The following is a 279447-nucleotide window of genomic DNA, read 5'->3' as shown; positions in this document are numbered from 1 at the left end:
GTTTCCCCTCCTCTGCCCCCCCACATTGCGAACATCAAAACAACTTCAGACTACGTCACATATCTTAATGTAAGTGTAATGACGCAAATTGTTTTACCTTGTGATGTGCAGTGTTGTCAATTTTATAGTGTAATGAGTAATATTAGACGAAATTCATTTCCAGGGACTACGAAAAAAAATTAATCTCCCCCCGTTGTGTGTTGATGTGATACGAAGTGAAACGAATAAAGAAAACCCCCAGAACGAAGGCAGTCAGGCAAAAATACTTGGCACAAACACAACTGCTAACCAAGCCCAGGTGACGACACATCTTGTTTTCACATGTCGATTAACAGCGCCATCTTGGTTTCAATATTTATCTTTACTGTTTTTTGCTGCAGCTGCTTGCTTCATAACCTTGCTCAACAAGATTATCTTTGTATTTTTCAGAATTCCAATTCCTCAACAGCAGGAGATAGGAGTATGACGTCATCTCGTCTTCTAGATCTCAAACGTCGACTTGATGAAATCAAACAAGGAATGAACAAAAGTTAAAAGCTCCTCTTTCTATTTCAACGCTGGTGCCCAATCTTCTTTCCCACTGCCCGTGACCTCTTCCTATTGGTTGGGTGGAGTTCAGTAACATGCTGCGGAACCCAGATTTAAATAAATGGCAAACATGTCTTTATATCTTCGCTTTTTCCACATTTCCCTTTCCTTTTAAGGTTCCCACAAATAAACTTTGCATTATGTGTTCTGGTGTCATTAGAAACTTTGTGTCGTGAAAATGATCAGAAAGAGTTTTGTGTGAAATATATTTCATGACTTCAACAACCAAGATTTAGTGAAAACAAGATATTTTAGTGATACTGACCATTAACAAATCGAGAAAAGCCTTTTTGTGAGACAAAAAGAATTACTGCAAAAATGATGTTGTAATAAATTAAACTGATTTAACTTCAGTCAAAAAAATCTTCCTGTACGAGACAACTATTTGCAGTGCCGTCTTAAAAGTTTTCAAGAAATTTTCTGCCTTTAGTTTTTATTCCTTGGTGTTGTATTTGTCACACACGCGGCTGCAACGTGCTTCTATAATTTTGCATGTTGTATTGCAAACCGCGTGAACGTTTGTCGCTATGGGGGTTTATCAATCATATATAGCGTGGGTATTCTGAGGTTGCCATGGACTGACTCCTTGGTAACAAACTACAATATGTTTAGTAGATACGTAATCACAATGATAGGAATATATCAAATCACAAAAAAGACTTGATCCGAGGTTTAAGGGTTTATTTTGAAACGGCGTTTTTATGTTCTTAGTTCGTTTGAAGCCTATTTAATTCGGTTGTGAAATGAAACAATGAATTTTCCAGACACTGGCTATTGTTACAGCAGGTGATTTGTTTTACGAGCGTCACCAAAGTAAGTTTTTTTATTCTAGAACCCTTCGTTCATTGTGTCAACACACACATGTGTGACGTTTTCGACACAATACTTTCCCTTTAACACAATGGCTCTTCGAACACTCGAACGTTTCACGTTTGTGTGAAATGCTTTGTGTTCTCAAGATCGCGTGTCATTCGACAAATGTGTATAGTTTGAGTTGGAAATTGCTGTGGTTTAACTGTGCGGAAATATGCTTCCAGCAATTAACTATGACCGACTGAAAGTTGTCAATCAGTCATCGGGCGAAACGAGCTTTGATCCTAAAAATGACAAGTTTATTGAAAAGTTTAGAAGTATCTTCGTGAAGCCATCCAGACCGAAAGCAGGCATTCCCAACAAAACAACGAAGTCTTTTGATTCTGCGCATGCGCACATAGGCAGACCGAGATCAAGGTTTGCAGCAAAGCGAGATCGAACTGCAACACAGATTGTAAGAGATCCACCCACATTATACGACAACCCTGTTGTTCACGATATTCGTCTGCACGTGTCAAGAATTCGAAAACATGGCGACAGTAAATCTGCACAACTTGCCGGGGACGACTTGGTTCTCAATCGCGAACGAAATCTGTCCACCTTGAGAAATTTAGTCAAAAAACTTCCGTTCGAAAGAACCAGGCGAGAACACAAGATCGTATATAAAGCACTGAAGGATTTGTGGCCGCCCGAGCTGGCTTCAATTCTTGATGACAGCAAGCAAAGATACCCTGTCTTACGGGAACTGGTTACGGTTGTAACAATGGACACAGTTTCAGAGGCTGGAATGACTGTATTTGGGAATACGGGTTTGCACATGATTTTGAAAGGCTCCGTTTCACCACAGACTGTCCCCTATTTGAGAAAGGTTCTCTCTGTTGATCAGAACAACGACGAAAGCGAGTTTGTAAGTCCGACGCCCCTTCTCAGACACAGGCACATTAAACTACACGTTGGTGACTGGTTTGGATCTTTGGTAAAACTTGAGGAGCGGGAAATCAACAGCAAAGTTTTGTCCGCCGTCACAACGGAACCTTGTCAGTTTCTCAAGATATCAACTGCCGACTACAAGAGGATCTTACAGAAAGTCCATCAAAGGATAGAGAACGAAAAAATGGCGGTTGTACAATCGTGTCCCTTCTATAAGAAGTGGCCTGGACTCTCTGTTCGAAAGTTGGCAACGTTGATTGAATGGAGAAACGTTGCTGCTGATACGGTAGTTGTGGCAGAGGGCGATATTGCCCCCTTTGTTGCTTTTATTCGTCATGGAAACTGCGACGTTTTCAAGCAAGTCGAGGCGTTGAGAACTCTTTCAAACGGAAAACAAATTCGCGTCTACAAAAGCGTCCTTTTGGGTAAACTGGGTCCTGGTGAGTCAATCGGAGAAGACAGCATTCTCGAACGAAAAGCCATCTCGTGTACAGTATTGTCTCACACCGACTTGGAGCTTGGTGTAATCACTCCAGAAAAGTTGCAGTTACTGGATGTTACGACCAGAACTCTTCTCTCCCAAACCGTCGGTCCTCGGTTTGCCAACATTTCAGAAGACGAAATTCACGCTAATTTCGTCAAACAGGAGATTAAGGATGACTGGGATCGGATGAGACGAAAGTTCTTGATTGAGACGATGAATTATTGCGGGATACGACCCGGCTACGGAAAATGGACCCACGGCAAAAAATCGCCTTTGTGTTGAAATTGTTTTGCGCTTGAAAATAAAACTTTCCTGATATAAAATGTGTTTTTATAGATCGGCTCACCATAAATATATTCTGCAATGTGAGGATCGGAGAGATCAAAACACATTGATAGCTTGGCCAGGTATAAAGTTCCACAAGAAACTATATGCTTTCATGTGCAAAAAGAGCCATAATATTTATTGAGAGCATTGGCCATAGTGCGCTCCACGGTGGTTCGTCTCTGTTGTTTGGATCGACGTTGACCGAAAGGTACCACAAAGTGGAAATCTGTGTGCCAGCTAGTATAAAAGCTAGCGCAGTGCCACAGTCAACAGTTGTACTGATGAGACCTCACAGGTGTAGGACTACACCCTGTCTGCAGCTCTCACGGAAATTATTTTTTGGGTTTTGGAATGTTGATGGCGGATCAACAATTTGTGCACAACGGCACAACATATAATAAAAATGTAGCCTGCTCTGTCGTTCAGGGATTTCCAAAGTCTCTTCAATTTGTTGGTTTAAATCGTCGAGGGTCTCGATTTTCGAAGAAGTTTTATTGTGGGAACTTTCAACTGTGGTCGCTTTATACAATCTTTCAGGGTTGCCGGCCATTTAATGAAGTGATCAAAAAATACATGTTAGGTGTTACCTTAAGATTGCAAACATTTGCCTGTCAAATAGCAGCAAGCTCATTCGTAGATAATATGGATTTCAAAACACATATATTCAATACATTCATGAACATAAACGTCATAACAGCAATGTGCAATGGACTAAATATATTGTCTTAATGTACAGTTTAGAACAAAGGCAAATAAGACGACATTACATTTTTTATGTACGAAGAGCGATCTTCTGCACTAACAAAAATACATTGCTGTAAAATGCTTTGTGGATTTTGCATATTATTTTTTTATTTCATGTAGGTTTATGATCTGTCATAGACGTCATAGTCATGTGTATCAGATTTATCTGTGGAAAAAATTGTTACCGTTAATTATTTTTTCTCAAATGCGGCCTAAACCCGATTTAAAACCTTTGTGAACAATTGGTGATAAATATCCAGAAGAATCTGTTCGTATTGCAGCAGCTTTCATTTTGCCATCCTTTTCTTCAGCTTCCTACATGCACAAAATAAATAAAACAAAACAGAAATATAACAAAACAAGTACATTGTAAGGTATGTGTTTCACAATATATAAACAAAGAGAAATTACATGTCTCATCACCTTGGTTTTTTCCCCTTTCTTCTTTTTCTTTTTAACGACATCAGAATCGTCAGCAAACTCATACCCACCAGTGCTCTCTAAATTTGATCTTGGTGGAATCTAAAGTAGAAATTAAAAACAGAGTTTATTTTATTTTGTAGAAAAGAGCAAGCTTCACAACACTTTTTAGTAAAAGTTATTTGGTGACATAGTTTCATAAGTGTGAACACTAACAGTTGTATGCTGATTTTCAGTGACATCATAATAAGCATCGCTTATATCGATGTAATCGCCATCATTTGTTGGAAGTGATGGTCTGGTTGACTTGATTTCCATGTAAATGGGATCCTCTTTCTGCAAGAAATACCCAAGTTATGTGTTTATATCACCTAAATAGGTATAAATACCAACACATTGCAAACAGCATTTTTTTCTTTTCACCTTTAGCTTTATTTCAATCAAACATGCAAATGTGAAATACTGCATTTGCTTACTGTTGCAGACAGTCAAAAAATCTGCAGAAAATTGACTTATTGCCAGAAGGGAATTACTCAAAATATTTATGCTTTTACAAACAAAAAAAAGCACTGAAAATGATTTTTTTGCGGGTTTGTTTTACCGCATAGCTGTAGTCTGGGTTCACATATGTTGGTGGTTGATAAATATCTTGATTGAGTGTTTTCTCTTTTCTCTTTTTCAAGAAGTAAAAAGTGAGAAGAGCCAGAAATAGAACAACCAATATTGAACCTATTACAATCCCAGCAATGGCACCGGGATGTAGGCCACCATTATATATGGGAACACTGGTTGTAAAAACTACTGATGTAAAATAACTAGATGATGGTGAACCTGAAATAAAACATGGAAAAATCAAATCAGTTTTTCACCATAAATTTACTTAAAGCACAAACCAGTTGTTGACACAGGAATTTCAGAACAGAGAACCTCTGCCACATTGTTGATGCAAATGCAAGCAAAATCTGCGGCACCAATTTCCACACATGTTACATTATATCCTTGAAGAAGATGGCTTGGACAAGGATTGCTCTGACAAATACCACTTCTCACTGTGAAACATTAGACTTACATACTGTAAACATGATTTTAAATATAACATAAGTTTAGCAAATTCTCAAAAATACTTGCTTATGTAAGTTTTTTCATTGATATAAAGGCAAAATAGAATTCGTACCAGATCTGAATATAACTAAGTTTGGATTTAAAGAAACCGAGCTTGTTCCAAAAGGCAAATTGTAATTCATCAACAATGCCCTGTTGTTTATGTTGGACTCTACACTTGACAATGAGGGAATATCAGTTGTTTTGTTTGTCACCACAAATATCCCTTGTGATGCAACAATTAAACTTCCTCGAGTGGCTTTTAATAAACGAACCTGCAACATTATGTTATAATTATTTCAGGAATAAAACCAAGGCGGTTTAAAGTTTTGTAATTTTCCACATATAATTACAGTTAATAACAATTTATGGTAAGTTTTCAAAAATGCATATAAGTGTTTCTATAAAAATTAGTTGCAAATGTAAATTAACTCAAGTAATAAACAGAAAAAAAATAGTAAAAGGGTATCTATAATATCTCACATTTTTACATGTAACTTGCAAAACTAAATTTTGATGATATTCATATAAATATTTTTGTGATTACTTTGATTCCAGTTATATGTAGATGAAAACTACAACCGTTTTACTAGTAAATATCTGTTTTGTTCAAATATAGAAGTCTTTTACTAGAAGAATTTAGCTAAATTGTGAAAAAAAATATTCTATACACTGTGATAGTTGGGTAGAGAAGAAAGAGCCGGGATTAAAAGTGATTTTTCAAGTTGGTCGATCAATTGATTCTCCTGCATGTTACTTGTTACATTAACGAGGATTGTTGAAATTATATTGAAACCAACTGAGTTGTTTGGAAAACGGATTTCTGTCATAAAAACAAAGAAATTCCACAAATAAAATCACAGAATTGTAATAATAATACCATCACAGTGGGTTCCATTGTCAACAAAACCTAGCTCACACTCACAAGAAAAACTACCGTCAAAATTTGTACAAAGTGCATTTGGTGGACACACAGGTGAAGAGAGCGAACATTCATCTAAATCTAAAAAAATCAAAAGAGGATTACATTAAACAAATTTAACAACAAAACTGTTTCTCAAGAAAATACAGTCATTGTAGTAAAAATGGCATTCACATTATAGCAAAACAAACACACAAAAATTATTTTTTGTATTATTGTTATTTACACTTACGATTTTAAGTACATTGAAACTAACTGCACAAAACTCTCCTGAACAAAAAAACAGTAACATACCATCACAATTAAACCCATCTCCAATATATCCTAAAATACACAAACAATCGAATGAACCCACCAAATTCAAACAATGGGCATTACTTGAACAAACATTTGCAGCATCAATGCAGTAATCAATCTCTGCAAAAATTAAAGTATGGTAAAAAATAAATACACTGATAATATATATAATTGTACAGAAACTAATTTTAGATGATATTGTACCTTTAACAAGGATGTTGTAGGAATTTGAAACAGATACATTCTTTTCATACAAATAAACTTTTAACAAATAATCTTCAAATTGAGTTCATGTTTAAAAAATAAAAAATTGATCTGAATTTACCTGTACAAAGATGCCCATCACCAGTAAAGCCATCCCAGCATTCACACCTGTAACTCCCATTATTGTTGTTGCAAAATGCATTGTTAGAACAGTTTGCCAAGCCATGTACACATTCATCTATATCTGGAGCAAAAATACAAAATGAAACTATTGTACATATTTGCACAATATGTTAGTCCAAAAAATAGGTTAGTAATTGGTGTATCAAAATAATATAAATACAAGTTTTTTGATTAATTGAAGAAATTTAAATTCACACTTCAGCTACATTACCTATGCAGAATACACCATCATCATAAAATCCAGGCAAACATTCACATACATAATCACCAAATGTGTTTTGGCAAAATGAATTAAGCGGACAATATGACAGTCCATTTATACACTCATTTATGTCTGTAAAAAATGTTAATTTTTTTAAATGTAGGTTTTCATCAATGATTTTTGAACAGACTTTATTAGCACCTAACAAACAAATTACAAAACATTTTTTTTCTTCACTTTGCTTATCATTTTTTTCTTCTTTTGAACATTAACAAAACTAAACAAAACTTGCTTAAAACCTGAACAATAATATCCATCTCCACTAAATCCCATATCACAAACACACTGGTAACTTCCATTGGTAAGTTGATGACAACTTGCATTACTTGAACAATTAAGAGTTGAACAACTCACAACAGCTGCAAAAGTTTTCACATAATGTTTTTTAAACATGCCAAATGTTTTATTTGATAAATAATTTTAGTTTTTCAATTTAGCAAACCCTTATTGTTGCAGTAAGTAATTTATGTTACACAGGATAAAATGTAAACAATCAGTTGCATAATGCAAACATTTCAGAGAAGCCTTTAAGGTAATGATTTACTTGAGCACGATTTACTTGAGCACGTAGGGTCATTGTTTATAATACTGTTACCATTGGGAGTTGAAAAAACACAATACACTTGTTCAGAAATTTATGTCAGATCTTATTGTACCTGAACACTCAAATCCATTTCCAGTAAAGTCAGATTTACAGAAACAAGAGAAATTGCCTATAGCATTTGTACAAACTGCATTATCTGCACAATGTGCCAGTCCATCAGAGCATTCATTAATATCTATATGTAAACAAATATTAAATATGACCTACACAAATATCCCTTAAACAAAAAGTCTAGCAAGGAAGGTTGGATTGGATGTAAATGTTATTGTAAAAGTATGCTTTCAAAAAATTAAACGCGATATTTTCCTGTGCAAAGATGGCCATCACCAGTAAAACCATCCCGGCATTTACACCCATAACTCCCAATTTGGTTAAAACAAAATGCATAAAATGAACAGTGATTAAGTCCACTTTCGCATTCATCAATGTTTGTATGCAAGTGTTTGTATTAAAATATTAATAAGAGAATTTATATGTGATTCATAATTAATATATACATAAGTTCTTGGTTATAAAGTATGTGAATTAATACCAGTTCATTCCTGGGAATACATAAAATAATTTGTTTTTCAACAACAACAACAATGATTCAAAGTAAGAAATAACCTGAGCAAGAATATCCATCTCCACTAAATCCCTGATCACAAACACACTGGTAATTTCCATCGGTAAGTTGATGACAAATTGCATTACTTGAACAATTAAGAGTTGAACAACTCACAACAGCTGAAAAAGTCAGCAAATTGGTATTTCATAATGAAGAAATTTGTCATATTGTAATAAATATTTAAAAAAATTCTGATAAACAAATTCTACAGTTTTTTTAGGCAATTTTTTTGAAATGCCACATTTACCAGAACAAGTTTTTCCATCCCCAGTTGTTCCTTCTCCACATTGACACAAATAACTTCCTGCAGTGTTGATGCAATCAGCCATAGCAGAACAATTGGCCTCATCTGCCAAACATTCATCCACATCTGAAAAAAAAACTACATTTTTTTTTCTAGTGCTGGAGTGTTGAATAAATATTTTTGTAAATATTGAAAGGTCACATTTTTGTTCTTGTTTTAACACTCGTTTTTTCAGTTTGTGGAATCTCATACATTATCATTATCTCTGCTACTAGTGATGGTTGTCATACAAAAAATTCGTTCTCAATGATCATAAAATTGAAGTACTATAATTATCCTTTTTTCCATAAGTGAGACAAACTCAAGCATCAGTTGCTAAAAAGCTGCCCTGAATAAATTAGCACTTTGAGCGAAACAAAAGATTTATTTAAAATTATATTTTTAGCACAAAAGCCTTTCACAAATAAATTAGCATAGTATTTTGCTATTTGTCCATGATTGGCCATAGAATCTGATGCCTGTAGATGCCAAAATTGATTATTATTTTTGCAGGGTGCAGTAAGTCTAAAAAATTGATTACAACCAAATAAAACAAAGTGTCAATGCTTTTGTTTAGGAAACAAAATCAACCACATCCTTACATTGAAATTAAGTATTATAAAACAAGTTATTCATGCACCTGCGCAAATGTTGCTTTCATTTCTTGAAAACCCATCATTACATACACATGTTTGGGCACCAGAAGAGAAAACACATTCTTCATTTACATTGCAACCTGTAAGTAAAACAATGAAAAACCTATTATAAACCCTTTTGTTGTTGCCACATCAATCCCAAAACTTTGAAGTTAAGGTACCACATAAATGTAACTAGTGACATTTATTGCTAAATTCTATAAATTTAAAAGCACCTTTTCGGGCAATACATGAAAGAAATTGTGGGCTTTCATGGATGCAACGCTGCAAATCCTCATTATAATCTTGACTGAAATACACAAACTTTCCAGCCTCACACAGGTCCCTGCATTTACTGTGTACATTGTTTGTTGCACAACAATCTAAATCAATAAAAATAACATAAATCAGTTTATTAAAACAGGTATCTTTCTCTTGGCCATTTCAATTGTTTAATCAGTTCCTAAGATGAACTTAGTTTAGTTTGGAGTGTAGAAACTTACAAACAGATAACGTAATACCACAAATCATAACCCAATATACTTGGTAAAGATTGCATGTGAAAAATTAACAAAAGTTGCAAAAAATCATTTTGAATTGAAAAATGGGTAGATATTAACAATTAATTTTCCTACAAAGATCACTAGAACAGTCCTGTGTTTGGTGTAATCAAATGCAGATTCTACTTATGTGATAGACGTTTTAAGATGCATCAATGTGACTAAAGAAACAAATAATTACAGTAAAAAGGGGATTATCCGGACATCATAATGGCCTTCCAAAATTGGGCAAAATGTTTAAAAATGTTTTCATTAAATTTTGTTGTCAAAAACATGGTTACTACCATACATGAAAACCATGTTTTGTTGTTACCTTGTAAGCTGATTCTTTGGCATTCAGATGAAGACAAACTCCCTGAGCGTTAAAATATGAAGTTTCTGGTACATTCTGTTTATAACCATAAAATAGTAACTTACAGAACCAGCAACGCAGCAAGGAAAATGTTGATGTGTTCCTTATATTTGAATGTAGTTGAAGCATAGTTGTGTTAAGATTTCCATCTTGATCGATTGATGAACAGGTAGTGTAGGAATTGTCCAACAAACAACATTCTACTCATACCAGCACCTCATTATTCACTTGTGGCAAAATCAAACATAATACATGTACAGCACCTGATGCATTTAGTCCTAAAGTGGACTTTAACACATTACTTCTTCTTCCAATCCAGAATTCACTGTAAGACTTCACAAATGTTCCCCTATAAACAACAAAACATCAAGTTGCAATAAGTGCACTTGCCTCGATAATGCTTAAGGTATCCTTATTTATAATTTAGTCATTCACTCAAAACAACAATAGTAGTGACTGTGACCTATATTTTTCTCCATGCCACTTACCTAATATAAACATCTGGTAGGTATGATGTGGGGGGATACCATCGAAGTGTTGCAGAAGACCCTGGGTTGGAACTCCATACTTGTGAATGGCTTACAGTATTACCAGAAGAATTCTGTAAACATAAACAATTGTCACAGTAAATATTTAACTTAACTGAATTTGCTTTCAGTTGAGTTATGTTTACATTGGTATCAATTTGGGTTTTAAAAATATTGGAATCTCAAACTATGTCACAAAAAATTAGGTTATTACATAATACAAAACATTAGGTTATTATGACATGCTTTGCTTTTTATAGATTTTAATGCTATTGCTTAGCGTTATTGTGAATGCCTGGTGGTGAGTACAAAATCTTCTCTAAATTAACAGAACAAAAGTATTTATAACAAATAAAATGAAGTAATATTTATGTGTTTTCATGGCAAATGAACCATAACCTGAATTAAAAATTTATTAAGGGGAATACCCGAAATTTGTAAACAAATACAGGAGATACTTTTTACAGGGAAATCACCAAGAATCACAAAAATCATTAAACCACATTAGGTCTTGGCCTTAAAATTATTTATAGCCTACTGTTGATAGTATAGTTTACTTCAGTGCAAATTTGCCTTTTTTAACCTACTAAATTTCTTTAGTATGAAGAAAGCTTAAATTCAGAAGAACAACGTGAATTTAGACCCATTTTTGACCTCTTTTTTCCTGGGTCCAGTCAGCTATAATTACACTCAAACAGGGTAAGAAATGTAGTTTCGTAACACTATGTAAATTTAATTCTGACGTTCTTAAACAAAGAAATACTTTACTAGTAAATAAAATGTTTTGTTTGTTTTTCGTTTTTTCGATTGACTTAACGTCAGTGAGGCGAACTTCTGCCACGCTTTTGCGGTGAAAATTTCCATAAAACCCAACTCTGTGACGTTTAACTTATCTCGTGACTTCAAGCTTCGAGTAATTTGTACTTGCCGTCACAGTGGTTTGGCAGTTATGCGTTAAAAAAAGACCGCTGTTGTCTGAAAAATAGCCGACTCTTTCCTCGCTGCCGACGGTTCGAGCTTGGACGTAAAATCCCTTGAAATTGGTTTCTGAATCACCGCTGCGTAAATTTACTGAAAAAAAGAAAACCGCAACCATGAGGACCAATGAGGATATAAAATACCTAAGTTATGGGTTAAATTGACAAAGTAACCAAATATTATTTTGTCACTTTGACAAGCTCTTTTTTGCTGTATATTCATTTAAAAAAAGTTTTGAGATAAGTGAATACGTCGTACACACGTGTGAGAGGATATTATTTAGTATAGTTTTTTTGCCCCACACTTTCCCACCACATATAATGACCTTTGCTGTACCCCCCTTTTAACCTCGTGACGCAGTGCCAATCTAAACTGTGAGCCAGTCACGAGAAACCCACGTGATGTTTTGACGAAAAACAACGACTAATTTCGTATTGCCATAGCGACGGACTAAATATGGAAAAATACATGCGAACTTTTTACGAATGGTGCTTGCGCCTTTTTTTTGCATAAACAAAGTATTAATATCTGCAGAGAGGTTTATTGGATGCTATTGCAACAAGTGCAATGTGTTTTTATTAATGTTGTAACTTGTTAAACCACTAATGCGAAACGTATTGATCTTTTCAGTCAATAATGACACACATGCATGATTAAACAATGGCGACTAAGACACAATTAGTCCCACGTATACGAAACGTTTTAAGAACATAACTGACGGTATTGTAAATCTTCAATACAAACAAAATAGCCCATGCAACAGTCGAGAATTTCATGATACAGACGTTTCGATTGTTGTACTTCAATCACTTTCAGTGTATATCGACTACTATATTGGCTATTTGGTTTGTATTGAAGATTTACGAAACATTTTGTTGGTCACGTGACATACTTTTCATTTTCTTTCCTGGTATGTATGTTCTATATCTTGTTGCAATGTTGTAAGGATTGCTTGAACCCGATGGATTGTTTGGACTGTGTCCAGGGGTCATGGTATCACAAACAGATGTCGGAATATTACCGCTCGAATATCCCCGGATAAGGTGCAGCTGAATAATTACTACAGAAAAAATTAGCAGCATTTTGTTTGTCATTGTCACCTTCTGTGACCAGACAAGCAGGAGACGCTTCGCAGCAGCTAAAATTTTACAAAACCTTGGTTTATTGATTGGAATGATAAATTAGCAAATATATCGAAAGGATATGCGCAGTAAAATTGAACTAATGTTGCAATTTAAAGAACAAATTACAAACTACAAATGGGTAACTTTACAGCCTCTACTATACCCAGGAGACCCAAAACAACCCAACAGTAAAGTTTTGAAAATAAACCTGTTTTGCAAAACGGAACAACTTTTGCTCTCATTGTTTACTTATTGTCTAACAAACCACATTTTCTGTATTTCAACTCAAATAGATTTTTTAGTTCAGGACACAAACCCGCACAAGTAAAATTAACAGAAACATCTTTTGTTTTTAGCAAAACATCACCCCGAAAAAACATTAAAAGTTGCAGTAACTTCACAAAAAACATCCTATCAACTTCATGAGTGCCATAAACCATCTACACCAACTTCAACTGGTTACATCCACGAACCGCAGCAAGATTTTATTTGTGGCGGATGACAATACGGGCAAGGAAGCAAAACCGTTACGCAAGGTTTACCACCGTGATGGGAGATTTGCACGCTACCTTCAACCTCTACAGGCGAGCGGCGAGATTACATAGGATTGGTTAAGATTTTAACCGTGTAAAAACCTTACATTGAGTGTCATTCTAAGTGAAAAGTACCAACTTACGTCAACAACAAGCATCAAACATTATATATTAGAGTAAAATAAAACACCTAATTTAAGAAATGGCTTCAAGTGGTTGAAAGTTATAAGTTTAAATCGAACAAAAGACCCTCTATATTCACTGTGCTGCATTCAAATGCAAGCATTCTTAAGAAAAAATTAGCACCAAGATAATTTGACTACTAAAAAAGTCTTTTTGCGGTTTAGGTGTGGTACGCTTGATTAAACTCGTTGTAAAGTTTTTCAGCCTTTTCGCACGCATCGGTCATGGTACATCTCCGCTGAGGAAATTTTTCCATGAGGCAGTGCATTATTTCTCTGTAGGATGAATAAGTTTGTGGAGGAATAATCGTCCGCAGTGGTGAAATGAGCCATCTTCCTATCCCACAGTTGTGTAAAGATGCATCTATTCCCCTGAAAACAACACAAGATCTGATTAATTGTAAACGTTCACTCGAAGGCAAAGGCAGGGACACTTGACTTAATATGTGGTGCGGTTCTGCACGAATAATTGTACACAACACAGGAACTAAAATAAATAACACGTGTTTAAAACAATAACACGTATTTGACAGTGAGGCTTATGAGAACTGATTTTAGCTGATCTCTTGTGTTATTTGTAAATGCATTTTAGTGATTTGTTGAAAATCTAAAGTACATTCTTACCAACACTTGTTGTAGTTACAATAGGGCTGAGACTCACGGCAGGTGAAGTAGATTTTATGGTTTAATGCGTTTGGACCCCAGAAGTTTCCGGTTGGTTGAACACATTCCCCATCACTTCTACACGAAGTTCTGCAAACAAAATTATTAGATTGAAAAATGTTAAGTTATGCTGATGATAAAATAAAAAATGTATGAGTTAAATAATTTACTTTGGAATTACTGTTACGTTATGCAAATGTTGTTTGATTCAATTTTATACGTTTATATCATGCTGAATAATACCCAGACAGCAATGCAGAATTTTCGTAGAAAACAATTGAATCTGCGTCAACGATGTAAATATCAAAGGTTAATGGGGAGAAATAAAAGTTGCTTCCAGAAATATCCTCCATAAAAACTTTGTGCTTTTCAAATTGTTTGAAAAAACACGTCACCTGGAAATACCACAATACTTCTTAAAATTGATAATTGACAAACTGCAAAAAAATGTATTTATCTTGTACAATTAATTTCGATTAAGTTTTTTTGGCTAATTTGGACGGAAAGGTTTCAAACAAGTCAAAACCAGCAAAAACATAATTTTAAAGTTTTGCCGATGAATAATCTATTGTGATATAGAACCTAATTTTACATCACAATCAAACTACAACACCAACCCCATCAGTAAATGTAAAACAATTCATGCAAAATGTTTTGTGACGTGTTGTAAGAATATTGTGATGACAATGTAAAAATAAATCTTTAATTTAACAATAAACTACCTGCAAGCTCATCAAACCTTGGTTATCCACAACAAAGCAGACGATGATTTTCCAGATTGAAATGTTTGCATGAATTTATTGAACATCGCGCATTCCCTGTCTGTGCCGTTACCGCTACACAGGGGGTTCCCCCTCACTCTCTCCACGGCGTACAATGCCCTGTGTGACGTCACACACGCTCCGAACAAGGAGGGAATTCCTTTCCAACCGACCTTCCACATTTTGCGAAGGTTGCCTATTTCGCGTAGGGCCGATCTGTACCTTTACGAATGTGCAGATATATTTGTGAAAGGTGTTTTTTTTCTGTATGTTGGATTCAACATTATGTTGTAAATTCTATCGAATGATAATAAAGGTCGGGTTACATTTTAATGTTCCGATAAGCCAGCCTACAGAAAGTGGTGCTATTTTAATAGTTTTCTTCATGAACAAGAATTTAAACTGCAGTTAAGTTTTTTATGTAACCATTACGTTGCAACGCAAAGCTTGTAGTTATATATTCGGAAAGGTAGGTACCAGGTATAAACTTACCGATAGACATCACTTTCATGTTCTGGATTAAACACGGTTGCAACTTTAAGAGCAACATTGACCCTTTCTCCAACCGGGTTTGCGATTGTTGTGAAATAAACAGCTCGGTTTCCGTCAGTGGTCATTTCACTAAAATTCGAGCAGATGTTATGTTACCATAAATACTAAGACCTTTTAGGTCGAAACAGTGGCCATCTGTCTCCAGCTTATACACAATTCATAAATACTAAGTTTGAGAAAAAAATGATAATTTTTTTTGAGGAATTTTTGAGGGTGGAATTTTTTTGAATGATGTTTAAAGTTTTTGTTCGCAGCAAAATGTTCATAGCTTGTTGCTTATACCAATAATCAGACACTGTTAATTTTAATTCATCCAAACAAGAATGGTTTTAATGTGGAAATTAAGTATTTGCACTTTGTTGAACAAAGCAATTAAATACAATATTAAGTGTTTCCGCCGACCGAGCACAAAATTTAAGAGAAGATATTGATTCAAATGGCAGGAAATTATCACAAACGGCTTCGTGCTAAAAATAGTAAGATGTGTTTGGTTTTACGCACGTTACGTTTCTAGTGCGTCATGTTCCGTGTCAGGCAAAGTTGAAAAAGCAAAACAACTTACCGAAAAGTTGCGTGAACATCTTTTCTAACTCTTTCGTAAATTCGTTCCAAATCATTGCATTTCAACCATTCTGACTGTAAGCTGTTATTGTCCAAAGACGTCAATTTTATTGCAATGTTTGTGCTAATGGTAGGTTCAGCGATATAATTTGTGCGAATTTGGTCATTGTGGTGGCTCAGTGAATAGAAGTTATTGGCCGAGGAGGCATCACTTCTTTCGTTGATCGTCTGTTTCAGAACCTCTTCTATAGCATACAAATTTCTTGCCTTGTACATAACTGTAAGAGCAAAGCATGCCAGGGCTACAAAAGTCCAGCTTATTTTCTCTTTAATTCGACTTCTTCTGGTTGTTCCAAACATTGTTATAGCAAAACTTCCTGTCTTCAAACCGTCACGCAAACCAATCACTCGCAACGTTCACCCCAGAATGAACATTGAAATAAAAGGCCTCTATGACGTCACAATGTCGCACAAACGTGCCTGGGCGTTGTGTACATTTAAATATTTCATGCAATGTGAGTTACTATAAAGACCGCAACATTTTGATAAGCGCGCAACGCGAATGAATGCAAATCACCAGTGGGCAGTTGTGTCATTGGGTTTGACGTGGCTTGCACCACCCGGGGCAATTGATCCAACCATTGAGATAAAGTAGAAGTTTGTTTTTTTAACGTTTCATCCAAATCAGTTCTTCCTTCAGCGTTGTATTATTTTTAGTAATGCAATTTTAACAGCCTGACTATCAAACATGATGACAAAAATGTATTTCCACCGCAAAATATTTAGTTGCATTGCGTACCACCAACACCACAAGCTAAGAACAATGGCAATTTTAAAGTATAAAAAAAATATAAAACATACAACGTATCTGTTTTTATTTTGATTGCATTGTAGGGCAAATAATCTAAACGATATTGGAAAGTAGGATGTTTGACGAATGTTTCAATTCAAAGTGTTTGCTACTCGAAACCCACCATAATTGCTTTAGGTGCCGCCAAGTAAATTTCGTGTGTACTGACCTGAATTAAGTAAATGCGCAATGATTAACATGTTTGTTAGCAACAAAACTAGGTCCAATCCCGCTCTTCAAGTTTCCAAATGTACTGCCTGGGGCGCATTAGAAAGGTCCGCTTCACTCATAGTCGATTAAAATCGTTTTGTCTGGGCGGTCACCACAGTAAGCTACACGTTTCAGAACAAGCCGAAAACCTAATACGGATTTGTAGTCAACAGGGATGTAAAATTCTTACCGTGGAAGTTGACTAACAACAGAGTGGAAGTTATGAGAACGTCACCCGGCGTCTTCCGTTGTTTTAATTCTGGTCGAACATTGAACCCCAAGGATTTGTTTCTAATACTAGTATTGGTCACCAGTTACTGCATTTTCGAAACCTACAAAAGTGTGGCAACTAAAAAGTCTGGTTGCAGGAGAAGTTTGGCTCAAATAACTCGCAATGTTATTCAGTCCGAAGACTTCCGGCCATTCGAAAACGATCTTACATTGGAATATGTTAAGTTTGGACAATTTGGAAATGATACAAGCTGGAAATACAGTGACTGCAAGGACGCATCGTGTACCAGGGTAAAATTTATAAATTCAAGTAAAGCTGACAGAACGAAAAACTTAAACAGCACACAGAAAAGCTGTAAGTATGCCGCAATATTTTACATTATACTTGTCAACCTTAACATAAACACTATATAACGTAGATTCATCAAAATTTACCAAGACACCATCAACTCCAGCAGTCGCTTCTAGGTTTGTCTTTTTGACTATTACAAGTTTCAGGACTTTTTTCATATTTTTGCTCGGGTGCTGCTTTTTGGAGTTAAGACACTATATATTCTGATGGTAGATGTACAGCTTTAAGCCAAGCAATAGCATAATTTTACTTGCTTTTATATACTAATTATGACATGTGTTTTGCAGTCTAAGCGCGTCCCGGTCATGTTGCCTCCCTAAAGGACTATATGTTGATCTCACAGGAGCTGACAAGAGGCGTGGTCGAACTAGATAATATTTATTGTATATTTAATGCAGAGCAAAGTTGATGTCGTGCGAACAAATAGAGAAAGTTTGGAGAAGTCTAAATTCTACGACGTCACAAACAAGGGAGGGAGTTCAGTCTCGCCAAGGAAATTTTTTAATTGGGGAAAAGTCGCCTTGGCGCTTATTAGAGATAAAAGAGGTAAAAGACTGAAGTTATGGCGTGTTTGTGGTTTTGAGGCAACCTGTAAAACCGGCTTACATAAGCGTTATGCAGAATGCATTGCCGCAAGGGTTTAAAGAATAATTGTAGGATACCATCATAGGCCTTCAATTAAACAAAAAATCATCCATTATTTAGAATCAACAACTACGATAAAAAATGGTAATAATAATTCTTCTATTATATGCGCAAAAGAGCCATAATAATCAATGAGAGCTGCAGACAGGTACACGCACTGTTTCGACCTGTAAGCTCTCATCAGTGCAGCTGTTGATGTGGCACTGTGCTAGCTGGTAGACTAGCAGGCACACATATTTCCATTCTTCTATTGTTCATATTATGCAAACTACAGTTATGAACATTCCAAATGTACAGCGTTCTGTGTCCCAGTTGTTTCAATACATTTTAGGCGCAACGCGGAACTCCAGGATTCGACGAACTTTATAAAGAATTGAAAAAACGCGAGAAACTGAAATGGAATATGTACGGGCTTGTGAAGTTTCACGGTGCTTGCGTGACAAATCAGAGCATCAGAATCGTCCAAGATCTTCCAAAAGTTAGTTTCAATAGTTTCTAAAACATCATTGCATTTTGTGTGTAATTAGATATATACATTTACTGTGCAGATTTAAATCGCAGTTTTGGCGCTCTGTAAAACGTTTCGATAATAAATAGTAGTCAAATCTTATTAGTGTTTCATTCCTCGCGTAGGTCTGTAGTTTCTGAATTGTTTGGAATGATCTATATTTATACAGCAATGACGTTACTGTTACAAGCTAAGTAGTTTGTTACACAACTTTAAAATGAATATGGTTATGTTTTACAATTGTTCTGTTTAAGGGATTGCGTTTATGTGATGACGTCATGGAAAAAGGGGGAAATTTTTCGCATTCACCTTGTTTTCACCTCCCAAATTTGGAGTAAGTTTGATTTTGTTTTTCTTTTTGTGCGAATGAATAAATTACTCGTCCCGTTGATGAAAGCTGTTAAAATACTATAGTTATGAATTCATTGATAAAAGAACGTTTCTGGCACCATAACGTTATAACTTATTGTTCGTTTACTTAAAAACTTAAAAACAATGCTATTTTACATTTTCCACTTTTTGCTTCTATTTATTCCAAACAACTACCCAGCAAACATTCTTACGTTTAAGTAACGTATGAAATTGGTTCTAACCACAACGTTGAAAATTTGTTTCTACGAGGTTGATTTTGAAAGGTTTTTTAACGTAATTTGAGCAACATTAGATCAACGTAATTTGATGAATGTTTTTTCAACGTTGAAATCTCATTAGAATCATAACGTTGTTATCGTGTTACCACGAAGTTGATTTTGAAAGGTTTTTTAACGTAATTTGAGCAACATTGGATCAACGTATTTTGACGAATGTTTTTTAAACGTTGAAATCTCATTAGCAACATAACGTTGTTATCGTGTTACCACGAGGTTGATTTTGAAAGGTTTTTTAACGTATTTTGAGCAACATTGGATCAACGTTATTTGATGGAGGTTTTTTAAACGTTTAAATCTGATTAGAATCCTAACGTTGTTATCGCGTTACCACGAGGTTGATTTTGAAAGTTTTTTTTAAGTAATTTGAGCAACATTACATCAACGTAATTTGATGAATGTTTTTTAAACGTTAAAATCTGATTAGAATCATAACGTTGTTATCACGTTACCAAAAGGTTGATTTTGAAAGTTTTTTTTACGTAATTTGAGCAACATTACATCAACGTAATTTGATGAATGTGTTTTAAACGTTTAAATCTGATTAGAATCCTAACGTTGTTATCGCGTTACCACGAGGTTGATTTTGGAAGTTTTTTTGCGTAATTTGAGCAACATTACATCAACGTATTTTGATGGAGGTTTTTTAAACGTTTAAATCTGATTAGAATCATAACGTTGTTATCGCGTTACCACGAGGTTGATTTTGGAAGTTTTGTTAACGTAAATTGGGCAACATTGGATCAACGTAACTCGATGGACGTTTTCTTAACGTTGTTTTTTGTTTGTTTGTAGAACGTTGCTGAGCTAACGTAACTTTCAAGTTTTCGTTTGTTGCTCAGCTTGTGTTTGTTTTGTTCTGAAAACGTAAAACCTTTTCCCAGTAGTAGACGCAAACTGATAACCAATACACAATAGCTGTTGAGTTAAAACTCTGCACCTTGACATTGGAGCTCCATCATAGGTACACAATATTTCCAGAAGTGTATTTATTAGAATACATTATACAAACACATATAACCTTATTGCGACAACGAGTCGTCTGAAGATGCACACAAAGACGATTTTCTAAACGGGGCGAACTTGAAAGCAGTCCGCCAATAAGCGTTTATTTCTTTTTTGGTGGTCGAGCTGCACCTCATCATGTAATCTGTAAAAAGTTCGCATTACTTTTTGTAACAAAACAAATCATGGTTGTTGTTCTGCCAAAGAACTGCTGCTATATTTCACATACTAAAGCGTGTTTCATATAGGTTGTTAAAAGATTTTTTTTCTTTAAAACATATTTTTCTTATTGCCACAACCCCACCAAGTTGTATTAGAAAACATCTAAAAGCAAATATCTAATGATCTATTAAGGTTTCTCAAAAAGCAATTTTATTTGAACAACCCCAAACTAATAGTGATGGACCTTGGTTTGTCCCTTGAGCATAGCTGAAATGTTGATGTTTCACTCACCACTTTATACAGTTATGCTGTGGTGAAAGTTCTTTTTCCATGGCTTCCTTTCATACTAAGTTGTGTCATTGCTTCATTGGTCATTAATCTGCAAAACATATGAAAATATAACAACAATCTGTGCATTAATATAAAATGATTTACTTACTTTCTCAAGCGGATCACATTGTCTTTCATTTGCCATGGAACTTTTATTGTCAACTTTAACCAGCAAATTACTTTAAGCTGCAAAACAACCTGTGTAAATCAACAGTCATTACAAAACACAAAATTTGCTATATAGCACTAAACAAATTATGTGTTCTGAGGTTATGCTATGGTATACTCTGATATTATTTCTGACATGACTTGAGGCTAACCATCAGTTTAACTCGCAGCCAATAATATCCCTCCTGAGAGGAATCCAACCGTACTTTGAAAAACTTTCCCGCCAACCGGCTCCACTCCCACAGGCCGCGGCAAGCCCAGATAGCGCCAAATGTTCTTTTGCAAATATGTGATGCGGTGCGTTGTCGACTTGCGACCCCACGCTGTGGCAAATCGACAAGGGACAAACTATAGCGAGGTCGGTGGACAGCCCCAATTAATCACAGTGTGTGGTGTCGCAAGGAATACAGAATTTGTCGAAATGGCTTTTAGTCGAACTCGAAAATAGAATTCATGCGTGTATGGCTCCGTATAAATGACCGGCCCTGGTTCGTATTTCTAAATAAAACCTGCAGTCAATAAAAAGCACAAATACAAACTATTTTGCGGTGGCCCGCAATTACTCTTTGTACACTTGCGTACGCTGACAGAGTTTTTTCTTGGGACAAACTTTAAGATTAACATGCGTTATACAACTTGTTGAAAAACTAAACCAATTGACTTCAAAAAGTGAAAATAAAACGCACTGGCTAGCTTTAAGCACGATGTGTTTTTAGGTCATTATTAAAGCAAGTTTCTAATTTTTATAGTTATTTTTTTAAATGACAATTGGATTTATTCTGCTAAAAAATATTTTACGAAAGGGTTAAGGCTAACCATAACTTTGACTCATAACCAAAATCAATAATGTCCCTCCCGAGAGGAACCCAACAGTACTTTGAAAAACATTCCCGCCAACCGGCTTCACTCCCACAAGCCGCGACGGGCCAGATAGCGCCAAAACCCTTAAATTCAGTGTAACATAAACAGGAAGATACGATAATAAATGATACTACTAACCATGTCCTAATCGTTTGCTAGAAATAAAACCAAAAATGCGGTACAAAAACTGTTATTGCAATCAAACGATGTTGTTCCCTGCACAACAAGGAAAGTCAACGTGCAAATTTTCTCATGCGAAAACGTGAGGTATGTGGTGCGCTGTCCATTGTCCGTTGTCGCCTTTGAGGTCTTCGACCACACGCTAAGGCAAATCCACAAGGGACGAAGCGTAGCGAGGTCCGCGGTGGAGAGCCCAATTAATCACAGTGTGTGGTGTCGCAAGGAATGTGATATTTTCGAACTGGGTTTTGTATAGGACGAAGTATTGCGTATATGACAATTTAATCTTTACAAATCTCGAAAAACAACTGATTTAGTCCCATTTCGATATAGCCATACAGGAGCAGTTTGGTTACGTTTACGGTATATAGAATTTTGGAAAGGGTTCTCCACTATCACATCATAAAAGTTTTGCACAGTATTACAACACTCTATTCGGAGTTGAAGGGCAAAAACCGATTTCTTTCATTTCAATTGGCTTTTGAAAGACAAGCGACCAAGCATGTTAACGTGCCGGCAGTAGATACCAAACCGCGCGGGTCGTGCCTTCGTGTTCAATCAAGTTGTCAGTCTCTCAGGCGTTTGTTTCAACTTCAATCGAAACAAAATTTTGCACAGTATTACAACACAATATTCGGAGTTGAACTGTAAAACCCGATTTCATTTATTTCAATTGGCTTTTGAAAGACAAGCGACCAAGCATGTTAACGTGCCGGCAGTAGATACCAAACCGCGCGGGTCGTGCCTTCGCGTTCAATCAAGTTGTCAGTCTCTCAGGCGTTTGTTTCAACTTCAATCGAAACAAAATTTTGCACAGTATTACAACACAATATTCGGAGTTGAACTGTAAAATCCGATTTCATTTATTTCAATTGGCTCTTGAAAGACAAGCGACCAAGCATGTTAACGTGCCGGCAGTAGATACCAAACCGCGCGGGTCGTGCCTTCGCGTTCAATCAAGTTGTCAGTCTCTCAGGCGTTTGTTTCAACTTCAATCGAAACAAAATTTTGCACAGTATTACAACACTCTATTCGGAGTTGAACAGCAAAAACCGATTTCTTTCATTTCAATTGGCTTTTGAAAGACAAGCGACCAAGCATGTTAACCTGCCGGCAGTAGATACCAAACCGCGCGGGTCGTGCCTTCGTGTTCAATCAAGTTGTCAGTCTCTCATTCGTTTGTTTCAACTTCAATCGAAACAAAATTTTGCACAGTATTACAACACAATATTCGGAGTTGAACTGTAAAACCCGATTTCATTTATTTCAATTGGTTCTTGAAAGCCAAGCGACCAAGCATGTTAACGTGCCGGCAGTAGATACCAAACCGCGCGGGTCGTGCCTTCGCATTCAATCAAGTTGTCAGTCTCTCAGGCGTTTGTTTCAACTTCAATCGAAACAAAATTTTGCACAGTATTGCAACACTCTATTCGGAGTTGAACAGCAAAATCCGATTTCTTTCATTTCAATTGGCTTTTGAAAGACAAGCGACCAAGCATGTTAACCTGCCGGCAGTAGATACCAAACCGCGCGGGTCGTGCCTTCGCGTTCAATCAAGTTGTCAGTCTCTCAGGCGTTTGTTTTAACTTCAATCGAAACAAAATTTTGCACAGTATTACAACACTCTATTCGGAGTTGAACAGCAAAAAACGATTTTTTTCATTTCAATTGGCTTTTGAAAGACAAGCGACCAAGCATGTTAACGTGCCGGCAGTAGATACCAAACCGCGCGGGTCGTGCCTTCGTGTTCAATCAAGTTGTCAGTCTCTCAGGCGTTTGTTTCAACTTCAATCGAAACAAAATTTTGCACAGTATTACAACACTCTATTCGGAGTTGAACAGCAAAAACCGATTTCTTTCATTTCAATTGGCTTTTGAAAGACAAGCGACCAAGCATGTTAACCTGCCGGCAGTAGATACCAATCGCGCGGGTCGTGCCTTCGTGTTCAATCAAGTTGTCAGTCTCTCATTCGTTTGTTTCAACTTCAATCGAAACAAAATTGTGCACAGTATTACAACACAATATTCGGAGTTGAACTGTAAAACCCGATTTCATTTATTTCAATTGGCTCTTGAAAGACAAGCGACCAAGCATGTTAACGTGCCGGCAGTAGATACCAAACCGCGCGGGTCGTGCCTTCGCGTTCAATCAAGTTGTCAGTCTCTCAGGCGTTTGTTTCAACTTCAATCGAAACAAAATTTTGCACAGTATTACAACACTCTATTCGGAGTTGAACAGCAAAAACCGATTTCTTTCATTTCAATTGGCTTTGGAAGACAAGCGACCAAGCATGTTGACCTGCCGGCAGTAGATACCAAACCGCGCGGGTCGTGCCTTTGCGTTCAATCAAGTTGTCAGTCTCTCAGGCGTTGGTTTCAACTTCAATCGAAACAAAATTTTGCACAGTATTACGACACACTCTTCGGAGTTGAACTGTAAAACCCGATTGATTTGATTTTAATTGGCCTTTAAGATCCAAGCGACCAAGTATTTTTATGTGCCAACAGTAGATACCAAACCGCGCGGGTCATGCCTTCGTGTTCAATCAAGTTGTCAGTCTCTCATTCGTTTGTTTCAACTTCAATTGAAACAAAATTTTGCACAGTATTACAACACACTATTCGGAGTTGAACTGTAAAACCCGATTCCTTTTATTTCAATTGGCCTTTGAGAGACAAGCGACCAAGCATGTTGACCTGCCGGCAGTAGATACCAAACCGCGCGGGTCGTGCCTTTGCGTTCAATCAAGTTGTCAGTCTCTCATTCGTTTGTTTCAACTTCAATCGAAACAAAATTTTGCACAGTATTACAACACTCTATTCGGAGTTGAACAGCAAAAACCGATTTCTTTCATTTCAATTGGCTTTTGAAAGACAAGCGACCAAGCATGTTAACCTGCCGGCAGTAGATACCAATCGCGCGGGTCGTGCCTTCGTGTTCAATCAAGTTGTCAGTCTCTCATTCGTTTGTTTCAACTTCAATCGAAACAAAATTGTGCACAGTATTACAACACAATATTCGGAGTTGAACTGTAAAACCCGATTTCATTTATTTCAATTGGCTCTTGAAAGACAAGCGACCAAGCATGTTAACGTGCCGGCAGTAGATACCAAACCGCGCGGGTCGTGCCTTCGCGTTCAATCAAGTTGTCAGTCTCTCAGGCGTTTGTTTCAACTTCAATCGAAACAAAATTTTGCACAGTATTACAACACTCTATTCGGAGTTGAACAGCAAAAACCGATTTCTTTCATTTCAATTGGCTTTGGAAGACAAGCGACCAAGCATGTTGACCTGCCGGCAGTAGATACCAAACCGCGCGGGTCGTGCCTTTGCGTTCAATCAAGTTGTCAGTCTCTCAGGCGTTGGTTTCAACTTCAATCGAAACAAAATTTTGCACAGTATTACGACACACTCTTCGGAGTTGAACTGTAAAACCCGATTGATTTGATTTTAATTGGCCTTTAAGATCCAAGCGACCAAGTATTTTTATGTGCCAACAGTAGATACCAAACCGCGCGGGTCATGCCTTCGTGTTCAATCAAGTTGTCAGTCTCTCATTCGTTTGTTTCAACTTCAATTGAAACAAAATTTTGCACAGTATTACAACACACTATTCGGAGTTGAACTGTAAAACCCGATTCCTTTTATTTCAATTGGCCTTTGAGAGACAAGCGACCAAGCATGTTGACCTGCCGGCAGTAGATACCAAACCGCGCGGGTCGTGCCTTTGCGTTCAATCAAGTTGTCAGTCTCTCATTCGTTTGTTTCAACTTCAATCGAAACAAAATTTTGCACAGTATTACAACACTCTATTCGGAGTTGAACAGCAAAAACCGATTTCTTTCATTTCAATTGGCTTTTGAAAGACAAGCGACCAAGCATGTTAACCTGCCGGCAGTAGATACCAATCGCGCGGGTCGTGCCTTCGTGTTCAATCAAGTTGTCAGTCTCTCATTCGTTTGTTTCAACTTCAATCGAAACAAAATTGTGCACAGTATTACAACACAATATTCGGAGTTGAACTGTAAAACCCGATTTCATTTATTTCAATTGGCTCTTGAAAGACAAGCGACCAAGCATGTTAACGTGCCGGCAGTAGATACCAAACCGCGCGGGTCGTGCCTTCGCGTTCAATCAAGTTGTCAGTCTCTCAGGCGTTTGTTTCAACTTCAATCGAAACAAAATTTTGCACAGTATTACAACACTCTATTCGGAGTTGAACAGCAAAAACCGATTTCTTTCATTTCAATTGGCTTTGGAAGACAAGCGACCAAGCATGTTGACCTGCCGGCAGTAGATACCAAACCGCGCGGGTCGTGCCTTTGCGTTCAATCAAGTTGTCAGTCTCTCAGGCGTTGGTTTCAACTTCAATCGAAACAAAATTTTGCACAGTATTACGACACACTCTTCGGAGTTGAACTGTAAAACCCGATTGATTTGATTTTAATTGGCCTTTAAGATCCAAGCGACCAAGTATTTTTATGTGCCAACAGTAGATACCAAACCGCGCGGGTCATGCCTTCGTGTTCAATCAAGTTGTCAGTCTCTCATTCGTTTGTTTCAACTTCAATTGAAACAAAATTTTGCACAGTATTACAACACACTATTCGGAGTTGAACTGTAAAACCCGATTCCTTTTATTTCAATTGGCCTTTGAGAGACAAGCGACCAAGCATGTTGACCTGCCGGCAGTAGATACCAAACCGCGCGGGTCGTGCCTTTGCGTTCAATCAAGTTGTCAGTCTCTCAGGCGTTGGTTTCAACTTCAATCGAAACAAAATTTTGCACAGTATTACGACACACTATTCGGAGTTGAACTGTAAAACCCGATTGATTTTATTTTAATTGGCCTTTAAGATCCAAGCGACCAAGTATTTTTATGTGCCAACAGTAGATACCAAACCGCGCGGGTCATGCCTTCGTGTTCAATCAAGTTGTCAGTCTCTCATTCGTTTGTTTCAACTTCAATCGAAACAAAATTTTGCACAGTATTACAACACACTATTCGGAGTTGAACTGTAAAACCCGATTCCTTTTATTTCAATTGGCCTTTGAGAGACAAGCGACCAAGCATATCAATGTGCCAGTCGATAGCAAACCTATTATTATTTTAACATTATTTTCAATCAGTATAAACGAATGATGCATGCCTATATGTAATCGCTGTAATGGGAATGTTTGTATTTTAGGCGTTAGTTTGATTTCAATTAAAGCAAAATTTCCTGATGAATAGCAACCCTAAAAAATTGTCCCCTCCATTGTACTAGAATTGTTGCCGTGGGAGTCGGTCGACGTTGGGCAAAGAAATATCTGAAGCGTAAACAACTGTCAGATTTTGACTGATAATACGTTATTCCCATGTGAAACGCTTTTCGGCCAACAAATGAAAAAAGTTATGTTTGCTATTTGACTTTGTGCCTCAAACTTTAATGATATTTCACAACACCTTTTTTATTTGGTATCAAACAGTCATTCTGATTTGAAAAGACATGGTATGAGATAAACCTCTTAATTATGATAACATTAACCTGCTATAATACTCACAATTAATTATTTATTTATTTATTTATATGTCAAGTCAACGTCCTTGTTGCGTTAACATTGACGCGCAATTGTTTAACAAACATTCTATAAATGTTACGCATCGGTTGGTTTATTTTTTCGTCATTCCGATAACATTGGAATAACGTTGATGTTTGGTTCTTTATTATAACGTTGTCATAACAACATTCAATAAACGTTAGGTTTTGGTTGGTTGATTTTTTTGTTTTTCCGATAACATTACAATAACATTGATGTTTGGTTCTTTATTATAACGTTATCACAACAACATTTAATGAACGTTAGGTTTTGGTTGGTTGATTTTTTGTTTTCCCGACAACATTGGAATAACGTTGATGTTTGGTTCTTTATTATAACGTTATCATAACAACATTCAATAAACGTTAGGTTTTGGTTGGTTGATTTTTTGTTTTTCCGATAACATAAGAATAACGTTGATGTTTGGTTCTTTATTATAACGTTATCATAACAACATTCAATAAACGTTAGGTTTTGGTTGGTTGATTTTTTGTTTTTCCGATAACATTAGAATAACGTTGATGTTTGGTTCTTTATTATAACGTTATCATAACAACATTCAATAAACGTTAGGTTTTGGTTGGTTGATTTTTTGTTTTTAGGATAACATTAGAATAACGTTGATGTTTGGTTCTTTATTATAACGTTATCATAACAACGTTCAATAAACGTTAGGTTGTGGTTGGTTGATTTTTTGTTTTTCCGATAACATTAGAATAACGTTGATGTTTGGTTCTTTATTATAACGTTATCATAACAACGTTCAATAAACGTTAGGTTTTGGTTGGTTGATTTTTTGTTTTTCCGATAACATTAGAATAACGTTGATGTTTGGTTCTTTATTATAACGTTATCATAACAACGTTCAATAAACGTTAGGTTGTGGTTCGTTGATTTTTTGTTTTTCCGATAACATTAGAATAACGTTGATGTTTGGTTCTTTATTATAACGTTATCATAACAACGTTCAATAAACGTTAGGTTTTGGTTGGTTGATTTTTTGTTTTTCCGATAACATTAGAATAACGTTGATGTTTGGTTCTTTATTATTACGTTATCATAACACCGTTCAATAAACGTTAGGTTGTGGTTGGTTGATTTTTTGTTTTTCCGATAACATTAGAATAACGTTGATGTTTGGTTCTTTATTATAACGTTATCATAACAACGTTCAATAAACGTTAGGTTTTGGTTGGTTGATTTTTTGTTTTTCCGATAACATTAGAATAACGTTGATGTTTGGTTCTTTATTATAACGTTATCATAACAACGTTCAATAAACGTTAGGTTTTGGTTGGTTGATTTTTTGTTTTTCCGATAACATTAGAATAACGTTGATGTTTGGTTCTTTATTATAACGTTATCATAACAACGTTCAATAAACGTTAGGTTGTGGTTGGTTGATTTTTTGTTTTTCCGATAACATTAGAATAACGTTGATGTTTGGTTCTTTATTATAACGTTATCATAACAACGTTCAATAAACGTTAGGTTTTGGTTGATTGATTTTTTGTTTTTCCGATAACATTAGAATAACGTTGATGTTTGGTTCTTTATTATAACGTTATCATAACAACGTTCAATAAACGTTAGGTTTTGGTTGGTTGATTTTTTGTTTTTCCGATAACATTAGAATAACGTTGATGTTTGGTTCTTTATTATAACGTTATCATAACAACGTTCAATAAACGTTAGGTTTTGGTTGGTTGATTTTTTGTTTTTCCGATAACATTAGAATAACGTTGATGTTTGGTTCTTTATTATAACGTTATCATAACAACGTTCAATAAACGTTAGGTTGTGGTTGGTTGATTTTTTGTTTTTCCGATAACATAAGAATAACGTTGATGTTTGGTTCTTTATTATAACGTTATCATAACAACGTTCAATAAACGTTAGGTTTTGGTTGGTTGATTTTTTGTTTTTCCGATAACATTAGAATAACGTTGATGTTTGGTCCTTTATTATAACGTTGTCATAACAACGTTTAATAAACGTTAGGTTTTGGTTGGTTGATTTTTTGTTTTTCCGATAACATAAGAATAACGTTGATGTTTGGTTCTTTATTATAACGTTATCATAACAACGTTCAATAAACGTTAGGTTTTGGTTGGTTGATACAACGTTTTACGATTAACAACAAAAGAACGTTGGAATTAGGTTAGGTTTAGAAGACGTTCATTTCCTACGTTAGTTCAACGCTGATATTTGGTTGGTTTAAAAAACGTAGAAAGGAAACGTAGAATCAACGTTAATATTTGGAAAACATGCAACCAGTAAAAATTTTTTGGTTCGATTTACGTTAATGAACGTTTCAACCAAAAGTCAACGTAACAAAAACGTTCCTTCCACGTTTGATGTTTGCTGGGTATGCACTGATTTTCCTTCAAAACAAATTTTTACTTAAATACAAACTGTCATCACAGCAAAGCGATATCGAGCCATAACGACAAAGCTCGTGCCGCGATGGTTTTTGCACAAAGTCTTATTTGTTTTCTTGGAGAAATTGAGGAAAGGAGAATGTTTATTGAAGATGTGCACGGAATCAATTTTGTTATTCGGGATGATATGACGGTGGGGAAGAAGCGGATTTATATTATAGCTCTTAAGTGATATCCACGTACCTTTTTTAGCTTCTTTTTTGGGCGGGTTGGGGAATTGATTAAGTGTGTGTTTTGCCTTGCGAAATTTCCTTAAATTGTTAACTTTACCTAACTCTTATGTTCTATATCAACTAAAACTATTTTGCGGACTTTTATTCTCAAAAAGAAACAAGGAAAATAAGCTCACCGTATATCAACAACACTTTATCCGCAGGTTATTTACACCAATCTTGACACAGCGATTTTCTACGGTTCCAGAAATCTTAACGGTGACAGTATTTGTATTCACGACAGTGAATGCCCCACGCCAAACGCTACCTTGTGGTTTAATGGGACGGCAAACAATATTTTGTACAGACCGTGCGCGGACTCAAAGCCAACATGCTTCCGAAACCGGTAAAGGCATTTTTTCACTTGGTGATCGCAACGTCTCCCTTGTCCCAACACAATGTCTTTTTCGCCTTTCATACGTATTTTTATCAAGCATAAATATTTACACAAAAATATTGCAAACAGGTTTTTCTTAATTGAAATAAAAAAGTCTCCGCAATAAAATATGGAACGTAATGGCATGTGTTATAGTGTGATCGAATATACGTTTTACAATTTTAAACCCTTGTTTCTTCATATCTCCCATGACACAGCATGTTTTGTGACGTTTTAGTGCACATATTTAATCACGTGTTTTGTGTTATTGTTTGGCAGATGTATTGGTTTTAATGCATCCATGCACCTGTGTGGAATTTCACACTGGATTCAGGGCAAAGTATACAATTACATGGAACGCAACAAGGACCGGAAAATGATTCTCTTTTACTTGAAGAAGCTCGCACGACTCTTTGCGATAAGCCGAGCTTCAGGAAATCATGTTTGTCGAGATGTACGTACAAATTTTGTGTCAAAACAAATAAACTTATCAACAAGAAAGTTGATGTTACAATTAAGTGATTCTCTTAATATTCGATAAATGTCGTTTACCTAACTACATGACTAACCCTAAATCAACATCAAAAAAATTCACTGGTTTTAAAAAGTAGCCTCTTTTAACTAAATGTATTTGTTAACTTAACTGTCATAGCTATCGAAGGCTCAATATTATCCACATAACTAATATTTTCCTTATAAAGGCTATTCATATATGTATATTCATTTTTCAGATGTATAGTCTAATATCCAGGTATGACGATGATCTAAAAAAGTTGGGGGGTGGTGACGTGGTTAAATCTGGATACCATGTTGCGTTACCACCCTACGTCACAAAACTGTCAAAAGTGAAACAAGTTTCATAAAACAGCTCCGTCATTTCACTGCTTCAAATATTTTTCAACATCATTGACACGTGACGGTGATTTATTTGAGTTTCGGTTGATATAATTAACATTATGGCATACAAAGATCAATTAATGTTCTTTTGCCATAATTAAACGTCTTTTATCCACCGACGTTTTACCTGTTATACAGTTAGACTTCTTTATATGAAACAAAGATCGTTATAGAACAACACTAGCTTTTGAAACGGACCAACAAAAACATACAGCATTAAGAAAACACAAATATATTTAGCTTTGGATTTCTCTTTCATGTCAAACAAACGTTGGCTTTAACGTTCGATAAAGGACAAAGCGGACGGTTGAAAGCGTTGCTTTGAAAGATTTCTTTCAGCAAAAATTGAAGTGCTCTCTAATTACTATGCAAAATATTTTGCATGAATTCTGCCTTCCATGAAGGGACGATTCCTACTGTTTTGTTCTTTTGTTAGAGAATAGTGCAATTTATTTCGCCAAATCGTTAAATAAATTTCTGCAAAAACTTTTTCAACATGTGTGTTATTACAAAGATAAGGTTCACAAGGCTTCGCAGCCAAGGCATTGCAGCCAAGGCATTGCAGCCAAGCTTGATCAGCCATTTTTCACGATAAGTCGGGGCGAGATCTGATAAATCAAGCTCTCGGTGATTTTTCAGGTTTGACCTCACGACCCTGGGCTAACCAGGCCCAACGCTCTACCAACTGAGCTACAGGAGCTCAGTGGCTTCACAGGGTATATTGTGGCCAAGGTACACTGGTGTGCAAGCGCACAAACTTGTCTGGCGACCTTCACATACGTAGTGGATCTCCACCACCGTAATCACACAACGCATAAGTAATACCATGCTTTCGCATAGCAAGGCAGGATCGCCCCACTGCGCAGTGGTATTACTTATGCGTTATTATAAAGATGTCAGAATCTACTGAAATAAATATTGGGGCGAAAATCTGCTTGCATGACCAAACCAAATTGAAGTATGTCGCGTTTATGTGAAGAAAATAGCTACAGTGTTTTTTCAGACGAAAATCAGCATTGGACTGGTGTTATGCGACTATAGAACTACGTATTCATGAATAAAACAACAACGTGCATATGAAGTCATGTGATGCCGCAGCTGAATCAACAAAACTGTATCAAAATGTTAGAAGTCGCATGCGACGTTTCGTAAAAGACGATCCAGCATAATTTGAAGAGTTTGGCGATCAGAATAAAACATGGCGTTTTGGGCCAATGATTACTTGAATAAATATATTCTACTACAAGGCTGTGAAGGAAAAGTGCGGTTAGTACATTGAAAAAACAGAAAAAAAATGAAATGGAAATAACATATGCGGGAAAAACTGCTAAAATACAATACAGAAAAAAATTCTCTTCAGCGGTTTTAAAAACTAAAAATCCTTTGTCAATTTGAAACACGAAAACGAATAAATTGTCCGAAATAGTGGGTTACGTAAAGAATTTAAATCCTAACAACACAATCTTTGAATCTCGCCCCTCTTCGATTTGCTTACAGCAAGTTTCACATAAATGTTTTTAGAGGAGCAATGTTACTCCAACCAAGTAACAGTGAGAAAGTCTTTTATGATGACAACATCCAATTAAAGATTGTCGTCGTCGTATTTGAACGAAGGAAATGAAAGAGGATTGTCGAAGTCACCGGGCTGATGATAATCCTTCTGTCGTTTTCTAAAAAAGCATCACACTTTAGAGGCTCTTGTCAGATGCAGCTGATGTAAATATTTTTATATATTTGCTTACGATAAATACACGGTTTCCAATAAAAAAGTGGTGGCTAAAAGAGTACACGAATGCATTTTTACATTGGTAAAACTATAGCCTTTTGTGTAAGAAAAAATACGTAACCCAATCGACAGGGAGTTACCTTTTGTTTAGAACCCTGAAGACGACGAATGATCCGACCGTAAGAACAATGAGAATTGCCAAAACTATCGCTGCTATTAATCCACCTGCAAAAAAAGTTATTACTACCTACAAAGTTTTTTGATATTTGAGCAAAGATATCATCAACTAACTAACCGGATAACTGCTTTTTTGCCGGTTTCTTCACAGGTTCGTTGCCTGCAAAATAATTTTGTTTGATAATTGAAGTTCTAAAAAATCTTTCGAAGAAAACGTGAACGTTTAACGAGATACATGCATGATAAAAGTGACTTATTCATTGTGTTCAACTTTATAGATATACTAACTAACACACGATATCTCAACAATACCTGCTTTCGTTGTCGTAGTCGAGTGTGATACAGCTGATGAGCCAGGTGCTTGTGGCGCTGTGGTTCCATTGCCATCCGTACCAGCTACTGGTGCTTGTGGCGATGCGGTTTTGTTACCATTTACACCACCAGCCGCAGCAGTTGATTGTGTGGTTCCATTACCATCCGTACCAGCTACTGGTGGTTGTGGCGATGCAGTTTTGTTACCATTTACACCACCAGCCGCAGCAGTTGATTGTGTGGTTCCATTACCATCCGTACCAGCTACTGGTGGTTGTGGCGATGCAGTTTTGTTACCATTTACACCACCAGCCGCAGCAGTTGATTGTGTGGTTCCATTACCATCCGTACCAGCTACTGGTGGTTGTGGCGATGCGGTTTTGTTACCATTTTCATCACCAGTCGCAGCAGGTGATCGTGTGGTTCCATTACCATCCGTACCAGCTACTGGTGGTTGTGGCGATGCGATTTTGTTACCATTTACACCACCAGCCGCAGCAGTTGATTGTGTGGTTCCATTACCATCCGTACCAGCTACTGGTGGTTGTGGCGATGCGGTTTTGTTACCATTTTCATCACCAGTCGCAGCAGGTGATCGTGTGGTTCCATTACCATCGGTACCAGCTACAGGTGCTTGTGGCGATGTGATTTCGTTACCATTTACACCACCAGTCGCAGCAGGTGATTGTGTCGCTCCATTACCATCCGTTGGTGGTTGTGTGGATCTATCACCAGTTGTACCAGTCGATGTGTTCGTGTCGGAAGTTGATTGACCAAAAACTGTTTGAGAACCTAAAATTTGGGTAAAAATATACTTTTTATAGGTACAATATCGGCTGGCACAAAAGAAATCCAAAGTCATATTTTTCTTCAATATAGTATAGTGGTCTGCAAAGTGTGTGTCGTAATTTCTTATCACCGCATTTTTAGGCCGGGTAAAATATCCAAATTTAATCGAATTTATATAATTATTTAATTAATTAATTAATACCCACAAACTTTGCAAAAAGTACATACTGTAATGATATATAGTAATAAAACCTAGCATTTAAATTATTCCATAGTTACACAACAAGCCCCAAAATAAATTTCCTCGCCCAACGCTTGTTTTTTTACTTGGTTAGTCATTGTACAAGCTAAAATCAACTACGCTTCGTCACTTATGGTGCTTGTTTGTGTTTTTTATCGTATTTTACGATACAATGCTTCGGTGAAACGATCATTTAATAATTGTCAAACTAATAATTTTGCCCCCCGTGCAATTGCAATATTTTGTTGCCACAGCGTATGGTAAGAAACGGTTTAAATTGCACATTCACACACACTGTTTTTTTCTAAACTAACACTGCGGCTTTCGGAGATTTTTATATACTAGGACAACAACTTGTTGAGGCAACGTTTTTCCATGCCTTAAACGTCAGACGGTTTAGGGCATGGATTACAAACTCATTTCGAGCTGTGGGCCATATTTACCAACTTAACTTTTTCGCGGGCCACACAACCGCAAATCGTGGCACAGTCTTTCGTTTACTTTATCAGTAGAACTGCGACCTGAAGATGGAAACGATTTATGCGCTGAGATTGAGTCGTTTCATGTTGTGTAAATTATCCTTATTGGTGAAAACTCTCTTGCCGATTAAATACGACCGTTATTTGATAAAAGTACGAAAATTAGTTTAGAACTAGAATTATATCTTAATCATTTTATTCCATTAGATTAAAAATACCGATATTTTGTTGTAAATTTCTTTCCAGTCTTAACGCAGGCGCAAACAAACATGACTCAGACCATAAAGCCTCTGGAAATACGATTGAATATCTAATACTGACCCAATTTCGCCCTTGCTGAGTTTTACAATGACAAACAACACAAGTTTACCGAACGGAACCAAGAGCATGACAAACACCTTGTCATTTTTACATTGAAACTTTTGAAAATAATCTGTTGAAAGGTGATTTGGGCATCATACATGCAATAATGTGCATTTCGCCAGGAAAAGAAGCTGCTTGTTTTTTCGAACCAAAAAATTCACAAAAATCCGGTGCCCTTTTAAATCGCAAGAAACAACCCAATCAATATACACTGTAATAACAAAGCGATTCCAGTGAGCACTTACGTACATTTGTGTTAGCATTGCAAGATTAGAAGTTCCTACATCAGTCTGCCGCTAGGCAAAATAATATAGTATGCACATCGTGCAGCACCTACCACACATTATTACAAACTTATGTCAGCGATGTTATTCTATGATATGTACTTACATATTAGCAGGGTAACCAGTCCTACTATCAATTTCAGAGTCTTCATTTCAAATCGATGCAAATTCACCAATTACAGGAATAAAATTCAGATAACATACACAGTTAACAGCAACTTCAGGTCAGATGAAACTGAAAACAATGATGAATTAGTCATACTTGTGTACGTTCACCATGCGCTGTACATTTCCTGTGTACAAATCTCTCACGTTGCTGGTGTCATACTCTTGCATCACAGCGCTTTTGAAACGACAGTTAAAAAGTTGTAGTCTTTTTTTTAACTGTCGTTTCAAAAGAAGTCAAAATCTTGAAGACAAAACAGCAATCAATACAACTGTCGAGACGACTGAAGACTTTGCTGTGCGACACGTCACCACCGCTGCGGAGCGGTTTCGCCCTGTTTATGTTGAACGGCGCGCCCTTCTCACAACCGGTCTTTGTTGCGTCACAATTCCATTCATAATGACAATGCCGTAGATTTCGGCGTAACAATACGACTTACGTACCTTTCTGCGCTTGATACCAAGACAAGCTATATTCTGTGAAACGCTTTCTTCTTGCAACTGCGACTTGTTAAACTGCAATGGCAAAATACAACGCTACATAACACAATATCAGTTAGTCAGTTAGTCAGTTTACAAATTGAGGCCAATCTGTTAACTTTGCACATAACCTCTCTACTGGGTATTAGCCACAGCTCAACGCACACGAACACAACATCACTTAACAGCTATGCGAGATATAACAAAATACTTGTGTTCAGCAGCTTGTCGAAGACACGCAAGAGTGACTTACTGCCTGTGCTTGAAGCCTTTTACTGGTGCTGTTTCAAGACTCGCGAGACAAATAATTACGCGGGCCAGCCGACTGGTGGATGATGATAGCGACGGCGTGACTTTAGCCAGGCGGCGGATAGTGGGCGAGTCACGTGTAACCGGGCATGACGTCATTGTGAAACTAAAGTTTCGGCGGTTTTGGAGCGTTATGTAAGGGGAATTTATCAAAATTTGTTGTTGCACGGTATTTATATCCGTCACATGGCACCCAGTAAAACATTCATGGATTTTTTGTGAATTCAGCACATTAGGTCCATTGGTCTGATGTGAAAATAAAATTACAGAAACAGACGTGACCGTCCTATATACGATTAGACAGCGGTGATTTGTAATCAATTGCAAAAATGGCTTTGTATAAATCAGGTCCACAAAGTTGCCGTAATTTGTAAATAATCTTGTTTTTTTAATAAGGCACAAAGATTGCATGTTACGATTGGTTTTAGAATTAGTGGTATTTCACATTTTTTAACATGTTGGCCTACCGTTGTTTTCGGTCAGTGCAATAGGTTTTTAAAACCGACTCTTCCGCCTGAACTTTACCCATTTACGTTTTAAGTCCAGATAGTTTTGTTCTTTTCTTACTCGCGAATTAGCTGATCGAAAAATTAGGTCAAGTTAGTCACGAATCTGCTCTGTACAACAGGAATATTCAATGCCGTTTTACTACAAGTAACATTATTAACTGTCAAGAGCAATTCTTCAAATGCAGCAAATTCGAGTGATGTTTCTTCAGGTTTCACCAGGAACATTTTTTCGGGTAAGAACCACATGTGAAATCTCAACTATGTACGAATGTTCATTTAACAACTCGGGTGGTAGTGTATAAGTGTCTGTAAATGCCACAAGAATAATGGTTTGAGACCTTGTGATGTAATAATGGTTAGTATGCCACTGTTTTTCGCGCATCACCCTGTATCGATTCGCTTTATCGGCTTCTTTTTATTTCGGCATTATTACAGTTTTAAGGACAAGTTCGTAAGGCAAACACGACTTTTCCCAGATTTGCCAGAACCTTTTATTTCAAATTATGTTAACCTAACTTTAAAAGAGGTTTGAATTTTTATAAATTTGGCTATTATTTCGCCGTTTTTTTTATTCTACTTCTGTTGTCTATTTGTTCAAAAATTAGTATCTTTTTGTGTCTTTTTCTATACTGTTATGATTGATTAGAGGAAATTTCTGACGCATTTGTTGTGGTCGATGTACTGTAAAAGAAATAGTACTGTTGACCTTTTTGAACATATACTCTTCTTAGTAATCGACTTTTTTTGAATTTGGTCTTTTTGGGAAAAATTTCCTATGATTGGCGGGTTTTCGAACTGTTTAGTTTCCTGTCGGTTAAACTTACTTTAATACAAATACATATGCGATATTTAAACAGAAAAGCGTTTTTTTAGTGCTATGACATATATTAAGGGTGGGCAATCCTGCGCTAAGTCAACTGCAAACCCTAGGAAGATATGGTAAAATCACATAGAGATAAAGCAAGTGTTTGACACTCGTATTACATAAACTTTGTCTGTTTCTACAGTAACAAGTAACATCCCAATCTGCTGGCACTGAATATTTGTGATGTTAAAATACAACAATACAACTGCACTATTACGATGGCATTTTTTTTTCTTTTTGGAAAGCCAACCACATTTCGTAGTTTGGAATGTGCGATGCGATCCAAAAAGTTTCATCACGCCCTCAAGTCCAGACATAGAACTCCAACGCAATAAAGCTGCTCGGGGTCTTTGGTGCAGTAGGGACTTAATAATACGATAGTCAGGTCACGAAGTAACTGCAAGTCTGGCATACTTGTCCTTGACATGGGCGTGAATTTTCTTTTTATTTTCTCACTATCAACCTCACCAAACGATAGTGAGCAAAATTGTCGACGAATATGAAGCTCAGGTCTTTAATTTGGTCGAGTGCCTTGACCGATGCAGCCCATCTTTCTCCTAAACCGCCATGTCAAAACGTCAAACACTTGCACCGCATGGTGGCGTAAAGATTGCATCCAAGTCGCAATAATCGTTGTCAGGATAAAAAAGCAATCCATCACTCTATTGCAACCCAAAAATTGGTTTGAGTGAGTGAATATAACTGATTAACGCAGAAGTAATGCCATGCTTACGCATAGCAAGGTGGGATCGCCCCACTGCGCAGGCCCTTTATATTTGGTGATCACAGCTCTAATATTCTGATCATAAGGTTCACAGGCTTCGCAGCCAAGACATTGCACCCAAGCTGGATCAGCCACTTTTCCCGACAAGTCGGAGCGAGATCTGAAAAATCAAGCTCCCGGTGAGGTTTGAACTCGCGACCCTGGGTTAAGCAAGCCCAACGCTAAAGTGGCTGATCCAGCTTGGCTGCGAAGCCTGTGAACCTTATAACTGATTAATGTCCGCTACAGTCAAACGTAGATAAAGTTACATACGTTTTTTACAGTTGTCACTTTTTGCCTTGATGAATTGGCCTAAATTAAACAAAACATACGTTTAAGGCCATAAACAACAAGACTCGGCCCTACAATAAACACCTCCACGGCGCAAAACTGTACCAGCGACTGGCGGAAGAATGTGTTCAATGTTACGTAATGTTTCAACATTGAATAAAAAAAACTTGAAAGGGGCCCTCAAACGAAGTGATATGAATTAGTATTTTGCTTGGGGTAAGGGTAAACTGTTGTAAGATGTCCCCCCCAAAAAAAATATAACAGGTAAGCTTCATAATTATCTGCTGTCATTTTCCATTCGATCGAGACTTGATGGCTGAGGTAAAAGAACACACCAAAAACAATAGCCAAAATTGTCCGACGCTCTAGTTTTGGACGTTTTTATTCGACTAAACGGAATTATTTTATTGCACTACATGTCGAACACATTATGATTTTTAGTGTAATGTAAAACACTTGAAAATATCTTTTTGGCTGCAATAGAGGTTTAGCGGGTGGCAAGGTCCACCCGCGGTCCTTATATGTTGTGCTGGCCCTTGAGCCGGATGTACGAGATTAATAAACGATTTAGTTACCTTGACCTTCGCAAATTGATTCCCAATGCTCAATATAATATTTGTAATCGCTTCTGATTGGATTTAAGCCAAAAGGTATCAGTCTTATGTGCTCTGTTTTTTTTACCGAAGATACGCAAGAGTGACTTAACTGCCTGTGCTTGACGCCCTTTTGCCTGTGCTGTTAGACCCGTGAGACGAATAATTAAAAGGGCAAAGTAGATAACAGTGTGGCTTAAGGCAGACGGATAGAAAGCGAGTATTTTATACTTAAATCACCATTTATCGCCTTCCACATACCTATTCTAGTTTTGTTCGTTATCCACACACAATGGCTGAAAGTATGGTGTTTTGTTGATTCTGTGACGTGAATAGTGTCACATGACCGCCACGTATGTAAGGAATCCCTGGTGCGTTCAAGGGCATTCTACCATTAGTTACTTCGTGAGCGCGCTGTTGCATTTGTTAATAAGACGCAACTGCACAGAAAGGATGAAAAGCCGTTTACTTTGTCAATACAGTTTTAAGTAAAAAGCAGTATTGTTGCTGTATTTGAACTCTGAAGGTGATAGTGGGGCTTCAATAGATGTTTCGTCAGTATAAAAATTAATAAGTAACTTCGTGCGTCATGTGTACCTTGTGTGCGGAAGTCGTTGCCAATCTGGCTTGTGAATTGCCTTTGCCTTTCTGCATTGGCTATAACAGGACTAGAGTTTGAAGCAATAATTTAAGTTATGCCAGCATTAAACTTAAGCGCTTCATACAAATTTGGACAATAAGTATTAGTCTAGTTGTCAAGACATTTTTTACTTTTTTGCGCATGTGATATTGCAACGAACAAATAATAAATTGAAAATAATGTTGCATATATGGTGAGTGATTCGAAGAAGCTTTTGTCAACCTTTTTTGTCAACATAATCCAAATTGGTTCAACTTGTTGATGTGGCAGACGACATTTTTTAGGCCAATTGACCCAAAACTACAGCAGAAGCTATTTGAGGACTTGTCTATGCTTTCAAATGACCTGTATACCTGCAATATCGTCCGTTTTACCTTTGACTTTTTCATGCGTAAAATTTAAAGAGGAGTTAAATTACTTATGTATTTTCCCGTAAAAATATAACGAAACAAACGACTGTGGGCTTCTTCAGAGAATGAAACAAGCCCAGGGGCGAAACCAAATTCGAAGTATAATATTCATTTTTTGGAAAAAAAATGTGCAAAAAAATCAACTGGCACAATGAGGCGGGATGAAATCATGTAGAATCATCAGTTAGCCTACACGGGTCAAATGGTAAACATGAGAAACAAGGCATGGGAACTGTCACTGGGAAAATCACGCAATTCAAGTCGGAGATACTTTGTTCTCGTACGAGTAAGGGTTAAAGCATAGGCTATATGCCAAAGCATTATTATTTTCATAAATTCATTTTCCACGACCAACCGGTTGGTTTATTTTTTTGCACATTATTTATCGGCTTGGGTTTCCCTACTATGCTTGTTTTGTTCTCTGAAGAAACTTGGCCAGTCAGACAAGCGAAACGTCTATAGTAATTTCGAACAAAAGGTGCATGTTTCTATGTTTTTTACCGAAAGAAGGAATAGATTAGTAATTTATTATATATCCTGGTGGTCAAAAACTAATGTTAATTTGTGAAGGGGGGTTATCATTCTAATTTTGTTAAAGTGATGACCCAAGACACATATTCCGTTGTATGGGTAGATCACTGATTACTGAAAATAAACACAAAAATTTTTCATTTTACTCTTTCCGAACTTCAAAAACGGGAATCCCCTACAGTAAATTGATACATAAAAGGGTAAATTTTTAACACTATCTTGGCGAAAACCCTAACATATCACACGCTTGGTTATAATCCTTAAGTCACAAAAGTATTTAACTGTAGATTTTTTTAGGAATATACTCAGGAGTAGTTTGCTGCACCTGCAGTATGACATCAGAAAACATGGATGCCTCGGTTATCAGCATAAATCTTAAAGGACCAGCTGCTAACTTTGTATTGTCATCAATCTCTGTGGAAGCCAATTCCTCTGATGATGATTTCTTACCAGAAAATCTTTCAATTGCAATTGCAATTTTGGATGAAATCTACAAGGCTGTTTGGTCGAGGGAGTGTTTTGTGCAAGACTTTGTCACAGTTAACAGCTTTCAACTGAGGGTAGTTGCAAGGCACCAGGATGCATCTTTCAGATTGCTTACGGACTGCCACACTAAACTGCTGCTATCCAAGATCAATAACAGAGTTTTGGAGATTGAAGAAAATTTTGGAATTACTCTTCAACTATTTGAAGAGCTTCTTGTTGCTGAAATGAAAGTAGTCAGTCTTGCTTATGACCAGTATGATGATTTGATGAATCGATCCCAAGTAAAAATGGTTAAAATTAATAACCATGATCTGTCTGCGGTAAGTTGAAAAGTAATATAGCACTTATTTAAGTGGATAATGAATGTAAAAGTAAAAATGTGTGACAATTTAATTATTGCAGAAATGTGCAAATTGTTTGCAAACATAAAACTGAGTTATCTTCAAATTAAAGGTATAAAAGAGTTTATGTTGAGTTATGGCAGGTTTGTATACATTTAATTATGAAGTATTTATTTTAGTTACAATTATAAGTATTTTTTGTTGTGTTGTTGCAGCTGGAAAGAGACAATCAATCTATTTCTAATGTGGTAGGACGTGGTGGGGAATTAGTAAGTCTAACTGATATCATTAGAAAATTTGATAAAAAACAATGTTTTTATGCATCAGGAAAATAATATACAGACTGCCCCAAATGTTGATGAAACACAGGCAAGTATACAAATTTTCACAAATTGTAAAACTTTTATGCAAGAATGGATTTTATTGTTTAGACCAAAGGATATGTCCAAAAACTGAAGTTCATTATTTATTTTCCATCATTCACAAATAACATCTTTATTTTAGAGTCCACAAACTAATGCCATAACAGAAATTAGTGCTGAAAATGTGTTTTTTGATTCACAAATTTATCACCAAGTCGATGCAAAGCAAACTGATGTGGATGTTGAAGCTTTGGGTATTTGGCATATTCTAGTTTTGTGTTGTCAGAAATTATTTTTTGTATTTATGGTGAAAGAATAATAAGGATTAAAAGTTTGGGTAATTGTCATACTTTTGGTTACTTTAGGACCTATGGGTATTAGATTGGAGAAATCCTGTGTTCAAGGCCCTCGGCTGTAATGCATCTAGCGACTGTTCCGCTTGTTTCCCAATGACCGTTGATGGGTCTTGTGACATAGGGACCTAAAATTCTACAAAGTTGAAAAAAAAAATTTGCTCCTGGATGAGACTGTACAGAGCAAGGACTTGTTGGGCCTCCTGGAAGACCATATGACCAACCGGGGGGTATACCCAGCCCTTGGGGGAAAGGCTTTGACACTTTCAGCAACTAAATTTGATGCCATCGCATAGAGAAGAGTTGAAACTTACAAAAAAATGCAAATGAGTGGGTAGTTGAACGATTCATTTTTCTGCAAAATCCAGTTCCATTTTTTGTTGCTCTTTTAACCAAAATACTGAGTAACCAGGGGGGCAAATGGCCCTAGGGGGTGGCTAAACCATTTTTTCGGAGACTAATTTTGATCAAAATTTGTAGATATGAAATGGATCTTTCATAAAATCACAAATGATTGGACACTTAAACGATTCATTTTTCCACAAATACAGCCTAATTTTTTTTGCTCCATTTTTAACATAATTTTCAGCAGCACCCACCAGCAAGTTACTACCTAATTGGAATAGCCCAAAACCCCACTAAAACTGCCCCAAACACCCTAAAATTCGCCATGACAACAGCACGCACATTCAACCGTAAATTTAACTTAATTGCGTCACTGCTTTGCTTGGTGATGCATGACTTCCCATTGTGACACAGGTCGACACGGTGGGCATTTCCCAGCACCAAAACTAATTTTCATAGAAATACCAATATGCGTCCTTTACATTTTATGAAAAATTATTTTTGGTTTGGGTTTTATGACATAATCTTGTTATCCAGAAAAATATATTTTCTTTGTAGGTAAAACATTACAAGAAAGGCTACAAAGCAAAGCCAAAATTTGTTCCGGTTACATTCCATCACCTGTGCCTGTTAAAAGAAAATATGAAGTAGCAAAACTTGAACTTGAACGAAACCCACAACAGATAACTAGGGATTATGAGTATGAAATATCTTTTCTGCGCCGTGACAGTGTTGTTGATTTGTACAGCAGAAGTTCAGGAAATCTAGAAATAAATGCTATATTCAAAGAAGCACATGAAAATGCAGTGAAGGAAGCAGAAACAACATGCAAATCACATGAAGCTAGACAGAGTTATATTCAGCAACATGGAAATATTGTTGGGGTTATTGGCCAAGCTGGTATTGGTAAAACAACGTTTACAAAAATTTTGATTCAACACATCTTGTCTGGGCAGTTTCCTTGTCAGGTTTCTTTTTTGTTCTATGTGTTTGTGAGAGATATTGATTTTTCAAAAAAATGCAATGTCCTTCAATTTTTGATTAGTAGTTCCATTCCTGATTGGGAACACTCACCAGAGTCTGATAAGGCTCTGTTGAAAAAAATCTGCCAAGACAAGCAAGTAATGGTGGTAATTGATGGATTTGATGAGGCTAAATTTTCCCATGAAAAGTTTACGAAAATAAAGCTAACAGATGAATCAGCTCCACTTTTAGTTTTGCTGAACCTTATGTCAGGTGATATTTTGCCACTTGCCAAGAGGGTGATAACATCGAGACCACAATCTATATATAATTTAAATCCACAGCAGCGACCCCACTTTATTGCACAGATAATTGGTTTAAGCAGAGAATCCCAGGATATTCTTGGTCATCAAATATGTGGAGAATCTTATAAAGAGCTTAAATCTATGATGTACAAAAACCCAGATATTTCATTGTATTGGTATGTCCCAATCTACTGTATCATGTCATGTTCCTATTTCGCAAACAGAAATGAAGCTGAATCACTCTCTTTCACAATGACATCTCTCCTTACAGCAACGTTTGTTGATTATGCCAGTACAGAACATCTGAGAGGAAAGGAGACAGAACTGGAAAAGCTTTCTGAGCTTGCATGGTTTGGAGCCAAATCACAGAAATGTGTATTTACAGTTGAGGAGTTGCAAAGGGTGGGTTTGGATCCCAACACAGTTCAGGCCTTTCTTCAAGTTGCTCTAACCATGGGTTTGCATTTAAACATGAGCATTCTTCAGGGTCACCAGCTCACATTTTTCTCCCACTTGATATGGCAGGAATATTTTGCTGCAATTTATCTTTTTATTCTTGGGTCTCCAAGGCAATATACCCAACTATACAATGATTCCAATGTAATACAAAAATTTTTGTTTGGGCTTTGCAATCGAAAGGTATTTTGTCAGTTGCATGCTGTCATGCCTATTCCTGCTTCAAGGTGGAATGTTGTGAAACGTGAACTCACTCGTTGTATTCGGCATATGTCAAAAGGTGTGCTCTCTTTGGATAAGTTACTTCTAGTTGCCTCTTTGCTTTTGGAAGCACAGGACGATAGCATGCTGATAGCCATAGTTGATAATATTGACCACAAAAAGTCAATTAAGTTATCAGGTCCTTTGCTGCCAAGTGATATAGTGGCTTTGTGTTACTTGTTCAAAGGAATGCAGAATTTACACAAAGGCATTGAAAAAATCATTGTAGAAGCAAACACAGGTGTTGCAGACGTAGAAAATATGTTCAGCGAAAGTGCCTTGGACAGACTGCTGAGGGAAATTTCCTTGGGAATCCAGGTAAAATGTATTTCAAAAAATAGAATTGCCATTTGATTACAAACAGATGATACATAATTAAACGGACAGTATTAAGAATATATATAAATAGCTATTTTTTTATCTTTTAGATTAAACATCTTGTGCTCTCTGGGACAAAACTTGATTCTGGCCAAATTACCTTTGTTTCAACTTGTTTGCGTTTTGTTGACCATCTGCACATTGAAAAGTGTAAAATTACACATGATACTTTGCCACCTATTACAGACAAACTTTTAAATGAGGAAAGTTCTGTGAGTACATTTTCATGATAACAAATGCCAACATATGTAACTTATTATATACTTACACAGACAGCAATAACAAAAAAGATTTTCTTTTTTTACCCAAACTGGTTAGCACATAAAAAAAGGTTTGCTCATGGCAAATAAGGCACATAGGACTTTTGCTTAAATTTTTTTTCTATTCATCTGGAGTACACCCAGATTACCCCTACATTTTTTACAGTTAACTGAACTGAGGCTGAGTGGAAACAGAATTGGCGATATCGGCACACACTTGCTTGCTCCCTGTCTTAGCAATTTGCAATCCCTGTACTTGGGTGATTGTGGAATGACCAGCAATGGAGTCAAATCTTTGTGTGATGCTCTGCTTAATATTCCCCAACAGGTATGATTTAGTAAATAAATAACTTTGTAACATGGTTTGAAGTTCCTCAAACACTACCAGTTTTTGCTTGTGTTAATAACACCTGTCGGTTGTGACCGCTGTTATATTTCATATTTTTAAAACAAAATTTTCATTAAAAGATAAATATATTATAGTTGGCAGTGCAGTTTTTTTATGTTAACAGATTGATTATCTGAACTTGAGTGGAAACATGATTGGAAATGAGGGGGCTGCCTTTTTATCAACCTGCTTACACAAAATCAAGCAACTTTGCTTGCTACTCTGCCAAATCACTGCTCTTGGTTCTGTTACAGTTGGAAGCAAGCTTAAAGAACTTGATGAACCTGTAAGTAAAAGATTTACAAATCAGTTGCTTATTTTTTTTAAGGTGTACTGGTACACACTACTATTATATCAAAAATGTGGATGGAACATCAATTTTGAAATGTTCTTTATCAAATAAGCAAAAGATTTTATATTTTTGTTATTTAAATATGCTTGTTTGGCTCCTGCATGTCTGTTTTGCGTGCTCAAAAGTGTGCCTAGAAAAAGTCAAGGTCATAAAATTTTTATAGATGGAACTACTGGATTTGTCCGAAAATGTTATTGGTGAGGAAGGGACTAATGCTCTCTGCCAATGTCAAGGCAAAATAAAAAAAATACTTCTTTTGTTTTGTGATTTAACAAGGGAACAGTGCAAAAAGTTACATGTAAGTGTTTTAAAATATTTGTGAATTCTGTTTTTTGCCACAAATGTATCTTTAGGACTCCAACATTCCAGTTGAATTCAGTGAACAAAGACAGGTTAGACATGGTAGTATTATTTTGGTGAGATCCGTACACAACTTTATTGTCTTAGATACAAACGAGTCAGAACCAATTGCAAACTGAAGATGCAGAAACACCAATTGTGAGAGTTCACAATCTCTTGACTTTGATTCAATATAATGATGATTATGATTATTGAACACTTAGGGTCATAACTTAACTGCAAATACTTTGATTACTGTTTATTAATTTTGTGTGGGATGTGTTCGCATTTCCCTTCCTGATTTATTTGTGGTGTGCAGTGCTAATGGCGACGTATCATAACAGCATGTTTAATAGTGTACCAGATTAAAGAGTAAATTGTACAATTTGTCGTCTTTACATTTCTTAACCTAATTCAACACACAACTGAAAGACGCTGTCGGAACGAAGGATGCAGATGGGCTTAAGGACCTATATGGGTATTAAATTGGAGAAATCCTGTTTTCAAGGCCCTCAGCTGTAATGAATCTAGCTACTGGATGAGACTGTACAGAGCAAGGACTTGTTGGGCCTCCTGGAAGATCATATGACCAACAGGGGGGTATAACCAGCCTTGGGGGAAAGGCTTTGACACTTTTTCAGCAACTAAACTTGATGCCATTGCATAGAGAAGAGTTGGAACTTACAAAAAAATGCAAATGAGTGGGTAGTTGAACGATTCATTTTTCTGCAAAATCCAGTTCCATTTTTTGTTGCTCTTTTAACCAAAATACTGAGTAACCAGGGGGGCAAATGGCCCTAGGGGGTGGCTAAACAATTTTTTTCGGAGACTAATTTTGATCAAAATTTGTAGATATTAGATGGATCTTTCATAAAATCACGAATGATTGGACACTTAAACGATTCATTTTTCCTCAAATACAGCCTGATTTTTTAGCTCCATTTTCAACATAAATTCCAGCAGCACCCACCAGCAAGTAACTACCTAATTAAAATAGCCCAAAACCCCACTTAAACTGCCCCAAACACCCTAAAATTTGCCATGACAACAGCACGCACATGTGCGCTCATTCAACCGTAAATGTGACTTAACTGCATCACTGCTTTACTTGGTGATGCATGAATTTCTATTGTGACACTTGTCGACACGGTGGGCATTTCCCAGCACCAAAACTAATTTTCATAGAAATACCAATATGCGTCCTTCAACTTTTCTGCAGGACTGTAGCAACACGCATGTTTCCCTACTTAATTCTTTACACATTTGGAACACATATACGGACCGAAGGCTGCAGACGGTGTTAAGCTTTCCTGATGGAGGTCCCACAAGCTTTCTGGCATCCTGTTGGACAACACATTTTTTCTGACACTTTGTTATAAAACGGCCATTTCGTAATCCCTCCACAGTCTAGTCTAATCTACTTTCTTAGTCGCTCGTACTCTCTCGGCCCTGTTGTTTATTCTCGCCATCGCTCTGTAAACGTTCGCACGTTCTTTTAATAGTTAATTCGCTGCAATTCAGTCACGTGTTAAACGCGCTTGAAACAAATCAAACTTAAGCCACCTGGTATTGCAATCGTGCCTTTCAATTAATACACAAGTCTGCCACGGAGTCGAACTTAGCAACCTATACAGCAAGAACACGCAAGCAGACTTTAGCTTCAGCAAAGCAGCCGACCGGGGAATCTGTTGGTACGCTGCAGGACTCCCACAGCCTTCTGGCACCCAGCTCTACGACAGATTTTTCTGATCGCAACTAGTTATAAATACCTTCTGCGTTTCCGTTCACACGTAAAGAGATAGGATCTAATGATAGCGCTCTATATGGAGGGATCTAATGGTTGAAGTTGGGTGTGGATCAGTCCAAGCGACTGATATTTTTGCCCCTATTGAAAGTTATTCGCAACCGACTTAAGTGTTTCCCAGACAAAAAAAGCATCGGAAAGCTACTTTTAAAGTTTGATCTGTTGAATTAGAATTGAAATGGTTTTGCGACTTTATGAGTGTCCCGCTCATATATTGCCCTGTCCGTATATACCAAGTTTTTTGCTGAAGCAAAACAGTTTTGAATGCCCGGAGGATGTCTTGCGGTAATGGTATACTTTCATATAAGTATGACAGCAACCATGCTATTGACATATCATCCCTTACATACGACCACATGAAATCCATTTCAACGGAAATAAATGTAAAAACAGGTGACGGAGTTCAAAACAAGTATGAAAGTATTTTGAAAGTGATTCCATGGAGTGATAAGCAGCGTTGTAATGATTTCATGATGTCTTGTGAGTGGGATTTGGAAGATATTGAGGGATTCGAGGATATTTAGCGGTGTTTCACGAACACTGACGTCAACATGGGGGGAGTTTTGGGAAAGAACCTTAATTCGCCTTACATAATAAACTGAAATGTGAAAGAGCGAAGAGTTGCTTGTCTCGTGTGAATCAAATTGATCTATATTGAATGCAAAACATTTTTGGTTCACCCGCAACTTCTGCTTCACCAGTTCGTGAAAAGTTGGGAATCACTGCCAAACAATAGATTTTTGTTTTGCGAAAATCCGTAAAAGTGTTTTTTTATTATTTTGCACCAAAGGGACCACTTGAATTAAAGATGAGTATTTAAATCATTCTTCTTCTTTTTCTTTTATATCTTTATGCGCTATTTGTCTGAAAAAAAGTGTGTGCAAAGTATAAAACTATAAATTTATTCCAAATTTAAAAAATATGTTTTTTAAACTGGCCATGTTGATATGCTGGTGTTAGATTTCAGACTTGCAGGGACAAATTCAGAACAAATCTTTTTCCACCGGAATATGATTGGCAAGAATCCCGATCAGGTTTTCTAAATTACATAGGTTCTTGACCTGTCAACCAACTGCCCGCCCAATTTCAGAACAACTTTTTTTGACCTAACCGGGATTTGAACCCAGGATGTCCCTGATCGGAATTTCGGCACAATTCGTCCCACTATAATGTTGTGTTTTCGTATAACTCTTTTTGCGGATTTAAATATCAAATACTTACACCGCATGGTGGCGCTACGTTCGCAGCCCAGTCACAATAACCGTTGATGGGATCAAAAACCAATCCGTCGTAACCACAAGATCTGTGGTAAGTTATTGAGTTACCCGACACACACTCGTAATACATGGAACAATCTTTAGGGTCAGGATACAGACCTGGCGCCTGGTTTGAACAATCGAACGTGTATCCTAGAGACAATTTTTTTACCGTCGGTGGTTTTAGCAGTGTTGCCAAATAACAGAAAACATTTAAATTGTGTGTATAGTTTGAACTAAATGCAAGAAAAACATAAGCAATAATATAACAAACATTTGTCCAGAGTGTGACTCTATTTAAGTAATGCTCATGAACGGCATGTCTCAAGTTCCAAGTTGGCACCGATGTGTCTGGAGGCTTCGCACAAATTTCTGTTATCGATAGACTGACACATAACTCTTCTATGTTAAAATAGGTTTGTGACCAAGTTTCTAACCCTCCTTACCTTCTAGAGTTGTTGATATCTGCGTTGCTAATGCTTAACATAGTACCACTGTGGTACAAATCAAAACTGGAAAAGCTTGGCTCTATAACTGTTATAAATGTCTTCAATGCACTCGTAGTACTTATAGTAAGCACCAACTTTATCGTACTGACAAATCTAAAAATTTAGCGACTGATTTGGTTTTGTTCTGCAAAACCTACGTCGTTAACATTGTTAGAGCGGTTTAAAGGTCCAAAGTACCACGTGATAGTGCTGTCATCACCACCATCTGGAAAGCAGGACATGTAAACCGAATTTCCTCGTTCTCCAGTGACGTTCTTCACTATGTGACGTATCTTCATAATTTTGATAACCGGCAAAAAATTAAATGATTTTATGAATTCAAATGCATGTCACAAAATCATATTAAGACAACAACAATCGGCATGTTTTGTTTATTGGACAGACGGATCTGCCTTTCCTTGCCTGATATCCAACGACTGGCATAAAAACTGGATACAACCACTCCTTGGCCAACATCGCATTCCACTTTATAATTCAACACAGAGTAAATAAAAACAAGAACTCGAAAGTAATGTTTCTAAACGGAATATCGCACCATCCTCATACGTCTTAAGATCTATTATTCCTTACTCCGAAATAACGAATTGCAATGCGATTTCACCTGCAGCTTAAAAAAAGAAGGTTCATCGCCTCAAAAAATGACAACAAATATCATTGCAGTGGCGGCGCCTGGAAATAACGTTTTGGTCCCCAGAAAGTGCCACAGAATCTACGGAAAAGGGTGGTTAGTGCGAGGATTCACATGTATGTTTTTATAGGAAACATACTAACTGTTGCATGTTGTGATATATTAAATGCTTTCACACCGGACAAGCGCTGTGACGTCACTGCTGTAGTTTAACCTTGTTGGTCTACATTGCTTGGAATAAACATGGTTTTTATTTTCGTTTGCAATTTACAGCTGAAGGACATATTTATTTGAAACGTCATAAAATATGTTGTCGTACTGCTAACGTAACGGTATTTTACAAGAAAACTTCATTTTACAAGTTTTTCAACAGAAATCAACTTACTATCGATCATAAGAGCAACTGAAGCACCAATACCTTCCCTCATCAGCTGCTGTTAATCCACGCAGTTTAAGAGATGGGATTTGAAAAGTGCTTTTCAGTTATTGCCCAACCAACGACTTTCGTTCAAATACCTCCAAGTCAATAACTGTTGCTCTGGTTTCGTAATCACCGAAGAACTGTCTGTATTCTCCCAAAGTTTCGTTGCAGTATTTGTATCCCTTGAAGATTACGAAAGCGTTGGGATCATCCACGCTGATTCCCTTCAATAGCAAGTTTATGAACTACCTCTCATGTAGTGTTATACAGTTGTTATGGGCCAGATTGATTTTTTACAACGAAATTTTCAACTTGCTGCAGTATATTTTTATTTGAAAGTTGAACTTCATAATATTGCTACATGGAATCGTAACCGTCGATCCAGTGGAAGAAATAATAATGCTTGCTTTTGAAACTTCTGCGTCTGCGTCTAAACCATATGTTTTCGTCACAATTATGATATGAAATATACAATTCGATGTTTCAAGTCTATTTTTTAGATATAAATATTTAAACAAAATTATACTGTGTCAGATGTGATGTTTTATTATTTACCTTTACTGCTTAATACTGCTCTTCTGGCAAACTTTATTGTATTTACGTTTCTCGACGTTTCGGCTATTATGCAACAGCCTTCATCAGGAGGAAGTATCTAAGTCTACCACAGTGGACGATTTGAGGCACATAAACAGAAACGCTAAAAAGAAAGAAGAAGTGAAACAACGAAAAAGCGATAAGGGCGAACACACCTGCACAGTATACTTATCACTAACCGCACGGTTTAGCAGGTGTGTTCGCCCTTATCGCTTTTTCGTTGTTTCACTTATTCTTTCTTTTTAGCGTTTCTGTTTATGTGCCTCAAATCGTCCACTGTGGTAGACTTAGATACTTCCTCCTGATGAAGGCTGTTGCATAATAGCCGAAACGTCGAGAAACGTAAATACAATAAAGTTTGCCAGAAGAGCAGTATTAAGCAATAAATATGCCTGGCAGCATCAGTAACAATTTATTTACCTTTACCTTCAGTAAAGTGGAATCACTCTTGATAACTTTTCAACATATAGTTTACCGGTTGTGTCGAGGGTACAATTTTTATAACAACCCCCATCAAGAATCAAACAAAAGTTAATTGCAGCATTTCTGACAACCTTGATTGGTTTTGTCGCCAATATGTGTGGCGAAATATTTTAATATTCGGCGCAGGGTTTAAAATAATTACGCTTTGTTCGGTTTCTCATTAATGCAATGTAGCTGACAGACGTAACTGACTAGTTACGGTGAATTTAAGACGATTTACTTCGCCTAAACACAAATTTTATATTTTGGTGCTTATATTCGTCGACAATTTCTGCTTTGGGCGAACAAAAATATTTTCCTACAAAACGAATATTACCGCAGCGCTACACGCGTTTTAGTATCTAAACCAATGCATTTTCAGCCAATCTTTACTTGCAGCATTGTGACGTCAAATCCATTGGTGACGCGAGGTCTGAACCATGAATTGGGTCGCGGGCCGCGAGTAGCGGCTTGGAAGTCCCTTCTTTAAAGGGACACCGATTGTTTCTGGTAAGTTTGAATATTGTTTGTTTGGTGCGGTAAATAGGTGATGATTGTGATCAGGCTTGACCCCACTTTTGGTGACTATCCTGCAAGATAATCCACCGAAACTCCAACCAGTATAGAAAACGTTTTTTTTGAAACGACCCAAGCAGAGTATTTTTTATGTAAACAATCCATTTTTCACCCAAAATTTATTTTACCATATTTTACAAGGTGCAACATCAAAGATTTGAAAATTTACCGTCATTTCAAATCATAAGATAGTGTTTTAGTATTCTATGGTCAAATCTTTTCATTGTTGTTTGCAGAGGAATAAATTTTCGTTCTTATAATCTTGGTTTAATTTGGTACCTCTTATCACAATTTTGTAGAGGCATTTAAACTACATAGTTGTTGTGATTAGTTAAATCAGGTTTATGTCACGTTTTTTTTATTGCAAGTAGTGACGAGAAAGTTGCCAATCATTGTTAAAGTCTTAATTGCCTGCTGACAGATTTAACTTAATTTGAAATTAAATTTTTTTTAACTGGTTGTGCCTTGTAAAACATGGTAATTAGATAAACGTGATTATCCTGCCATTTTTTTAAAAATTTATGTTACATTGACGCACAAGTATTTAGTAGCATATTGTTGTTCAACTTACGAATTTATTATATTTAATTTTTGTGACAGAATCCTAAACCAACAAACTTTGGTCTGAATAGGCCTATAATGGTTGGGCATAGTGCAGAATCGTACGTACATATATGTGCCAGACACCAGGGAAACCCCAAATTACGTGACGATGAAGGTGGAAGGCAAGTCATGTCGTCACATCCAAAATAACGTCACTGTGACGTCACTAACCGAAGCTACGCACCAAGATTCTCGCCTGCACGCACATACGCGGTTCTCGTATAGGCGATGAAAGGCACAACAGCAACTAAGAAACGCATGTTTACGCTTTATTGATTAATCAATGAAATAAACTTATTACAAGCCGAAGCGCGTTAACCTTAGCTTACATTTTTATTATCTGGCTTTGGACACCCTTGTGGTTGATCGTACGTAATTTCAAGCTTGTAATAGGTTTATTTCATTGAATAATTAATGACTCTAAATGGATTGAAGGCATTGTGGTAAAGTTCGTCGTCGGCCCAAACAATCCTACCTTGCCAATTAACATCCTGGCAGCCCATCGCAACCATTGGGGTTAAGGCGCGGCAAACATTCCCCACCTATCACTTCTCTATTCTATCAAACAATATTACAACCACAGCCTTTCGGAATCCCCAACTACTCTTTCCACACGCAACAACACTTTCTCCCCACAATCTATAAATTCTTAACCTTCTTAAATCTTTAAAACTCACCGAAACTGAACTGATGACCCCGAAACTCAAGCCCCTCTATCACCGAATTATTGACGAATCCAATACACCCCATCATTTCAACGACTGGTCTCAAATTCACCACCCTTAAAACTTTTAATTATTGCTTTACCCTCAAAAATTTCCCGTTAAAATGTCAACAAATCTATCTTGCCCTGTATCAAGAACCCCACTGCTACCTTTGCAATTCCCTATTCGAAACCTTTTCTCACCTCTTTTACAACTGCAGCACCATTCAACCTTTTCTCACCCTAGTTAGAAATATTTTTCGAACTTTAACTAAACTCTTCTCTATTTGATACACCTTTCCCATTGGACACTAGCAACATATTTGGAAAACACAAAACAGAAATAGCCTACACTCGACCCATCAACGACATTTCCAAGCATTTGGTTTCATCCTTCAAAACCTCTGTACACTTTAAGCTAGCTATCCAACGGAACAGGAAAACCCTTTTCTGGAAGTCTTGGCTGATGTTGTTAACACCAAATTGTTTTTTTTTACCACACCGGGATTTGAACCAGGTCAGGTTTTATTCTTGGTATGTGGGTCCGGCGCTTGACCAATGTTAACACCAAATCCAACCAACGAAACGCAGAAACCGCGCTCTAGCGCCCACTTCCGGATAGCATCCCCCAAAATACTTTGTGTCCGTTATTACAACGTTGCATTTTCGCCTTTTTTATATTGCATATACTACCTAATTTGTAAACTATCAAAATACCTCTTTCGGCAATTAGCCCAAAACTATCGGCAAAACCTCGCCTTAGCGCCCACCAGTGAACCCCACTGTAAGAGTTGTTTGACCACTTTGTGTCAGTGATCGTCAACTCCTTTTTTGCGTACTTGGTACCTTGGTGTCTTGTTGTTTATTTTTCGTTGTGTCCGATATTCTCTGGGTGCCTCGAATAAAATAACCACCTTTTAACCTTGAGAGAGAGGTGTGATTCTTTCTAGGTGTGCCTTACTAACTTTATGCCCCATTTCTGCATTTTTTATGCAAGAGAATTTCCTGGTTGGGAAATGCCTTTCATGTGCGTAACAGGATAAAATTATGTGTAACAATGCAACGGATTATGCATGGGCGTCAGTGTTAAGGTTGAATGAGCAGAGATGCACGGATTGTTGCTTGGGGGAACGTTGTTTAGATAGTTTTAGTATGGTCTGTAGGGTTTTTAGGCCATTAGTGGAAAGTGTTGTTGCAAATCTGATTGAAAAAGTACCAAGAAATTTTACCATTTGTAATTTTGTGATAGTCCAACTCCTTATCCACGGATTCTAGTAAAAATTATTGGCAGCAAAATGCCCCCTGTTTTTCGGTAAACCTTTGCAAAACCTCGCCGCGTGCTGTCTTAATGCAGCTGCAATATTTTTTTTTCTGTTGAGCAATAGTCGTCCTGTTTATGAGTCACAATACCCAGCAATGTTTTTGGCAAAGAAAAGAAACTGTCATCAGGTGCATGAAGGTATATGACTTCCAAAACTAAATTTTTATGATTTAATTGTGAGATAGGGCCAAGAATCTTGCCTATGCTGTGGCGTGTACGTCATGGTCCATATTTGGTAAAAGAATTCGACAAAAGGCTTGCAGTTTTGCCAACGTCTACTTTTCGCTTCAGTAGTTTTCCTGGGTACGCATATTTCTCAAAAAGCAAACGTCGCGTGCTTGAAGGCCCCATCGTCCTTTTCGTGTTCTGGCTATCCATACTGACTTGGCACTTTAATTCTAGATTTCGTAATCTCAGCACGTGTTCACGTAAAACTTAGAAAGTTTATCACGATTTTTTCTTTTCTGCGAATATGGATAAAACCTGTAATGATCGACCTGAAATCAGATGGATTTTCAGATGCAATTTTGAATTGGGATATACTGTACAGATTAACAACACAACCCTGCTTCGAATTCACTGACTTCAAATACGAGTATAAGTATTGCCAATGTGACGAAGAAAGCTTTTTCCGACAAAGCTGCGTCATCTCAAACCACCTCAGTGGAAAAATCTTCAGCTTCTTTAGAACCACCCTGACAGAAATGGAGTACGTTAAAATAGGTTCAGAGTTGGCACTGAGAAGAACGAATACCACGTTGACTAATGACGAAATTAATGACGTCATCACAAATCGCTTTGTCACAATAAACTAACTTTTTTCGCTTTTGGGAGAAAATATGGCTCAAAAATTTTGGTAGCGCAAGCTAATGTGCTGTTGTACGCAAACGATCGGACATCACTCTACATTTATCACAAGTAATTTGCAGTAAAGGTCCGACCTGGCCAATCTCCTGGCACACAACGTTTTGTTATTAAACATCACTTCCGCATCAAACCCTTCATTTCTTCAATATTATCCCCCAATCAATTTACACCTGGAAATTCGACATCTGACGCTACTTCCCTCCTTCGTGACCTTCACTACCACGCATTTTCAATAAATGCGGACCCATTTTTCATCTGGCATTAATTATTAACTTTAGTAAATTAACTGGTCTTAAACTAAACCCCACCAAAACCGAAGCAATTGCCATCCTTCAACCTCCTACCGACGAACCCTCTTTAAATCACATCAATTGGAACCGTAACTCAATAAACCCACTCTAAACACCCATATCGGCATGGCACACAAAAATTTCCTCTTTACAAACCCGCGCCACCTCTATAAGCAACCCCTTTCTAACTTTCGATTCGAAATGCATCCTTTCAAAAACTATGCTTTTACCCAAATTCTCTTACTTGGCCAACACCTACCCCCTACCATTCCGGCAACGCGAGTGGGTCGACGACGTCGTGATGAGCTTTGTCGTAGGCCAAAACAACCCCACTTTGCCTATTAACACCCTGGCAGCCCGCCGTGGCCTTGGCGGTTACGGCGCGGTGAACATCTCCCTCTATGCTGATCTACTACTTCTCTCTTCTATCAAAAAAGTATTACAAAAATCGCATCCAGGACACCCCAACTACACCCCAACTTTCTAAATTCTTTAAACCTCCGGACACGAAACTATCTTCCCCACACAACAACACCCTCACCTCACTATCAATACTTATCAATAAAGAAATTTTCGGAGCTTAATGTCTTGCTCAGCGACGCCGTTCCCTACTTCGCCATCCCTTCACATCTTAAATTTCCCGAAGCTACCTTAACACGATACACCCTACGCGTCAACTCTGTCAGCTCTTCTGAATACCTCTCTATCCCATATAATCTGGAAAACACGTAACCACACCAAACACGACCTCCGTTCTTTGAAAAACATCGCCCAACACCTCATCCGATCCTTCAAAACCTCTATAAACTCAGACTTGCTATACAGCGAAACAAGGAAAACGACAAAGTATCAAATGGAAAACGAAAGTACGTTGAATTTGAAGTTATAAAGCGCTGTTTCTTCGTGAAACGTGTTTTGTGCTGATGTAAACCGTCGTATAATTAATCATATGTAAATATGGTGTGTTTTTTGTTTTCATGAAATTAAAATTATCCTTGTATTTGATTTAAAGTTTGAATCGTGGTTTCTTTGCTTATATTTATTTTACTTCCACAAAACTGTGTATGGCCTTTCAGCTCGTTTGCACTGATCAAAACAAATTAAGGTAATACGTAACCCAAAATATATGAAGTACGTCAAGATTTTGGGGGTGGGTTTATAATATTTCATAGGGAATGAAGAACTTCACCGGTTCGTAAAGAGAATCTCACTGCTATACGATATTTTCTGTTTTATAAAAACCCGCAATTGCCTCTTAAACAAAATTTGTTAAATTGTTGTTTTTATTTTGCACCAAAGGAATCACACGAATTAAAGATGAATATTTCAATTTTTCTTCTTCTTCTTTTATATCTTTATGCGCTATTTGTCTGAAAAAAAACATGCAAAGTGTAAAACTATAAACAAAAATAATTTTATTCCAATTTCATGTTTTGTTCAATTTGCCTATATTAGTATGCTGGTGTTAGAGTAGAATATTTCAGACTTGCAGGGACAATTTCAGAACAAATCTTTTTTTACACCGGAATATCATTGGCAAGAATCCCGATCAGGTTTTCTGCTTTGCGCCTTGACCTATCAACCAACTGCCCGCCCAATTTCGGCACAATTCGTCCCACTATAATGTTGTGTTTTCGTACAACTCTTTTTGCGGATTTGAATATCAAATACTTACTCCGCATGGTGGCGCTACGTTCGCAGCCCAGTCACAATAACCGTTGACGGGATCAAAAACCAATCCGTCGTAACCACAAGATCTGTGGTAAGTTATTGGGTTTCCCGACACACACTCGTAATACATGGAACAATCTTCAGGGTCAGGATACAGACCTGGCGCCTGGTTTGAACAATCGAACGTGTATCCTTAAAAATGCAGTCACACTGTTAAAAAAATTTACTGGAAAAACTCCTGGCAGCAATTTTACGGACCAGTCCGTAAGTTTTACGGTAAAAGACCGTTTGCGTTACTGCAAAAAGACACGTTACAATTACTGACACCGTCACTGTAAATAAATTACTAAAGATCAGTAAATTCTACTGTGTTATAACGTAACGCCTACAGCATTTTTTCAGTATTTAAATTATAACAAAACCACAAAATTTTCATGTGATACGTTGTTTTATTGAACGAAAACTGCTCAGTTTAATTCTCAGGCGTTCATCAATTTTGCTAATTTCAGTATTTTGGGATTTACCCCAGCATATCTCATTTTCTTCGAACCTTTCGAACCAGGGTCATTTATTCCTTCAATGAATCTGCAAAAAGGACTCAAAGATTGAATACAATGCAGAAATAAACATGTTGTGTGTGTTTATTTGCAAATAAACACTGAACAAAGGTAAATAAAACCGCTCAAGTACAAGCATGATAAATGTAGTAGCCAGTATTTATTATGGTACCCACCTCTGGATAAATTCCAAAGTGCTTTCAGCTGCTTTTGGATAGCTGATGTTGTAAATGTAGAAATGGCAGAAGAAACTGGCAACTGCCAACAAGAAGTTGTTTGTGGAGTGGATAACAACCTTATCCACAGCCACCATCACTTTTTCACACATTGCTGGAGAGTCACCTAAAGAGAGAACAAAATTGTAAAGAGAACAAAACAAACCACAAAGCAAAATGAAACTACTTTCTGACATTTTCCAAAGTAAAACTTACCAAACACAATCAAAAAAGGTGTAGGTGGTATTTCTTCCAAAATATTTTCTAACATGAAATCATCCTGCACACAGAAGTTAACTTTAGTTAAGAAAAAGTTTCCAATTTTCTTTGCAAGCACACCTTGTAGCACATTATGACAGATTCCTTTTTTTCTTTAAAGTAGGCTGCCAACAAAGACAGCACCTCCATGGACTGGGCTTCTTTGCTGCCCAGTTGAGAACATTGCAGTTTTATGGACCCAATTAATTCACAAATTGATGGAGATTTAACTTTTTTCAAACATCTAAACAGCAAGGGTTAAAAAGCATGTTAACCTTCAAAATGAAAAAAAAAATACTATTTATACCTGTATATCTGCATTGATCCTTTGAAAAGCTTCATTGGTAAAGTTGCTTGTGTGTTTGGTCTTCCCATCAAAGTATCATAGTGGTCAAATATGACTAGTGGTTCATGGAGAAATGGCCATTCTTTTAAAACATTTGTGATACTTGTTCCTGTGTTAATGATCTCCCGTTGTTGAGAGAATGTCAATCGCATAACTTTTAAAGCCTCATCCTTGTCAGGATGTGCCTTTGAAAATTCTTTCATAAGCCATGTTTTTGTTGAGTTGCTATCACAATCGTTCACGACTGGTTCCCAATTTTTTGTACCATATGGTCGTTTCAGTGTACCTTGAATTGATTTTCCAATTATATTTTGCTTGCGAAGCTGATTTTCCCATCGGTAATACAGTTGGTTGGTTAATGTGTTATGGCCATTGCCAATGCAAACATCTCCAATGACATCTTTAAATGAAGAGGGGTATTTTTTCACAATTTGAAATGCAATTCTCTCTAAATTTTTCCTTCCTGGCCTTTGTGTAATCTAAAACATTAGGTGTTTTAAACATGGTTGTTCAAACTACTTTACCATGTTAATGAACATTATTACTGCCCAATTAATTTTGCTTACTTTCATAACATCATCGATGCAAGCATGTATAAGTTCTCTAGTTTGGTTATGGTTGGGAATTTCTTTGTTTTCCAAAATACTCATAAGAAGAGGTGAGCATTTTTTCCAAGGCACTTTAAAGTCATACACCCACTGCCAATCATCACAGCTTCCTTCTGATGAGCATGGTTCGGTAGAAGTTTCTGAACATGTTTCTGAAAAAAGTTTTAGTAAATTAATTTTCATGTATGTATATATACAGCCAACAACAATCAAACTCACCCAGATTATTTCCAGCTTTAATTAATTTTCTGGCCTGAACAATATTAAATTGGCCAAGCAAGTCTGCCAGTTCAACATGTTCAAAATCCTGCAATTTTAGCACACCAAGATTTTCCAAAAATGTAGAACATTTTTCAAGCAAAGTGGCATCTTTGCCAAGTTCAGGAAGTATCTTCAGTAAAGTTGCATTCATCGTTTTTTTTTTAATTTGCACTTAACTCTTCCAAAAATTAAAGAACAGTTTGCTTTAACACAAAGAGCTTTCGCCCATCAATGTGGTAAACGTAAAAAGGAAACTTGCAAGCAAGGTTTTCAAATGCGACACATTCCACACAACAAGGTTTTGCGATTAAATGATGTACACCATACTGGGGATAAAAGTTAGAACAATATTTTCGAACAACATACATCACTTTACTTTCAAAAATAAACATAGCAAGTATGCAGCCAACATACAAATTTAAATCATGTTTTGACATAATCACATACATGCCAATTTCAAACAAAATATTTTCAACTTTCACTGATTTACCCAATGTGCAATGTAAAATATTATATCCACCCAACTTTATATTATTTACAATTTCAGAGGAAAACGTAACATTTCTATTAATTATCTCAACATTTGAGTCAAAATAGCCAGTCTCAAGCAGGCATGACTGCAACAATTGGTGACTGTGTGCCAAAGAATAACATACGTTGATGAAATTTTTGGAATGACGGATTACATTTTTAAAATAAGAGTGTTTACTTTCGAATCGCAATGTGGATGTATAACAAATTGGGCCAAATTGCAAAATAGTCCAAGGGTAATGTTGTAAGTAATGATGCTTGGGGCGTAAAGGCACTTTGGGAAAAAAATGTGTTCTGTATTCCAAATATTCAGATATTAAAGAATCTAAATGGCATACGGCATTTACATCTAAATGACAAGACACAATTATCTGAACAATAGAACGCAAGCACATAACAAGTTTCCAAATTGCATTCTCTGTGTCAACAATTTTATCAAAAATCAGTAGGGGAAACATTCTTAGCATACACCAGTTTTGTGATGCATTTCCTATCAAACGTTTGCCGACAGAAGATAATTTTACTGGTTTTGAAAGGGCATCCAGGGCGTTGAATTTAAACGACTGTATTCTGCCATTTAAAAAATCCAAAGTAAACCATTTATGTTTTACAAAATATGCAATGTAAAGCATTAGGTCATACTGTACAACACCTTCAAAAACATCATGAGCTGTACATGGGGGCAAACCAGGGGAAGCAACATGAAAATACTGCATGTCATTCAAAATGCTTCCCTTCAATCCGTTACTATTTTCCATGTGCAAATTGTCATATATTGATTTAGTGTAAAGTGTTTTTGTACATGCATGGTCTGTGGAAAACTCTGTACGAGTTATGGTACAATATCTACAAAAATAGGTGGAGGAACTAAAGTTTGTTGTAAAACCACCAAGCCAGTGACTTCCTAGATTGTCACCACATACACATAACAGGCTGCCACGCACATTAAACCCAACACCAACATCAATACCAGTGGTCTCCAAAGTTTTTAAGTCATCAAGCAATGGTTTAAATAACATGCTTTTGTTTTCCTCATTAACATTGGCCTCTTTGCACAATAAAACCAATTGAAAACAATCTATTTTTGATCGGTTACATGGATACAAATTCTGCAGGGTATAATACACAGCCAAAATCTTGTGCTTTCGTTTGGCGGAACCCAAAGGATTGACAATTTCAAATGCATCTTGGTATAAAATGATTTTTAGTGAATATCTGTCATTTTGAAAAAGTGGATTTGACTGAAATATTTTTCCATCTGAAAAGTCATGAAAACCTTCAAAGTGTACCAAGGGGTTCAAAAATTGTTGCTTAACTTTTTCATCCTTAAGAAATGTTTTCAAAGTGTCCAGAACTGATATATATTGAAAATTGAAATTTGCTGAGTGCCCCAAATTTAGTTCAATTGGAGGAACATAATTAAACTTCTGCAAAAACTGTTGTTCTCTTAGATAAGATGAGCCAAAATTGGCAGAATCCAAAAAACTGTTCAGCGAATCCTGCTTTTTGAGATCATCTAGTATTTTGCTAGATATATCAGTACAAACATTTTCATCTTTCAAAATGGACTCAAGCTGAAAATATATCTGAGAAGTGTACTTTGATAGCAACTGTTTCCAATACACAATTATTTTATCAACAGTTTGAATTGGTACCAAATATTTATATTGAAGCATAAAATGAAACAGCAAAACATCTTTTTCCCAGTCTTTGTTAATCTGCGATGTAACACTTCTTTGCTCTTCAGTTTCTAACGGAGTACAATTAACCTCCTCAGTTAAAGTTTCCTGATCTGTTTCGTGTGCCTTTTTCTGCAGTCCGTCGTGGCAACGAGAAAAATGAGACGAAAACGAGGACACAACTGAATAAGTTTTGTTGCAACTTTCCACGGGGCATTTCATTTCAAATCCTTGACGGATGTGGTTTTTGTAATCTTTCATTTTCTCCTCCCACGTGTTAAACATTTTTTTGCAAAATTGCAAATCACAGGCCAAGGAGACCATTCTTACCCTACACTAAATAGCAGAACGAAATCTTAACCCAAACAAACATTATTAATTTGTAATTATTCAATTAATGCTACTTGCTCTATCGCTACAATACATAATCTATAGCAACTAAAAACATGTTGCACGCGAATGATGCAACTCTCGGCTTCGCCACGAGGCAACTTGCGCATGCGTAGTAGCCGTTATAGACTAACTCGTTATAGCGAAGAAGGCAGCAGAACTTTATTATATCAGACGGTTAAGAAACTTAACAAACAATATATAATATTACGTAGTTTGTCACAAGCTGAATGGGATAATTTACGTAACATGCCATTTGGCACGAAATATCACCTTTTAACAAGCCATATACATCCCATACATATATAGTTACATTGTTCTATCAGTTGTGAAAAGCAACTTACGGCATATTTACGGCATGTTTTCCGTAAACCAACATAATTATACGGAAATTTTCCGTAAATCTAGTTTACGTTCCCATGCCGTAAATACAAAACTGTTACGTTTCAAGTAAATATTACGAAAATTTTTAACAGTGCAGCAAGTCAATTTTTGTAATCTAACTACTGATTAAAAATCGAATCAACACGTGCTAAACTTAAAAAGTTTGTCTACCAAGTTCTTTGATCGTTTTATTAGCAAACATCGGACAATAGTTTTGTAGAGAAAAATTCTGAAAGATGTCTGCGTATTTCAGTAACAAATTGGCTAATTCCTTCATACAATAAATCAAATAAATACACAAATAACAAATATTTTTCAAACCTGTTACAGAGAGTTGGGCAGAAGAGCGGCAGGTTTGCAGTTCCATGTTAACACCATTGTGACGTGACGCTTCACACCAATATCTGTAACAATTACACTAATTTTGATGACAAAGATGTAAGCAACGATTTGAACATATTAAAATGGTAGGTTTGCAGGCTTGGCAGCTCGGGCATTGCAACCTAGCTGGATCAGCAATTTTTTCCTGACTAGTCGGAGCGAGATCTGAAAAATCAAGCTCCCGGTGGAGTTTGAACTCACGACTCTGGGCTAACCAGGCCCAACGCTCTACCAACTGGGCGGCGATCCTGCCAATCATGCCATTGCATGAAATATTACTGCGTTATTAAAATGGTTTCATGAATTTAGGGAATCTTAGTGAGAGAAACAGGAAAGATATTCTGAAAACTGGGACTGGATTTAAACTGTAGTGGATTAGAAAGCCTAAAATAGTATTTTTAAGATCACTTTGAAAAGCGGAAAACGTGTTTAACAGCCAATTATTTTGATGAAATTAAACAGCAAATTGGACATTTGGAGAAACCTTTCAAAATTTACCTTCCATTGTTACTGACATCAGCATTGGTGATAGTAAGAGTTCCGGCCGAATTAATGTTGAAGTTTGTGAATGTTGGTTCCATTGTGGTTCCAGTTCCACAGACCCCTCCCTCACAGTGGTTGTAGCTGTAGTAAGCCCCGACTTTGTCATACTGACCGATCTATAATATGTGTAACCATAGTAAATACAGGTGTGTTCTGATAAAGTCAATGCTTGAAGTTTTAATCAAACGGAACGGAAACGAAATCTCATCATTTGAGAATAAACTTGTTACTTTCTTGAGCCGATTTGTGTTTTTTGTAGACAACAGCAAGATATACGTTTCTAAGTAATTTACCTCTGTAAGGGTGAAATTATCGCTGTCAGATCGGTAGAAGGGTCCTTCGTACCAAGTATATGTGTCAATAGAACCAACCCTGGAGCATGGCATGCTTATAGCGTTTCCTTGTGGAACGCTTACGTCTTTGAGGATGTTGGTGTCGACGTAGGATTTGGAACCTGTGTAATAAATAACAAAACTTTAAAAATAATCCACGAGAAGACGCGATTAGGCGAAATTTGGCGAAAAGCGAAAAAAAGTTCAAAGTTATTTTATTTTCGCTGCAGATTTTGAAATACTTTTAGCTCAGCACCATTTCCTATCTTGTTAACTATTGTTTCGGTGTTTTTCCCCACCTAAATCAACTTACTATCGATCATAAGAGCAACTGAATCTGCATCAGTTCCTTCTTGTTGGCGTCCTGACCATTCTGCCACCATGCACCAATACCTTCCCTCATCAGCTGCTGTTAATCCACTCAGTTCAAGAGATGGGATCTGAAAAAGTGCTTTTCAGTTATTGCCAAACCGGTTTCTTCGGTTAACCTATTTTTGAGTTTAATCACCTCCAAGTCAGCAACAGTTGCTCTAGTTCCATAATCACCGAAGAACTGTCTGTTATCACCTAAAGTTTCGTTCCAGTATTTGTATCCCTTGAAGATCATGACAGCGTTGGGATCATCCACGCTGATTCCCTGAATTTTATCAAATGAAATGTGAGCATTAACATCAGTAAATTCACAAGAAGATTACGGTCGGTCTGCCATTTTTTTTGATATATCGACTATCGTGAAGATCATCACGAAATTACAAATTAGGTATAATTATAGAAAGGTGTTTTGGGGTCCTTATACATTGGTGCAATCCTGTATTGATTTCCACGGGCAATATTTATTTACAACTACCGCTAACTAATGCCTGATGCATTAAGTCGATGCCCTTAATGAAAAAAAAAACATGTCACTTTTTGCAATGTTCCATACAGATAATCTCAATTCTGGAAATCGGCAATCTTTAAACCGAATTCAATTACTACGTTACACCTTTATCCAATAAATAGTTGGGGGCTGTTCTTGGGTGGGTTGCATGTCGAAGCTGCATGGAAGCGTAACCGTCGATCCGGTGGAAGAGAGAATGTATCGCGATGAAACTGTGACCGACGTCACAACTTTAGCGTCTGAAAAACAGTTTTGTCGTCGTGTAACAAAAACAAGTTAAAAAAACTCTTTAAACACTGTTGTCATTAAATCTAATATGTTGGCGCTGACTTGCAGACTCACATAAATTAGTAAAGTCTGACAAGACAGTTATCACCATTGTCGGAAATGCCTGATTATCTACCCTTACAAAATTATTTTTTTTAGAAATGTACTTACATGTTACGCCAAGAAATAGTGCAAGGACAATCAAAATTCTCATAGTTCCCAGCAGTTGTATTAACACCAGCGTACTTAAAATCCTGAAATATAATTCAATTACGTTTATCTCAAACCTTTATTTTTCCAGCAGTATACTGCATTGATAACACCTGATGGTTGAAAGGGTGCTATTATAAGCGCTGAATAACGACATCCGTTTTCATTCGCACCGACGAGCATATGTGTGTTTTCCCACACTTAGTACCAACTTCAAGTACATATTTCGTCAGTTTAAAGTTCAAACAAAGTTTGCGGAACAAAAGCAGACGGTAATTGCGTTTGTACTTTGGTACGCCAGCATGACGTAATAAGCCTGCAAAACGTGAGTGTAAATTGCTTTACGTGTGACTTGTTAAAAGTCAAATTCGTATTTTGCTTGAATTAGACCTTGATCGTCTTTCAATTTTTGTGTTATAGAGGGGTTTTAAATTCGCATCATTTGGTTATTTTTGTGTTATGAAATTGTTGGTCTGACATACTTGGCCTATACAGGATCTCGGAACGCAACGTCTACTGTTGCCCGACTTGAAGAAATTTTTCCGAAATGATATTTTGTGCGTGCGTTAGGCGAGGTAAAGATAATTTCCTTATTTAAACGAAGCAAGAGATACGGTTATACAAAAATACTATTTATCTCCCCCCATTTTGACGTATGTAAAGGCACAACAGAATGACTCCTTGACTTCATTGCCCTTTTCATTAAAACTTTAAATTACCTATTTTACTCTTTTGTGAATGCCAATGCTGAACTTACACATATCTTACCTCAAAAACACGCCACGTAATCTACGCACCGACGTCCAAGCAACAGAAGATTTTTTAGAAGATTCATTTAGTCGAGGGGGCCTATTATTTTAAAAAAATACTTAAAATTGGGACGTCATAAAACCTGGCCATGGATTTCCTCCTGTCAAAAAAGGTTTACTTGCTTTGTTTAGTATTTGTTTGCGGAATCTAAAAAGCCTACTTACACAAAATAAGAATTCCTTTTTTGTACAATTTTAGTATTCATCTTTATATATTTTTTATCTTGTGTTGTTTAAGTAATTAGGTGACGCTTGGCACAGAAACCTGAGGTTATTCCATCGTCTCCCTGCCCACACTCTAACATTCTCCATCTCATCTCTTTTAATTACTGAAATACTGATTGTCGTATTTGGGCAAGAATAAACCAATTAATGAATGAATGAATACACTTCATCTTTAAGTGTTTTATTCAATGTTTGGTTTGCCAAATGATCCTATGCATTGGTACTAATTCCACTAAATCCTAACTGGAATTTTCTTTTTTTTATGAACAAAAGCCGCCAATAAAAGAATATGCTGCCCTCATTGCTTGTTTAGCTTTCAAGTCATAGCATATGCGAGCAACGAATTTTATTCAATTGTAAATTGTGATTCGGCACCGAAGAAATTATTTTGAAGTTTTGAGTTTAAATCGTTCTTCCTTAATGTCTTTATACGATGTTTGTCTGAAAAACAACAATATTTTAAGCAAAGCAACTTCGTTTTTTTTATGTGCGATGTTTTAAAATCAAATATTTCATCATAAAATTGTTATGTAATTTGACATAATATTTAAATCTATAAATATGATCTCACGTTTTTACTAAAGTCATGTTTGCGGGTTTTAGCCCCAAATTGTCGCGTTTTATTTTTCTGAAAACACTGGCAAAAATATCAAATACTTACTCCGCATGGTGGCGCAACGTTCGCAGCCCAGTCACAATAATCGTTGGCGGGATCAAAAACCAATCCGTCGTAACCACAAGATCTGTGGTAAGTTATTGGGTTTCCCGACACACACTCGTAATACATGGAACAATCTTCAGGGTCAGGATACAGACCTGGTGCCTGGTTTGAACAATCGAACGTGTATCCTATAAATAATAAGATATTTATGCTGTCCGCATGTAGTTTGCCTAAATAACAAATCTTCAAATTGAACTGGCTTGTTTACAATTTTACTTTAGACATTACAGTCAATGCTAAGACGAATTGTTATTTAAGATCGCATGTTAAGAGTTATATTACGTGCATAAGGTAAAAAAATTGCCTAAATCAAACCCGTGCCAAATAAAAAATTCTTATTTTCAAACCTGTTACAGTGAGTTGGGAAGAAGAACGGCATGTTTGCAGTTCCATGTTAACACCATTGTGACGTGACGCTTCACACCAATACCTGTTTTACAATGTGAGTTCATATTACGTTTACAGAAGTAATAATTACAACAATACAGAAATATAAAAAAAGTATATGCAAGTTTGGATGCGTGCGTTTCATTTCAATCCTAATGTTTGCTATTGTTTTAGGTTTGTTGTTTTTAGAATACTGACGGTGCTGTAAGGGCGAAATATATATATTCTTTAAATCAGTATGTCGGATGATTGTGCAATAATTTAAGTCATTCCTAGTAATTACTAATATAAAGAAGGCTTGAATTAAAAAACAACCAAAGATACATGACATGTTTATATACTGCCGTTTAACGTAATTTATTTGGACATTTTTTTGTCTTTCGGTTACAGGATTGAAAATCATTGTCCGCTTTTACTTATGTGGCCTGTGGTCTGTTAAATTTGGCACGCCAGCCAGAAAGGTTGCCCACGGTGAGTTATACGATAATATATCTCAAAATCAATTTGTTGAAATGTATATGGACCCTATGGAGTAAGTTCAAAAATATATTCAACCTTCCAGAGTTATTGATATCAGCATTGGTGATAGTAAGAGTTCCGGCCGAATTAATGTTGAAGTTTGTGAATGTTGGTTCCATTGTGGTTCCAGTTCCACAGACCCCTCCGTCACAGTGGTTGTAGCTGTAGTAAGCCCCGACTTTGTCATATTGACCTATCTAAAATATGAGTAATTAACATAGTTTGAAGAAAACTTTCACCAGAAGAATTTGATAACTGGTGGTTATTTGTTTTTGTCATAAGTGTGAAAAGAAACCGACAAGAATACCGGGACAGGTTCTTAGCTTGAGTTCTCCTATTTTCATGTTTTTGTGGCGTAGAATATGTTAGTGTGAACGTGTGGTTTAAAGGTATCTGGTTGGGTAAGCAAAAAAAAAACAAACAGATTGACCAGATATTTTGGAGATTAAACACTTTAACTGTGAAAATACAAGATTACGACTGTGATGCCGTACGTGTCACAATGTATTTTGAGCGCCTTTACCTCGGTGTGGGTGAAATTCTCGCTGTCAGATCGGTGGAAGGGTCCTTCGTACCAAGTGATTGTGTCAATAGAACCAGACCTGGAGCATGACATGCTTATAGCGTTTCCTTGTGGAACGCTTACGTTTTTGAGAATGTTGGTGTCGACGTAGGCTTTGGAACCTGTGTAATAATAAACATGCACTTCAGATCAAAAATAGTCCAATTTGAAAAAGGAGTTTTGCAACACTTTAGAAAGGTGTACAACATTCACCAATGCCCAATGTCAGCATTTTTTCTACAGAAATCAACTTACTATCGATCATGAGAGCAATTGAATCGGCGTCAGTTCCTTCTTGTTGGCGTCCTGACCATTCTGCCACCATGCACCAATACCTTCCCTCATCAGCTGCTGTTAACCCACTCAGTTTTAGAGATGGGATCTGAAAAGTGCTTTTCAGTTATTGCCCAGTCAACGACTTTCGTTCAAATACCTCCAAGTCAGTAACTGTTGCTCTAGTTTCGTAATCACCGAAGAACTGTCTGTATTCTCCCAAAGTTTCGTTCCAGTATTTGTATCCCTTGAAGATCACGACAGCGTTGGGATCATCCACGCTGACTCCCTGAATTTAGTATAAAAGTTGGACAAAAATATAATTAGGTCGTGAATAGACTTTAGTTTAAATACTGTGAATTTTGTATTTTTTATCTTTTTTGTGGATTTTTATGGCCCCCAATGCAAGTTCGGGCTGCAGGATATTTTTTGCGTCCACAGTGTACATAAAACAGAAATTAGTTGGTCAATGATGAACTGTGATTAATAGGTATAGTAAACAATTACAGCCGGTCGGCAAGGTCGTCCATAGTCACCCCAAGCTGCACTGATAAGGCCTTACAGGTCGAAACAGTGGCTATCTTTGTGCAGAGCACAAAACTAAAGACTTTTCATGACCCATACTCAAATAAACGTGTAAAGATCAAGGCGGACTTTAGCCCAAACTGAATATTCGGCAACATCATAAACCACCGCCAACGATGCATGATGTGGATATCATCAGACTTTCGAGAAAAATGTCTTTAATGTTAGGATTAAATTTGCCATGAATCTAAATCCCTGCTATTTACCTTGATCCAGTAAATAATAGGGGGTTGATCTTCATCGGGGTACATGTCGAAGCTGCATGGAAGCGTAACCGTTGATCCAGTGGAAGAAATAACGCTTGCTTTTGAAACTGTGACCGACGTCACAACTTCTGCGTCTACAAAATCATTTTTAGTCGTTGGAGATGCCTGAGTATCCGCCCTGATTAACAAGACTTTCGATATTCTTGGGAGACAAATACTTACAAGTTACGCCGAGAAATAGCGCCAAGACAATCAAAATCCTCATTGTTCTCAGTTGTATTAACACCGTCGTATTCTACAACGAACCTAAAATGCAATCAGTTACATTCGCACAATACCGTAATTTTTGTCCCAGTTCCTATTTATTTTGTGGTTACCATCTGATAGTATAACACAGGATAGGAACCGTCTTTTTATACGCGTTATGCGGTGTCACATGTATACATTCGCACTGAAGGACATGTGTATGTTTTCTCACACTCAATTCTAGCTCCAAGTAGGCATTTCGCGATACCCACACCAATTCAAACAAAAATGGGAAACTTCTCAGGAACAGAAGCAGATGGTAGTTGTGTTTGCGATTTAATACGCCCACCTGACGATAAATGGTGATAGGAAACACACAGAAATGTTTGTTTAAGTCGGAAAGCACGTGCTTTTAAGCACCCTTCGATGCCACTTATATCCTTACCTAATTGTGAGTGCGCCATTGCCGTGTAATTATGACGTAATACTGGGATCTAGTCATTTTCAAAAGTCTGCTGGAAAGCAGCCTTGTCGCCTCGAAATTCAGTGAGTTGGTGATGTAGCCTCGGGCGCTATGGTAGGTGTCGTCGTGGTTAGGAAAGTGCGCAGACGTCTACAGCTGCTAAACAACTTTCTACATTAGCTCTTCAACTATGCCATTAGTTAACTGCAGGGGGCAATAAGTTTCGTGAAACGCAAACTTATAACTTGAAATTGCAACGTAATAAAACCTAGCAATTTATAGGCTACTGCTTTTAGTAACAAGGTATGTTTAGTTTTGCAGTTTTTCGTTTTCTAGCAGCTAAAGGCACAAATTTCAGATAATATTAATATCACAGGATATTGCATAAATAGTATTGATGTATGTGTAGCAAAATAGAGACAAAGTGACAGTATATTTCAATTATGTAGGTTTTTGATTTAGCAACTTTATTATGGGTAGCACTCCGCCATCAAACACTGGAAGCTTGTCGCCAATGAACAACGATACAACAACTCAGTTAGTGAACGAATCTGTTGAAACAACGCCAGTATCAACCAATATTAGTACAGAAGCTATTGTTACCACAGCACCCTGGGAGACAACGTCCTTAAACCCTACTTTCACTTCGTCAACAACGTCCACAGGCTCAGGCCCCAATCTTGTATCTCCGCAAGTCCCAAATCCAGGTAAAAAAACATCGATTTGATCCCACTAATTATGATTGAATCAGTAAACATCTTGGCTCATATAATACCGAAACTCTTTATGAGCAAACAAACTTTTAACTTTAAAGTGTAGCCTAAGTGAGCTATGTAATGCAGCGGTTACTATAATGATCCTATAGCTTGCTGCAAACCTGGCGGCCAGTCTTATTCTGAAATATTGGTTGTGTATGTTTGGGTTTATTGCCTAGCAGTTATAATTTTATTATTCTGCATACCATTCAGCAGAATAATTAGTTTACTTGAGGATCCAAGAACAATTGATATATTTACCAGGTGTCGGCGTTTATGTTGTCGTGGTGTTCCTGGTCGTGGTCGGTTTTGTTATTATGGCATGGATCGCGATCATGATAAAAAAGAAAAGACAGCGCGATTCTTACACCGACCCAGCTCGAAGCACAATGAGGGGTGGTGTCAATTCGGAGAATTTCGAAAACCCAATCAAGTTCTCCGATGCAACATACAGCAGCGCTGTAATATGAAATATTTTCCATTCTATATTTTTCTCTTCTTGTACATTCGATAAGTTTTATGGCGACATAGACTATTACACGTTTAAAAACACACTGAATGTATTCGCTTACACCGATACACAATATTGCGTCCGTCCAATAATGTTTCGTTGCACAATTTATGTTGTCCGTTTGTTGCGCTCTTTCCTATTTTCAATAAATGTTTACATTATTTGACAACTTTCGATAAAGTATTAGTTTTTCTGACGTTTTGGGCCTTTGATGTTGTCCAAGCTGCAATTTACATACAGCGTCACTTAGATAGAGCAATTACCTGGAGACACATCATTATTCGTGTGATACCGCATAGTCGAGACACTAATCACGTGTACCAACGGAATGTAGTGCAAATAAAGTTGTTGCTTGTTTCGCTGCGTCGGTAAGTCGTCGTCGCATCGGCAAAAGTTTGCTCGTCTTATTAATAGGGCATGTGAAATATAACACGCGTTATGTTCTTGGAAGTTGCGATGTCGCACAGTATAAACACTTCAGATATTTTCTCAGCTCGTTTAACGAGTTTGTTAACAAACATACCTTTATCATCGGTGACGCATTAGTACTTGTATTGTTTAAATACTTCCTGGAACACCTATTAAGAATAATTCATCTAGTAATTGCTGCGCAAATAGTTTCATGATTGTTCCACAAAACACAAATATGCACGTTGTGCAACAATTATACTTTTCGATTATATATTTCACAAATATGAACGTCTGACAGAAACATTATATTTGCGTCGCAGCAAAACCGTGACTAAAGCCACTTTTTTAGAAAAAAAAACGATAGCTGTTGTTGCCAAGTAACAACTTGTGCAGTTGGCCGATTCCACCTTCCTATACAGAAGCATGCATAATAATTAGCTCAACATGAACTTATGATCTGTTCATTCTCTTAGTCACAAACACAATTACTATCAGATTTCATTAACAAACGGCTGCCGTTGGGTTTTAAGGTACCTTGAAATATTTCCAAACAGAGTTTGAAAATCCATATTTAAACATTAAGATTTATTAAACCAAGATATCATCCAATCTATTTGTTTGCCTGGACAAGTTACGTTCACACAATAATGGATCTTAGGGCGACATAATGTATGCCATAGGTTTTGTGGTTCTTTTGACTTCATTCTACTGAACGCAAGTGTTTCGGCAGACCTCTGACCGCATTTTGCAACAGCTCTCTGCCGTTTTTTGCCGAGAAACAAGTCATAAATGAGGCCTGGCAGATCAAACCAGTGTGCACTGTGTACAGATCGGGTTAAAATATCGTCAAATTTCAAACGCAATTGTCGTAAACACTGGAATTGTTTGTCGAAAGGATGCAAAGTGGGTTCCTACATTAAAATATTCATTGTTTGCAAACTAAAACTACTAAAAGTATCAAAAGGTATCTGAAGATCGCAATCCACCGATTGGTTTTGCTACACGCTTGCGCCGTTTAGCAAACGTCGAGATCAGATCAGGTTGTTTTGCTGGAATAGCTCGACCGCCTACCTGGCGGCCAGTCATGCGGAACCGATCTCCGCCCTGTCTACGCAAGTCGGGTTTCTTTCCAGCAAAACCGTTTAGCGTAATGTCGTTTGTATTGTAAGTTTTTGAAGGTGCTGCGCAAACTTTAATATTGTCCAAATGTCGTCATCTGCTAGAGCGTACAGGGTTCTATCATGGCTAAAGATCCTGCTGTTGATTTTTACCGTATTCTTCTTGATCAGTGGTGTAATCTTTTTGGCAACTGGAATTTATGCATGGGTAAGTGGCATCTTTCCTGTCTTTTAAATTGTCGGAGGTACTGTGTTAACATGCTATGCAATGTTTATTTAAACTGGTAATAACTGTTTGAAGAACGTTTTTGTGTGTCGAAAATTGCCTTGCCGCGAAACTTGGTAATTACGGGAGAAATTATTTCGGTCTCTGTTTATTTATTTAAGGTATTTTTTCTCCTAGTATTTTCCCAACCTAGGACACAGTAGTTTTATCCTCAGCGCACTGTCCGTTTGTGACGAAACAGAGCTTGTTGCGTGATGAGAATTACGTCATTCAAAAAAAGGGAAAATAGTGGTCTTATGCATTTCGTGTGGCATGGGCAGATGGACATCAATCGTGGTGGCAAGGATAGAAATAATACGAAACAACATTGGCTTTCACAATATGTAATCTTGTTCGTTGCTGTGAATGGCCTTGCCAACTTTCACAGAAAGTGATGATACGTCAGTCAGCCTAAGGTCTAATTTTCCAAATCCGCTACCAATTACCCCTTGCTTTGTGAATCGTGGCTTTAGAGGCTAAATAAGAGGAACTGAATTGTGTAAAGCGTGGTGAAAAGCCAGGCTGTGATCAGATTTCCATTAGAATACCCTGCGGACACGTATACGGTGTCAGTATCAACAAATCGACATTGTGAGACGCGGGTCGACGAAACACTCAAAAAACCACACGAGTCAACTTAAGCTAAGAAATAAACAGATACGTTTACTTCGTCTTAAAAACAAAAATGCTGCGGTCATCGGTAAATTCAAAACTGCGTTTTGTATTTGGTAAATTATTACGAACAAGCAATTAACGATATTGCAAAATCTAAAACGCTATGGATGCGACATCCTGTAATATCTAGCCCAACTATATAGGTATTTTACGTTCGCCCAAAATACAGGTGGAAGAAAACACCTTGATTAGTTTGAATGGGTCAGCAGATCTATTTGCATAGTAAACCAATACACACTGCAATTGTGAAGCGTTATTTGTTCTTCCGTATCAATGCGTTTCGTGAGCGTGTAAATGTTGTAAGCAAAAATACGATTTCATTTTGATATTAATTCCTTATTTAATTCCAAAAAAACACAAATAATATGTCACATAGATTTACCTTCGATTTCGATCAAATAGAAACTAAGCAATTCTCAAGCTTACGGACGATAAACATTAACATTTCAATTTCCTGCTGTTACAGATGGCATTGAAACATTATGCCGATCTGTCTCCGGATATTAGCATTGGAATGACACCGGCAGTACTCTGTGGAATAGGAGGAGTTGTCATTCTGTCTGGACTATTTGGTTTTCTGTCCGCCTTTAAAAGTAATCTCGATGTAAAACCTTGTTTATGAGAAAGGTTGTAATATTTTACGACTTGTCTACACATTATTCCCGCTACACTCCCTCGATCCAGAACTTGACAAGTTATTGCCATGCTTGAAATAACAGTGCCAGTAAAATGTTGTACAACAAAAAATTATTACTTTTTTTCACATTATATGCAACAGTACATAAGAAGACAAATTAGGGGTACATTCAGTCAGAAAAACAAAGAATGTTTAGCAATTGCACAAACCTGACTTCCTTTGTGTTGTAATGAGGTATCATCGTCTGAAAGATTGTAGAAAATTTATCAATAATTTAGCTTGGTGGGTTTTGAGGGCAAAGGGTTTTGCTGCTCGAGACCCGAGGGCATACATCGACGCCATGGATTGCCATCTATCATGTTTTAATTTGTTGGTGTGTTTAGACAACAAGTGTATGACCAACTGCTATTGCTTGCTGCTTGGAGTTGTTTTCATCGCCGAGCTGGCTGGAGGAATTGCAGCAATCGTATTCATGAATAGAATTCGAGATTCGTTCACCAAAGGTTTAGAAAACGCGATTAGTAACTACAATCCAGCGTAAGTAACGAACTTAATATGTGTCCACTTTGTTAGACTTACATTCTTACCTCCTGATGAAAGCTGTTGCATAGCAGCCGAAACGTTGAGAAACGTAAATACAATAAAGTTTGCCAGAAGGGCAGTATTCAGCAATAAAATATGCCTGGCAGCATCAGTAACAATTTATTTAACGAACTTAATATGTTTATGAAAGCTTGTTGAACGCCAATTTTAATCAATTGATCTGGTATACTCCACTTTTATTCGCATAGCTTATAAGAGCCATTGCTGCCGAAATGTTGAAGCGGAACTTTGAAAGCTTTTTATTGTACAACGCATTATTTGCACCAAACAAATAACAGTGCAAGGTTTAATGAAATGTGGCTAAGACAAGGAAAACTTGTACAAAAAGAGAACAAACGGTAAATTTCTAATATAATTGCAATATTGCCCTCCCCAAAAAACGTTAATGGCAATAAAACGTGACATCAACATCATAAGGTGGTACTCTTATGAAACTTTTAATAAATTGTGGAAAACAAGTGACGTCTATAAACCTGCATGTTGTTTAATTTCATAATAAATTTATATCTAAAGTATATCCTATTTTGCCCCTCGTACATCAAAGCCTACATTTAAAACTTTATTTAAACAAAAGAAAATTATTTAAAATATTGCTATCTAGTTTTGTTTTAGGAATGTTAAACTGAAACAGTTTGTCATTTTAACAGAGTACAGAATGCAATCGACAAAGCTCAGTTTGAACTTGGTTGCTGCGGAGTGAACAGTTACGCCGATTGGTTTTCTTCACCCAGTCTCGCGCGTCAATGTGACGCAGCTTCACCTAACAACAGCTCCACAGTGCCACCTAGCTGCTGTAAAGCAAGCGCAGCAGAAAATGGAACAAGCACGACTGGAAATGTTTGCTTTTGTGGGGAGGAAAGCGAATTGCAGTTTGTGTATCAGGAAGGCTGCATTCCGGTTCTGTTTGGCAACGAGGGACAAACTCTACATTACTTGATAGGGATCGCGTTTGGAATGGCGGCGATGCAGATTGTCGGCATTCTGATTTCACTTTGTATTTACAGAAAACTACGTGAAATCAAAGTGTCCAGAAGGCATTACTAATATTTGTGTTTCCATGACTACAATGTATTTTTTTACGCTGTTCTTAAAGAACAAGTTGCTTGTTGCATGTTTACCTTCTATGAACGCCGAAGTCTTACCATAATGTGTGTTGCTTTGTTCATATACACTTATCGTACTTTTCAAAGTTTGCAAAGAACATTGCCGCCTTGCATGCCTTAAACACAACCAGTTAAAGAAAAATCTTTTTATTGTACTATTTGGATAAATGAAGAGAGCGTGCGTTTGGTCGAAAGCAATGTAAAAAGTTTAAACAACTGAACTATACAGTAACCGTGAGAAAATTACGAGATAATACAGTAACCGTGAGGTCACTAAAATCCTAAATGTGATTTCAAGTTGTACGCTGACACGAAGAGAAGGTTATATTAGCTTCAGTGTAGGTATGTTAGATGACATCCTGTGTATCCCGTACCAGTTTTTGTGCAAAACACTAACTTATAACACGCGCCACAGCTAACGGTGATTACAGTTTCGATATCATCACTAAGATAAGGTTTTGCCCTTGTGTTCCCCATTCATGTCCATTTCTCATTGGTGACACTTATTGTTCCCATAGCAACCCACAAAAAACAATGATGAGGTTTCATCTTAATAGCAATAAAACTACGTCTATATAATATCACACAGAAGATAACAATGCAGTTAAATTATCATAAAGCGTCAAACGCTTTAATATAATGGGTATTGTTTGTAATTTTCATGAGAAGAGGAATTTTATCGTAGGCGCGATTAAGTCGATATGGTCGCAATACGCACCACACTTGTTGTGAAGTGCTCATCGTTGGTGATAAGCGGGCGGTAATTGACTTTCAAGTGCGTTTGTGTTGTGATGAACTTGATAACTGAATATTCTGAACGGCCTGAAATAATAACTGATGAAGATTGTACGTGGACGGAATTATCATGGAATCAGATAAAGTTTCAAGAAGATCGAAAATTGATCGTTTTCAACGACAGCAAACCTTTTCACCATCAGGTTTGGAAACTTTCCTTAATTTTTATGCTAAGTTTGATCATAAAAACAAGATTTTAATGAACCAATGACTTAAACTACGTATAAACATGTGTATAGCATATACACACAGACAGAAACGCTTTTTTTGAGTTGACGTTTCGGCTTCCTCATATATACTGTTCTATGAGATAATGTTTGACTTAACGCCAAATCTATACACTGCATTACTAGTTACTATGTGGATTTGATTTAAACGCGGCAAAACAATTGATGTTTTGTGAAACCTGCTCAAATTTCATCAAAAGTAGCATGCAGTTTTTGCTTTTATGTCAATGAAGTGGCAGGAATTTGGATTTATAGGGCATGTATACATTTTACTGTATCACGATATCGTTTCTGAAATACGCTTACGAAAGTATTATTTTGTTATTTATGCACCAGCTCTGAAAACTAGAAAATCTTTGTCAAATGAGTGAAAGAGGATAATTTATAAATACAAAGTTGTAAATTTTTCTGGTTTATTGAGCTATACTACAGTGCCAGTCAAACAACCTGGATTCTGCTGTTTACTATATTTGTTTGCTACAACGAAATGTTGATTACGCTTGCAGAGAAAAAAAGAAGACCGAAAGTCCTTTCAAAGTCCAAAAATTCAAAACGCAACTCTTCGAAAACAAGAAAAGGCAACGACGAGAATGGTTACACAAGGTATGTAGTAGGGTTTTATCGACCTCTTGTCGGTAAATTTGTTTTCAACATTCCGCTGTTTGTCATATTTACAGAGCATAAATGTAATATAATGGCCGATGATTTAACGAAACACGCTTGACTGCAATTTACCACCACTAAACTGTTTTTGGCCTAGAACAGTGTTTACCAACCGGTGGTGCGCGCACTAGTGCACTAATGGTACGCAAAGGCATTCCAGGTAGTATGCGAGCGCCTTTCAATAATTTGCAGATATAGTTTGAATTTAAAAAATCGTTAGTGATTTCAAAATGTTTGTTACTTCAGCATCCCCTAGCTTACTCAGCAAGGTGGTACGCGTCGAAATTGTTTTACCTTTAAGTGGTACGCAACCACAAAAAGGTTGGGAATCACTGGCCTAGACCAATTTGGTCCTATGCAAAAGTAGCTTTTAACCCTCCACATGTAATCAAAAGACAAACAAAATTTCTCTAAGTCGGTCCACAAGCTGTGATACTGATGACAAAAATGTCGTGGAAAAAATGGATTCCAAGAAACTACCACTAAAAGAACGTGAGAAGAAACATAAAAAATACTCAAAGCGTGAAAAGCAAGTTGCGTCGAAATACGAACGACAGAAACGTAAACAAACGCCACGAAGAAGCAAAGTAGAGCCACTCTTAAACAACGATGCAGCGTTGAGAGCTTTACAAAATCCTATGGAATCTGCAGTTCCTTTAAACAACCTTTTGTACCCGGGTTACAATAGAAATATGTGCAATAATACAACAAGCATTCCAAGCCTTGTGCGTGACAAAAACATTCAAAAATATGATTTCGAAGCGAATGTGGCTGTAAATCAACCTCACAACGAGAAAACAGAGAAACCGTCGGTAAGATTTGACGAAGACGGAAAATATGGTAAGGGTGTATTTACCTGATTTAAATGCATTTTTATATGTTTTAATTACATTACATTTACACAATTTCCAAGAAGTCGTTTACTATTTATTCAATTGACTGTTGTGTAATTTTCGTCTGTAACAAAGTTTAATTTTATTGCAGATTTTTTGTCACACATATGGAATGCTGCAACTAAATGGATATTATTTCTATCAGTTGCTTCTATTCTAATTAGTTTGTTTGCCATCGCTTTAGCAGGTAGCTATATTTTGCCTCAAAGTCGAATGTTTATGCGCCAGGAATTAATTTTATTATTTTCAGTTTCAGCATTAATTAAATCATCAAATCCACCCAATTCGATCGAAATGCAATTTCCCCCAAAGTTTGATCGGATTTTTGAAAGTGTAGCTCAAGCTTCTGAATTACAGAAAACATTTCCAAGGTTATGTACCTGAGAGCAGTTTTCTCACCAGTTTGTTGATCTTCCTGCACAACAAATAAGCGCTCCAAGACACATATAGAATCACGAAGATGTGTGGTTTAACATGCGTTTATTATAACGACCTGTATTATATATGACACTTTAACATAAACACTTCATCTCAGTTTTTAAAATTGCAACAAAATATTCTTAGAAAATGAAATTCAATTCAAAATTGCGGCAAATAAATAGGCTTTAAGAACAATTACCTTCACGATGTTTGTGTTCAGGGATGAAAGCGATTTGTTCGAGGTTGAAAAAGAAGTGAAATTTGTAAAGAAAGTCGGAATTTTGTTACTGGCCGCTCTTACAAACACTTCCACCACTAATGAAGCGAAAAACTACATAGAAGATTTTTATTTTCGAAACAGACAAGTAATCAAACGTCCATATGCAATTTTTAGTACCAACGGTTTTTATATTTTAGAATGAACTGCAAATAAAAAGTTTTTCAAACAAAACGGAGATTTTGGAATCAGGTCTCGCAGATGTTGAAAGCAAGCTGGAGAAATTAAAAAGCAAACATAGAATCGACAAAACTCTAATTAAATCTCAACTTGAAATGGAGATCAATAACACATTCTGGGCAATTACACATCGACTCATGGATTTCAGTCGCAAGTAGGCTAGATCTTCATTTCATTTCTTTGTTTTGTTAAATGTTTTCTGCCATCTTTGAAGGTTTGAAGGCCAGGAGACGACCAACAATAAAACAAAAACGGAAACAATTTTGTTTCGAAACAAAATTACCAGAGATATTGAAGCAGCTACGAAATCGTTTGGCGATCAAAGTAATTTAGCAGATTTGCAAATTTCCGAAATCCACAGTTTTTTGAAAAAACTAAGATCAACTTTGGGCGGAAATGTGACATTTTTGCAAGAACAGTTCCATGAGTTCAAAAAACAAACAAAAACTGCAAACAGACAGTGCGATAACGAATTGGCAGATGTCAAAGAAAAAGTAAACGTTCTCATGTTGAACAACACTAAGTTGAAACAAGACACGGCAACGGTTCAAGAGCGGATGCATTCTTTTGTATCCGCGAAAATAGATAATTTGGAATCATTTCTGACAAAACTAAATCACACACAGATTGATTTGGAATCATCGCTGAAATCGCAGCACAAGAAATTCTTGAAGTTTCAGAATGTTTTTCAGAAAAAAGTTGCGCATAACGAGAGAGAGTTGCAACAATCCGTTTTGGAAAATTCCGACAGCAAAAAAGAATTTTTAAAGTTGCAAAACTCTATGCATAGATCACTTCTCAACATTTCAAACACGATGGAAATACTCAAGCTAAACTGCTCTTCGGTGAAGCTGCAGTTATCAGATAAATTAAAACATTTATACCAAACCAGTGAGGATTTAGATGGGAAAGTATCGAGGATATCTGCAAGATATTCCGATGCAATGAAAAGAATTTCTGAAGAAAGGAAACAGACAAATAATGCAAGGGAAGCTGTGAATCTTCAGTTAAATAGACAGAAGGATATTTTCAACGACATAGTCAGAAATAATGATGAAATCAATACCCGACTAAAACTTACATCAGAAAAAATTTCCAACTTAGAAAACAAATCTGAAATGTTAAGTATTGAAATAAAGAAATTAAATGCAGAAAAATCCAGTATTTCAGGTGTGTTCAAAGTTCATGAAAAGGTTATGGAGCTCGAAGAAAAACACACAAACTTTGTTGCTATTGTAAATAAGAAAATAGAAAATATTGACAACGAAAACAACTCAACCATGAAATTTATTAATCAGCTAAGAACTTTTTCTGATCTCAACAACCTCAAAGTAGATCGACTGAGTGACGATTTCTCAAGTTTCAAAGACGTAATTACAACAACTTGTAATCAATCGTCCAGCATTCAACAAGAGATTGAAACAAAACTGCGTGAACATATAAAAGTCAATTTTAGTGATCTCCATACCAGATTATCAGAGCTGGAAATAAACTGCAGAAGTTTCAGTATTTTTGAGAATAAACTTGATGTTTTTCAGCAGCAGTTAATTGCACTGGAGCACAAAAATACGAATTTTGAATTTCAAGCTCAACAAAACAACATTTTAAATACCGCCGAAGAACGAAAAACTGAAATACAGAATTTAACATTTGGTTTAAGGGAACAACGTGATAACATCAACAAAATCATATCAGACTTTTCCAACTTGCAAGAAAAAATATTTGGACACCGACAAGAAACCGACTCGAATATTGCAACAGTGCAAGAAAGCTGTAAGCTGCAAATTGGTGAGCTTGAAACAAGTTTAAATTCTAGCATGCGAGATCACATTACCACATTTGAAGACCTGATTCAAAACTGGACAAGTTTGAAGATTCAGGAAACACTGAAGGCAGAAGTATTGATGCTGAAAAATCAGCTCAATGCTACAATTGATAAAAGTCTAAAAGAAATGAGTGGAAATATTATTGAAGACAAAAATGCAACAATTGCCTTCCAGGAAAATGTGATAGATACGAAATTTAAGCTTAAACGTGTTTTTGAAAAGTTGAATGAAATTAAAAGCCGACTTGAGATTCAAAATGCTACAGAAGACTTGCACGAATTAAAAACGGCTGCAGACCAACATACACGAAAATTTAAAGAATTGGACAAAATTGTCAACAACCAAACGTGCGTTCTTAACATCGAACTAATTGACCGAAAATATTGGAAAGAAAAGGTGACAAACTTGGAAGAAAAACTTAACGCGAACAAAATAAACGAACTGAAAGAATATTTTAACCAAACACATCAACTGTTTGAAATATTTGACGATGTGACAAATCGTATTTCAAGAGCAGAAACTGACACCAACGCAACGAGGAACGAAATTGTACGACTGAAGGTTGATATTAGGAATATTGTGAATGATACATTTCGTAAACTGGTAGTTAATAATACTGTGGGACAGACACACAGAGATGTGCCAGAGATTACGAATATAACAAGTTCGTTATTTCAAAATTTCAAAAACTTATCATCTCGCCTTTCCGACGTTGAAAACATTCTGCGAAACATGAAGTCCCACAATCCCACTTACGCGGAAGAAGAATTTGTCTACAAACCAACTCGAGACCACGAGAAGGAAGCTGTTATGAAAAAAGCTGTAAACAAAGCTCGCAAAGGTTTTGGAAATTTACAAACAAGACTAAAAAACCTTGAAAAGGCGCAGATGGAATACGAGAAATGCATTTCATCGGTTGAAAACTGCCAGGATTGGGTTGACCGAAATCATGAGGTCTCTCCAAAGTTGAAAGTTACAGAAACAGAAACTGAAAACAAAATTCAGCAAGAAAAAGTTAACAAAATCACTCCTGAAGTTGATGTTCGAGTTGATGGTGAAGTCAAAACTACAACGGAAAACGCATCTCGTCACAAAGAAGTTTCTTCAAATAATTTTACTCGCACTGAAAAAGGGTTTCCCGACGAAAGATCAGCAAATATAACATCACAAGAAAATCTGCTCCTAGAATCACGAATATCTGAGATCCAAAATCGCCTTGCACATCTCATCGAATCCAATACAGTGTTTGAACACAAATTTAAAAATATAACTGGAAGCATAAGCAAGCTTTGGGCAAGAAGTCAAAGTTTTGAAGATACAGCAAAAATTTTGCAAGACGAAGACATAAACATTAAAAACACGCTGCAGAAGATTGAGGAAAGTATCGAAAACATGATGGAAACAAGAAACAAGTCCGCTCTGTTGGAAAATGAGATGTTGACAAATCAACTGGAAAGATTGCAAAACGCGAACATCAGCAACTCTCTTGCAATTGGTGAAATTAAGGAAGATTTGAGGAAGAACGAAAATAAGATAAATCTGGTGTCAGAAAAAGTTCTTGTGGTTGGTTCGTTGTTGAGAGATGTTTATTTGATGACGAACGACTCATCCAACCTTCAAAACACAAACGACTTTTTGTCCAAAGCTGAAATGGAAGGTTTAAAATCCTTTGTACTAAATTCTGCAAAAGAATTTGAGCGAATTCAGCAACAATCCACTAAAAATCAAGTATTGGTGAAAATTTGCCAAAAGGAAACCGCGAAACTGGCAAAGGAAACATCACAAGATATCGACGCGCTGACAGATGGGCAAAATCTTATGAATGAAACTATATATTCAACGGTGAAATCATTACACAACATTTCAACCTTGGCCTTTGACCATTCCTATTTGTTGGCTGAGCGTGTCAGTCAGTTGGAAGATAATGCCAATGCATCTGAGCTACTTCGGTTTAAAAATTTCAAAAACTTGGAAAAGGCAAACAATGTTACATTGAATGAATTCGCAAACAAATTCGAATCGCTGATCACAGACCAAAACCTATTGCGCTCACTTCTTAGACAAGCCAATCAATCTTGGAGGTTGAAAACAGACAATATTACTCAGGACTTATTCGGGGCGGTTTCAAACTCGCAAACCCAGCAGCAACATATTGAAATTCTGGAGACCAAATATTCGTTGCTTCAGAAGGATGTTCACCACTTTAATGTAACTCATCAAAAATGTTGTAATAGCGCTGCAGGATATTTGGAAATTGTCGAAAATGGCACTGACGCCGTCGAAATAGCAAAACTTAAGGGTGAACATGTTAATGCTTACACACAATTACCACCCAACAAAATCATCAAGGTAACACAAATTGTCCATAAAAATGTTTTTTTAGGGGGGAATTTAAACGATTATGTTTAACAGCAGGTAAATCAACAAGGAGATAAAAACCAATACGCAGGGTACGACATGAACAGCAGGTAAATAAAAATCGCTGTCTAGTATACAATTCTGCAGTGAAACGTAGCAACTTCGATCCAACACTCTTTGACTCTGACAGATTATGGAAAACTGTGACTTGGTTTAAACTTTACTTGACCTTTCCACTATCGTCCTAATTTTCCAATGTTCACATAAACTATTTTCTCTTCAAGTAATTTGGTAACAAAACAAATAATTAGCCTTCACGTAAACGCTATGTTATATGTTGATTTAATATTGTGCAAGCAGATTGGATGCAATGGAGGAAATTGTGACCAATGTGAGCGATCGTTTAGACGACAACGAAAAGTCGATAGCTCGCTTTGTAAAGCACGTTACAACGGTATTTAATTTCTACATTTTGATGTAATAACTAACAAGCCGCGGATTACATAAACCACCAAAAGCTCATTGAACTTTGTCATGAAAATTCTCCCTTAAATTGAATTCTAAAATATTTACACTGTTTTTCTTCAAGATGGTATTTTTGCGTTTTTGGGACGATCTTTTTGATGGTTTTATTATAACAATATATGTGAAGTTTTAAATTAAATGCAGTTGTATGCCATTTTACGTGAACATTTTAATCATGTTGTTTTCTTCAGGTGAAACATCAACTGGTTGATGTAAAACAGGAGATAAACGACACCAACAACGACGGTTTGGAAACCATGAACTTACGAATCGATCAACTTCAAAACTTTCTGTCCTTCGTGGTGGAAGAACTAACAATTACAAAACAAGACATTGAAGAAGGTGGGATATACAATGTTTGTGTAACTTGATTTCTGGGATGTGACTTTTTTTTGGTCTCCATTTTCATCCGCACGACCTCCTTTTTAAGTGCGGAGACCGATTTCAGAATGGTCTTATTTGTTTAATCGCTTCATTCGTCCTGTTATGTCCGTCTTGTAATTTGTTCATTAACACTCCTTTATTTCATGAAAGACGACTTTATTATAGAGGTCATTAACATCCATCCATTAATTCAAGACGCCACCATATTTAGATTAGCAGACGCATGAAAGCTAAAAAAAAATTTGCCTCGTTTCTCTGGAAAAGTTTTGCAGGAAATTTTATGTTGTAAAAGTGTTACTCTCATACATGTTGTTACCAGCATGTTATCTGGTTAGAGCAGACCGGAGTACGATCGCCTAACTGTAAGTGCTTGTTTTCAGCTGTGACAGGTGTGGAAAATTTGCAGAATGTGACGTCACAAAACGGTCCCGGATTCGATGCAAAAGTAGGAGAAGTTTTTTAAACTTGACGATTGTTCTGTTCTATTTAAATTCCATATTTTTTTTATTTCACCAATAGATTATGGAGAATTATGATGGCTTGGAAAGGCGACTTACCGAGGTTAAGACCAAGATGGATTCTACAGATATCCAAATGCACGAGGATTTACTGCAATTACAAGATGTGGTGCTCGCTTTACGAATGTCCCTTCAAAGAAATTTACTGGAGACAAAAACGCTTCGAGAAAGGAACACAAAATGCTGCCCGGATTGAAACTCTTGTGCTAATATTGTTACACTGGCGTCTAGAAAGCGGTTGGCAGTCAAAAACAAAACAGAACATGGGAGTTTTTTCCCTTAACCCATCATAAAATGTGCGTGTTATTTCGAGGCTGGCGAAAAATATACTTCCACTACCACAGATGCAAAAACAATTCTGCATAAAAGTTCGAAAACCCGAACGCTTAAAGTTACTAAGAAATAAGTTTTGAATCAAATTGCCGACTTCGTCAAGTTAAGAACATTGCCAATCCTGGGTGTGTCGTAAACGTAGAAGGCAGTTCTCGCTTCAAAAAGCCAAGTCCTGAACTACATCCGGTCAACTACATAAGTGTGCGATTTTAGATGTTTGAAATATTTTCTGGAAGTGTGAAATTAAATCCGGTCTGCGCTCTTCACAAACAGCTAAGCCAGTGGTTCTTAACCGTCATGACGTCTGGGCTCAGGATTCACAATTGTCCTGAATCCGTGACACACATTGCTCTTAGAAATCATAAACACATTTGCCTTTTTGGGACAAACTCACATAAATTATCGAATTCGCGAACTTCTCTCTCATAAATTCAAAACAATACTTCAAAGTATTAAATCTTGCAAATCTTTTTCTCTGTTTCATTTTCAAAGAAGGCACACAGGATGTTTGCAAGTTGTTTATTAGTTTATGCTACAAGGGCAGATGCCGTTGAACTCTCGTATTTCCAACCTGGTGGAAGAACAGATTTCGATTTGTAATATCGCGCCAAGCGATGAATTCTGCTCTCAACCAAAATCAAACGAAACTTGGAATCGGTGTCCTGAACATAAAAAGTTAAAATTAGCAAAAACACCATAACAGAAAAAATACTCAAAGTAGAATATCATTCCAGTCAAGCTCGATCTAAGCCATATCAAAATATACTATGTAGTACAATGCGGGAAGGATTGTCTACAGACGTTTGTTTTAACTCTAGGATGATGTTGTTAGTAGGATTTCAGTAAAAATCATATTTTGTCACCTAAGAATTTAAAAAGCACTACAACATGCCAGACTTTTTTTTAGCAAACTGCATGATGGTGAAAAGGGAATTTGAGACCATGGAAAGGACAATGAAAATATGGCCATTGTAAAAAAAAAGTAAATTGACAAAATACATAAGTTAATTTAAGTTATTTTTGATTTATTGTCCCAAGCAAAAATCTTCCAGGTAGGTCTTTTTGAGACACACATTATGTGAGGGTGTTCTCTTGTTGTTGTGAACAATGCAGGGAAGCAAGAATCCAACTATAATTGGTTGTTATGTAACACATAAATGAAACATGTTTGGTGTAAGAACGCAAGATGCAAAGCTATTTGTTAAAAAAAAGGTTTCTAGAGACACAAACAATTAAGATATGCACCATATGGATTGAATGTACTAAATAGTAGTTGACTTCCCTGTTTGATTTGACAAGTGAATAATGGAACAGCAAAAACAATTTTTTCTATAAATGCAATTAATTTGATCGACCAAAAAACTACCATAAACAACCCATAAATTTGCGCCTGGTTGGTATATAGACTCAGTAAAACTTATCAACAAGAAATGTTTGTAATCATTTCAAAGTGTTTTATACAACTGCATGACAGGTAGGGTCACCCTTCTATACAGGTCCTGACTGGGTAATCACAGCTGTTGTATCAGCATCACTAGGTTTACTGGCTTTGCAAAAAAACTGGATATGCTAATTTTCAGTTCATATCTATACGAGTTCATATTTTTATACCTTAGCATTCACTACAAGCTGGTACATATGTATGTTCATATTCCAATGTCTCAGCAAGATTTAAAACAATGCATTTAGTTACAGTCACCTTTCTATTTCTTTCCAAGTGTTTACGCATGGCAACAGCTTTTTTGATGAGATGATACAAATCTTCGGGCAAGTCTGGTGCCAAACCTTTGGCTTTAAGGATGCGCAGAATTTGACTGCCAGTCACAAATCTCACCTAAAAACAAAAACAAACTTTGTCGTACAAAACATGTCTCAATGCACTACAACTGCCTCTTCAGGTGGTATTAGGATGCCCAGACAAATATCATACAAAATTCAAAACATTTTGACAATAACAAATATGACTCAATAACAATCACAACAATTAAAAGTTTGTCATTAACACAGAAAGTTTATTCAGCGAACATCAATTGACCGGACAAATAATCTGGCACCAAACATACTTGTAAATTTGTTGTTTGTTATCAAGTCATATTTTGTTCAGAAACAAAGTTTTTGCTCGCTTGTGCCAATGGTAATCAAAACTATGCAAGATTTATTCAAGTTTTGAAGTTCCAACCTGTGCAACCCCATGAGAATCCCTTAAGATGACACCAATCTGGGATGGACGAAGACCTTTTTTAGCCAACTTGTAAATTTGTTCCTTCACATCTTCACTTGACAGCTTTAGCCACTGAGAAAATAAATTTCAAGAGATTAATAGTTGTTGGTTGATGTTAACGTATAAGTAGGGGGACATGTAAACACAATACACAAACTAACCACAAACCAATATACCCAAAAGCAAACACTTTTTGAAAGATATTTCTTTTGTTGGATGACAAAAAATAAGGGCGAAGCATTACATGTTTCCCAATAATAGTTAAAATCGCAAACACGTAATCTATATTTGGAAACTTTTATTATAACACGGCACTCTTACCGTTGGTACACTTCGGCGATATGGCAGAGCTGACCTCGAAAGGCCCTTTCTGTATAAACACAGTAAATTAGTACAACACAAACTGACTTATACTATAAACAACATCCAAAAAGCAACGATTCTACAGCAAGTAGACGAGTTTTAAATCAACAAAATCATTAACTTTGGTCTTACCCAGGTGCATGCATGCGCCCCATGATGATCGGTTGTAAAAAGGATTTTCCATCGTGCCTTTTGCCACTCAGTTATTTTATCCTACCAACCACAACCACTAAATAGTTTTTTCTGGATTGTTCAAAAACGTTTGCTTTCATAAATTCATGTATTTCACATGTATTTTATGGTGATAAGCATCAGCTAAAAAAACATCAACTACTTTTTTTATCAAGTACTTTTATTTTAATCCACCACCGCCTCCAAACTTGCGTTGGTGTGGATTAGAATTTGTACTTTTTTTTGTAAAAATACTGATTGGTTAATGTGAGACGCATAAAAACAATATGTGCGTAGTTTTGGTCTGTTTTGCGCCAAAAATATTTCTTTTAAACTGAGGAAACTACATGTAAACGCCATACGGGTTCCAGGCTACAGGCATTTGCGTCTATACCGAGCGATGTCACGTGTTTAGTGACAAAGCTGCACATTTGTCAAAAATGGAAAATTTGAGCATAATCTGTTAATCAAGCGAACTCTAATAATAACTTCCACAGGCTTCGCAGCCAAGGCATTGCAGCCAAGTTGGATCAGCCACTTTCCCCGACAAGTCGGCGCGAAATCTGAAAAATCAAGCTCTTGGTGAGGTTTGAACTCACGACCCTGGGCATAATAACTTGTTACGGTATATTTTCAATTCAATTCAATTCATTTTGGTTTCATCATTATCCGGTACAATAAAAAATGGCACAGCTAATAGGCTATGTCAGGAACAACAAATATATAAAAATTTTCCGGCGGTGTAAATGATGCATTTACTTTTTTTGACGCAAACACTTTTTTTTTTATCTTTCCCGTGTTTTTAATATTTTCGTGTCTTTCCCATGTTTCGCAAAGCTTCCACCAGCTGTACGTGTCAGGTTTACAATTGTTTGCACGGCGTGTTGTGATGTAGTGGAGAGCCTTTTCATTTTGTCCCACTTCTTAATTGTTTTTTTTATAGACACTGAAGATGCCTTTTACAAAAGCGAAATATATTTGTCTTACATTCCAAGACTAACATGTTTCAGCCTGAAATTAACGTTTCTGTAATTGCGTTTAATAAAATCTTTAAATTACGCTCTACCACATTTTAGTGTTCTATGATTCCACAGCGTATCGGACACAGATAAGTGCACAGTTTGAAAAACATTCGTAGATTGTTTCGTCGCAGCATAGACAACTGTTAAGTTGTCTATGGTCGCAGTATGCTCTTGGGAGTATACTATAGTTTTATAATCATGCACTCCGAACGAATAACAGCTGTGGAGATGATAAATGCAGAAAGCGAAGTTAGTTATACTTTTTCAACCAAACAACAAATAAATAAATGCAAATCGATTTCGGGGTGAGTTTATCTGTTTGTAGCGCCGCTTTGTGGTCATTTTTTGCCGGCGCCGGTAGTCGCTGCCATGTGCCATCAGTTCAGTGCCATGTGGTTAATATTGAAAAAACACCAATACATTTGGACACACTTTTCGCCCTTGATCCACATATAAATCTGTGTAATGTATTAAGCTGTGTAAACGCTAACGGTTATGTGTGAACAAAGCAACCACCTGCTATTTTTTTTTATGAATTTGAATTGAAATAGTACACCAAAGAATAGACATATTCGCATGATCCTGATAATTTGGAACTGGCTTTTATTGTCAACTAGAATCCCCTCGGTCGTAGGTTTGTTGCTATAGTGTAGAATTTTTTGTCAAGTGTTTGATTTCACAAATGGGGTCTAACAGAAATGGTAAGGCAATAAACTATGTTTTACCTTGAAAAACAATAACTTGTTGTAGGGATGAATATAAGTAAATACTATAACTTGGTAATTTTAATACTGTATTGAAATTTAACATTTTATTTTTCAATGTAACAATCATATATACATATAGCTGCACCTATATTTTTTATGTTTCAACATTGTTTCTAAAACAAGTATATATATTTTTTCACAGAAAACCCTGGTGTTAATGTTGGCAATGTTCAACAATTGTTTATTGGTTCAGAGGTGCATCAGCTAGCAGGTATTTCACAAATTAAGACATTTATATTCCCTCTTTAATTGTAAACACACTATAAACATTCTTGTTTAAATAAATGCCGTATATCTTAAACACACAAGCAAATAAGTCATAGTCCTATCAAGTTATTTAATACTGAATATGTAACCATGACAGATACAAGCTTCACTCCAGAAAAGATACCATCATCTATTGATGCTGCAAGACAACCTGTATCACATTTTAAAGAAACTGCAACTTACAAAGAAACTTTGGACAAATGTAAACAGCGTGAAAGGTTGATTCTTCATTGTCATGGTTACCCAGGAACTGGAAAGTCACAAATAGTTCGAAAATTAGCAACTGAATTTCCATTCAATTTACAAAGAGTAAACTCCCATTTTGTTAAATGGCATATTGAATGTGGAGACAACATGCATGACCTGAAAGAAAAATTAAAGGAATTGGTTGAAGGAATGCAGAAAAAATTCCTTCTTCCTTCCAGCTGTTCACATGGAGAAGTGATAAAAAGTCTAGACAGTGACATTGCTGCTCCTTTAGTTGTAGCTTTGGAAGAATCCAAAATCCCAATTTTAATTGTGATTGAGGATGTACCAATACACAGTAAAAAGTTGATGTGTGACTTTCTGAGGAAAATCAATTCCACCCAGTCATCAGTAATCCACGTTTACTTGGCTACCAGAGTCCGATCTGTACTTTTCAGTAAGGAAGAATCAAAAAATTTAAATAATTATCATAAAGTATCAGTGCCTGGTTTTACCAAGGAGGAAGGGGTGGCATATCTGTTGAACAGAGAAGTAGTCACTGATGATGAAGGTGGTGCTGCTGAAAAAATATACAACAGGTTCAGTGGAAATCCTCTAGGTTTGCGCTCAGCTAAAGGTTTCTGCGAAAAATCAATGCTTGTTTATCAGGAATACTTGGAGTGGATTGAAGATGATCAAAATGAATCATTTGATTTAGGGGAAGAAACTATATCTGAATATGGAGATCAAGCCACTCACATTTTTCAGGCTATCACGCTACCTTTCCGTCCAAGTGAAGATGCAGATAAAAGTACCAAGTTACTATGGAATGTTTTGTGTTGTTTGTCGTTTCTTCATTATGGTCAAATGCCCAAGTTTATCATCGAGCATTTCTGCCAAAGTCTACGAGAGGAAAAGGTTAAAAATGTAAGGTTGCGAAACAAGACTGATGCCGGACAGTTAATCACCACAATGTGCGATTACCAGCTGTGCTCAGTTTGCGATGATAGAGAATATGTTGATTTTCACGAAGTTGTTCTGCATGCATTTAGAATAATTGTGTCTCAGAAAAGTGATTTTCATGAAAGAACATTGGTTAAAATGCTCCATGTCTTGGCAGGTGTCATGACTAAAGATTTGCGCAAGAATTTAATCCATAAAAACATGCTTGCCGCTTCCATGCATTTGGAAACTCTTTTGATGAGAGCAACAACATTTGTTCGTTCTTCATGTGACAACCTGTCAAAAATGATTGCATCACATTTGTATGAAGTTCTTGGCAGCATTTTAATTCGAAAAGCAAGCTATAATTTACAGTGTGAAAATTACCTTACAATGGCGAAGGACATTATTTGGGATATTGTGACAGATTTAGCGCAGGTTGATTCTAGTAATAGAAATCTTCTTGTACCTGGGGAAGAAGCAGTTGACGACGCTGCTAAGAAGATTGTGAAGTTTTGCAACAAAGCAGGAAATAAACTCGAACAAGGGTTTGTCACTGATTACCAGATTGCTGTTTCCCAGCTTAGGAATGGAGAAGAACTCAAGTTTCTGGAAAGAAAATCAGAAAATAAGCAAAAGTTTACAGAATTTAAAAAAAGGTTGGGTGGTTCTTCTACACTTGACTTACAACTGGTGAATCTTTTAAGGGAAAGTGGAGTATTTCTCCCAGAACAGAGGCAACAGAGTGTATTTTTTGCTGAACTACTTGCCAATATTTTGCACAGCCGAAGTCGCATCGTTCTGTACAATGACATGCCACAGCAGGATAGCTATGTCACCTGTGAATGGTATTCTTCACTGTCACATGCCATTGCATTCGAATGCCGAAAAACACATGGTTTTGGCCTCCTCGTTGAGCATCTCTCAATTAGGGGTAGAACCATTCCTATTTTGTTTAAATCTCAGAAACAGAAAAGTAGTGTAAGGGAACGTCTTGATATACTTGAACAAGCAAAGAAGAAATGCCAAGAGGTTTTGGAAGACCGTACAAATGTTTTGAAAACAGATTTGTATGAAAATGGTCTTTTGCAGGAGGCCATGGGTACAGTGCATCTAAAAATCTTTGTCATCCGAAATCTTGTGAGAGTTTATGCAAAACTGATTAGGCTTCGACAAAATCCAGAGGAAAGGGCCCAGGGAATGTATTATTGCCAACAACTTTCCACTCTTGCTGAACAGAATATTGAAAAATGGTCTATTTCAAGGTTTAGTCTGGTCTATTGTGGCAAATTCCACTGTGCTTGTGGTAACTACCAATCTGGTCTGGATATGTTCAAGAAGTTTTTGTCTATTGGAAATACTTCAACATCTCTCAATAATAAAGCCTGGGTCATGTATAACTTTGCAAGATGTGTGGTAGCTGGAAGACTGTTGTCTGACAAGGAAGTAGCTATACAACTGTGTAGACATGCCCTTGATTTAGAAGAGAACATCAGCTTCTGCTTGATAAATTTCCTCAGAAATGTTCTCCAAGATTTACAAGACCTGTAAAATATTTTCGCATTTCTTCAGCATGAAATACATATATTTGAGTTTTTTTTAATATTTCATAGACTTTAAATTGATATATTTTATGAATCATGTTTTTTTATTTTGTTTTCAGGTGTTATTGCTGACATGGTTCTGCGCTGTGTTTTGCAGTGTTGATGTCACTGTGCTATAGGTTTTAATGCTGGTACTATTTGTTTAAACTAGTGGTTCTAACCCTTGGTGTCATTTCTGTGTTTCAAAAAATTTATGTTGATATTCAAGCTAGAAGTATCACATTGCAATGCGTTGCATTGTCACATCACATTGAATTTTTGTTTGCCATATAACTGAGCATTTTTTCAAACCTATTGTGCATGGTTGTGTGTCAAACATTGAGAGACAATTTATCGTGCGCGTTGAATAACAAATTATATATATAATACTGGTATTGATGGTATAGGTTTTATCTTTGCATGTAATGTCCTGCTTTGCCTCTGGCTCAGATTTAACGAAAAATGGCACTTGTTTGGTAACAATACAATGTGTTCTGTAATAATGCAGCGTGTTTTGTAACAATGGCAAGTTTAAGCGTAATGTCGTTTTTTAGTTGGACGTTATAGAAAGTGTTTTTACGTGGATTTTGACAAAAATTATGATAAACCAGACAAAACATATTTGACAAAAGAATGGGGGTACGGATCGCTTGGAACCCCCCTAGGTACGCTATTGCTGTAAGATTGTGATAGGTTTTAAGCGGCCAGTGAAATGCTGCTCTTTGAAAAAGACTCCAAATACAAGTTCCCAAATAATTATTTGCGGTTTGGAATTGGACGACTTCCACTAACATCAACATCTTGGTTCTCAGCCTGCGGTACTCGTACGACAAGGTGTACGTGGAAACCCTTTTCATGTGGTACGCAACCACTCCTATGATTAATTGCACATTTGCAAACTACAAGTCGCACTGAACTGAACAACAGAAGTAGGCCCACTTCGCCTGGGCGTGTTCAGAGGTTCCCAAATGGTGCGCATTTTGTTGTTGTTGGGGCGTCGGCTTGATGGATTTGGACGAATTTTGTTTCCACAACGAACTGCATGATCTTCCGAATGTAGAAAAAACGAACTGCATTACGTCGGCGAATTTGTCTCCTGAAATAAACCGTAAAAACTAGCATTTTTCGAGTGCGTTGTTGCATACATTTTGTTCGGCATGAGTTCGATGTAGCCTATCATCTGTAGATGTGCCACTTCGAAAGCCCGACGAATCGCCTGGGACAAAAATAATTATTTCTCCAAAGCCTATACTCTGTGTTATGTAATTGAATCCGGAACCGACGATAATTTGTAACCTTTAGCGAAAGGTGTGGACACTCTATACTGTTTGTGCATTTCATTAACGCAGTTCAATGAATTACAAATCTCTCATAACAAAACATTTACAAATTGTGGATTGTTTTCACGCAGCAGTTCGTATCAGTTGATTATAGGCATTATGGGTCAAAAATGAGATTGATGTAATCAGTGCGTAGGCTATAAGTTAAATTTTTAAGCTCAGGTTTGGCATAGCGTTCTTGTTTCTAAGACAAGACCTAAAAGGTCAACGTCGTGGTAAATAAAGAAGTTCTATTTTACAAGATTTGTCCCTAGTGATTGGGCGTCGTCATTTTTAGGCATTTTAAAGTTGTTTTTTCTAATTAGTAAGCCGAATACAAGTCTTTTCCGTTTTGCCAGGATAATTTTTTTGACATTCTTGCAACCCCAAAAAAGGTCAGCATGCTCCAATTTTTATAAGATGTAGCATCATAAAAAGCAATCGTATTTCTGTTCGGTCTCTCTTCTTTTCGGTTTCTGGTCATATAAGCAACTCTGTCAGAGCCACGCTATAGCCTATATATTTGGATTAGGCAATTAGTTTAGTTTCACCACTATGGGGAATTCGACTTGTACAATTCAAATTTTTTCGGTCTTTAAATCGCTTCCTGGTAGTGTTGCGAACAAAATTTTTCTGAAAAAGCCCAACGCCCAGTCAAAACTAGCCCAAAACCGCCCATACAAGGAATTTCTAAAACAAGCCTAAAAACAACCCAATTTTACTCTGACTTTTAGCTGTAATTCGGCAACTGTTTGTAAATTGTCGCACTCCTCCTGACGCCTTCTAAATGCATCTCGTTGCGTTGTAATTCTTTGTCACTTAATCGCAGTAATTATCTTTGTTTCCGTCTTTAATATTGTCCTGTGCCTAACTATGATACAATGTGTTGCAATTTACGTCAATACCTAGCAAGTGATTGTAAGAATAGTTACAACACAACATTGAAAACATATTTACAGCAGTGGCGAGATGTAACACCCATGGATAACCTATATCTTCGAACCAATTGAAGTCGAACTGGGACTTAACCCAAACCCTTGTAAACCGGTTTATGTTTGTTAACCGGAGCTGAACCTGAACCAGTAATTTCTAAACTAAAGAAACCCAAACCGGAACTTAACCAGTAATTTGTAATCTGGAACACCCCGAATTAACCCAAGCGAAACCTCTCTCGAATTACTGCATTATTACGTTGATGGACGAATAAAAATAGGGTCCTCGGCTGAGGAAGGTAAAGTTTGACTTCAATCGATAGTAGGGTGGTATAAGATTTTTTTTTTAAAAGTACAGCTGGCGACCATTTACGAACATTTATTAAGTATATGTGGTTGTCCACCTCTAAACCATGTTTATAATGGGGTATGCGCTTAACTGTATTCCGTTGGGTCTTCGGCGGCCTTCTGTGTTTTTGGTCAAGTTTTTGTGTTTTTCGTCAAAATATTTTTAGAAAGCTTGATTTACGTGCTTTCGTTTGGTTATAAATTGAAAGTGGGGAACATAACGATAAAAATAGTTATCAAAAAATCGATATTTTTTCATTTTGCACGTTCCCCATCGAATTTTCCAAATATTTTGATATCTTGTCAAAGGCGCGTAGAATGATATATTCTAAAAATTTCAGGCCGCCGAGATAGTTTTCGCAACTTATGTCACAAAACGCATATCATATTCATAATCAAATACTCATATATTTTTTTTTGCATAATTTTGGTAAGCCTGTCTATGAAATATAAAGGTAAAAAAACATGCCACTACCTTGTAAGTTGGCTGAGTAACCCGCGTTCAAAAATATGTTAACTGGCGTTTTCTCTGGGGAAGATATTTGTAGGGAATTCGGCTTGTCGTGATTCGAAACACTTTAATATTTTGTTTTAACTTGGTCTTCTGAAACTGCTTTCTACTGTTTTACATTTACACCCGTCTTTCTGACGCCATCGCTGGTTATCTCGCTTACGTCTTTCAACTATAGCGCTATTTCTTCTAAGTCCCCTTTGTCGCGTAATCGCAGCAATTATCTCTTTGTTTCTCTCTTGTCTTTGATGTATCCCTATATATTTGCGACTGTTTCCACAAATAAACAGATCTTGGTTCTCGGTCTAACAGATCATAATGTGATCTCTCCTAATAGTTTTCGATCTCTCAGATCGAGGCTTTTGGTCTCATTTTGTTCTGTCGGGATCTGCTGCCAACATGGTGTCGAAAGGTTTGATGTTGGGTTCTCGCCCATGCGACCCTTCATTTCTGGTGCTGCCCTCAGTGATCTCGAACGCAACGCCTTCTGATACTGGAGTCAGATCAAATCAAGAGCGATACCTTCTGCTGTGAAGTTTGTTTTGTAATGTGAAACCACTATTTTTTTTCCTTCTTTTCGTCACAAAATGTGTTTCTTAACTTTACCACTTTTCCCTTCTAGGTAATTTTAAGGTATAGGTTTGTTAACGCATGTCGCCGAAACGGTAGTTTCTTATTTTTTTTACTGCGTGTTATATTTCCTCACATAATTTTATGCCAGGTATGTCTACATGCCTTAACAAAGCGGACCAAAGTGCCGCGATGGGTATGCTTTAGAAAGCCTTCCGAACGCGAGAAGCACGATACTCGAGGCATGTCGTTACACGGTGATTGCGGCAAGGCCACCTCTTCACTGCCTCCGCATTTTTTATATTTTTTTTGCCTCATAGGGTTCAAGTCCTTGCTCTATTTTTAGTTAGGGATTGACCAGTTGGCACAGCCAAGGTCAACGGGCTGTAGACGGCAAAGGTTGTGCTGTTGATATATTCCATGTATGTTTTTTTTTTGTGATTTGGCAAGTTGTTACCGACATGCGTATAGCTAACCTAGCCTAAAATTACCAACTTTCCTTTTTTGTAATCCTAATGCACGGTTTACTCTTTCGTGAAATTTTGCCTTCTCCAGTTATACTTCAACCGTATCAAAGCAGTATTACGACGATTCACTACGCCTATTCCACTCAAGTTTTCCCCGAAACCGCGGCGCAAAATCGACGCATCCACGTCCAAGCAACAAAGATGAAGTCCTTGGCAATGCTCGTCAATTCCCACTTCACGTGCTTCGTGAAGAAAATCGTCATTACGATGAAGTCATCTATACTTACGACGCACTTCACGAGATGCAGAGAGCATGCCATGTCAGACAACTTTATATGTGGAGGACTTGGTTAACTGCACGCGCATGAACTAGTTTTCGGAAAACACTTGTCCGGTGGGGAAGCTATATGTAGGGGATTCGGCTTGTCGTGATTCGAAACACTTTAATATTTTGTTTTAACTGGGTCTTCTGAAACTGCTTTCTACTGTTTTACATTTACACCCGTCTTTCTGACGCCATCGCTGGTTATCTCGCTTGCGTAACGTCTTTCAACTATAGCGCTATTTCTAAGTCCCCTTTGTCGCGTAATCGCAGCAATTATCTCTTTGTTTCTCTCTCGTCTTTGATGTATCCCTATATATTTGCGACTGTTTCCACAAATAAACAGATCTTGGTTCTCGGTCTAACAGATCATAATGTGATCTCTCCTAATAGTTTTCGATCTCTCAGATCGTGGCTTTTGGTCTCATTTTGTTCTGTCGGGATCTGCTGCCAACATGGTGTCGAAAGCTTGATGTCGGGTCTTCGCCCATGCGACCCTTCATATTTTTTTACACACCGGGTTCGGGTTGCAAAGTTTTCGCCAAACTTGATCCACATATGAGTAACACTTCACTTCCCCTATCGAATTTTTCAAATATTTTAATATCGTTTGAAAGGTTTAAGCGCGTAGAATGCTCTGCTTCAAAATTTTGCCAGCGAATCTTGTTTTCGCAACTTATGTCATAATACGCAAATCATATTCATAACCGAATATGAATATGTTTTTTTTTTCATAATTTTGGTATCGTTACAAACTTCAGCCTATGAACTATATCGGTAGACACTTAAACCACCTCACGGACGGGCGAAACGGGATATCCCCGTTTCATGCGTGCCTACTCAACATTAGTTTTCACGAAGACTTTGCAATATTATAACTCTAATATTTAGTTTGTGTATGCAAAAACGTTGTTACACACTAAGAGCATGTTGTTTTTTGGTAGATTTGCCTAAATGCCAGGAATTTTGATACTTTAGGACGTGTGTAGCATTGCCGAAGCATATGGTGAACGAAACAAACGTTTCGTTGATGGAATATGTTTTGCTTGCTTTAAAAATGCCTCTATCCAATGCCTTGATAACTATTTTAATTCAGAAAGAATGATATTTCCAACAAACATGTCTGAAAAGCTACTTTAACATATCACGAAAACCGGGGAAATCCCGTTTCGCCCGTCCGTGAGGTGGTTTAAGCATGTTTAAGTGTCTATTAACTATATCGTGTACAAATATCATGTCGCTACCTCGTAAAGTGGCCGAGTAACGCGCGTTCAAACTTTTATTAACTGGCTATTTTTTTGTGAACTAACATCCCTCTGGTTGAGTAACATAGGAATCTTTGAGAGTTGCATTATTTACGATAGAAAACTCGTCTTTTGTTGTAATTTTGAACATTTCATTCAAATGTCTTAACACTGTTTCTATAAAGTTACTTTGGCTTTCAATCATTAAATAAGTTTTTTGATCATACGCTGGCTGCTTTAATGTATTTGTAAACGTCAAAAACATGTGAAGGCAGTTCAATACAGAAACTAACTTCGTGGTTACGTCTTACGTCGCTCTACTTGATTTCCAATTAGTTATGGTGTATTACTTACAGAATTGCTTTCTACATATATTCAGTGGTTTGTTGCCTAATCAAGTGTTAAAGGTCAATTCACAAATGGAGTCTCACAGGAATGGTAAGAAGAGTTGTTTTCATCTTGGTAAAACAACAACTTGTTTGGGAGATGATTATCAATGAACACTAGCTTCGTATATTTTTGTTTTGCAATGTTACAATAATATGCAGCTACACCAAACATTTTGTAATGTTTTAACTTTGTTTTAAAAACAAACCTGTTTTTTTTGTAGAAAACCCGGGTGTTAATGTTGGAAAAGTTGACAATGTATACATTGGGTGTGAGGTGCATGTGTATCAATCAGCAGGTATATATTCCTTTACACAAATTAAGACTTTGATATTCCCTCTTTTTTTCGGAACATTTAAAACATAAGTAATATCAAATATATATTGAAAACTAAACTACATATTTTTGTAATATCATATATCCTACTTGCAAACAACCAAATACATTAAAGTTAGTAATTTAATACTTAACTGAACATGTGACCATTCAATGGTAGATGCAAGCTCCACTCCAGAAAAGATACCATCATTTATTGATACTGCAAGACAACCTGTATTACATTTCAAAAAAACTGCAACTTACATAGAAACTTTGGACAAATGTAAACAGCGTGAAAGGTTGATTCTTCATTGTCATGGTTACCCAGGAACTGGAAAGTCACAAATAGTTCGAAAATTAGCAACTGAATTTCCATTTAATTTACAAAGAGAAAGCCCCCATTTTGTTAAATGGCATATTGAATGTGGAGACAACATGCATGACCTGAAAGAAAAACTGAAGGAATTGGTTGAAACAATGCAGAAAAAATTCCTTCTTCCTTTCAGCTGTTCACATGAGGAGGTAATAAAAAGTCTAGACAGTGACATTGCTGCTCCTTTAGTTGCAGCTTTGGAAGAATCCCAAATCCCAATTTTAATTGTGATTGAGGATGTACCAATACACAGTAAAAAATTGATGTGTGACTTTCTGAGGAAAATCAATTCCACCCAGTCATCAGTAATCCACGTTTACTTGGCTACCAGAGTCCGATCTGTACTTTTCAGTAAGGAAGAATCAAAAAATTTAAATAATTACCATAAAGTATCAGTGCCTGGTTTTACCAAGGAGGAAGGTGTGGCATATCTGTTGAACAGAGAAGTAGTCACTGATGATGAAGGTGATGCTGCTGAAAAAATATACAACAGGTTCAGTGGAAATCCTCTTGGTTTGCGCTCCGCTAAAGGTTTCTGTGAAAAATCAATGCTTAATTACCAGGGATACTTGGAGTGGATTGAAGATGATCAAAATGAATCATTTGATTTAGGGGAAGAAACTACATCTGAATATGGAGATCAAGCCACTCACATTTTTCAGGCTATCACGCTACCTTTCCGTCCAAGTGAAGACGCAGATAAAAGTACCAAGTTACTATGGAATGTTTTGTGTTGTTTGTCGTTTCTTCATTATGGTCAAATGCCCAAGTTTATCATCAAGCATTTCTGCCAAAGTCTACGTGAGGAAAAGGTTAAAAATGTAAGGTTGCGAAACAAGATAGATGTTGGTCAGTTAATTACCACCATGAGCGATTACCAGTTGTGCTCAGTTTCTAGTGATGGTGAATATGTTGATTTTCATGAGGTTGTTCTGCATGCATTTCGAGTAATTGTGTCTCAGAAAAGTGATTTTCATGAAAGAACATTGGTTAAAACGCTCCATGTCTTGGCAGGTGTCATGACCAAAGATTTGCGCAAGAATGTAATAATTAAAAACATGCTTGCTGCTTCCATGCATTTGGAAACTCTTTTGATGAGAGCAAAGCCATTTGTTAGTTCTTCATGTGACAACGTGTCAAAAATGATTGCATCACATTTGTATGAAGTTCTTGGTAATATTATGATTCGAAAACCAAGTTACAATTTACAGTGTGAAAATTACCTTACAATGGCGAAGGACATTATTTGGGATATTGTGACAGATTTAGCTGAGGTTGATTCTGGTTATAGAAATCTTCTTGTACCTGGGGAAGAAGCAGTTGACGACGTTGCTAAGAAGATTGTAAAGTTTTGCAACACAGCAGGAAATAAACTCGAACAAGGGTTTGTTACTGATTACCAGATTGCTGTTTCCCAGCTTAGGAATGGAGAAGAACTCGAGTTTCTGGAAAGAAAATCAGAAAATAAGCAAAAGTTTACAGAATTTAAAAATAGGTTGAGTGGTTCTTCTACACTTGACTTACAACTGGTGAATCTTTTGAGGGAAAGTGGAGTATTTCTCCCAGAACAGAGGCAGCAGAGTGTATTTTTTGCTGAAAGACTTTCAAATGTTTTGCACAGCAGAAGTCGTATCTTTCTTTACAATGATATGCCCCAGCATGCAAGCCATGTCGCTTATGAATGGTATTCTTCAATGTCACATGCCATTGCATTCCACTGCCGACAAACTCATGGCGTTGGGCTTCTTGTTGAGCATCTTTCAATTAGGGGAGGAATCATTCCAATTTTCCTCAAATCCCAGAAACAAAAAAATATTGAGAATGACCGTCTTGATATACTTGAACAAGCAAAGAACAAATGCCAGGAGGTTTTGGAAGACCGTACAAATGTTTTAAAAACAGATTTGTATGAAAATGGTCTTTTGCAGGAGGCCATGGGTACAGTGCATCTAAAAATCTTTGTAATCAGAAATCTTGTTAGAGTTTATGCAAAACTGATTAAGCTTCGACAAAATCCAGAGGAAAGGGCCCAGGGTATGTATTATTGCCAACAACTTTCCACTCTAGCTGAACAGAATATTGAAAAATGGTCTTCTTCAAGGTTTAGTGTTGTCTATTGTGGCAAATTTCACTGTGCTTGTGGTGACTTCCAATCTGGTCTGGATATGTTTAAGAAATTTTTGTCTATTGGAAATACTTTGACATCTCTCAACAATACTTACCCATGGGTCGTGTATAACTTTGCAAGGTGTGTGGTAGCAGGAAGACTGTTGGGGGAGAAGGAAAGAGCTGTACAACAGTGTAGAATTGCACTCAGTTCAAAGGATGATATAAGCCCCCATTTGAAGAATTGCTTTAGAACTGTTCTTCAAGATTTACAAAACCTGCATAATATTTAATTGAAAGTTTTTTTTCATTTGAAATAACTTTTTGTTTAAATCCAACCGACACCCAAGCACTTAATTAATTACTGGTATTTTTATGCAACATTGCATATCAAAATTTGTGCTTTTTAATATCACTGTAGTTGTATGTGTATGCTTTTGTGATATTGTGATATTGTGTTTGTCCTATTTCTGTTAAGTTTCTGTGTGGTTTTAACTTTGTACTGAAACTTAAAAAATTCATTGTTGAAGTAAATCAGTATACCATGTGTATCATACCATCGTGTTTTTTATAAACAATTCAATCATTGGTTAAGTACCATGGGTTATAGTAAGTGACGCTTATGAATGGTGTTCGTACGCCAGTTTGATTCAGTTTCAGTACATGTTCTTCTATATTTTGGTTGCAAGTTTCAAGTGTTAATTATTGTAAATAGGTTATTTATAAACTGGTTAGTGTAAACTGTCTATGTCAATTTGATACTCTAATACCATTGGCCCATCTGTCAAATATAAGATAATTTCTGGCATTCATATCCTCCTAACTGAACTCATTTTTGTTTTTCATTTCATTATGTTTGGTTACATAATTTTTAACCAGCTGAATCCAGAAAACAACTGCGATATCACCAATAAAACAGTGTGTAGACCATCGGTTGTTACCAACAGAACTGCAAAGTTGGCCAAATGGGTTTCGGTTTGCCGTTGTATCGTGTGCTGTGACCAGAGTAAAATGTTCTTGAATGGTATGATGACAATGAAAAAAAAACCACTTCTTTGCTTGTGACGTCATTAAGACGAATCTAGTACTTTGGAGGTTGGAAAAAAGTACATTATAATGTTATAATTCAGCATTATAATTTCTCGTGTCTAGTATTGGTTGGCGTCCCACTAAACTAGGGTTGTCCTGTGTCCGGACATCGTCGACATGGTCCGGATTCTAGTGTTTGAATCAGTATTTCAAATCTAGAAATGTAAAAAACCTTTAGCAAAACCTGTTGGTTGAGCAGGTGTGGGACACTCTCGTAATACTGTTTGTGCATTTCATTAACTTACTTCCATGAATTACAAATCTCTCATAACAAAACATTTACAAATTGTGAATTGATTTCATGCAGCAGTTCGTATCAGTTGATTATAGGCATTATGTGGGTCAAAAATGAGATTGATGTTATTGGTGCGCATAGGCGACGATTTAGGGGTGATATGTCACCCCTCACAAACAAGCAGGAGTGACAACGTATGTATTGTCAACCCTTGGATTTCGTTTAAATTAAAAATTATTGTCAGAAAAACCACATACATTATACTGTAATAAACCTGTGTTTGTATTGCGTAATGTTTTGCCTGCAGCTTTGCACAAGTATTGCATAATCCCATAATGTGACCCAAATGATTTAGCCATCGAATATTCTCGAGTAAAGTGATTCATTCAACATCCTGTTTGCCACATAAAATTTTCTCCTATGCTTAGGTCACATCACACCTATGTTCTTGTATTATATTACTTCAAGCGCCTCATGATATCACGTAACATTATTGACCAATCAGCTCTCATAATGGAGAGCGTTAAAGAGCCCAGTTTTTACCCGAAAATTCAGTCAAGTCAAGTCTAGTCTTCGCCATTCTATTTGCTGGCATCCTAACCACGTTGTATTGAAAGTTGTAATGTACTGTCGTAATGAAGAAGATAACAGAAATGAATACAATTATTCGGGAAGAGATCTTGGTTCTGGGTGCTTAATATAGAACGGGGCAGAAGCAGGTTTAACCATCAAAGAGACTCAATAACCGCTCAGGCCATCGAGACACTGTTAAATATCTCTGAGACCCTTAGAGTTATTTACAATACTATGCGTAACGTTAGTTTCAAAAGACCTGACTGTCACAATCTTGACAAACTCAATAGTGTCTCGTGGATTGTTACGCAGCGCAGCAATTGTTGTAGCATAATGGTAAGAATTTGCATTGTTACGTAATAGGTTTGTTTGTTAAGTCATAATTACTAAATCTGGAATTGACCGAGTGAAACAAAAATGTGCCGGTTTCAGTGAGGGTATTTGTCATTAAAGTGTTTTAAACTTATAGTGCTACAACTACAACAACATGGTTCGGTGTAAAAACAATGACACAAAACGGAAATTGCTTGGTTTGCCTATGCTTAAAGTGTTACGACTGACGAAATTTTTTTTGGCGTGTTTATAAAACCTGGAAAGGTCACCCTTTATATTTTAGAAAACGTTATTAAAACGACGCCTCTATGTTGGTACGTAGGTTATAAATTAAATTTCTAAGCTCAGGTTTAGCATAGTGTTCTTGTTTCTGAGACATGTCCTAAAAGGTAAAACGTCGTGGTACCAAAGTTCTATTTTACAAGATTTATTGTCACTATTAGTGATTGGGCGTCGTCATTTTTAGGCATTTTGAAGTTGTTTTTCTAATTAGTAAGCCAAATACAAGTCTTTTCCGTTTTGCCAGGATAATTTTTTTGACATTCTTACAACCCCAAAAAAGTTCAGCATGCTCCAATTTTTAATAAGATAAAAAGCAATCGTATTTCTTTTTCAGTCTCCCTTTCTTTCGGTTTCTGGTCATATAAGCAACTATGTCAGAGCTATATACGCTATACCCAGCAGACAAAAGTACGTCGTATAGACGTCAAATTGTAGTCCCGACCAGTGGTCGAAATCTGGTACAGTTTTTGGTAGAAAGTGCAAATTCAAAAGACGTCGAAACCGGACTCTAATCAGACGTGGTTAGCGGGACGTCGTATTTACGTCCAAATATGTTCCTTTTTTATCAGTGGTCGAAATCTGGTAAAGTTTTTGGTAGAAAGTGCAAATTCAAAAGACGTCAAAACCTGACCCTAATCAGACGTGGTTAGCTGGACGTCCTATTAACGTCCAAATATGTTCGTTGGGTCGATATTTGGTTGTAAATTCGCATCTAAAATACGCCTGTTCTTGCCTGACGACGTACATTTTTAGCCTGTGTAAGGCGTCAAATAGCCCACGATGTTAAAGCTGAAAACAAGTTTAATAAAAAAAAAGAACGCAAAGAAAGGTTTGGAAGAATTTAGGCAGAGGTGCTTGGGCTGGAGGACGGGCGACCTCCTTTTCTCCCGGGCGCATGTTTCAGGTAATCTCCCACATGGAATAATCAATTTCTTTTAGATCGGGATACAATTCCCTCACTGCTTCTGTAACAAAATATTTAAAAAAGTAATTATCCAGATGTTTAGTAGCAAACAGTTCTTTAGGATAACATAATATCTTTTTCGTAATCATTTGTCCCCCCTGAATCAACCCCAAGGCAGCAACAGGTAAACAACAAGTACAAACTATGTATCCTTCAGGAAGGGGACAGATAAATAATAAGACACAAGAAGCACACAAAACTCACCGAGTACAACTTTAAATAATGGAGATTTGGTAAATGCTATTTTTCCATGCCCTCCTTGCATGTTCATGTTTGTCATCAGAGCAGTCGTAAACATCCTAAAAAAGAAGATTACCATGGTGAAAAGTCTACTCCCCACACACACTACTGTTACTTTTCAAGCAACACAATTTCAATAACTTTTTAACCTGTCACAAAAAAATTTAAATTGTGATTACCTGTTCAAAATTTTATTAACTTTATTCCAGTGCACTTAGTTGAGGAGTCACTCTTGTAGTAGAAATCAATATCCATATCCATATCTGAACTAGCTTGACTGCCATCATCATGTGTATTTTCCTGTAATTCCACAGCGCGAACACGTTCATAAGACGCATCTTTTTCTGGCAAACAGTCACTATCACTTGACGATGGTGCAAACATAGCATCGACAGCTTTATTTAATCTTCTATATCGCCTCCAATACGCCATGTTTAAGTGTACAGAAAGCGCAGGAAACTTCAACTGCAAGAATAACAGTAACGAGAAACGTCAATTCAAACTCACATGCGTCTTGCCAAGTTTCTGTCTCTCGTCTCTCCCTTTTCCGCATTCCATGCGATTTGCGCGGGAAATATTTTACGTCAACGATTTTGTGCGCGGGTGGAAGAAGTCGGCGGCATGCCAAAAATAAATTCAAACTTGAGACAAGTCGGTGGGAAATGGCGAATACCACATCACGCATCTAACGATTTTCATCATGACTGCGTCGATAACAAAGTGGGTAACAGCGGTAACGAGGGCCGGCAACTGCGTTTTGATAAATTTATTAAATTCGCAAAAATAAACACTGTGCGCCACTAGCCTTTTTAAACATGCTGTAAGTCAGAAAATGTTGTTTGAAAAATCAATACATGACTTACTGTTGAAACTGGAAATGAACAAAATTAATGTCGATAATCAATTAAGGTTTCTACGTCTTTGGACGTCGATAGCTAGTTTTAACTTGGCCGACGGAAAATGCACCAAAAATGGACTGTTTCGCGACATACAGAAGATGAACAAATATTGACGTCCATAATCAGTTAGGACTTCAACGTCTATGTACGTCGATAAATAGTTCTTAAATGACTGACTAAAAAATATACCAAATTGAGACTGTTTTTGGACGTACTGTAAGTGACTAAATGCGAACGTCGATATTCGACGAGTAAATCTACGTCGTTGGACGTCGAAATTATGAAACTCTCTGACCGACGGAAAACCGTTGCTATTTAGACCGCCATACGACGTACAATAATGCCCGAAAATTGGACATGTTACTTTGGTCAGTATTTCTACCAAATATGTATGTCTAAAACACGTAAAAACATGGATCTAAATTTTGGTCTGAGATGTACTAATATTGGACGTCTGAATGAAGTAGTTATTTTGGACAGGCGGGGACCGAAAATCAAAATTGGTCGAATCGACGTCGTGACCGCATTTCGACTTCGATTCGACGTCGGTATGACGTCGTGTGTCTGCTGGGATAGCCTATATATTTAGATTAGGCAATTGGATTAGTTTCACCACTTTGCGGAATTCGACTTCAACAATTCAAAATTTTTTGGTCTTTAAATCGCTTTCTGACAGTGTTGCGAAGAAAAATTTTATAAAAAAGCCCAACGCCCAGTCAAAACTAGCCCAAAACCGCCCAAACAAGGAATTTCTGAAACAAGCTTAAAAACAACCCAATTTTACTCTGACTTTTAGCTGTAATTCGGCAACTGTTTGTAAATTGTCGCACTCATCCTGACGCCTTCTAAATACATCTCGTTGCGTTGTAATTCTTTGTCACTTAATCGCAGTAATTATCTTTGTTTCCGTCTTTAATATTGTCCTGTGCCTAACTATGATACAATGTGTTGCAATTTCCGTCAATACCTAGCAAGTGATTGTAAGAATAGTTACAACACAACATTGAAAACATTCAGCAGTGGCGAGATGTAACACCCATGGATAACCTATATCTTCGAACCAATTGAAGTCGAACTGGGACTTAACCCAAACCCTTAATAAACCGGTTTATGTTTGTTAACCGGAGCTGATGAACCTCAACCAGTAATTTCTAAACTAAAGAAACCCAAACCGCGGAACTTAACCAGTAATTTGTAATCTGGAACACCCCGAATTAACCCAAGCGAAACCTCTCTCGAATTACTGCATTATTACGTTGATGGACGAATAAAAATAGGGTCCTCGGCTGAGGAAGGTAAAGTTTGACTTCAATCGATAGTAGGGTGGTATAAGATTTTTTTTTTCAAAAGAACAGCTGGCGACCATTTACGAACATTTATTAAGTATAAATGCTTGTCCACCTCCAAACCGTGTTTATAATGGGGGTACATGCGCTTAACTGTATTCCGTTGGGTCCTCGGTGGACTTCTGTGTTTTTGGTCAGGTTTTTATGTTTTTCGTCAAAATAATTTTAGAAAGCTTGATTTACGTGCTTTCGTTTGGTTATAAATTGAAAGTGGGGAACATAACGATAAAAATATAGTTTTCGAAGAAAATCGATATTTTTTCATTTTGCACTTTCCTCATCGAATTTTCCAAATATTTTGATATCTTGTCAAGAGATTAAGCGCCTAGAATGCTATGCTCTAAAAATTTCAGGCCGCCGATCAAGTTTTTTTTTTCATAATTTTGTGTTAAAAAACATGCAACTACCTTGTAAGTTGGCTAAGTAACTCGCGTTCAAAGTTTTGTTAACTGGCGTTTTCTCTGGGGAAAATACTTTTTACACATCGAGTTACAAAGTTTTCGCCAAACTGGATACCAGAGGGATGTTAGTTAACAAAAACAATCGCCAGTTAACAAAACTTTGAACGCGGGTTACTCGGCCGCCTACGAGGTAGCGGCATGATTTTTTTTCACGTGAAGGTTGACAGGCTGACCTTTCTAACAATAGCAAAATTATCAAAAAAAACATATTCATAATCGGTTATAAATGTTATATGCGTATTATGTCATAAGTTGCGAAAAAGAGATTCGCCCTTTTCAAAGGATATTAAAATATTTAAAAAATTCGATTGGAAAAGTGCAGAAATATTGATATATGTTTCGAAAACATGAAAAAATATCGCTTTTTCTTTAGTAACTTTTTTCATAGTTATGATCCCACTTTCAATTACAACCAAATGAAAGAACATAAATCAAGCTTTCCGGAAATATTTAACTTGTCTAAAACCACAGCGATTACACCTAAACGCATACCCCCCATTGTAAACAAGGTCCAAGAGTGGTTCGCTGCATAATTAGGCCGATAACTATTCGTACTAACCGGGTTGCAAGTTCGTTAAAGAAAGAAAGGTCAGCCTATGAACTTTCACTTGTAAAAAAATCATGCTGCTACCTTGTAGGGCGGCCCAGTAACCCGCGTTCGAAGTTTTGTTAACTGGCGATTTGTTTTTTGTCAACTAACATCCCTCTGGTAAACTTGATCTACATACAAGCCTATGTAACATAGGAATCTTTGAGAGTTGCATTATTTACTATAGAAAACTCTTCTAATATTGTAATTTTGAAAATTTTATTCCAATGACTCAACACTTCTATAGAGTTAGTTGGCTTTCAAAAATGAGTTTTTTTTTTATCATACACTGGCTGCTTTAATGTAAACATCTAAAAACATGTGAAGGCAGTTCAATAGAGAAACTAACTGTGTGGTTACATCTTACGTCGCTCTACTTGATTTCCAATTAGTTATGGTGTGTTACTTACAGAATTGCTTGTTACATATATTCAGTGCCAGTGGTTTGTTGCTTGATGAAGTGTTAGAGGTCAATTCACAAATGGATTCTCAGAGGAATGGTAAGAAGAATTGTTTACATCTTGGTAAAACAACAACTTGTTTGGAGATTAATATCAATAAACACTAGCCTCATATATATTTGTTTTGCAATGTTACAATAATATGTAGCCACACCGAACATTTCATAATGTTTTAACTTTGGTTTTGAAAAGAAACATGTTTTTTTGTAGAAAACCCAAGTGTTACTGTTGGAAAAGTAGAAAAAATATACATTGGGTGTGAGGTGTATCAATCAGCAGGTACATATTTCCTTTACACAAATCAAGACTTTGATATTCCCTCTTTATTTCTGTACATTCAAAACATAAGTAATATCAAATAGATATTTAAAACTAAACTACATATATTTGTAATATCATGTATCCTACTTGCAAACAACCAAATACATTAAAAGTTAGTAATTTAATACTTAACTGAACATGTGACCATTCAATGGTAGATGCAAGCTCCACTCCAGAAAAGATACCATCATCTATTGATACTGCAAGACAACCTGTATCACATTTCGAAAAAACTGCAACTTACATAGAAACTTTGGACAAATGTGAACAGCGTGAAAGGTTGATTCTTCATTGTCATGGTTACCCAGGAACTGGAAAGTCACAAATAGTTCGAAAATTAGCAACTGAATTTCCATTTAATTTACAAAGAGAAAGCCCCCATTTTGTTAAATGGCATATTGAATGTGGAGACAACATGCATGACCTGAAAGAAAAACTGAAGGAATTGGTTGAAACAATGCAGAAACAATTTCTTCTTTCTTTCAGTTGTCCACATGAGGAGGTAATAAAAAGTCTAGACAGTGACATTGCTGCTCCTTTAGTTGTAGCTTTGGAAGAATCCAAAATCCCAATTTTAATTGTGATTGAGGATGTACCAATACACAGTAAAAAATTGATGTGTGACTTTCTGAGGAAAATCAATTCCACCCAGTCATCAGTAATCCACGTTTACTTGGCTACCAGAGTCCGATCTGTACTTTTCAGTAAGGAAGAATCAAAAAATTTAAATAATTACCATAAAGTATCAGTGCCTGGTTTTACCAAGGAGGAAGGGGTGGCATATCTGTTGAACAGAGAAGTAGTCACTGATGATGAAGGTGATGCTGCTGAAAAAATATACAAGAGGTTCAGTGGAAATCCTCTTGGTTTGCGCTCAGCTAAAGGTTTCTGCGAAAAATCAATGCTTAATTACCAGGAATACTTGGAGTGGATTGAAGATGATCAAAATGAATCATTTGAATTAGGGGAAGAAACTATATCTGAATATGGAGATCAAGCCACTCACATTTTTCAGGCTATCACGCTACCTTTCCGTCCAAGTGAAGACGCAGATAAAAGTACCAAGTTACTATGGAATATTTTGTGTTGTTTATCGTTTCTTCATTATGGTCAAATGCCCAAGTTTATTATAGAGCATTTCTGCCAAAGTCTACGAGAGGAAAAGGTTAAAAATGTGAGATTGCGAAACAAGACAGATGCCGGTCAGTTCATTACCACAATGTGCGATTACCAGTTGTGCTCAGTTTCTAGTGATGGTGAATATGTTGATTTTCATGAGGTTGTTCTGCATGCATTTCGAGTAATTGTGTCTCAGAAAAGTGATTTTCATGAAAGAACATTGGTTAAAACGCTCCATGTCTTGGCAGGTGTCATGACCAAAGATTTGCGCAAGAATGTAATAATTAAAAACATGCTTGCTGCTTCCATGCATTTGGAAACTCTTTTGATGAGAGCAAAGCCATTTGTTAGTTCTTCATGTGACAACCTGTCAAAAATGATTGCATCACATTTGTATGAAGTTCTTGGTAATATTTTGATTCGAAAACCAAGTTACAATTTGCAGTGTGAAAATTACCTTACAATGGCGAAGGACATTATTTGGGATATTGTGACAGATTTAGCTGAGGTTGATTCTGGTAATAGAAATCTTCTTGTACCTGGGGAAGAAGCAGTTGACGACGTTGCAAAGAAAGTAGTAAAGTTTTGCAACACAGCAGGAAATAAACTCGAACAAGGGTTTGTTACTGATTACCAGATAGCTGTTTCCCAGCTTAGGAATGGTGAAGAACTCAAGTTTCTGGAAAGAAAATCAGAAAATAAGCAAAAGTTTACAGAATTTAAAAAAGGGTTGGGTGGTTCTTCTACACTGGACTTGAAACTGATGAATCTTTTGAGGGAAAGTGGAGTATTTCTTCCAGAACAAAGGCAGCAGAGTGTATTTTTTGCTGAAAGACTTTCAAATGTTTTGCACAGCAAAAGTCGTATCTTTCTTTACAATGATATGCCCCAGCATGCAAGCCATGTCGCTTATGAATGGTATTCTTCACTGTCACATGCCATTGCATTCCATTGCCGACAAACTCATGGTGTCGGGCTTCTTGTTGAGCATCTTTCAATTAGGGGAGGAATCATTCCAATTTTTCTCAAATCCCAGAAACAAAAAAATATTGAGAGTGACCGTCTTGATATACTTGAACAAGCAAAAAACAAATGCCAGGAGGTTTTGGGAGACCGCACAAATGTTTTGAAAACAGATTTGTATGAAAATGGTCTTTTGCAGGAGGCAAAGGGTAGCATTCATCTGCAAATACTTGTGATAAGAGATCTTGTTAGAGTTTATGCAAAACTGATTAAGCTTCGCCAAAATGCAGAGGAAAAGGTTCAGGGAATGGATTATTGCCAACAACTTTCCACTCTAGCTGAACAGAATATTGAAAAATGGTCTATTTCAAGGTTTAGTGTTGTCTATTGTGGCAAATTCCACTGTGCTTGTGGTAACTACCAATCTGGTCTGGATATGTTCAAGAAGTTTTTGTCTATTGGAAATACTTCAACATCTCTCAATAATACATACTCATGGGTCGTGTATAACTTTGCAAGGTGTGTGGTAGCAGGAAGACTGTTGGGGGAGAAGGAAAGAGCTGTACAACAGTGTAGAATTGCACTCAGTTCAAAGGATGATATTAGCCCCCATTTAAAGAATTGCCTCAGAACTGTTCTTCAAGATTTACAAAGTCTGCAAAATATTTAATTGAAATTTTTTTTTCATTTGAAATCACTTTTTGTTTAACACCCCAGCACTTAATTAATTACTGGTATTTTTATGCAACATCGCATATCATAATTTGTGCTTTTTAATATCACTGTAGTAGTATGTGTATGCTTTTGTGATATTGTGTTTGTCCTATTTCTGTTTAAGTTTTTGTGTCGTTTTAACTTTGTACTGAAACTTAAAAAATTCATCGTTGAAGTAAATCAGTATACCATGTGTATCATACCATCGTGTTTTTAATAAACAATTCAATCATTGGTTTAGTACCATGGGTTATAGTAAGTGACGCTTATGAATGGTGTTCGTACGCCAGTTTGATTCAGTTTCAGTATATGTTCTATATTTTGGTTGCAAGTTTCAAGTGTTAATTATTGTAAATAGGTTATTTATAAACTGGTTAGTGTAAACTGTCCATGTCAGTTTGATATTCTAATACCATTGGCCCATCTGTCAAATATAAGAAAATTTCTGGCATTCAAATCCTGCTAACTAAACTCATTTTTGTTTTCTGTTTCATTATGTTTGGTTACATAATTTTTAACCAGCTGAATCCAGAAAACAACTGCGATATCACCAACAACACAGTGCGTAGACCAACGATTGTTACCAACAGAACTGCAACATTGGCCAAATGGGTTTTGGTTTGCCGTAGTAGCGTGTGCTGTGACCAGCGTGAAACGTTCTTGAATGGTAGGATGACAATGAGAAACACTTCTTTGCTTGTGACGTCATTAAGACGAATCTAGTACTTTGAAGGTTGGAAAAAAGTACATTATAATTCAGCATTATAATTTCTCGTGTCTAGTATTTGTTGGCCTCCCACTAAACTAGGGTTGCCCTTCTAGTGTTTGAATCAGTATTTCAAAACTAGAAATGTAAAAAAAATGTCAAAATAGTGTGTTCTGTTACATGCCCTGACTACGTAACTCAGAGGTTCTCTAATTAGACGCCACGAAACACATTTAGCAGGGTTACCATACCGCGTCTATCTCTAAGATTTGTGCTTATTTTTCAATATAAAAGAAACAGATCTCCTATCAATATTAGAATCATGCTTATTGCTATGTTAAATTTGCATGCTTGGGGTTTCGTACTCTTCTGCCACTATATGCCGACATTTTGGGTTCACCTGGTAAAATGGAGAAAAAGAAGTAGCCAAAATGAATTAGTGAATGCCATATTCAAGGCCGGTGGAGACTTTTATATCCTTTTGGTTAACGGCATATTCACTCTAGAAAAGAATTTTCAGCTTATAACGAAACACCAAAATCAAACTTCAGTGTGGTTTGAATACGAACAAATTTGTCAATAGAAGTCATGTCAATTATTTTGCCACTGGTGCGTGGTGGCAGCAAAGTGTTTCTCTGTTGTCAGTGCAATGCAATAAGCGTGCCTAAGATATCCTGGGTTCAAATCCCGGTAGAGTAAAAAAAGCTCTGTTGACTAAGCTTTAATGATTTTCCACCAATCTTCTCTGGTGTTTGATTGTTTTCGTTTTTTCAATCACAAGCAAAAAAAAGAAATGCGCCAAATCAGAACCTCGGATAACATGTTGATTAAAAGGACGTGATGAAAAGCATGGTTGGGTGGTAGCCTTTTTTATATTGACCTGTTATGTTACCCACATCCCGCATCGGGCATGCGGGAGAAATGCCCATTGGCGATAAAGCGATTCAATCAAATATTTGCAATATTAGGTAACTTTTCATGATTACAACAAGCTCTATGCTTTATACAAACATTTACGGCGCAAGGTATCTCTGTCGACCAAAATCTCATCAAACTTATCACTATAAAGAAACCACATTTGTCTACCACCATGTTTCAGACGTTATATGCAGTAATGTATTTGGGAGGGTAATTCGCTGCAAGCAAACAATTTGTTGTATTTTATTATTTTTTATGCTGTAATGCCAGACGTTTCAAAACGCCTTCGCTGCAACCTTTTCAACGCCCACCTAAATTTCTATGTTGTTACCTCACTCGAAGCATACTGTGGAAATTTCGTTGAAGGTTTCGCAATCCACATGTTGTATCCGACAAGAAGTATGTAGGTATGGACAACTGCACCTCAACTTTCAGTTTATGCTGCCATTTGGAGAACACAAATTTTGCATTGCATTTAAGTGCATTGCCACCAAAACGACCTGCCAAATTCAGCGTTTAGCTGCATGGCAAAGACTGCTTTTGAAATGCCCCATTAAGCGGCTGACAATTAAATTATATCAACAGTACAAACTAATCAAACAATTATAGGCTAGATGTAATACCACATTGTATACTTAGTGTAAAATTCAAGCCATTTCTTAATTCCACCTTGCGGTTCTCCAACTGGTATAATCACGTCGTTCGCATTATGGGTCAGTCTTTTTTCCAACCATAACAGCATTTTTGTAACCTAAAAGGAGTCCTAGTGTATCTTGCAGTATAGTAAACATGTCAAGCGCATATAGCTGTGATTCCCAACCTTTTTGTGGTTGCGTACTACTTGGATGTAAAACAATTTCGTCCCGTACCACCTAGTTGAGTGTTATAAAGTAACCTAGGGGATGCTGTTTCCCTAAAAACGATTTCTAGTGGAAATACTTTATTTCAAATACACGGCGATTGTCGTGACAATATAACAACTATGAGTTACTAACTAAGAACAAGACTATAACTTAATCGTAATTGTCACATGCACAGATAGCACACCATGCAGTTTGTGAAGTTTCGACTAGAGCTTTTTGCGGAAACGCTGAACAAACAGTTAACGGATATACGCGTAAGTATATTTAGATTTTGTATTTAAATAAGGGTACACTAATGTTCTTTATTCGTCTTAATTTCTATTTAAACCTGCGCTTCCCACATGTGTCATATCCTAATACTACGTTTAGGCCTTTAAGTGTGGTGTGCTCCTGGAAAAAATCGTATGCAGTCAGGCCAGGTTTCAATATGTAGTTGACATGCACAAATAATAGCAAAGCACATGACGTCTAAGTTATGTCTATAATGTGGTCTCCACTGTTGCCGCTGTGTTATTCTCAGCAAGTTAACATTTTGTCATTTTTTAAATGCATTAACCAACCAAGAGTATTTCGGTGAATCGTTTAAAGCACTAGCCAGTTAGAATTAAACCTAAGTGACGATGGCAAAGAAAACTTAACAGTAAACACGATATGTTTTTCAGCAAATAAATATTTCCAAACTATTCTCGTGTTTTGATAGTCAGCGTCACAGATGAAGACAACTACGTTATTATTGCTTCTATGCGTGTCTATGATCTGTGTGCAACACACTGAGGCTTGGTGGAGACGTTTGTATAGGTGGGTGTACAGACTCACGACTCATACATTTTCCGAGGGTAAAAGTGTAAAAATATAGCTGTATTGCACGCTCAGCCATAATATTCTCACAGGTTATTCCTTTCTTTATCACAAAAATCGAACTTTATAAAATTGTTAAAAAGTTGCGGTTGCAAAGACCGTAACAGTTTTTGAGGAAGTTAATGCCCGCATCATTAAAAATTTGATTTCTATAAATGTGTAAAATTTGATTTCTATGAATGTGTCACAGAATTCGTCCTGTGAGGCGTCGTCGATGTTTCTTTGGCAAAGATGAAAAAAGCCTGCAAACAGGTAATTACGGTTTTAAATCTGTCGATTGTCAAATGGATTCGAAAATTTTTATTCTTGTAGGCTCTGACACAAACAATAAAGATCTGGATGAATTGATTTCAAGTTTGGATGGCGAAAAGCAAACTTGAAACATGCTTCAAAATAAAAGTTTTGATCAAATAAACATCAACCCTGATATGTGTTTGTGTGTATGTGTATGTGCAGGCAAAGAATGTTCAGTAGAATATATATTGCAACCGATCATTAGGATCACTGGCATCGCAGCCAAACCATTGTAGCTAAACTGGGTCAAAGCCAAAAAGTCGGTGCAAGATCTGTAAAATCAATCTAAGCGGTTCACGGGGTATATTGTGGTCAAGACTAGGAATTGAAAAAGATTCGGGTTCGTGCGAATCCGAATATATTCGTATGTATATGTGACGTCAATAATAGTTGGTCGTTTGCATCACGTGCGAAAGTATGTTGCTTCATCAACTATTGTTTTGCTATCATATGATAAATAAATTGCATACAGTTTATTTCTGCAAAGTTTAATAAACTTTTGGAAACCAACAATCGAGTTCCTCAGACGAACAATGGCTGCTACCGCTAGTGTTTGAGAAAAAAGATACTTTGACTTGACATAACGTAATAAAGCCGTTATGTCATGATTGACAAAATATAATGTTGAATAACACAGGACTTCCGTTGTTTTGTTTTCAAATGCGCTTCTGTATTTTAGTGACGAAAACCCGTGCCACGAGCAGCGCCCAGAAGACCACTGGGATTTTGCGACAAGCGAAACGCTATTTTCGTCATGTTTTGTTCAATCGTGGTGATAAACCGATAGCAAAAACGACTACACCAGTTCCCGTGGCGTTATAAACAGTGTGCTACCGTTATCGGTCAGGCGAAAAAGACAAAAACTTTGGCGGTTGTATCACACAATCATATTATGCTTAAAATATTCTATCATATTATGCCTAAATATTCGCATACGAATCTTGCGCAATATTCGGGTTCGTACGAATATGAAATCTGTGCTGATATTCGGCGAAACTATTCGGGTTCGGGTTCGCCTTGGCACATCCCTAGTCAAGATACACTAGTGCCCTGGCCAGGGAATCTTCACCATTACGCAGGCAATCTCTACGACCGTAATCAGCCAACGTAAGGTATATCATGCTGTCACATTATCGTCAGGAAAAAAAAGCATTTATCCAGAGTCAAAGCGTTTCCATTGGCAATTTACGTCATGTTAGATTTTTACAGCTATCAGAAATTCGTGTTGCTGTAATTTAGTGGCAATTACTATAATAGCTAAGTAGCTCACCACTGATTTTATTTTGTTTCTTTGTTCTCTGACCTTCTGCGTTTGTGTGCATGGTTGTCATCGTATAGTATAAATGATTTTAAACGCTTCCACGCAGCAATGACATTACCGAAATACCCAATACGGCTTTACTTACACAACTATTCAAAGAATTCACGTTTCCACTGGAGGATTCAAGAGCAGTGGAGATAAAAGAATAGTCTTCTTAAAAAGAAGATAGAGCAAGTCCTATCAAGCATTTTTTCGCTTGTCTAACGCTCCCGGCGATTTATTTTAGACGCAACCAAAAGATGCAGTGATACCGACTGCGTGTACCACGAATTATTATTTAACTAAATAAGAAAGTCATAGGCAGATATTGTTGAAAAAGATCTGATTAAGTTTATAGATAGTTATGTGGAGCTTGCGTACGTATGCATATGTTGGAATTACCTGCATCTAAATCAAGGTTATGATAGTTATATGTTTCTAATTGTTTGCTTGTGTATTTTTTGTTCAAAAACCTTTAAAAGCTTGAACAATAGTTGAAATAACACTTTTTTTGCTTTGTCGTGTAGGAATTTAGTTTTTCAGTCTTCCAATTTACACATTAGCTGAATTAAAATCGATTAAAGTGAAAGGCTTAGTTAGGAGCAGGTTGAAAATTGCGGTGAAACGGTTCGCAGCTTTGTGCTTTATGTACAGAACAGCTTAAGTGAAGATCAGGACTAACAATTTTTATGTAATAACCAAGAAGTAAGAACATTTTTTTCAAAACTTTTAGAATTTTAAATGCCGCTGACGCTTGCAAGTTTCTGATCAGTACACCGTGTATAATAAAGTACTCTTAAACGAAGCAAGTAAAACTGTTCCTTTGTTGTATATACAATCGTGTGTGAATCTGCGTGATTGAAATAAAACGTGCGAACAAACTACCGTTGTAAGTAAAACAGGATGTGAAGTGACATCCGCCAGCTTCAACTTCATTTCCCTTGTACTGTTTACAGTATCATGGCAATTTTTGCAGTTCGTATTATATTGCGTGGTGCGTTCCAGACAACGCGCGTTTTGGTTGCATTAAAATGAAAAAGGCAGATAGTGGTTGTTATCGCGGTTTTCGGTGTGTGATAAAATCACGATTCGTAACAAGTCAGGTTTATCGTTTTTTCCGAGTTTATCGGAATCGTTTAAAACACGCAACTTTGTCTGTCTTCGTATGCGTGAGATGAACTACTAAAACCGATGTAACAAATAGTATTTTTTTTTAATCCTTACTAGCTTGGATAAACAGAATAATTATTTGATTTGCGCAGTCCAAATTTCGTTTTCGCCCATGTATTGATGAATAGTGACGTTGCTTTTGCAGCGCGCGTTGACGTTCTAAAATGCAAATTATGTGTATGCTTGAGTTTTTCCTGATCTTTCAAGCCCCGATAGTTATTCTGGTTGTTCAAGTACATTGAAAAAAATGTCTGATTTTGCTGAAAGTAAAATGCTGGAAGATTCACCAAAATATGAACGACCCAAATGGAAGAAACAATTTGATTTCCTCTTTGCTGTAGTGGGAATGTGCGTCGGCCTTGGGAACATTTGGAGATTTCCTTATCTCTGTTTTAAGAATGGAGGAGGTGTGGGACTTATTTTTAATCAACCTTATTTGATTTACTGGAAATTGTTCTGTTTAGGTGCCTTCCTAATTCCTTATTTCATCTTTGCCTCCGTGCTCGCTGTTCCCATCGTTATCCTGGAAACTTCAATCGGACAGAAATTTCGTCGTGGACTGGCCAGGAGTTGGGAAATGGTTCCATTGTTTAAAGGTTTAATTTTTTTCAAAGTTACATTATATGAGTCATTAATTTTCAACGATTCTCGCAGTAAAAATTATTGGGAAATTGGGAAATCTAACGGCATATCTTGCTTGTTTCTTGTAATAACAGCCAAAGTCTTGCTTCAAGCTAATTTGAATTCAATTTTGTATGTGACATTGATGTGTGTTTTTTTCCAGGAATCGCATTTGCGCAATCATTTGTGATATTTCACTCCAATGTCAGTTATCCGATCATCTTGGCTTGGGCTTTGAAGTACTTTGTCAACAGTTTCAGTTCTGAACTGCCCTGGTTATCCTGCAACAACACTTGGAATACTCCACGTTGCATCACACCAAAGCAACAATCCTTTATATCAGCTTTAAACGGAAGTGACAACTTTACTCTTACCTCGTCAAACCAGTCGGTTTATTTTAACTCAACTTACAATACAACGGCTTCCTCAGCTACAGAATACTGGTTGTGAGTCACCATTTTACCCTATGTTGTAAGAAACAAAATGAATTTCACAATTCTTAACAAAAATCCACAGATAAAAGTTTGTTAAAGATTTGAGCGGCAGACAGTTGCGCACACTGTTGCGACATGCTTGGTCTCATAAGTGCAGTTGGTGACTGTTGTACTAAACTAGGTTTCAAACTACCACTTTGTGATAATTTTTATCCAACGTTCATATGTTTAATAATTCTCACAACTACAGATACCAGGCAACATAGTCGAACCAATCTGGAGACCTGTATGTCTAACTATAAACCCGGTTGTCATCCAAGTACACCTTACTGTCTGTGGCCTAATAATTGTTATAGATTTAGGTTAAATCTTTTAATATCTTGTTATCGCCGTTGTTTTGAGTTGCAGATACGAGGTATTGAGGGTATCCCCGGGTGTCGACCAACCAGGAAAGCTAATCCCTGATCTGGTTTTGTATCTCGCTATTTTGTGGCTGGGTATTTACCTCTGTACGTTTAAAGGAATCAAATGGACAGCCAAGGTAAAATAAATGCAATACCAGATTAACTTTCGTAGATTTTGGTTGTTTTAAAATGGTGTTGATAAAAGAAAATAGTGAGGCCTAGAAATATTTTTTCTGTGATTCCTTTGGAAATTATATTTTTTTTAGATTGTTTATGTAACTGCAACAGTTCCTTTCTTTTTGATCGGCATAATTATGGTCCGTGGAATGACACTAGAGGGCGCATCAGGTGGAATAAAATATTACCTTGTTCCAGACATGAAACGACTTGCAGATCCACTGGTTTGTGACAAAATAAACAAGTTTTTCATTAGTTGAACTGTGAAAACAGTTTGTTGAATGCACATCTACAAATTTAAATGACATTTGCAGGAATTGCAGTGCATCGCTTGTATTAATAACTAGGAAAATGTCGGACTGAACCCGCATTCGGCCGAAAAAAGTAGGCATATTTTAATATTCGACCCAATGTGAGGACACCCAACCCTACATTCAATGTGCTTAACACATATCTGTACAACGGATTTCAAAGTCGTGCAACGAAACATGGGTGTATGGAAACCCAATACTGATGCCGCAAAATTACGACATTATAATATAGAAGTAATACCATGCTTTCGCATAGCAAGGCAGGATCGCCTCACAGCACAGGCCCTTTATATTTGGCGATACCTTGGCCACAATATACCCCGTGAAGCCACTGAGCTCCTGCAGTAGCTCAGTTGGTAGAGCGTTGGGCCTGGTTAGCCCGGGGTCGTGAGTTCAAACCTCACTGGGAGCTTTGATTTTTCAGATCTCGCTCCGACTTGTCGGGAAAAGTGGCTGATCCAGCTTGGCTGCAATGCCTTGGCTGCGAAGCCTGTGAACCTTACAATATGAAATTATGTTATTGCAACAAAAAATACAAACGCTAAGTGTGTTGATTACGACATAAATTTACGACTTCATTAATTATTCAAAACCGACTGCGTTTTGGCAGCAGGTTGTCGGATTCAAATTATTTCTTTGATTTCATATTTCTTTAAGATTAATAAACTATAATGTTCGTTAGAAATGTGTCGCACATGAGAAGTTCAACAAAACTCTTTGCTTGACTGTTTTAATCGAATCACAGGTTTGGGTCAGCGCTGGAACCCAAGTTTTGTATTCGTATGGATCTGGATGTGGGATTCTTGCCACAATGGGAAGTTATAACAATTATCATCAAAATTTCTTCAGGTAATATTTTGGAAACTTTTGCAAACTACAATATTTGATTTACTTAAGCTGTAGCATTTAGAAACTAGTTTAAATCCGATTATTCAAGAACTTTGTAGTTCAAGATCATGGAGAAATAACATATTGATTTTGATAGAGATTCGATCATTGTGTCCATCATGAACTCAATTGCAAGTTTCATGAGTGGGTTTGCTGTGTTTTCAACCCTTGGAGCCATGGCGCATTATCAGGTATTTGCTGTAGAAATGTCGTTTTCGCTATATCTTTGTAAAGATTTGCTTCATCAAATCTTCACGGCTTGTCAATGTATCCACTACATGCAACACTATTGTTTGCAACCTCCTGCTGCAATTCGACCCCGTGCCCTGCTGCCCACAATGTAAGAGCGTTGACACAAAGTTGTTGTCCATATGAACATACAATTACAATATCTTAAAAACAAAATATACATGAATAGTGTAGTCACTTTGTCGAGATAATTGAGTCGGCACTTATCACATTCCGACTTAACATGTACGCATTATTCCAATGCATATCTTCCGCACCTTTAAACAGGTCCGATATTGTTTCAATGCTATATGAATCCTAAAAATATGCGATAACTAACATCAATTCCCACATTTTAGCGTGCTGCCAGTTATCGCCCGCTTCCTTCATTGACGTCACTCAAACTTTGTCTCGATTTCCCACTTTTTTTAACTTTCTTTTTTTCGCAAAAACTGGAAAAAAATGATTATTTTAGAATTGAATTGTATTTTATTGTGCTATATGCACTTAAAACTTCAACTACAGAAACAAAAAAGCCTGTTTTCATTTTATTACGTGGCTACAGTACCTTACTCAAACCGAAGCTAGTTCTAAACCAATAGCGCGGCCAGATGCCAGCATACAATTACACTGTGCTCAAAAATAGATTTGGTTTGGTCAGACAAGCGTCTGCCTTAAAAGCTCAAAACAACACACAGTTGCCCAAAATTTTCATCTCATTGGCAGAACACTACAGTCGACAAAGTTGCAAGTTCTGGACCTGGGTTGGCGTTCATCGCTTACCCGGAAGCTCTCTCATTCCTCCCACTTCCGCAGTTGTGGTGCGCCTTATTTTTTCTCACGCTTCTGTTCCTTGGATTTGACTCCCAGGTAAACCAGCGTTTCCCAGCGTTTGCAAACACATAATCCTAAGTTCGAAAAATACAAAGCTTTGTCTTTATACCATTGCCTGCACGTCGGTTTCATTAAGTTTTTTAGCGAGAGGTATTTCACCATCGCGATTCCTTGGCGATGGTATTTCACCTGGCAATATTGCTGCCACAGTTCGTAAATATTTGTCCACAGCTTACGTAATCTACATCAATAAACTTTCCAGGATACATTTTATCTCACTTTTACAGTTCGTCGCCCAAGAAAGTCTGATGAGCTTCTTCTTCGACAACTTTCCCAAACTTAGAAAGCGTCGCGAACTGACTCAAGCAGTTTTCGCTGTTTTGTTCATGCTCATTGGATTTTCCATGATAACGGAAGTAAGCTATTTTAATTTCATGCTGAATAATCTACGTAAGCTATATTAATAGAACGACATAAGAATTTGAATAGCTCAAATTCGAGTAGTAGTTTAATTCATTACTTTGACCACAATTCAGAAAATTAATGTGTTTAACTTCAATTTAACGGCGTTGAAATTTTTCTGAAATTTGGACATGAAAACAGGATTGAGTTAAACACTCGCGAATTTAGTGATGGATGAGGTGTTGGCAAATCCCTACAAAAACAACGTCCAGTTTATTTTAAATAGAATTAGGCAATCCTTGCGGTTTTAATTTTTGAAGAAGGGCATTCGTATTTTGCAAAAAAAGAGTTTTGAGAGCTCTTAACGTGTACAATGTCTCTTTTGCTTGTATCAACACAGTTTTCTCTTTCTAAAATGTTGTTTGGGGTTTGTGTTAGAAACCATTTCAAAGATCTTGCGACAATGTTTTCTCCAAATATTACAAAAAATCATGACGTCATTAAGCGGAGTGTGTGAGTGGAAAAAGAGGACGTGACAACTTTACGACCGTTTTTCTTCAACCCACGAACCCTAATGTTTGAACCTATTCAATCCTTGTTAACATTTTTATTTTCTCTATAGGTGTGTAGTGTCAACCCCATCTAGATTACGCTGTGAGACATCGCTACGGGGTTGTGTTCAACTGATCAGCTAACATGTATGCCTCTAGAACACGTAATAGAGCGAAATGCCACCATAACAATACTTGCCACTTGAATAACTAAAATGTCTTTAAACACCTTAGGTGATTAATAATTTTATGAATTTATTTCAGGGAGGAGTCTATGTCTTTGAAATGTACAACCACTACGCTGTTGCTGGATGGTTTATGTTTTTTACTGCTGGATGCGAATGTGTGGCAGTCGCGTGGTGTTACGGATTCGATCGATACTGGAAAGATATAACTCATATGATCGGCAATCGCTATGGAAGACTGTGGCTCCTGATCTCATGGAAATATCTGACTCCGCTTATTTGTCTTGTAAGTCTCGTTCTGACAATTTTTAGGATGACGTAGATAATTTAGGGTTTCAAAGCCACTCTATCTTCATTGTGTAGCAACACATCAGCCCCGTCAATTATGCAATATTCTCAGGTGACAACTATTTACTATTTGGTGATCCATCAACCTCTAACTTATCAAAGTTACGTGTATCCAGAATGGGCTCAATTCTTGGCCCACATGCTCACTTTGAGTTCTGTTACGTGGGTTCCAGCATACGCAATTTACAGATCTGTGGTAGTTTGGAAGCGAGGAGGAAGTTTCATGGAGGTTTGATTTCAGTCGTTGATGAATTTTGTTTCTATTTTTTTACTTCTATGTTTTGATTCAGCTTTTCGGAAGAAAAATTTTTCGAGAAGAGAACAGAGTTGAAGTTCTTTTGACAACAAAGGAGTACTGAGCAAATGGATGTTCAAAATTTTTTGAAACATTTAGTCATTTTACTAAAGTACTATTGCATTACAAAACATTATTCCCTTCATGTACATAGGTAAAGAAACTGTTTATATTCAGTTCAGTCAAAACTCTTTGTCTTTGGTAATTACCTGATGTGTCAATACGCCTTTTATCATCCAATGCTTTTTAAAATATACTATTCGCGAGTTATTCAAACTTCTTTAACTTTGTTTTACTAACGAATCTTTAACAATGACTAACTTTGCCAGAATTTTCAGGTGTTGCAGTAACAAAATAACGTTTTGTTTAAATTCATATTAATCCGAGTTCGTCTGGTTCGTGCAAATCTAAAATCAAATAAGTTTGAGTAATCAAGTAACACTTTGGAATCACGAACGTAGATAAATGTTTTAATATTTTTAGTTTATGTTTGTGTAGTTATAGCATTTCATTTCCCAATACCGGACCAACATCGCCTTACGTTTAAATAGCAGCGTAATAAAACTGGTTTTGTTTGGCTGTAGTTTACATTTTCCCGTCTGTGTATTTGGCAGTTGACTTGGAGGCTACATGCCTTGTACAGGGGCACAACGCATAAAGCTTGTTGTTGAAGGGCACAGACTAGATTCCAACTTTCAGAAAGTTTTTCAATGAGTATCACAACCTTGCACATCACAAACTTATATAGTTAAATGGATGTAACTGTGTGCACTACTGTCTGCAGCAAAATGTGGTCCATTGCTTTAGTCACATTTTGCATTTATAGGTCGAAACAGTGTGTGCACTATACTGTCTGCAGAACTGGTAAGAAGCTAAGCACATTATACATGGATAACCAAAGTTTTGACTTAGTTTTCTTAGTTGTTTAAGTGCTAGCCATTATGTCGAAACGACATGACAGTGAATGATAGCAAGATGTAGGCAAATACTATCAACATAAGATATTGCGATTTAAGTATGTGCACTTTTCTTTTGTTTATTTTTTGGAATAGACTACTGTTTTAAGTACTACTCTGGTAACTTGTGGAAATGTTACCTTTGTAACAAATGACTCTTAATTAAAGAGAGTACAGTGCAAATATCTTTCATAAGGAATTGAAATATTTATAATGTACCACCCACAAAACATTTTATTACCTAATGTATTACGTGGAAAAAGCTACTTTGTGACATCACACATACAGTATCATTCCTGTCGCCGCGCTCTTCTTGTTTGTTTGCGCGTTAGGGAAGCAGCGTTAGTGACGAATGGTATCCAGAATATTTGAAAAGGTGGGGTAATCTGTTTGTTCAGGCGATGCTGAGCAAAGCTACGCAATATTATAGAAACACACCTACCTCGTCCTATAGACCTATTCGGTTCTCGCGTAAATAAGTTTTTTAATGCAAGGTAAAACAGCAACAAAATAACACGACACCAGTATTTCAAAAAACATACACGCTTGCATCATGGTATGATACAAGCTGAACACACCCGCCCAAACTGTTTGGGGTTAGACGGTAGCGTATATATTTGTCAAATCTTCAAACCATAGCCATAAAATAGGTTTTATTAATATAATTTGATTTCGTTGCTGTTTTACCTTCTTTCAACATTTACAAACAAGTATAATATTACTTGCATTTTAGTTCGTGACGTTGCAGTGACGTAAAGTTACGTTTAACAGTTTTCTCCCACCTTTGAGAATTAAATTCTAGTATATATTACTCAAAAGAATGTTCCCACGCCAGTTTTTATTGTTTTTATATATATATTTTTAAGTAGTACGCCTTAACCCTACAACGTATTCATTGATAGAGTGACGTCATAACAGTGCTCCACTGTTTTACACCTACAGAAATTGCGTCAGTGTTTCCCATTTTGAAAGTTTAATTTTCGAAACTTTTTGGTAAAACCATCAACCAGAAAATAGTCTCGCGGGCTTCTCAAAACCTTCTCGTGGGTCATGGGTTTGATACACCTGTAGTAACTGTAGATATAGTGTTTTGTGTTGCGCAGATGGGATCACATTTCAAGCGTCACATTTCAAGTCACCTCTGTCTAGAGTTCTGGCGCCAGCAGGTGCTTGTTCAAACAATAACAGCAGCACTCTATTGACTTCTACCACTGCTTACAGCACCAACTAAGTAACAGGTGTACATTGCAGATGTATATACTGTATTGCATGTCTGGCTTGGAAAGAAGTAGAAATGGCAGTTCTGTTAGATTTTCTTGTAACATATGATAAATGAAGACTCATAACTTTCTTGTCGGTATGTGCATAAGAACAGTACACACTTTTCAGTCGCGAATTAACGTTGATTACTAACATAAATTAATTTCATTCAGCCTATTAAGGGGTCATGTACTATGATAATGTAGTGTAAATTATAAGATGAAGTTGCACATGACTTTCTACTTCAACAACAAACGTTGGCGGAATGAAATATATAATGAGCTGCATATTTGAAATCGCAGCATCAGGTTTCGCTGTTGCCGATCAGCGCAATTCTTTGTTTACATTGTGCGGAACTGTTTGTCATGTGGTTTGTGGTGTGGATTCAGCATGGAATTGCATCCAGTAAATTATTATGAATAGAACGAGCCAATCTAGGATGTCGTAGAGAGTCACCTTTTATAATTACGAAAACAGAACAAAGTTTAGATCCGGGACTGCGGTGGGTGTAACTAACTAATCGGAGGCAGCGATTTTACTGTTGTACGAGTTCTTGTGCTTGAAAGTTTCCTCTTCTATTCCAAGTTTACCTCATGAACGTCCAGGACAAATGTCTCTGGAATAAAGTTCGGATTTTGTCGTGTGTTTGAGGTTCAAACTCATGCTGATTTCTGCCTTCACCTTCTATAGATCAATTTAAGCGATAAGGGCGATCGACCAGCATTTCGCATTGCCGGCATTTAAAACTGGCCAAACCGAGATGGGAATAAACCCCTAATCAGAGCATTCTCTGGTTAAAGCGTGCTGAAACCTCAATAACGTGCTTGAAAGTGTTACAAAAATACCAATGTTGGTTTTTAAAACCCAGAATGGTAGATGATTACAAACGGAAAAAATGCTCCCAATGCTGCATATCACGTCGAGCGAGTGGAATCGTTCGGTATTTAACTATTTGTTCAATTCTGGCCGGGTACCAGCAATCCCTTGTTTAAACAACAGCCAGGCTGTCGGCTATTTGATTTACAGTCTTGCTTGCAGCACCATCTGACTGGGAAGCAAGGGTATTCCACATTCACCGCATATAAATTACAGTTTGCCGTAAGGATGTGAATGTCAAACTCTACTATACAGTCCCGTGATAAATAAATGTTTAACAGACATAAATAAATACATTCTCATGAGACTTTATAAGACAATACTGTATATTTTTTTGCATTTAGGCGATATCACATCTTGTTTATTTTAATAACAATTACTTTCACCCTTAGTGAAACCTACACTATTAAAATATCCTGTTAATTGACACAAAATCGTTTGCCGCAGAATTACAATTTGACCTTGTGGAAAAACATGCTCTATTTGTATCTTGGAATACAAGTCATTGAAATTTTACAATCTCGGAAGGATAAAAACTGTTTCGTTTTGTGTAAAAATACTCCGCTTGTGTTAAAACACGTCACTGTTTTATTTGTCAATCATGCCAATATACACAATGTACAATTTACGCGATAAAACAGCCAACTTTTGTTCGCAAAGCACATGACTTTTAAGTTGCGTATATATACGTGCGTTTGTCCAAGTTTAACGAAAAACGCAGGAACAAACCCCATTGTTACAAAACCGTGCGGCTGTATCCGAGCGAGTATTACGCAACAATGCATATCGCGTTGCTTATCGCGTTGCTAAAACAAAGCGCCACGAATCGCGATAACGACGCCCAACGCATTGCAATGCAAACTTGCGCTCGCTGTTATAAATTTTTTCTCACACTCACTTTTTTTTCACGTAAAAACATATATGTGCTGAATTTGCAAATTAGTCCTTGCTGAAACAAGAAACTGATTAAGCACTGATGCAATAATGACGTAGATCATCTTCAGTCACTTGCTGCACTGCTGTCTGCAGCTTATTGCAGAAATTAATTTCAACTTTAAACAATACTGGCCCAGGGTTGGGTCTTGTAATCCCAGAGTCGTGAGATCAAACCTCACCAGGAGCTTGAATTCGAAGGCATATTTGTATTGTAGTTTCCATATGCTTGTAAAATCAGCATGGTTTTCAATAATTTAAAGTAACTGTGTTGCATTCAACAATTCGGTTTTTATTGCACCTTTAATGACGCATTTGTCGTAGTTTTTTACTTGTTGTTTAAAAAACACTGTGAAGAAAAGAAGGCCCAGTTGATGCAAAACATGCACCGTTGGGACTGCAATATCTGCTTTCTTATGCATTAGTGATTAAAATATTTTTTTATGTGTTATTAGATTTGATTTATATTCTTTGAGCACGGAAAAAACTGTAGCGATTAAATTTGAAACACGTCCACGCAGCAAAACAATGGACGATGAAACTATAAATAGTTTCATGTCAGATGTTGTTCTAAAAGGCTTGGAGTTAGTGAGTGAAGAACACAGACCAGATTTCCGTGAATATTTCAAGTTTCAACACCACAAACTCACAGAGCTGGATGGATGCAGGTTATGGCCTGGTTTTCAAGCGGAAACAGCCAAGTATGTTTACGACACTTTTACGCCAAAGGAAGGCGATGTTCTCGTATCTTCGTACCCTAAAACAGGTCAGTTGGTGAATGTGAAATTGATTATTCCAGTGAATACACTTTGCAGAACGAAAAACGTAAAGAAAATGGTATTATCCTTAATAACCGTATTTTTACTTGGAGGTATTACGTGGACAACAGCTATTTTGAGACATCTCTTCTACCACAATGACAAGAAACTACAAGATGATTTGAAGGCAATTACACATTTCTACTCATACTTGGAGTACGGACCAGGTAAACACATAGTTCAAACTACTTCTTTTCATAAGGGATCAACAAATTTGCGTTGAACGATGATCATGGCGCCTTGAAACAAAGCTCAGCCACTTTAAACGTTAAGCAAGACTAAATTCAGACATTGTTTGTTTGTTGAAAGTTTCCAAATACAAAGTGATGGATAATCTCAACATACCACGACGATACTTCGGGACTCACGTGCCAGCTAAAATCTTTAACTTCGAAAAGTTTCGCAAACACAACGTGAAGGTTACGAAAATTTATTTACATTGTAACATGGTAATTTCAAAACAGCATCCATGTAACACGAAGTAAAATGAAAGACGTTTCGTTGACAATTCACACACTTCAGCCAATCTAACTTGCAGATAATCTACTTGATTCGAAACCCCAAAGACCAAGTTGTGTCTTGGTGCCAATTTTCAAAGAAACATCCTTTTATGAAATTCTGTCCTGAACTTCACCCAGTCCTACCTGAAGATGACAAATCGTTCTACGACATTTACATAGCAGGTATATACGATTACCGTTGTCAATTTTACTGCACCTTATACAATGCGTGTGTTCGTTACGTCTTGCATTTGACGGTTTGTGGGTTTATCTGAATGTTCCCTGATGTAGGTACTTTTACAACATCACGAACGGCAGTAAAATACAATTCCTATCAAGTCTTGTGATAGGAAAAGAGAAACAATAATTTATGAAGACTGTTTTGCTCATTTCGTAAAATAATTACGTCAACGCAGAAGTAAGACCACGCTTTCGCATAACATGGCTGCAATGCCTTGGCTGCGAAGCCTGTGAACCTTATAATAACGTCATTGTTTTAATTGGAAAGTTTTTTATTTTATTTCAGGTAAACAACAGTTGTTTGCTAAACGTGGAGAAGGATACTTGGAACATGTGAGGGATTGGTATGAACATAAAAACGACCCAAACGTGTTGATTGTCGCGTATGAAGATATGAAACAAGTAAAATATACAGTTACAAAAATACTTGTACAAAACGTTTTGCCCTAATTTTTTTTGATGAAAGCTGTGCTACAAGTCTGTAGTTTCCTTGCAGAACGTACAAAGAGAAATAAGGAGAATAGCGGACTTCGTGGAATTTGACGTCACGGATGACGTAATTGCGGAAGTGGCAAACATGACGTCTTTCTCGAGTATGAAGCAGGCGGCAGATTCGGCATCGGAACACCAAAATATGCAGAACAGATTTAGATCAGGTTTGTCTTCAGAATTTGTAAGAAAAATCACGGACCAATACTTTGGTGTTATTCTAGTCAATTACAGTTGACGCATTATCTATTTAAAGCTGTCATATTCAATTTACCTGATGTGATTTGTCAACAGGGAAAGTTGGAGATTGGAAAAATCACCTGACTGTCGCGCAATCTGAACTGATAGATCGGAAAGTGGAGGAAATTCTCGGTCACACTGATATTAAGTTTAAATACGAAGATTGAAGTTAATCAAAATCAACTCCACAAGCTTGAAATATAAATATGTGCCTGTGGTTATACCGGCGATGTAAAATAAAGAAACAGCTTGTCGTAACAAAAGTGTCCATTTAACAAACTTGTACTTAACATCTAAAATAAAACTAGCTTTAAACAGTCATACTATTTGTTTTCGTTAAAAAACTTCGAAATAATAAGGGTTCATGAATGGTTTGGTTTATCATATAACATATTTGCTTTCACGCGAGAGTGATTTAAAAAGGTTTATTATAATTTGTGTAGATTTTTCCACGCCAATGTCAGATATTCGCGCAAGACTGAATGTACTGCATTCACTGATTTCCTGTTTATTTCAAATGCTTTACATTAATGTTGAAGAATTATGAAAATAGGACAACAAATTCTCACCTCCGTCACCCAGACAGCGAAAAGCAAAGGAAGGAACATGACAAGATTACATAGTTCTGCACGGCAACACATGAGAACAGGCTTCTATCCACGCTCACATACATTGTTTGTTTTTTCGTTGCGTTGACTAACGTCAAAAGGACAAGCTCTGTAATAAAAATGTACACAAATTCAGCGATTACTTAAAAACCTATGACGTAGTATTTATATTTCGCTTCGAAGAAAGAAATTTGAATAGTTTTAGAGTAAAATTAGGTCATCAAAAATAAACACGTAGTGAGCAAGTTTAACTAAAATATTTTCAACTAAGATTTGGCATGTTACCACGGCGCCAGCTTCAGTGGTATTGCCGCTTAATCTGAAGGAAACATCCTGATAGTCACAGAACAGTTACTCACCGTAGGGAAACCCCCGTGCTGTGACGTAACTTTATTTTGCGCATAACGTTTTCTGCTGCAATCCTAGTGGTTTTTGACGCTAAAAAAGCAATATAATAATTTCATTGGTGACCAACACACATTTGTCATATTTTGACGAATGTGACTGACAATGTTTATTTCGAGAACGTAAATTGTCATTGCAAATTGCAAATAAATATATATAAACCTTAAATTAATATAATTTTTTATGTTCGGAACACGTTTAGTAAAGTTAACTTCTTTTTAATTAAAGCAATAGAAGTTAAAGGCGAATTTAAACACGATCAGGGACTTTTCAGTCATTGTACTCGAACGCTTTGGCGACTTCCTCCACTTTAACTACGTAATACTTCCTACAGAGTTTATGCATAGCCCTGTTCCTGCTCGCATCAGTAAGGCAACAATGCCTACCTGCAAAGGCTACTGGTTATTTAAATCCGTCGGCTTTGGTTGATTTAACTTCCTACTTAGTAGAGACAAGTTTAGATACTTAAAAGACAGTGTTTCGCTAAAATTGGATTTGAAATAAAAATTTGAATTCTGTTTTAACTTCCTAACGTTTAGTATGATTAATAACATCCTGAAGAATATGGACTAAACATTATTAGCTTGTAGTATTTTTGCAAGTTTTATGAACACTTGATCAAAAGCGCATGTTATTTCTGCTTGTCTGCTTGTCCCTGGCGGGTTTTACTGCATGTATCTCGCAGCAAAACCTTACAGACAGAAGTGGAAATGTATTTTACAGCAATATTTCCACGGACGTGACGTGGACGTTCACGTGGGCACAAAACAGAAGTGACGTCGTTCTTGTTGTCACAGCGGTGACGATATTTGCTTTCAAACATGGTGGTGGATCGGTGGTCCTACCTAGTGGTAAGAAAGTGGCATAAAAATGTACAAATGAGTCAAAGCCAATGTTCGAAATTTTTAAATACAGTAATCAACTTCTAATGATCATTATTACGTAATAAAAACTCATCTTAAATATAAACTTGTTCACTGTAGTTTGTAATAACACTTACATTGTGGCAAAATTTAGCTTCATAACAGAAACATACAAGCAAATTTTTGCAAATTGTCTCAAGAGCACTTAACTTTTTTCCCTCAGGTGTCGCGCTAGTGCCGAATTATTTTAGCTGGGGAAAATACGTACCGGTCACGTGTGCAGTTTTCACCAATCAAAAATCAAATTGTTTCCTGAATGTCAGCGACCATGTCCAATACAAATGTGCAAACATGACCGCACCGAGTACTTTGTGGCCTCCTGTTGTCAAGGCAACGTTGTTAAGGGCAGCAATATATTTTTCGTATTATTTTGTGGATTGCCCCAAACAGCTTGGCGAAGTTCTCTGTGAGTAATAATTTAATATTGTATTATTCGTTGTACATAATTATATATCAATTAAAAAATCAACTTTTTGTTTGTTATTTAAATACCGAAATAAAAGTGAAAAAGCAAATAAAATAAAACACACTAAATTCCTGGCTGAAATTAGTTCAGCATTTAACAATTTTACGCTCGTATATGTGAAAACAAACTCATATGTGAAGTTTATGTGCAAAGACCTTGCAGGTCGAAACAGTGTGTACACATGTCTGCAAACTAATATCAGTTATGCTATCACCCGTAATATGCTGGATGGTTTGGACCAGAGAAATAGAAATACCACATTTTACAACTTTTTTCATCTATTTTCCAGCGACTTCCAGTACAGCGGGAAGGAAAGAATCACCAAGTCCTGCATTGTTAATTATCTCCTGCTTGGCTATAGTGAACGCTTTGTGTCTAGTCTGGCTTATTGTGTACAAGTGAGTCTGCACAAACATTTCTTGCACAGACAGTAACGTAGTAAGTTAAATGCAACGGGGTCAAACTAACCGAGATCCAGTGTTTTAAGTTTGTGTTTTGACTGCAGTCACATATTTTCTCTTATTTTTTTAAACCATTGCTCAATATTAATCTTAAATTCCTACAGCATAAAAAAGTTTGGCATCATCAATATTCTCAATTTCACGTTTAAAACACACGCGCGTATGTGTGTCAGAGCGTGCGTTCTTTTATAACAAGCATGCGTATACTCTTGTCCCGCTTAAAAATCAGAAATATTTTAAATGTTCCTAGATTGAAACGAAGCAGGGGGAAACAAAAGCTTCCTTCCACTGTTATTGAGGTTAGGAGAAATAATGAAGCTGAAGAAAACATCTACAATTCTGTGGAAGAAACTTATGACTTCGCACAAAACGAACATGAAGAGCATGGAGTTTACATATCTCCAATGTGAACATGAAACAGTTAACCCAACATATAGTCTAGTGCTGTTCTTGCTGACAGACATACTAAATAATAGGAATTGTTCTTTGGGCACTATCAAGCGCAAAAAACACTAAAAACTCAAAAAAACATAAGAAAAACACAAGAAAAAGAGAATCGATAACAATGGCACCGCTTGTATCGTCACGTGACAACATATAGTCTGCTGGGATATGTGGCAGATTTTCGGTATCGGTTTTTCGATCATTGTTGGAACTTGTATAGTAAATAGCTAGAACATAACACTATGGTTTCATTATCAAACCCATAATGCCATAATTGAGTCGACAGAATAGCTTTAACTACGAATTTAAGCAGGTTTAACAGCTCAAACAACTGCTTGACATAACTTGCAGTGTGACATCAGTGATGCAAAACAGAAAAAGGGCAAATATTGAAAAACAGAATCAAACAAATGATAAGAAAATAGAAATGAAATTCCATTGCCTTTGTGTGTCAGTTTTGCTGACATTTTTGTGTAAAGCAAGGTGAAAATTTGGTGTTTGCAAATCATGTTTTTGCTGTTTATTTGACGTAGTTTGTTACTATGAATCATTTACATTACTTTTGTAACCTGGTAGCTATCTAACATTTAAACAATTTCCCCACCCGGTTTATGGTTGGTTAAAACGGCACTTTATCAATAGCCAATACCTTTCCACACAGTCGTTTGTTCGTTAGGAAGCTCAAACTCTGCAGATGTAAACAAACAACTCGACATGATAAATACACACAACACCTGCATTCTCATGCAGAGACATGAATCATCTGTTTGCATCCACAACATTACTACAGGAAACAATCAATATAACAACACACGCTTTTGCAGTAGGTAAATCACAAAGGCTCTCCTTGTTAAACAGCATTGTTGTTGACCAAACAAACAATGGGTGTTTAATAACTATTATGGTAAGAGGTTAAATACGTAACAAGCAAGCCACCAGACGAGCATCTTTGCTGCTGAAACAGGCTGAATATAAAAGCGAAAGAAGATTGTTATATGATACAGATCCTAATACAAGTTGGTGTATATACCATCGCTTATACCAGCGCAACATTTTGTAACAGGAAAAGTTTCTAGGTTTATTTAAAATGTCTTGCAACGCGGAACCCAGTGGAATGAAACGTCTCCAACCAATAAAACGTAGAAGATTTAGAACAAAAAGTGACGTAACGCCTATTTTTGATGACGTTGCTACGGAAGAAATTTTGTCCAAGGATTATTCAAACCTCACCCTGCTGGAAAAGGCGCATCTATTTCGGACAAAATACCCTGAAAAGTTTGAGTCAAGGCAACGCGACATCGAGCGCAGAGATAATGAGTTCATAGGAGTTTATGAAACGACACCTTTTCTCGAGGAATATTATCGGCGCATTCGCCAAAATAGGGTGGAAGCATTTAAACAACGCCAGGAACAAAAAGCAAAGGTGGGTTATACTTTACGACATATAATTTGATTACTTAGTGTGTAAACAAATCAAATATACACAATCCATGTACAATGATACTTAATATTTGTTTGTTCCTGCTTGAAAATGCAATAAATTGAGCAAAATGGTCCTTGGCCACAAAAAATCCGTAACTGTCGAAATCGTTTTTATTTTTGCAAAGGAAATGGCGCTTTTTGGGACAAATATTGAGGTTAAATGGTTCCAATTTGTTTTTAAACAATATCTTACCGCAGCCCAGAATTATCACTGTTGAGATTTGTTACAAAGAAGACGTCGGAAAAACTACAAGTATATTGACCTTGCCAAACAGGTATAAACATTAATATTTAACAATGAGCCATTATTGTGCTCTTATGTCATTCATATTAAAATTAGCTGCTATTAATCAAGCTAACTATATTCACCAACACAGCATACAAATTTCTTGTAATTGATATCTGATATTTCCGCAAACCACATCAGGTAATTAATATCAGGTTTTGGGAGACCGCGTCCAAATATAAATGACTCATACCAAATACATTTCCTACCATACCGATAGTAATCAATTATAGAGCACTACACTTAAAGCATTTGCAATTTTCTCGGTTTCATGTTTACTAAAAAGTTATCCACAATTCATCAGCAAACCCAAGCGGTCTCATCGATAACTGTTACCATGGCAACCACACACCACAACCGTGGCCATTCAATTGAAAGGAAGTCGCAATAACTTTCCAATAGTTTCAGTAAACGCAATAAATATTCAATTATTTGACCCGTAAAGCAGTGGACCAATCTTACGTCTGTTAATCAAAATAGCGTAATTTATCATATGCTCAAAAAATAAACATTTTTCCATTGTTTATAAATATAAACAAGTTACTTATAATTGTTGTTTCCATAACACCTTGATTAAAAAAGAACTAAAATTTTGCAACTTACGAAATCTTCTCGAGGAAAGGTTTGCTAGGACGATAAAATTTATAAAATTAGGAGCTGTTGGACTTCATCCAGAGTAATACACAGTAAACCTTGTATACAATAATATGTTCCTATATGGACACAAACATCTTAACAATTGGAATACTAGAATATGCTACTACATACATTGCTTGCAGTCCTGCGATTAAGAAACACCAAAGAAACAGTTCTTCGGGAGGAATTCTACCTCGCAAATCCTCCAATGGAAGTAGCGAGTTGACCGTTAAAGTCATTTCTGGCGATTGTTTGTTCAACGGGTTGGATTCGAGTGCGGAAAGATTCACATCATGTTGGGTCAACGTGGGTTTGTTACCTGATGGGAAAAGCAGTCCGTCCATTCGTAAAACACCAAAGTCCGCTATGACATGCTTCGGCCAAGCAAGGTGATGATTTAGAATGTTGCTGGGTAATAAAATATATTTTGTAAACCTTAAGGTGCGATCAGCTAATATTTACGATATCTGGTAGTTAACAAAGACATCCTTGTAAATCGTATTATTCTCTGGTGATGGAATCGAAGATTATAAAAGATTATAAAAGTAGAGAAAACTTAAAGTATAGCCAAACTTTTGGTAAAATGCAAAAGATTTAGTACGCAAAGCATATCAACGAAAACAATTTTGATGCGGATAACTCTATGGTGACGGGAGTAAAAAACACAAGGCAGTGACAATATATTGTCACACATGCAAACGTAATTTTAAATAGAAATTCACTTTTATTGGTCAATGCAAATGTAACTGTACTTTGTTCTATCGCACTAAAAAGACCCAGATACTGTTCATATCTGACGTGTTTTAAGTAACGTATTTGGCAACATCTTTGCACCGACTAACCCTCATAATCTTTTGATAGTCTTTTACCCCTCATAGTCTTTTGATTTCAACTTAGTTTTATTTTTCACCAGTTGGGGAACGAAGCTTTCGTTTAAAGGGTACACGCCAGAACAACTGCAGAGCAAATACCTTAAGTTTGTGGTTTCGGGAAAATGGAAAAATGATAAATTTTGTGTTGGCCAAGCGATAATGTCAGGACCTAAAGGTAATCAGATCAATGTAATTTGTGTTTAACAATAAAGAATACACATGGAAAATAGTAAAGAAATGTTTCCTTTATTGAAGAAATAACAACAAAATTTTTATAATAGATACAGACAGTTTCTGATACATAGCACAAAGAATCTCTTTCCTATGTTTTCAGCTTGCATCTCGGTTGAAAACTGTCTTCCCCGAAAAGCTCGCAAACAAGAGATGCAGTGTTTTTTGGCGGCAGTTAAAAAACCTGGCAACACATTTTCCGCAAATCTTCATCTTTATCCTGAAGGTAATTAAACCAAATAACAACTAAATTTTTAATAACATTCCAGTCTTATTTGACAATAAATGTTTTTATCAATACCAAAATAATGCTGATCGAAATAAACCTTTGCATCATTTTCTCGAGATAGTGGAATCTACGGTCAAAGTTTTTGATGGGACTCTTAAGTATCATATACTATCAAATATTTAATCTACAGCTTTTATGCAAAAATTCTTCTTGAGATCTTTCAACAGAAATTTAAGGTTGTGTATTTTCGGTGTCAGGTCCGCTTGGTTTGCGAGCAGACGATGTGACGTTTACTGAGTGTGATACGTCAGACGAGAGTGGTTCCCTACAAACTCCCGTTTCTTGTGGAAACGAGCCAGAAACGCATGAGGAGGTTTTGGTTGAACCTCAAAGACCGCGAAAGACCAACCGAACGACCATTAGAAGAAAAAATCCCAAATCTGCGAAACACCAAAGAGAAACAGAAGATACAGAAAATTCAAGTCAAACAGAACATGGCGATAATCAATCTAAAGAAAACACAGCACAAGAAAACGAAATGCAACAAGAAAAGGAGACGGAAGAATAAAACAACATCTACTGTGTATTGATTTTACGATTTCTGTATCTGTACATTTTCGACCAATTATAAATATTTACAAAATTGTTTTTGTATTAACCGCAACTGTACTTGCAAATACAAAGACCGACAACCATGGAACAAACAAATTAGAAACCAATTTTTAAGCAAAAACAAATTTACCGCCTTTATATTTTGGCTCAATGGTGATTTTGTGTGAACCGGTTGTACAATGCAATAAACCTGCGATATTTCGTGAATGTCTGCTGGAATTATTCAGGTTGAGCATATTTGAATGGAATTATATGGCCATTTATGAAAATAAAAAGCGCCAGTTAGCCAACTATACCTATTACTTGCCTTGCTAAGTCTTCGTCACATTTTTGCTTTCTACCTATGGGAGTGCTCTGGTCTATCTTATCTCTGTTTGATGTGTTATCGATGTTGTAACATAGGTAAAGGCAGTTTTGCCGCTAAACGAACTTCAACTTTAACATTAGTACTTCATATCCATCCTTTAATTTCATTATTAATTATTGAAATAAACTAAGTTGTGCAACCCATTTCATAGTTCAGTTCATCACAACCAGACTGCAGACGTCGTATAATTACGTCACAAGCCGACATGCCGCACGTTCAATTGAACCGTTCCACTTCGCTGATTTTCAAAGACCACTGATCCGGCTGGATGTAACAGGGCTAGCACTGCGTCGATAGAGTTGTATGCTAAGTAGCTGTAAGTCTGCAGCAGTTGTAAATACTAATGTAACAACATTTTAGTGGGAAAACTGACATCCTACAAATACAGAGAATAGAACTATAATTGAATCGAACTTATCTGGGCCATTATAGTTAGCCTCGGGCAAATTTATCTGTCAAGTAAAGCAAACCGTTGTAGTCCTTTTGTAGGTTAGCAAGTTTGTTGTCAGGAATGAAGGGACAGTTGATTGTGCGGTGAATATGTTTATTGGCTTAGCTTATTTTTCTATTAGTTTTACTTATTTGATAAATGTACGTGTTTTTTACCATCTGTAAACCAATAGCTTTTTCTGTGGATTTTTGTTGACATTTTCAAAATAGAAAACAACAGTGTATATCAGTTTTAAAATGGATTGAGAGCTAAAAACTATCTGTTACCTTTACGATCATAAGGTTTGCAGGCTTCGTAGACCAGGCAATGCAGTCATGTCATGATCCTGCCAATCATGTCATTGCGTGAAACATTACTGCGCTGTCACCTTTGTCCAAGCGTTATTTTTTTTGCACCAAGGGGACTTGTCACAATTGCTTTGCAATAATGTTGCACAAAACAATCAAAAGTTATCATTTTATAAAGGTCTGTTTGGTTTTCGGATCAGTGGGGGCCAGGCGTAACCCGCTTGTACAATGCTGTTTACATTTTTCCGGAATTTTGACTTTCTAGTTTGATCACTTTCAGATAAACAAGATACTTTGTGCGTGAGCCAAAAATTATTTTTTGCATCACATCTGCGTTTCTTTGAAATATGTTGTTATTTTTAATAGAATGGCCGCTATCGCCAAAAACTTGAATGCTGCTTTCTTGTCCGTCGGCAAAACTGTTAAGACAAGTTCTGGATCGGCGATAAACATCGTAATTTGTCTTGCAACAGTGGGTTCTGAACAATTGTTTTCCTTTGCTGTTTTCAATTGTCCTTGTCCACAAGCTAACTCGACCATTGTTGGTAAATCTTGTGTTCCTAAATCACAGATAAAACATATCACGCTATATGAGCTACTAAACGTTTCTAAATCATATAACCTAGCTTTTCTAGAAATGGTTTAGTGCCGTTAAATTAACTATTAAATTTGTATATCAACCTGCTAAACTAACGAACTTCTGTTTACAAATGGTCATAGCTTGTCGCCAACAAAAAAAAACTAAAGCATTTCCACGTCCTTTTGCAGCAAGGAATGGATTGGTTGTCAGGGGCAACACAATATACGGGAGTGTTTTCATCGTCGTTCCTGCAATCATCTTATTTTTTCTGGGTTATGCGATGAACATCAGAACGTGGAAGTTAATGACTGGGTGTTGTAAAAGGAATGACAGAGCGGCTAGAGGTTATGTTGCAGGGTGCTGTACATTGTCCGAGATATTCATGCAGGTAAGTTTTGTTTATTTTCGCCATCATATGGGGCAGTTAATATCAAAGTTTTGAAAATTATGTTTACATTTACACGACTATCTAGTTGTTATGTGTTAGTCAGATTAGGGCTTTCAAAAACAAACCGTGAATGGGGAGACTCTTAGGTTCAAGTACAAACACAAAACAAATTGGCTTCAACGCTTTACTTATTTCTGTCTGCACACAGAGATCCTCGATTTAAAAGTTGACTACGTCATTATTACAAATTCTCTGCAAGACTAACTGGATAATATTTTTTGCTTTTTGTTGTACCAGAAAGAATGGTCCTTATATTTTTGGTATGTAAGATCAGGCTAAATTACAATTTCGAACTTGTAAGGTGTTAAATGAATTTTTTTTTAAGCTTGAACCGTATTAAACTGTGTTAACAGTCGATGGTAGCACCATGCGCTTGGATTTCAATTGCTTTTCTCGATGGCAAGTATTACGCATGCGCAATGACGTTACAACCCTACGATATGCCATGCAGTGACGTCATAAAGACGCCGACAAGCAAAAGTAAGGAGCTTTTACTATGATTTGGTTACTTGGGTAAAACCCCGTCAACTCGAAAATGGGTAATTCCAGGCGAATAATGACGTAAACATTTTTTGACGGAGACGTGACTAAGCTCACGTTCAGTCACAAACAAGACGGGATAGTAATAAGAAAAGTGATGGTTCAGTTAGACTTGGTGTGTTGAAACATGCCTAGGATGGATTTAAACATTAACATTTAATAACTGTCTACAATAATAGGCTTATATCCCTATTGAAATAGTTACAGTTTGCATTGAAATTCAAATGAATTGGTTCCCTTTGACGTGGTACACATTGTAGTTGGAGGTGCAAATTAAACGTATTTAGGATAATTGATTTCTTTTTGTCCAAACGTAATTGTTGCTTCTTTGGTAGTTCGCTACACTGTGGAGTACGAACGTGAGAAGCAAGCTTCACAAATAGTAGGATGGGGTTTCATTGCCACTGTTCTTATTCTTGGTTCTCTTGTCTACATGTGTTACAGGTGGGTGGAATCGTACCTGAGTATTCTCCTAATTTCCTTTTATGTTTTCACACAATTGAGCATCTAACCTTGCGGCAAATAGTTATTTTTCCGGATATTTCTTGGATTTGCTTGCTAAAAGTGTAACTTTGTGCCTAGATTAATATGCTCTATGTCGTTGATCGCTGGAAAATCACATAAAGTCAATACGTGTTATGGTATGGGTAACACAATTGAAGCGTTCATACTAATTTCACTCTCTAAGTTTCAATAGCATTGTTGCTCTTTCCATATTCTTCGAAATTGATTTGAAATATTTTTCTCCTGCATTATTCAATTTGTAAACTATGCTGAAACTACAAATGGGTTTTACTTTAGGTGGTTTTCCCCGTTGACGTATCATCAACGTCACTATATGAAGTGGTACCAGGAAATTGAAACAAAAGAATTCGAGGAGTTGGCAAGAGAAGAGGTAAACGTAATTTTGTGTTTTTAAACTTTGGCTTACTTTTTTGCATAACTTTAATGTTTTTTGTGATGTGCGAAAAATTTAAATACATGTTGAAATGCAGATAACGAAGGAAACAAAAGAAAACGTTCTCACTTTTCTGAAACACAGACGAGAAAAAGAATATTGGGATAAAATATCCACCGTTTTCACCCACACTAAAAACAAGAATGGCTATGAAGTTTATAGGTAGGAGAAATAAATTTTGTTTATTTCTACAAAACTACAAAATTAAAGTAAAAACCTCAAATATCAATGCATGCCACTATAGTTGGAACTGAAGATTTTACAAATTCTTTAAAAAAATATGCTGTCAATATTTCTTTCTTCACTCAACATAATGTAGTTTGTACATTTGGCTTTAATGTATGCAGATTATGTACAATGAACAACAGTTACAAAGACATGTTTGTGTTAAACTATGTTGTATTTGCTCTTGTGTTAACTTAATAATCCAGCACAATGCTTTAAGTGTTAACGGAAAGACAGTTGCAAGCTTGAAAATTAATACTAACTTTCTCGATAGGAGCATCTGCAAACAAGTGCTACTGCTAATAGTTAATAAACATTCATGCATAGCTTACATACACAGAAGAATTTAAGGTGTTTGGCACTCTTGTTTACTTGTGTAAGCTGCATACAGATGGTCACTGTTTTGACCTATAAGATCAGTGTAGCTGGTCCGACCATCAGACGACTTTGCCGACCAAACGGCCAAGCAAAGACTTCCACTTTGTGGTGACTATACAGTCACCGTCATCCGTTGGACACCAAACTAGGTGCAACCTTACGGAGAAAACAAGGTGGAAACACTATGGCCAAGCAAAGCTCAACCAGATTCGTTTACGTTTATAGGCCGAATCTTGAATGCAGTGAGGCAGGAAGCTTGTGTAATGTATTAGGCCAGTCTTTTTGGAAAAACGTTGAGCGTGTTTATTTAAACAAATAAATATATAAAAACTTTTTGCAGTCGTCTTGATCAATGGTGCGAACAACATCAAAACACGTCATGCATGGATGAAGAGCAACCATGTGACCCTTCGTCTGATGGCGGTTTTTCATCGATGGATAAAGTGGATGAGCGGGATAACGTCACTGAGCTTATGGAGATGAAATCAACCGCAGACGACAATGAGACGTTGAAGTTGCTCGACTCAATGCGTGACACAAAATGCTGACGTCGACAGTGAATAATTTGAAAACATTTGTTGCAAACACAGAATTACAAACAAAATGTACGTTATTTGGGAAATAATTTTGTGTGCGCTCTGGACACACTGTCTCACAACGTCTTGTTTATTGCATTTCAATTCACATTTCAAAGCAAATCATGTCATACAATCTAAAAGGAAAGTGTTATTCATGTGCAAACGCGTCGGTACGAGTGTATATATAAACCTATTTTACCTGCCTCCGAAAATTGCTCGTTTTATTATTGCAAGCTACTGTTATTTTGCTTAAGTGAACAATTACTGATAATGTGTTTAACTATTTTCTCGTTTTCTATTCGCATTTTATTTTTACTTGTTTCAAAAACGACGTCTATTATTCCCGCTTACGCTGCTATGAGTCACGTGGTTGGCGCACGTTCCATTGCTTGGTTAAACTTATGGCTTTGTGAAATTTTCTTATGAAAAGAACGGTTACTTGTGTTGGTGCTATTAATGTGCAAGGGTAATTTTACTATAAGGTGACACATTAGCGTGAATGCAATTGACAATAGTCATGGCTACACCCTACGTTGTAACTCAAAATTGTACTGCGAACTTTATAGTAAGATGTTGATGTTGATTACGGTCCCATTTTCGTATTGTTTTGAAAAAAACGTTTTCATCACAAATGAAAGACGCCAAAGCGAGACGCAGCAACGCCAGTCACGTGACAACAACGCGAGCATGCAAAATATCAGAACAGGACGACGCTAACATATCTATGCACTCAACTAGTATAAGGCTTGTAGCCTGCATAGGCGTTAAGTGAAGGTTTTGGACAAAGCCATACCTTGCTTATTAGTACGATTTGTGCTTAATTTTGAAAACAAGATACTAACGTGTTTATTTTGAATTTGTACCGTACAACAAATACAAAGTTTTGATTAAGTGATATATGACGCCTACCTAGCTAAAATAACTAATCTCCAGAATAAAAATACGCTCATGAATCGTTTGTAAATACTGCATGTCAGATGTTTATAACTTTTGATAGGTATCATAAATGAATCAATAAACGTATGAAGATTGCTTTTCTTTTCTTTGCAAAGCGACGTTATAACTTTAAATGTTAAAACATCTAGGCCTACAGACATTAAAGGATTTAAACACGACCCATGCTCGTATAAATGAAAAAACAGGGGTCTTATTCTGACACAGTTAGATTTTGTTTCTATTACGTTGAATTCCGCCTTTTCCATGATTTTAAGAGGAATTAATGTTTGTGTATTTGGCAAAATTTGCTGTAAGTGTGCGTGAATCAATTGGGTGGTTCTGATGCAGAAATATATTGAGATTTGAATAAAACGAATTAGAAATACGTAACATTTTTTTCGTAAAACTCTTGGGCCTAAATATCGTATGATGATTCTTTGTTTACACAAAAACAGTTTTCCCAAACACAAAAACAAAACAAGCGGTTGGTTGCTGGCAGTTTATTTAAACTCCGTAACACCTACTTTCATTTCTATCTAACTTTAACCGCCACAAATGCAAATCGCGACTCTTAGAGGAAAACATCTCCGTCACAAGGTACAGATGGAGGTGATCCGAACTTTCCGCCTATCGGGGTTTTGATAGGGGAATTGAAATCATGATGTTCTGGAATGTAACCTTGTTTGTTTGGAACTTTGGGATGGAATCCTCCAAAATTATGGTGTCCGTCAAATCCAATGGGAACACTTGAAAAAAATACTCAATATCAAGTTGCCATGCTATTAATATGAAGTAAATTTTGCAACAAACAACAAAAACATACCTTTCAACCAGGACAATGGCTGCGAGAACGGCCAGTAGGAAAAAAACGGCTTTCATTTTGGCTTATAAATTATTTTACGCTCAACTTTACTGGGACACACAAAAATATTATCATTAACAAATACTTGTTTCCTTCTCAAACAGTTGTATTGTTACCAGCCCAGCCCAGGATATTACAGTGACAGACAAGTAACCCAGTCAAAATGTATATCTGTTCTATATATCCCCTATGAAACTTTCTATTTATACGTTAGTTGAAAGCGGATTTGGTTTTTGAGTTGGTGCTTCGGTATGTAGTACACTTTTGTGAAGTGCAGTCAACAGTTTTTAGTTTGACTGAACAATTGCTCTTGAAAAAGGACACTCCGTCTCGTTTACCACCAACAAATAAACCCATGTCACTTTAGGTCGTTCAAAACTTATCGTGTCGCACATAAGTGGTTGCCAGCTGGTATGACGACACAAAAAAGACAATCGAGTATGTCATCACTTCAATTTTGTTGCACTTGACCAATGTCAATAGGACGATTAGATGCCGTTTCTTTTTGCCTTTCATTTACATTCCAGTTTGAGGCTGAAGATCAAAGCAACAAAGATTTGCACATCCCTAAAAATAAGGGTGGTCAGCACCATTAAAATAAATGAACACCGTGTAAGGAATTTGTTCTACTAATCCTCAAGGCTAATTATAGGACAATTAATTGCGTTTGGATACAAGTGATGGCGTATTTCAAATAAACAGATGTTGCTTACATGTTTAAATCGTAATATTATAACAAGTTCCAGCTCAATTGTACCTCGTCTAATCGCCAGCATATTATTCCAAAAAAAAGCGATTAGGAACTGAACAACTGTCTGTCATTGTTTTGCTGCCAAGCGGAACACCGAGAATTTATTGCGTGTGTCCATGGCGCCCTCGATAACAGCTGTTTGTCCATTTATACATGACTAATTTATATTTAGGCGAGTTCATGGTCTTAATTAACCTGTAAGGAAAAATTGTTTTTTTCTAATATCAGTCCGGTTTAAAAGGTAAAGCCTTAAAGCATGCTTTGAATTTCCCTCGTACCTTGCACAAAATTTATTAGCAGCTTCTGTGTGGGATTATTTATAAGATTATGTAAAATTATGTTTTACGTTCTCCCACATAATTTAAAATCACTTTCCGTCAAAATCGGACAAGAACTGGGTACAACAGTTCTGACTTTGTGGGTCATCGTGGGATAATTTTAAGCAACCCAGCATATTAACACAAGAACATCATTAACTATACCGCACCTTTTATTTCTGAAAGAAGAACTGGGATTTAATTACTTTATTTAAATACAGCATGTATGTTGTATGCAGTTCATATCACACATAGATTTGTTCGTAAGCGCATGAAGTTCAAAGTTATACATCAACACGAACATCCTTACGCCCTATTTCCATACGAACACACAACACATCGGATTTCTCTTCCATTAACATATGGTAAACACGGTGTATTACGCCCGCATTCAATCTGAGCAACATACAAATATGCCCCTTGTTGATTTCCTTCTGTACCAGGGATTGCTTCCGGGGTGTCATCCACACAAATATGGTTGGATGAGTGTTTGGTGTCGGCATAACCTCCAGTCATTATATAACCTGTGTATTCGACCCTCCAACCATCAGGACAAGTTTCACGACTGGGAATCATCAACTATTTCACAAAGTTGGGTCAGAACATCTTAAGAACGACAATATATTTATGGTTCGTAGAATTAAATTACCTGAGTTGTACTTTGTGTGAAACAAACCGCACATGGAACACCTTGGTATTGCAACTGTCCATGTTCAAGTAGGGAGAGATCGAAAAGTGAGTAAGAAGCTGACGTATCGCGATATTCAACCCCGTAAACATACGCTGTGCCTACATAAGAATTGATATGCCAAAAGTTTGCATCTATCTCGAGGAAAACAAATTGTTTTGTAATGCTTGTTTAATGGCATGCACAATGTTTTCATAAGGAATGATAAATTTTAGAATGAATTAAGTAAAAGCAACATATAAAGGAAACCTTGATATCCATCAATATAATGACCAGGTGTGTAAGTAACATTGCTGTGCAGACACATGAAGTCAGATCCTCCACCGACATGACTATAATACGAACCACCAGCGTAACCTACGAAAATTTAAGTTGTAGAGAGTTGCGCTTTGGATGATTCGTGTAACAAGTGATGTCATAATTATCCACAAACCTTCATATACTAGACGAGTGCCAACTTTATTCGGGCATGTGCTTCTTCCCCAACGAATGTACGTTGTTCCTACTAAAAGCGAAACTCAATGATATTCAAGTTTTTAATGGTTTTGTGGTTTAAGAAACAAATTTACCAATTGTATTTTAAAAAAACGTTATTTATATCTGTTGGAGATCTTAACGAGATATTAATATCATCATTACGAGGAATTATCTTTGCAAATCATGCACACCTGGAAAAGCGTTCTGTGTAGATGGCTGAGTGTCACTATTTGTATTTCCCACCTGTTAAAACAGCTGTTTAAATCTTATCGCAAACACTTTCTGTTTTATAAATTTACCGGCGATCTTTTACGAATCTGGTGATTAAATATTTCATCATCTGATGTTCTGAGTATCAATTGATTTAAATCTGCCTCCAAACTGAAAAAAACAAATATTGTATTTATTCAATCACATGTTCACAAATCTTGGTATGAGACGTTTTTTGCCCACCTTTTAATATATCTGTACAGTTGATGCGATGATGCTGCAAATGCCAACATTACAAATGCGAAAGCAAACGTGACAAAATGTTTTTTTATTCTTGTCTTTCTCATTCTGTATGGGCTGCTATCTGACATAGAGCTGATACAAATCTGTAAGAGATTAATATCTGCTTAGTATTCTTGTTGTGAACCGTTCTGCTTCTTCATAACACACTGATCGAGCAGAATGCTTGTAAAACATCTTCTGAATGTCGTTAACATAGCCATATACAAGGAAATGTGTTTGCGTAGCTTGACTGAATTTCAACACAAAGTCCTCCTTATCTCTTTCCATTCCGGACCATTTTCGCTGAACTGGCCACAGAAAACGGAATTTTTGAGCAAAAATCACAATTTTTAAACACTTCCCATTTCCTGAATATGTAAATTAGGTTAGCAGCATCGCAAATTAAAGGGTAAACCCCCGTGCTGTATCTAGGCCAGTTTCAGCTTGCTGTGAACAGTAGTACCAGAGGGATGTTAGTTGACAAAAAAAAATTGCCAGTTGACAAAAGTTTGAACGCGGGTTACTCAGCCACCTTACGAGGTAGCGACTTACTTTCTTCACACAAAAATAGATCACAGGCTAAACTTTCCAACGTGAGAAAATTTTACATTAATATTCCAATATTGACATGATATGTCTGCTATGTCATAACCATAAGTAAACATCGTTTACCACTGAATTCCTTAAGGGCGGATATTCTTTGTCGTCCATTCTATCTAAAAATATTAAACTTTTTGTGGATAATTTTCCTTACGCAAGCGGATTTCCGTTAAGATCTTGCCAAAAGCAATGTATACTGGGTGTGGGGATCGAACCCACGCGGACAACTGTCCATTGGAACTTAAGTCCAACGCCTTAACCACTCGGCCAACCCAGTACTGCAAAGCATACATAAAAAATCTTGTTTCCTTGTTTTTGTCTACAAATTAGACCAGGTTCCACCACATAAATTCTTCAGAATGCTTTCGTATTGCAAAAACCGTATCTATGTAGAAAAAAATAGGTTGCATACTTGCATTTTACCACATTAACTTGTGTTTTGGCTAAAACTCTGCTGCGGTTGTTATTTTGTGCCGCGCTGTTAAATTGAAGCCATGTGACGAGCAGCAAAGTCCCCACTTTTGTCAGATCTTTTGCTGCCGGAGTTTACCGTTGGGCTTTTGAAGTTTTCGGCCGTTTGTTGGACTGTGTGGCTTTTCTAATTCAAGCGTCGTTCCTCCTATCGGTTGCACTAACAATTCCTGTTTGACCTTCGTTTTCTTATTCGCGTTTTCAATCTATTTCGTGTGGAGAAACGGAGTGGTTGTAACAGTTGTAACTGTGCAGTGTCTGATTTGTTGTGTAGTGATTAAAAGAGATTCTAATTTCAAAGGCAGACAATCAAAGAAAAGATGATGTATTTTACTCGTTTTTTTGTTTGGGACCTGTTCATTATAACGCGCCCCAATATATAGCATGGTACAAAGTATGAGATTTTTTTTAGGAATATGTGCTCGTGACAAGCAAAGTCGTTGTGGTGTTTGACTTCGTTAAAGTGGAAAAACGACATTGGTTCCAAAATGTTGAACAAAGTGACATCTAAACTACATGATGAATATCAATTGCATGCGGAAGGTGTACCTCAGCTAATAACAGTTATAACTTTCAAGATAAGAAACGTAAAAGGTGTACTTTGGTGACAACAAGTAAAACAAATACGATCGTTGGACTTTTTTTACATTTCTATTCATGTTTTGGAGACGACGAGGAATTAAACAATCCTCCAAAATGCATTAGGGATAACAGAAAACTTAAAAAAGCGACGTCTGACTGCGTAGAACTTAAAGTGGAAAGCAACCATATTTGTGTGGATGACACCCCGGAAGCAATCCCTGATACGGAAGGAGATCAACATGGGGCATATTTGTATGTTGCTCAGATTAATTGCGGGCATAACACACCGTGTTTACCATATGTTAGTGGAAGAGAAATAAGATGTGTTCTGTGTTCGTTTGGAAATATTCAATAAAGATGGTGTCATTGTGGTGTGGTAAAGCTTTATATTCGCTCGCATGTTTAGTATTTAGTTTGTTTATGATTATTTAAATACTGAGTACTTTTTTATTTAGGTCGGAAATGACAAGAACGTCAATACGTTTTAATAATATTGTCATGTCGAAAAATGATGAAAAACGTTTATCTTTTTATCCAATTTTTGCCAAAAGCAATGTATACTGGGTGTGGGGTTCGAACCCACGCGGACAACTCTCCATTGGAACTTAAGTCCAACGCCTTAACCACTCGGCCAACCCAGTACTGCAGTGGGCACATACAAGCCGTTTTCTTATGTTTATTATTGTCAAAACAAGCTTTACACAGGTAACCAGACTCAATGTAGAATTCGATTGTCAATTAAAATACTTTGCACTTCACCTGGCCAAATAAAAGCCAATCTTTTGACTTGTCTGTTAGTATTCGCTAAAAACATTGTGTGTTTTTGTGCAAAAACTCGTAAACGTATATAAGTTTGGTCGCGTTGTGCGAATGAAATTCTCATGCCTCAACAAAAAGTTGAAAGACATAGATCCAAACATTTGTGAGGTCAGGTGGTTAAACTTTCCGATTTTAGGACATTGATCAGTACTCCTATCAATTCAACCGCGTGTGTGTTTTTCAAAATTGAAACAGATTGCAAATTTAGTCAATTCTGTATCGTGTCACAATAATATGAATTCAAATGCCCACAGGGTGAAATTGAATTTGTTTTACTTGGGGCATCCTGTTTTAAAGAAATATGGAATGTGCAAACTGCATTCAAACCGGGCACATTATTGTGACACGGTACAGAATTGACTCAATTTGCAATCTGTTTCAATTTCGAAAAACACACATTCAACACGGACACAAACACGGTTTTCTGTCAAGAAAACGAGCATTCATGAGTCCAATTATTAACTGATATATTGATAATGCAAAGCGGCAATAAAAAATGCGCGCACCCAAATGCTACGAAATGTGCCGCATTTGTAAAGCGGAAATACGATCAACATAACTTCCATGATCTATTTTTATCAGTTTACGATCCTGTGCACCGCAATTCAGGGTCAGTTCGACGACTGCGTGGCCTGAATGCGTCGGATGCACTGATTCGTTTGTCGTGTTTGCCTCGCAGAGCAAGCACAATTTTTGCAATCGGCCGTTTATATGTGGAGCCAGATTGTGTTTTCACTTCGACCTGACGGACAACACCGTGACCGTCCGGTAACGCACGCAGAACCTGTCCCATCTCCCAACGACGTCGGGGTTGTGTCTCATATACCGGCTACATCGTCAGGTTTTAAGTTAGGACCGTTGGTCAACTCCTCCGAAAAAGCTCCAGCGACTATATAAGGCTTACCGAAGTTCTCGTAAAGAATGTTTCTTGCCTTCAGGCGCACATCGTCATTTCGAGTCTTGCATTCCAGATTGGATTCAAAGTAACTTACAAATATCCAATAACCTGTACGTTTTCCCGAGAACGTCATGTGGTCGGGGTTCGGCATACTCATGTCTTCTTCCAACTGCCTTTACGATGCACGGTAATGCAGATGAACTTTCTTGCATTTCTAAGTACGGTTGTGTACTCAATGCAGAAAAACAAACATATAAAGATATGAATATAATGAATGTATCACACCACACATCAGCTAAAAGTTAACAATGTCACTTAGCAAATAACTCAATAGAAACTTCAATATCACAACGTGAAAACCAAACAATTTCTTATTACCAAGTCACCATATATGTATGGAAAATAGCAATGATATAATGGACGATCTGCCCAATGTATTGCACAGGTAGTATGCTTGTCCATAGATGTAAACGAATTATAGCGAAAGCTCAACCCGTCCAATTGTGCGGTAATACCTGGAATAGTTTCGAAGCTGAAGTGCGGTAATACCTGGAATAAACTAATGGATTGCAGCGAAGCTGATATGGTCAGTTTTGGTAATTGCTGCAGTTTTATTGCATCAGCATGAGCACATTGGTCTTGTGACTTGTGCAAAGAATGCTGCCAGAAAATAATTAAAAATGACGTTTGAGCGTGACAGGAAAATGCAAGTATGCAGAAAATAACCAATGGTTCGACAGCACTTTAACAATTTGTTTTCGTTATGGCTAGTGGTCTCTGGTCTGTACAAATTATTGCCACCAAAATTTCAAAATTTCAAAATTTCAAATCTGAGCACTGTAGGATTTCGTCGAGCTGCTATCTAACCCTAACGGTGCGTTATTGGGGTTGCTGTCCCAACAATCGTATACATTATCCTGTTAATGCATTTTACCTTAATCGCAGCCTGCGTTGTTGGAACAGCAGCTCAATCAATGCTCCGTTAAAAAAGGAGTTGTTAAGTTCGGGGCACTAATGTATGTATTTCTAGTAAGTATTTACTTATTTCTTACAAGACGATGATGCCAAAAGCGTCGGATGGGTCTCTTGGAATGGCCGGGTGGTCTTTTGAAAAGCTGTTGCTCAATTGTTTGTTACGTATTGACTGACGTCATACCCACCATGCAATGATATAATTAAGGGTCACGGCCAAAAACGCTTTATTTAAAGTCCGACTGTAATTAGTAATTAATCGTTACGTGCCGAATTATGAAAACCGTTGTGCTGGAATAGGCTTGTGGTTAGCCGTTAATGCAGCATCCTGAGGAACTAGGAAAGCATTTGTGTAAGAAGCGTCGAAAATAAGAGAAGGCAGCCTAAAGAATGACAAAGACAAAAATGAAAAAGCATTTCGTTACATTTGCATTCGCATTTGTCATGGTGGCACTTGCGGCATCATCGCATCAACTATTCAGATATATTAAAAGGTGAGACTCAAGATCCGGATTGTTTTTTACCGAAATACGAACTCATGTAACATTTTAAAATCACTCGTGCATAACCATGCGTCACACAGTACACGTAATTGAATTTGAACACATTGTCAATTTAGCCTTTTAGTGACGTAACAATGCAAATGAACTTTTTTCCTTCAGCAATGCTTGGTCAAACTGAGTTGTTAAGGTACCACGTGTAGCGTGCTGTATTTAATGTCAAATGCTGAAGCTAAAGTTGCCTATGTTCTGTTTGAATAAGTTTGTATAGCAATATCAATCTGATTGATTTGCTGAGATTATTTGTGATCTGGCTCAAAACTCCGGTAAGCAAAATTTTATTAACATTGATTAACTGGGATCATAGTGTAGGCTAAGTTTTTTTCACGTGCACGTGAACGTGTCTGTGTCCGTGTGCCAAATACACGCGTTTTCGGGAATTGAGATTCCTTCTTGGTTTGTCGACGGCGCGGTGCCAGACGCGCAAATTTTGCCGTTACACTCATGTAACAGTTTTTAGAGAAAATATATACATGTGGTACATTATATCATCTGTGAATTCACTGCAGGTTGGAGGCAGATTTAAATCGATTGCAGGGAACACTGAGAACATCAGGGGGTGAATCTGAACAATCTAATCAACGAATTCATAAAAGAAATCTCGTAAATATGTGACAGGAAAACTATTTAAAACTAATTTACACAGCTGTTTTTACAGGACAATGCAAATAGAGATGTCCAGCCCACTTCACAGTACCCTTTTACAGGTATGCATTGTTCATTAGAAAACTACAGAAAACAATTGTACATCTTTTATGATTTACTTCCACTAAATGGTTTCAAGTTAATTAAAACATTAACATATTGGCAACTGTGTTTTTACCAGTTTGTATTAATAGATGCTATGCATTAAATGTATACACTTAGCTTGTTCTAAAAGACCTGTGTTAAATGATATATTACAATAAAAAACTAAAATTTTGCACTAATTTCCCAGATACAAAAATAAACGTGAAGGTTGACAAAAATATTTTTAGAAGAAGAATTTTATAATTTTCGCATTGTTTTGCGTATTTTGGTTTTGTGCAAAATATAAAGTGGTATTTATATCACGATTTTTTTATTTTTCAAGTCTTTACTTATAGTAGGTACAACATACGTTCATTGGGGAAGGACGCAATGTCCTAATAAAGTTGGAACTCGTCTTGTATATGAAGGTATAACACGGTTTGCATAAATCTTCCTAAATATAGCAAATATATGTATATCTATCGAAGGTTATGCCAGTGGTTCATATTATCGTCATTTTGGTGGAGGATCTGATTTCATCTCTCCACAGCAATGTTGCTTACACACCTGGGCATTATATTAATGGATTTCAAGGTTTGCTTTTTAATATTGCTTTTACTTAAATTATTCTGAAATTTATCATTCCGTATGGAAACATTGCATGCAATAACACAATTATAACAAAACAGTTTTCAGCCTCGAGATAAATGCAAACTTTTCGTATATTAATTCTTATTTAGCCAAAGCGCATGTTTACGGGGTTGAATATCGCGATTCGTCAGCTTCTTACTCACTTTTCGATCTCTCCCTCATTGAACATGGACGGTTGCGATATCAGGCTGTTCCATGTGCGGTTTGTCTCACACAAAGTACAACTCAGGTAATTTAATTCTACGAACCATAGATATATTGTCGTTCTTATGATGTTCTGACCCAACTTTGTGAAATAGTTGATGATTCCCAGTCGTGAAACTTGTCCTGGTGGTTGGAGGGTCGAATACACAGGTTATATAATGACTGGAAATCATGCCGACACCAAACACTCATCCAACCATATTTGTGTGGATGACACCCCGGAAGCAATCCCTGGTACGGAAGGAAATCAAAATGGGGCACATTTGTATGTTGCTGAGATTAGTTGCGGGCATAACACACCGTGTTTTCCATATGTTAGTGGAAGAGAAATAAGATGTGTTGTGTGTTCGTTTGGAAATATTCAATACAGGTTGTGTGTTGTAGTAAAGCTTTATATTCTCTCACATGTTTAGTATTTAGTTTGTTTTTGATTATTTAAATACTGAGTACTTTTTTAATTAGGTCGGAAATGACAAGAACGTTAATATGTTTTAATAATATTGTCATGCCAAAAGCCATGTATACTGGGTGTGGGGTTCGAACCCACGCGTACAACTGTCCATTGGAACTTAAGTCCAACGCCTTAACCACTCGGCCAACCCAGTGCTGTAGTGGGCTCATACAAACCGTTTTCTTATGTTGATTTTTGTCAAAACAAGCTTTACACAGGTAACCAGACTCAATGTTGAATTCGATTGTCAATTAAAATACTTTGCATTCCACCTGACTGAAATAAAAGCCAATCTTTGGTCGCATTTTTATCGTCGGCCGCAAAAATCAAACTGTTAGCCGTACTTTGGACACATCTGACGTTATTACCTGTGGCAACGTTCATTGCGTATCCAAAGTATTTTATCCTTTCTGGTATTTTGACTTGTCTGTTAGTATTCGCTAAAAAAATTGCGTGTTTTTGTGCAAAAACTCGTAAACGTATGATGAGTTTGTCCGCGTTGTGCGGATGAAATTCTCATGCCTCAACAAAAGGTTGAAAGACACAGATCCAAACATTTGTGATTTTAGGATATTGATCAGTACTCCCATGAACTCAACCACATATTTTTTTAAATTTATGAAGTTGATACATTAAAGGATTAAACGATGCTCCCAGGGTGAAATTGAATTTGTTTTACTTGGGGCATCCTGTTTTAAAGAAATTCGGAATGTACAAACCGCATTCAAACCGGGCACATTATTGTGACACGGTACAGAATTCACTAAATTTGCAATATGTCTCAATTTCGAAAAACACACATCCAACACGGACACACACACAGGGTATTCTGTCAATAAAACGAGCATTAATGAGGCGGTTTATACGTTGAGCCAGATTGCGTTTTCACTTCGACCTAACGGACAACACCGTGGCCGTCCGGGAACGCACGCAGAACCCGTCCCATCTCCCAACGACGTCGGGGTTGTGTCTCATCTACGATCATCACCACAACTCCGGGTTGAAAATTGCGTTGCCGGTCGGGCCACTCCTGACGGAAGGCAATCGTGGGCAAATATTCTCGTGAACTTCTTCTCCAAAATTTGTCGGCAAGGTGTTGAATATGTTTCCACCGCCTTCGACAGTAGCTATCTTTGGGATTGATAAGCCCAACTGGAATGACTTCATAGCTTTTCTTATGTTGGCTGAAATTATATTTTACTACGCACATAGGTAAGTCTGATTTCTAACTGTTATCCGAAGAATCACTCATATTCTGTTCTTGTTCTTATACTTCTTAGATTGCTGCACCATCCATCACTGTATGAAATTCATAAAATTCACCACGAGTGGACCCCAACCATCAGTATTGCTGCATCTTACGTCCACCCTGTTGAAGTTATTGTAAGATTTGAAATGAAGTAGCAGACAAAAATATTTGAATCATAAATCTATTGGACAACCGCATGTTTGCGTAGTGACAAGTGATCTAGCTCCTCAGCAGCATAGAAAAAAAACAAATTTGCAACCAATTTTAATTGGGCTGAGCACAATTTTAACTTCCTTGTAAGACAATAAGTTAAAGAATCATTCCAGTTACTTTAACCATAATACAATTGTAAGTGAAATGCTGAACCAATCATAGTTAACAAAAACTGTATAAATTTGTTGATGGAAATATAAACACCAGATTTGCGAAAATCCACTTCCACTTCTTGCATATACAAGCTGACAATCAATGATTTTAAGTTATACATGCGTAGGTTTGCAATGCTTTGCCACTTTTTGTCGGTCCTATGATGATGGGCTCGCATTTAAGCCTCGTATGGATCTGGTTGATCTCTTCCCAGTTTATAACTTGTCTTCACCACTCCAATTACCACTTACCAGTGATTTCATCTCCTCAGTTCCACGACTATCATCATTTCAAGTGAGTTTGCTGCTTATAGTGACCTTTAATACTATTTTCACCATCGCAAGACAAAAGAATTCTGTTCTGCACCTAAGATTAGGATACAAATTGAAATCCAATGCGTGACTATTTGTATTTATAACTGATTGGGCTACGAAGGAGAGTAATTAATATAAGGGCTTGCAGTGCGTCCTATTTTAAAATCAACTTTTTTTTCTATGTATTTTTTTTAATTTGTGGACATAGATCCAACGAATGCTTCGGCACAACTGGCATTTTGGATTGGTTGCACAAAACTGATGTTGAGTTTAAGAAATCAATCCAGTACAAACGTCATATGGCTTTCTTCGGACTCCAGCCAATCACCGAACGTGTTCCAAGCGAAAATCCCAAAGAAAACTAAACCTTTGTTGCAAATTACGCTGCTTGTAAATAATAAATGTCCATGTCCTTCCTTCGGATCGCATTTATTTGTAAAAAACGTAGTTTGCGGCAATACAAAAATATACAAAATTCCTCAAGCATTTGCATTGCTATACTGTTGTAAGTTACAGCAAACAAAATAATTGCAATTTGTTTGTTTTGATTTCGTGATAACATACCGAATGATTTTGACCTTAAAAGATTTTTGTAATTGAAACGATTTCACATGTGCAAGGTCACGGAATATTTAAAAAGTCATAAAAGATACGGAAATCAGCCTGGCCTGTCTGCTGGTGACCGACGAATCTGTCATTTCATGCCATTGTTGGAAACAACTCGAAAAGTGTTGGAGACAATCTTATATTTTTCTTTGTATTTCAATGAGCCAAAAACATACAATGTCATTTTACTGGGTGAAATTAGTATTCCACTTCATTCAACATAAATGATGATACTGGCGCTGATTGGCCGCCGCTCATACTAAGTTTGGATACATGAAATATTTAAAAACGAATTGCATCATTTTTTAATATGTTGCTTATAGTTTGGACGATAGCGTTGTGAAAGTTTTGAAATGTTTTTGTACGTTAGGGATAGGGTGTAAAGCGATCAAATATACATATTCCGTCGTGTTTTTTTTTTTACATATTTAAGATCAAGTTGCAAATCAGAGAAATATGGACTAATTTTTTGCATGTAAATTAAATCGTTTTTATTTCACTGCTGTATGGGCAAAAGGTGTTAGATTGGAGCAGATTTAAACAAAAAGTTTTCTTTGCGTAAAGGTCAACGTGATTGTTACTGTCACATTTCATGCAATTACATGAAGATCAAAGCGCTGCATACGTAACGTTACAAATTTACAGTAAATATAATCATTCAATACTTTCAATTACCACCGTTAGAACAGCACAAACCTTAACCTTACTCAATATTTCCATACGAACACACAACACATCTTATTTCTCTTCCATTAACATATGGTAAACACGGTGTGTTAAACCCGCAGTCAATTTCTGCTGCGTACAAATATGCCCCATGTTGATTTCCTTCCGTACCAGGGATTGCTTCCGGGATGTCATCCACACAAATATGGTTGGATGAGTGTTTTGTGTTGGCATAACCTCCAGTCATTATATAACCTGTGTATTCGACCCTCCAACCATCAGGACAAGTTTCACGACTAGGAATCATCAACTATTTTACAAAGTTGAGTCAGAACATCATAAGAACGACAATATATTTATGGTTCGTGGTTAAATTACCTGAGTTGTACTTTGTGTTAGACAAACCGCGCATGGAACAGCCTGGTATTGCAACTGTCCATGTTCAAGTAGGGAGAGATCGAAAAGTGAGTAAGAAGCTGATGAATCGCGATATTCAACCCCGTAAACAAACGCCGTGGCTATACAAACATTCGCGTTCTTGTTTTGATGTTTTACGAATAATTTAATTCCGGACAAACTTATTTAAGCAAATAACATTTCACAGCAACAATTTAAAGCAAACCTTGAAGTCCATCAATATAATGTCCAGGTGTGTAAGTAACATTGCTGTGCAGACACATGAAGTCAGATCCTCCACCGACATGACTATAATACGAACCACCAGCGTAACCTACGAAAATTTAAGTTGTAGAGAGTTGCGCTTTGGATGATCCGTGTAAAAATTGATGTCATAATTATCCACATACCTTCATATACTAGACGAGTACCAACTTTATTCGGGCATTTGGTTCTTCCCCAACGAATATAAGTTGTTCCTACTAAAAATAAAAAGCACAAGCTAGCCTGCATCACGATTAGGCTAAATATTGCTTTTTAGTTAAATGTCTAGAATTACCGTGAAAATATTTGTAATCTTTAGGAATTAATTTTTGGATAATTGGTTAGACTTCGGACATATTCGTTAAACATATTTCTTGCTGCGCAAATTGAAACTTAAAGTTTTTGTTTCTTAAACCTTTTCTCATTTATACAAAATTAAAAAAGTATTCGGCGTAATCATATTTTCATTAAACTACCTGCGATAACCACTGCGTGAAAACTATTCAAAAAAATCATATTCACAAATGCTCTTACCTGCTTGGGTGTTGAGAGTAGATACCTGCCCGTCTGTATCTGCACTTACCCCCTGCTAACACTTCTATTAAAACTTTATTTCTATTTGCAATATTGAAAACTTTGTATATGGGCAATATACCGGGGATCTTTTGCGAATGTTGTGATTTGATTTGAGAGAGTTATCCTCCGCTATGTTGAGTAACTTCTGCATGCGAGCTAGATCAGCCTCCAGGCTAAAATGCACAAACATGATTTAATCGGATTATAGAGCGTCCGTCTAGACAGGAAACAGTTAAACTTTAGTTTCATATTATCATTTTATTTACCTTTTAAAGTATGTATAGAGTTGATGCAATGATGTTGCAATTGTGAGTGCCACAAACACCAGAGCAAATGTAACAATGTGATGTTTAGATCTAGATTTTCTCATTATTAAAGAGGGCATTCTTGTCTAAAAAGTTTCGAGGTCACAAACCAGCTGTGGTCAAACAAACACCTCATTTGCTTCACGTATTTACTGTATTTAGGTTTTCCACAAAACAAACATTGACAATAAAAAATGAAGTCGCGCAATTTCGCGCCCTTACCTCGCCTAACGTATGGAAAGACTAATGCATGACTGTGAGCAGAGGGAAAAAATACATGTTACAGTTGAATGGATTGAAAATGCTTTTGTTGCGGGGGAATATAAAGCTGAGGGAAAAACAAAATTCTTTACCAGCGTTCTCACAAACAAAATCCGATCAACAATAATGACAGTAAAATACTTGTTTTAAATAAACATATAATTATCAACAACTGTTTCCATGGCTCGTTAGAGCTCCTCCAGCTTACTTTTGATCTATCAAACGATTTATGCTCAAGAATAGTTGGATCCTTAAATGTTCAATTACTAAAATCTTAAAAGGTCAAAATCATTCGGTATGTTAGTACGAAATCAAAACATACAAATTGCAATTATTTTGTTTGCTATTTCTTACAACAGTATAGCAATGCATTTGCTAGAGGAATTTTGTATATTTTTGTATTGCCAAACTACGTTTTTAAAATGCGATCCGAAGGACACGGACATTTATTATTTACAAGCAGCGTAATTTGCATCAAAGATTTAGTTTTCTTTGGGATTTTCGCTTGGAACACGTTCGCTGATTGGCTGGAGTCCGAAGAAAGCCATATGACGTTTGTACTGGATTGATTTCTTAAACCCAACATCGGTTTTGTGAAACCAATCCAAAATACCGGTTGTTCCAAAGCATTCGTTTGATCTATGTTCACAAATTTTAAAAATACATAGAAAATGAAAGTTTATTTTGGAATAGGACGCACTGCAAGCCCTTATATTACTTACTCTACTTCATAGCCCAATCAGTTATAAATACAAATAGTCACGCATTGGTTTTCAATCTGTATCCTAATCTTAGGAGCAAAACATAATTCTTTTGTGGTGCGAGGGTGAAAATAGTATTAAAGGTCACTATAAGCAGCAAACTCACTTGAAATGATGATAGTCGTGGAACTGAGGAGATGAAATCACAGGTAAGTGGTAATTGGAGTGGTGAAGACAAGTTATAAACTGGGCAGACATCAACCAGATCCATACCAGGCTTAAATGCGACCCCATCATCATGGGACCGACAAAAAGTGGCAAAGCATTGCAAACCTACGCATGTATAACTTAAAATCATTGATTGTCAGCTTCCATATGCAAGAAGTGGAAGTGGATTTTCGCAAATGTAGTGTTTATATTTCACTCAACATATTTTTACAGTTTTTGGTAAATATGACTTAAAATATAGAGTAACTGGACTGTGATTATTTGACTTATTGCGTTATAAGAAAGTTAAATTTGTGCTCAGCCCGATCAAGAATGGTTGCAAATTTGTTTTCTCCAGTGCTACTGTGGAGCTAGATTTCTAGGCAAAACGTTGCAACTTCATTTTGAATCTTACAATAACTTCCACAGGGTGGGCGTAAGATGCTGCAATACTTATGGGTGTCGTCCACTCGTGGTGGATTTTGTGGATTTTGTACAGTGATGGATGGTGAAGCAATCTAAAAAGTATAAGGACAGAATATGAGTGACCATTCCTAAATTACAAAATATACAAAATTAGTTAACGTTACATTATTAAGTACACCGCATTCAGTCAATGTCAGGGAGAAAAAAAATGCCGATACAAGGACATGGAGATCGCATGGTATTATCGGTGGAACCAAGCCATTGAAATAGAAACCCCTTAGCTTTAAAACAAACAATTGTGTTCGTGTGCCCAAATTTGCTATTTAAGGGCTCCCCAGACGAACAAGCGCTTCACCGACTGCATCTTAATGCGCTTCACCGACTGCACCCCCCTCTCATCCCGTAGGATCTGGTCAATGTCTTCGGTTAACAGTTAGAAATTAGGGTTTTTACCTATGTGTGTAATAAAATAATAATTCGTCCACCACAAGAAAAGCTATGAAGTCAATCAGCGCCTTCCACAGTGATGGAAGAGTAGTGTCACATGTCATGCCACTCAACCGCATCAGGGGGTACAAGAGCACCACCAACAAGCACGTCATCAACTCGTTGCGAAAGGCGACTCGACAGCATTGAATAAACATCGGCATGTTCACCTGGGGCACGAATAACATTTAACAGGCCCTAAAGCATGAATAGGAGATAAAAAGATAACATCATTTCCGTTTTATGGGATTTTTAATTAAGTTGCAAAAGAGTTAAAGGAAATACTTCAATACATAAGAGCTCAGTGTGTTCGTAACAAAATGTTTTTATATTGTTAAAGATATCCACAGAACGCAATCTGTTCTAAGCTAAAGAGTAAAGAAATATTACTGGACAGTTTTTGTCTTTCTGTATCTTGTATTTGTGAAGAAAAGCAGGCTTTCCTGTGGTATCCAAGAACATAAAGAAAACATTAACCGTACAGAAAGATAGAAATAAAACCATGGATGTTCCTGCAACAAAAATATCTTGTAAAGAATTAGAAGCAACAGCACCAAAAAAATTGACCTGTTTTTACTCACCTAGAACAAAAATATATTTCTCATCGTTTCCAAACCATCCCAGAATGTTCGACCACCGACTCTCCAAAAACGAACGAGCTAATCCCATGTAGGGCATGTTTTTAAACATATCACAATAAAATTTCTGATTGCAATCTATCCAGCTGTTTTGGCAGACAAACCATATCAGTCAAAGTTGTGGGTTTGAAGGTTCCACAGAACAAGCACGCAATGTTATCAACCATTGAAATATAGCAAGGTTGGTAAGCAATAACATGTTTTAATCGACTGCATTTTTATTTCCCAAAACAATGCAAAATAAATCTAAGAATAAAGTTTCCAAACTGAACTTCTCAATGTATATTTGCACAGGTATATTATGATTGGTATATCCGTGTACAATTATCATGGGAAAAAAAGACCAATGCAAACTTGGGTCATGCTGCAATGCCAGGATTTCCTAACTTAATACTTTACATCTACGTAATTACGTCTGAACATCCCTAATTTAGAGGAAAACAACACCATGAAGCGATTTCTGTTGGTAAATATATCTGCTAAACGGAAGTTTGTTTCACCATTTCTAAATTAACGCGTTTTACTATCAAGAACGACCCTAATAATCTCCCACATACTAATGTGACAAGAGACCATGCAAAACGTCTGAACGACCATCAGTAACAAGCTTAGTTGCAATTTGTCTGCTTCCTTCTTACTTCCACGCAGTTGAAAATGACGTCAGGTCGCGTTCCTTACAATTTCACGTGCCGTGTGCAAATTGCCTCAAGCGCGTTCAACACAAAACATTATACACAAAATTGTTTACTTTTCTTGTTGTTATGAATCTACACTTAGTTATGAATGATTAGTACAGACCAGGGACCACTAACCATAACGAAAACAAATTGTTAAAGTGCTGACGAACCATTGGTTATTTTCTGCACTCTTGCGTTTTCCTGTCACGCTTCAACGTCATTTTTAATTATTTTCTGGCGGCATTCTTTGCACAGGCCACAAGAACAATGTGCTCATGCTGTAGCAATTACCAAGGCCTACTATATGAGCTTCGCTGCAATCCATTAGTTTACCATTTTGGCAACAATTTTAAATTTTGACAAACATCCAAACAAGTTTACAACGACTTCATTCAAGAATTTAATTTCAAGCTTAGACCAAACACGTTTTTGTGTAGGTTGTCTTACAAACTATTTCAGGTATTACCGCACCATGTTGAGCTTTCGCTATAAATCGTTTACCTTTGCTGACAAGCATACTATTTGTGCAATATATGGGCGAATCGTCCATTACATCGTTGGTGTGATACATTCATTATATTCATGTCATTATACGTTTGTTTTTCTGCATTGAGTACACAACCGTACTTAGAAATGCAATACGCGCCTATGTAAAGACTATGAAAAAATGCTTGTTTGCTGTAGTTCGCCAACTTGGAAATTTTTCTGACTTAAACATAGTGGATCGTTTCGTGGCTTTGGCGAACAAGTTCACATACCAGTCGTCATGGCTTTGACGCCGCCAAGTTGCGCAGATCTCGTTGAATTTGTTGAAGAAGAATCTGCCGTAGTGAACACTTTCCCCGTCCAGTTGTGAGTGATTCGGATAATTGAAGAAAAGAAACGTGCTGGTAAACCCGGTGGAAAATGTAACCTGCGCTACTGTGCATGTGCTGTTAGGGGCTGCACCCTCACGCACCACACATTGCTGCACGAAGATATGCAAAGTCCTGTACGTCCAGGTCATACGTACCTGCGTCGGAAAATTATAATCGAACTCCTCGAAGCGAGAAAATATATACATGTAATACATTATCTGTGATCTGTGAATTAATTGCAAGTTGGAGGCAGATTTAAATCAATTGCAGGGAACACTGAGAACATCAGGGGGTGAATCTGAACAATCTAATCACCGAATTCATAAAAGAAATCTCGTAAATATGTTACAAGAAAACTATTTAAAACTAATTTAAACAGCTGTTTTTACAGGACAATGCAATTAGAGAGACCGCTACAACAACAATGGTTTCCAGTGACGCACCCGTCCCAGTGACGCAACCAATGGCGTCAACCACTCCGAACCCAACGAAGCGGGACGACGAGGATTTTACTACCGTGCGATCCCGCAAATGTAAGAACACCCCAACATCGTCACCGAAGAAGAAGACCTCTTGCTGCCACACCACATATTCAGGCAAGCACATTACATGTTTATGTGGCACAGCACATTTAAAATGTCGCTGTGGTAGCTGGGCCCCAGATGAAGCTTATACTAGCCCATCTTGTTGCTCCAATAAACGGTGCCAACGTCTGCTGATTAGCTGCACTTGCGGTGTGTGCTATAACCTTATGCCCGGGGAGAAGGTTGTGTGTAACTGCAAAGCCACAATTCCCGACGATTTTAAAGCAACTTTTTTGTAAACCACCATTGCCACCCACCCTTTGTTTGTTTTATATTTAATGAATACAATGGCGTCACATTTACGTATATGTACTCTCAATGTTAACGGGTCAGGCACCAAAGAGGAGAGCCCTGTTTCAATACCTTTCCTCTTTGAACTTTGACCTTTATTGCTTACAAGAAACTCACTGTACTCCCCAAACCGATTCCCTCTGGATGTCTGAATGGACTTCCGGTCCCATCCTCTTAAACTCGGCACCTCTAAAAGTCCCAGCCAGCGGGGTTGTCGCAGTTCTTCTGAACTCCTATAATCTTCGAATTCTTAATTTTGTTCAGACTCTCATCATTGCGACCGACATCTCAACCCTGACCCACACCTTCCACTTAGTTAATATACACGCACCCTCCGGCACAAAAAATTACATATTCAATAACAAATTCTTCGATTCTCTCTACCCTTGCATTTCTTCTATACCCACCCCATTGTTTTTACTGCTGATTTTAATTGTATAACTGACCCTGTCCTAGACAAACCCAGTACCCAATCGACAGCCCAGCTACAGCCTTATGAAATTATTAACCACTTTTAACTTACAGGACTCTTTTCGGCTTCTCCATCCAAACCTCTGCCAATTTTCCCGTCGTGCCCTAAACACACAGTCCACAGAATCGATCGCATTTATATTTCCTCTGCTTTAACTCACAATAAACATCTATTTACCTCATGCCCCTTTTCAGATCATGACGCAGTTTCAGTTTCGGTTAACCATATCTCTGCCACACCCAGAGATCGTGGTACTTGGAAAAACAACACTAAAACCCTTAAAGTGCATATGACACGGACATGACAACTTTGCGTAAAACTAGGTACATCTACAACAAACATATATCCAAAGTTTTACGGTTCTACGTCAACTAAAAAATGGAGAAAACTGCACGAAAAGTAGCGGCGACCAAAAATCGTAACCTTTTGCGCTGAGTAGAAAAGGACATCACACAAGGCGCTTGCGTCGAAAAAATCCATTGTTGAGATAGGAGAAGGCGCCTTTTTCTGCAGATATCGAATAGTTTCAAACATGGGAGAATCAACAGAATACGTTACCTTAAAGGTCGCAGGACAGGGTTTTGCATCACACAAAAATATGTCATTGTGACGTCACAAACCAAAGGCTTATTTGTCCCTAATTAGCGGAAGACCATAGGGTATAGCAGAAACGAAATAACTCTGTACTTCGATAAGACGGGAATGGTGCGTTTCTTTGCTGAGTGACATTACATGACGCCATTTTGGATGTGATGTCATAAGTTTAACCTCCCCTTTGTGTTGACTTTACTTTGATGATTCCAACATTTCTAGTTACAACTATATTGCGAAGAATACATTAGTGGTTGATTGTGGCGAATTAAATAAATCATTTATGACGCGAACTCGTAGGCAACGCTACTGGCGGACAAAAAGTGGTATTATGACAGAATAACTGTGTTGCATAATCAGCTAATTTGGTCGGTTTGTCTCGGCGGTCTTTGCCAACCTCAAAATTCAATTAACCGACTTCTATCTTTTGCCGTGAGTGGACAAAACGACAACGCTAAACTAACGGTTTGTCTCTGTCGTGTTTTCAAAAGTTCATGCATCACGTTAGCGATCATAAATGCTGTAACAACAAGATAACCCTGTCCCAGTAACTGTTTTATTAATACACAACTAAATAACACATAGTAGGTCGAACAGCGGCCATCCGCCTTCAGCTTAAATTAACATAAAATCCGTTTATTGCACTTGTTCACTTTTTGTTCCCTGTTTAATGCAATATTATGCTAAACCAGTTTTACAATTATGTTTGAACGCCACCTATTTTTCCTTTCGTGGTGTGTTTTGCCAACAGGTGTTTGGTACGGCGATGGCTTCTCCCATCTCTGTGGTAGTGGCGAACATTGTAATGGAAACAATTGAGGATAAGGCACTCGCCACTTTTGCGCATCCTCCTCGTTACTGGAAGCGATATGTCGACGACACCTTCGCCATCGTTGATGAAGCACAGCTCCAGTTGTTCCTTACCCACATTAACCATGTGGAAGATTCCATCAAATTCACTTTAGAAAGGGAAAGTGGTGGTACACTACCGTTTTTAGATGCAGAGGTTATCCGTGATGAGAAAGGCTTGATCAGCACTCGTGTGTATCGCAAGCCGACGCACACCAATCGGTACCTATCGTTTAAGTCGGCACATCCGATACAGCACAAGACAGCGGTAGTGCGGTCGCTGATGGATAGAGCCGAGGCTCTGGTTTCCCGAGAAGAAGACCGTGATAAAGAGGTGAAGTTCATAAAGAAGGTACTGCGGAAACATCTGTATCCGTCATGGATGTTTAGAAGAAAGCCTGCGGTCAAGCCACAAGAAACAGCGCCAACTACCGGTACGATCGTTTTGCCATATGTTCCGGTTCTAACAGACACGCTAAGGCGTATGATGTTGGACTATGGTATTGCGGTCTACACTAAGCCACACAGAACACTGGGCAGGATGTTGTCTCACCCTATCGAGAAGGGTACGGTCCAACCAAAAGGCGTTGTCTATATTACATTCCGTGCAAGGACTGCGGTGGAGCGTACATCGGTGAGACAGGGAGAAGGTTACAGACTCGGTTAAAAGAGCATCGCCGCGACGTTGCAGCGAAGAACAGCCAGAGGACAGCACTGGCAAAACATGCTGCCACACTCGGCCACCGAGTTAACTTTGATGACGTGCAAATCCTAGAGATGGAGGACGATCACACGAAACGTCTGTTCCTGGAGACGCTCCACATCCATAAAAACGACCATTGCATAAACGATAAGGAGCAATGCGTATATTTTCCTGCTGTATACAACAACTTGTTGTAAATGTTACGCCCCGCTACACACCTGGTTCACGTGACGATGCAAGCGGTGCCAGTGTTATCTATTCCTTTTTCCTTGTGTTTTTCTTGCGTTTTTCCTGCGTTTTTCCTACGTTTTTAGTGTTTTATGTGCGTGATGCTTTACTGTTGACATAACCCTGAAGAAGTCTCGCCGGATGGCAGACGAAACGTTGGTTTCCAATAAACACTTTAGAAACTAAGTGCCAGAAGAGCAATTCTGATAAATTAGTATGCCTGGCAACAAAAATAGCAGTATAACAGTTTTACAATGTTTTCCATTCCTACGCATAAGGCTTGCTGCCAGCACTCGCGCACGACTAAAGCGCCTTCTATGACGTCACGCAACAATATCTCGCTTTCGCACGATTTCGTTCGCAGCGACAAAAGTGCGACTTTGATCAGCTGTATCTCAGAAACCAGTCGCCGTATCAAGCTACTTTTTTCGCTAAAAATGTTCTAAAGATATGAACATTTCTTAGTTTGATTATTAACATGTTTTATGTTTACGTGTCATATGCACTTTAACGACCCTCTTTTCCGTCTCGGCTTTCACCGCTTTTACCCTCTATAGCAAACTCTCGCTCCTTGACACTCTAACCCCATGGACTTTTGGCTAACGCTTAAATTTAAATTTAAATCTTTGCTAAAAACCCATTCGAAACGCTTGGCTCAAGAATCCCGTGACCAAACATATACCCTACAGCAGCAACTCGACACCGCCCGCCAATTTCTCAACGACAATCCCTCTTCTGATAACTTCCGCTCTTTCCAATCTATCAAAAAAAAACTTAACTCTCTCTACCTTTCTAAATCCCGTTCTTCTAAAATCTTTTTCCTCCGACTTTAAAAATATAACCGACAAACTACTTCCCAACTTCTACCCTCACACATCCAGAGTCCTAAGACAACCACGGCCTTCCCCTTTCTACCCACAAGGAACTTCTACCGCACACCCGGAAATTCTTTGAAACTCTATACTCTAATCAACACCTTCCTGCACCTGACCCTTCTAATATATGCCGCAATACACCCAAGGCAATCGCTTACGCCGATGACGTAACCCTAGTGGTGGCTCATCGACTTTCCCTCACCAAAGCCCTCGGCCATAATTTTGGTAATTTTTCTGTATTTGAACTTAAACCCACCAAAACCGAAGCCATTGCCATTCTTCGACCTCCCCTCGACGGCCCAACCTTATATCAGATAGAATGGAACCCTAAATCAATAACACCGTTAAATACCCCAATAGGCGCACCATCGGACATTACCGCGGCATGGCACAAAGCAGTCACTTCTTTGCAATCCCGCGCCAAATCTAAAAGCAACCCGTTTCTTACTTTTGATTCAAAAAGCATCCTCACGAAGACTATACTTTTACCCTAAATTTCATACCTTGCTAAAACTTACTCCCTACCAACCCTGCAACGAGAACGGATCGACGGCGTTGTGGTAAAGTTCGTCGTCGGCCCGAACAATCCTACCTTGCCAATTTACATCCTGGCAGCCCATCGCAACCATTGGAGTTAAGGTGCGGCAAACATACCCCTCTACGCTGACCTATCACTTGTCTATTCTATCAAACAATATTACAACCACCGCCTTTTAGAAACCCCGACCACAGCACAACTTTCCTTCATAGAATACAACCTTGGACTCCCCCTCAGCAAGCTCTTTAACCTCCGTACCAGAAATTTTCTTCCGCACGCAACAACACCTTCTCCCCACTACAAATTTCTTTTCGACCTTATTAAATCCTTGAAACCCACCGAAGCCGAACTGATGACTCGCAAAACGAAACCCCTATACCTCCGACACCTCAACAATTAAACGATTGGGTCCAAATCCACTACCCGATTTTTCCTGTATATTTAAAATCCTTTGATTACCGGCTTCATCCATTACATCTTACCTTTAAATTGCCAAAAATCCTACCTCCGTTTCGGCCATCAACCCCACTGGTATTTATGTAATTACTCTTTTGAAAAACCTTTAATCACCTTTTCCACAATTGTCCTTCCATGCAATCTCTTCTCACCTTGATCCGCAACGCCTTTCGAACTTTATCTGACCTAAAAACCTCTCCTTTCAACACATCTTTACACATCACCTTTCCGCAACTTCACAACACAACACCTTACACGAAAACATTAGGAGCATTATTAAACACCTCACTAACACACACTATTTGGAAAACACGAAACAGAATTAAACACGACACACAGCCATCAAGGACATACCCCGGCACTTTGTAACATCCTACAAAACCTCTTTACACTTTAAACTAGCTATCCAGCGAAACAGGTACAACCCCATTCTCGAGGAGGTCTTGGCCGACGTTGTCAATGTCCTCAAAATCCAATGAAAAACCGACACCCCATTATAGCGCCCACTCCCGGATGATATATCACCAATATTCCGTCCACCCGAGGTTTGTTGCGCCCACCAACGGGAAATGATTTGAAGATTAATTGCCACCAGGTGTCACTTATGTGCCGTTAACCCTTTCTCTTCCGCATTGTATTCTTGTATTGTTATTTAATTGTTGTTGCATTCGTTGTAACCTGGGTTGATATTCGTGGGGACAATGAGTTGCCCCGAATAAAATATTCTTGGACTCAACTCCCGTTGTTCTGTGACTGCTATTAAATATGGTTGTGCAAAGACGAAGTGCGCAAAAAGTCAGGACAAGCTCTGTTCCGGGTGTTAGCAAGCAAGTCGGGATACACGTTGGCTACCACTGTTTTTCAGACTTTGTTGGATACAATATTACATCAAGGATGACTTTTTTTTTTGTTCACCTATCCGAGTTTGTTCGTCAAGACATTTACGGCAGTTCGGTATAATGTTTTCGGTGGCACAATTTGCCTTTAGGTGTTGAAATTCGTTCTGAAGGCGATTATTTCTCCGCACACCATTATTTGTGAAAGCGGTGATAGACGCAGCGCAGAAACCCGGCGAAAATGGGCCTTTCAGAAGCGCGCCGACAAGCTTTGAGTTTAAAATAGTGTTTTTTCTGTTTTTATTTATTCCTTCACTCTTAGTCAACATGTGCACTTTATCCTCACTTTGCTGTGCGATCGCACAAGTTCTCCTATGCGCAGCCGCAACACAAGCCGTCAAACCTCTTCGCGTGGACGCCAAGGCCAGTCGCGTTAAGCGAAGTACAGCTGAAATCGAGATTGTCAGACCAGTGCGTGTGCGAGAAGACTTGACCGAAGCCACCTCAATGCACTTCAGGGCGCGCAGATCTTTGGATCCCGCTGAGGAAGCTTCGAACGAGTTCAGCAATCCAACGTACAAAATCCACGCATTCGGCGAAGACATGCTCGTCCGTCTTCAGTCGGATGACATTTTGGTGGCCCCGACTATGACCACCGTTTACACGTGGAAAAATGTTTCTGAGGCAAGATTTTCAGACTCGCCGCATCTGCGCAAATGCTTTTACAAGGGCACGGTTGTGGGCAAGCCCGGTTCCCAAGCAGTGATGAGCATTTGCGACTCGCTTACCGGATCCATCAACACCGGCGAGTACCATTACACAATTCGACCAAAAAGCTCCTTCGAGACCGAGTTGAGGCCTCACGTCATTGAAAGACGCAGTCTGAGATCGGACAAACACGACCACAGCGCTGAGAGTGGCGTTAAGGACGCAAGACACCGCCGCCGTTACGAGGAGACATTCTTTCACGGCCCTATGGAAGAGACTGTTGAAAGGGTATGGAATCAGTCTCTTGAGATGGGCCATTACGAACGGGCAGATTGGTATGTAATAATATTTATATCATTAGGTCGTCAGGCAGGTGAATAAAGCAACCGCACAAACGTCGCCCGAGCAGAACGTCCTCGACTTCGAACTTTCAATGAGCGATGTGCCAAAAGCGCGAGGTAAACGCGACGTGTTCGAATCGCGTCAACACTACGTCGAGACTATGGTTGTGGCCGACACTACGATGGCTCGTGAACACGGCGATGACTTGGAGCATTACATCCTCACCATAATGATGGGTGCAAACCGTATATTCTCACACCCCAGTCTTGGTAGCGCCATTGCTATAAGCGTAGTAAAGGTATGATAATTTTGTGATTGTGTATAACCACCAACTTGCTTTAGCTAATCTTGTTATTGTGCAGATTATGGTGATTGAAGATGACCGTGATGGACATGAAATCAGCAGCAACCCTGCTGTCACACTTCGTCAGTTCTGCACTTGGCAAAAGCGTCACAACACACCGGACGACAGCAATCCGGATCATTCTGACTTGGCCATTCTTCTCACGCGGAGAAACCTGTGTGGAGACTCCTGTGATACCTTAGGTAAGCGTGCGAGTAAACGTGAGCTTGTTCAAATGCGTGTGTGTGTATGTGCGACAAAGCGTCCGATCGGACGACCTTCAACATTTACTCAAAGTGCACTGGTCGCATCTCGCAGCGACCCTAAGAAAGTGGAACGCGCGTCAGATAAACCAACTGCACACTTGGCCAATCAACTCTACCCAGTTGTACAAACGAGTATATATTATCGCCGCGCACGCCTGCTTATATCAGGCCAGCAGGGTTTCGCCTAAGGCACAGAGCCGCTTTCACGCCTAATGATGAAAGGCAGTTCTCCAGCTAGGGCATCATGTGTTTAAAACAAAAAACTGATTTGAAAAGCACCCGATCACACGCCGGATTTCTTATTCTCCAAGCGCACAAACTAAAACTAATTCTCTTTGCTTTGTCCGCGCATTCCGTCGTAGTTTTACTACGACGGACAGCAGCAAGGTACTTTGACGTCATCGGCAGGCAGTTACGAGCTGATGAACGCCTAACAGGCGACCTCGGACAAAGAACCCCTAATTAGTTCTCATTGGGTTTGAGGTTAAGAAAGTTACATCTGCAACGCTAGCACCAAAAGCTCCACCATTAGTTTGGAACTTTCGTTCAAAAGTAATTGTTGTGAACCGCGTTTTGCTTCGGCGTTGAATCGCGGCCAGTCGAGCGGAGCAACAAGCGGTTCGTTTAATCTCCGCAAGCAATGGGGTCCATTCTTTGGACGGTGTGCACGGAGTTACTGTACCCGTGGGACGGAGCGGTTACCGTTGCATCTAAATAAGTCCCGACGCGCGATGAATCACGATCCACCTCGCTACATGGACTGTGAAACAGTGAATATCCCCTCTTGCAGCGCGCGCTTTAACAGAAATGTCAGCGCCCAGGGGCTAAGTCAATCAAACCCCATGTGTCTCACCGCGGTTAAAACATGCCTGATTGCCACAAAGCCGAAAGCAAAGCGAAGCTCGGACACTTGAAAGGCATCGGGCGTCAATTTGCAACCGCCTTTGGTCCGCTTTAAAGTGTTAGGCGTCGTAAGGACACTTCACTTGTCAGTGACGCGGTCGGAAGTTTACAAAATCAAAAAGGGTATACATTGCTAGGATCCGGTGAATGGGTGCGGAAACGAGAAAGTGCAACACATCACGCGCATCGAGGCGACAATTTCCATGTCCGGAGCGAGAAAAATGACTTAAACTGCGTGCATAAACAAAAATACTTGGTCGTGCATGCCCCTGAGTGTCTGTAGAGATTAGCAAAGCACAAAATTTTGTACTACTTAAAAATCATCGCAGAAGACCTGCCCCACCATGAGACAACAGTTTTTATTTCATAAACAACCAAACGGATAAAAAAGTTTCAGCTAAATTGGAATAAAATTTGAGGAGACTTTGGTGCATGTAATCTTTACTCAAGCCGCAGGCTCAAGCGACAAAAGTAACCAAACCTTTCCTTGCTTAGAAGACGGCACGTAAAATATAAAAAATGTTATCCTGTATTTGCGTTGCAGGTATGGCAGAGGTTGGAACCATGTGCTCTGGCCTCCACAGATGCGCGATCGTCGAGGATAACGGACTGTCAGCGGCCTACAATATAGCTCACCAGGTAAATGACCTTTACATCTAAGGATCCAGTGTTGGGCACGCTGGTGACCACGTTTGTCTGATTTGTGCGGCCTCTTTTTCCAGGTCGGACATCTTCTAAATATGATGGACGACGATAACGACATGTGTCAAACAAACTTCAACATCACTAAATCACACGTGATGAGCGCAACGATGGATGGAGTAGATCGCGACCAACCCTGGAGCTTGTGTTCCCGTCAAGCCGTGCTGGATTACTTGCAAGAGGGCCGCGGAAACTGCCTGCTAGACAGGCCCTCCAAACCTAAGGTGAGTGCAAACACACACACAAAATCGTTTTCTAATAGTGGCAATCAGGCTTAGCATGCAGCGAGCTGCACAAAGTCACAAACTGAGAGGCAGTATGGGTTTCGAGGAAGGGAGATAGTGGCGCTCTGATTGACGTTGAATAGTGTTGCTGATTCGCTTATCGCCGTCGACCACACCAGTTGCCACAACACCAGAGTAGGTGCGAAAATCAAACTCCATTCAAGCGTGATTGGTGGCTAATGCATTGACGCTTCCGTGTTTTGCATCATATCGTGCTTTTGCCAGATGAACTCCGATATGGGAGGGCACCATGATGGACTCTTTTCTGTTTCCGGCAATCAGAGATTCTGCTGGAACAATGGGAGCGCTTGTATCGGCGCATTGCGACCACGATGACATGTATTACGCGCCAGAGCTAATTGCGTAGCACATCCGTCACAACGCGCGACTGTTCTTGGCGGTTTCGTGGAAGGAAGTTGTCCCCGATTATAGGCGGCAATTGCGAGGTCACACGGAGACGCCTTGTCTGCACTGTTAGCATATGTATTCGGATGGAATGGCAACTATCTACTGTACATAGTATGAAGGTTATTGGAAGTATACCAGTCGATATGTTCCGTTCAACTGGAGCCTGGGTTAAAATATCCAGGAAATGCCGAAAACTTTTCACAACATTAACGATATCGAAAGTACAACGAAGGCACCCTTTACTACATGCCAAGTTGGCAACTAAATCGATAAGTTAGGTTTTGTGGGCGGATAATCATTAATCCCATGATAGTGGGGGGCTTCAATTGCGTCAAACTTGCGTGCAGCCACCGACATAAAACTCTAGGGCTTTTGCTCAATCCCAGAAATCTGACAACCACTCATGTTTGTCTACAGGCATACCCCCACGAACTTCCAGGACAGTTCTACGACGTTAACGATCAGTGCGCTATGGCGTTCGGCGAGGGAGCTGTGGCTTGTCCGTACATGAACGAGTGTGGACGACTTTGGTGCCAGCTTCCCAATGGAGCGTGAGTAGTTTTGCGGTTACGACGTTTCTGTGCTTGAAGCATTCACCAAAACGGTCGCAATTTTCCTATGATAGGCACACAAACAGATGCCACACAAGGAATTACCCTCGTGCCGATGGCACAGCTTGTTTCCCGGGAAAACACTGCATGAAAGGACGGTGCTTGCCTATATCTGCACCAATGACTCCCGTGGACGGACAATGGGGTGCATGGAGCTCATACGGTTCATGTTCAAGATCTTGCGGCGGCGGAATCCAGATGTCCAGCAGACAGTGCAACAACCCCAGCCCAAGACGTGGTGGACAATACTGCATAGGAGATCGGTTGCGTTTCAACAGTTGCAACAACCGCACGTGTCCGCGGGTAAATGGCACATGATGTCTGCATGTCAGGCGAAATATATATGTCGAAAAAAAAATTATAGACAGATGACTTAGGATTATTCATCACCATTTTGTCCATTCAAGCGTGATTGATGGCTAATGCATTGACGCTTCCGTGTTTTGCATCATATCGTGCTTTTGCCAGATGAACTCCGATATGGGAGGGCACCATGATAGGCTCTTTTCTGTTTCCGGCAATCATAAATTCTGCTGGAACAATGGGAGCGCTTGTATCGGCGCATTGCGACCACGATAACATTTTCCCGTGTATTACGCGCCAGAGCTAATTGCGTAGCACATCCGTCACAACGCCCGACTGTTCTTGGCGGTTTCGTGGAAGGAAGTTGTCGCCGATTATAGGCGGCAATTGCGAGGCCACACCGAGACGCCTTGTCTGCACTGTTAGCATATGTATTCTGATGGAATGGCAACTATCTACTGTACATAGTATGAAGGTTATTGGAAGTACACCAGTCGATATGTTTCGGTGAACTGGAGCCTGGGTTAAAAGATCCAGGAAATGCCGAAAACTTTTCACAACATTAACGATATCGAAAGTACAACAAAGGTCCCCTTTACTACATGCCAAGTTGGCAACTAAATCGATAAGTTAGGTTTTGTGGTCTGTTAATCATTAATCCCATGATAGTGGGGGGCTTTAATTGCGTCAAACTTGCGTGCAGCCACCGACATAAAGCTCTAGGGATTTTGCACATTCCCAGAAATCTGACAACCACTCATGTTTGTCTACAGGCATACCCCCACGAACTTCCAGGACAGTTCTACGACGTTAACGATCAGTGCGCTATGGCGTTCGGCGAGGGAGCTGTGGCTTGTCCGTTCATGAACGAGTGTGGACGACTTTGGTGCCAGCTTCCCAATGGAGCGTGAGTAGTTTTGCGGTTACGACGTTTCTGTGCTTGAAGCATTCACTAAAACGGTCGCAATTTTCCTATTATAGGCACAGAAGCAGATGCCACACAAGGAATTACCCTCGAGCCGATGGCACAGCTTGTTTCCCGGGAAAACACTGCATGAAAGGACGGTGCTTGCCTATATCTGCACCAATGACTCCCGTGGACGGACAATGGGGTGCATGGAGCTCATACGGTTCATGTTCAAGATCGTGCGGCGGTGGAATTCAGATGTCCAGCAGACAGTGCAACAACCCCAGCCCAAGACCTGGTGGACAATATTGCATAGGAGATCGGTTGCGTTTCAACAGTTGCAACAACCGCACGTGTCCGCGGGTAAATGGCACATGATGCCTGCAAGTCAGGCGAAATATATATGTCGAAAAAAAATTATAAAGACAGATGACTTAGGATTATTCATCACCATTTTGTCCATTCAAGCATGATTGATGGCTAATACATTGACGCTTCCGTGTTTTGCATCATATCGTGCTTTTGCCTGATGAACTCCGGTATGGGAGGGAACCATGATGGGCTCTTTTCTGTTTCCGGCAATCAGAGATTCTGCTGGAACAATGGGAGCGCTTGTATCGGCGCATTGCGACCACGATAACATTTTCCCGTGTATTACGCGCCAGAGCTAATTGCGTAGCACATCCGTCACAACGCCCGACTGTTCTTGGCGGTTTCGTGGAAGGAAGTTGTCACCGATTATAGGCGGCAATTGCGAGGCCACACGGAGACGCCTTGTCTGCACTGTTAGCATATGTATTCGGATGGAATGGCAACTATCTACTGTACATAGTATGAATATTATTGGAAGTATACCAGTCGATATGTTTCGGTGAACTGGAGCCTGGGTTAAAAGATCCAGGAAATGCCGAAAACTTTTCACAACATTAACGATATCGAAAGTACAACAAAGGTCCCCTTTACTACATGCCAAGTTGGCAACTAAATCGATAAGTGAGGTTTTGTGGTTTGCTAATTATGAATTCCATGATAGTGGGGGGCTTCAATTGCGTCAAACGTGCAGCCACCGACATAGAGCTCTAGGGATTTTGCACATTCCCACAAATCTGACAACCACTCATGTTTGTCTACAGGCATACCCCCACGAACTTCCAGGACAGTTGTTCGACGTTAACGATCAGTGCGCTATGGCGTTTGGCGAGGGAGCTGTGGCTTGTCCGTTCATGAACGAGTGTGGACGACTTTGGTGCCAGCTTCCCAATGGAGCGTGAGTAGTTTTGCGGTTACGACGTTTCTGTGCTTGAAGCATTCACTAAAACGGTCGCAATTTGCCTATGATAGGCACAGAAGCAGATGCCACACAAGGAATTACCCTCGTGCCGATGGCACAGCTTGTTCCCCGGGAAAACACTGCATGAAAGGACGGTGCTTGCCTATATCTGCACCAATGACTCCCGTGGACGGACAATGGGGTGCATGGAGCTCATACAGTTCATGTTCAAGATCATGCGGCGGTGGAATTCAGATGTCCAGCACACAGTGCAACAACCCCAGCCCAAGACATGGTGGACAATACTGCATAGGAGATCGGTTGCGTTTCAAAATTTGCAACAACCGCAAGTGTCCGCGGGTAAACGGCACAGAGCCTGCACTGTAAAAAATATGCTGTTAATTGACACAAAATCGTTGGCAGCAGAGTTACAATTTGACCTTGTGGAAAACATACTTTGTTTGTATCTTGGAATACAAGTCATGGATGTTTTTCAATTCACACTTACATTTGTTAACTATATTACTCTACCTTTTTTTAAATTTTTCGATATTCGAAGGATAAAAACTGTTTCGTTTTGTGTAAACATACTCCGCTTGTGTTAAAACACGTCACTGTTTTATTTGTAAATCATGCCATTAAAAGTATAAACGGACAATGTACACATGGAAATATCTTCAAGAACGTTGAACAGAAACTATAAGTGGTCTGGATACGTCACGAATCGCTATGACGTCGTCGCTATTGCAAGGCAAATTTGCGCGACGCAAACTAGGACACACTTTGCGCTCGCTGTTATATCGACCAGTAACCGACTAACGGCACACAAAATAATCAGCCACAACCGACTATCCGCAGCACACAGAACACAAACTACAGAAAGTCCTTTAACATTCGGGAAAGGGAAAGCACTTTGGTGCAGCTTTTCTTTCCATCTATTTCAGCAAAAGCTCTGCAAACAAAAACAATTATTATTATAGTTCGCGGTAAGTGTAGAATGCCTTTACTGGCAATGATGGGTCTAACAAACCCAGCAGCTATATCAACCTCTGAATGAAGTTCCACAGGTTACTTGCCTTCTTAGGATACTCTATGTTTAAAACAAAGATGCATGCAAAGCATATTGTCAATGCTTTTTCAGCTGTTCGTATATCCACCACCAGTATTTGCTGATCCGCAGCTACTTTAAATGCAGAAGTCTGAAGGATGTTGGATCCTGTAATGCACAATACTTTAGCAAAAATATTTAACGAAAAATGCCTTAATACAGGGCTTCAAGCCCATATGTAAAAAATGCTCATTTTCAAAAGCAACTAATGTAAAACCGTAATTGCCTTGACAAAAGCCAATTTCATGCACAACCACGGCCTTTACATACCTTGTGCAATTATGCATGGAAATATAGGAATCATTCCAGGAGTCATATTTTCTTCCTAAAACAAGAAAGGAGTTGCGTTAACACATCATCACCATATAATATTATCATAAAATACTTACAGCAATTACTTCTTCATTCACTTCTTCACCAAAGTAGTCCATCAGCAGTAGTATCATCCCCATCATCTCTAATTCAATGGTGTTTGATGTCATTCTTGCTTCTTAGATACACAACACGTTTTTTTTGATGAATGTATTTTTACTTTGCAATGACTCAATAAATGAAACAATCCCTGGCAAATGTTTTTTTACATTTTGCTGCATGACCTCAAGACATTTTTGTTGTTGCAAGTTTGTACCATGGGCGACAGTGCAAGGTATAGCGTGACTACCCTTACGTTTACAAAATTACCTATCGTGGACACAGTGCAATGTATAGGGTAAATGATTTCAATTACCCCCTTTGGATGAAAATATGTACTCTCCCTGTTTGCCGCTGCAGTCACGTGTTTAGGTTACCGATTTTGTCCAGATTACTGGTCTTGGACGCTTACCTATGTTGGCGGTAACGTTACAGCCCCTTCTCAACCAGGAAGCCACCGTTTATGTGACGATTTGCGCCAACACTAGCGTTCTTATTTTGCGATTCTCGAACACAATTAACCTAAGTTTACACCGGAAAGTCGGGGAATACCCTTAAAAAAATTTGGAACCCCCCTTTAAAAAAATCCTGGATACGCCTATATACAAGACTGCCATGCCCGGTTTTGTAAACAGCAATGGAAGTTCTGACATTAAATCTTTTAGTTGTGAGTCGATACCGTGTTGTTTATCTTGAATAAAAACATAACACTTCTTTACTTCATTTTCAACTTAATCCTGATTGAACACCTTAGCTTCATACATTCTTTGTAAGTTTTCTTTTGCTGAATTGAGGTCTTGCGGCAAGTTGCACAACGAAAAAAAATTTTAATGTGCTGCGTAAATTGTTAAACCATTGGTTATTTTCTGCATACTTTTTTTCCTGTCATGCTCAAATGTCATTTTTAATTATTTTCTGGCAGCATTCTTTGCACAAGCCACAAGACCAATGTGCTTATGCTAATGCAATAAAACTGCAGCAATTACCAAAACCGACCATTTCAGCTGTGGCGCAATCCATTACATGGATATTTTTATTTTTTAATTTTGACAAATATCCTAATAAGTTTACAACGACTTCTTTTAAGAATTTAATTTGAAGCTTAAACCAAACACGCTTTTTGTGTAGTTTGCCTAACAAACTATTTCAGGTATTACCTCACGATGTTGAACTTTCGCTATAAATTGTTTACATCTATGGACAAGCATACTATTTGTGCAATAAATTGGGCAAATCGTCCAATACATCGTTGCTATTTTCCATACGTATATGGTGACTTGGTAATAAGACATTATTTGGGTTTTCTGTTGTGGTTTTGAAGTTTCTATTGAGTGATTTACTAAGTGACATTGTTAACTTTTAGCTGATTTGTGGTGTGATACATTCATTATATTCATGTCATTATATGTTTGTGTTTCTGCATTGAGTACACAACGGTACTTAGAAATGCAAGAAAGTGCAGCTGTATTACCGTGCATCGTTAATGCAGTTGGGAGAAGACATGAGTATGCCGAAGCTCGACCACATGACGTTCTCGGGAAAACCTACAGATTATTGGATGTTTGTAAATTAATTTGAATCCAATCTCGAATGCAAGACTCAAAATGTCGATATGCGCCTGAAGACATTCTCTACAAGAACTTCGGTAAGCCTTATATAGTCGCTGGAGGTTTTGTAGAGGAGTTGACCAACGGTCCTTACTTAAAACCGGATGATGCAGCCGATATATGCACCTATGCAAAGACTATGAAATCATGCTTGTGTGTACTTCGCCAACTTGGAAGTTTTGCTGACTTTACACACAATGGTTCTTTTGCTGGCTTTGGGGAACAAGCTCACATACGAGTCGCAAAGGCTTTGGCGCTACCGACTTGCACAGATTGTAAAAAAACTGGCAGGGAGGCAGCTTTCGCAGATCTTTTGTTGAATTCGTTGAAGAAGAATCTGCCAGGTTCAAAGAAGAGAGTTTTTAAGACAAATTTAATGATATAACTGTTTTGACACACGTCGAGGTTTTGCATCAGGCCAAGTACTCGTGCTAGTAGGGGCTGCCCCCTTGCGCACCACACATTGCTGCATGAAGATATGCATGGTCCTGTACGTTCAAGTCCGTGACAAGCCATCATATCCCACTTTTTATGAGAAGGCCCACTTTTTATAATGGAATCAAGCATGTGGAGAAGATTAAAATTTTGATCAACGATGGCTGCGCGGAGGGAGTCAAAGAAGGAAGTGCCCCCTGATTGCATTGGTACCGCACATATGGGAGGTTCGTGGGAGAGAATGATCAGATCGATTCGTCGCATTTGAAACGCGATGCTTAAGGTTCCTCAAGGAACCCAACCCTCAGTGCCGACATGTTGCAAACCTTGATAATCGAAGTGTATTTTAAATTCGAAACCGTTATTGCGATCAGGTTTATGTGTACAGAAGATAAGCTTTACGCCCAATCACCAGTTGTTGGGCCGTGCTTGCGACAGCATTCCAGTTGGGCTTATCAATCCCAAAGATCTCTACAGTCGAAGGTAGTGGAAACATATTCTTGTCGATGAATTTTGGAGAAGAAGTTCACGAGAATATTTGCCCACGATTGACTTGCGTTAGAAGTGACCCGACCGACAACGCAATTTTCAACCCGGAGATGTGGTGATGATCGTAGATGAGATACAACCTCGACGTCGTTGGGAGATGGGACGGGTTCTGCGTGCGTTCCCGGACGGTCACGGTATGGTTCGTCAGGTCGAAGTGAAAACGTAATCTGGCTCCACGTAAAAACGGCCGATTGCAAAATTGTGCTTGCTCTGTGAGGTGAGCACGACAAACGAATAAGTGCATCCGACGCATTCAGGCCACGCAGTCGTCGAACTGACCCTGAATTGCGGTGCACAGGATCCAACACTGATGAAGATAGATCATAGACGCTATGTCGATCTTGTTTGACGCTTTACAAATGCGGCACATTTTATATCCCAGGCTGGAGCTTGCTCGCCGACGGCATCACGTATATTTTGCTTTCTTTACTTTTGTTGTTTCGTGATTTCAATGTTTTCTTTGTTTGTTCGCAAACATCTTTGAAGAGTAATGCACGCATTTAGGGGGGGAGAATTTAACATCGAAAATCATGCATGCATAATACTGCGTCACAACGTACGTGATTGAAATTCGACACAATGCCAAATTGGCCTATGTGACATCATAATGCTAAAGCTTTTCTTGCTACCAGTCTTTGGCAAACTGAGTTGTTCAGATTCGTGCCACGTGTGGCGTGGTTAAACGTTCCTGTTAGATTGAATGTACTACCGGTAACGTTTACCGATTCTATTTAAACAAGCAATGTAAAGAATGAATTAAAATTGTGTGAGCAACCAGAATCTGTCGTTCGGTTTTGATGATGTTTAATTTCCTGGCTCAAAATTCCGGTAAGAGGCGGAATTTGGGTGCGCGCATTTTATGTTACCGTTTTGCATTATCATTATATCATTTCATAATTGGACTCATGAATGCTTATTTTCTTGACAGAAAGCCGTGTTTGTATTCGTGTTGAATGTGTGCCAAATATACGCGTTTTTCGAAATTGAGACAGATTGCAAATTTAGTCAATTCTGTACCGTGTGACAATAATGTGCCCGGTTTGAATGCAGTTTGTACATTCCGTATTTCTTTAAAACAGGATCCCCCAAGTAATACAATTTCACTTTCACCCTGTGGGCATCATTTACTCCTCAAAATATAAACTTCATGAATTTAAAAGAATATGTGGTTGAGTTCATGGGAGTACTGATCAATATACTAAAATCGGGTAGTTTTGCCACCTGACCTCAAAAATGTTTGGATCTGTGTCTTTCAACCTTTTGTTGTGGCACGAGAATTTCATCCGCACAACGCGGACAAACTCATCATACGTTTCCAAGTTTTTGCACAAAAACACACAATGTCTTTAGCAAATACTAACAGACAAGTCAAAACGCCAGAAAGGATAAAATACTTCGGATACGCAATGAACGTTGCCACAGGTTATAACGTCAGATGTGTCCAAAGTACGGCTAACAGTTTGATTTTCAAAGTTGATATTTGCGGCCTACGACAAAAATGCGACCAAAGATCGGCTTTTATTTAGTCAGGTGGATGTGCAAAGTATTTTAATTGACAATCGAATTCAACACTGAGTCTGGTTACCTGTGTAAAGCTTGTTTTGAGAAAAATCAACACAAGAAAACGGTTTGTATGAGCTCATTCCAGCACTGGGTTGGCCCAGTGGTTAAGGCGTTGGACTTAAGTTCCAATGGACAGTTGTCCGCGTGGGTTCGAACCCCACACCCAGTATACATTACTTTCGGCAAAAACTGGATGAACTTAATAGATTTTAAAATTATTTACCAGATTAGTAACTGTTTCAGATTTCATTTGGTTTGACGCGTAATTTGTCACATGTGAAACACAAAACATCACGTTCCAAGCTGACATCCCAAACGTTGTCATATTGAGAAAAGGTTTTAAATTTTCGTCTTCTGAGGCGCACGCTAAAAATACATTTAATGACGGGCAAAAACTTACAGAATGTCCACCTCCTAATGGCTCTATTTCTCAAATTTGTTCTTCATTAAACTTAATTCAGCCAGTGATACTGACGATACGTGCAACTAGGCGAATACATATATCTGTAAAAGGAATACCTTCTAATTAAAAAAGACAGTTTTGCATATACCTATTCTATGTTTTGAATTTGTGCGCCTTATAGTAAGTGGTAACAATCCCAATTCTCTTGCTTATAGAAGGTGTTTTAATTCGTGATTATGTTATATTTAGGAAAGCATGCTATATATTCCACATCTTCACCGACGATATGCTAAGATAGTTAGATGTGAAAGGTGGAGTGAGGATTATTTTTGCCATCAGACAAAAATCTGGTGTCCGAACTGAAGTCCCGCTAATCTACAGACCAGAATCAATATGACGTAGTATCAGTAATATGAAGGAATGCATAATCTTACCCCATGAGAGTGGAGGATATAAAAACAAAAAGTTGCTCAACATACAACACATCTTATTTCTATCGCTTGGCATCGTTTGCACTTTTCTCTTTATATCTCTCAAGACAAGCACTCATTTCTTCTGATTTGTACAGCAAAAACGCAGACGGAATTAAAGATGCAAACGGTGTCAAGCTTGTCAGTAGAACGATCATATATGTTAGTATAGCCTTCTGGCGTGGAACCATCATAGCCAAAATCTGTTTTGTCTATTTTAAATGGGCAAAACTGGATCCAACAGTATTTTTTCATCAAATACACTAGGTAGGTGCAAAAAGCTTTGAGTAGATTTCCAGCATATAAGTTTTGGCTTTTGTTATAAAAAGTATATTTCTTTTCGACCAGTTTTCGGCTTGACACAAGTACTAAAACATATTACGTTTCTTGTAATTTCCGACCTAATGAAAAAAATACTTATAAATTAAATAATGCAAAACCAACTAAATTCTAAACACGTAGGAAAATTTAAATTACAACACCACAAAGACTCCATCTTTATTGGACATTTCCATACGAACACACAACACATCTTATTTCTCTTCCATTAACATATGGTAAACACGGTGTGTTTTTTCCGCACTGAATCTGAGCAACATACAAAAATGCCCCATTTTGACTTCCTTCAGTACTAGGGATTGCTTCCGGGGTGTCATCCACACATATTTGGTTGGATGAGTGTTTTGTGTCAAGATAACCTCCAGTCATTATATAACCTGTGTATTCGACCCTCCAACCATCAGGACAAGTTTCACGACTGGGAATCATCAACTATTTTTTTAAATGTTGTGAGCACATCATAAGAACGACATTATGTTGATAATTTCTGAAATTAAATTACCTGAGTTGTACTTTGTGTTAGACAAACCGCACATGGAACACCCTGGTATTGTAATTCGGCATTTTCAAGCAAAGAGAGATCGAAAAGTGAGTAAGAAGCCGACGAATCGCGATATTCAACCCCGCAAACATACGCTGTGCCTACATTAAAAGTGGAGACCAAATTATTTTAAGTAGCAGTATATACGTATGAATTTTTATATAAAGAAGTACAGACATATTTATGCAAAAGAGCCATAATAATAATTGAGACCTGCAGATTGCAGGGTACACGTTTTCGACCGCGTTAGCTGGTTCCCTGCCACAGTCACTAGCTGCACTGACGAGACCTTGCTCGTCGAAAAAGTGTGCACTATATTGTCTGCTGCTTCTTATGAACGTATTGTTTAACATAGTCAAACCTTGAAATCCATCAATATAATGTCCGAGTGTGTAAGTAACATTGCTGTGCAGACACAGAAAATCAGATCCTCCACCGACATAGCTGTAATATGAACCTCCAGCGTAACCTAAAACAAATTGAGATAAAGAAACAATTGCGATAGACGATTTGCCGAGGAAATTGCGTACCTTCGTACACAAGACGAGTTCCCACTTTATTTGGGCATGCAGTTCTCCCCCATCGAACGTAAGTTGTTCCTACTAAAGTGGCAAGAAAACAATAATATCCTTTTAAACATGATGTGACCATTTACCAAAAAAAATAAATCCGCAGTATTACGCCAAATTTCAAAAAGATTCAATGCAAAAAGAAAAGAACTGGATGAATTTAACCAAGCTAAATGAACAGATGATGCCCTTACAGCGTAAAATATTTTTCTAGAAACTGACCTCTATGAACTTTTGATAGGAATAAAAAAGTTTCTTGAGTGGACATAAAATAATTGTCCATACCTGTAAAAGGGTACTGTGTAGGTGGCTGGCCCTCTCTAATTGCGTTGTCCTGAAAAAAAAACAGCTGTTTAAATTAGTTTCAAATAGTTTTCTTGTAACATATTTACGAGATTTCTTTTACGAATTCGGTGACGAGATTGTTCAGATTCACCCCCTGATGTTCTCAGTGTTCCCTGCAATTGATTTAAATCTGCCTCCAACCTGCAGTGAATTCACAGACCACAGATAATGTATTACATGTATATATTTTCTCCAAAAACTGTTACACGAGTCCGGATCTCGCGTCTCACCTTTTAATATATCTGAATAGTTGATGCGATGATGCCGCAAGTGCCACCATGACAAATGCCAAAGCAAATGTAACGAAATGCTTTTTAATTTTTGTCTTTCTCATTCTTTAGGCTGCTTTCTCTTATTTCAGAACTGCGCAATCTGCAATGGAGAAATATCAATGAAGAGTTTCCATTCTTTCACAACACAATGTTCGAGTAAGATGCGTGTGAAACATGATGTTGTTAAAACATATGGAGAGATGCGAAGTCGAACAGGTTATGTAAACGTCACCGTTCATAGTCACGTTTACATTGCTTGTTTGCTTTCCACTTCAAGTTCTACGCAGTCAGACGTCGCCTTCGTTGTAACATCACATATCACAAAATATCTTCTTCGTGGAGAGTGACGCAAAATAGATTTCTGCACCGTATACGCTGCTGCGACAATCAAATCGTCACTAGACAAATAGTCAAAAACAACCTTACCTACAAAGAGCATCCAAAAAATGCATCAATTAACTCAAGTGTCAGGTAAGTGGGACTATGCAGTTTTGCACTTACCTAGGTATGTTAGCATTACATTTCTCCCAAGTGGCGCAATCTTGAAATAAAAAAAAAATTAATGGGATTCTTGTCCAAGGTGTAATCAGGGTCAAATTTGTAAAGAATCAGGATCGGTTGAGAGAAAAATCGTCGGTGAAAATTGAAAATGCAAAGATATCTGTAAGTAGAAAAGTATTTTTGCATACTGGTTGCACCAACTTTTGTTTCTTTTTGACTTCAGCCACTGAAGAATTTTATCGATCTGAAGCAGTCGGAGTTTGCCCTAAAACCAAACATTTTTAATAATCAAGCGAAAATCGTATCGAGTGTAAAAGACAGGAACAATCAACTAAAAACTCAACAAAGTGAACACGTCTTTATCAAAAACACACATTATGATAGAGTCCCAAAAGTAATATTTGATTGATGAGATTTGAGATCAAGTAAACTAAAAACGTCGGTGGCAAATAACTTGCGACTCACCACTGATTAAACTAAAGTCTTTTCACAAAAAAATGCCTCACACCGGTCCTCCATGTGTCCTGAGGAAGGCAACATTAAATGACTTTAACATTTTTAAGTTATGGCAACGAATGAAGAATTGAATTGTAAATAGACGGACCTAAAACTATGCTATGTAAATAAACTGCGATTTAAACAGAAGATCATCTGATATGACTATAACAACGACACAAAGAAAAAGAGAAAAAAGACAATGTTATGCAAACACAGCTAACTCTTTGTCCGCTGCAAACTAATAACATCAATCATGCTAAAGCGCGCTAGAAACTTTTATTTCTTTCGTGCAAGTACAAATGTGTCTTTTCTTTTTTTAACGAAAATTTGTGACCCCGAGATTTTATAAGAAAATGTGAAAGTGCAGGACAAATGTTTCAGCTCGGCAAAAGACTTTTGTCTGGGAACCATTAACTAAATAAGAAATGATGCCGTTTTTTGAATTTTTTTATAAAATTTTATTCATTGGACGATGTTGTATGCAAATTTATGTTTGTATTTTTTTTGAACGCGAAAATGTTATGTATATTTTGTGTGTTTGTGTAGATAAGGCATGCATTTGCAATTCGACTTTGTTCGCTGTGTTGGTTTCAATCACATCAAAAGAAAAGTCCCACAGTTCCACGTCAGCTAATTAACCGACCAGAATCACGTCAATATTACATAGTAAAAGTATAAAGGGCAAATCACCCTAACCTTACAGAGAGTGGAGGGTATATGTGATACAAGGGAGCAGAATCAAAAAGACCATACTTGAAAGCAAAATCAAAACTACTGCTTAGTATGGAAGGATGTTGGCAATAAGTTGCTTTTTTTCATTAGACGTACACTCAAGCAATTTATTCTCCAGACTTTAAAGAAAGTAAAATGCATTACAACACCAAAAACCTTCATTTTTATTCAATATTTCCATACGAACACACAACACATCTTATTTCTCTTCCATCAACATATGGTAAACACGGTGTGTTAAACCCGCACCGAATCTCAGCAACATACAAATATGCCCCATTTTGATTTCCTTCTGTACCAGGGATTGCTTCCGGGGTGTCATCCACACAAATATGGTTGGATGAGTGTTTTGTGTCGGCATAACCTCCAGTCATTATATAACCTGTGTATTCGACACTCCAACCATCAGGACAAGTTTCACGACTGGGAATCATCAACTATTTTTTTAAATGTTGCATGCACATCAAAGGAACAACAATATGTTGATAATTTCTGAATAAATTACCTGAGTTGTACTTTGTGTGAGACAAACCGCACATGGAACACCCTGGTATTGTAACTCGGCATTTTCAAGCAAAGAGAGATCGAAGAGAGAATAGGAAATTGACGAATCGCGATATTCAACCCCGCAAACATACGCTGTGGCTACAAAAATTGTCTTTTAGTTTTATTATATTTATTCTGGTTTGCCATGTTTATACATATGAAGACACTGTATCTTCAGTAAAAGCAAACCTTGAAGTCCATCAATATAATGACCAGGTGTGTAAGTAACATTGCTGTGCAGGCACAGAAAATCAGATCCTCCACCGACGTAACTAACATATGAACCACCAGCATATCCTATATGATAGATATAGAGATATTTGCCATTTTTAGGATAATTTATGCAAACAATGTTATACCCTCATATACAAGACGAGTTCCAATTTTATTAGGACATTCCGTCCTTCCCCAACGAACGTATGTTGTACCTACTATAAGTAAAGACTTGAAAAATACAAAATTCGTGATATAAATATCACTGTATATTTTACACAAAACCAAAATCTGCAAAATAATTCGAAAATTGAAACATTGTAGTGTGTTTTATTAGATCTTCTCGGAAAAATGTTTTCGTCAACCGTGCAAAACTTCATATTGGAAATGCCATAAAAGATCTACCATTATTTTCTGTAGTTTTCTGTTAAACAATGCATACCTGTATAAGGGTACTGTGTAGGTGCCTGGACCTCTCGAATTGCATTGTCCTGAAAAACAGCTGTTTAAATTAGTTTTAAATAGCTTTTTTTGTGCCACAAACTTACAAGATTTCTTTTATGAATTCGGTGATTAGATTGTTCAGATTCACCCCCTGATGTTCTCAGTGTTCCCTGCAATTGATTTAAATCTGCCTCCAACCTGCAATAAATTCCCAGACCATAGATAATGTACCACATGTGTATATTTTCTCCAAAAACTGTTACACGAGTCCGGATCTCGCGTCTCACCTTTTAATATATCTGAATAGTTGATGCGATGATGCCGCAAGTGCCACCATGACAAATGCGAAAGCAAATGTAACGAAATGCTTTTTAATTTTTGTCTTTCTCATTCTTTGGGCTGCTTTCTCTTATTTTAGACCTGCGCAATCTGCAAAGGAGAAATATCAATGAAAAGTTTCCATTCTTTCACACCACAATGTTCGAGTAAGATGCGTGTGAAACATGATGTTGTTAAAACATATGGAGAGATGCGAAGTCGAACAGGTTATGTAAACACCGTTCATAGTCACGTTTACATTGCTTGTTTGCTTTCCACTTCAAGTTCCACGTAGTCAGACGTCGCTGTTTTAAGTTTTCTGTTATCCCTAATGCATTTTAGGGGATTGTTTAATTCCTCATCTCCAAAACATGAAAGGAAATGTAAAAAAGTCCAACGATCGTATTTTATTTTACGTGTTGTCGCCTTTAAATACACCTTTTTTGTTGTTTATTTGAAAGTTATAACCGTGATTAGCTAAGGTACACCTTCCGTATGCAATTTATATTTAAATGTAGTTTAGACATCACCTCGTTCAACATTTTGGAACCAATGTCGTTCTTCCACTTTAACGAAGTCAAACACCATAGCAAGTTTGCTTTTCACGAGCACATATTGCTAAAAAAATCTCATAGTTTTGCACATATTGCTAAAATCCACTTGTTTCTGGTCGGTTGTTGTAACTGAATCTAAAGTCTGCTTGCGTGTTCTTGCTGTAGACTACTAAATTTAAAACTCCGTGGCAGACTTGTTTATCAATTGAAACACACGTTTGCAAAATTGTGGTCAGATGGCATAACTTTAAATTGTTCCAAGCGCGTTGGTGACTGAGCGCGTAACTTTTACCGCGTGCCAGTTGTTAGTTAAGTGACCGAGACTATAGTAGGGTGACAGAGAATAACAGCGAATAATGACAACGAACTGACCGAGTAAAGTGCGAACGGATATTTAACAAGTTACAATGAAACAAAAGGTCTGTCGTCGAGCCGGATGCCAGAAGACTGTGCGAGTTCTGCCGGAAAACCTAACACCGTCTGCAGCCTTCGGTCCGTCTGCTGTGTTCCAATGTGTAAAGAATTAAGTAGGGAAACATGCGTGTTGCTACACATACGCCTTCCTTGTGAAAATTGATACTTTCTCACCGAAATGCAATATCGTCTCGACTTTTGGTTGTTGCGAATTGAGTTGCATTGAATTCAGTGACTATAGTGGTGGTTATCGTCCGCGTTGTCGTCTTGGTTTTGCTGTCACGGTGATTTTTTTCTGTGTACAAATGAACACCGGCAGTAAAATGCTCAAACAATTAAAAATATCAAGCGTTTATAGGAATTGCGTGCTGCATGACAAATTGAAAAGGTTATTAAAAACTAAAGTGAACCACAAATTCCATCACATTGGAGCGTGCGCAACCAATACTTACATTTTCTGTTGGGCCGTCAAAAAAACAAGAAAATGTCAAAAGTAGACGAGGACTAAGTTTGTGGCACTAATAGTAGTAAAAAATATGTTTTCGGATTAGACAGCAACAATGACCATAAAACGTAAAAAGTGGTAATTTACTTTGAGATAAATTTATGTGACAAAAACACAGACCAAAACTTAAAATCATACGCGAGTTAGGTTATTCAGCAGTTTCATGCTTCAACCAGCCATAACAACCTTAGCTAAAATAGTGCAAGGATTTCTCCTAAAGGGACGTCAGTCGTGCTTGACTAAATGCCATACGCATAAAAGTCATGTCGTCAAGACCAGGGAAGGTCTAAGGTATTCCGACATAATGACTGAAAATTGTATCTGTGTGATCTTGCTACACGAAAGGCGTCAGGTCCCTAAACTGCGCCGCGCCTCTGCTGTGCATATGGAGGACTTTTTAAGCAGACAAAAATGTTTAGGCTAGGGTCCACAATTCACCATTAAGTAACGTCAAACACGTATGCCAAAAAATAACGTTTTAATATACATGATTAACTTTAAACAAAAGAACTCCCTTCTTGAAACAAAAAGAATACTGACATAACCATAAAGGATAGGCGTTTTACTTGCATAGCATACTTAGTGGTTTTATTAATTGAAACACACGTTTGCAAAATCAGATGGCATAACTTTAATTTGTTCCAAGCGCGTTAGTGACTGAGCGAGTAACTTCTACCGCGTGCCAGTTGTTAGTTAAGTGACCGAGACTATAGTTGGGTGGCAAAGTTAATGACAGAGAATGACAATGGATTTTGACAACGAATTAACACAGTAAAGTGAGAGCGGGTATTTAACAAGTTACAACGAAAAAATGTCTGTCGTCGAGCCGGATGCCAGAAGACTGTGCGAATTCTATCGGAAAGCCTAACACCGTCTGCAGCCTTCAGTCCGTCTGTGTTCCAAATGTGTGAAGAATTAAGTAGGGAAACAAGTGTTGCGACAGTTTGTACCATGCTATATTTGAGGCGCGTTATAACAATCAGGACCGAAACAAAAAAAACGAGTAAAATACATCATCTTTTCTTTGATTGTCTGCCTTTGAAATTAGAATCTCTTTTAATAAGTACACAACAAATTCAGACACTGCACAGTTACAACTGTTACAACCACTCTGTTTCTCCACACAAAATATATTGAAGGTGCGACGAGCAAGAACACGAAGGTCAAACAGGAATTGTTAGTGCAACCAATAGGAGGAAAGAAGCTTGAATTAGAAAAGCCACACAGTCCCACAAACGGTCGAAAACTTTCAAAAGCCCAACGGTAAACTCCGACAGCAAATGATCTGACAAAAGTGGGGACTTTGCTGCTCGTCACATGGCTGCAATTTATCAGCTCCACACAAAATAACAACCGCAGCAGAGTTTTAGCTCAAGTTAAAGTGGTACAATGTAAGCCATTTTTTACGTAGATACGGTTTTTGCAATACGAATAGCATTCCGACGAATTGCTGTATTGGAACCTGGTCTAATTTGTAGAAAAAAAACAAGATATTTGAAAAAAAACAAGAGGAAACAAGATATTTGATGTTTGCTTTGCAGCACTGGGTTGGCCGAGTGGTTAAGGCGTTGGACTTAAGTTCCAATGGACAGTTGTCCGCGTGGGTTCGAACCCCACACCCAGTACACAATACTTTTGGCAAGAACTGAACGGGAATCCGCTTGCGTAAGTAAGAATTATTCACAATGTCAGTCCTTTCATCTTTTATTTGTTTTTTCATGTTGTTCATACGAGAAAACTTGTAATATTGACTTATTCACGATAAGTGACGCCAATGGTTGTTGCCAAGGTAAAATGTTGCAAAGATTTGCCCTGGAATGACAGTCGAAAGACCGTGTTTTCAAGTGCATAAGCTTTTGTGCTTAGCAGTAGAAAGATGAAATGGATGAATTTGTTCCCTGCCTTATCTAACGACATTACTGTTACAAATATTAATGTAGATTCCCAAACCAAAATTCTCTTCGTTGTTGTTGTGTTTTCTATGTTTGGCGCAACACTGGATGGCTGTGCGCGTGCAGACCGCGTGGTTAGGTTTGCTTGTTCTTGTGTTGCCAGTTTTTGTCAAGTGTCTTAACTATAGAATTCTATTTGAATAAGGCATTGTTTTTAAATATGGCCTATCACAAGCGTGGGTAATGTTTTTTGTCTGTTAACTTTGTGACATTTGAATGCAACTTGTGATTTCACACGGGCAGCATATATCTACATATAGATCGGTCTCAAAAAAGCTTAGTAAGTGTGCCAGTATTTGCCATGTCTGCAAAATGTATGCACAATTGTGTTTAAAGTAAGAGTTCTTTTTTGTCATCAAATTTACGTTTAAACCGTTGCGAACGAAATCGTGGGAAAGCGAGATTATTGTTGCGTGACGTCATATAAGGCGCTTAGTCGTGTGAGTGCTGGCAGCAAGCTTTACGCGTTTGCATTGTAAATCTGGTTTAGCATAGTATTGCATTAAACAGGGGACAACAAATGAACAAGTGCAACAAACGGGTTTTGATGTTAACTTGAGCTGCAGACAGATGGCCGCTGTTTCGACCTATTATGTCTTGTTGAGACGTGCAATAATACAACAATTACTGGGACATGGTGTTCTTGTGGTTAAAGCATTTATGATCGCTGACGTAATGTATGAAATTTTGAAAACACGACTGAGACAAACCGACACTTAAGCATCTTCGTTTTGTCCACTCATAGCAAAATAGGCAAGTAATTGAATTTTGAGGCTGGCAAAAACCGCCGAGAAAATCTGACCAAATTAGCTGATTATGCAACAAAGTTATTCTGTCATAATACCACTATTTGTCTGGCATTTGCGTTGCCTACCAGTTCGCGTTATAAATGATTTGATTGAATCGCCACAATCAATGTAGTTTGTAAGTGGAAATGTTGAAATTATTAAATTAAAGTAAACACAAAGGTGAGGTTAAAGGTTATGACATCACACCTGAAATGACGTCATGTAATGTCACTGAGCAACGCAACATCCCCCGTCTTATCGAAGTTCAGAACAGTGTCGTTGCTGCTGTACCCTATGGTCTTCCGATAATTAGGGACAAATAAGCCTTTAGTTTGTGACGTCACAGTGACATATTTTTGCATAACGTAAAACTTTGTCCTGACCTTTACGGTAACGTAATTTGTGGGCTCTCGATATCTGCAATATAAGGCGCCTTCTCCTATGTAAACATTGCATATTTTGACGCAAGCGCCTAGTGTGGCATTAAAGTCGCTATAGCGAAAATGGTTTGCGATCTTTGGTCGCCGCTACTTTCTGTGCAGTTTTCTACATTTTTCAGTTGACGTAGAACCGAATTACTTTTTGAAACAAGTTTGTTGTAGATGTTGTCATGACCGTGTCATATACACTGTAAGTATAAAACCGTTCCTGTTCTGGCGCGTTGATGTTGTGCCGGTCATTCAGTTGTATTGAATACAAGTGTGTGTTGTGTTCTGCGGGCTTGGCCACTGTATCTGTGTTTTGGCGCGTGTTTTCAACACATTTAGACTAAAAGCTAAAACTGTTGTGTAGCGTGTAGCGCCGCCGATCCGCTGGAAAAGCACGTTACAGTTAAATAGGTTTGTAATAGTCATTCGAGGTCCAAGGTTTGACAAGCGACATTGACTGCAACTGAATAATTTTGCAAATAGATAAAAAGCATTTCGAACGACAAACAGTACCGCAAACAATTGTCTGGTAAGTAGTATAGAATGCGTTATCCAGGGATGGAAACCTTTCAACTGGAAAAAAAACTTAAACACAATTAACGTAGAGTTATTTTTAACAGAGCAGCAACGCGTCATTCGACACTGTTGTGCTTGAGTGATCACGGTTACTTTTCATAAAATGTTCCGTGATTATAAAACTTCATCTGAAGTCGATCAATATATGTATTTATAAATATATATCGTTTCATTTCATAAAGCACAAAATCACAAAAATGTGTGGTTTGATTTAGAACTTGTGGTGTTGCATTCAATATGTAATAAAATTAATAGTTTTATCTGAACATCTCGTGTATTGGGATCTAAAACTAAAAACTGCAAGCTGGCGATCACCGACTTTCAGTAATGCATATTATTTTAGGAATATGCACACTGTACGTTTTGTGTTGTAAGTGAGATGTAAGCATAAGAATTACCCGCATTGTTAGCCTATTACAACAATACAGTGACAAAGTTGACACACAATATATTTCTTGTAGTTATGGAGAAGAAAATTGCACAATGCATTGATTACGACAAACAAACATTAAGCACAAATACAAAGGTGAACAAACTGCAAACTTCGGGACAACTGCACGTATTTGACTTGCTTAAAACAAATATAGGGACACAGATTCTGTAAACATGTGTCGGCAAAATTGTGAGTGGCCCTGAAAGGAACAGGTTTAATTGACAAACAAACCGAGCAAGCCATGATCATGATGACGCTGCTTAAAAAAAGTTTTAGCCTTCGGCAATTCGAACTCCTGTCGCGCCACTTACGACGCATTTCGATAAAACATCCATTACAAAACTAGCTGACATTAAACGCTGCAGATTGCAACACCATATTCCGCTGGTTTGTTTCTGAATTAATTTTTGACTGTAAACATTAACATTAAATATGAACATACAGTCCTACTAAGTGCAAAAAAAATAAAGGTAATCCACTTTAGAAATATTTCTGGAAACAACACAAACGTATTGTTCCTACAGCCTTTTTGGTGCATAGTTTAAGATTGTATTGCGTCATTTGTTCAAGCTATAGGGAGAGTTCGTTGCCTGAAGCTAAAATTCGCGCCACGTAAAAACCACTTAAAGCTCTCTGCAGCTGCAATATTAAAGGTTTCAACAGAGCGAAAAGGAGCTAAAAGGTTTGGCATTTTATGGCCAGTGTTTTGTGGACGAAATAGTGTCGGAATTGGTGGAAGTAAACGTTATGAAAGGAAAACGTTTAAACACATGCGTAGTGGTTGTCATATATAACAGAAAGTAATGAACACATTTTTCAATATTCTATTTTCGTATGTGGTTAAGTTGTTAAGAGTATTTAAGAGCAATTTCGTGTCATATAAGTTGTGGTTTGTTTGTAATATGTCGTTATTGTGTATCAGATTGTCGCACAACCAAGTTGGCGGTAGTCTTGTTCAGTTACCATAAACATGATTTCGATAATTCTGTGTTCTCTAATTGGGTTCTCGGCAGTTTCTGGACTGTCCACTGGTCCACCCTTGGGCGTATGTGGGTCCATGAACCCCCAGGGTCACATTGACTCGGGTTTTACAGCCCAAAACCTTTCATTCAGTGCAACCGCGTCGCCCCTGGGCTCTGGGCAATTTCTAAGTAAGTTTTGAAAAAAACTAACTAAAACCTGCTGAGTGATTTTGAAGCACTAAAAAGAGAAAATTCTTAAGAAATAAACCATATTAAAAGTGAAAAATTTAACCCCTGTATTTCTTCATGGAACTATTTCGTAACAGTAGTTGCAGTTTTTGTAAATGAGGGACGCTTCACGATTTTGAGTTCATTTTTGTACGACTCGCTATCAAGCCAGTGTTTTCTTGGAGTGACTCTTGTAGATGATCTTGCTGACCATACGGCCAGGCAAAGACTTCCACTTTGTGGCGATCGTCATCCGTTGGGCACCAAACTAGGTCTATTTATACGGAGAAAACTATATCAAGTGATTGCAAACCATTTGTGTATTTTAGTTACAAAATTTTTTGAAATCAAACTTTTGTTTTGCAGTTACGGTTTCTGGTCCCCAAGATTTTAAAGGAGTTTTCATTCAAGTACGTGACAGTGTAGATGAAGCTGTTGGAACCTTCAGCGCTGAAGGACTTGCAGACTTTCAAACTCCTCCATGTTTCAGAAGAATTGGAAGTGCTTTCTCTCATGCAAATGGAAATAACAAGGGAAGGTCTGTGACGGCATCGTGGACAGCTCCAAGTCCATGTATCGGATTGCTTACAATAAGGTATTGATATTTCCCAGCGGAATATATTCTGCCATTTTTGTCATTGCTTTCCAATAAAATTTCATTGGGCATGATTTTTATGAATGAAGCTTGTGAAACCAGAAATGTGGGTTTAATTTTTTAAATATTTGCAGGGCAACTGTTGTGGTGAATTTTGTTACGTTTCAAGTTGGAATAACTGAACCATTACCCTGCCCTGTACCTACTACTGAAGAACCACCCCCAGCACCTCCAGTCTCAACTGAGGAGCCTCCTCTTGCTCCTTCAACAGTTGCAGTGGAACCTCCTCTTCCAGGAACAACACTTCCTCCCCCTCCCCCTCCTCATCCGACAACAACTTCTGAGGAAGCTCCCCCAACTCCAGAACCAACAACAATAGAGGAACTTCCCCCAACTCCAGAACCAACAACAATCGAGGAAGCTCCCCCAACTCCAGAACCAACAACAATAGAGGAACTTCCCCCAACTCCAGAACCAACAACAATCGAGGAACCTCCCCAAACTCCAGAACCAACAACAATCGAGGAACTTCCCCAAACTCCAGAACCAACAACAATCGAGGAACTTCCCCAAACTCCAGAACCAACAACAATCGAGGAACTTCCCCAAACTCCAGAACCAACAACAATCGAAGAACCTCCCCCGCCAGCTACGTCAGAACCGACTGCACTTCCGTTTACGGTAGAAACCACCGAAATGCCACGAATTTTGCCAATGATGCCAGGAGGAATGGGTTGTCGGTATGCAGCAAGAACATCAGTTCCACCCAACAGTAAGAATAAGTTTTCACATACATTTCCTTAGCGATGTTGTAATACCGCATATTTTTCGGCATAGAAGTCGCTTGACTTTTCTGTCGACCTGTTTACATTTTGTTTTCTCCACAGAGTACAGCAGCAGCTTCGAATCAAAAATGTGGGGAGGATGGAAAATGGCAGGACAGAAAAACTACAGAAATATTTTTGCACACTTTGGATGGATGCCTCACAGAAGATTTCGTTTTCCCATGACACCAATGTGGATGCAAATGAAGGGCCCGACTCCTTCAAATGGAACAGGACCTCAGTCCGCTGCAGATGGTAAAACTGTACATCATTTTGTTTTACTATGCAGGGAGACTGCTACAAACCAATATGATTTATTTGAATATGGTTAGGAATATTGTGCTTAACGTACATTGGTGGTCGAACATCAATTTTAACAAATTTGTAGCAGCCTTGCTTAATTACAAAAGTTTTCGAGAAGAAGATCAGTAATATTTGTTTTGATAATGTCGTAGGAATGTACTACATGTACTTGGAAGCTAGTAAACCGATGGGACAAGGCGACAGAGTAAGTTTGCACACTGATCGTGATCTTCGAGGATGTTTCTGTCTCCAGTTTTATCATCACCACAACGTTCACCTGTTCGCTAAACCATACAACCAACACAAGTTGTCCGTATTTTCCTGGTTTAAAAAAGAGATGACGCGGCGTGTGATGCCACACAACTCCTGGAGAAAAGTCTCGGTTCAATTTGATGAGAAGTTTTATACAATGGTGAGTATGTGTGTAGCTAAGATAGCTGGGACAAAACATAATCAAGTCAATTATACGTTTTTACGAATTGCCAAAAAACACAATTTTTTCAAGAACGCATTTCACGCCAGACGATAATAAATGTTTATTGTAGCAACCACATAATCAGAAAAGTTATGAAATCTATTTTTATCAGTATCACTAGTGTACCCGCTTACCCTTTTTTATGTTTGCACATATTGGTTTCCGGTGCAGTATTACCTAAATAATAAAATGATGCAGAAGTAATATCATACTTTCGCATAGCAAGGCAGGTTCGCCCCACTGCGCAGGCACTTTATGTTTGGCGATCTTAGCTCTCGTATTCCATGATCCCAGCTCTCGGTATTACTTCTGCGTTGTTTGACTATTACGATGGTGGAGATCGCCTACGTATGTGAAGGTCGCCTGACAAGTTGTGCGCTTGCCCACCAGTGTACCTTGGTCACAATTTACCCCGTGAAGCCACTGAGCTCCTGTAGCTCAGTTGGTAGAGCGTTGGGCCTGGTTAGCCCAGGGTCGTGAGTTCAAACCTCGCCGGGAGCTTGATTTTTCAGATCTCGCTCCGACTTGTCGGAAAAAGTGGCTGATCCAGCTTGCCTGCAATGCCCTGGCTGCGAAGCCTGCGCACCTTATGATTTCAAATAACAAACAAGTTGCGTTTTTGTCAATTTTCAGTTTATTTTGGAAGCCGACAAAGCATTTCGTGCAATTTTTATTTTCTTGTTAATGTAACTCGTACAATCATCTAGGTTCGAATTGTCGGAACACGAGGAAAAGATTGGAGAGGAGATATGGCCATCGACAACGTATCCATCACCGAAGGAAAGTGTCCCTCATAAAATGTTTTGGGTTAAAATCTTTTGACGATTTCACCAAAAGTAATAAACTGTACAATCAGCTTGGAATGGTTGTGTGTCGGAATACAAATTTAAATAATATACAGAGAGGGATTCAAAGGTTGGTTTTGGAAGTATTTGTTTGCGGCAATGTAGTGGGATTGGCTGAAAACAATGTATGACGCATCTGGTTGCAATACAAGAAACGAAACATTAAAACTAGGTTGAAGCACCGCAAAGTTGGGTTTCAAATGTCAAGTTGGTAAGTAGCAGAAATCTGTACTGGCATCTACATTGTTGTTGCTCTTGAAAAAAGAGAGAAAATATGTGTGTTTATAAACTAATTACATTTGTTAAGTTATGAAGGCTGTCGTTGCCTAAAGCTAAAACCGCATAATGTTTCAAAACAGCTTGGATATTTAGTTTCATTTGCAAAAATTCCAATTTCCGCGCAGAAACAAAAAATCAAGTAAAAGCAACTTCCATCGTAAGGAAGTCTGTTCACTTAAATGTAGAACGAGAGTGAATTCAAATACATGCGGATACCGACAGACCAGTAACCCTAATTTGATCCATTAGGTGGCGCTATTTTTGTAGCTTTTTTGTTGGTCGGGGTACAATTTCTAAGATCCACAAACCTGAATAAAGTAAGGCTTGCACGATGTCGGATTTTTCCTGTCAATTTGGGCAGAAAAAGAAAATTGCCTTAGCCTTCGAACCAGAGCACAAAGTCCACAGTACAGTGCTCACACTCAAAACTGTGGATGGTTTAAAGGGCTTCGTGTTTTGTTACGGTTGCCTGGTATCCTTTGTTTGGTTTTCATAAACATGCTTTCGATACTTTTATGTGCATTGATTGGTTTCTCAACAGACCATCCACCATTGATTGTTTTTGAATCTATGAACCATCAAGTTTACAATGGTTCGACTCAAGAGCGTATTGACCTCTTCACCGGAAACAGAACCAATCAAAAGTAAGTATAAGTTATACCGGTTTTGTTACAAAATATGGCCACAATTTAGTGATTAATTATAAATCGCCCATAAAATGACAAAGACTCGTTGGCAAATACAATAATCGCTAATTTAAATAAATATTTTCAAGCACAAAACATAAAAATGTGAGGTATGAACAAATAATACCAACTGCTTTTTTGCAATAGCTTAGGTACTGTGAAAATTGTTTTCACATGAACAAGCTTTTTTCAGTGGCGGAGATCCCCTATTGACAAGTTGCGCGCTTGTAAACCAGTATATCTTGACCACACTATCTACACTCCAAACTTCGGTTGTGCTGCTAGTTAATCTGGTGACCAATAAACAATAACCGAGATCGCCTAGTAGGGTTTTTTTGGGAATGGGAAGATCCTGCCTTCTCATGCGACTGTATGAAATTCTATCTCAAACTAAGCAATACTAGTTTATTTCATATGAACCAGGAAAGTTTCTGTTCAGTTTCATGAGTGGAAATTTGTAAGATTAAGGATATTTTCGTAAATGGGCGGAATATAACATTCACAATTACTCAGGTTCGGATTATTGGAACACGTGGAAAAGACAATAGAGGAGACATGGCCATCGATAATATTTCAATCACCAAACAAATTTGTTCCTGAAGGGTTACTGCGTGTCTATGAAAGTGTGTTGTGGGAAGGTGACAAAATATGTAACAATTTGCTCTATACGATTATAGACTGTATTTTTTTGCATTCGGGCTTCTATCGGGAAAGAAACGTTTGTTACTCGCAGAATCTATGAACATTTTCTCCTTCTGATGATGTTGGTTCCGCAATGAAACGTTTTGTAAGGGTAGGCCAGGTATTGCTCGGACGTTTCTTCGAAAATCACATTTTTTGTATATTATTTTTTTATTACGTACATTGCGATGAACGCTGCTGGGATGAAGCGCTTTTGGCGGTGGCGGCTGCCTATAATGCAAATGTCCATGAAAGTACAAGTGTGTCACCACATTATTTGGTAAATGTCCACGCTCTGCCACTTCGAGCAGATTTATTCGGTGCTCCCGTCCAGCGGGATTCCTTCCCGGAACTACTATAGAAGGTCTACATGCTAGACTCCAGTTAGCAGAAGAGGTTGCCCGTGAGACGTTGCGGAAACAAAGACGGCGCATGGCTTCGCTAAAAGTGACAGAACACCTGCCATTCGAGGGTCCATACAAAGTGGTGATCGTTAAGTCAGCCGTGACGTATGAGATCGAGGGCAAATGAGAAGTTGTTCATTACAATCGCCTCAAACAAACACAAGGGGGACGGGCGGACCAGACAGAGGGACGATCAGCAGCGGAAGAAGAAGGCAGGAAATTGTCTCCTACCGAAGATCCCACGGCATAGGTGGTGACGTGCACTGCCATTACCTATGACGAAGGAAATGTGCAAGGCCCGAACGCTCGCGAGGCCAATTGTATCTCCAATCGCCTTCGCGTAAATCGCCGTCCCATTTAACGCTGTTCACCATGAGTCTGCACGGAAGTGCATCGATATATAGGGTATGAAAGGCAAAAGAACTTGTGATCAACTATTGCACCGCATAAGATTGGATTTCTTTTATTAGGCCTTTTTTTCTTTTTCAAGCTTTTACGTTTACATTTTTACACCCCTTTTCTCAAATCTATTATTTTAACATTTACCTGCTTGATTCAATGTTTTTGTTACTTTATATTTTAATTCTGTAATTGAACGCACCAGTCACTGCACGTTGATTTCGTATGGCAGCGCTAGCTCCCTCCCTTTTCCGCTCTCTCTCACGTGACACCGTTGGGCCAATTACTGTTTCTAAAAGAATTTCTTTGTCTTTCTCTTATTTTTGGCAAACTAAGAATAATCCTGAACTTTCTTTCACACAAACTAAACTCACTAAACTGTTTTACAAACTAATTTCTTACAACGTTATGCTACACCAGCAATTGTATTTACAGTGCCTCAAACCAAGTTACTTCGATAAACGTGAGTTTTGACGTTAAAATGACATTTTAATCGAGATCAATTAATAAAGAATAATGCGGAATTTAATTTACGAAACAAAGTGATACAATTATCACATAATCTGGTTCGAGGTTTTTTTACATACAATTTCACTGTTCTGCCTCCAGGTCGTCGCATTGACAGCGGCAGATTATAAAGGCAAGACAATGAAGCGATGAAAAAGTCGACAAAAGTTATGTGACAGAAAGCATGGTGCGGTGATTGAGTATCACTTTGTGAAGTAAACATTTATATCGAAATTAGACGAGAAAATTAGGCATGCAAAATCACAAGATAAAGATATCTTGAACGTTTTTACCGATGTCAAAGTGCGAAGGCGTAATTGCACTAAAACATAACAGAAAATATGAGATGAAAATGTTGCAAAATTGTACTGCCAATCCTAATTACACTTCGACTTTAAATCAAGCGTATTTAGCCGTAACCCCTAACAATAGCCCACTGTCAACCATGTGAGTATGACGTCAGTTAATACGTACCAACCGTCGTACGGGCAGCATGGGCTTGTGGTTAGTCGTAACGTAGCGTCCTGAGGACCTGGAAAAGCGTTGTTGCAAAACGCATTACAGTTGTTCAGTAGGTTGTAGTTTATTAAAAATAAAATGTTTTATTTCTTCCAAACCATCCCCGATTATATACGTGACCTGATGTATCTGCACCAACCAAAAAAATTACGAACTGTGTAAATTAGGCATTTTCCTACAGGTATGATAGAACTTGTCCAAACAAAGACTGTAATCGGTTGGAGTGTAAAAATATACCACGTGTTCACACCCAACCACGTGTTCACACCCAACCACGTTTGGACAAGTTCTATCATATCTGTAGGAAAATGCCTACTTCACACAGTTCGTAATTTTTTAATGGTTGAAATATTTAGGCGACCAGCCAATGGCAAAAACACAATCAATTAATACTTGTAGCGTTGCCGGCGAAGAACAAATATGCATCACATGAATTGGATTTTGCACTTAAAAACTTTAAATTTAACTAGGGACATTCCATAACTTATCAAATTCAAACCTCGGCATGAACATGAAAAAAGGAAAAACCACTTCACACAACAGCAAATTCTACAAAACTACTGATATAAAAGCCACGGCATTACGTATGAACTAGCTTCTGTACAACTCAAATACAAGCAAAATAGGTGGACTGGTGAATTATGGCATCAGTCAAGGCTACCATTTCCTCATTGAATTGTGCAGTGTTTTCTTTTCTGAAACCAAAGAAACAACTTTTACTGCTAACTCTTACACTTTACTTAATATCAAAATGGACATCATACAAAAAGACCAATTCAATGCTAATCTTTCTGTTTACCTTTGCAGGTTTCATCAGCTTTTCTAATTGATCAATTCGTTGCAAAAGTTTTTGAATTTTCTAAAGAAGAGTATATGATTTGTCTGATGCAAATTGCCACAATAGCTACCCTTACAAGTGTTGAATGTTGATTTTTTACATCTTGTTCATGTCGCAGTTCCTCTTTTACTTTAAATAGCCTTATGTATTCATTTTGTTTTATTTTTGTTTGTTGAGTAAGTAATTTCCTTTTTTTTGATATGTTTATATCCCCGCCAATTTTTTTTTTTTGATCAAAACTGTCTTCAGTTTTAGTTCGATAATATGCAGCTTCTTTTTCAAACTCTTCTTCAGATTTAGCCGTTTCCATGATCTATAAAAGGTAAGATACAAATTTAAGCAAGTTATTGACCACGTATGAAAACTGACATCTCACCTTTTGCAATTGTTTGTCATAATTTTCAATCTCTAGGTCGATGAGATGGTTTAATTGAATTTCCATCAGCTCCTAATTTGCAAACATGTTAAAGGGGAAAGTGTTGGAATTTCGCATTGTAACAAACCTCACTGAGTTCTTCTGGACCTGGTATATTATCTTTGAGGAGAATCTCTGCGCATCCCACAACAATTTCAAGCATCTGTTCTCCTGTGGTATCGCTACCAACAACATTAATTGGATTTGCAGTTTCAAGCAAATGATCAAATAATTTCTCGCAATATGACATAAATTCCTGTCCGATTTCTGAGAATGAAAATTTCGACGATTTACTATGTTGAAAATAATTGCTGTCAACCAAAGATTTACGTTCAATGACAATTTTTGGTGCATCTTTGCCGCGAACCCTCACTTTTTCACTTGGAGATGGAAGAGTGCAACATTTAACGCTTGCAAAGAGCTGGGAGAGATTTTTGATATTTTCCCTTGATTCAGCGGCAATGTCGGGCGTCGTAAGGATTTCATTGAAATACTTTTCACCTCCTTTCATTCCAAAACCTATATCAGGATCTTCAAAATCGCGCAGCAGAAACAGAATGTTCTGTTGAGTATAATATTTACATGTGCTAGAGGTTTTTCAATTACGAAAACGTAAACAAGATTGTGTTGCTGCGATTTTCATGCTATAAAAATGATTTTTACTGTAGACTATATCTTTTTTTATGCGTGGGTATCTGAGTCTTTCTGGCAAAATTCGCCCTATGGTGCGTGCGAAGTATATTAATATTGCGAAATTAGATTTTTGCACTTGTTTTAAAAAATTTAAATGCTCATTTTCATTAATAACAAATGTCTAGGAAACATTCGTTTCAGGTTAAAATCTTTCAGTCTTCTTTAATTAGATATATATATTTCGCTTCGTTAAAAGCATCATCAGTGTCTATAAAAGCAAATTAAGAATTAGGTTCAAATAAAATAAAGTAAAGGCTCTCCACTACCTCACAACACGCCCTTTACACAACTAAACACCTGCCACATGCAACGGTGTCCTTATTTTTGTAAAAAATTAATATACAAAAAATGATTTTACCGCGGTGCAAATGATGTTTTTTTGTTTTACATTGTTTTAAGCAGATACTGTTTCTTTATCTTTCCCGTGTTTTATCACCACCGTGTTTTTATTTTTTTCCTGTGTCCATCTTTTCCGTGGTTTCTCAACGCTTCCACCCGTTGCATGTGGCAGGTTTTTAGTTGTGTAAAGGGCGTGTTGTGAGGTAGTGGAGAGCCTTTACTTTATTTTATTGGAACCTAATTCTTGATTTGCTTTTATAGACACTGATGATGCTTTTAACGAAGCGAAATATATATGTAAAGAAGACTGAAAGATTTTAACCTGAAACGAATGTTTCCTAGACAGTTGTTATATATATATTAAGGTGGAAATCTTCAGGACCAAATAGCAACAGAATGGGAAATGATTCCCAGAATCAATTCTCAAGCATTTTTATTAATGTGTAGATACACGAGAAATATTGCATTCATTTTTACTTTCTACTGTTAAGCTTACCTGAAACATTGTTGAAGAGTTTTTATCTTTTGCCCACTTTGCAGATCTGGTCCAAAACTAAGTAAATATTATTTTTTTTTGAATTTTACTATTCCTATACACCAAAAAAAAAATGTAAAATTACCAAAAGAAATTTCTTATATTTGGTGACAATTTACCTCTAGATTTGCAATATCGTTGGCTTGGATTTGTTTCATCTGGTTAAACACAACATGGGAACTCATAATTGTGGCTAGAGCAATTATTTGAGTGCACTCTGTTACCGTAGTTTTTAAATCGAACATGCCTTGTGTGTCCATGAGATAGAGGGCAATCTAATATGCAATTAAATTTTTTTTAATTCCTAGAAATTTACTAACTTAAAAACAGCTGTTAATTAAGTAGAAAGCACTCAAACAATTTAGCAAAACTTCACACACATCCTTGTTGTTTCTTTTGATCCATAAAGGAGTGTCCAAAATCCAAATTCCTTCTGTCTTTCTTGCCGAGCCTCCTTGATATGGAAATCCCTCGAACAACTCCTCCACTTTTTTGGGAATCTTGAAGGTGGTTATTCCCAACTAAACAAAACAAGAATATTACGTACAATTTTGTTATACGGCAACTTGCAGCGTTTTGTCATCCACAGACAACTTGAAAAGTGCATGTACTGCCTTTATCGTCAAACATTACCGATTTCAGCAATGAATTTACACACAATAATGGGATGAAAGAAGTATAATCAAGTTTAAAACTAAAAGAAATCAAGTTTCAACGTGAACGTGTATACAAGAACCAAAAATACCTCATAAAGATATAATACATTTGAAAACAGTTGATTCGTACCTTTTCTTTTAAATAACGCAGGAAAAGATTTAGAAAAAATGATTTTCCTTTTCTTTGGTCGCCACAAACAGTTATTATGGCCACAGGGTATTTCATGGCCGGTTTAAGAACCTCTGCAAGCACTTCCTTGTGAAACGTCATCTTCCCATTTGTTTTTGACAAAATTTGCTTTGATTTAGAACCTTCTCTATGCAATTTATATTTGACAACAAATTTGGTTGTCATTTCGTCCAACACTTTTGGAACCAACGCCATTTTTCTTCCTAAAATAAAAAGTGGTAAATCAAATACCACATCAAATTTGTTTGTCATGAGCACACATTTCTAAAAATCGATTTCAACGCTCGTTCACAGGTCATGTTCGGAAAAAACAATAGACGATATATTTCATGTAATAATGTATGTCAATTTAACACAGAAAATTCAATTTCTTCCTGTCTCTGAACAGTTAACAAACAAGAAAAACATTTTTGGAGGGTTTACGTCAAAGCCGTATATTTTATGTGACTTTCGTTTTTTGTGGCAAGGTTGGTGCTTTAATGATGAGGGTTCTGTGGCCTTAAAGGCGTATAATGTGCTTTAAGGGTGTGTAACCGACAGTGGTTCGATATATTAGTAGTCGAAACAAACAGTTTACCCAACCCGAAACGCGATTTCCAACAGGGGCGCCAAGCCCCACCGTATACATGCAGTCTACCCTCTACCAATATCCAACCACTGAATCAGAGACTCGCGCTAATTAACCTCCAAATAATTAAACACCAAAATCTAAATCGATAAAAGATAAAAATAAAGGGTTAAAACAACATTCGTTCTATCTGGACGCTATCACAAACCAGTATCAAACTTATATCATCCACAACAAGAAACTCTGTATTCAAAACAACCGCGCACAGCCGACGCCTCTTTATAAGCTAGCAGTGGAAAACTACCAGCTTTGCCACACATCATTCAGCGCCTGCATCCCAACCAATCAGCTTGTTACACTACTGCCACGCAGCCAAAACTACTGAAGTGTATACAACTTAGCCTGAAACGCTGGGTGAAATGCCCGCTATGCTTTTCAACAAACGTTTTTCAAATTGTATTGGAGCAAATTAGTACGAACGTAAGAGACCCCGCTGAATTCCATTGTTAGAAATTAAGGCGTAAAATTGTTTACGGTTTGAGGTCATGGTTACTTTGCGGTACGCTAAAAGGGTCCTTATGGTTGAATGGGCACAAAATAAACCTTTCCATTAGTTACGGACCATACAAAATTGACTGTTTTTTTAGATTTTAACAGTACGCATGTTAGTTTGTGTTCTCCGGTGCACAAGGATTTGGTATTTATCATCATAAATTTGTGAAAAATAGCCATAAAGCTACGTCACTACCGACGACCGGCTTGGCGTAAACGAAGTGTGATGTTTTCAAACTGTTCACACACCGCTCATCTCTTCCTTTCAAACGTTCGCTTCACAAATGTCTGGCATTCTATTTTGCATGCTTTCCACGTCAACGGCTATGTAATAAGAGAAATGTTATCTTGCCTGCCTTGTGTCATATCCAACGGCACTTATGAAGAATAATATTGCACACATTAATTGGAAGACTGAGATCATTTACAATCGAAAGACGTCAGACCTTAAATTTTCCAACGACCGCAGGGAAAAACCTTTAAACCAACAAATCCGAACCGAGGTGAAGGATGCTGTACTTCAGTGGCAATTGTTTAAGTTCGACAATACATTATAATCCGCCGCAATTAACCACTAGTTAATTTACCGCATAGTACGAAACTAGAAATATTAAAAACATTATATTACGTCACCACAAAGATGAGGTTAAAGCTATCACATCACACCCAATATGGCTTCATTCGAAAAACATCGTCTTTATGAAGTTCTGAGTAATGTCGTTGCTGCTGTACTTGCTTTGCTTTTAAGCGACTCGAAAAATCACATAAATATGGAACGATTAATTCCTGCCAGGCACGCAGTTGCTATGAAACTGCCAACATTTTGGACACAGCAACCAAGAATACGGTTGCGCTACGAAGCATATCTGCTGATGAAACGAAAAATTCCACGTTGTTTTATCCCTTGATCAAGCAAGCGCTGGTTGGCTATTGGATTTATTGGAAAACCCACCGTATCACGATAAGTATAATTGCCCAAAGCAGCGGTTAATAAACACTTGTGACTGCTCGGATTATCAAATGGCGCGTAAATTGTTACATACATCTGAACTTTGAGACCGATCACCAGCAGAATTAATGGATGACATGATGTCATTGTTAGGCCGCCATAAATTGTGTTTTTCATTTTTGGTACATCTCTCTGCAAAGATTGCCCGAAGAAATACAAATTATACTCTCAAAAGAAGATTTTGACGACCAACGTGTTTTTGCACAACGTGCTACCACTGTATGGCAGACGAGGAGTTAGGAGCGTTCGCGAGTTCAAATCCTGGTGCGTCAAAAAAAAAAGGTTGGCAAGCAGCATTGGTCAAGCGCCCGACCCATATACCAAGAAGAAAACCTGACCGGGATTCGTGCCCAGGATGTCATCCTGGGTTCAAATCCCGGTGTGGTAAAAAAAAGAAAAAAAAGGTTGGCAATGGCAAGGATCGCTTGGAACGCTTTGGTTAGCTCGGGTACTTTTTACGGCAGCACGGATATCGTGGATTTGCGGTTCAACAATTTTTTTTGCAAAGATCACCTGAGTAACAATACATATTTTTCTACATGTACAGTTGAGAGTTGTAGCAATATTTAAAAAGACAGTAGTTTAATATCATTTTGCCACTGCAAAAGTCAAAACGTTGTAATTTAGGCAGAATTCGTTTTGCATTGCAACTAATAGGAGATAATAATACCAGTTTCTATAACTATGTCACGAAATGTTACATAATAAACACAGTAGAATCGTGATACTGAAACCAAACAATAAAATGACCCAACTTAACAAACATTGTACTGATAAAAGCAAAGACACTGATTGTATTATTTTACTTGAAAATTCGAGAATAAATATTTTATTTGGAGGAAAGCGAAAACGACCATAATGGCGGCCGTTAACACAGCTTCCATTCGACCTAGGAAAGCGTTATTGTTTTAAGAAGCGTAACACGAAATTGACGAGTGCCAGGACGCTGCAACCGTAAAAAAGCGTTCCTGTCACACGTGAAGGAATAAACTGTTTCTCACCATCCGGATTATGGGTTTTAACATTCGCCCCTCATTAAAACTTTCATTTTGAAGTATTTAATTCCCAAAAAATGCGCCGCAACAAAGTTACGGAAGAAACTAAGAAGCATCTTTTTTTAACAAACGTTGACAATGACTTTATTTGGGACATTCAAACGAGGCTGAAAACCTGCACGAAATGCAATTCGATGAGATAGTTATGAAAGCCAAAGCGATCGAAGCTAACCCCACTAGCCAATGCGCATTGAGAAGCCAATTAGTCAACCGAATCCAAAGGAAACAAAAACATGGCTCTAGCAGTACATGCTTACACGAACGCAGCCGACGCAGCCATTAAGAATGAGATGAAGCTTCTTGCTTTGTGCGGGGTCTCAAGGACCGTCAACTAGTGGACTTCAACGGTCCGGCCCGCCGAGATTATGTCCATTTATGTCTGTACAACCCTCATCGCAGGTAAACCCCTCCCAGCAAAGTCCGACACCAAGCAAATCACGGGTAACCGTGCCGGGAATAGCACAGACGTACACCCAAAACCGGTATTTAAATCTATTGTTAGGAGATCGGATTGCGTGTCATCGCCTGGGAGAGAAACACGGTCACGCCGATGCGCTATGTCGATCGACCAATGAGGAAGAAGATGCAATGCCCTTCCCGGGATGCTTTCTACGCTAAATTATGGTTAGCCGTTAACGCAGCGTCCTGAGGTTATAGGAAAAAGACACTTCTGGTCCGGGTAAAGGGCCGACGTGAAAGGTTATGTCCGTTCTTGCCACCACTGCCTACTGAGTTCGTTATTGAGCAAACTAGCACAAAAATAACTTTATAAGTTCCTTTTACACAAACCAACCTCACTAAACTGTTTTACAAACTATTTTCTTACAACGTTATGCTACACCATCAATGTATTTACAGTGCCTCAAACCAAGTTACTTCGATAAATGCTAGTCATGACGTTTTAAATCACATTATAAAATCAAGATCAATTTTCAAGAATAATGCGGAATTTAATTTACGAAACAAAGTGATACAATTATCGCACAATCTAGTTCGAGTTTTTTTCACATACAATTTCACTCTTCTGCCTCCAGGTCGTCGCATTGACAGCGGCAGATTATAAAGGCAAGACAATGACGCGATTAAAAAATCGACAAAAGTTATGTGACAGGAAGCGTGGTGTTGTGATTGAGTATCGCTTTTTAAAGTAAACATTTATATCGAAATTAGACGAGAAAATTAGTCATGCAAAATCACAAGTTAAAGATATCTTGAACTTTTTTAACGATGTCAAGTGCGAAGGCGTTATTGCACTAAATCATAACAGGAAATTTGAGATAAAAATGTTGCAAAATTGTACTGCCAATCCTATTTACAGTTCGACTTTAAATCAAGCGTATTGAGCCGTAACCCCTAACAATAGCCCACTGTCAACCATGTGAGTATGACGTCAGTTAATACGTACCAACCGTCGTACAGGCAGCATGGGCTTGTGGTTAGTCGTAACGTAGCGTCCTGAGGACCTGGAAAAGCGTTGTTGCAAAGAGCGTAACAGTTTTTCAGTAGGTTGTAGTTTATTAAAAATAAAATGTTTTATTTCTTCCAAACCATCCCCGATTATATACGTGACCTGATCTATCTGCACCAACCATTAAAAATTACGAACTGTGTAAATTAGGCATTTTCCTACAGGTATGATAGAACTTGTCCAAACAAAGACTGTAATCGGTTGGAGTGTAAAAATATACCAACTGTTCACACCCAACCACGTGGTATATTTTTACACTCCAACCGAATATAGTCTTTGTTTGGACAAGTTTTATCATACCTGTAGGAAAATGCCTACTTCACACAGTTCGTAATTTTTTAATGGTTGAAATATTTAGGCGACCAGCCAATGGCAAAAACACAATCAATTAATACTTATAGCGTTGCCGGCGAAGAACAAATATGCATCACATGAATTAGATTTTGCATTTGAAAACTTTAAATTTAACCAGGGACATTCCATAACTTATCAAATTCAAACCTCGGCATGAACATGAAAAAAGGAAAAACCACTTCACACAACAGCAAATTCTACAAAACTACTGATACAAAAGCCACGGCATTACGTATGAACTAGCTTTTGTACAACTCAAATACAAGCAAAATAGGTGGACTGGTGAATTATGGCATCAGTCAAGGCTACCATTTCCTCATTGAATTGTGCAGTGTTTTCTTTTCTGAAACCAAAGAAACAACTTTTACTGCTAACCCTTACACTTTACTTAATATCAAAATGGACATCATACAAAAAGACCAATTCAATGCTAATCTTTCTGTTTACCTTTGCAGGTTTCTGCAGCTTTTCTAATTGATCAATTCGTTGCAAAAGTTTTTGAATTTTCTAAAGAAGAGTATATGATTTGTCTGATGCAAATTGCCACAATAGCTACCCTTACAAGTGTTGAATGTTGATTATTTACATCTTGTTCATGTCGCAGTTCCTCTTTTACTTTAAATAGCCTTATGTATTCATTTTGTTTTATTTTTGTTTGTTGAGTCAGTAATTTCCTTTTTTTTGATATGTTTATATCCCCGCCAATTTTTTTTTTTTGATCAAAACTGTCTTCAGTTTTAGTTCGATAATATGCAGCTTCCATTTCAAACTCTTTTTCAGATTTAGCCGTTTCCATGATCTATAAAAGGTAAGATACAAATTTAGGCAAGTTATTGACCACGTATGAAAACTGGTGTCTCACCTTTTGCAATTGTTTGTCATAATTTTCAATCTCTAGGTCGATGAGATGGTTTAATTGAAATTCCATCAGCTCCTAATTTGCAAACATGTTAAAGGGGAAAGTGTTGGAATTTCGCATTGTAACAAACCTCACTGAGTTCTTCTGGACCTGGCATATTATCTTTGAGGAGAATCCCTGCGCATCCGTCAACAATTTCAAGCATCTGTTCTCCTGTGGTATCGCTACCAACAACATTAATTGGATTTGCAGTTTCAAGCAAATGATCAAATAATTTCTCGCAATATGACATAAATTTCTGTCCGATTTCTGAGAATGAAAATTTCGACGATTTACTATGTTGAAAATAATTGCTGTCAACCAAAGATTTACGTTCAATGACAATTTTTGGTGCATCTTTGCCGCGAACCCTCACTTTTTCACTTGGAGATGGAAGAGTGCAACATTTAACGCTTGCAAAGAGCTGGGAGAGATTTTTGATATTTTCCCTTGATTCAGCGGCAATGTCGGGCGTCGTAAGGATTTCATTGAAATACTTTTCACCTCCTTTCATTCCAAAACCTATATCAGGATCTTCAAAATCGCGCAGCAGAAACAGTATGTTCTGTTGAGTATAATATTTACATGTGCTAGAGGTTTTTCAATTACGAAAACGTAAACAAGATTGTGTTGCTGCGATTTTCATGCTATAAAAATGATTTTCACTGTAGACTATATCTTTTTCTATGCGTGGGTATCTGAGTCTTTCTGGCAAAATTCGCCCTATGGTGCGTGCGAAGTATATTAATATTGCGAAATTAGATTTTTGCACTTTTTTTAAAAAATTTAAATGCTCATTTTCATTAATAACAACTGTCTAGGAAACATTCGTTTCAGGTTAAAATCTTTCAGTCTTCTTTAATTAGACATATATATTTCGCTTCGTTAAAAGCATCATCAGTGTCTATAAAAGCAAATTAAGAATTAGGTTCAAATAAAATAAAGTAAAGGCTCTCCACTACCTCACAACACGCCCTTTACACAACTAAAAACCTGCCACATGCAACGGTGTCCTTATTTTTGTAAAAAATTAATATACAAAAAATGATTTTACCGCGGTGCAAATGATGTTTTTTTGTTTTACATTGTTTTAAGCAGATACTGTTTCTTTATCTTTCCCGTGTTTTATCACCACCGTGTTTTTATTTTTTTCCTGTGTCCATCTTTTCCGTGGTTTCTCAACGCTTCCACCCGTTGCATGTGGCAGGTTTTTAGTTGTGTAAAGGGCGTGTTGTGAGGTAGTGGAGAGCCTTTACTTTATTTTATTGGAACCTAATTCTTGATTTGCTTTTATAGACACTGATGATGCTTTTAACGAAGCGAAATATATATGTAAAGAAGACTGAAAGATTTTAACCTGAAACGAATGTTTCCTAGACAGTTGTTATATATATATTAAGGTGGAAATCTTCAGGACCAAATAGCAACAGAATGGGAAATGATTCCCAGAATTAATTCTCAAGCATTTTTATTAATGTGTAGATACACGAGAAATATTGCATTCATTTTTACTTTCTACTGTTAAGCTTACCTGAAACATTGTTGAAGAGTTTTTATCTTTTGCCCACTTTGCAGATCTGGTCCAAAACTAAGTAAATATTATTTTTTTTTGAATTTTACTATTCCTATACACCAAAAAAAAAATGTAAAATTACCAAAAGAAACTTCTTATATTTGGTGACAATTTACCTCTAGATTTGCAATATCGTTGGCTTGGATTTGTTTCATCTGGTTAAACACAACATGGGAACTCATAATTGTGGCTAGAGCAATTATTTGAGTGCACTCTGTTACCGTAGTTTTTAAATCGAACATGCCTTGTGTGTCCATGAGATAGAGGGCAATCTAATATGCAATTAAATTTTTTTTAATTCCTAGAAATTTACTAACTTAAAAACAGCTGTTAATTAAGTGGAAAGCACTCAAACAATTTAGCAAAACTTCACACACATCCTTGTTGTTTCTTTTGATCCATAAAGGAGTGTCCAAAATCCAAATTCCTTCTGTCTTTCTTGCCGAGCCTCCTTGATACGGAAATCCCTCGAACAACTCCTCCACTTTTTTTGGAATCTTGAAGGTGGTTATTCCCAACTAAACAAAACAAGAATATTACGTACAATTTTGTTATACGGCAACTTGCAGCGTTTTGTCATCCACAGACAACTTGAAAAGTGCATGTACTGCCTTGGTCGTCAAACATTACCGATTTCAGCAATGAATTTACACGCAATAATGGGATGAAAGAAGTATAATCAAGTTTAAAACTAAAAGAAATCAAGTTTCAACGTGAACGTGTATACAAGAACCAAAAATACCTCATAAAGATATAATACGTTTGGAAACAGTTGATTCGTACCTTTTCTTTTAAATAACGCAGGAAAAGATTTAGAAAAAATGATTTTCCTTTTCTTTGGTCGCCACAAACAGTTATTATGGCCACAGGGTATTTCATGGCCGGTTTAAGAACCTCTGCAAGCACTTCCTTGTGAAACGTCATCTTCCCATTTGTTTTTGACAAAATTTGCTTTGATTTAGAACCTTCTCTATGCAATTTATATTTGACAACAAATTTGGTTGTCATTTCGTCCAACACTTTTGGAACCAACGCCATTTTTCTTCCTAAAATAAAAAGTGGTAAATCAAATACCACATCAAATTTGTTTGTCATGAGCACACATTTCTAAAAATTGATTTCAACGCTCGTTCACAGGTCATGTTCGGAAAAAACAATAGACGATATATTTCATGTAATAATGTATGTCAATTTAACACAGAAAATTCAATTTCTTCCTGTCTCTGAACAGTTAACAAACAAGAAAAACATTTTTGGAGGGTTTACGTCAAAGCCGTATATTTTATGTGACTTTCGTTTTTTGTGGCAAGGTTGGTGCTTTAATGATGAGGGTTCTGTGGCCTTAAAGGCGTATAATGTGCTTTAAGGGTGTGTAACCGACAGTGGTTCGATATATTAGTAGTCGAAACAAACAGTTTACCCAACCCGAAACGCGATTTCCAACAGGGGCGCCAAGCCCCACCGTATACATGCAGTCTACCCTCTACCAATATCCAACCACTGAATCAGAGACTCGCGCTAATTAACCTCCAAATAATTAAACACCAAAATCTAAATCGATAAAAGATAAAAATAAAGGGTTAAAACAACATTCGTTCTATCTGGACGCTATCACAAACCAGTATCAAACTTATATCATCCACAACAAGAAACTCTGTATTCAAAACAACCGCGCACAGCCGACGCCTCTTTATAAGCTAGCAGTGGAAAACTACCAGCTTTGCCACACATCATTCAGCGCCTGCATCCCAACCAATCAGCTTGTTACACTACTGCCACGCAGCCAAAACTACTGAAGTGTATACAACTTAGCCTGAAACGCTGGGTGAAATGCCCGCTATGCTTTTCAACAAACGTTTTTCAAATTGTATAGGAGCAAATTAGTACGAACGTAAGAGACCCCGCTGAATTCCATTGTTAGGAATTAAGGCGTAAAATTGTTTACGGTTTGAGGTCATGGTTATTTTGCGGTACGCTAAAAGGGTCCTTATGGTTGAATGGGCATAAAATAAACCTTTCCATTAGTTACGGACCATACAAAATTGACTGTTTTTTTAGATTTTAACAGTACGCATGTTAGTTTGTGTTCTCCGGTGCACAAGGATTTGGTATTTATCATCATAAATTTGTGAAAAATAGCCATAAAGCTACGTCACTACCGACGACCGGCCTGGCGTAGACGAAGTGTTATGTTTTCAAACTGTTCCCACACCGCTCATCTCTTCCTTTCAAATGTTCGCTTCACAAATGTCTGGCATTCTATTCTGCATGCTTTCCACGTCAACGGCTATGTAATAAGAGAAATGTTATCTTGCCTGCCTTGTGTCATATCCAACGGCACTTATTAAGAATAATATTGCACACATTAATTGGAAGACTGAGATCATTTACAATCGAAAGACGTCAGAACTTAAATTTTGAGGTTGCCAACGACCGCAGGGAGAAACCTTTAAACCAACAAATCCGAACCGAGGTGAAGGATGCTGTACTTTAGTGGCAATTGTTTAAGTTCGACAATACATTATAATCCGCCGCAAATAACCACTAGTTAATTTACCGCATAGTACGAAACTAGAAATATTAAAAACATTATATTACGTCACACAAAGGTGAGGTTAAAGCTATCACATCACACCCAATATGGCTTCATTCGAAAAACATCGTCTTTATGAAGTTCTGAGTAATGTCGTTGCTGCTGTACTTGCTTTGCTTTTAAGCGACTCGAAAAATCACATAAATATGGAACGATTAATTCCTGCCAGGCACGCAGTTGCTATGAAATTGCCAACATTTTGGACACAGAGACCAAGAATACGGTTGCGCTACGAAGCATATCTGCTGATGAAACGAAGTATTTCACGTTGTTTTATCCCTTGATCAAGCAAGCACTGGTTGGCTATTGGATTTATTGGAAAACCCCCCGTATCACGATAAGTATATTTGCCTAAAGCAGCGGTTAATAAACACTTGTGACTGCTCGGATTATCAAATGGCGCGTAAATTGTTACATACATCTGAACTTGGAGACCGATCACCAGCAGAATTAATGGATGACATGCTGTCATTGTTAGGCCGCCATAAATTGTGTTTTTCATTTTTGGTACATCTCTCTGCAAAGATTGCCCGAAGAAATACAAAATATACTCTCAAAAGAAGATTTTGACGACACAACGTGTTTTTGCACAACGTGTTACCACTGTATGGCAGGCGAGGAGTTAGGAGCGTTCGCGAGTTCAAATCACTGTGCGGTAAAAAAAAAAAAAAAAAGGTTGGCAAGCGTGGGCGGATGATTGGCATTGGCAGCATTGATCAAGCGCCCGACCCACATACCAAGAAGAAAACTTGATCGGGATTCGTGGCTAGGACATCCTGGGTTCAAATCCCGGTGTGGTAAAAAAAGAAAAAAAAAGGTTGGCAATGGCAAGGATCGCTTGGAAAGCTTTGGGTAGCTCGGGTACTTTTTACGGCAGCTCGGATATCATGGAATTGTGGTTCAACATTTTTTTTTGCAAAGATCACCTGAGTTTCCTCGATAACGTAACAACCTACATATTTTTCTACATGTACAGTTGAGAGTTGTAGTAATATTTAAAAAGACAGTAGTTTAATATCATTTTGCCACTGCAAATGTCAAAACGTTGTAATTTTGGCAGAATTCGTTTTGCATTACAACTAACAGGAGATAATATTACAAGTTTCTATAACTATGTCACGAAATGTTACATAATAACACCAGTAGAATCGTGATACTGAAACCAAACAATAAAATGACCCAACTTAACAAACATTGTACTGATAAAAGCAAAGACACTGATTGTATTATTTTACTTGAAAATTCGAGAATAAATATTTCATTTTGAGAAAAGCGAAAACGACCATAATGGCGGCCGTTAACACAGCGTCCATTCGACCAAGGAAAGCGTTATTGTTTTAAGAAGCGTAACACGAAATTGACGAGTGCCAGGACGCTGCAACCGTAAAAAAGCGTTCCTGTCAGTACACCCAAAACCGGTATTTAAATCTATTGTAAGGAGATCGGATTGCGTGTCATCGCCTGGGAGAGAAACACGGTCACGCCGATGCGCTAAGTCGATCGACCAATGAGAAAGAAGATGCAATGCCCTTCCCGGGATGCTTTCTACGCTAAATTATGGTTAGCCGTTAACGCAGCGTCCTGAGGTTATAGGAAAAAGACACTTCTGGTCCGGGTGAAGGGCCGACGTGAAAGGTTATGTCCGTTCTTGCCACCACTGCCTAGGAAGCAAAAAAAACTGTAAGACTCCGCGCTCCGTTGGTTCGAGAAGATGCAGCCCATGGAGCGATAGACACAATGGGACCATTACAGATTGTCTTCAGTGGTGATTAATACAATTTCTTTTTCAATCTTTTACGTTTACATTTTTTACGACATTTTTGTCAACTCTATTATTTCAACATTTACTTGCTTGATTCAATGTTTTTGTTAATTTATATTTTAATTCATATAATTGTCTTGAATGCAGCAGCCACCGCACGTAGATTTCGTATAGCTCCCTTTACCGCTCCCTCTCACGTGACACCGTTGGGCCAATTACTGTTTCTAAAAGAGTTTCTTTGCCTTTCTCTGTAGTATTCTGGGGCGAGGCAGCATATAATGCAGACCAATGTGAGATTATTTTTCCGTGTCATTTTGTAGATCTATATGTTGGTATTTTGAAATTGTGTGCAGATTTCAAACAAGATAATAAAAGTGGTATAACTGTTGTTATGCGTTTTTTACACGTTTTCATGAGTTCGTTATTGAGCAAACTGGCACAAAAATAACTCTAGAACTTCCTATTACACAAACTAACCTCACTAAACTGTTTTACAAACTATTTTCTTACAACGTTATGATACACCACCAATGTATTTACAGTGTCTCAAACCAAGTTACTTCGATAAATGCGATTATGACGTTTTAAATCACATTATAAAATCAAGATCAATTTTCAAGAATAATGCGGAATTTAATTTACGAAACAAAGTGATACAATTATCACATAATCTGGTTCGAGGTTTGTCACATACAATTTCATTCTTCTGCCTCCAGGTCGTCGCATTGACAGCGGCAGATTATAAAGGCAAGACAATGAATGATTAAAAAATCCACAAAAGTTATGTGACAGGAAGCATGGTGCGGTGATTGAGTATCACTTTGTGAAGTAAACATTTATATCGAAATTAGACGAGAAAATTATTCACGCAAAATCATAAGTTAAAGATATCTTGAACTTTTTTATCGATGTCAAAGTGCGAAGGCGTAATTGCACTAAAACATAACAGGAAATTTGGGATGAAATTACAGTTCGACTTTAAATTTTACAGTTCGACTTTAAATCAAGCGTATTTAGCCGTAACCCCTAACAATAGCCCACTGTCAACCATGTGAGTATGACGTCAGTTAATACGTACCAACCGTCGTACGGGCAGCATGGGCTTGTGGTTAGTCGTAACGTAGCGTCCTGAGGACCTGGAATAGCGTTGTTGCAAAGAGCGTAACAGTTTTTCAGTAGGTTGTAGTTTATTAAAATAAAATGTTTTATTTCTTCCAAAGCATCCCCGATTATATACGTGACCTGATCTATCTGCACCAACCATTAAAAATTACGAACTGTGTAAATTAGGCATTTTCCTACAGGTATGATAGAACTTGTCCAAACAAAGACTGTAATCGGTTGGAGTGTAAAAATATACCATCTGTTCACACCCAACCACGTGGTATATTTTTACACTCCAACCGAATATAGTCTTTGTTTGGACAAGTTCTATCATATCTGTAGGAAAATGCCTACTTCACACAGTTCGTAATTTTTTAATGGTTGAAATAGTTAGGCGACCAGCCAATGGCAAAAACACAATCAATTAATACTTGTAGCGTTGCCGGCGAAGAACAAATATGCATCACATGAATTGGATTTTGCACTTAAAAACTTTAAATTTAACTAGGGACATTCCATAACTTATCAAATTCAAACCTCGGCATGAACATGAAAAAAGGAAAAACCACTTCACACAACAGCAAATTCTACAAAACTACTGATATAAAAGCCACGGCATTACGTATGAACTAGCTTCTGTACAACTCAAATACAAGCAAAATAGGTGGACTGGTGAATTATGGCATCAGTCAAGGCTACCATTTCCTCATTGAATTGTGCAGTGTTTTCTTTTCTGAAACCAAAGAAACAACTTTTACTGCTAACTCTTACACTTTACTTAATATCAAAATGGACATCATACAAAAAGACCAATTCAATGCTAATCTTTCTGTTTACCTTTGCAGGTTTCATCAGCTTTTCTAATTGATCAATTCGTTGCAAAAGTTTTTGAATTTTCTAAAGAAGAGTATATGATTTGTCTGATGCAAATTGCCACAATAGCTACCCTTACAAGTGTTGAATGTTGATTTTTTACATCTTGTTCATGTCGCAGTTCCTCTTTTACTTTAAATAGCCTTATGTATTCATTTTGTTTTATTTTTGTTTGTTGAGTCAGTAATTTCCTTTTTTTTGATATGTTTATATCCCCGCCAATTTTTTTTTTTTGATCAAAACTGTCTTCAGTTTTAGTTCGATAATATGCAGCTTCCATTTCAAACTCTTTTTCAGATTTAGCCGTTTCCATGATCTATAAAAGGTAAGATACAAATTTAGGCAAGTTATTGACCACGTATGAAAACTGACATCTCACCTTTTGCAATTGTTTGTCATAATTTTCAATCTCTAGGTCGATGAGATGGTTTAATTGAAATTCCATCAGCTCCTAATTTGCAAACATGTTAAAGGGGAAAGTGTTGGAATTTCGCATTGTAACAAACCTCACTGAGTTCTTCTGGACCTGGTATATTATCTTTGAGGAGAATCTCTGCGCATCCCACAACAATTTCAAGCATCTGTTCTCCTGTGGTATCGCTACCAACAACATTAATTGGATTTGCAGTTTCAAGCAAATGATCAAATAATTTCTCGCAATATGACATAAATTCCTGTCCGATTTCTGAGAATGAAAATTTCGACGATTTACTATGTTGAAAATAATTGCTGTCAACCAAAGATTTACGTTCAATGACAATTTTTGGTGCATCTTTGCCGCGAACCCTCACTTTTTCACTTGGAGATGGAAGAGTGCAACATTTAACGCTTGCAAAGAGCTGGGAGAGATTTTTGATATTTTCCCTTGATTCAGCGGCAATGTCGGGCGTCGTAAGGATTTCATTGAAATACTTTTCACCTCCTTTCATTCCAAAACCTATATCAGGATCTTCAAAATCGCGCAGCAGAAACAGAATGTTCTGTTGAGTATAATATTTACATGTGCTAGAGGTTTTTCAATTACGAAAACGTAAACAAGATTGTGTTGCTGCGATTTTCATGCTATAAAAATGATTTTTACTGTAGACTATATCTTTTTTTATGCGTGGGTATCTGAGTCTTTCTGGCAAAATTCGCCCTATGGTGCGTGCGAAGTATATTAATATTGCGAAATTAGATTTTTGCACTTGTTTTAAAAAATTTAAATGCTCATTTTGATTAATAACAAATGTCTAGGAAACATTCGTTTCAGGTTAAAATCTTTCAGTCTTCTTTAATTAGATATATATATTTCGCTTCGTTAAAAGCATCATCAGTGTCTATAAAAGCAAATTAAGAATTAGGTTCAAATAAAATAAAGTAAAGGCTCTCCACTACCTCACAACACGCCCTTTACACAACTAAACACCTGCCACATGCAACGGTGTCCTTATTTTTGTAAAAAATTAATATACAAAAAATGATTTTACCGCGGTGCAAATGATGTTTTTTTGTTTTACATTGTTTTAAGCAGATACTGTTTCTTTATCTTTCCCGTGTTTTATCACCACCGTGTTTTTATTTTTTTCCTGTGTCCATCTTTTCCGTGGTTTCTCAACGCTTCCACCCGTTGCATGTGGCAGGTTTTTAGTTGTGTAAAGGGCGTGTTGTGAGGTAGTGGAGAGCCTTTACTTTATTTTATTGGAACCTAATTCTTGATTTGCTTTTATAGACACTGATGATGCTTTTAACGAAGCGAAATATATATGTAAAGAAGACTGAAAGATTTTAACCTGAAACGAATGTTTCCTAGACAGTTGTTATATATATATTAAGGTGGAAATCTTCAGGACCAAATAGCAACAGAATGGGAAATGATTCCCAGAATCAATTCTCAAGCATTTTTATTAATGTGTAGATACACGAGAAATATTGCATTCATTTTTACTTTCTACTGTTAAGCTTACCTGAAACATTGTTGAAGAGTTTTTATCTTTTGCCCACTTTGCAGATCTGGTCCAAAACTAAGTAAATATTATTTTTTTTTGAATTTTACTATTCCTATACACCAAAAAAAAAATGTAAAATTACCAAAAGAAATTTCTTATATTTGGTGACAATTTACCTCTAGATTTGCAATATCGTTGGCTTGGATTTGTTTCATCTGGTTAAACACAACATGGGAACTCATAATTGTGGCTAGAGCAATTATTTGAGTGCACTCTGTTACCGTAGTTTTTAAATCGAACATGCCTTGTGTGTCCATGAGATAGAGGGCAATCTAATATGCAATTAAATTTTTTTTAATTCCTAGAAATTTACTAACTTAAAAACAGCTGTTAATTAAGTAGAAAGCACTCAAACAATTTAGCAAAACTTCACACACATCCTTGTTGTTTCTTTTGATCCATAAAGGAGTGTCCAAAATCCAAATTCCTTCTGTCTTTCTTGCCGAGCCTCCTTGATATGGAAATCCCTCGAACAACTCCTCCACTTTTTTGGGAATCTTGAAGGTGGTTATTCCCAACTAAACAAAACAAGAATATTACGTACAATTTTGTTATACGGCAACTTGCAGCGTTTTGTCATCCACAGACAACTTGAAAAGTGCATGTACTGCCTTTATCGTCAAACATTACCGATTTCAGCAATGAATTTACACACAATAATGGGATGAAAGAAGTATAATCAAGTTTAAAACTAAAAGAAATCAAGTTTCAACGTGAACGTGTATACAAGAACCAAAAATACCTCATAAAGATATAATACATTTGAAAACAGTTGATTCGTACCTTTTCTTTTAAATAACGCAGGAAAAGATTTAGAAAAAATGATTTTCCTTTTCTTTGGTCGCCACAAACAGTTATTATGGCCACAGGGTATTTCATGGCCGGTTTAAGAACCTCTGCAAGCACTTCCTTGTGAAACGTCATCTTCCCATTTGTTTTTGACAAAATTTGCTTTGATTTAGAACCTTCTCTATGCAATTTATATTTGACAACAAATTTGGTTGTCATTTCGTCCAACACTTTTGGAACCAACGCCATTTTTCTTCCTAAAATAAAAAGTGGTAAATCAAATACCACATCAAATTTGTTTGTCATGAGCACACATTTCTAAAAATCGATTTCAACGCTCGTTCACAGGTCATGTTCGGAAAAAACAATAGACGATATATTTCATGTAATAATGTATGTCAATTTAACACAGAAAATTCAATTTCTTCCTGTCTCTGAACAGTTAACAAACAAGAAAAACATTTTTGGAGGGTTTACGTCAAAGCCGTATATTTTATGTGACTTTCGTTTTTTGTGGCAAGGTTGGTGCTTTAATGATGAGGGTTCTGTGGCCTTAAAGGCGTATAATGTGCTTTAAGGGTGTGTAACCGACAGTGGTTCGATATATTAGTAGTCGAAACAAACAGTTTACCCAACCCGAAACGCGATTTCCAACAGGGGCGCCAAGCCCCACCGTATACATGCAGTCTACCCTCTACCAATATCCAACCACTGAATCAGAGACTCGCGCTAATTAACCTCCAAATAATTAAACACCAAAATCTAAATCGATAAAAGATAAAAATAAAGGGTTAAAACAACATTCGTTCTATCTGGACGCTATCACAAACCAGTATCAAACTTATATCATCCACAACAAGAAACTCTGTATTCAAAACAACCGCGCACAGCCGACGCCTCTTTATAAGCTAGCAGTGGAAAACTACCAGCTTTGCCACACATCATTCAGCGCCTGCATCCCAACCAATCAGCTTGTTACACTACTGCCACGCAGCCAAAACTACTGAAGTGTATACAACTTAGCCTGAAACGCTGGGTGAAATGCCCGCTATGCTTTTCAACAAACGTTTTTCAAATTGTATTGGAGCAAATTAGTACGAACGTAAGAGACCCCGCTGAATTCCATTGTTAGAAATTAAGGCGTAAAATTGTTTACGGTTTGAGGTCATGGTTACTTTGCGGTACGCTAAAAGGGTCCTTATGGTTGAATGGGCACAAAATAAACCTTTCCATTAGTTACGGACCATACAAAATTGACTGTTTTTTTAGATTTTAACAGTACGCATGTTAGTTTGTGTTCTCCGGTGCACAAGGATTTGGTATTTATCATCATAAATTTGTGAAAAATAGCCATAAAGCTACGTCACTACCGACGACCGGCTTGGCGTAAACGAAGTGTGATGTTTTCAAACTGTTCACACACCGCTCATCTCTTCCTTTCAAACGTTCGCTTCACAAATGTCTGGCATTCTATTCTGCATGCTTTCCACGTCAACGGCTATGTAATAAGAGAAATGTTATCTTGCCTGCCTTGTGTCATATCCAACGGCACTTATGAAGAATAATATTGCACACATTAATTGGAAGACTGAGATCATTTACAATCGAAAGACGTCAGACCTTAAATTTTCCAACGACCGCAGGGAAAAACCTTTAAACCAACAAATCCGAACCGAGGTGAAGGATGCTGTACTTCAGTGGCAATTGTTTAAGTTCGACAATACATTATAATCCGCCGCAATTAACCACTAGTTAATTTACCGCATAGTACGAAACTAGAAATATTAAAAACATTATATTACGTCACCACAAAGATGAGGTTAAAGCTATCACATCACACCCAATATGGCTTCATTCGAAAAACATCGTCTTTATGAAGTTCTGAGTAATGTCGTTGCTGCTGTACTTGCTTTGCTTTTAAGCGACTCGAAAAATCACATAAATATGGAACGATTAATTCCTGCCAGGCACGCAGTTGCTATGAAACTGCCAACATTTTGGACACAGCAACCAAGAATACGGTTGCGCTACGAAGCATATCTGCTGATGAAACGAAAAATTCCACGTTGTTTTATCCCTTGATCAAGCAAGCGCTGGTTGGCTATTGGATTTATTGGAAAACCCACCGTATCACGATAAGTATAATTGCCCAAAGCAGCGGTTAATAAACACTTGTGACTGCTCGGATTATCAAATGGCGCGTAAATTGTTACATACATCTGAACTTTGAGACCGATCACCAGCAGAATTAATGGATGACATGATGTCATTGTTAGGCCGCCATAAATTGTGTTTTTCATTTTTGGTACATCTCTCTGCAAAGATTGCCCGAAGAAATACAAATTATACTCTCAAAAGAAGATTTTGACGACCAACGTGTTTTTGCACAACGTGCTACCACTGTATGGCAGACGAGGAGTTAGGAGCGTTCGCGAGTTCAAATCCTGGTGCGTCAAAAAAAAAAGGTTGGCAAGCAGCATTGGTCAAGCGCCCGACCCATATACCAAGAAGAAAACCTGACCGGGATTCGTGCCCAGGATGTCATCCTGGGTTCAAATCCCGGTGTGGTAAAAAAAAGAAAAAAAAGGTTGGCAATGGCAAGGATCGCTTGGAACGCTTTGGTTAGCTCGGGTACTTTTTACGGCAGCACGGATATCGTGGATTTGCGGTTCAACAATTTTTTTTGCAAAGATCACCTGAGTAACAATACATATTTTTCTACATGTACAGTTGAGAGTTGTAGCAATATTTAAAAAGACAGTAGTTTAATATCATTTTGCCACTGCAAAAGTCAAAACGTTGTAATTTAGGCAGAATTCGTTTTGCATTGCAACTAATAGGAGATAATAATACCAGTTTCTATAACTATGTCACGAAATGTTACATAATAAACACAGTAGAATCGTGATACTGAAACCAAACAATAAAATGACCCAACTTAACAAACATTGTACTGATAAAAGCAAAGACACTGATTGTATTATTTTACTTGAAAATTCGAGAATAAATATTTTATTTGGAGGAAAGCGAAAACGACCATAATGGCGGCCGTTAACACAGCTTCCATTCGACCTAGGAAAGCGTTATTGTTTTAAGAAGCGTAACACGAAATTGACGAGTGCCAGGACGCTGCAACCGTAAAAAAGCGTTCCTGTCACACGTGAAGGAATAAACTGTTTCTCACCATCCGGATTATGGGTTTTAACATTCGCCCCTCATTAAAACTTTCATTTTGAAGTATTTAATTCCCAAAAAATGCGCCGCAACAAAGTTACGGAAGAAACTAAGAAGCATCTTTTTTTAACAAACGTTGACAATGACTTTATTTGGGACATTCAAACGAGGCTGAAAACCTGCACGAAATGCAATTCGATGAGATAGTTATGAAAGCCAAAGCGATCGAAGCTAACCCCACTAGCCAATGCGCATTGAGAAGCCAATTAGTCAACCGAATCCAAAGGAAACAAAAACATGGCTCTAGCAGTACATGCTTACACGAACGCAGCCGACGCAGCCATTAAGAATGAGATGAAGCTTCTTGCTTTGTGCGGGGTCTCAAGGACCGTCAACTAGTGGACTTCAACGGTCCGGCCCGCCGAGATTATGTCCATTTATGTCTGTACAACCCTCATCGCAGGTAAACCCCTCCCAGCAAAGTCCGACACCAAGCAAATCACGGGTAACCGTGCCGGGAATAGCACAGACGTACACCCAAAACCGGTATTTAAATCTATTGTTAGGAGATCGGATTGCGTGTCATCGCCTGGGAGAGAAACACGGTCACGCCGATGCGCTATGTCGATCGACCAATGAGGAAGAAGATGCAATGCCCTTCCCGGGATGCTTTCTACGCTAAATTATGGTTAGCCGTTAACGCAGCGTCCTGAGGTTATAGGAAAAAGACACTTCTGGTCCGGGTGAAGGGCCGACGTGAAAGGTTATGTCCGTTCTTGCCACCACTGCCTACTGCTAGCACAAAAATAACTTTATAAGTTCCTTTTACACAAACCAACCTCACTAAACTGTTTTACAAACTATTTTCTTACAACGTTATGCTACACCATCAATGTATTTACAGTGCCTCAAACCAAGTTACTTCGATAAATGCTAGTCATGACGTTTTAAATCACATTATAAAATCAAGATCAATTTTCAAGAATAATGCGGAATTTAATTTACGAAACAAAGTGATACAATTATCGCACAATCTAGTTCGAGTTTTTTTCACATACAATTTCACTCTTCTGCCTCCAGGTCGTCGCATTGACAGCGGCAGATTATAAAGGCAAGACAATGACGCGATTAAAAAATCGACAAAAGTTATGTGACAGGAAGCGTGGTGTTGTGATTGAGTATCGCTTTTTAAAGTAAACATTTATATCGAAATTAGACGAGAAAATTAGTCATGCAAAATCACAAGTTAAAGATATCTTGAACTTTTTTAACGATGTCAAGTGCGAAGGCGTTATTGCACTAAATCATAACAGGAAATTTGAGATAAAAATGTTGCAAAATTGTACTGCCAATCCTATTTACAGTTCGACTTTAAATCAAGCGTATTGAGCCGTAACCCCTAACAATAGCCCACTGTCAACCATGTGAGTATGACGTCAGTTAATACGTACCAACCGTCGTACAGGCAGCATGGGCTTGTGGTTAGTCGTAACGTAGCGTCCTGAGGACCTGGAAAAGCGTTGTTGCAAAGAGCGTAACAGTTTTTCAGTAGGTTGTAGTTTATTAAAAATAAAATGTTTTATTTCTTCCAAAGCATTCCAGATTATATACGTGACCTGATGTATCTGCACCAACCATTAAAAATTACGAACTGTGTAAATTAGGCATTTTCCTACAGGTATGATAGAACTTGTCCAAACAAAGACTGTAATCGGTTGGAGTGTAAAAATATACCAACTGTTCACACCCAACCACGTGGTATATTTTTACACTCCAACCGAATATAGTCTTTGTTTGGACAAGTTTTATCATACCTGTAGGAAAATGCCTACTTCACACAGTTCGTAATTTTTTAATGGTTGAAATATTTAGGCGACCAGCCAATGGCAAAAACACAATCAATTAATACTTATAGCGTTGCCGGCGAAGAACAAATATGCATCACATGAATTAGATTTTGCATTTGAAAACTTTAAATTTAACCAGGGACATTCCATAACTTATCAAATTCAAACCTCGGCATGAACATGAAAAAAGGAAAAACCACTTCACACAACAGCAAATTCTACAAAACTACTGATACAAAAGCCACGGCATTACGTATGAACTAGCTTTTGTACAACTCAAATACAAGCAAAATAGGTGGACTGGTGAATTATGGCATCAGTCAAGGCTACCATTTCCTCATTGAATTGTGCAGTGTTTTCTTTTCTGAAACCAAAGAAACAACTTTTACTGCTAACCCTTACACTTTACTTAATATCAAAATGGACATCATACAAAAAGACCAATTCAATGCTAATCTTTCTGTTTACCTTTGCAGGTTTCTGCAGCTTTTCTAATTGATCAATTCGTTGCAAAAGTTTTTGAATTTTCTAAAGAAGAGTATATGATTTGTCTGATGCAAATTGCCACAATAGCTACCCTTACAAGTGTTGAATGTTGATTATTTACATCTTGTTCATGTCGCAGTTCCTCTTTTACTTTAAATAGCCTTATGTATTCATTTTGTTTTATTTTTGTTTGTTGAGTCAGTAATTTCCTTTTTTTTGATATGTTTATATCCCCGCCAATTTTTTTTTTTTGATCAAAACTGTCTTCAGTTTTAGTTCGATAATATGCAGCTTCCATTTCAAACTCTTTTTCAGATTTAGCCGTTTCCATGATCTATAAAAGGTAAGATACAAATTTAGGCAAGTTATTGACCACGTATGAAAACTGGTGTCTCACCTTTTGCAATTGTTTGTCATAATTTTCAATCTCTAGGTCGATGAGATGGTTTAATTGAAATTCCATCAGCTCCTAATTTGCAAACATGTTAAAGGGGAAAGTGTTGGAATTTCGCATTGTAACAAACCTCACTGAGTTCTTCTGGACCTGGCATATTATCTTTGAGGAGAATCCCTGCGCATCCGTCAACAATTTCAAGCATCTGTTCTCCTGTGGTATCGCTACCAACAACATTAATTGGATTTGCAGTTTCAAGCAAATGATCAAATAATTTCTCGCAATATGACATAAATTTCTGTCCGATTTCTGAGAATGAAAATTTCGACGATTTACTATGTTGAAAATAATTGCTGTCAACCAAAGATTTACGTTCAATGACAATTTTTGGTGCATCTTTGCCGCGAACCCTCACTTTTTCACTTGGAGATGGAAGAGTGCAACATTTAACGCTTGCAAAGAGCTGGGAGAGATTTTTGATATTTTCCCTTGATTCAGCGGCAATGTCGGGCGTCGTAAGGATTTCATTGAAATACTTTTCACCTCCTTTCATTCCAAAACCTATATCAGGATCTTCAAAATCGCGCAGCAGAAACAGTATGTTCTGTTGAGTATAATATTTACATGTGCTAGAGGTTTTTCAATTACGAAAACGTAAACAAGATTGTGTTGCTGCGATTTTCATGCTATAAAAATGATTTTCACTGTAGACTATATCTTTTTCTATGCGTGGGTATCTGAGTCTTTCTGGCAAAATTCGCCCTATGGTGCGTGCGAAGTATATTAATATTGCGAAATTAGATTTTTGCACTTTTTTTAAAAAATTTAAATGCTCATTTTCATTAATAACAACTGTCTAGGAAACATTCGTTTCAGGTTAAAATCTTTCAGTCTTCTTTAATTAGACATATATATTTCGCTTCGTTAAAAGCATCATCAGTGTCTATAAAAGCAAATTAAGAATTAGGTTCAAATAAAATAAAGTAAAGGCTCTCCACTACCTCACAACACGCCCTTTACACAACTAAAAACCTGCCACATGCAACGGTGTCCTTATTTTTGTAAAAAATTAATATACAAAAAATGATTTTACCGCGGTGCAAATGATGTTTTTTTGTTTTACATTGTTTTAAGCAGATACTGTTTCTTTATCTTTCCCGTGTTTTATCACCACCGTGTTTTTATTTTTTTCCTGTGTCCATCTTTTCCGTGGTTTCTCAACGCTTCCACCCGTTGCATGTGGCAGGTTTTTAGTTGTGTAAAGGGCGTGTTGTGAGGTAGTGGAGAGCCTTTACTTTATTTTATTGGAACCTAATTCTTGATTTGCTTTTATAGACACTGATGATGCTTTTAACGAAGCGAAATATATATGTAAAGAAGACTGAAAGATTTTAACCTGAAACGAATGTTTCCTAGACAGTTGTTATATATATATTAAGGTGGAAATCTTCAGGACCAAATAGCAACAGAATGGGAAATGATTCCCAGAATTAATTCTCAAGCATTTTTATTAATGTGTAGATACACGAGAAATATTGCATTCATTTTTACTTTCTACTGTTAAGCTTACCTGAAACATTGTTGAAGAGTTTTTATCTTTTGCCCACTTTGCAGATCTGGTCCAAAACTAAGTAAATATTATTTTTTTTTGAATTTTACTATTCCTATACACCAAAAAAAAAATGTAAAATTACCAAAAGAAACTTCTTATATTTGGTGACAATTTACCTCTAGATTTGCAATATCGTTGGCTTGGATTTGTTTCATCTGGTTAAACACAACATGGGAACTCATAATTGTGGCTAGAGCAATTATTTGAGTGCACTCTGTTACCGTAGTTTTTAAATCGAACATGCCTTGTGTGTCCATGAGATAGAGGGCAATCTAATATGCAATTAAATTTTTTTTAATTCCTAGAAATTTACTAACTTAAAAACAGCTGTTAATTAAGTGGAAAGCACTCAAACAATTTAGCAAAACTTCACACACATCCTTGTTGTTTCTTTTGATCCATAAAGGAGTGTCCAAAATCCAAATTCCTTCTGTCTTTCTTGCCGAGCCTCCTTGATACGGAAATCCCTCGAACAACTCCTCCACTTTTTTTGGAATCTTGAAGGTGGTTATTCCCAACTAAACAAAACAAGAATATTACGTACAATTTTGTTATACGGCAACTTGCAGCGTTTTGTCATCCACAGACAACTTGAAAAGTGCATGTACTGCCTTGGTCGTCAAACATTACCGATTTCAGCAATGAATTTACACGCAATAATGGGATGAAAGAAGTATAATCAAGTTTAAAACTAAAAGAAATCAAGTTTCAACGTGAACGTGTATACAAGAACCAAAAATACCTCATAAAGATATAATACGTTTGGAAACAGTTGATTCGTACCTTTTCTTTTAAATAACGCAGGAAAAGATTTAGAAAAAATGATTTTCCTTTTCTTTGGTCGCCACAAACAGTTATTATGGCCACAGGGTATTTCATGGCCGGTTTAAGAACCTCTGCAAGCACTTCCTTGTGAAACGTCATCTTCCCATTTGTTTTTGACAAAATTTGCTTTGATTTAGAACCTTCTCTATGCAATTTATATTTGACAACAAATTTGGTTGTCATTTCGTCCAACACTTTTGGAACCAACGCCATTTTTCTTCCTAAAATAAAAAGTGGTAAATCAAATACCACATCAAATTTGTTTGTCATGAGCACACATTTCTAAAAATTGATTTCAACGCTCGTTCACAGGTCATGTTCGGAAAAAACAATAGACGATATATTTCATGTAATAATGTATGTCAATTTAACACAGAAAATTCAATTTCTTCCTGTCTCTGAACAGTTAACAAACAAGAAAAACATTTTTGGAGGGTTTACGTCAAAGCCGTATATTTTATGTGACTTTCGTTTTTTGTGGCAAGGTTGGTGCTTTAATGATGAGGGTTCTGTGGCCTTAAAGGCGTATAATGTGCTTTAAGGGTGTGTAACCGACAGTGGTTCGATATATTAGTAGTCGAAACAAACAGTTTACCCAACCCGAAACGCGATTTCCAACAGGGGCGCCAAGCCCCACCGTATACATGCAGTCTACCCTCTACCAATATCCAACCACTGAATCAGAGACTCGCGCTAATTAACCTCCAAATAATTAAACACCAAAATCTAAATCGATAAAAGATAAAAATAAAGGGTTAAAACAACATTCGTTCTATCTGGACGCTATCACAAACCAGTATCAAACTTATATCATCCACAACAAGAAACTCTGTATTCAAAACAACCGCGCACAGCCGACGCCTCTTTATAAGCTAGCAGTGGAAAACTACCAGCTTTGCCACACATCATTCAGCGCCTGCATCCCAACCAATCAGCTTGTTACACTACTGCCACGCAGCCAAAACTACTGAAGTGTATACAACTTAGCCTGAAACGCTGGGTGAAATGCCCGCTATGCTTTTCAACAAACGTTTTTCAAATTGTATAGGAGCAAATTAGTACGAACGTAAGAGACCCCGCTGAATTCCATTGTTAGGAATTAAGGCGTAAAATTGTTTACGGTTTGAGGTCATGGTTATTTTGCGGTACGCTAAAAGGGTCCTTATGGTTGAATGGGCATAAAATAAACCTTTCCATTAGTTACGGACCATACAAAATTGACTGTTTTTTTAGATTTTAACAGTACGCATGTTAGTTTGTGTTCTCCGGTGCACAAGGATTTGGTATTTATCATCATAAATTTGTGAAAAATAGCCATAAAGCTACGTCACTACCGACGACCGGCCTGGCGTAGACGAAGTGTTATGTTTTCAAACTGTTCCCACACCGCTCATCTCTTCCTTTCAAATGTTCGCTTCACAAATGTCTGGCATTCTATTCTGCATGCTTTCCACGTCAACGGCTATGTAATAAGAGAAATGTTATCTTGCCTGCCTTGTGTCATATCCAACGGCACTTATTAAGAATAATATTGCACACATTAATTGGAAGACTGAGATCATTTACAATCGAAAGACGTCAGAACTTAAATTTTGAGGTTGCCAACGACCGCAGGGAGAAACCTTTAAACCAACAAATCCGAACCGAGGTGAAGGATGCTGTACTTTAGTGGCAATTGTTTAAGTTCGACAATACATTATAATCCGCCGCAAATAACCACTAGTTAATTTACCGCATAGTACGAAACTAGAAATATTAAAAACATTATATTACGTCACACAAAGGTGAGGTTAAAGCTATCACATCACACCCAATATGGCTTCATTCGAAAAACATCGTCTTTATGAAGTTCTGAGTAATGTCGTTGCTGCTGTACTTGCTTTGCTTTTAAGCGACTCGAAAAATCACATAAATATGGAACGATTAATTCCTGCCAGGCACGCAGTTGCTATGAAATTGCCAACATTTTGGACACAGAGACCAAGAATACGGTTGCGCTACGAAGCATATCTGCTGATGAAACGAAGTATTTCACGTTGTTTTATCCCTTGATCAAGCAAGCACTGGTTGGCTATTGGATTTATTGGAAAACCCCCCGTATCACGATAAGTATATTTGCCTAAAGCAGCGGTTAATAAACACTTGTGACTGCTCGGATTATCAAATGGCGCGTAAATTGTTACATACATCTGAACTTGGAGACCGATCACCAGCAGAATTAATGGATGACATGCTGTCATTGTTAGGCCGCCATAAATTGTGTTTTTCATTTTTGGTACATCTCTCTGCAAAGATTGCCCGAAGAAATACAAAATATACTCTCAAAAGAAGATTTTGACGACACAACGTGTTTTTGCACAACGTGTTACCACTGTATGGCAGGCGAGGAGTTAGGAGCGTTCGCGAGTTCAAATCACTGTGCGGTAAAAAAAAAAAAAAAAAGGTTGGCAAGCGTGGGCGGATGATTGGCATTGGCAGCATTGATCAAGCGCCCGACCCACATACCAAGAAGAAAACTTGATCGGGATTCGTGGCTAGGACATCCTGGGTTCAAATCCCGGTGTGGTAAAAAAAGAAAAAAAAAGGTTGGCAATGGCAAGGATCGCTTGGAAAGCTTTGGGTAGCTCGGGTACTTTTTACGGCAGCTCGGATATCATGGAATTGTGGTTCAACATTTTTTTTTGCAAAGATCACCTGAGTTTCCTCGATAACGTAACAACCTACATATTTTTCTACATGTACAGTTGAGAGTTGTAGTAATATTTAAAAAGACAGTAGTTTAATATCATTTTGCCACTGCAAATGTCAAAACGTTGTAATTTTGGCAGAATTCGTTTTGCATTACAACTAACAGGAGATAATATTACAAGTTTCTATAACTATGTCACGAAATGTTACATAATAACACCAGTAGAATCGTGATACTGAAACCAAACAATAAAATGACCCAACTTAACAAACATTGTACTGATAAAAGCAAAGACACTGATTGTATTATTTTACTTGAAAATTCGAGAATAAATATTTCATTTTGAGAAAAGCGAAAACGACCATAATGGCGGCCGTTAACACAGCGTCCATTCGACCAAGGAAAGCGTTATTGTTTTAAGAAGCGTAACACGAAATTGACGAGTGCCAGGACGCTGCAACCGTAAAAAAGCGTTCCTGTCAGTACACCCAAAACCGGTATTTAAATCTATTGTAAGGAGATCGGATTGCGTGTCATCGCCTGGGAGAGAAACACGGTCACGCCGATGCGCTATGTCGATCGACCAATGAGGAAGAAGATGCAATGCCCTTCCCGGGATGCTTTCTACGCTAAATTATGGTTAGCCGTTAACGCAGCGTCCTGAGGTTATAGGAAAAAGACACTTCTGGTCCGGGTGAAGGGCCGACGTGAAAGGTTATGTCCGTTCTTGCCACCACTGCCTACTGAGTTCGTTATTGAGCAAACTGGCACAAAAATAACTCTAGAACTTCCTATTACACAAACTAACCTCACTAAACTGTTTTACAAACTATTTTCTTACAACGTTATGATACACCACCAATGTATTTACAGTGTCTCAAACCAAGTTACTTCGATAAATGCGATTATGACGTTTTAAATCACATTATAAAATCAAGATCAATTTTCAAGAATAATGCGGAATTTAATTTACGAAACAAAGTGATACAATTATCACATAATCTGGTTCGAGGTTTGTCACATACAATTTCATTCTTCTGCCTCCAGGTCGTCGCATTGACAGCGGCAGATTATAAAGGCAAGACAATGAATGATTAAAAAATCCACAAAAGTTATGTGACAGGAAGCATGGTGCGGTGATTGAGTATCACTTTGTGAAGTAAACATTTATATCGAAATTAGACGAGAAAATTATTCACGCAAAATCATAAGTTAAAGATATCTTGAACTTTTTTATCGATGTCAAAGTGCGAAGGCGTAATTGCACTAAAACATAACAGGAAATTTGGGATGAAATTACAGTTCGACTTTAAATTTTACAGTTCGACTTTAAATCAAGCGTATTTAGCCGTAACCCCTAACAATAGCCCACTGTCAACCATGTGAGTATGACGTCAGTTAATACGTACCAACCGTCGTACGGGCAGCATGGGCTTGTGGTTAGTCGTAACGTAGCGTCCTGAGGACCTGGAATAGCGTTGTTGCAAAGAGCGTAACAGTTTTTCAGTAGGTTGTAGTTTATTAAAATAAAATGTTTTATTTCTTCCAAAGCATCCCCGATTATATACGTGACCTGATCTATCTGCACCAACCATTAAAAATTACGAACTGTGTAAATTAGGCATTTTCCTACAGGTATGATAGAACTTGTCCAAACAAAGACTGTAATCGGTTGGAGTGTAAAAATATACCATCTGTTCACACCCAACCACGTGGTATATTTTTACACTCCAACCGAATATAGTCTTTGTTTGGACAAGTTCTATCATATCTGTAGGAAAATGCCTACTTCACACAGTTCGTAATTTTTTAATGGTTGAAATAGTTAGGCGACCAGCCAATGGCAAAAACACAATCAATTAATACTTGTAGCGTTGCCGGCGAAGAACAAATATGCATCACATGAATTGGATTTTGCACTTAAAAACTTTAAATTTAACTAGGGACATTCCATAACTTATCAAATTCAAACCTCGGCATGAACATGAAAAAAGGAAAAACCACTTCACACAACAGCAAATTCTACAAAACTACTGATATAAAAGCCACGGCATTACGTATGAACTAGCTTCTGTACAACTCAAATACAAGCAAAATAGGTGGACTGGTGAATTATGGCATCAGTCAAGGCTACCATTTCCTCATTGAATTGTGCAGTGTTTTCTTTTCTGAAACCAAAGAAACAACTTTTACTGCTAACTCTTACACTTTACTTAATATCAAAATGGACATCATACAAAAAGACCAATTCAATGCTAATCTTTCTGTTTACCTTTGCAGGTTTCATCAGCTTTTCTAATTGATCAATTCGTTGCAAAAGTTTTTGAATTTTCTAAAGAAGAGTATATGATTTGTCTGATGCAAATTGCCACAATAGCTACCCTTACAAGTGTTGAATGTTGATTTTTTACATCTTGTTCATGTCGCAGTTCCTCTTTTACTTTAAATAGCCTTATGTATTCATTTTGTTTTATTTTTGTTTGTTGAGTCAGTAATTTCCTTTTTTTTGATATGTTTATATCCCCGCCAATTTTTTTTTTTTGATCAAAACTGTCTTCAGTTTTAGTTCGATAATATGCAGCTTCCATTTCAAACTCTTTTTCAGATTTAGCCGTTTCCATGATCTATAAAAGGTAAGATACAAATTTAGGCAAGTTATTGACCACGTATGAAAACTGACATCTCACCTTTTGCAATTGTTTGTCATAATTTTCAATCTCTAGGTCGATGAGATGGTTTAATTGAAATTCCATCAGCTCCTAATTTGCAAACATGTTAAAGGGGAAAGTGTTGGAATTTCGCATTGTAACAAACCTCACTGAGTTCTTCTGGACCTGGCATATTATCTTTGAGGAGAATCCCTGCGCATCCGTCAACAATTTCAAGCATCTGTTCTCCTGTGGTATCGCTACCAACAACATTAATTGGATTTGCAGTTTCAAGCAAATGATCAAATAATTTCTCGCAATATGACATAAATTTCTGTCCGATTTCTGAGAATGAAAATTTCGACGATTTACTATGTTGAAAATAATTGCTGTCAACCAAAGATTTACGTTCAATGACAATTTTTGGTGCATCTTTGCCGCGAACCCTCACTTTTTCACTTGGAGATGGAAGAGTGCAACATTTAACGCTTGCAAAGAGCTGGGAGAGATTTTTGATATTTTCCCTTGATTCAGCGGCAATGTCGGGCGTCGTAAGGATTTCATTGAAATACTTTTCACCTCCTTTCATTCCAAAACCTATATCAGGATCTTCAAAATCGCGCAGCAGAAACAGTATGTTCTGTTGAGTATAATATTTACATGTGCTAGAGGTTTTTCAATTACGAAAACGTAAACAAGATTGTGTTGCTGCGATTTTCAGGCTATAAAAATGATTTTCACTGTAGGCTATATCTTTTTCTATGCGTGGGTATCTGAGTCTTTCTGGCAAAATTCGCCCTATGGTGCGTGCGAAGTATATTAATATTGCGAAATTAGATTTTTGCACTTTTTTTAAAAAATTTAAATGCTCATTTTCATTAATAACAACTGTCTAGGAAACATTCGTTTCAGGTTAAAATCTTTCAGTCTTCTTTAATTAGACATATATATTTCGCTTCGTTAAAAGCATCATCAGTGTCTATAAAAGCAAATTAAGAATTAGGTTCAAATAAAATAAAGTAAAGGCTCTCCACTACCTCACAACACGCCCTTTAAACAACTAAAAACCTGCCACATGCAACGGTGTCCTTATTTTTGTAAAAAATTAATATACAAAAAATGAATTTACCGCGGTGCAAATGATGTTTTTTTGTTTTACATTGTTTTAAGCAGATACTGTTTCTTTATCTTTCCCGTGTTTTATCACCACCGTGTTTTTATTTTTTTCCTGTGTCCATCTTTTCCGTGGTTTCTCAACGCTTCCACCCGTTGCATGTGGCAGGTTTTTAGTTGTGTAAAGGGCGTGTTGTGAGGTAGTGGAGAGCCTTTACTTTATTTTATTGGAACCTAATTCTTGATTTGCTTTTATAGACACTGATGATGCTTTTAACGAAGCGAAATATATATGTAAAGAAGACTGAAAGATTTTAACCTGAAACGAATGTTTCCTAGACAGTTGTTATATATATATTAAGGTGGAAATCTTCAGGACCAAATAGCAACAGAATGGGAAATGATTCCCAGAATCAATTCTCAAGCATTTTTATTAATGTGTAGATACACGAGAAATATTGCATTCATTTTTACTTTCTACTGTTAAGCTTACCTGAAACATTGTTGAAGAGTTTTTATCTTTTGCCCACTTTGCAGATCTGGTCCAAAACTAAGTAAATATTATTTTTTTTGAATTTTACTATTCCTATACACCAAAAAAAATGTAAAATTACCAAAAGAAACTTCTTATATTTGGTGACAATTTACCTCTAGATTTGCAATATCGTTGGCTTGGATTTGTTTCATCTGGTTAAACACAACATGGGAACTCATAATTGTGGCTAGAGCAATTATTTGAGTGCACTCTGTTACCGTAGTTTTTAAATCGAACATGCCTTGTGTGTCCATGAGATAGAGGGCAATCTAATATGCAATTAATTTTTTTTAATTCCTAGAAATTTACTAACTTAAAAACAGCTGTTAATTAAGTAGAAAGCACTTAAACAATTTAGCAAAACTTCACACACATCCTTGTTGTTTCTTTTGATCCATAAAGGAGTGTCCAAAATCCAAATTCCTTCTGTCTTTCTTGCCGAGCCTCCTTGATACGGAAATCCCTCGAACAACTCCTCCACTTTTTTTGGAATCTTGAAGGTGGTTATTCCCAACTAAACAAAACAAGAATATTACGTACAATTTTGTTATACGGCAACTTGCAGCGTTTTGTCATCCACAGACAACTTGAAAAGTGCATGTTCTGCCTTTGTCGTCAAACATTACCGATTTCAGCAATGAATTTACACGCAATAATGGGATGAAAGAAGTATAATCAAGTTTAAAACTAAAAGAAATCAAGTTTCAACGTGAACGTGTATACAAGAACCAAAAATACCTCATAAAGATATAATACATTTGAAAACAGTTGATTCGTACCTTTTCTTTTAAATAACGCAGGAAAAGATTTAGAAAAAATGATTTTCCTTTTCTTTGGTCGCCACAAACAGTTATTATGGCCACAGGGTATTTCATGGCCGGTTTAAGAACCTCTGCAAGCACTTCCTTGTGAAACGTCATCTTCCCATTTGTTTTTGACAAAATTTGCTTTGATTTAGAACCTTCTCTATGCAATTTATATTTGACAACAAATTTGGTTGTCATTTCGTCCAACACTTTTGGAACCAACGCCATTTTTCTTCCTAAAATAAAAAGTGGTAAATCAAATACCACATCAAATTTGTTTGTCATGAGCACACATTTCTAAAAATCGATTTCAACGCTCGTTCACAGGTCATGTTCGGAAAAAACAATAGACGATATATTTCATGTAATAATGTATGTCAATTTAACACAGAAAATTCAATTTCTTCCTGTCTCTGAACAGTTAACAAACAAGAAAAACATTTTTGGAGGGTTTACGTCAAAGCCGTATATTTTATGTGACTTTCGTTTTTTGTGGCAAGGTTGGTGCTTTAATTATGAGGGTTCTGTGGCTGTAAAGGTTTATAATGTGCTTTAAGGGTGTGTAACCGACATTGGTTCGATATATTAGTAGTTGAAACAAACAGTTTACCCAACCCGAAACGCGATTTCCAACAGGGTAGCCAAGCCCCACCGTAAACATGCAGTCTACCCTCTACCAATATCCAACCACTGAATCAGAGACTCGCGCTAATTAACCTCCAAATAATTGAACACCAAAATCTAAATCGATAAAAGATAAAAATAAAGGATTTAAACAACATTCGTTCTATCTGGACGCTATCACAAACCATGCAGTATCAAACTTATATCTTCCACAACAAGATACTCTGTATTGAAAACAACCGCGCACAGCCGACGCCTCTTCATAAGCTAGCAGTGGAAAACTACCAGCTTTGCCACGCATCATTCAGCGCCTGCATCCCAACCAATCAGCTTGTTACACTACTGCCACGCAGCCAAAACTACTGAAGTGTATACAACTTAGCCTGAAACGCTGGGTGAAATGCCCGCTATGCTTTTCAACAAACGTTTTTCAAATTGTATTGGAGCAAATTAGTACGAACGTAAGAGACCCCGCTGAATTCCATTGTTAGAAATTAAGGCGTAAAATTGTTTACGGTTTGAGGTCATGGTTACTTTGCGGTACGCTAAAAGGGTCCTTATGGTTGAATGGGCACAAAATAAACCTTTCCATTAGTTACGGACCATACAAAATTGACTGTTTTTTTAGATTTTAACAGTACGCATGTTAGTTTGTGTTCTCCGGTGCACAAGGATTTGGTATTTATCATCATAAATTTGTGAAAAATAGCCATAAAGCTACGTCACTACCGACGACCGGCTTGGCGTAAACGAAGTGTGATGTTTTCAAACTGTTCACACACCGCTCATCTCTTCCTTTCAAACGTTCGCTTCACAAATGTCTGGCATTCTATTCTGCATGCTTTCCACGTCAACGGCTATGTAATAAGAGAAATGTTATCTTGCCTGCCTTGTGTCATATCCAACGGCACTTATGAAGAATAATATTGCACACATTAATTGGAAGACTGAGATCATTTACAATCGAAAGACGTCAGACCTTAAATTTTCCAACGACCGCAGGGAAAAACCTTTAAACCAACAAATCCGAACCGAGGTGAAGGATGCTGTACTTCAGTGGCAATTGTTTAAGTTCGACAATACATTATAATCCGCCGCAATTAACCACTAGTTAATTTACCGCATAGTACGAAACTAGAAATATTAAAAACATTATATTACGTCACCACAAAGATGAGGTTAAAGCTATCACATCACACCCAATATGGCTTCATTCGAAAAACATCGTCTTTATGAAGTTCTGAGTAATGTCGTTGCTGCTGTACTTGCTTTGCTTTTAAGCGACTCGAAAAATCACATAAATATGGAACGATTAATTCCTGCCAGGCACGCAGTTGCTATGAAACTGCCAACATTTTGGACACAGCAACCAAGAATACGGTTGCGCTACGAAGCATATCTGCTGATGAAACGAAAAATTCCACGTTGTTTTATCCCTTGATCAAGCAAGCGCTGGTTGGCTATTGGATTTATTGGAAAACCCACCGTATCACGATAAGTATAATTGCCCAAAGCAGCGGTTAATAAACACTTGTGACTGCTCGGATTATCAAATGGCGCGTAAATTGTTACATACATCTGAACTTTGAGACCGATCACCAGCAGAATTAATGGATGACATGATGTCATTGTTAGGCCGCCATAAATTGTGTTTTTCATTTTTGGTACATCTCTCTGCAAAGATTGCCCGAAGAAATACAAATTATACTCTCAAAAGAAGATTTTGACGACCAACGTGTTTTTGCACAACGTGCTACCACTGTATGGCAGACGAGGAGTTAGGAGCGTTCGCGAGTTCAAATCCTGGTGCGTCAAAAAAAAAAGGTTGGCAAGCAGCATTGGTCAAGCGCCCGACCCATATACCAAGAAGAAAACCTGACCGGGATTCGTGCCCAGGATGTCATCCTGGGTTCAAATCCCGGTGTGGTAAAAAAAAGAAAAAAAAGGTTGGCAATGGCAAGGATCGCTTGGAACGCTTTGGTTAGCTCGGGTACTTTTTACGGCAGCACGGATATCGTGGATTTGCGGTTCAACAATTTTTTTTGCAAAGATCACCTGAGTAACAATACATATTTTTCTACATGTACAGTTGAGAGTTGTAGCAATATTTAAAAAGACAGTAGTTTAATATCATTTTGCCACTGCAAAAGTCAAAACGTTGTAATTTAGGCAGAATTCGTTTTGCATTGCAACTAATAGGAGATAATAATACCAGTTTCTATAACTATGTCACGAAATGTTACATAATAAACACAGTAGAATCGTGATACTGAAACCAAACAATAAAATGACCCAACTTAACAAACATTGTACTGATAAAAGCAAAGACACTGATTGTATTATTTTACTTGAAAATTCGAGAATAAATATTTTATTTGGAGGAAAGCGAAAACGACCATAATGGCGGCCGTTAACACAGCTTCCATTCGACCTAGGAAAGCGTTATTGTTTTAAGAAGCGTAACACGAAATTGACGAGTGCCAGGACGCTGCAACCGTAAAAAAGCGTTCCTGTCACACGTGAAGGAATAAACTGTTTCTCACCATCCGGATTATGGGTTTTAACATTCGCCCCTCATTAAAACTTTCATTTTGAAGTATTTAATTCCCAAAAAATGCGCCGCAACAAAGTTACGGAAGAAACTAAGAAGCATCTTTTTTTAACAAACGTTGACAATGACTTTATTTGGGACATTCAAACGAGGCTGAAAACCTGCACGAAATGCAATTCGATGAGATAGTTATGAAAGCCAAAGCGATCGAAGCTAACCCCACTAGCCAATGCGCATTGAGAAGCCAATTAGTCAACCGAATCCAAAGGAAACAAAAACATGGCTCTAGCAGTACATGCTTACACGAACGCAGCCGACGCAGCCATTAAAAATGAGATGAAGCTTCTTGCTTTGTGCGGGGTCTCAAGGACCGTCAACTAGTGGACTTCAACGGTCCGGCCCGCCGAGATTATGTCCATTTATGTCTGTACAACCCTCATCGCAGGTAAACCCCTCCCAGCAAAGTCCGACACCAAGCAAATCACGGGTAACCGTGCCGGGAATAGCACAGACGTACACCCAAAACCGGTAATTAAATCTATTGTTAGGAGATCGGATTGCGTGTCATCGCCTGGGAGAGAAACACGGTCACGCCGATGCGCTATGTCGATCGACCAATGAGGAAGAAGATGCAATGCCCTTCCCGGGATGCTTTCTACGCTAAATTATGGTTAGCCGTTAACGCAGCGTCCTGAGGTTATAGGAAAAAGACACTTCTGGTCCGGGTGAAGGGCCGACGTGAAAGGTTATGTCCGTTCTTGCCACCACTGCCTACTGAGTTCGTTATTGAGCAAACTAGCACAAAGATAACTTTATAACTTCCTTTTACACAAACCAACCTCACTAAACTGTTTTACAAACTATTTTCTTACAACGTTATGCAACACCACCAATGTATTTACAGTGTCTCAAACCAAGTTACTTCGATAAATGCAAGTTACGACGTTTTAAATCACATTATAAAATCAAGATCAATTTTCAAGAATAATGCGGAATTTAATTTACAAAACAAAGTGATACAATTATCACATAATGTAGTTCAAGTTTTTTATATATACAATTGCACTCTTCTGCCTCCAGGTCGTCGCATTGACAGCGGCAGATTATAAAGGCAAGACAATGAATGATTAAAAAATCGACAAAAGTTATGTCACAGAAAGCATGGTGCGGTGATTGAGTACCACTTTGTGAAGTAAAAATTTATATCGAAATTAGACGAGAAAATTAGTCATGCAAAATCACAAGTTAAAGATATCTTGAACGTTTTTAACGATGTCTAAGTGCGAAGGCGTAATTGCACTAAAACATAACAGAAAATATGAGATGAAAATGTTGCAAAATTGTACTGCCAATCCTATTTACAGTCCGATTTTGACCCCTAACAATCGCCCATTGTCATGAGAGTATGACGTCAGTTATTACCTACCATCCGTCGTACGGGGACAGGCTAGAGGTTAGCTCTTAACGCAGCTCCCAAAAACCTACGAAAGCGTTGTTGCAAAAAGCGTAAAAGTTGTTCAGTAGGTTGTAGTTTATTAAAAATAAAATGTTTATTGCTTCCAAAGCATCCCCGATTATATACGTGACCTCATGTATCTGCACCAACTGTTCACATCCAACCACGTGGTATATTTTTACACTCCAACCGATTATAGTCTTTGTTTGGACAAGTTCTATCATACTTGTAGTAAAATGCCTAATCTACACAGTTCGTAATTTTTTAATGGTTGAAATATTTACGCGACCAGCCAATGGCAAAAACACAATCAATTAATACTTATATAGCGTTGCCGGCGAAGAACAAATATGCATCACATGAATTAGATTTTGCATTTGAAAACTTTAAATTTAACTAGTGGTTTTCCATAACTAATCAAACTCAAACTTCGACATAACCATAACAAATGGAAAAACCACTTCACACAACAGCAAATTCTACCAAACTACGGATATAAAAGTGTTACGAATTTTCTTTCCTTCACGTCACCTTTCACTTTTGTTAGTTATTGTATGTATTTCATTGTTTTCACCTTTCTTGCTGGCACCTTGTAATTTCACTGTTTTCTTTCGTTGTTACCACTTATTTATTATATTGTTTTACGCACGTATATCGCTTTTAAGTCTCTCACTTCACTTTCACCACACTATTTTATTACTTTCGTCTCCCCTCTCCTATTATTTTTCGCTCCGCTTATGCCCCGGATGTGCCGCGTGTCGAGAAGGCGCATCCTGATTGGTTGGTGATTGTGGTGTAGCGAAGGATTTCCCTAAATCTAGGGAGTCTTCTTCTGGGCGTCGTGTAGTGAGCATCTCTTTTACGGTGTTGTGGATTATTGAGATCTTGGCCAGTGGCATTTTGTACTGTTTTTATTCGTTTTATAGTTGAACACGACGTCCAATAAGTTAAATCAGCCTGGGTTACTTTGGCTTTGTGGTGAGCCGTTATTGCAGGGTTCTGGGCATTATCAGTTCAATAAAGGCGAAGTTCGTATAGGTCAGCGTAACATCCCGGTGGACGGTTATTGTCACGAACACAGAAAAATTTTTCAGTTTCACGGTTGCTATTTTCACGGGTGTGAAACGTGCTCATCGCGTTTTCGTTACAAAGATAAAAATGCCCCGGTGGTTGCCCGCGAAAAAACCACCGAAGTCACGGCCTATTTTCGGCGGCTTGGGTACGAGGTTTTGCACATATGGGAGTGTGAATGGTACGCACTGCAGCGTGGCGACAAGTCCGTGCGCGATTTCGTTGCTGGGCGGATGTTTCAAAAACTTCGCATTCCAACGGTTCGGAATTTTGCTAACGTACTCGAGGCTGTCCGTTCCGGCACCCTGTTTGGCTTGGTCGAATGCGATATCGCTGTTCTACCCGAAAAGCGCGAATATTTTAGCGAGATGTGTCCGATTTTCAAAAACATAGATATTTCGCGTGCCGATATCGGGAAATACATGAGAAATTTTGCAGAAAAACACGGCATTCTAACTACCAAACGTCGATCTTTAATCGCGAGTCTTAAAGGGGACAAAATTTTGCTCGCCACCCCTTTGTTACGGTGGTGTTTATCGCACGGTCTGGTTGTCAGTCACATTTACCAAGTCATATGCTACAAACCCAACCGTTGTTTCGAATCGTTCACGGACGCGGTCACCAAAGCACGTCGCTTGGGGGATGTTGAACCTGAGAAAAAGCTAATCCGAGACACGTTCAAACTACTCGGTAAATATTGTTGTTTAGTCAAATGTTTTTGTTGTGCTTTTTATGTAACTTTTGTGTTAATCTTCTTCGTCCTTTTCCAGGCAATGCCAGTTACGGTAAAGTGATCACGAACAAACGAAAACATTTGGATACAAAGTATCTGTGCGAAAAAAACGCAAAAAGATTGATCAACTCTCCCCGCTTCAAGCACGTCGAAAAGGTTAACGACGATCTGTACGAGATGAAACTCAAAAAGCAAACAATCCATCAAAATCTACCGGTTCATGTTGGTTTCTTTGTTTGCAATATGCTAAATTGCACATGCTCGAGTTCTACTACGATTTTATCGATCGTTATGTCGACCGTTGTAATTTTGAGTTGACAGTTTCGGACACCGATTCGTTTTATATTGCTTTGGTGGCCGACAGTTTCGATGACGTGGTTTGCCCCAGCTTGAAACGTGAATTTTTTCAAAAAAAACACAAATGGTTCCCATCGCCTTGTTGTGACCTCCATCGCTCCGAGTTTGTCGAAACGCGTGTCTCCCATCGTCCGTTTATCCAGCATCCGTGCTGTATAAAGTTCGCGAGCGTTCCGACCTTCGCACACCCGGTCTTTTTAAGATCGAGTGGCGGGGAACTGGAATTGTGGCCCTCGCCGCAAAAACATATTTTTGTAAAGGTGGCGAAGGGGACCACAAGCAAACGTCAAAGGGACTCAACAAATCCCAAAACCCGCTTTCTTTTCAGCACTATCTCGACGTGCTTAATACCGGCGTGAGCGTGGCGGGAAAAAACACCGGATTTCGGGTCATGAACCAGTCCGTTTTCACCTACGAACAATCGCGAAGTGTAATCGGTAATTTTATTGTAAACGTAAAGTGTTGGCCGACGGCGTTTCCACCGTACCGTTGGATTTGTGAACCTCCGAGATTGAACAACCGCCGTCGGTTGTGCATCGAACCACTTTCTCTCTTTGTGTGTGTGTGTGGGTGTGTGTGTGTGTGTGTATTCTTTTTTTCGTAAAGCAATAAAACGAAAACAAATCGTGGTGTTGGCTGTGGCTTTGTGCGACACAGCGAGTTAAGAGCTTCAGGGTCAGTCCGGGTCGGTGCGAATGCTGTTTGACAACAACACTCCGTCAGCGATCCCCCGTCGTGCAAGGGCTCGTAATCGGGTAGGGTCGTAAAACCTTTCGACGATTAGATGCGACACGAGACAGTTTAAGTTTCTTTGTTCGTGACAAATCATTTTGAGAGAGTGGATTGCACCATCGTGTGCAAGACCGCGGACTCGACCAACCTCCGTCGTCGGCACAAAAGACTTGACGTCATTTCCTGTTGTTTTTTCGTTATAAATAACGCGGCGTCGGTAGGCCGGGGACGTTGTCCATCGATAAAGCAAACACAACAGCGACGGAAATAATGTCTCTCAGCAAAGGAGCGAACCCCGACGATGTGGCGGATTCTCGCGGCGGCAGCAGCGGCGGAGGCAAGCCGAAAACCGCAACTGAAATTCTCACCGAAATATGCAAAAGAAAAGTACCCGCAGGAAATATTCGATTGTTTGCCACCTCGTCGTCGTGGTCGCCGCCACCCGTTCACTCACCTATCGTTGTTTGACAGGTACCAGACTTCACTGCGCTACGCTTTACGTGTGATTCAGAGGGGAATTGTTTGACAACGATGAATTAAGACAGCTCGCGAAAAGCTTGTTTTCGGAGTCACCCTACGTGCTGTTGATTCCCAAACCGACGGGGGACGGCTTTTGTCGGGTGCAGGTTGTGCACTGGTCGACCTCGGTCGCTCTGGACGATTGTTTGATCAATCTCTGTCGGTGGACCTTTCGGCGAACGGCATCGGCATAAGCTTCAAGTCGAAATCGGTGTTTTCGCCCTTCGCCTATTTGAGGCCACTGATTGAAAGCGTGGAATCGTTCGAGTTCTACCACTGTCAATCCCAATTTAGCTCCACTTTTCAACAAAGGCAACACCGCTTTACCGAGACTGGCGAATATTCTGCCTAAACCGTGGCCTCGTTCTGAAACGGACCCCGCTAAGAACGGCATCCCGCCGCCGGCTTGTGTAACGTAATATCTTTCGAAATCGTGAATGTCATTTTGGACGCAATAAGGAACACCGCAATGTTTCCGACAACGCGCAGTTCAAGAATATCGCAATACACGAATATGGACGAAAACGTATAACTCTCAAGCGCGCATCGTTTTCCGCTTCTGTGTCTACCCGATTCAACGACAAGGGACTCGTTGGTCGTTTCATAGCCCAGCATGCGCGCCAATTCGACCGAGAGTGTCATCTCGCACCCCTCGGGTATATTCACAGTGGTATAACGCGTCACGAAGTCGAAGACAACGAGATTTTTTACAGTTCCACCGCTGGGGGAAAATGTTCGATCTCCAAGCCACGAAGAAGCCTTCTGAAACCCCTCGACCCTTGTGATCTCAATAACGTCATCATACCGCCCACAATTTCCCTTCCCGATTTGTATTGGCCGTCGGGCAGAACAAAGGTTTCCCTGACAACTTCGTCTGCGGATCGTATCTTAATGGCGAACCACATTTCGTTAAATGTCACGTTCGCCCAACTGAGCGGATATTGAATGTCGCTCAGAGCGATCTCCTTTATCGCCCCTGATCGAGGTGGATCGCTTTCGGAAGCTTGGTCGTGTAATTCGTCGTCGTGTTCTGGGGGTAATACTGTAAACTGCTGTTGCTCGGAAGCGTTATGAAAAACATGTTTCTTTTGCAAAGTGGGTGCCGGCCAAAGATAACCCACGCCGCTCGCGAGTAAAGCCGTCCAAAGATTCGGATTCGAATTCACGAGACTGGCGGCCACCACGACGAACACGAGAATGACTTGGGTGAAAAATACAACTTCTGCGCGGGGTAAGATTCGACCGCACCAAATCCAATCGCTTTTTGGCGTCATCGAAATGTCAGCGGGTCGGTAAATGTACAACGTCCTTCGCGTTTACCCAGGAATTAAAACTTTCAGGGTAATTTGACCATTTTATAAGCAGCTCTTTCATCCCACGCCTTTTTCGTTTTCCCAATACCTTCTCGACTGTGAAAAGATTTTTTTCCACGTTTTGTAATTCCTGTTCGTAAAAGGAGCCGCTTATTAGCTCCTCGATCAGGGTATAGGTGTGGAGGTTTGTCCGACGGCGAGCGTTGACAAAGAAAACCTCGTCAGACCAGTTTGGCAGATATCCTTTTTTGAACGTTCGACGAGTGACGGCGATTCGCACCATGGCCCCCACCGCGAATTTCCACTCCTTGGCCAGTCGCGGAGGATCGCCGTATAAGTTTCCCAAACTAACTCCTGGTTCGCTGCACTCACCGACGCCGGGCTCGTTCGAATGCTCCTGTGGAAGGAATTGTTATATCTCTCGACGAAGTCCTTCAGCACGTCGATGTACTTCATTTCGCCCTTGTGCGTAAAATACTGCCACATGCGCTGTTTTAAGGTACGATTAAAACGTTCTACGACCGAAGCCTTGGTTTCAAATCAAATCAAATCATGTTTATTTTTGCGAGAAAAGCAACTACGCGACGAACAAAAAACAAGGAAATGAAATGGCATGGGCACCGATAAAACCATAAAGGTTATCGAGTCAGGCGCCCATGTAAAGGTGATTTCCTCACGGAGAATCACCGTCTGCCGTAGGATCGCAGCCAGTCGCACTGGGAGGTGATGGGTTGCGACAAGCTGCATGTGACGAAAAGGTGGCCACCCGGCCGTGCTGGCCAAAGCAAAACCCATCGAAACGCAAACGCCAACTCGGTTCTTAGAACGTTTCCTTTGATCCACATCGACAGACCTTAACGTCCCGAGGACAGTCCAAACGTGGTGGTTTTGGTTGGAGATGGTCAGGATCGTATGGAGGTTGCGCTTGTTGAATCATCGTAGGTCTTGCTGATGATCAATCGCACGTTATGATGTTGGTGTGCAGCGCTCCTAGGTCTGAAACAACAACGGATCCTACGGCAGTAAATTGTTCATTTAGGCGTAGAGTGTACAGTGGAATATACATAAAAACACAAATAAAAACACCATAAAAAAAAGACAGAAGAAACGCAATAAACGACAGGAGGACTACAAGAAAAAAGGGGAAAACGGACTGCTAACAGGGTGGATGAAAAAGGAAGTTAATACTGAGATGTGAAATATTGGCGGATTTTTTTTTTAAATGATGGACGGGAGAGCGATCTAATGGAAGGGTTTATTTCCTCCCATATCTGTGGGCCCCTATGTTTTAGCATACGTAAGCCGAAGGTGGTGTTAACTCTTGGGTGAAATAAGTTCTTTTGCGATGCATTTCTTGTGAAATGATCGTGCACTGTGCCTACTAACGAAAATAAGGAGTTGTAGGAGGCCGGTAGATTGCCGGTATGGAAATCGTGCATTACTTTGGCCAGTTCGAGTTTGTAAATGTCTCTAATTTTTGTGAGATCTAATTTCTTGTATAATGGCGTGACGTGGCTTTGAAAGGAACTAAAGGTTATGGAGCGGAGTATATTATTATGAATAGTGTTGAGTTTTTTCAGTGAGAGTGCCGATCCTCCACCCCAAGCACCGATAGCGTACTGAATATGGGAATATACAAATGAATAGTAAACGTTTCTCAAAGTTTTAACGTCAAGATAATTTCGCAACTGAAAAAAAGTGCCGCATGCTTGTGACAATTTCTTTTCTAAATAATGAATGTGAGTTGTCCAGGTTAGTTTGTCATCAATGTATACACCGAGGTACTTAATATTATCTGATCGCAAAAGTTTTTCATGACCGATGGTGACGGTGAAATTGCCAGTGCTTGAGGTGGAAGGGGAAAACAATAGGAACTTTGTTTTCCGAATGTTGAGAGAAAGTCGATTGTGCCTTAACCAGTTGTCAACATTTGTGAGTTGTTCGTTAACACGGGATTGTAAGTCAATAAGTGAAGGGGAGGTCATTGAAAGAACCGTGTCGTCAGCAAACAATTTGGTTGTAAAAGAGGATACTTGCGGAAGGTCATTGATGTACAATAAAAAAAGTAAAGGAGCTAATGGCGAACCCTGTGGGCAACCGCATGTTATGGGTTTAATATCCGACACAGAATTTCCTATTCTAGTGCATTGACTTCTACCTACAAGGTAACTGTGGATTAAGTGTAGGGTATTTCCCCTAATTCCATACCGGCGCTCTAACTTTTCCAACAACTTCTCGTGATTTACGGTGTCGAATGCCTTAGACAGGTCTAGAAAAATGGCGCATGTAAACTGTTTATTGTCGAAAGATTCTAGCAGCTTCTCGTAAATGTCGTAAATGGCGAGTGACGTGGAATGTTTACTTCTAAATCCGTATTGATGCTGTGAAATTAACTTACTTTTTTCAAGGTAGTTATATAGGCGGCTGTGAATAATTTTTTCAAAAATTTTTGCAAAAGGGGACAATAATGATATTGGCCTGTAATTAGTGCACTCACTCACAGAACCATTTTTGTGTATGGGAATTACTTCTGCCGACTTAAGAACTACGGGATATTGTCCATTACGAATACACCAGTTATACACCTCCGACAGGAAGGGTGAAATTATGTATTTAACTAGCTTAATGAACCTAATGGGGATATCATGAGATGGTACCGATTTTGTTGCATCTAAAAGGGATATATACATTTCTATCTCGTCTGGTGTTGTTTCATAGAAGAAGAAGGATGAAGACACATTGCCACTTAAAGCAACAGCTGGGAGGGGTTTATCTGGAGACGGTATGGAGAGTGCAATGCTATTTCCTATGCTGGCAAAGAAGGAATTAAAAGTGTTCGATATAATTAAAGGGTCATGTGACATATTTCCATGGTTTGTTCTTACAACAGTGGGTTTATGGGGTTTGGACTGTTTACGCTGCAATATACTGTTGATTATTTTCCATATTCCAGCAATGTCTTTTTCACTACCTTTTAGTTTTTTCTTGTAAAAAATGATTTTCGCTTGTTTCATTACATGGTTCAAACGGTTTCTGTATGCCTTATATTGGTTGTATTTGCTAATACTGGAAAAATGTGATTTGCATAACATGTGAAAAAGTCTATTTTTTTTCTTAATGGAAGTGTATATTGCTTTGCTTATCCATGGTTTCTGTGCTAGTTTCCTTCTTCTTCTGGACAGGTGGGATAGTGGTGCATGATGTTGTAAAATGGAAATAAAGTTTTGGACAAAATGAGTAAATTGATCAATAGGGTTTTGGTTGGAATGAGTTAAGCTTTCGATCAGAAAGTTTATGTCTTGCATTAGGTTTGGGGCAGAAAAATGTTGCATATCTCTAACAAGTATTTTCTCTAGTGGTTTACTGAGGGCTACTGTGTGGAGTATGATAAATATTCCAAGATGGTCAGATATGTCTGTTGTAATAATACCAGATTTAAACTTTACATTGGAATTAGTAGAGAAAAAATTATCAATTAGAGTTGCACTGTGGGGAGTTATCCTGGTAGGTTGGCATATCAGAGGTGTATAACTGTATGAGGCAAGGGTATCTATGAAATTGCGCACTGAGTCAGAACTGTTATGTTTCATCAAATCAATGTTAAAATCACCACCAATATAAACTGGAATATTATGTTTATTAAGATCATGTAAGGTTTGGGAAAGTGCATCTTGGAATGAGTCATGAGAGTATGTGGGATGTCTGTATATTACACCAAGGACAATTTGTTGTTTCTTAAGTGATAATTCAACCCATAAGTTTTCACTATCTTGACAAAGGAGTGTGATGTCATGCCTTATGTGAAAAGAAAGTGACTGTTTAATGTACATTCCTACACCACCCGCATTAGAAACTGTGTCAATGTGGCAAAATTCATACCCTTCAATATCTGTGGTGTAAATAACACTATGCTTCATTCTCGTTTCGGTTATCATTATTATATCAGGAATTTTAGACATATTTGATATCCAATTCTCTAAATCATCTTTGTGTTTTTTTTCAACTGCAAATGTTAATGTGGATAATATATAGATCATTCTCCAACATATTTCTCAGTGTCATATCCAGTGATGCATGATCATAGTACTGTGAGTGAGTGTGTTCATTACTAGCCAAAAAACATAGGTCTGGGGACTTAGTTTTAAACTGGGCCATCATGAGGAGGTATTACTAATATTGAAATCTTTGACACAAAATATATAATAAACATACAACTACATAAGTAAATATTATAGAATTTTGTGACGTACCAAATCATTGTCATTGCGAATGACAATGACATTGCTCTCTTCATCCTTCTTTAAATAAGTTGTTCCATTCCGAGTCCAGATGTGGTGGAAGTGGTGCTCCCGTTTGTACCGGAGACAGGTGTTAAATCTGTCCCGGTTCCTCTTTGTCAAGCTCTCATTGACAAAAATCTGCTTCTCTGGAGCCACACCTCGGTTGACCGCCTTTAGTTTATGCCTGTTGAAGTAAATGGCATCCCGCAGTTTCCTATTTATAAATTTAGCAATGATTACTGGCCTTGGGTGATCTTTTGACGGTCTTCGCAGTCGATGGGATATGCTGATGTCATGTTTTGTAACAGTGACATCCAGCTTCCTCGCGACAGAGATGACCAGGTCGTCGGTGCTCTCCTCATCTGAGTAGGGAAGGCCTTTAAACTCCAGGCATGGCCGACGGCCATACTGCTCCAAATCATTAATTTCGTCGTTAAAGGTTGTAAAAAACTCAATGTTGTGTTTTCGCAACCAATCTTGAAATTGTTTATTGACAAACTCCTTGCCACGATCCGTGTGCAGTTTTTTTGGTCTATGTGTGGTGCTTTCAAAGATCACCTCGAACGCACGGATAAGAGCGACACCTGATCAACGGGCGTTGATCGCGAGGTATATTTGTCCTGGAGGGACTTTAAAATGCTCGGATCCACGAGGGCAAGTTTTTGTACACCTTCCATCTCACTTTCCGCCGGTTAAGAGTTTACCGAGGACTGGAATTACCGATCCTATGAGAGGGCTAATCAACGCGGAAAGAAAGCCACCTCGTTTGATAATTCGACGTTTTTTGGCTAGCGACACCGACTTTTTTCTCAACTCGCGAATCCCCTTTTTATATCTGCAAAGTTTGACGCGTTGGGCGCGAGTCATCGGTACGTTCCCCTTTAAGACGTTATACGCACACTCGCAAATGCACTGAATTAACTGTCGGTCGCCGGCATTTATAATCGTGCGAACCAGCTTCGGTTTTGCCGACGCCTGAGTGAGGAGAGTCGGAGCTTGGTCGCAGACGTGACTTGACATGTTACACCTTTTTCGGAACGTACACAATCTGAGTTTCCCCGCGAAACACGTTGGTCCGCATGTGATATTGCTCAGGTGCTGACTGTTTAAAGTCCAAGACTAAATAACCGTGCGGCCTGCTTGTCGCGTCCCTATATGATTCCTGCAGGGCTCTTCCGCGTCCAGGTTGGAGTTGCTTGGCGAGGTGACCGATTTGCGACGCGTCTCTGGGATATTTAAAAACGACTAGATAATGTGCATTTAAACTAATGGTCCTATGGTCTTGACCTTTGTGAAATAGATTTTGCACAATATAAATTACACTAATGTTTCTGTGATGACTTCCTCTAGTAAAAATATTGGTCACGTGTTGATCGCATTCGCGCATTAAATCGTCAGGAATCTACTCGCCGCAAAGGTGCTCACAAAGTCCTCTCCTTTTTTCCGTAACAGATATTCACATCGTGGTGAATGGCGGGCGTGCTCCACCCACGGAGAGTCGTTTGTTTCCCAGTGAAACAAACCCCGCCCGCAGTAATAACATTTCACCTTGTCGTCGCGACCTGTGAAATAAAAACCGGCCTCCGCGAGCTCTGCAGGTGATGCGGTAATATGGAACGGCCACAGAAAAGATCTGAAAAGATCGCCAGCGCCGTCTTTCGTCCGTCATGCACGGCACTCGGGGTTGAAGACACGGAAATCTTTTTGCTCGTTCCACGAGCCAGGAAGGTGTTCCCATACTTTACAGCTCACCAGCGGTCAGCGTGGTCCATTCGTTGTTCGACATCGTTTGTAAGTTACCAAGAAGGCTGTGTGTCTATCTTGCAAACCGCGACTGTATTTATACACCACAACTTTGCGCCGAAAAAAAACCCTTTCCCGTTTACGCTTGAAAACAAATAACAGAACATCAATGGTCGAACAGGGAAACGCAGCATGGGTTCCGTTTCGATTCCGACACAACAATACATTCGCATAACAGAACAGAGCTCCCCCAATCACACAGTGATGGTCATAAATACACGACCCCAGCTGGAATTCGCAGCGTGGAATTGGACGTCGATCACTCTGATGTTTACGACCGGTCCTAACGTTCGCTATCCTTTGCAGCGAGAGGTCGTAAATCGGAGCACTGACTTGACCTCTCGGCGACCCGGCACAAGCACTCGGCTGCTCTGTGAGCAGCGTAGGCCTTAACTTAGCACGTGAATGGCGTAGCATCATCACTAAGGAAGGCTCATCATGATGGCTCACTAAAAGGGATTTATGACTCCCGCGACAGCTTTCACCTAGTATACTACTGATGGGTGTAGACATATTTCTGTCAACCTTCGGAATAAGTTCTCTGAAAAAGAATATGGTGAGCATCTTTACATGTGTCCTACACTTGATGGCAAAACTTGAGAATCATTACTAAGTTTGAAGTACAACTACCAAATAAATTAAACAGTCAAATAATTAGTTAAAATAAGAACATTTCTTTTTGTTACAACTCGTAGAATCAAGGCCCCTTTCTGGTCCAAACATTTAGATTAGACTTTTTGTAGAATGTTCTCCAAATCAAATCTATTACTCGAGTGGCTATAGATGTGAGAAAACTTGCACTGACCAAGAACCCATTGTAATTATTATCCAGCAGGACAATGTGGATGTCGTGAAGATCAATATTCAACTGCAGTTGGACTTGTGGAACAATGCGGATAGTTTTTATTCTCTTTGTGAAAATCACTGTTTAAGTTTGTTTCTTCAACAGAAAAAAATACACTTGTAATTTGTTAAAACAATCGCAGAAAAATGTCCACCAGGTGTCGCCCATAAGCAGTGCAGTAAAGATCCGTGTTTGGATTCCGAATGCAGAAAATTCAAAATGCAACATGCAAAGTCAGTACGTGTGGAGGTTGCCATGCCGAGTTTTATGTCGAAGAAAGATACATAAGTGTTGACGATTGTGACGATGGTTTGTTGACTATGTAAAATGAGTTTAATAAATACAAAATGTGTTTTTCGGTTTCGCCGAATGCAAGATGTACAACGACGTATGAATGTTAGTACTTGTTATAAGGTTTTTTACCATTTTAAGTTGCGTGAAAAACTGGCCAGTTTTGGTGGACAGTTGTTTCTGTGAATCGACATGCTCTGAAACTTCAACGAACTGCTCTCAGTGTACAAACGGATGCCACTGCAAAATCACGTACGATTCTGATCATCCATTTTGCTGGGCTACTTACGATGGCCACCTTCAATAAACAAAAATTGACAACAGGTTTGTGATTACAATTCATGTTTTTATAATGTATAAAGTAAACTGCGTTTCGAGGAAACCTGGGATATTGCAAATATTTTTTAAATTGCCCAACCGTTAACTATTTGGAAGTAATTTGTTCGCCAACATTCTTGAATGACTTTACTGGTTTGTGTATTTTAGAGTCAGTTAATAATTACGTGCATTTAAATTTAGATTGCATTTCCCAAAATACACCAAAGTATTACGATTTTTCTCTGTTCTTGTAACAAGGTTTATAAGGGAAACAAAAACAAGCTACCTTTTTTGATGATTTTTATAAAAAATTTAAAAGACCTCGTAGCAGAAGCTTTGTAAATGAACAATGCACAATGTGATTAGTAAATCAAAACTGGATCAAAAAACCAAAGGCCCCTGGCAGGCTGTCGATCGCACACCGTATCAATAATAATGTATTAAAATCCCAAAACAGCGATCTGTAGACAGCTCAGATCGATTTATTGAGAGAAAAATATATTTCGCCTAAAACGGCATCATCAGTTTCTCCATTTACCAAAACTGCCAAAAAGGAAAAACAGAAAGGAAAAAGTCAAGAATCTAACGCAAAAAGGTTACGCAAGCTAAAAATAAATAAAAATTAATAAAAACTTTAAAAATATTCGGGTTTCAAGCATTAACTAAAAAATAAAAAAAGTATGAATTAACTGCATGTGGTTAGACCTGTCTGTACTACTTTACTTTCAAAAAACCACTGGCGCTGACACCGAGTGAGCACACAAACATACAGAAGCAACTGAATGTAAAAACAGAACAAAAGTGGAAGGGGAATGGACGTCACGAACTGCAGACAGGTAGGCCTGTGGGCGAACAGGTGTGACCGATAAGACTCGGTGACTGATAAGACGATAAAAACAGGTTAACAACACAGGTAAAGTCATCAACCCGTTACAGCGAAAACAAGCTGTGCGCTGTGCGGGCACCATGGTAACCACGAGCCCATGGTGCCCACAACTACCTTCCTGTGTACCCCCAAAGGCAGAATAATGTTGCGTCAGCGATTAACATGTCGCGACTATGGGATATATGTGGCCTCGTGCAAAACCTGCGGAGCCCAGTATGTTGGGCAGACGAAAAACAAGTTCTCCACTCGCTGGAATGCTCACAGGTCTACTTGGTACCAGTTCGAGTGCTCGCTAGATAGCGATGCTACGGCGCTGGGTAACCACTACCTGAAGAAGCATAGCGAAACATTCCAGCAAAGACCCATATTCCCAAGTTGCTATGACGTGACGTTCGTGCAAAAACCACCTGCAGGGAGTTTGGATCTATATGAGGACTTATGGTTGCACAGAATACGGGCACAAATCAATGTGCAAACCATGGTAACACCATCATGCAAATAGTTCTTTTTGCTATTCCCCGCCCGTAGGACTATGTTTATGTTTGCGCTTGTTTTCGCTGTAATGGGTTGATGACTTTGCCTGTGTTGTTAACCTGTTTTTATCGTCTTATCAGTCACCGAGTCTTATCGGTCACACCTGTTCGCCCACAGGCCTACCTGTCTGCAGTTCGTGACGTCCATTCCCCTTCCACTTTTGTTCTGTTTTTACATTCAGTTGCTTCTGTATGTTTGTGTGCTCACTCGGTGTCAGCGCCAGTGGTTTTTTGAAAGTAAAGTAGTACAGACAGGTCTAACCACATGCAGTTAATTCATACTTTTATTATTTTTTAGTTAATGCTTGAAACCCGAATATTTTTATAGTTTTTATTAATTTTTATTTATTTTTAGCTTGCGTAACCTTTTTGCGTTAGATTCTTGACTTTTTCCTTTCTGTTTTTCCTTTTTGGCAGTTTTGGTAAATGGAGAAACTGATGATGCCGTTTTAGGCGAAATATATTTTTCTCTCAATAAATCGATCTGAGCTGTCTACAGATCGCTGTTTTGGGATTTTAATACATTATTATGAACAATGCACAGTTTTATTTGCCCAAAAACTCGCTCTTTGTTGCATGAATATTCTTATTTAGAAACGAATATATGTCGATGCAACTGTACTGGCGAAATTAGCGCAAGAAAATAACAAAATTAGAATTTTGTTGCTACAAAGAAAACACGATTTGATGCTGGTGTAACATACCAAGAGAAACAAATACTTGTATTGTGTAATGTTTTGTTTGCAGCATTGCATAATTCATCTCGCTTGCAGCATTGCACAAGCATTTGCAAGCCCCGCAACCACATGCATTGGTTATTTCGCAACTTCTGACCTAAGTGTAAACATAACCTCATAATGTATCCCAAATGATTTATCCACCGAATGTTCTCGAATATCCCACATCCTGTTTACCATATAAAATATTCTCCTCTCAGATAACACACGAGAGATCGCCTCCGGTTAGTATCCCCCCAGAATGTATCCAACAATGACTCAGAAACCAACCACCGTCCGATCATGTGAATCACCTATCCTGTATATACCGAGCCATATGCCCTATGTTTACAGTATCATGTGTGCATGTTCTTGTATTTTATTGTATCAAGCGATTCATGATATCACGCCCACATTATTGATCAATCAGCTCTCAGTAGGGAGAGTTATAAAACCCAATGTGTACTTGTACATTCATTCTACTTATTCCACTATTACACTGCTATTCTGATATTAACTGCAAATTCTCTCTGAAACGTTCGTATTGCAGAGTTTCGTAATGTACAATTTCAATGAAACTTGTAACGGATTTCAATACAATCATTATTCGGGTTATTATCTAGGATCTGGTTACTTTGCATAACGAGGTAGAAGGAGATTTTACAACTTATCCCGCGATCCCGCTATCGAGGCATTGCTAAATATGTCTGAGACAATTAGAGTTATTTACACTGCTAGGATTTGTTCCGCCTGTTACACTTTTATTGCATTGGACTAATATCTGCTTCAAAAGACGTTTTAAATATATATTGCAAAATGACGTAACCGACGTGAATTGTTTGTCAAAAAATGCGACTGCAAGTTGGTTTACTTCGAGAAAAAGCTTTACGTGTAATAAGTGCGTGGCCGACGCGTTTCTAGGGCGACTCTTTGTTAGCATTGAAGCATGACATGTTTGAGTGCGACTGGAAACAGAGCGAGTTGTTCAGAAGTACGGAACACATTGCAATGAACAGCAATATTAGTGATTAGGCCAAATACGAAAGCAAGCGATGTAGACGAAGGTTCGGATTGGCTTAAGACGATACGTTCATCTCTCCCTGCAAAAGCGAAGACCATGTAAGTACAGGTGAAAAAAGACCGTAAACGTCAACACAGGTATAATCTACACCAACGTTACGAGATTAACGAAAGCAATACAAGTGTAATGACGCTCGGCAACCCACACCATCTTCTTTTACATTTTAAATCAAGGGACCACGGACGCAGCAATAAGTGATCCATTCACCCTATAAATATAAATAAGTTCTATTTCAAATACATTGATGGATCACATCGTAACCACAACAAACTGATATACCTATGAACATTTATCTAGTGCATTGTTTTCTCGCAAATCGAGATGTCAACGATGGACATGTTAAAGTGAGGGAGCAGTCTATCATTTATACTAAAGTTTATAACCAGGATAAACCTACAAAATATACGCCGTCATGGCGTACTGTGAATTGATATTGCTGGGTTATGGATATATACAGTCAAAAAAACAAAACATTTAAGGAAATATTCTTCGCTTGATTTAGAAACAAGTCTGAGAATAAATGGCATTTACTACACATGAACTCTTTTAAACCCCCTTGGAGTTAAGCGTAGCGTTACCATACAAGGTCATTGCAAAAGACAACGAAAAATGTGCTGGTTTGGAAGGATAAAAGATTGGTAAAAATGATAAGCACACAACATGGCGGATTCACATTGAAAAAAGAATATAGAGAATTCACGATGCTATTTCAAAACCCGCCAGCTGTGTCGACTAAAACTAGTATATGTCATGATCCACCATGTGGATCAATTATTCTCCTAATAGCAAAGCAAAGTGGAGCCAATAATATGAATTGTGTAAGCTGCAGACATATGGCCACTGTTTCGACCTAAAAGATTACATCAGTGCAGCTGGCGTGACTTTCAGACGACTTTGCTGATCTCCTTATAACCCTGTACCAAAAAAAAACTGAAGAAGGCCCAGAAATTCATTTTCTAGTTGATGGATATTTCAGTCCACAACGCCTTGAATTTCTTTAACGCGTTATCCCGCTTAACATCTTAACATTACTTTCAGTTGAAGTTAGTTTTCTATGTATGTAAATTGTTATCACTTTCAGAAGACACGGTTGACTTTGATGGAAACCGCTTGTTTCATTCAAGCAACCTCGACCTGATCTTGTTGGTGGTTTTAAACACCACTGCGGGAGACTAAATTGCCGCCTTCTTCAAAAAGAAGATATCGAATGTACATTATATATTTCTTTACAGCAATTTACTGGAATGTTTTCATTATTGCAACGTGAACAAGTTGGGGGAAAGTGTATGCAAGTACTCTGGTGGCTTCAGGTTGATGGACGTGTCTATGTGTGACAAAACTTTTCAACATGGTATAGCATTGAAACTGTTACAAATAAAATAATTTTACCAAAATCAATTGAAACCTTGCCAAAGTTTAAATGCTCCAACATTGCAGCATTGTTTGCATGTGCTAACTGCAGCCTGCGAGTCAAATCTGGCCCGTAGGGTCTTTAAGTTTGACTTGCCAGGGGTTAACACAAATTAATGTCACTCCGGAAACTGTCCATATCGCAGTTTAATGTAATTATTTTGGACAGCGGTTTTTTGTGTTACAGTATTTAACCGTTAATTAGAATAAGTGGGTTAGTTTTCAAATTGTTAATTTTTGACCGAGTCGAAAATTTTGCGCACCCCTGGTTTATGAAAGTATTGTCTCTACCGACTCTGTTCCGTTACCTAGTAGGCCTCTTGCTGCTGCAAACATAACGGTAAGATTTGTTTTCTACAGAAAACATTTTCCTGCTATTACGAGGATTGACTTTTGGTTTCCGGCATAATATTCCTTTTTCTCATCTGTTGCGAAAAAAGCTACCATGAGGATAAACAAAAATGAAAATTTATTTTTTGGAAGCTTTACTATGAGGATAAAATATTAAAAAAATGTAGCCGTGTTTATAAATAATAAACATAAACTATTATAAACATTGAAATAGACCCATATCAGTTTGTCGGTGATGTTGTGCTGGATATCATTCTTATGTCCAATCATCCCTTGTCGCAGTGGTTTTCCGGTTTGTCCGATGTATGCACAGCTAATGGGCAGCGCGCTGTGGCCCCTTGTTTGTGATGAGCTGATTAGCCGGGTATATCATGTTGCTCAATGCGCATATCGTGCCTCCACATGGGTATGTTTCGAAATTCATTTTGGTTGTTGTCCGCACAAAGGATCTGAGGTTTGGTGGTTGCCGAAAAGCGACAACAGTAAGTTGGTCTTGCATTTTAAACGCCGATAAAACGTTTCAATGAATTTAATTGAAATTTAAACACTGAGGTTTTCTAAGTAGGTGGTGGTTTGAGAAGATGATTCATTAAACCACTTGAATCAATAAAACTACGACAGGGGGCCAAATGCAAAAGTTTCGATTTCCATAAAAACTCTTGAAGTAATCAGGATTTGTGACGATTTCTAAGTTCTTCTTAGTGGGGTGACTCTTGCGCCATGCCTCAGCAGCCACAAAGAAATCGATGGGTTTAATATTCGACTTCTGCTATGTTCGTCGAATCTAAATTACTATTTGTATGTTCCCATCTCCACAAAGCACACGTTTATGGCCAAATTCTTAAATTTACAAACAATATTTGATGGGTTTACGCAGGTCGTTAAAACTTAACGTGGTATTACAGCGATAAGTTTATACACAACAACCAAATTACGCATTGGGTTTCCCAGGGTTTGGGTCCGACAAATATGCATATTGTTTACCTGAGACAATGAAAAGTCATGGTCCCATTGGCACAATGTATACGTTTGCTGAATCATGTACAAACGAAAAAAGTCCTGTGCTGCGTCAGCGTTTCCACAAGGAGATTTAACAGTTTGCATGCGGAAATATTTTGCCATGTGTGGGCGTGGGATTGGCAACATTGGTTAAGCGCCCGACCAATATACCGACAAGAACACGTGATCAGGAATTGTGGTAATGATAACCTAGGCTCGAATATCGGTGTGTTAAAACAGTGGTTGTACACGCGTGATTGCACGAGCAATCTGTATAATAACTATGATAACAACAAATCATTTATAATAACTATTTTAAAAAAAGGTCAAATTGCTACATCATTATTGCAAACCGCTGAGTTGTGGCTAAGTTGTGAATATGCTCAATGCATGTGTGGGTTAAACAAATCCAGTTTTCCCAGCGAACTGTTAGTGTTATAATCCATGTTAGAGCGTAAATTGTTTTCCCAGTTTAAGACCACCTTTATTTGCCGTCTGTCACTTGGTCGTTCGATTCTATTCGATACAACGAGACGCAATTCTAACTCTTGAATTCTCGACCCTTTTAACATTTTTTACACTTTTTACACACATGGAAGTTAAACACATTTTATTCGGATTTGATGACTAAGATTTTTATTGTGGAGAAGGCATTTGATCAAGCTGCTTATAGCAGAAGCCTCTTTACTGCCTCTACTTTGAATACTTTCAAGGTTTTTCAACACTGAACTACAAAAAATATATATTTGCAATAAACCCCCCCCCCCCCCCCAAAAAAAAAATATATATATGCAATCTAAGCACCAACAACAAACCTTCAAACACATTTCAGCAAAACATTAAGTTACCATCTTGTGTTACACAAAATTATAGAACAGAAAAGGAAAGAGTTTAAAGAAGAACTGTGCAAAATACTTTTATTCAAGAAATTACTGCATGATGAATATTTGCACTTGCTTTTCGGCATGACAAATCGACCTTCGGCATCAAATGTTATTTTCTTACTTTTGTCACAACGACACATTGGAAATAATCTCCACCTACTCAGATTGAACTACTCAGTAGCTAGAAGTTAAAATCCAAACAAAAATGTTTTGCACAAACTCAGAAACACGCTGTTTTTTGTTTTGTTTTTTCCCGCTGCTCGACAAAAATTCTAACGGACTGACACTCATCGCCACCGTGCGGAAAAATCTCTTTTATCGTACATCCGTTATTAAGAACAAAGACATTAGAGTAAAACAAATTTTTAGATAAAAATTTTGATTGGGCAAATGACTGTCGAATACTTTACGAGCACAATCATTTAAACTTGCTTAATTAAGGAATTATTACATAATGCTTTGTTCAGAGCTTGTGGCCATCATTGTACAAAGCTTTAATACAAACCATTTGTACTTGGCAACTACACTTTTCGGTATAATACTGGTTTTTACACGGAAATGGACCAAAGGGAAGGGCCCTGTGACCTTTCCTCTTTAAACTTGGCAATTTTTTATTCTCCCCAAACCCCCTTAAAGTCCATCCGGCCCATACTCTTTTTTCAAATTTTAGTGACTCATGCTGGTGGAGTGGGATTATACAGATACTTTGCGGTGTTGCAAAATTCATACGTATCACATTGACATCCCAAAAAGTGAAAATTTATGGATACAGCTATATGTTGATGGCGGCGTTCCCGTTATAGTTGGTGTAGTATATTGACACCCTGACCAGCATGCTATCGATTCAATTTCCACAGATGGAAAGTAATCTCTTTAAGATTCAAAAAATTTTTGTGATGCTCTATTTGTTTCCTCACTATCAATGCATTACTTTATTCAAATGTACAGATATGAGTGACGCTTGTTTGATGCTATGGTGGCTAAGATTCGGCGGAAGTAATTGATTTTGACAGTTGTCCGCCTGCGATTTAAACAATTTTTGATCAAGCGACTTGAAACTTTGCACACAAATACTAGATGCCACTACAAAACGAGCAGTGATAACCAAATTTGCCTATATCCTTAGATTCCTGTATAACTGACCTTACGAATATGTGAAGGTTGTCCGGCAAGTTGTGCGCTTGCGCAGCAGTGTACCTTGGCAAGAATTTACCACGTGAAACCACTGAGTTCCTGTAGCGTTGAGCTGGTTTTACCAGGGTCGTGAGTTCAAACCTCACCAGGAGCTTGGATGTTTTGCTCCGCTGCACGACATTGCGGAAAACATTACCGTGTGTCTGACCTTACGCACTTTGTAATCTTACCGTTGGTATTTCGCTTTGTTGCGCAATTCAGTTTCTAATTTTTGGTAAGAAACCAGAAGCCACAAAAACACTTCAACAAACCGCAATTTGTCCATTCATAACAAGTATCTTCATCAAACCTCTATTTACAATGTATTTTGCAGGACTCAGGTTGTAATTTTTAACAACGTGGTCTGCGGTGATTCTATCCTTGCACAAAATATTATTTAGTCTTTGTGGTATTTCGAAGGGCTGGTGCATGCCAATGTGATTTCGAATCTTTTAAAGTTTGTTTTAAAATACATTTTTAACAGATGTACCATTTTAGTTGAAAGATCTCTTCTTAGTTTTTAATTTTAGTGTTTTGTCCGATTTAAGGTAAATGTGTCATGAGTTATAAGCAATTTAAATGCGGTAACTTTACAACAGTTATGAATATGATATTTCGGCAAAGTGACAAAACACTAAAAGCCAAGAAGTAAAACGAAATGTCAAAAGTTCATGGGAGATAGCAATCGTATGTTCCCCAACAATCTGGATAATAAAATTTGTATGAGAAACTGCAGCGACAGCCATGTTGGCATTGAGAACAGGTTGGGAAGTTTCAGAACATTTACCGGTGCAATAACACAAGTCAATCTTAACTCTCCAGTTCCTCAAACAACCTTAATGTAAACAAAACAAAATATCTCCATGTACCATAAAACAACTACGATATTTCAGCAAACCATCACTACAAAAATATCTTAGCTTGCAGAAAATGCTTGGTACCTAATGCACCGCTGACCAGTCAAAAAACTAAAAAATTCAGAATTGAACGCAAACCTTTATCACATTGATCTGCACTCAAGTACTTTCCTTCGACAAAAAATTCAGCATGGCATCCTCCACATACACTGACTTTACAAGTTGCAGACCTGTATTTTCTACATTTCAAATTCAAACACGGATCATTCTTGCAGTGCCCACGGGCGACACCTGATGGACACTCTTCTGCAATATAAACAAGTTTCAAAAACATTAGGATTAAATCAAGTTAATTCTTTTTCATCTATATCAATTGAATTTATCTTTTGCCGTCCATAACAAACAAAGTAACTCTTAAACTAACCACATTCATCCAAGCATTTCACCCCATTTGAATATTGGTTTTCACGACATCTACATCCTGGTTCGGACAAACAAACTTCATGGCCAGCACAAGTCTTTTGACATGGGATGCGATCGGGAAAAAAGACTTCAGATGATTTACATTCTACGGAAATGTAATAAATATTGAATTTTGAGACTAAAAATGTCTTTAATCGTTCGAACAACATTACAAAATAGAATGCGGCGTAAAAACTTTTGGTACATGAAAAACAGCAAACTTTGCATGGATAAACAAGCATTTACTGCTGTCATTATCCATGCCTAATATACCATAGCTGATAACCCAGTCGACCTGTGCATTATTTAAATCCGCTACATGTAGCTGTAACAATTATCATACTTATGAAACACTTTGTGGAATTGTTATCATTTCTTTTATTTGAAATAAATTGTTGAAAAAAAACAATTTTACAATACCTCGTCATAGGTAACGATAGGTCTTACCGCAGTCTTTCGCTGAAAGTACCATTGATAAAAAGAAAAATAAGTAACCGCATCCATATTCTCTGTCTATTTGAATCTTACACTTCGCTTTTGGGTGTACATGACATATTGCTTCCGGGTTACAGTCTTCTATACATACGTACACAATTTCCTCACACAAACCTAATAAAAAAATTTGAGTTTTCAGCCATTTTGCCCTTTTATGCAAACCTTTTTTAAAGGTAATGTAGTATTGATAAAATGATTTAAAGTAGAACGTCTTTTAGGTAAATAAAACAATATTTGTTAATTTTGTTGTTTAAATCCAAAAAATACATTTAACCGTGAAATCTGTGAATGTTTTTTTGGCAGAAACTTTTTTTTCTTTGATAAGATTTGCATCCACAATACAAAACTTCATTTTCCTGGCATTCAATAAGTGTTTTGGAGAATTTTGTAACATTGCAACCATTTGTCCACTCTGGAGACATCATTGTGTCATCCCCCATATTATTTTCATTATCTGCAAACAACAAGACCATTATGCGACTAAAAAAACTATTTGTAAAGCATAACCACCATCATATGTATCCGGTAGCATCTCGTCTGCCCTGCCTAAATTTGCAAAAATAAATGCAAATATTACACAATTCCACATGGTTGAGTCAGAGTTGCACTAAAAATATATTAATTTAATGTTTCGGGATGTACTGAAAAAAATCATGCGTTTTAACAAGTATGCGCTAGTAAATGGCCGCTGTAAAGTTTAATATTTCACTACCTCATTTGGAAATGATTCACTGTAATTCCGTCTAAGTAACCGCCTATAACTCAATTGCCTAAAATATCATTCTTTCTGAACTAAAATAATTAACAAGGCATTGTATAGAGGTTTCCAAAAACAAGCAAAACATATTCCATCAACAAAACGTTTGTATCGCTCACCACGTGCTTCGGTAATGCTACACACGGCCTAAAGTATCAAAATTCTCGGTCTTTAGGCAAATCTACCAAAAAACAATATGCTCTTAGTGTGTAACAACGTTTTTGCATAAATAAACTAAATATTAAAGTTATAATATTGCAAATTCTTCGTGAAAACTAAGTTAATGTAGCCACTCAGAAACACGCCATTCGACAAAAATCCGAACAGACTGAGCATTAATGATACTTTGCGATGTTGCAAAATACATACTAGGCCTACCACATTGACATGCCAAAATGTGAAAATTTATGGATACAGCTATATGTTGATGGCGGCGTTTCCGTTATAGTTAGTGTAGTATATTAACACCCTGCATGCCATCGATTCAATTTCCTCAAATGGAAGATAACCTACCACATACTTGCTGGCTTCAACATAAACATTACAGACAGCAACTTAAAAACTCGTTCGAACAAACTATAATGCCTGAAAGTTTGAATAGACAACAAATCAATGACAAGCCAACACACACAGCACCTCTCATCGATCATAATGACGTTTATGATTAATACTCGTCGGTTGGCATGCGTTTCCAAAATCCATTAAACAAGTCAGTTGAGGTTAGAAAGGTAACAAGCATTCTGATGGTATAGGCTAAGTTGGGGCGATGCAGATGTGATAAAAATATAAGTAGAAAAAAAGCAAGCAAGCAATTCTTCTGATCAAAAACAAGGCATGTTTTGAAATGTATTATGACAAGCTTTCTAATGGTATAAGTTTAGTTGGGGCAGCAAATTAATGGACGAAGTTATAATCGATTTATGACAATGCACAGTGATATTTGTTCCGAATATAAGGTCGGTTTTGTTTTTTTATGTTTTTGAAAGTGCATGTCGTTCTATGCAATTTGTGTAAAAATCATCAACATCCATTGAGAAAGGGAAGAGTTACTGAAAAAAGAGGTTTTGTCAACCAGCGTCTCTTTTGTTCAAATATGTTGCACAAACCCAGAAACTCCTCTTTTTTAGAACACCTGGATTTGAACCCAGGATATTCTGGCCACTAACCCCGATCGGGTTTTTGGTATATGGGTCGGGTTCAGGAACTATGCTGCCAATCACCCGCCAAGAAACACCAATGCGCGACAAAATTCTTAATAGACTGTTACTCATCGCCACCGTGCGGAAAAAACGGTTGTATAGTACATCCGCTATGGGGGAAGTATAACATTAGTGTGAAAATTCCTGGGTTCAAATCCCGGAGTAGCAAAAAAAAAAAAAGAGATAAATTTGGATTAGGCAAATATGTTGGAGTATTTTGTGTTAGGTTTGGTATATATATGTAGATATACGGATCTGCGTCGAATGCTTTGCAATCACAATCATGCTTTACTAAGGAATCATTACATTATGGTTCGTTTCGACCTTGTAGCACCATTGCGCAAATCTTTAATATAGACCATCTACACTATCTATGAATATCTCGGAGACTTTTTGTACCAACTTTCCGACGAGCCACCAGATAGACGGCAGGAATTTTATCAGATTTTGTGTTTCTCTTTGACCCAAATTGGTGGCTTGGGTTTAAATATACGTTCTTTTGAATAAAGAGTATCTCTTGTTCTATAGTGGCCTCTCATCACAGCAAGGATTTGTCATTTAAGCTGTGTGAATAGTTCTTATAATTAAGTCGTGACTTTTTTAAACCCGAAAAGAACCCAAACCTGATGATAGAAACTACGTAACAAATCTTCCTGTCGCGTTTTCCAATTTGACTGATTCAATCTATTTCAAGGGGCACTGTTATTTGAAACAAGTCAATTGCGTGAGGCCACGGCGATTGAACTTAAATTGATGTAACAGGTTTAAAATTACGTTCTTTTGAGTAACGAGAACCGCTTTGCTGCAGACAGGGTGTGTACACGCACTGTTTCGACCTGTAAGGTCTCATCAGTGCAGCTGTTGAGTGGCACTGTGCTAGCTTTCACACAACCGCTTTGTTCTCTAAGCTTTAGGTTACACGCTGTGGTGGGATTCAGCCGGTTCGCACCGGTTCGCGCGAACCTGCTCCTGGAATTGAATGACCTAAGCGAACCTGTTGTTGACAACTTCGAGCACTGTATTCCCGCGGTTACTGTGACGTGCTTTCACCTATAGCTTACACGGCAGGGGTTCTTCTTAGAGCGTTTGTACTGTTTATAATCCGTTGGTCGTTCCTCTCAAAATACGATTTAACATTGCAGAGGGAATATAAAGTGTTTATTTTCACTTTATTCAGTTTACATTATAGCAAAAAAAACATATATTCGATTTGCAGTGAAACCGTGACGTAAGCTTCGAGTTTTGTGTGTTGGTTTGTTGTTTATGGCAAAGCGGGAATCTTATTTAATGTTTTTTAAACTTTATTGTATAGCATTGGGACGTTTGATGCAAAGGTTTATTTAAAATGTTACAATATTGATATAGCCTATAGAAAACATTGGACTTCGGCACAGCAAGAAAACGTTGTCCTGGTTATCGTTTATTTTCTCAACTTCGTTCAGCAATTTGAGCATGTCGATTCTATTATTTTGCGTTCAATGCACTCAGTGATTCGTTGTTTTAACGCGATTTAGTTTTTATAGATGGGAAAAAGTTTTGCTTTTCTTGGTTCACCTTTCATTATTTGTGCATGGTCATACTTTGCGACTTCAAAATCTCCTGATTATTTCTGATAGAGTAGGGAAAGTTTCGGGCATTAATTTTTCAATCTGTGTCAATTCAAAAAGTTATTACGGTTGAGCACAAACGCATAATTCGGGTTTGAATTGAATATCGGTTTTTGTAAACGAAAGCTCGCGTTGACCTCTGTCGTCGTACGGATATTGGTTGCACTAGGGTTCATTGTTTTGCTTTGCGCTCTTCTTCGTTTTTATATTATTTGCTGTTGGAAAGCAAAGCGGTTAAAAACAGTACTAACCACTACGTGGAGTATTTTCAAGGCGTGCACACAGCAGTTATTTTGGAAACAGTTACTTAAATTATTGATCATATACATCGTAACAAAATGTTTTCGTTGTTTCGCAGCGCACAAAAAATTATTCTATTTTTGCACCGTAAATTTCAAGTAAACGTTTAAATACCCTATGGCGAAATTATGCTTCTGGTTGTTTGTTCTTGCAAGTATTTGCAATTATGGCATCTTTGGATTGCATAACCGTAAAGGTAGGGTTATAGGTTTGCTAAACCTAATAACTGTTAAATAAGATCCGCAAAATCGCAATTGTTTTTAGTGTTTGAGCAACTTCTGACATTAGATCCTAACGTGCCTTATACATTTGATGGATGCAATATTCAGAAATTTTCTTTTGAATATATCTCATGTGATAAAAGTGTCACCTTGATTTGTGGATGCCAAGGAACCCAATTATTTGAAGAAAATTGCAGATACACCAGTTCGATTGACGGTTTAGTGCAAAATTCATTTTAAACGTAAAAAATGTATTGTTTAAAAGATTACTTTTTTGTACTAAAGCCAATGTAGATTTGTAAGGGATATATATTTGGTTTATAAAAGACATTTGGTCTGATAGAAAAAAATTCCAACGCGATAAAATTATTTTTAGAATATTGTGATGAAGATCGCCGGTATTTTGTGTGCATTGAAGATCCCTGTAAATCCGGTGCAGCAAGGTTTGCGCATAAAACTAAGGCACAATGCAGGTTTATGATTATTAGAGAGTGTAGAGATTTTTCTGTCAACCGTGGGAGTAAATTCTCTGAAAAAGAATATGGTGAGCATCTTTACATGTGTCCTACACTTGATGGTAAAACTTCAGAATCGTTACCAAGTTTGAAGTACAACTACCAAATAAATTAAACAGTCAAATAATTAGTTAAACTAAGAACATTTTCTCTTTGGTACATCGTAGACTCAAGGCCTCTGTCTGGTTCAAACATTTAGATTTGAATTTTTGTAGAATGTTCTCCAAATCAAATTTATTACTCGAGTAGCTACAGATGTGAAAAAATTTGCACTGACCAAGAACACATTTGTAAATATTATCCAGTAGGACAATGTGGATGTCGTGAAGATTATTATTCAACTGGAGTTGGATGTGTGGAACAATGCGGTAAGTTTTTATGCTCTTTGTGAAAATCTCTGTTAAGTTTGTTTCTTCAAAGGAAAATATACACTTGTATTTTGTTAAAACACTTGCAGAAAAATGTCCACCAGGTGTCGCCTATGGGCAGTGCAGTGAAAATCCTTGTTTGGGTTCCGAATGTAGAAAATACACATCTGCGGTTTGTAAAATCAGTACGTGTGGAGGTTGCCATAACGAGTACTTTCTCGGAGGAAGATACATAAGCAATGAACAATGCGACGACGGTTTGTTGAATCAAAATTTTCTATCATGTCGGGGTGGCAATTAATTAAGAAACAAAATATTTCACGTTTTGAAACAAGCAAGATGAAACACAAGCGAATAATTCCTCCACGTTGTGTTTGTTTAATTTAACTTAGTATATTGTAACGTTGTTTACCTATCATAGGTTGCGTGAGAAACTGGGCAATTGTAGTGGACATCTGTTTCTGTTTTGGCATATGCTCTGAAACTGCAACCAACTGCTCTCAATGTACAAACGGCTGCCACTGCAAAATCACGTACGATAATGTTCCACCATTTTGCAGGGGAATTTACAATTGCCATCTTCCATAGATAAATGAGCGAAGGTTTTTTGCTTTCTGTTGATGCTTGAATTCAAACTTTGTTTCGAGTGCATCTATAGATATGATAAACATTCTTTAAATTGTGCAACCATTAATAATCAGGATCTTGTAATCTGAGTCTGATTAACGTTCAAGCAATAACCGCGCCAAACGAATTTACAACAATTTCGAATAGCAGCAATATCAAAACTTGTAACACATAGAGTAACGATTTTGCATTGTTATTGTTTGTTACTTTTTTGTTATGCTCCAATGGTTGATACAAGTGTTTGAAACAAAGTGTTTATGATTACCGTCAGTTGGTTTATCTTTTAAAATTGTGAACAATCGTTTTCGCTTGCATTTAGGCATCATTAGTTTTTGTAAATAAAATTCACCAAAACACTCGAAGCTACATGTACCTAAAATAAGCAAATAAATAAAAATAAAACCAAAATGGTTAGCACGATGTCATCTACAACTGCATCTACAAAACTGCAAACTTCACTGCAGTGCTAACAAAAACTAATTTCCCACTGAAAACATGAAATTGTGTCAAGAAAAGTAAAATCGGCTCACTGGCACCGCTGGGTGTTTCAAAGAGCTAGATCAAAGCCACCATTATCCGACAAGTCGCTCTAACGCTCTATTAACTGAGTTATGGAGATCTCGACAAATCAATCGAGATTTGTATTTCCGACAAACGACAACAAAGCGAATATTGGCAAAGAAAAAAGTTTTCATAGTCACGCCACTTCAGTATACTGTTACTAGGTCTGACTGATATAACAGATCACTACAAACCCAAACGAGAAGAATCAATTGCATTCACTTCACAAGAATATTTTTAAAAACCCATGGAGTTCAGCGACGCGTTACTGCGAGGCCTTTGCAAAAAAAACAACGAAAAAGTGATTCTGCTGGTTTAGGAAGATAAATAGTTTGTAAACATGATAAACAGAAAAACTATTTCAAACCCACCTGCATTCTCGACTAAAACGAGTTTATGTCAGATGGACGGCGAGGGTGCGTTCTTTGCTCAGGGACATTACATGACGTCATTTTGGGTGTAATGTCATACCTCTAACCTCGCCTTTGTATTGAATTTAATTTAATGCTTCCAAAATTTCGAGTTATATAGCGAAAAATACGTTAGTGGTTGATGGTGGCGAATTAATAAAATCAGTTATGGCGCGATCTCGTAGGCAACGCTTCTGCCAGGAAAAATATGGTATATGACAAAATAACTCTGTTGCATAATTAGCTAATTTGGTCATTAAGCCTCATAATTTGACTACTTCTATCTTTTGCTGTGATTGGACAAAACGGCAATGCTTAATTGACGGTTTGCATCTGCTGTGTTTTAAAGGTTCATACATCACGTCAGCGATAATGAAAGCTTTAACCACAATAACACCCTGACCCAGTAATTGATTTATTATTACGCAACTAAATAAGACATAATAGGTCGAAACAGCGGCCAACTGTCTGCAGCTCAAATTAACATAAAATTCGTTTGTTGCACATGTTCACTTGTTGTGCCCTGTTTAATGTAAAACTATTGTTACGGAATTATTTCGGCAGCTTTGCAATTAAGCGGTTAGATGTTTTTGGGTGGCGATGTTATCCCCCAATTAACCCTTCTACCTAATTCGGTACTTTGCACAAAACTGCCTCCCTAATTCTGATACTGCCCAGAACCCTGCAATAACGGCTCACCACAAAGCCAAAGTAACCCAGGCTGATTTAACTTATTGGACGTCGTGTTCAACTATAAAACGAATAAAAACAGTACAAAATGCCACTGGCCAAGATCTCGATTGCTCATACACAACCCCTGTAAAAGAGGTGTTATCAACGCGACGCCCAGAAGAAGACTCGCCCGTTTTAGGGCAATCGTTCGTTACATACAATCGCTAACCAATCAGGATGCGCCTTTCCGACACGCGGCACATCCGTGGCATACAAAAATAAGCGGAGCGTAAAATAATAGGATAGGGAGGGAAGACGAAGGTAATAAAATAGTGTGGTGAAAGTGAAGTGCGTGCCTTAAAAGCGATATACGTGGGTAAAACAATATAACAAACAACGTGGTAACAACGAAAGAAAACAGTGAAATTATAAGGTGACAGGAAGAAAGGGGAAAACAATGAAATACAAGCAATAAGTAACAAAAGTGTAAGGTGACGTGGAGGAAATAAAATTCGTTACACTATACTAAACTGTATTATATGCGCAAAAGATCCAAAGTAGTCAATGAGAGCTGGAGACAGGTGTACACACTGTTTCGACCTGTAAGGTCTATGTACCTAGTTTGGTACTCAACATATCGACGACTGGCCGAAAGATACCACAAAGTGAAAATCTGTTTGCCTGCCAGTTTACCAGCTAGCCATGTGCCACAGTCACCAGCTGCACTGATGAGACCTTACAGGCTTGTTGTCAGCACTCTGCACGACTAAATCTCGCTTTCGAACGATTTCGTTCGCAACGGTTTAAATAAGTTAGTAACTAGTTAAGCTACAGAAGTCACAGAACTGAGACCGACACGTCGTAAAACCGAAATTGAATACTGAAGAAAGTAACAGAAAGCAAGGTTTTACGACCTGTGGAGCAATATTTGCCTTTGGAACAGACAAACTTAAAATAAAATCCCCGACGAAATTAAAATAAAGTGAAACACTACGTTTTGTCGCAAAATTCAATTTAAGAAGGGATTTATTTGAGTTGACGTCATCTACTCTAACAGCAAGCTCGTTTAGGCAAAAACATTTCACGGTTCAGTTTGCAAAAAGGCGCAACGTAGCAATTGGTCTCGCTTTGTGCTGGGTATTCGCCGAACCGCAATTTGCGTCATGCTCAGCAAGCTAGTCAACAACGATTTTGGTTCGCAGTCTACAAATATACTTGTAACCTGTAATTGGGTCATTGTTTTGTCAGGTTTGAAAGTTTTTTTCAGTAATGACATTTGTCTATAATAGTAAGTTCTGGCAATTTTCTGAAAGGTCATCTTATTTTTCCTCAATTGTTTCATTTGTTGTGACACGTAAGTGACTAATTTAGTTTACGCCAAAATAAAACTGCAAAAGCGTAACAGAAGCTGTTTGGAATATATTGAACCTTTTCAAATTTATTTAATAGTGGGTATACTGTGTTAATTTCGGTATAGTACAAGGTGATAACAATTACAATATTTAGTAGTAAGGATACTTGCAAGCTTGATGATTTTTCAAGCAACAACTATGTGTAGCGAAAGTTGCAAGCTCTTGATTTGAAATAGACACATTCGAGTGTAAGTATCCATACTGTAAATTATTTCGTATTTTTATGTTCCATAAATGAATGTTTTTGCATTTGTTTCAGGAATTCTCTATTTGCTCTATTCAGGGTGTATTTATTTTATGTACAAAAATGTTTAATCTTCGACTTAAGCGGTTTTCCCTTCAAGATACCTCTGTTGTTCTCAAATTCATCAAGGAATATTACACAAATCTGGAAATAGTTCACAAAATGTCTGGAGTCTCTCCTCAGGAAACATATCAGTTTCACAGATACCGTTGTTTACTTGCCCTAAAGCAAAATCTTGCTATTGGTATTTTTCAAAAACCAGATGAGCTTGCTGCTATTAACATGGCTACGTTACACAACAGAAACCGACCCAAAATTGATTTGGATCTTTATTTAAGAGAACGTGGATTTCAACCCTCAAAAGAGTGCCAAGCTCTCACACGATTTTACAATCTTTTCGAGATCGACTTCTTCTCCAAGTTCAACATCGATGTGTACGCTGAGAGTGGACCGAGTTGCGTAATTCCAAACCTACGAAATAAAGGAATTTTACACCTAACCTCAACCACTTTAGAGAAGTTAATCTTAAAACAAAACTGCAAACTGATGACTGCACTTACAATAAATACACCCTCATACAAAACTGCTGTGACCAAAGGTTTCACTCCAATCAAAAGCATTGCGTATAAGGATTATGTGGACAGCGAAACTGGAGAACATTTGTTTACAAACAACGTTCGGGACGAGGATGAAGCAACTCTATTTTACAGAGACTTTCGCAAAAAATAATATCATTTGCTCGGCTCTGTATAAAAGCATTTAAGTTATCCAACATCTCAGACGTAATAAAACTGCAAAATTTGTTCATATTTCAGCATGGCATGTGTTATGTAGTATTTTTAAATTTGGGAGACAGGACTAGTACAACCGAAGGAAACCTGTGATGTTGCAGATATTCCGTAAATAGACGACACTATTGGTTGAGCTTTGCTTGGCCATAGTGTTTCCACCTTGTTTTCTCCGTAAGGTTACACCTAGTTTGATGCCCAACGGATGACGGTGATTGTATAGTCACCACAAAGTGGAAGTCTTTGCTTGGCCGTTTGGTCAGCAAAGTCGTCTGACAGTCACACTAGCTGCACTGATCAGACCTTTTAGGTCGAAACAGTGGCCATCTGTCTGCAGCTTACACAAAACATTTCTTAAATTCTCTATATATTTGGAAATATATTTGGAAGTAATTTGTCAGCCAACATTCTTGAATGACTGGTTTGTGTTTTAGCAGTCAATGAAAGTTTATGTGCATTTAAATTTAAATTGCATGTCGCAAAATATGCCAAAGTATTAAAATTTTTGTTTGTTCTTGTCACAAGATTTATAAGGGAAGCAAAAAATAAGATACCTTTTTGATTTTTATAAAACAGTTAATAGCCCTTGTGACAGAAGCTCTGTAAATGAACAATGCGCAGTTTTATTTGTCCATCAACTCGTTCTGTGTTTCTCTTTGTGAGCATTGAAGCATGACATGCTTGAATGTGACTGAAAACAGAGAGAAAAACTACGGAACATATTGCAGTGAACAGCACTAAATATAGGGACACAACTCACGGGTTTTCTCATAATTTCTGAGTATAAAGAGACTGGCCCATATTGCTATTAACACTGTCATGTTTAAAAAAAGACGTTTCGGCCAAAACTTATGTCATCATCAGTTTGAATGACGCGATTTGTGTAGCTCCATGATGACAGTGTTGATAGCAATATGGGCCAGTCTCTTTACACTCAGCACTAAATGTGATTAGACAAATTATGAAAGCAAGCGATGTAGACGAAGGGTCGGATTGGCTTAAGACGATACGCACATCTCTCCCTGCAAAAGCGAAGTCGATGTAAGTACAGACGAAAACAGACCGTCAACGTCAATGCAGGTAATCTACACCAACGTTACGAGGTAACGAAAGCAATAGAAGTGTGATGACGCTTGAAGGCGCCTCACACCTTATGGGTTTACATTACAAATCAAGGACAGCGACAATAAGTAACCCAGTCTCCCTACGAATATAAATAATCTCTATTTTAAATACATTGTTGGATCACATCGTAACTATTACAAACTGATATATCAACATTTATCTAGCGCAGTGTTTTCCCGCAATTCGAGGCTTCAAGATGGAAACCAATTTCGAGAGACAAATTTGAGGTGTATTTTGGCTTTGTCTGAACACAGATGTCGTGGACACAAAGGTGCCTTTGATCGTTAGATCTGACAATACACAACCCGTTCTTCGACCAATGTCTGCCTCGGGGAGGTTTTCAACTTATCACAACATAACATGATAAGACCTTAAGGGCTCTGCACACCAGACGCGGTTGACGGTAGAGGCTGGCGATGCGGTGCCGTCGCGGTTTTTTCGCGCGTCGTTCGAAGCGGCAGGGGGCTTCACAACCGCAGAGCGGTTGGCGCTGACGGCAATAAATCATTTTTTGTTGCCACGAAAACTAGGCCAATGTGCCAGCCAATTTCAGCGTCTCTGCATCGTAAAATGTTGTGACAAAGCCAATTATCGTTTGAACATTTAAATCTGTAATGAAATAAAATATTTATGTCTAGTGTGTTTCCTTAGCACAAGTGTAAAATGAATAATTTTGATTTAGTTGTGATATTACTGCTAAATCAGCAAGTGATATTGTTAGTGGCACTGATGTACAAGATTTTGTACCCCAGAAGGTAAGTTGGTTTGTACATTGGTTGCTCCAAAATGAACTTTATGTGTCTATATGCATATTATGTGTAATTTGTGCAGGGAATGGGTCAAACCTATTTTTCAAGACCGAGACAGATTGGGGGAATTTAATTTGGTGAAGGACATGTATGAAGATGAGGAAAGTTTTCAAAAATATTGCCGAATGAATGTAGCAACTTTTTGTGAGTTGCTACACAAAGTGGAACATTTGATAGTGAAAGAGGACACCCATTACCGGAAAGCCATTTCGCCAGCACAAAGGCTTGCAATAACTTTACGGTAACTGCAGTAGACTTTACAACAGCATAGTCATGTGAAACACTAATTATTTTAACTTTACATTGTGTAGATATCTTGCTACTGGTGATTCCCAGTCAACCATTTCCTTAAGTTTCCGGGTGGGGCACTCAACTGTCAACAAAATTATATTCGAAACATGTGAAGCTCTTTGGGATGTGCTGATGCCAGAAGTTCTCAAACCACCATCAACGGAGGAAGAATGGAAGAGGATTTCTGATGAGTTTAATGACATGTGGAACTTTCCAATGTGCTTAGGGGCCATTGATGGCAAACATGTCATTATTCAAGCACCTGGAAATGCCGGTTCGGAGTATTACAACTACAAAGGCACACATAGCATT

At 37.8% G+C, this 279447-nt stretch overlaps 35 protein-coding genes, 3 long non-coding RNA genes, 5 other non-coding genes and 3 pseudogenes across 56 annotated transcripts in view; 23 read left to right on the top strand and 23 right to left on the bottom strand.

The window, feature by feature from the left end:
• LOC145888426 (cytoskeleton-associated protein 5-like) overlaps positions 1–732 on the top strand; it is a 17599-nt gene extending 16867 nt beyond the window's left edge. For all 3 annotated transcript variants that reach the window (XM_082979166.1, XM_082979165.1, XM_082979167.1), the window contains 3 exons: positions 1–69; positions 164–298; positions 430–732. The exon at positions 1–69 is cut by the window's left edge and continues 2 nt beyond it. In XM_082979166.1, coding sequence (XP_082835292.1) covers positions 1–69; positions 164–298; positions 430–534 — 309 coding nt within the window. In that variant the 3' untranslated portion in view covers positions 535–732. The remainder of the gene's footprint in view (positions 70–163; positions 299–429) is intronic.
• A 788-nt stretch (positions 733–1520) lies between these two features.
• Positions 1521–3126, top strand: LOC145889387 (cyclic nucleotide-binding domain-containing protein 1-like). The gene has a single exon (XM_082980340.1). The coding sequence runs from the start codon at positions 1616–1618 to the stop codon at positions 3095–3097; it is 1482 nt and encodes a 493-aa protein (XP_082836466.1). The 5' UTR covers positions 1521–1615; the 3' UTR covers positions 3098–3126.
• Positions 3127–3636: 510 nt separating this feature from the next.
• Positions 3637–12965, bottom strand: LOC145888609 (uncharacterized). Of its 3 annotated transcripts, XM_082979396.1 has the most exons (24): positions 12714–12965; positions 11772–11914; positions 10805–10917; positions 10580–10665; positions 10382–10516; positions 10278–10319; positions 9641–9787; positions 9410–9505; positions 8734–8856; positions 8486–8605; positions 7932–8054; positions 7515–7634; positions 7225–7347; positions 6952–7074; positions 6624–6746; positions 6288–6410; positions 6079–6230; positions 5481–5682; positions 5200–5355; positions 4908–5137; positions 4523–4642; positions 4310–4408; positions 4117–4201; positions 3637–4052 (listed from the first exon to the last, which is right to left on the bottom strand). In XM_082979396.1, the coding sequence occupies exons 1-24, from the start codon at positions 12913–12915 to the stop codon at positions 4009–4011; spliced, it is 3030 nt and encodes a 1009-aa protein (XP_082835522.1). In that variant the 5' UTR covers positions 12916–12965; the 3' UTR covers positions 3637–4008. The 3 variants fall into 3 exon arrangements, with proteins under 3 accessions (XP_082835522.1, XP_082835524.1, XP_082835523.1); XM_082979398.1 differs by lacking the exons at positions 7515–7634; positions 7932–8054; XM_082979397.1 differs by lacking the exons at positions 7932–8054; positions 8486–8605.
• An 823-nt stretch (positions 12966–13788) lies between these two features.
• Positions 13789–16562, bottom strand: LOC145888719 (uncharacterized). Its single transcript, XM_082979541.1, has 6 exons — positions 16199–16562; positions 15577–15705; positions 15063–15306; positions 14567–14718; positions 14285–14413; positions 13789–14032 (listed from the first exon to the last, which is right to left on the bottom strand). The coding sequence occupies exons 1-6, from the start codon at positions 16555–16557 to the stop codon at positions 13822–13824; spliced, it is 1224 nt and encodes a 407-aa protein (XP_082835667.1). The 5' UTR covers positions 16558–16562; the 3' UTR covers positions 13789–13821.
• A 660-nt stretch (positions 16563–17222) lies between these two features.
• On the top strand, positions 17223–32654 carry LOC145888718 (uncharacterized). Its single transcript, XM_082979540.1, has 9 exons — positions 17223–17843; positions 17908–17956; positions 18239–18386; positions 18817–18963; positions 19248–19327; positions 30354–30501; positions 30745–30926; positions 31236–31410; positions 31688–32654. Exons 1-9 carry the CDS (start codon positions 17480–17482, stop codon positions 31817–31819), a joined length of 1425 nt encoding a protein of 474 aa, XP_082835666.1. The 5' UTR covers positions 17223–17479; the 3' UTR covers positions 31820–32654.
• A 152-nt stretch (positions 32655–32806) lies between these two features.
• Positions 32807–36461, bottom strand: LOC145888720 (uncharacterized). 2 transcript variants are annotated; one of them, XM_082979543.1, is made up of 6 exons: positions 36331–36461; positions 34198–34860; positions 34069–34152; positions 33875–33916; positions 33720–33804; positions 32807–33523 (listed from the first exon to the last, which is right to left on the bottom strand). In XM_082979543.1, exons 1-6 carry the CDS (start codon positions 36374–36376, stop codon positions 33436–33438), a joined length of 1008 nt encoding a protein of 335 aa, XP_082835669.1. In that variant the 5' UTR covers positions 36377–36461; the 3' UTR covers positions 32807–33435. The 2 variants fall into 2 exon arrangements, with proteins under 2 accessions (XP_082835669.1, XP_082835668.1); XM_082979542.1 differs by having other exon boundaries at positions 34069–34860.
• A 5393-nt stretch (positions 36462–41854) lies between these two features.
• On the top strand, positions 41855–47746 carry LOC145888593 (NACHT, LRR and PYD domains-containing protein 3-like). The gene is made up of 11 exons (XM_082979370.1): positions 41855–42586; positions 42823–42876; positions 42935–42976; positions 43112–43223; positions 44226–45970; positions 46081–46242; positions 46457–46618; positions 46803–46964; positions 47194–47328; positions 47384–47422; positions 47478–47746. Exons 1-11 carry the CDS (start codon positions 42113–42115, stop codon positions 47583–47585), a joined length of 3195 nt encoding a protein of 1064 aa, XP_082835496.1. The 5' UTR covers positions 41855–42112; the 3' UTR covers positions 47586–47746.
• A 2636-nt stretch (positions 47747–50382) lies between these two features.
• On the bottom strand, positions 50383–53794 carry LOC145890271 (uncharacterized; annotated as a pseudogene).
• Positions 53795–58758: 4964 nt separating this feature from the next.
• On the bottom strand, positions 58759–67011 carry LOC145890270 (uncharacterized). Its single transcript, XM_082981287.1, has 9 exons — positions 66878–67011; positions 66545–66678; positions 66068–66196; positions 65873–65999; positions 65521–65681; positions 65183–65343; positions 64625–64707; positions 59079–59266; positions 58759–58773 (listed from the first exon to the last, which is right to left on the bottom strand). The coding sequence occupies exons 1-9, from the start codon at positions 66918–66920 to the stop codon at positions 58759–58761; spliced, it is 1041 nt and encodes a 346-aa protein (XP_082837413.1). The 5' UTR covers positions 66921–67011.
• On the bottom strand, positions 59554–61470 carry LOC145888388 (uncharacterized; annotated as a pseudogene).
• Positions 67012–68599: 1588 nt separating the features above from the next.
• Positions 68600–71480, bottom strand: LOC145890267 (uncharacterized). The gene is made up of 8 exons (XM_082981286.1): positions 71426–71480; positions 71204–71337; positions 70573–70701; positions 70395–70521; positions 70101–70261; positions 69614–69774; positions 69019–69101; positions 68600–68799 (listed from the first exon to the last, which is right to left on the bottom strand). The coding sequence occupies exons 1-8, from the start codon at positions 71466–71468 to the stop codon at positions 68600–68602; spliced, it is 1038 nt and encodes a 345-aa protein (XP_082837412.1). The 5' UTR covers positions 71469–71480.
• Positions 71481–72190: 710 nt separating this feature from the next.
• Positions 72191–73305, top strand: LOC145889818 (uncharacterized). Its single transcript, XM_082980855.1, has 3 exons — positions 72191–72215; positions 72362–72619; positions 72932–73305. The coding sequence occupies exons 2-3, from the start codon at positions 72385–72387 to the stop codon at positions 73135–73137; spliced, it is 441 nt and encodes a 146-aa protein (XP_082836981.1). The 5' UTR covers positions 72191–72215; positions 72362–72384; the 3' UTR covers positions 73138–73305.
• Positions 73306–74698: 1393 nt separating this feature from the next.
• LOC145888970 (tetraspanin-6-like) lies at positions 74699–78136 on the top strand. Its single transcript, XM_082979838.1, has 4 exons — positions 74699–74915; positions 76114–76240; positions 76668–76821; positions 77535–78136. Exons 1-4 carry the CDS (start codon positions 74796–74798, stop codon positions 77929–77931), a joined length of 798 nt encoding a protein of 265 aa, XP_082835964.1. The 5' UTR covers positions 74699–74795; the 3' UTR covers positions 77932–78136.
• A 9758-nt stretch (positions 78137–87894) lies between these two features.
• LOC145888526 (small ribosomal subunit protein uS15) lies at positions 87895–90142 on the bottom strand. The gene is made up of 5 exons (XM_082979289.1): positions 90106–90142; positions 89932–89980; positions 89569–89682; positions 89089–89223; positions 87895–88051 (listed from the first exon to the last, which is right to left on the bottom strand). Exons 1-5 carry the CDS (start codon positions 90126–90128, stop codon positions 87917–87919), a joined length of 456 nt encoding a protein of 151 aa, XP_082835415.1. The 5' UTR covers positions 90129–90142; the 3' UTR covers positions 87895–87916.
• A 1503-nt stretch (positions 90143–91645) lies between these two features.
• LOC145889192 (uncharacterized) lies at positions 91646–95369 on the top strand. Its single transcript, XM_082980094.1, has 3 exons — positions 91646–91867; positions 92076–92144; positions 92298–95369. The coding sequence occupies exons 1-3, from the start codon at positions 91849–91851 to the stop codon at positions 94877–94879; spliced, it is 2670 nt and encodes an 889-aa protein (XP_082836220.1). The 5' UTR covers positions 91646–91848; the 3' UTR covers positions 94880–95369.
• Positions 95370–100912: 5543 nt separating this feature from the next.
• On the top strand, positions 100913–104711 carry LOC145889420 (uncharacterized). Its single transcript, XM_082980372.1, has 3 exons — positions 100913–101062; positions 101235–101309; positions 101508–104711. The coding sequence occupies exons 1-3, from the start codon at positions 100963–100965 to the stop codon at positions 104099–104101; spliced, it is 2769 nt and encodes a 922-aa protein (XP_082836498.1). The 5' UTR covers positions 100913–100962; the 3' UTR covers positions 104102–104711.
• Positions 104712–111192: 6481 nt separating this feature from the next.
• Positions 111193–114632, top strand: LOC145889419 (uncharacterized). The gene is made up of 3 exons (XM_082980371.1): positions 111193–111319; positions 111491–111559; positions 111760–114632. The coding sequence occupies exons 1-3, from the start codon at positions 111214–111216 to the stop codon at positions 114351–114353; spliced, it is 2769 nt and encodes a 922-aa protein (XP_082836497.1). The 5' UTR covers positions 111193–111213; the 3' UTR covers positions 114354–114632.
• Positions 114633–117544: 2912 nt separating this feature from the next.
• LOC145890469 (uncharacterized) lies at positions 117545–118170 on the top strand. Its single transcript, XR_014399559.1, has 3 exons — positions 117545–117682; positions 117933–117994; positions 118055–118170. It is a non-coding gene; the product is annotated as an uncharacterized LOC145890469 (long non-coding RNA).
• Positions 118171–120721: 2551 nt separating this feature from the next.
• LOC145888932 (sodium- and chloride-dependent taurine transporter-like) lies at positions 120722–126317 on the top strand. The gene is made up of 12 exons (XM_082979802.1): positions 120722–120913; positions 120971–121102; positions 121291–121573; positions 121970–122102; positions 122232–122366; positions 123199–123302; positions 123439–123532; positions 124296–124439; positions 124691–124819; positions 125621–125827; positions 125942–126118; positions 126180–126317. Exons 1-12 carry the CDS (start codon positions 120754–120756, stop codon positions 126246–126248), a joined length of 1767 nt encoding a protein of 588 aa, XP_082835928.1. The 5' UTR covers positions 120722–120753; the 3' UTR covers positions 126249–126317.
• A 4331-nt stretch (positions 126318–130648) lies between these two features.
• Positions 130649–133048, top strand: LOC145889203 (amine sulfotransferase-like). Its single transcript, XM_082980105.1, has 7 exons — positions 130649–130975; positions 131081–131194; positions 131337–131446; positions 131566–131710; positions 132054–132169; positions 132264–132423; positions 132551–133048. The coding sequence occupies exons 1-7, from the start codon at positions 130738–130740 to the stop codon at positions 132661–132663; spliced, it is 996 nt and encodes a 331-aa protein (XP_082836231.1). The 5' UTR covers positions 130649–130737; the 3' UTR covers positions 132664–133048.
• A 23-nt stretch (positions 133049–133071) lies between these two features.
• Positions 133072–134009, bottom strand: LOC145889205 (uncharacterized). Its single transcript, XR_014399488.1, has 3 exons — positions 133896–134009; positions 133464–133542; positions 133072–133213 (listed from the first exon to the last, which is right to left on the bottom strand). It is a non-coding gene; the product is annotated as an uncharacterized LOC145889205 (long non-coding RNA).
• A 128-nt stretch (positions 134010–134137) lies between these two features.
• LOC145889204 (uncharacterized) lies at positions 134138–136207 on the top strand. The gene is made up of 4 exons (XM_082980106.1): positions 134138–134360; positions 134596–134838; positions 135188–135296; positions 135610–136207. The coding sequence occupies exons 1-4, from the start codon at positions 134138–134140 to the stop codon at positions 135767–135769; spliced, it is 735 nt and encodes a 244-aa protein (XP_082836232.1). The 3' UTR covers positions 135770–136207.
• A 609-nt stretch (positions 136208–136816) lies between these two features.
• LOC145889774 (uncharacterized) lies at positions 136817–140341 on the top strand. The gene is made up of 6 exons (XM_082980805.1): positions 136817–137226; positions 137484–137560; positions 138351–138596; positions 139121–139254; positions 139414–139536; positions 139797–140341. The coding sequence occupies exons 1-6, from the start codon at positions 136891–136893 to the stop codon at positions 140105–140107; spliced, it is 1227 nt and encodes a 408-aa protein (XP_082836931.1). The 5' UTR covers positions 136817–136890; the 3' UTR covers positions 140108–140341.
• A 478-nt stretch (positions 140342–140819) lies between these two features.
• Positions 140820–145860, top strand: LOC145888731 (calcium homeostasis modulator protein 6-like). 3 transcript variants are annotated; one of them, XM_082979556.1, is made up of 8 exons: positions 140820–141552; positions 141623–141801; positions 142025–142224; positions 142638–142764; positions 143160–143268; positions 143626–143719; positions 143820–143944; positions 144726–145860. In XM_082979556.1, exons 2-8 carry the CDS (start codon positions 141624–141626, stop codon positions 144931–144933), a joined length of 1041 nt encoding a protein of 346 aa, XP_082835682.1. In that variant the 5' UTR covers positions 140820–141552; position 141623; the 3' UTR covers positions 144934–145860. The 3 variants fall into 3 exon arrangements, with proteins under 3 accessions (XP_082835682.1, XP_082835681.1, XP_082835683.1); XM_082979555.1 differs by having other exon boundaries at positions 140820–141801; XM_082979557.1 differs by having other exon boundaries at positions 140820–141810.
• Positions 145861–146384: 524 nt separating this feature from the next.
• On the bottom strand, positions 146385–146827 carry LOC145890408 (uncharacterized). Its single transcript, XR_014399556.1, has 2 exons — positions 146723–146827; positions 146385–146645 (listed from the first exon to the last, which is right to left on the bottom strand). It is a non-coding gene; the product is annotated as an uncharacterized LOC145890408 (long non-coding RNA).
• Positions 146828–148135: 1308 nt separating this feature from the next.
• LOC145890266 (uncharacterized) lies at positions 148136–153013 on the bottom strand. Its single transcript, XM_082981285.1, has 5 exons — positions 152863–153013; positions 148951–149022; positions 148767–148874; positions 148479–148618; positions 148136–148408 (listed from the first exon to the last, which is right to left on the bottom strand). Exons 1-5 carry the CDS (start codon positions 153011–153013, stop codon positions 148136–148138), a joined length of 744 nt encoding a protein of 247 aa, XP_082837411.1.
• Positions 150281–150363, bottom strand: Trnal-uaa (transfer RNA leucine (anticodon UAA)). Its single transcript has one exon. It is a non-coding gene; the product is annotated as a tRNA-Leu (tRNA).
• Trnal-uaa (transfer RNA leucine (anticodon UAA)) lies at positions 151698–151780 on the bottom strand. The gene has a single exon. It is a non-coding gene; the product is annotated as a tRNA-Leu (tRNA).
• A 1205-nt stretch (positions 153014–154218) lies between the features above and the next one.
• Positions 154219–156486, top strand: LOC145890265 (uncharacterized; annotated as a pseudogene). Its single transcript, XR_014399549.1, has 7 exons — positions 154219–154322; positions 154898–154991; positions 155047–155095; positions 155474–155545; positions 155606–155711; positions 155858–155997; positions 156068–156486. The product of XR_014399549.1 is annotated as an uncharacterized LOC145890265 (transcript).
• Positions 156487–156494: 8 nt separating this feature from the next.
• On the bottom strand, positions 156495–156577 carry Trnal-uaa (transfer RNA leucine (anticodon UAA)). The gene has a single exon. It is a non-coding gene; the product is annotated as a tRNA-Leu (tRNA).
• Positions 156578–157525: 948 nt separating this feature from the next.
• On the top strand, positions 157526–158791 carry LOC145890264 (fatty acid hydroxylase domain-containing protein 2-like). The gene is made up of 4 exons (XM_082981284.1): positions 157526–157635; positions 157704–157806; positions 158166–158332; positions 158561–158791. Exons 1-4 carry the CDS (start codon positions 157526–157528, stop codon positions 158715–158717), a joined length of 537 nt encoding a protein of 178 aa, XP_082837410.1. The 3' UTR covers positions 158718–158791.
• Positions 158785–163971, bottom strand: LOC145888684 (fatty acid hydroxylase domain-containing protein 2-like). Of its 4 annotated transcripts, XM_082979495.1 has the most exons (8): positions 161388–161894; positions 161127–161251; positions 160940–161033; positions 160819–160873; positions 160431–160502; positions 160247–160354; positions 160003–160142; positions 158785–159934 (listed from the first exon to the last, which is right to left on the bottom strand). In XM_082979495.1, the coding sequence occupies exons 2-8, from the start codon at positions 161243–161245 to the stop codon at positions 159662–159664; spliced, it is 861 nt and encodes a 286-aa protein (XP_082835621.1). In that variant the 5' UTR covers positions 161246–161251; positions 161388–161894; the 3' UTR covers positions 158785–159661. The 4 variants fall into 4 exon arrangements, with proteins under 4 accessions (XP_082835621.1, XP_082835620.1, XP_082835622.1 ...); XM_082979494.1 differs by having other exon boundaries at positions 161127–161894; XM_082979496.1 differs by having other exon boundaries at positions 160431–160499; positions 161127–161894.
• A 4151-nt stretch (positions 163972–168122) lies between these two features.
• Positions 168123–168872, top strand: LOC145890263 (uncharacterized). Its single transcript, XM_082981283.1, has one exon. It carries the CDS (start codon positions 168123–168125, stop codon positions 168870–168872), a length of 750 nt encoding a protein of 249 aa, XP_082837409.1.
• A 2816-nt stretch (positions 168873–171688) lies between these two features.
• LOC145888618 (A disintegrin and metalloproteinase with thrombospondin motifs 1-like) lies at positions 171689–179538 on the top strand. 3 transcript variants are annotated; one of them, XM_082979408.1, is made up of 11 exons: positions 171689–172837; positions 172911–173189; positions 173254–173437; positions 174948–175042; positions 175126–175329; positions 176215–176348; positions 176423–176711; positions 177485–177618; positions 177693–177981; positions 178752–178885; positions 178960–179538. In XM_082979408.1, exons 1-11 carry the CDS (start codon positions 172169–172171, stop codon positions 179273–179275), a joined length of 2727 nt encoding a protein of 908 aa, XP_082835534.1. In that variant the 5' UTR covers positions 171689–172168; the 3' UTR covers positions 179276–179538. The 3 variants fall into 3 exon arrangements, 1 of the variants encoding a protein (XP_082835534.1); XR_014399446.1 differs by lacking the exon at positions 178960–179538 and having other exon boundaries at positions 177693–178611; positions 178752–178886; XR_014399447.1 differs by lacking the exon at positions 178960–179538 and having other exon boundaries at positions 177693–178449; positions 178752–178866.
• Positions 179539–184647: 5109 nt separating this feature from the next.
• On the top strand, positions 184648–184730 carry Trnal-uaa (transfer RNA leucine (anticodon UAA)). Its single transcript has one exon. It is a non-coding gene; the product is annotated as a tRNA-Leu (tRNA).
• A 1202-nt stretch (positions 184731–185932) lies between these two features.
• Positions 185933–187562, bottom strand: LOC145890262 (uncharacterized). The gene is made up of 7 exons (XM_082981282.1): positions 187459–187562; positions 187276–187369; positions 187169–187217; positions 186845–186943; positions 186676–186783; positions 186276–186415; positions 185933–186205 (listed from the first exon to the last, which is right to left on the bottom strand). Exons 1-7 carry the CDS (start codon positions 187560–187562, stop codon positions 185933–185935), a joined length of 867 nt encoding a protein of 288 aa, XP_082837408.1.
• A 1833-nt stretch (positions 187563–189395) lies between these two features.
• On the bottom strand, positions 189396–190825 carry LOC145890261 (uncharacterized). The gene is made up of 7 exons (XM_082981281.1): positions 190722–190825; positions 190539–190632; positions 190433–190481; positions 190137–190205; positions 189967–190074; positions 189737–189876; positions 189396–189668 (listed from the first exon to the last, which is right to left on the bottom strand). The coding sequence occupies exons 1-7, from the start codon at positions 190823–190825 to the stop codon at positions 189396–189398; spliced, it is 837 nt and encodes a 278-aa protein (XP_082837407.1).
• Positions 190826–193767: 2942 nt separating this feature from the next.
• On the top strand, positions 193768–193850 carry Trnal-uaa (transfer RNA leucine (anticodon UAA)). The gene has a single exon. It is a non-coding gene; the product is annotated as a tRNA-Leu (tRNA).
• Positions 193851–197325: 3475 nt separating this feature from the next.
• On the top strand, positions 197326–200640 carry LOC145889555 (uncharacterized). Its single transcript, XM_082980533.1, has 6 exons — positions 197326–197553; positions 197959–198187; positions 198322–198959; positions 199075–199266; positions 199467–199726; positions 200497–200640. Exons 1-6 carry the CDS (start codon positions 197373–197375, stop codon positions 200584–200586), a joined length of 1590 nt encoding a protein of 529 aa, XP_082836659.1. The 5' UTR covers positions 197326–197372; the 3' UTR covers positions 200587–200640.
• Positions 200641–203521: 2881 nt separating this feature from the next.
• Positions 203522–207974, bottom strand: LOC145889431 (atlastin-3-like). Its single transcript, XM_082980387.1, has 10 exons — positions 207716–207974; positions 207310–207450; positions 207049–207204; positions 206891–206947; positions 205693–205924; positions 205451–205629; positions 205324–205395; positions 205024–205260; positions 204909–204968; positions 203522–204804 (listed from the first exon to the last, which is right to left on the bottom strand). The coding sequence occupies exons 1-10, from the start codon at positions 207968–207970 to the stop codon at positions 204778–204780; spliced, it is 1416 nt and encodes a 471-aa protein (XP_082836513.1). The 5' UTR covers positions 207971–207974; the 3' UTR covers positions 203522–204777.
• Positions 207975–211823: 3849 nt separating this feature from the next.
• LOC145889332 (atlastin-3-like) lies at positions 211824–216294 on the bottom strand. The gene is made up of 10 exons (XM_082980270.1): positions 216036–216294; positions 215630–215770; positions 215369–215524; positions 215211–215267; positions 214013–214244; positions 213771–213949; positions 213644–213715; positions 213344–213580; positions 213229–213288; positions 211824–213124 (listed from the first exon to the last, which is right to left on the bottom strand). Exons 1-10 carry the CDS (start codon positions 216288–216290, stop codon positions 213098–213100), a joined length of 1416 nt encoding a protein of 471 aa, XP_082836396.1. The 5' UTR covers positions 216291–216294; the 3' UTR covers positions 211824–213097.
• Positions 216295–220239: 3945 nt separating this feature from the next.
• On the bottom strand, positions 220240–224614 carry LOC145889454 (atlastin-3-like). Its single transcript, XM_082980410.1, has 10 exons — positions 224356–224614; positions 223950–224090; positions 223689–223844; positions 223531–223587; positions 222333–222564; positions 222091–222269; positions 221964–222035; positions 221664–221900; positions 221549–221608; positions 220240–221444 (listed from the first exon to the last, which is right to left on the bottom strand). Exons 1-10 carry the CDS (start codon positions 224608–224610, stop codon positions 221418–221420), a joined length of 1416 nt encoding a protein of 471 aa, XP_082836536.1. The 5' UTR covers positions 224611–224614; the 3' UTR covers positions 220240–221417.
• A 3833-nt stretch (positions 224615–228447) lies between these two features.
• LOC145889340 (atlastin-3-like) lies at positions 228448–232916 on the bottom strand. Its single transcript, XM_082980277.1, has 10 exons — positions 232658–232916; positions 232252–232392; positions 231991–232146; positions 231833–231889; positions 230635–230866; positions 230393–230571; positions 230266–230337; positions 229966–230202; positions 229851–229910; positions 228448–229746 (listed from the first exon to the last, which is right to left on the bottom strand). Exons 1-10 carry the CDS (start codon positions 232910–232912, stop codon positions 229720–229722), a joined length of 1416 nt encoding a protein of 471 aa, XP_082836403.1. The 5' UTR covers positions 232913–232916; the 3' UTR covers positions 228448–229719.
• A 3435-nt stretch (positions 232917–236351) lies between these two features.
• Positions 236352–240722, bottom strand: LOC145889403 (atlastin-3-like). Its single transcript, XM_082980354.1, has 10 exons — positions 240464–240722; positions 240058–240198; positions 239798–239953; positions 239643–239699; positions 238445–238676; positions 238203–238381; positions 238076–238147; positions 237776–238012; positions 237661–237720; positions 236352–237556 (listed from the first exon to the last, which is right to left on the bottom strand). Exons 1-10 carry the CDS (start codon positions 240716–240718, stop codon positions 237530–237532), a joined length of 1416 nt encoding a protein of 471 aa, XP_082836480.1. The 5' UTR covers positions 240719–240722; the 3' UTR covers positions 236352–237529.
• A 9972-nt stretch (positions 240723–250694) lies between these two features.
• On the bottom strand, positions 250695–255146 carry LOC145890260 (uncharacterized). Its single transcript, XM_082981279.1, has 3 exons — positions 254831–255146; positions 254097–254602; positions 250695–250860 (listed from the first exon to the last, which is right to left on the bottom strand). The coding sequence occupies exons 1-3, from the start codon at positions 255144–255146 to the stop codon at positions 250837–250839; spliced, it is 846 nt and encodes a 281-aa protein (XP_082837405.1). The 3' UTR covers positions 250695–250836.
• Positions 255147–271148: 16002 nt separating this feature from the next.
• LOC145889766 (uncharacterized) lies at positions 271149–273114 on the top strand. The gene is made up of 6 exons (XM_082980796.1): positions 271149–271288; positions 271357–271530; positions 271690–271857; positions 272044–272196; positions 272286–272453; positions 272618–273114. Exons 1-6 carry the CDS (start codon positions 271210–271212, stop codon positions 272782–272784), a joined length of 909 nt encoding a protein of 302 aa, XP_082836922.1. The 5' UTR covers positions 271149–271209; the 3' UTR covers positions 272785–273114.
• The last annotated feature ends 6333 nt before the right edge of the window (positions 273115–279447 follow it).

Source organism: Ascidia mentula, chromosome 2 (assembly GCF_947561715.1).
Source record: "Ascidia mentula chromosome 2, kaAscMent1.1, whole genome shotgun sequence".
NCBI lineage: Eukaryota > Metazoa > Chordata > Ascidiacea > Phlebobranchia > Ascidiidae > Ascidia > Ascidia mentula.
The sequence above is the reverse complement of the archived record's forward strand: the minus strand, read 5'-3'. Positions and strand labels throughout refer to the sequence as shown.

Excerpts from the sequence above, each read along its gene's own strand:
- LOC145889387 (XM_082980340.1), top strand. The coding sequence starts at position 1,616 with ATGCTTCCAGCAATTAACTATGACCGACTGAAAGTTGTCAATCAGTCA.
- LOC145888609 (XM_082979396.1), bottom strand. The coding sequence starts at position 12,915 with ATGACAAACAAAATGCTGCTAATTTTTTCTGTAGTAATTATTCAGCTG. Across the intron at positions 4,643-4,907 it reads ACCCAGACTACAGCTATGCG|AAAGAGGATCCCATTTACAT; the intron begins GTAAAACAAACC and ends TATTTCTTGCAG. Across the intron at positions 4,409-4,522 it reads CTGAAAATCAGCATACAACT|ATTCCACCAAGATCAAATTT; the intron begins GTTAGTGTTCAC and ends TTTCTACTTTAG.
- LOC145888719 (XM_082979541.1), bottom strand. The coding sequence starts at position 16,557 with ATGTTTGGAACAACCAGAAGAAGTCGAATTAAAGAGAAAATAAGCTGG. Across the intron at positions 15,706-16,198 it reads GATGTTCACGCAACTTTTCG|TGAAATGACCACTGACGGAA; the intron begins GTAAGTTGTTTT and ends CTCGAATTTTAG. Across the intron at positions 14,033-14,284 it reads TGTAACTACAACAAGTGTTG|GGGAATAGATGCATCTTTAC; the intron begins GTAAGAATGTAC and ends TGTTGTTTTCAG.
- LOC145888718 (XM_082979540.1), top strand. The coding sequence starts at position 17,480 with ATGAGAACGTCACCCGGCGTCTTCCGTTGTTTTAATTCTGGTCGAACA. Across the intron at positions 19,328-30,353 it reads TTTCACCTCCCAAATTTGGA|CAAAGCGATATCGAGCCATA; the intron begins GTAAGTTTGATT and ends CTGTCATCACAG. Across the intron at positions 30,927-31,235 it reads CCAACATGCTTCCGAAACCG|ATGTATTGGTTTTAATGCAT; the intron begins GTAAAGGCATTT and ends ATTGTTTGGCAG.
- LOC145888720 (XM_082979542.1), bottom strand. The coding sequence starts at position 36,376 with ATGAAGACTCTGAAATTGATAGTAGGACTGGTTACCCTGCTAATAT. Across the intron at positions 34,861-36,330 it reads ACTGGTTACCCTGCTAATAT|GTTCTCAAACAGTTTTTGGT; the intron begins GTAAGTACATAT and ends CCCAAATTTTAG. Across the intron at positions 33,805-33,874 it reads GGCAAAAAAGCAGTTATCCG|GTGGATTAATAGCAGCGATA; the intron begins GTTAGTTAGTTG and ends CTTTTTTTGCAG.
- LOC145888593 (XM_082979370.1), top strand. The coding sequence starts at position 42,113 with ATGACATCAGAAAACATGGATGCCTCGGTTATCAGCATAAATCTTAAA. Across the intron at positions 43,224-44,225 it reads TGTGGATGTTGAAGCTTTGG|GTAAAACATTACAAGAAAGG; the intron begins GTATTTGGCATA and ends TTTTCTTTGTAG. Across the intron at positions 45,971-46,080 it reads AAATTTCCTTGGGAATCCAG|ATTAAACATCTTGTGCTCTC; the intron begins GTAAAATGTATT and ends TTTATCTTTTAG.
- LOC145890270 (XM_082981287.1), bottom strand. The coding sequence starts at position 66,920 with ATGAGAATTTTGATTGTCCTTGCACTATTTCTTGGCGTAACAT. Across the intron at positions 66,197-66,544 it reads CAACTATTTATTGGATAAAG|GGAATCAGCGTGGATGATCC; the intron begins GTGTAACGTAGT and ends GATAAAATTCAG. Across the intron at positions 65,682-65,872 it reads AGTTGCTCTTATGATCGATA|GTTCCAAATCCTACGTCGAC; the intron begins GTAAGTTGATTT and ends TTTATTACACAG.
- LOC145890267 (XM_082981286.1), bottom strand. The coding sequence starts at position 71,468 with ATGAGGATTTTGATTGTCTTGGCGCTATTTCTCGGCGTAACTT. Across the intron at positions 71,338-71,425 it reads GCTATTTCTCGGCGTAACTT|ACGCAGAAGTTGTGACGTCG; the intron begins GTAAGTATTTGT and ends ATGATTTTGTAG. Across the intron at positions 69,102-69,613 it reads GATATCAATAACTCTGGAAG|GTATTGGTGTGAAGCGTCAC; the intron begins GTTGAATATATT and ends ATTGTAAAACAG.
- LOC145889818 (XM_082980855.1), top strand. The coding sequence starts at position 72,385 with ATGGGTAGCACTCCGCCATCAAACACTGGAAGCTTGTCGCCAATGAAC. Across the intron at positions 72,620-72,931 it reads TCCGCAAGTCCCAAATCCAG|GTGTCGGCGTTTATGTTGTC; the intron begins GTAAAAAAACAT and ends TATATTTACCAG.
- LOC145888970 (XM_082979838.1), top strand. The coding sequence starts at position 74,796 with ATGTCGTCATCTGCTAGAGCGTACAGGGTTCTATCATGGCTAAAGATC. Across the intron at positions 76,241-76,667 it reads TTTTCTGTCCGCCTTTAAAA|ACAACAAGTGTATGACCAAC; the intron begins GTAATCTCGATG and ends TGGTGTGTTTAG. Across the intron at positions 76,822-77,534 it reads ATTAGTAACTACAATCCAGC|AGTACAGAATGCAATCGACA; the intron begins GTAAGTAACGAA and ends TCATTTTAACAG.
- LOC145888526 (XM_082979289.1), bottom strand. The coding sequence starts at position 90,128 with ATGGGGCGCATGCATGCACCTGG. Across the intron at positions 89,981-90,105 it reads GGGCGCATGCATGCACCTGG|AAAGGGCCTTTCGAGGTCAG; the intron begins GTAAGACCAAAG and ends GTGTTTATACAG. Across the intron at positions 89,224-89,568 it reads ATTCTCATGGGGTTGCACAG|GTGAGATTTGTGACTGGCAG; the intron begins GTTGGAACTTCA and ends TTTTGTTTTTAG.
- LOC145889192 (XM_082980094.1), top strand. Across the intron at positions 92,145-92,297 it reads AGAGGTGCATCAGCTAGCAG|ATACAAGCTTCACTCCAGAA; the intron begins GTATTTCACAAA and ends TAACCATGACAG.
- LOC145889420 (XM_082980372.1), top strand. The coding sequence starts at position 100,963 with ATGGTGTATTACTTACAGAATTGCTTTCTACATATATTCAGTGGTTTG. Across the intron at positions 101,063-101,234 it reads AATGGAGTCTCACAGGAATG|AAAACCCGGGTGTTAATGTT; the intron begins GTAAGAAGAGTT and ends TTTTTTTTGTAG. Across the intron at positions 101,310-101,507 it reads GCATGTGTATCAATCAGCAG|ATGCAAGCTCCACTCCAGAA; the intron begins GTATATATTCCT and ends ATTCAATGGTAG.
- LOC145889419 (XM_082980371.1), top strand. The coding sequence starts at position 111,214 with ATGGTGTGTTACTTACAGAATTGCTTGTTACATATATTCAGTGCCAGT. Across the intron at positions 111,320-111,490 it reads AATGGATTCTCAGAGGAATG|AAAACCCAAGTGTTACTGTT; the intron begins GTAAGAAGAATT and ends GTTTTTTTGTAG. Across the intron at positions 111,560-111,759 it reads TGAGGTGTATCAATCAGCAG|ATGCAAGCTCCACTCCAGAA; the intron begins GTACATATTTCC and ends ATTCAATGGTAG.
- LOC145888932 (XM_082979802.1), top strand. The coding sequence starts at position 120,754 with ATGTCTGATTTTGCTGAAAGTAAAATGCTGGAAGATTCACCAAAATAT. Across the intron at positions 123,533-124,295 it reads GAGCCATGGCGCATTATCAG|AACACTACAGTCGACAAAGT; the intron begins GTATTTGCTGTA and ends TCTCATTGGCAG. Across the intron at positions 125,828-125,941 it reads TGACTCCGCTTATTTGTCTT|GTGACAACTATTTACTATTT; the intron begins GTAAGTCTCGTT and ends CAATATTCTCAG.
- LOC145889203 (XM_082980105.1), top strand. The coding sequence starts at position 130,738 with ATGGACGATGAAACTATAAATAGTTTCATGTCAGATGTTGTTCTAAAA. Across the intron at positions 131,195-131,336 it reads ATACTTGGAGTACGGACCAG|TTTCCAAATACAAAGTGATG; the intron begins GTAAACACATAG and ends GTTTGTTGAAAG. Across the intron at positions 131,447-131,565 it reads TTCGCAAACACAACGTGAAG|ATAATCTACTTGATTCGAAA; the intron begins GTTACGAAAATT and ends TCTAACTTGCAG.
- LOC145889204 (XM_082980106.1), top strand. The coding sequence starts at position 134,138 with ATGTTATTTCTGCTTGTCTGCTTGTCCCTGGCGGGTTTTACTGCATGT. Across the intron at positions 134,839-135,187 it reads ACAGCTTGGCGAAGTTCTCT|CGACTTCCAGTACAGCGGGA; the intron begins GTGAGTAATAAT and ends TCTATTTTCCAG. Across the intron at positions 135,297-135,609 it reads GTCTGGCTTATTGTGTACAA|ATTGAAACGAAGCAGGGGGA; the intron begins GTGAGTCTGCAC and ends AAATGTTCCTAG.
- LOC145889774 (XM_082980805.1), top strand. The coding sequence starts at position 136,891 with ATGTCTTGCAACGCGGAACCCAGTGGAATGAAACGTCTCCAACCAATA. Across the intron at positions 137,227-137,483 it reads GCCAGGAACAAAAAGCAAAG|CCCAGAATTATCACTGTTGA; the intron begins GTGGGTTATACT and ends ATCTTACCGCAG. Across the intron at positions 137,561-138,350 it reads ATATTGACCTTGCCAAACAG|TCCTGCGATTAAGAAACACC; the intron begins GTATAAACATTA and ends CATTGCTTGCAG.
- LOC145888731 (XM_082979557.1), top strand. The coding sequence starts at position 141,624 with ATGGCCGCTATCGCCAAAAACTTGAATGCTGCTTTCTTGTCCGTCGGC. Across the intron at positions 141,811-142,024 it reads GACCATTGTTGGTAAATCTT|CAAGGAATGGATTGGTTGTC; the intron begins GTGTTCCTAAAT and ends GTCCTTTTGCAG. Across the intron at positions 143,720-143,819 it reads AGGAGTTGGCAAGAGAAGAG|ATAACGAAGGAAACAAAAGA; the intron begins GTAAACGTAATT and ends GTTGAAATGCAG.
- LOC145890266 (XM_082981285.1), bottom strand. The coding sequence starts at position 153,013 with ATGAGTATGCCGAACCCCGACCACATGACGTTCTCGGGAAAACGTACA. Across the intron at positions 149,023-152,862 it reads CATTCTTTACGAGAACTTCG|TAGGAACAACGTACATTCGT; the intron begins GTAAGCCTTATA and ends TTTCGCTTTTAG. Across the intron at positions 148,619-148,766 it reads TTATATTGATGGATATCAAG|GCACAGCGTATGTTTACGGG; the intron begins GTTTCCTTTATA and ends ATTCTTATGTAG.
- LOC145890264 (XM_082981284.1), top strand. The coding sequence starts at position 157,526 with ATGTTTCCACCGCCTTCGACAGTAGCTATCTTTGGGATTGATAAGCCC. Across the intron at positions 157,636-157,703 it reads ATATTTTACTACGCACATAG|ATTGCTGCACCATCCATCAC; the intron begins GTAAGTCTGATT and ends TATACTTCTTAG. Across the intron at positions 158,333-158,560 it reads CACGACTATCATCATTTCAA|ATCCAACGAATGCTTCGGCA; the intron begins GTGAGTTTGCTG and ends TTGTGGACATAG.
- LOC145888684 (XM_082979493.1), bottom strand. The coding sequence starts at position 163,936 with ATGTTTAAAAACATGCCCTACATGGGATTAGCTCGTTCGTTTTTGGAG. Across the intron at positions 163,417-163,636 it reads AGAAAGACAAAAACTGTCCA|GTGAACATGCCGATGTTTAT; the intron begins GTAATATTTCTT and ends TTCGTGCCCCAG. Across the intron at positions 162,461-162,749 it reads CCCACCCTGTGGAAGTTATT|GTTTGCAATGCTTTGCCACT; the intron begins GTAAGATTCAAA and ends ATACATGCGTAG.
- LOC145890263 (XM_082981283.1), top strand. The coding sequence starts at position 168,123 with ATGGCTTCTCCCATCTCTGTGGTAGTGGCGAACATTGTAATGGAAACA.
- LOC145888618 (XM_082979408.1), top strand. The coding sequence starts at position 172,169 with ATGTGCACTTTATCCTCACTTTGCTGTGCGATCGCACAAGTTCTCCTA. Across the intron at positions 175,330-176,214 it reads ACAGGCCCTCCAAACCTAAG|GCATACCCCCACGAACTTCC; the intron begins GTGAGTGCAAAC and ends GTTTGTCTACAG. Across the intron at positions 177,982-178,751 it reads ACAACCGCACGTGTCCGCGG|GCATACCCCCACGAACTTCC; the intron begins GTAAATGGCACA and ends GTTTGTCTACAG.
- LOC145890262 (XM_082981282.1), bottom strand. The coding sequence starts at position 187,562 with ATGAGAAAGACAAAAATTAAAAAGCATTTCGTTACATTTGCTTTGGCA. Across the intron at positions 187,218-187,275 it reads GAATTCGTAAAAGAAATCTC|GACAACGCAATTAGAGAGGG; the intron begins GTAAATATGTTA and ends TTTTTTTTTCAG. Across the intron at positions 186,206-186,275 it reads TAACACAAAGTACAACTCAG|TTGATGATTCCCAGTCGTGA; the intron begins GTAATTTAATTT and ends TTAAAAAAATAG.
- LOC145890261 (XM_082981281.1), bottom strand. The coding sequence starts at position 190,825 with ATGAGAAAGACAAAAATTAAAAAGCATTTCGTTACATTTGCTTTCGCA. Across the intron at positions 190,633-190,721 it reads CTATTCAGATATATTAAAAG|GTTGGAGGCAGATTTAAATC; the intron begins GTGAGACGCGAG and ends AATTTATTGCAG. Across the intron at positions 190,482-190,538 it reads GAATTCATAAAAGAAATCTT|GACAATGCAATTCGAGAGGT; the intron begins GTAAGTTTGTGG and ends GCTGTTTTTCAG.
- LOC145889555 (XM_082980533.1), top strand. The coding sequence starts at position 197,373 with ATGATTTCGATAATTCTGTGTTCTCTAATTGGGTTCTCGGCAGTTTCT. Across the intron at positions 197,554-197,958 it reads GGGCTCTGGGCAATTTCTAA|TTACGGTTTCTGGTCCCCAA; the intron begins GTAAGTTTTGAA and ends TTTGTTTTGCAG. Across the intron at positions 198,188-198,321 it reads ATCGGATTGCTTACAATAAG|GGCAACTGTTGTGGTGAATT; the intron begins GTATTGATATTT and ends AAATATTTGCAG.
- LOC145889431 (XM_082980387.1), bottom strand. The coding sequence starts at position 207,970 with ATGGCGTTGGTTCCAAAAGTGTTGGACGAAATGACAACCAAATTTGTT. Across the intron at positions 207,451-207,715 it reads TGCGTTATTTAAAAGAAAAG|TTGGGAATAACCACCTTCAA; the intron begins GTACGAATCAAC and ends TGTTTTGTTTAG. Across the intron at positions 204,805-204,908 it reads AGCTGATGAAACCTGCAAAG|AAAAGAAAACACTGCACAAT; the intron begins GTAAACAGAAAG and ends CTTTGGTTTCAG.
- LOC145889332 (XM_082980270.1), bottom strand. The coding sequence starts at position 216,290 with ATGGCGTTGGTTCCAAAAGTGTTGGACGAAATGACAACCAAATTTGTT. Across the intron at positions 215,525-215,629 it reads TCAAAAGAAACAACAAGGAT|ATTGCCCTCTATCTCATGGA; the intron begins GTGTGTGAAGTT and ends ATTGCATATTAG. Across the intron at positions 213,289-213,343 it reads ATAATCAACATTCAACACTT|AAAATTCAAAAACTTTTGCA; the intron begins GTAAGGGTAGCT and ends ACTCTTCTTTAG.
- LOC145889454 (XM_082980410.1), bottom strand. The coding sequence starts at position 224,610 with ATGGCGTTGGTTCCAAAAGTGTTGGACGAAATGACAACCAAATTTGTT. Across the intron at positions 224,091-224,355 it reads TGCGTTATTTAAAAGAAAAG|TTGGGAATAACCACCTTCAA; the intron begins GTACGAATCAAC and ends TGTTTTGTTTAG. Across the intron at positions 221,609-221,663 it reads AAAATCAACATTCAACACTT|AAAATTCAAAAACTTTTGCA; the intron begins GTAAGGGTAGCT and ends ACTCTTCTTTAG.
- LOC145889340 (XM_082980277.1), bottom strand. The coding sequence starts at position 232,912 with ATGGCGTTGGTTCCAAAAGTGTTGGACGAAATGACAACCAAATTTGTT. Across the intron at positions 232,393-232,657 it reads TGCGTTATTTAAAAGAAAAG|TTGGGAATAACCACCTTCAA; the intron begins GTACGAATCAAC and ends TGTTTTGTTTAG. Across the intron at positions 230,203-230,265 it reads ATGACAAACAATTGCAAAAG|ATCATGGAAACGGCTAAATC; the intron begins GTGAGACACCAG and ends TACCTTTTATAG.
- LOC145889403 (XM_082980354.1), bottom strand. The coding sequence starts at position 240,718 with ATGGCGTTGGTTCCAAAAGTGTTGGACGAAATGACAACCAAATTTGTT. Across the intron at positions 239,954-240,057 it reads TCAAAAGAAACAACAAGGAT|ATTGCCCTCTATCTCATGGA; the intron begins GTGTGTGAAGTT and ends ATTGCATATTAG. Across the intron at positions 237,557-237,660 it reads AGCTGATGAAACCTGCAAAG|AAAAGAAAACACTGCACAAT; the intron begins GTAAACAGAAAG and ends CTTTGGTTTCAG.
- LOC145890260 (XM_082981279.1), bottom strand. The coding sequence starts at position 255,146 with ATGTCAAGTCACGTCTGCGACCAAGCTCCGACTCTCCTCACTCAGGCG. Across the intron at positions 254,603-254,830 it reads ATCGGTAATTCCAGTCCTCG|ATTGGTTGCGAAAACACAAC; the intron begins GTAAACTCTTAA and ends AACAATTTCAAG. Across the intron at positions 250,861-254,096 it reads TTCGCAATGACAATGATTTG|GATCCGTTGTTGTTTCAGAC; the intron begins GTACGTCACAAA and ends TTACTGCCGTAG.
- LOC145889766 (XM_082980796.1), top strand. The coding sequence starts at position 271,210 with ATGGCGAAATTATGCTTCTGGTTGTTTGTTCTTGCAAGTATTTGCAAT. Across the intron at positions 271,289-271,356 it reads TGGATTGCATAACCGTAAAG|TGTTTGAGCAACTTCTGACA; the intron begins GTAGGGTTATAG and ends AATTGTTTTTAG. Across the intron at positions 271,858-272,043 it reads ATTCTCTGAAAAAGAATATG|AATGTTCTCCAAATCAAATT; the intron begins GTGAGCATCTTT and ends GAATTTTTGTAG.